Source organism: Fusarium phalaenopsidis (assembly GCF_050370095.1).
Source record: "Fusarium phalaenopsidis strain FUZ10S chromosome Unknown contig_32304, whole genome shotgun sequence".
Lineage (NCBI taxonomy): Eukaryota > Fungi > Ascomycota > Sordariomycetes > Hypocreales > Nectriaceae > Fusarium > Fusarium phalaenopsidis.
Genome location: NW_028145404.1, coordinates 854,046 through 1,110,890, shown reverse-complemented (window position 1 = coordinate 1,110,890; position 256,845 = coordinate 854,046). Strand labels below are relative to the sequence as shown.

General features: G+C 52.6%; 64 protein-coding genes and 3 non-coding genes across 67 annotated transcripts; 34 read left to right on the top strand and 33 right to left on the bottom strand.

Annotated features, from left to right (window-relative positions):
• Positions 1 to 1,996: 1,996 nt before the first annotated feature.
• On the top strand, positions 1,997 to 3,578 carry LRP88_09649 (putative amino acid transporter; the record flags this gene model as incomplete). The annotated part of the gene is made up of 4 exons (XM_083246130.1): positions 1,997 to 2,149; positions 2,211 to 2,472; positions 2,525 to 2,716; positions 2,770 to 3,578. 4 exons carry the CDS (start codon positions 1,997 to 1,999, stop codon positions 3,576 to 3,578), a joined length of 1,416 nt encoding a protein of 471 aa, XP_083097243.1.
• Positions 3,579 to 5,695: 2,117 nt separating this feature from the next.
• LRP88_09648 lies at positions 5,696 to 5,761 on the top strand. The gene has a single exon. It is a non-coding gene; the product is annotated as a tRNA-OTHER (tRNA).
• A 2,354-nt stretch (positions 5,762 to 8,115) lies between these two features.
• Positions 8,116 to 9,098, top strand: LRP88_09647 (RTA1 like protein-domain-containing protein; the record flags this gene model as incomplete). The annotated part of the gene is made up of 2 exons (XM_083246129.1): positions 8,116 to 8,422; positions 8,476 to 9,098. The coding sequence occupies 2 exons, from the start codon at positions 8,116 to 8,118 to the stop codon at positions 9,096 to 9,098; spliced, it is 930 nt and encodes a 309-aa protein (XP_083097242.1).
• A 1,191-nt stretch (positions 9,099 to 10,289) lies between these two features.
• On the top strand, positions 10,290 to 11,841 carry LRP88_09646 (aspartyl aminopeptidase; the record flags this gene model as incomplete). The annotated part of the gene is made up of 2 exons (XM_083246128.1): positions 10,290 to 10,347; positions 10,406 to 11,841. The coding sequence occupies 2 exons, from the start codon at positions 10,290 to 10,292 to the stop codon at positions 11,839 to 11,841; spliced, it is 1,494 nt and encodes a 497-aa protein (XP_083097241.1).
• A 523-nt stretch (positions 11,842 to 12,364) lies between these two features.
• LRP88_09645 (Whi5 domain-containing protein) lies at positions 12,365 to 13,139 on the bottom strand (the record flags this gene model as incomplete). Its single annotated transcript, XM_083246127.1, has 3 exons — positions 12,365 to 12,613; positions 12,670 to 12,858; positions 12,924 to 13,139. The coding sequence occupies 3 exons, from the start codon at positions 13,137 to 13,139 to the stop codon at positions 12,365 to 12,367; spliced, it is 654 nt and encodes a 217-aa protein (XP_083097240.1).
• A 1,392-nt stretch (positions 13,140 to 14,531) lies between these two features.
• On the bottom strand, positions 14,532 to 19,382 carry LRP88_09644 (uncharacterized protein; the record flags this gene model as incomplete). The annotated part of the gene is made up of 4 exons (XM_083246126.1): positions 14,532 to 15,998; positions 16,047 to 18,974; positions 19,039 to 19,141; positions 19,195 to 19,382. 4 exons carry the CDS (start codon positions 19,380 to 19,382, stop codon positions 14,532 to 14,534), a joined length of 4,686 nt encoding a protein of 1,561 aa, XP_083097239.1.
• Positions 19,383 to 29,867: 10,485 nt separating this feature from the next.
• On the top strand, positions 29,868 to 30,515 carry LRP88_09643 (uncharacterized protein; the record flags this gene model as incomplete). Its single annotated transcript, XM_083246125.1, has 1 exon — positions 29,868 to 30,515. One exon carries the CDS (start codon positions 29,868 to 29,870, stop codon positions 30,513 to 30,515), a length of 648 nt encoding a protein of 215 aa, XP_083097238.1.
• Positions 30,516 to 30,862: 347 nt separating this feature from the next.
• Positions 30,863 to 32,706, bottom strand: LRP88_09642 (Sar family guanine nucleotide exchange factor SEC12; the record flags this gene model as incomplete). Its single annotated transcript, XM_083246124.1, has 2 exons — positions 30,863 to 32,515; positions 32,569 to 32,706. The coding sequence occupies 2 exons, from the start codon at positions 32,704 to 32,706 to the stop codon at positions 30,863 to 30,865; spliced, it is 1,791 nt and encodes a 596-aa protein (XP_083097237.1).
• Positions 32,707 to 37,826: 5,120 nt separating this feature from the next.
• Positions 37,827 to 39,515, bottom strand: LRP88_09641 (bZIP transcription factor; the record flags this gene model as incomplete). The annotated part of the gene is made up of 1 exon (XM_083246123.1): positions 37,827 to 39,515. One exon carries the CDS (start codon positions 39,513 to 39,515, stop codon positions 37,827 to 37,829), a length of 1,689 nt encoding a protein of 562 aa, XP_083097236.1.
• An 8,442-nt stretch (positions 39,516 to 47,957) lies between these two features.
• On the top strand, positions 47,958 to 48,946 carry LRP88_09640 (regucalcin; the record flags this gene model as incomplete). Its single annotated transcript, XM_083246122.1, has 2 exons — positions 47,958 to 48,381; positions 48,468 to 48,946. The coding sequence occupies 2 exons, from the start codon at positions 47,958 to 47,960 to the stop codon at positions 48,944 to 48,946; spliced, it is 903 nt and encodes a 300-aa protein (XP_083097235.1).
• A 5,734-nt stretch (positions 48,947 to 54,680) lies between these two features.
• Positions 54,681 to 55,471, bottom strand: LRP88_09639 (uncharacterized protein; the record flags this gene model as incomplete). The annotated part of the gene is made up of 5 exons (XM_083246121.1): positions 54,681 to 54,713; positions 54,769 to 54,947; positions 55,013 to 55,166; positions 55,279 to 55,308; positions 55,370 to 55,471. 5 exons carry the CDS (start codon positions 55,469 to 55,471, stop codon positions 54,681 to 54,683), a joined length of 498 nt encoding a protein of 165 aa, XP_083097234.1.
• An 8,758-nt stretch (positions 55,472 to 64,229) lies between these two features.
• Positions 64,230 to 66,386, top strand: LRP88_09638 (DUF2457 domain-containing protein; the record flags this gene model as incomplete). Its single annotated transcript, XM_083246120.1, has 1 exon — positions 64,230 to 66,386. The coding sequence occupies one exon, from the start codon at positions 64,230 to 64,232 to the stop codon at positions 66,384 to 66,386; it is 2,157 nt and encodes a 718-aa protein (XP_083097233.1).
• Positions 66,387 to 67,329: 943 nt separating this feature from the next.
• LRP88_09637 (Arf family GTPase SAR1) lies at positions 67,330 to 68,193 on the top strand (the record flags this gene model as incomplete). The annotated part of the gene is made up of 5 exons (XM_083246119.1): positions 67,330 to 67,348; positions 67,420 to 67,523; positions 67,627 to 67,666; positions 67,729 to 67,794; positions 67,853 to 68,193. 5 exons carry the CDS (start codon positions 67,330 to 67,332, stop codon positions 68,191 to 68,193), a joined length of 570 nt encoding a protein of 189 aa, XP_083097232.1.
• Positions 68,194 to 69,038: 845 nt separating this feature from the next.
• On the top strand, positions 69,039 to 71,420 carry LRP88_09636 (patatin-like phospholipase domain-containing protein; the record flags this gene model as incomplete). The annotated part of the gene is made up of 2 exons (XM_083246118.1): positions 69,039 to 70,029; positions 70,078 to 71,420. 2 exons carry the CDS (start codon positions 69,039 to 69,041, stop codon positions 71,418 to 71,420), a joined length of 2,334 nt encoding a protein of 777 aa, XP_083097231.1.
• Positions 71,421 to 72,270: 850 nt separating this feature from the next.
• Positions 72,271 to 74,531, top strand: LRP88_09635 (protein-transporting protein SEC63; the record flags this gene model as incomplete). The annotated part of the gene is made up of 4 exons (XM_083246117.1): positions 72,271 to 72,300; positions 72,365 to 72,676; positions 72,727 to 74,326; positions 74,380 to 74,531. 4 exons carry the CDS (start codon positions 72,271 to 72,273, stop codon positions 74,529 to 74,531), a joined length of 2,094 nt encoding a protein of 697 aa, XP_083097230.1.
• A 797-nt stretch (positions 74,532 to 75,328) lies between these two features.
• LRP88_09634 (uncharacterized protein) lies at positions 75,329 to 77,290 on the bottom strand (the record flags this gene model as incomplete). The annotated part of the gene is made up of 3 exons (XM_083246116.1): positions 75,329 to 76,428; positions 76,480 to 76,832; positions 76,896 to 77,290. The coding sequence occupies 3 exons, from the start codon at positions 77,288 to 77,290 to the stop codon at positions 75,329 to 75,331; spliced, it is 1,848 nt and encodes a 615-aa protein (XP_083097229.1).
• Positions 77,291 to 85,186: 7,896 nt separating this feature from the next.
• LRP88_09633 (1-acylglycerol-3-phosphate O-acyltransferase SLC1) lies at positions 85,187 to 86,148 on the top strand (the record flags this gene model as incomplete). The annotated part of the gene is made up of 2 exons (XM_083246115.1): positions 85,187 to 85,901; positions 85,952 to 86,148. The coding sequence occupies 2 exons, from the start codon at positions 85,187 to 85,189 to the stop codon at positions 86,146 to 86,148; spliced, it is 912 nt and encodes a 303-aa protein (XP_083097228.1).
• A 672-nt stretch (positions 86,149 to 86,820) lies between these two features.
• LRP88_09632 (uncharacterized protein) lies at positions 86,821 to 91,931 on the bottom strand (the record flags this gene model as incomplete). Its single annotated transcript, XM_083246114.1, has 3 exons — positions 86,821 to 87,201; positions 87,252 to 91,492; positions 91,796 to 91,931. The coding sequence occupies 3 exons, from the start codon at positions 91,929 to 91,931 to the stop codon at positions 86,821 to 86,823; spliced, it is 4,758 nt and encodes a 1,585-aa protein (XP_083097227.1).
• A 1,226-nt stretch (positions 91,932 to 93,157) lies between these two features.
• On the bottom strand, positions 93,158 to 93,972 carry LRP88_09631 (ADP-ribosylation factor family-domain-containing protein; the record flags this gene model as incomplete). Its single annotated transcript, XM_083246113.1, has 6 exons — positions 93,158 to 93,289; positions 93,341 to 93,421; positions 93,483 to 93,628; positions 93,681 to 93,697; positions 93,749 to 93,859; positions 93,914 to 93,972. 6 exons carry the CDS (start codon positions 93,970 to 93,972, stop codon positions 93,158 to 93,160), a joined length of 546 nt encoding a protein of 181 aa, XP_083097226.1.
• A 460-nt stretch (positions 93,973 to 94,432) lies between these two features.
• LRP88_09630 (uncharacterized protein) lies at positions 94,433 to 95,926 on the bottom strand (the record flags this gene model as incomplete). Its single annotated transcript, XM_083246112.1, has 1 exon — positions 94,433 to 95,926. The coding sequence occupies one exon, from the start codon at positions 95,924 to 95,926 to the stop codon at positions 94,433 to 94,435; it is 1,494 nt and encodes a 497-aa protein (XP_083097225.1).
• Positions 95,927 to 97,065: 1,139 nt separating this feature from the next.
• Positions 97,066 to 98,685, bottom strand: LRP88_09629 (uncharacterized protein; the record flags this gene model as incomplete). Its single annotated transcript, XM_083246111.1, has 1 exon — positions 97,066 to 98,685. The coding sequence occupies one exon, from the start codon at positions 98,683 to 98,685 to the stop codon at positions 97,066 to 97,068; it is 1,620 nt and encodes a 539-aa protein (XP_083097224.1).
• Positions 98,686 to 99,581: 896 nt separating this feature from the next.
• On the bottom strand, positions 99,582 to 101,602 carry LRP88_09628 (kinase-like domain-containing protein; the record flags this gene model as incomplete). Its single annotated transcript, XM_083246110.1, has 6 exons — positions 99,582 to 99,800; positions 99,851 to 99,938; positions 99,988 to 100,450; positions 100,498 to 100,845; positions 100,893 to 100,974; positions 101,033 to 101,602. 6 exons carry the CDS (start codon positions 101,600 to 101,602, stop codon positions 99,582 to 99,584), a joined length of 1,770 nt encoding a protein of 589 aa, XP_083097223.1.
• Positions 101,603 to 106,278: 4,676 nt separating this feature from the next.
• On the bottom strand, positions 106,279 to 107,464 carry LRP88_09627 (Tricarboxylate/iron carrier; the record flags this gene model as incomplete). Its single annotated transcript, XM_083246109.1, has 3 exons — positions 106,279 to 107,102; positions 107,163 to 107,296; positions 107,361 to 107,464. 3 exons carry the CDS (start codon positions 107,462 to 107,464, stop codon positions 106,279 to 106,281), a joined length of 1,062 nt encoding a protein of 353 aa, XP_083097222.1.
• A 651-nt stretch (positions 107,465 to 108,115) lies between these two features.
• Positions 108,116 to 108,205, bottom strand: LRP88_09626. The gene has a single exon. It is a non-coding gene; the product is annotated as a tRNA-Arg (tRNA).
• A 935-nt stretch (positions 108,206 to 109,140) lies between these two features.
• On the bottom strand, positions 109,141 to 111,651 carry LRP88_09625 (tRNase Z; the record flags this gene model as incomplete). The annotated part of the gene is made up of 1 exon (XM_083246108.1): positions 109,141 to 111,651. The coding sequence occupies one exon, from the start codon at positions 111,649 to 111,651 to the stop codon at positions 109,141 to 109,143; it is 2,511 nt and encodes an 836-aa protein (XP_083097221.1).
• Positions 111,652 to 112,807: 1,156 nt separating this feature from the next.
• On the top strand, positions 112,808 to 113,671 carry LRP88_09624 (flavin reductase family protein; the record flags this gene model as incomplete). Its single annotated transcript, XM_083246107.1, has 1 exon — positions 112,808 to 113,671. One exon carries the CDS (start codon positions 112,808 to 112,810, stop codon positions 113,669 to 113,671), a length of 864 nt encoding a protein of 287 aa, XP_083097220.1.
• A 331-nt stretch (positions 113,672 to 114,002) lies between these two features.
• On the bottom strand, positions 114,003 to 115,743 carry LRP88_09623 (3',5'-cyclic-nucleotide phosphodiesterase PDE1; the record flags this gene model as incomplete). Its single annotated transcript, XM_083246106.1, has 2 exons — positions 114,003 to 115,454; positions 115,741 to 115,743. 2 exons carry the CDS (start codon positions 115,741 to 115,743, stop codon positions 114,003 to 114,005), a joined length of 1,455 nt encoding a protein of 484 aa, XP_083097219.1.
• Positions 115,744 to 118,186: 2,443 nt separating this feature from the next.
• Positions 118,187 to 120,517, bottom strand: LRP88_09622 (uncharacterized protein; the record flags this gene model as incomplete). The annotated part of the gene is made up of 1 exon (XM_083246105.1): positions 118,187 to 120,517. One exon carries the CDS (start codon positions 120,515 to 120,517, stop codon positions 118,187 to 118,189), a length of 2,331 nt encoding a protein of 776 aa, XP_083097218.1.
• A 1,812-nt stretch (positions 120,518 to 122,329) lies between these two features.
• LRP88_09621 (uncharacterized protein) lies at positions 122,330 to 128,141 on the top strand (the record flags this gene model as incomplete). The annotated part of the gene is made up of 4 exons (XM_083246104.1): positions 122,330 to 122,389; positions 122,545 to 122,567; positions 122,629 to 127,257; positions 127,307 to 128,141. 4 exons carry the CDS (start codon positions 122,330 to 122,332, stop codon positions 128,139 to 128,141), a joined length of 5,547 nt encoding a protein of 1,848 aa, XP_083097217.1.
• A 439-nt stretch (positions 128,142 to 128,580) lies between these two features.
• Positions 128,581 to 128,662, bottom strand: LRP88_09620. Its single transcript has one exon. It is a non-coding gene; the product is annotated as a tRNA-Ser (tRNA).
• Positions 128,663 to 129,129: 467 nt separating this feature from the next.
• LRP88_09619 (phosphatidate phosphatase App1 family protein) lies at positions 129,130 to 131,628 on the bottom strand (the record flags this gene model as incomplete). The annotated part of the gene is made up of 1 exon (XM_083246103.1): positions 129,130 to 131,628. The coding sequence occupies one exon, from the start codon at positions 131,626 to 131,628 to the stop codon at positions 129,130 to 129,132; it is 2,499 nt and encodes an 832-aa protein (XP_083097216.1).
• A 4,891-nt stretch (positions 131,629 to 136,519) lies between these two features.
• On the top strand, positions 136,520 to 137,274 carry LRP88_09618 (uncharacterized protein; the record flags this gene model as incomplete). Its single annotated transcript, XM_083246102.1, has 2 exons — positions 136,520 to 136,697; positions 136,751 to 137,274. The coding sequence occupies 2 exons, from the start codon at positions 136,520 to 136,522 to the stop codon at positions 137,272 to 137,274; spliced, it is 702 nt and encodes a 233-aa protein (XP_083097215.1).
• A 401-nt stretch (positions 137,275 to 137,675) lies between these two features.
• Positions 137,676 to 140,098, bottom strand: LRP88_09617 (protein DRS1; the record flags this gene model as incomplete). The annotated part of the gene is made up of 2 exons (XM_083246101.1): positions 137,676 to 138,434; positions 138,485 to 140,098. The coding sequence occupies 2 exons, from the start codon at positions 140,096 to 140,098 to the stop codon at positions 137,676 to 137,678; spliced, it is 2,373 nt and encodes a 790-aa protein (XP_083097214.1).
• A 687-nt stretch (positions 140,099 to 140,785) lies between these two features.
• LRP88_09616 (microtubule-binding protein BIM1) lies at positions 140,786 to 141,797 on the top strand (the record flags this gene model as incomplete). Its single annotated transcript, XM_083246100.1, has 4 exons — positions 140,786 to 140,814; positions 140,868 to 140,912; positions 141,108 to 141,220; positions 141,271 to 141,797. The coding sequence occupies 4 exons, from the start codon at positions 140,786 to 140,788 to the stop codon at positions 141,795 to 141,797; spliced, it is 714 nt and encodes a 237-aa protein (XP_083097213.1).
• A 1,180-nt stretch (positions 141,798 to 142,977) lies between these two features.
• Positions 142,978 to 144,758, bottom strand: LRP88_09615 (uncharacterized protein; the record flags this gene model as incomplete). Its single annotated transcript, XM_083246099.1, has 5 exons — positions 142,978 to 143,189; positions 143,240 to 143,408; positions 143,462 to 144,121; positions 144,170 to 144,582; positions 144,638 to 144,758. 5 exons carry the CDS (start codon positions 144,756 to 144,758, stop codon positions 142,978 to 142,980), a joined length of 1,575 nt encoding a protein of 524 aa, XP_083097212.1.
• Positions 144,759 to 149,997: 5,239 nt separating this feature from the next.
• LRP88_09614 (uncharacterized protein) lies at positions 149,998 to 153,762 on the top strand (the record flags this gene model as incomplete). Its single annotated transcript, XM_083246098.1, has 5 exons — positions 149,998 to 150,592; positions 151,121 to 151,416; positions 151,693 to 152,433; positions 152,482 to 152,829; positions 152,881 to 153,762. 5 exons carry the CDS (start codon positions 149,998 to 150,000, stop codon positions 153,760 to 153,762), a joined length of 2,862 nt encoding a protein of 953 aa, XP_083097211.1.
• An 816-nt stretch (positions 153,763 to 154,578) lies between these two features.
• LRP88_09613 (Phox homologous domain-containing protein) lies at positions 154,579 to 155,664 on the top strand (the record flags this gene model as incomplete). Its single annotated transcript, XM_083246097.1, has 1 exon — positions 154,579 to 155,664. One exon carries the CDS (start codon positions 154,579 to 154,581, stop codon positions 155,662 to 155,664), a length of 1,086 nt encoding a protein of 361 aa, XP_083097210.1.
• A 1,897-nt stretch (positions 155,665 to 157,561) lies between these two features.
• On the top strand, positions 157,562 to 158,113 carry LRP88_09612 (NADAR family protein; the record flags this gene model as incomplete). Its single annotated transcript, XM_083246096.1, has 1 exon — positions 157,562 to 158,113. One exon carries the CDS (start codon positions 157,562 to 157,564, stop codon positions 158,111 to 158,113), a length of 552 nt encoding a protein of 183 aa, XP_083097209.1.
• Positions 158,114 to 160,001: 1,888 nt separating this feature from the next.
• Positions 160,002 to 162,810, top strand: LRP88_09611 (uncharacterized protein; the record flags this gene model as incomplete). The annotated part of the gene is made up of 2 exons (XM_083246095.1): positions 160,002 to 160,572; positions 160,679 to 162,810. 2 exons carry the CDS (start codon positions 160,002 to 160,004, stop codon positions 162,808 to 162,810), a joined length of 2,703 nt encoding a protein of 900 aa, XP_083097208.1.
• A 3,803-nt stretch (positions 162,811 to 166,613) lies between these two features.
• LRP88_09610 (cytochrome P450) lies at positions 166,614 to 168,331 on the top strand (the record flags this gene model as incomplete). Its single annotated transcript, XM_083246094.1, has 5 exons — positions 166,614 to 166,901; positions 166,951 to 167,203; positions 167,251 to 167,369; positions 167,417 to 168,187; positions 168,236 to 168,331. The coding sequence occupies 5 exons, from the start codon at positions 166,614 to 166,616 to the stop codon at positions 168,329 to 168,331; spliced, it is 1,527 nt and encodes a 508-aa protein (XP_083097207.1).
• Positions 168,332 to 176,599: 8,268 nt separating this feature from the next.
• Positions 176,600 to 177,556, bottom strand: LRP88_09609 (nucleoside hydrolase; the record flags this gene model as incomplete). The annotated part of the gene is made up of 1 exon (XM_083246093.1): positions 176,600 to 177,556. One exon carries the CDS (start codon positions 177,554 to 177,556, stop codon positions 176,600 to 176,602), a length of 957 nt encoding a protein of 318 aa, XP_083097206.1.
• Positions 177,557 to 178,753: 1,197 nt separating this feature from the next.
• LRP88_09608 (uncharacterized protein) lies at positions 178,754 to 180,804 on the top strand (the record flags this gene model as incomplete). The annotated part of the gene is made up of 9 exons (XM_083246092.1): positions 178,754 to 178,982; positions 179,034 to 179,242; positions 179,295 to 179,455; positions 179,508 to 179,659; positions 179,711 to 179,805; positions 179,856 to 180,030; positions 180,085 to 180,296; positions 180,349 to 180,548; positions 180,603 to 180,804. The coding sequence occupies 9 exons, from the start codon at positions 178,754 to 178,756 to the stop codon at positions 180,802 to 180,804; spliced, it is 1,635 nt and encodes a 544-aa protein (XP_083097205.1).
• Positions 180,805 to 182,374: 1,570 nt separating this feature from the next.
• LRP88_09607 (fungal specific transcription factor domain-containing protein) lies at positions 182,375 to 184,165 on the top strand (the record flags this gene model as incomplete). Its single annotated transcript, XM_083246091.1, has 1 exon — positions 182,375 to 184,165. The coding sequence occupies one exon, from the start codon at positions 182,375 to 182,377 to the stop codon at positions 184,163 to 184,165; it is 1,791 nt and encodes a 596-aa protein (XP_083097204.1).
• A 556-nt stretch (positions 184,166 to 184,721) lies between these two features.
• On the top strand, positions 184,722 to 186,077 carry LRP88_09606 (DUF4419 domain-containing protein; the record flags this gene model as incomplete). The annotated part of the gene is made up of 1 exon (XM_083246090.1): positions 184,722 to 186,077. The coding sequence occupies one exon, from the start codon at positions 184,722 to 184,724 to the stop codon at positions 186,075 to 186,077; it is 1,356 nt and encodes a 451-aa protein (XP_083097203.1).
• A 630-nt stretch (positions 186,078 to 186,707) lies between these two features.
• Positions 186,708 to 187,415, top strand: LRP88_09605 (uncharacterized protein; the record flags this gene model as incomplete). The annotated part of the gene is made up of 3 exons (XM_083246089.1): positions 186,708 to 186,891; positions 186,944 to 187,260; positions 187,317 to 187,415. The coding sequence occupies 3 exons, from the start codon at positions 186,708 to 186,710 to the stop codon at positions 187,413 to 187,415; spliced, it is 600 nt and encodes a 199-aa protein (XP_083097202.1).
• A 576-nt stretch (positions 187,416 to 187,991) lies between these two features.
• On the top strand, positions 187,992 to 188,429 carry LRP88_09604 (uncharacterized protein; the record flags this gene model as incomplete). Its single annotated transcript, XM_083246088.1, has 2 exons — positions 187,992 to 188,009; positions 188,070 to 188,429. 2 exons carry the CDS (start codon positions 187,992 to 187,994, stop codon positions 188,427 to 188,429), a joined length of 378 nt encoding a protein of 125 aa, XP_083097201.1.
• A 3,867-nt stretch (positions 188,430 to 192,296) lies between these two features.
• On the bottom strand, positions 192,297 to 192,599 carry LRP88_09603 (uncharacterized protein; the record flags this gene model as incomplete). Its single annotated transcript, XM_083246087.1, has 1 exon — positions 192,297 to 192,599. The coding sequence occupies one exon, from the start codon at positions 192,597 to 192,599 to the stop codon at positions 192,297 to 192,299; it is 303 nt and encodes a 100-aa protein (XP_083097200.1).
• A 1,122-nt stretch (positions 192,600 to 193,721) lies between these two features.
• Positions 193,722 to 194,632, top strand: LRP88_09602 (uncharacterized protein; the record flags this gene model as incomplete). Its single annotated transcript, XM_083246086.1, has 2 exons — positions 193,722 to 194,397; positions 194,571 to 194,632. 2 exons carry the CDS (start codon positions 193,722 to 193,724, stop codon positions 194,630 to 194,632), a joined length of 738 nt encoding a protein of 245 aa, XP_083097199.1.
• A 476-nt stretch (positions 194,633 to 195,108) lies between these two features.
• Positions 195,109 to 196,784, bottom strand: LRP88_09601 (Zn(II)2Cys6 transcription factor; the record flags this gene model as incomplete). Its single annotated transcript, XM_083246085.1, has 4 exons — positions 195,109 to 195,895; positions 195,951 to 196,084; positions 196,143 to 196,450; positions 196,532 to 196,784. 4 exons carry the CDS (start codon positions 196,782 to 196,784, stop codon positions 195,109 to 195,111), a joined length of 1,482 nt encoding a protein of 493 aa, XP_083097198.1.
• A 3,621-nt stretch (positions 196,785 to 200,405) lies between these two features.
• LRP88_09600 (major facilitator superfamily domain-containing protein) lies at positions 200,406 to 202,114 on the bottom strand (the record flags this gene model as incomplete). The annotated part of the gene is made up of 7 exons (XM_083246084.1): positions 200,406 to 200,513; positions 200,565 to 200,708; positions 200,762 to 200,906; positions 200,957 to 201,369; positions 201,428 to 201,497; positions 201,550 to 201,936; positions 201,987 to 202,114. 7 exons carry the CDS (start codon positions 202,112 to 202,114, stop codon positions 200,406 to 200,408), a joined length of 1,395 nt encoding a protein of 464 aa, XP_083097197.1.
• A 547-nt stretch (positions 202,115 to 202,661) lies between these two features.
• On the top strand, positions 202,662 to 203,595 carry LRP88_09599 (Alpha/Beta hydrolase protein; the record flags this gene model as incomplete). Its single annotated transcript, XM_083246083.1, has 3 exons — positions 202,662 to 202,927; positions 202,980 to 203,385; positions 203,590 to 203,595. 3 exons carry the CDS (start codon positions 202,662 to 202,664, stop codon positions 203,593 to 203,595), a joined length of 678 nt encoding a protein of 225 aa, XP_083097196.1.
• A 1,296-nt stretch (positions 203,596 to 204,891) lies between these two features.
• LRP88_09598 (uncharacterized protein) lies at positions 204,892 to 205,374 on the bottom strand (the record flags this gene model as incomplete). Its single annotated transcript, XM_083246082.1, has 2 exons — positions 204,892 to 205,252; positions 205,304 to 205,374. The coding sequence occupies 2 exons, from the start codon at positions 205,372 to 205,374 to the stop codon at positions 204,892 to 204,894; spliced, it is 432 nt and encodes a 143-aa protein (XP_083097195.1).
• A 1,547-nt stretch (positions 205,375 to 206,921) lies between these two features.
• Positions 206,922 to 208,026, bottom strand: LRP88_09597 (WD40 repeat domain-containing protein; the record flags this gene model as incomplete). Its single annotated transcript, XM_083246081.1, has 2 exons — positions 206,922 to 207,924; positions 207,977 to 208,026. The coding sequence occupies 2 exons, from the start codon at positions 208,024 to 208,026 to the stop codon at positions 206,922 to 206,924; spliced, it is 1,053 nt and encodes a 350-aa protein (XP_083097194.1).
• A 1,181-nt stretch (positions 208,027 to 209,207) lies between these two features.
• LRP88_09596 (chaperonin 10-like protein) lies at positions 209,208 to 210,359 on the bottom strand (the record flags this gene model as incomplete). The annotated part of the gene is made up of 2 exons (XM_083246080.1): positions 209,208 to 209,856; positions 209,926 to 210,359. The coding sequence occupies 2 exons, from the start codon at positions 210,357 to 210,359 to the stop codon at positions 209,208 to 209,210; spliced, it is 1,083 nt and encodes a 360-aa protein (XP_083097193.1).
• Positions 210,360 to 211,232: 873 nt separating this feature from the next.
• On the bottom strand, positions 211,233 to 211,736 carry LRP88_09595 (uncharacterized protein; the record flags this gene model as incomplete). The annotated part of the gene is made up of 1 exon (XM_083246079.1): positions 211,233 to 211,736. One exon carries the CDS (start codon positions 211,734 to 211,736, stop codon positions 211,233 to 211,235), a length of 504 nt encoding a protein of 167 aa, XP_083097192.1.
• Positions 211,737 to 214,532: 2,796 nt separating this feature from the next.
• On the top strand, positions 214,533 to 216,755 carry LRP88_09594 (WD40-repeat-containing domain protein; the record flags this gene model as incomplete). The annotated part of the gene is made up of 2 exons (XM_083246078.1): positions 214,533 to 215,719; positions 215,768 to 216,755. The coding sequence occupies 2 exons, from the start codon at positions 214,533 to 214,535 to the stop codon at positions 216,753 to 216,755; spliced, it is 2,175 nt and encodes a 724-aa protein (XP_083097191.1).
• A 2,880-nt stretch (positions 216,756 to 219,635) lies between these two features.
• Positions 219,636 to 222,020, top strand: LRP88_09593 (pectate lyase superfamily protein-domain-containing protein; the record flags this gene model as incomplete). Its single annotated transcript, XM_083246077.1, has 1 exon — positions 219,636 to 222,020. One exon carries the CDS (start codon positions 219,636 to 219,638, stop codon positions 222,018 to 222,020), a length of 2,385 nt encoding a protein of 794 aa, XP_083097190.1.
• A 4,572-nt stretch (positions 222,021 to 226,592) lies between these two features.
• LRP88_09592 (fatty acyl-CoA diphosphatase) lies at positions 226,593 to 227,563 on the top strand (the record flags this gene model as incomplete). The annotated part of the gene is made up of 2 exons (XM_083246076.1): positions 226,593 to 227,411; positions 227,462 to 227,563. 2 exons carry the CDS (start codon positions 226,593 to 226,595, stop codon positions 227,561 to 227,563), a joined length of 921 nt encoding a protein of 306 aa, XP_083097189.1.
• A 2,941-nt stretch (positions 227,564 to 230,504) lies between these two features.
• Positions 230,505 to 232,182, top strand: LRP88_09591 (tubulin beta chain; the record flags this gene model as incomplete). The annotated part of the gene is made up of 7 exons (XM_083246075.1): positions 230,505 to 230,516; positions 230,602 to 230,612; positions 230,669 to 230,694; positions 230,748 to 230,787; positions 230,838 to 230,892; positions 230,953 to 231,743; positions 231,795 to 232,182. The coding sequence occupies 7 exons, from the start codon at positions 230,505 to 230,507 to the stop codon at positions 232,180 to 232,182; spliced, it is 1,323 nt and encodes a 440-aa protein (XP_083097188.1).
• Positions 232,183 to 232,310: 128 nt separating this feature from the next.
• Positions 232,311 to 234,641, bottom strand: LRP88_09590 (PhoD-like phosphatase-domain-containing protein; the record flags this gene model as incomplete). The annotated part of the gene is made up of 9 exons (XM_083246074.1): positions 232,311 to 232,835; positions 232,884 to 232,979; positions 233,032 to 233,204; positions 233,283 to 233,395; positions 233,446 to 233,587; positions 233,636 to 233,705; positions 233,760 to 233,926; positions 233,976 to 234,135; positions 234,186 to 234,641. The coding sequence occupies 9 exons, from the start codon at positions 234,639 to 234,641 to the stop codon at positions 232,311 to 232,313; spliced, it is 1,902 nt and encodes a 633-aa protein (XP_083097187.1).
• A 1,757-nt stretch (positions 234,642 to 236,398) lies between these two features.
• On the bottom strand, positions 236,399 to 237,890 carry LRP88_09589 (uncharacterized protein; the record flags this gene model as incomplete). The annotated part of the gene is made up of 7 exons (XM_083246073.1): positions 236,399 to 236,777; positions 236,828 to 236,923; positions 236,993 to 237,261; positions 237,404 to 237,477; positions 237,535 to 237,568; positions 237,624 to 237,643; positions 237,695 to 237,890. The coding sequence occupies 7 exons, from the start codon at positions 237,888 to 237,890 to the stop codon at positions 236,399 to 236,401; spliced, it is 1,068 nt and encodes a 355-aa protein (XP_083097186.1).
• A 685-nt stretch (positions 237,891 to 238,575) lies between these two features.
• LRP88_09588 (FAD-binding oxidoreductase) lies at positions 238,576 to 240,132 on the top strand (the record flags this gene model as incomplete). Its single annotated transcript, XM_083246072.1, has 3 exons — positions 238,576 to 238,611; positions 238,668 to 239,590; positions 239,640 to 240,132. 3 exons carry the CDS (start codon positions 238,576 to 238,578, stop codon positions 240,130 to 240,132), a joined length of 1,452 nt encoding a protein of 483 aa, XP_083097185.1.
• A 563-nt stretch (positions 240,133 to 240,695) lies between these two features.
• On the bottom strand, positions 240,696 to 241,691 carry LRP88_09587 (uncharacterized protein; the record flags this gene model as incomplete). Its single annotated transcript, XM_083246071.1, has 1 exon — positions 240,696 to 241,691. The coding sequence occupies one exon, from the start codon at positions 241,689 to 241,691 to the stop codon at positions 240,696 to 240,698; it is 996 nt and encodes a 331-aa protein (XP_083097184.1).
• A 1,247-nt stretch (positions 241,692 to 242,938) lies between these two features.
• Positions 242,939 to 245,260, bottom strand: LRP88_09586 (P-loop containing nucleoside triphosphate hydrolase protein; the record flags this gene model as incomplete). The annotated part of the gene is made up of 7 exons (XM_083246070.1): positions 242,939 to 243,483; positions 243,537 to 243,602; positions 243,655 to 243,810; positions 243,862 to 243,951; positions 244,078 to 244,241; positions 244,301 to 244,347; positions 244,433 to 245,260. The coding sequence occupies 7 exons, from the start codon at positions 245,258 to 245,260 to the stop codon at positions 242,939 to 242,941; spliced, it is 1,896 nt and encodes a 631-aa protein (XP_083097183.1).
• A 518-nt stretch (positions 245,261 to 245,778) lies between these two features.
• LRP88_09585 (uncharacterized protein) lies at positions 245,779 to 249,145 on the top strand (the record flags this gene model as incomplete). Its single annotated transcript, XM_083246069.1, has 5 exons — positions 245,779 to 246,441; positions 246,501 to 246,814; positions 247,073 to 247,380; positions 247,430 to 248,359; positions 248,772 to 249,145. 5 exons carry the CDS (start codon positions 245,779 to 245,781, stop codon positions 249,143 to 249,145), a joined length of 2,589 nt encoding a protein of 862 aa, XP_083097182.1.
• Positions 249,146 to 249,291: 146 nt separating this feature from the next.
• Positions 249,292 to 250,354, bottom strand: LRP88_09584 (uncharacterized protein; the record flags this gene model as incomplete). The annotated part of the gene is made up of 3 exons (XM_083246068.1): positions 249,292 to 249,513; positions 249,565 to 249,692; positions 249,751 to 250,354. The coding sequence occupies 3 exons, from the start codon at positions 250,352 to 250,354 to the stop codon at positions 249,292 to 249,294; spliced, it is 954 nt and encodes a 317-aa protein (XP_083097181.1).
• Positions 250,355 to 255,433: 5,079 nt separating this feature from the next.
• LRP88_09583 (ATP adenylyltransferase-domain-containing protein) lies at positions 255,434 to 256,620 on the top strand (the record flags this gene model as incomplete). Its single annotated transcript, XM_083246067.1, has 2 exons — positions 255,434 to 255,562; positions 255,658 to 256,620. The coding sequence occupies 2 exons, from the start codon at positions 255,434 to 255,436 to the stop codon at positions 256,618 to 256,620; spliced, it is 1,092 nt and encodes a 363-aa protein (XP_083097180.1).
• Positions 256,621 to 256,845: the final 225 nt, after the last annotated feature.

The window sequence follows — 256,845 nt, the reverse complement described above, 5'->3', positions numbered from 1 at the left end:
TGTGACAAAACAGGGCGAACGAGGATTGCTCCAATAGACACTGGATGCTATCCTCTTCGCCCATGTCACACTGACCAGCCACTCTGAGGTTTGCTTTACCTCACGATATTTGCCACGAATGCGTACCTCCAATAAGGCCCATGTGGTTTTCAGCTCTTACGAGAACCACTTGGTGTCTAGGCGAGTTGTTTTCCGTACCCCGTAATGGACTGGGATATCCATGCCGGCGAGTTGGGATCGTTCACCTTCTCCCACTTGTTCGTCTAAGAGCTGCACGTGGAATTGTTTCCGGTTGAGACATATTCGCAAGGATCTTACTCCTGTTTGGAAGCCTAGGGAAGGGACAATGAGCGGCTCTCGGTTTCCCATCCCGAGGAGTGATCGTCAGCGTTTCGTCATGTTCTAGAAACATTCCAGAAGAGATCTCTGTGTGAGTCTGCTCGCATATTGGTTCATGTTTGGTTTCTGTAGCTGCGTCTAGTAGATGGCTCACCGTCCCCTGGGCTGCTGAGACGCAGACTCGCCCGGGAGAAGACGGGTTTTCAAACAACGTCGATCTCGAAGTTGGGACATGTCTCACGCTGTGGAGCCTGGTAGTGATGAAGTCATTCCTAGGGCGCAGCTTGTCCCAATGGGGAGGAGAAAGAGAGAGACACCGAAAGTCCGGGGACTCCGGACGAGTCCCGCCCGACGTCGCCAACAACTCCGTTTTACGGTCTGCGTATGGTCCAATGTCGAAATGTCAGCTTGGGGTCTCTTTGAGTGGTTAGTTTCAGGGCCGGATTTGAAGGGCTCGTGCGTGCGTTAGCCTCCAACGTCGGCTTCTTGGTCAACATCGACACCATCTCGGGTTCCTTCCCGAGGCCAGTCTCTTACGAGTTTAGCGTAGCCGCATTCTTTTTGGTGGCAATGGCGATGCCAAGGCGATTGGGAGAGATGACATCATGCTAACATGGTGAGAGTCAGAGAAGAGGACAAAGAAAAGAAGTGAAAGAGGATCTAGCCTATCACGGGATCGGTTTGTTCTTCGGTGAATCCCAAAGACCTTGGTTTGGTCTTTCATTGAGGCTCAAGGAAGGAACGCCTCGTTTTCTCCAAAACTGACCTGGTCTCACACCTTCTCCAATCTTTGGGACGGGAAAGAACCTTGACCCCGCAGGGTTCACTCCAGAATCTACTGTACCTGGCTAGTGTATGAGAAAGAGTTTGAAGATGGTGGGAGCAACTTAATGAATAGGATCCTTATACCTTTTCAACAGCCTTGTCTTGTCCACTGAAGGTCTCGGGTTCTCCGCCCGAGAAGAGCAAAATGTTGAAGGAGAGCACGGGGAGAGTGGGGAAGTGTCCCTGAGCATCCTCTTCAGGGAAGGTGGGACCAGTTATGTCAGTGTTCTCCATCCGATACTCCACCATTCAAGCCAGCAAGCCCTCTCCCGAGTCCCTGGACCGGCACCGACTCGTGAGACTTGACTCTGGAGACACGATGAGGTCATGGAGGCACCCTGGGGTCCATGGAATTCGCTCATCTGGGGTATTTTCATTACGAGAAGAAGTCTGTTCCGCAGGGTTTGCATGAATCGACCTACTCCATCACACTTACACCCCCTCCATCCACTCCGCGCAGTTCACCACCCCGGTTGTCATGATCTCTACCCCGTCTCTCTTTGGTCATACGGTCTGTGGGGTCTGGGGAATTCAGAAGCCATCTTGTGGGGTTCTTCTTTCCATCCAATGTTTGAGCACCAAAACCTAACGACTTAAAAAGGTCTTGTTTCCCCAGCATCCATACTTTTTGTATCAACTCCCCAGCCTAGCTCTACCCCGTCAGCTCCTCTTTTCCCCAGAATAAAACACGAGTCCCTCCCCCAGGGCGAATTCCCCCAGGTTGTCTCCAGTTGTTCCAGACTTTCCAGGGTTGCTGCTGTCTCTCCCAAATGTTCACTTAAGCCACTCCTATACATTTACTCCCACGTCACCCCCTCACAATTCTCCCACCATGTTCAAGGAGAAGAAGCCCGCGCAGGACTCCGAGGGCCTTTCGGATGGACTCCAGAGTCCCCCCTCCCAAAACGGATCTATCTATGCCTCTTCGCACGTCGAAGATGCTGTCTTTGGAGAAGTCACGGAGGATGGACCCAACTACCGTAATGTACGCATCACCCCGAATCTCCCCAACAGCATTGTCGTCGAGGCTAATATTTCAAACACAGGTTGGGTGGATTGCAACCATCGCTCTCATGACAAAGACCCAGATCGGCCTAGGTGTCTTGTCTATCCCGGCCACCTTCGATGCTCTGGGTGTTATCCCTGGAGTCATCTGCCTCGTTGTGATTTCTGCCATCACTACTTGGTCTGATTATATGATTGGTGTATTTAAGAAGAGACACCCTGAAGTTTATGGTCTCGACGATGCCGGCTTTATGATGTTTGGCAAGATCGGCCGAGAGGTCTTTGCTATCATCTTCATGTTCTGTGAGTACCTACGTGCGATTCATTGCAAAAAAAATCTTGCTGATGATATCAGATTGGATATTCGTATCGGGCTCTGCCATGCTGGGTATTTCAATCGGTCTCAATGCCGTCTCTACACACGCCGCCTGTACTGCTGTCTTTGTGGCCGTCGCTGCTGTCGCCACCTTTGGGTTTGCTAGCATCCGAACCCTTGGTAAGATCGGTTGGCTCGCCTGGATTGGACTTGTCTGCATCATGACTGCCAGTGAGTTGTTTCGCTCAACAAACAACCTTGGATATCTTTCTAACGGTTGATAGTATTTTCCGTGACTGTTGCCGTCGGTGTACAGGATCGCCCTGCTGCCGCACCCAAGGGAGGGGTGTGGGTGTCTGATTACAAGCTCACCAACACGCCGAGCTTCGTCGATGGCATCTCTGCTATCTCGGCCCTCATCTTTGCCTTTTCAGGAACCCCCGCGTTTTTCACCATCGCCGCCGAGATGCGTGAGCCCAAGCACTACACCCGCTCCCTCCTATGGGCACAGGGAATTGTGACTGGCACCTACATCGCCATCGGAGTTGTTGTCTACTACTACTGTGGCTCCTATGTCGCCTCACCTGCTCTGGGATCTGCTGGATCAACCATGAAGAAGGTCTGCTACGGCTTCGCCCTTCCTGGACTACTCGTCACAGCCATGATCGTGACACATGTTCCTGCCAAGTACATATTTGTGCGAATCTTGCGTGGCTCTAAGCACCTCAACTCGAACACCCTGGTGCATTGGGGAACATGGCTGGGCTGCACTGGCAGCATCACTATTATCGCCTATATCATCGCAAGCGCCATCCCTGTCTTTGGCGGTCTCGTTTCTCTCATTGGCGCCCTTCTTGGCACCTTTATGTGCTTCCAGCCCTATGGCTGCATGTGGCTGTACGACAACTGGTCCAGGAAGGACCGAGACCTCAGGTGGCACTTGATGGTCTGTTGGAGCATCTTTGTTGTGGTCTCTGGAACCTTTTGCATGGTTGCCGGTACGTACGGGTCAGTCGTGGGTATCATGGACTCTTACAAGGTCTCGGGAGGATCGGCGGCTTGGTCCTGCGCTGACAATTCCAACTCTACATGAGAATTGGAAATGTGTATTACATGGGTTCTAGATTAGACGGACCTGGGGGCAATGCCATATATTCCAGTTCAACATTTTGAGCAATTATGAAAAAGATTTGGCGTCTTCTAGGCAATATGTCAGCCATATCGAGCTGCGCAGCGTGATGAATAATGTCGTTGTTCTGTTCCACGACAGCTGGGCCGTTGAGAGAAGCATATCGCCAAGAGCTTGGCGTTGAGGGAATCTTGTCAATTGGCCAGGGTGCTCTAATTCGGCAATCCAGGATGTATGCTCTCGGAGCCAAGACCTTGGCAGGATGAGAATGTAACATGGCCCCAGGGATCACACGATTGGTTGTGACTAGAAAGCAGAGCGCTTCTGTAGAGAAGACCAGTGCGAAACAATGTCATCGACGCTCTCTGCCTGGTAAATGATGTGGCTTCCCGCCCGAGATCCGTCATGCTACAGCCGGGATCATAGCGGGAAGCCCCGAGCTCCCTAAAATTAGCTCAGGAACCCGGCGCGGTGATCATTTTATTAGCACTAGCGACTGCCGGTCATCAAGATAGGCCCCCGCCTCAACACTTATCTAGCCCACGATAGAGTGCCATCCTCGTCTCCGGCCTTGAGTTTTTCTCGCTGGAGCCAGGTTCGTGAGATGACACGCGTGGTGCCAGCATGAGGTGACGATGTGTCGCCACTTAGCATCGGGGAACGGAAAGCGCCTTTGAGCGTCTGTCCTGGCCCATGCTCCACACATATTGCAGAGAGTCCAGGGTTTCGTGGTGCGTGCATTGGTCTTTGGTTGAGGTCCGGCAGAGATCCTCCTCGTGGGCTGCATATACGGCCTTGAGTGGTCCCAGTCGGCCGAGGGCTGTTGGAGCACCCAACGGCTGACTGAGGCATCGTGTGTTGGCTGGGAGCTCCAGGGCTCTATACTTTACTGGCGCGGATTCCTCCCACCAGTCCTGGAACGCGTCCTTCGACCGCTGTTTGGCGGCTCGACGGCAGGTGTGCCAGTGTTGGGAGAGCTCCTGTCGGGCTTGCCTAGCAGCCCCAGGAACATGTACCTAGGTTCACAGTGTGGCTAGTTGAAATAAATGGTAGAAGAAGAACAACTGTCAGAGTAGCTGGGGGGTGGGGTTGCTGCAGAAGGAGGTTCCTTTTTAATCCGGAAACAGACAACTTGAAAATCATCAGGTGGAACTGTTGTACAACAAGGTCGCTTAGCAGCGGCGGAGGAGAGTCTGGCATCTGAAAAAGGAAGCTACATCGCAACTTGCATAAGAACAACCCCGCGCCCAATATCAATACGGAGGAAGCTTTCAAAAGTCCTTGCCAGAGAAATCAACGCAGTCACATGTAATTGTTGAACCAGATACACGTGTTAGTCTTTAGTCCCCACTCCTATCCAAAAGGCTTTCGGGTCCTCTGGAAAGGAGGGTATAAGTACATGGAGCCGGTCTATAGAAATTCTCCCTCATATAGCAAGACCACCTTCTTAATCTCTCCATTGGTCGAACCTACAACTATTGAGTCACGAGCTATTTGCCGAGACTTTTCGCAATGCTCCTTCTTCGTCTACTTGGCGCTTCTATGCTTCTGGGCAACACAGTGACAGCCCAAGGTGCTGCTGTTGCTGAGGCCGCTATAACTTCACCTTTCAATATCACTGCATCTGAAGATTCTGAACCAACATTCAAGCTCATGGCCGGTTGCGACCAGGGTGACTGCCCCCAATCAAACGCCCAAATCGACTTCTTAACCGCCGCGGACATGCCTCTTACCCCAACCCGGGCGTGGATTCGCATCAACCGCTGCGACAAGTGCCAGCAAACATACAACATCGGCAAGGGAGGTGGATGCCACAAATTCAAAACAACCTGCACCGGAGATCTGGACGTCTGCGTCGACCCTAAGAACATGCGGGCACATTGGGTTGAGGGGAACACTGGGAGGAAGACTTGCTTTTCGCTGAACAAGAACGTATACAAGGATTGCTCGTGTGGGGGAGGGTACCGATGCGATGTCTCGGTCTTCACTCCAAGTGAGGTTCATTGTACATGGTGAGGAAGGAGGTGCATTCAGTGGAATGAGGGTGGTCAACGGGTTGTAGGTCTTGAGTCTCTTTTCGAGCCCCCATGGCGGAGTGGTGGGCGATCTCTCTTCGCAGGCTGCAGGTTCGATTCCTGCTGGGGGCACCCACTTCACCAATCGTTGTGTTGACGCTGTGTTATGGATGCTGTGTTGGCCACTTACCCATAAAGGGCAGTGGCTTAAGAAATATTGCCTAGTTAGTGTGTTACGCCGCCGGGGGAGGTTTTTATTGCCGCCAACAGAAGGGGTTTTGTTATCAGCACGAGGTTTTCCCCCTTACGGGCAGGTTTACCTTACCCTTCCCACACTCCTATGTGTAAATGCGCATGACGGGATAATAGGCATTGGCGCGATGTGTTACGCTGTGTTTGTAACGTGGTGGCCCGGCCACCACGTTACAGGTCACGTGACCCCACCCTTCGGGCGGGAGTCATCTCCCTCTCGGCAGGGAACCGCCACACTGAAGCCTTAAGCTTCAGTCTCGATACGCAATAGATCACTATTTCGCCTTCGCCAAGCTGCTGTGTCACGTTTGCCACTTTGTTACACGTTGTCGATGCGATAATAGCGGGATTCAGAAAGAGTAGGCGGTACGCTCACAGCCATTCATGAGAGTGGGACAGTTCGCGTGGTAGTCGCCAAGCCGATGTAAGTAGCATTAATTGCGCGGGGATGACACTTGCGTAATCAAGAAACCCAAAATCCTCAAAAACAAAAACATGTTCGTCGGGCAACAATCAGTATCTATGATTCAAGAGGCGGCCGGGCCGGAGAATAAGGATAACGGCCGACGGCACGGGTGGGTGGGGAGGCGGAGTGTGGGGCAACGACACGGACACGGACTTGGGGTGCTGAACGAGATACGGTACGGAGTCGGGCTTAAAAACTCTTGGCTTAAAAACTCTTTTCGCACTCGGAACCCTGTTTGACGTGTTTAGAACTTTAGGGGCTCCACTCTCGCTTCGCTTCATGTCTTTGCTGGCTTACGGAGCAACCTGAGTCTTGAAGGTGTCAGCAAGAATTACCCCGTTGGAGATGCTGCATGGTTGATCGTTTGATTGAGCGAGTGCGATTTACAGGGCAGTGCAAAAGCCTCGTTGGCTATCAACGGCCAGGCCGATCACCTTTAGGGCTGGATTTAATCAGGCCGCGTTTCATCCAAGGCGTGGCTTGGCCGAGTAAGATTGACGAAACGTGGTGATGTGATGACACGAAGCAGCTGTCGTCAGACAGACACACCTCTTTTAGGTCCGACTCTGCGCTTCATGTCAGACAGCTTTCAGCTTCTAGAGTACTTTGGGGACAGAAAGGACATTAGACTGCATTTATGGGACAATCACTCTGCATGTGAGACTTCGAATGAATTGTCCAAGTTGAGAAAAAAGGGGATCGACAAGGACCTGGATTGCATCAGCCACCAGCTGAGGGAGCCTCAAGACGGCTATTTGCTGTTGGTTGTGGTGTCTTAAAGACCGTATCCTGCTTGAAATGGTTAAGGCCAAGTATCTCGCGTGGCTGACGCAAGCACAGAGACGCGACGATAATGGCGGTTCAACCAATGAAAAAATTGGAAATGTTAAAAAAACTGCCCTACGGAACATTCGGGCTGTGCAAGATGCCGTCATTGGCAGGGAATAAAGAAAAAAAGGGCAGATCCGCGGGGCCCTTGTTCGCACTCGCACCTCGCACCCGTCAAAGCCTCTCGAGATTAGCGCCTACTCTTTTTCTGCCTTGAACTGAAATCTCTCGATGTGACGGGGAATCTCGAGCATGCCGCGCGTGTAGCTGGCGTAGATGGCTGATTACCAGGGGGTCGATCTTAGGCACCATCTTTAGAATCTCGAGCATGCCGACCGCACAGATCAACCTTTTTCGAACAACATCTCATCTCTTTGACCCAGATCCACCACATCCCTGCTTCCCATGGGACATTCCTGCGCTGACAGGCCCTAATTTAGAGGCCAGTGTAACCCGTTGAGGCTTGTACCCGCGCTGAGGGCCCGCTTGTTGGTTGGTCACAGCCACTCGCGCCCCGCGGACACCCATCCATTCGCTCTTAATCGTCCCAAGGTGCGAGATGCGAGATGCGAGCGGTATGAGCCTCGTCATGGGCCCGTGGGCCTGGGACAGGGACCACACACAAGGTCCATTCAGTGCCGTAGGGCATGGCATGGTAACCGTGTTTACCGAGTCCGTTCCCCAGCCTTATACAGCCCACGCACTGCTTGCCGGCTCTACCGTGTCTATATCAACTCGTCCATTCCCGTCTCTCATTCCCATATCATCTCCAGCAGCAGCAGCAATCCACTACCAAGAGCTTCACAATAAGCTTAATTCCCTACATCTCATCTCATCATCTTCTTCCCGCTCGTTCAGACCCGCGTTTGCTGAGGACTAATATATATACCAACACCCACTCCCTCTTTCTCCCTCGACATCAACACTCTAAACCGTCAACATGCCCAACTACAACTACTCCATCCCTCCCGAGGACTACTTCGGCTCCGACTCGCCCTGCACACTCGATAACTGCAAGGTCGAGTGGAGTCTCCTCGGCTACCGACCTGATCTGGCTGCCAACATTACCTTTATCGCTCTGTTCGGAGTTATCGGTCTCGCCCATACCTACCTGGGCTTCCGATGGAAGGCCTGGGGTTTCATGGCCGGTATGCTCATGGGCTGCTTGTCTGAGGTTATTGGCTATGTCGGTCGTGTCATGATGTACAGCAACCCCTTCTCTTTCAACGCCTTCATGATTCAGATTGGTGAGCCTCTAGAAAAAAAAACCCTCTTGCAAACTTCAACTAACACATCATAGTCTGCCTCACCATCGCACCCGTATTCTACACCGCGTCCATCTATGTCACCCTCTCCAAGACGATCGTTTTCTTCGCCCCTGAGCTCTCTCGCTTCAAGCCCCAGCTCTTCTACTGGATCTTCATCCCCTTCGATATCGTCTGCCTCGTCCTCCAGGCCGCCGGTGGTGCCATGTCCACCTCGTCCGACAACGACGTGGGTGTCGACATCTCCATGGCCGGTCTGATCCTGCAGGTCATCATCCTCTTCCTCTTCATCGTCGCTTTCAGTGACTACATGTTCCGCTACTGGCGCTCTGGTCGCGCCGCCAACTTTGGCTGGCGCCTCAAGGCCTTCTTCGCCGGTCTCTCGGCCTCCATCACCCTCATCCTCACCCGATGCATCTACCGTGTTGCCGAGCTGAAGGATGGTTATGATGGTGATCTTATCAAGCACGAGATCCCTTTCATCATCCTTGAGGGTGTCATGATTGTCCTTGCTGCCACCGCTCTCTGCTTCGGCCACCCTGGTCTCGTCTTCAACAAGCCCGAGTACACCAACGCCGTTTCCGAGAGCGAGAAGGGTGCCACACTCTCCAGCATCCGCGGCAGCTCCGATGGCACTGTGAACAACCAAAACCTTTAAGGACAAACTGCTGCTGAGTCTGCCAAGATGATGGTTGTCTATACTTGCAGTGTTGGAGCAGTTAGCCGACCGCTCCAGGGATGAGATTTTCTTTGTCTTAGCGAGATTAGCGCATTGATTTGGATTTTCTTTGTCTTGTGCTGGATTTGGTTTTGATAGAATTGTTCAGGTAGCTCTGGTGCAAATATCGACCATTGAGCTTTGGGTATGACAGGGCCATCACATCGGGATGGTTAGATATCTGGGGGTCTCTGATGACCGGGAATTTACAGCATGGAATTAGAAGGGAGTTTTCGGGTTGGGATATTATAGATGGAATAAAACATAAAAACAAAAAAATCTAGGGGACACCCTTCATCCATGCTTCTTTTGATATCCTTAGGATGGCGACGGGTGATAAGTGGTACGAATACTTTTGTCTCAGCCTGTAGACCAAAACTACACTACATGGTCGTCATGACCAGTCTAGAAACGCAGTCATCTTTTCCGGGGCAGCCGGTCAAGCAGCATCATCATGCCTGGAGGGAAGTGAGGTGCAGCTTGGCATGGGATTTGAGAGCACTCTTGAGTTGCTACCAAGTGATAACTGAAGCCTAGCCTTTGTTTATATCAGATCTGCCGTTCTGTCTTTCTTTTCTCATGGTAGTGATGATTCAAACTTGTTTTCCCGGGCAGGATGGATCCTTTACAACCGAGGTTGTCGTGTTAGTGGTGAGGAACATGGAGAGTTTGCTCTTCAACCTTGCAATGAGGCGTTGATAGCCATAAAGACTGGAATTAAAGAGGTCGTCTATCATCTCAGATACTAGTGGTACCTATCCTGAAAGAAACAGGGTCATAGCAGGGCCATCCAGATCATCACCATGAGTGCTTCTCATCCACCGCGGGGTGAGTGGAAGCCCCGCCTCCTCTGGTCGGTGAGCGGGTACGTACCGAAGCTTGGACCTTCCAGTTCAATTGACTGACCAACCACATGACTTGACCGACCATGACCATTCCAACGACCTTCGATTGACGTACCTATCTCCAACTTGTTAGACGCCCGCGTTCTTTCTCCTCCTCCATCTCCGCCAGATGCTCTCCCTCTCCCGCATCGCATCACGCCGTCTTCTCCCCTCTGGAATCGCAATTGCATCTTCTCCACGACCATCAGTCGCATTCGTCGCATCCTTCTCGACTTCGTTGCCCAGCATGGCCCCTCCTCAAGAAGCTCTCGACTTTGTTGACTTTGTCAATGAGTCGCCTACCCGTTAGAGCCTCCTCAACCCTCCTCTCACTAACATGTCCCTGCTAACATTACTTTGCAGCTTACCACGCTGTCCGATCCGCCTCGGCTCGTTTCGAGAAGGCGGGCTTCACCCTCATCCGCGAGCGTGACTCGTGGGCCTCGACTCTCCGACCCGGCGGCAAGTACTACCTCACCCGCAACGCTTCGACCATCGTCGCCTTTACCATCGGCCGCAAGTGGCGTCCCGGTAACCCCGTCGCCATTGTTGGCGCCCATACCGACTCCCCCTGCCTGCGAGTCAAGCCAGTTTCCAAGAAGTCCAATGTTGGCTTCCTCCAGGTCGGCGTTGAAACCTACGGTGGTGGTATCTGGACCTCGTGGTTTGACCGCGACCTCAGTATCGCCGGTCGTGTCCTGGTCAAGGAAGGCGACAACTTTGTTCAGAAGCTTATCAAGGTCGACAAGCCCTTTCTAAGAATCCCGACCCTGGCCATTCACCTTCACCGGCAGAGCAACTTCGATCCCAACAAGGAGACGGAACTTTTCCCAATTACAGGTCTCGCAGCTGCCGAGCTGAACAAGGGAGCAAAGAAGGAAAAGGAAGAGGAAAAGAAGGATGAGGGCGAGGAACAGGCAGAGGAGGAAGACTTTAAGCCTCTCAAGGCCATGACGGAGCGACACCACCCCAACGTTCTCGACGTCATTGCCTCCGAGGCTGGAGTCGATGTCGCCTCTGTGGTGGACTTTGAGCTTGTGCTCTATGATACCCAGAAGTCGTGCATTGGCGGTATCAACGACGAATTCATCTTTTCCCCTCGCCTCGACAACCTTGGCATGACCTACTGCTCAGTCGAGGGTCTTATTGAGTCGGTCAAGGAGGAGGACGCTCTCGAGGAGGACAACACCATCCGATTGACCGTCTGCTTTGACCACGAAGAGATTGGCTCGACCTCGGCACAGGGTGCCAACTCCAACCTGCTGCCATCCGTCATCCGCCGTCTCTCGGTCCTCCCCGGAAACCGCGACACTGCCAGTGAGGGTAGCTATGAAGCTGTCCACCATGAGGGTGAGGAGGCGACGGCGTACGAGCAGACATTGTCGCGGTCATTCCTCGTGTCGGCCGACATGGCGCACTCTGTTCACCCCAACTACGCTGGCAAATACGAGGCGTCGCACCAGCCAGCCATGAACGGCGGTACTGTGATCAAGATCAACGCCAACCAGCGCTACGCCACCAACTCGCCCGGCATCGTGCTCCTCCAGGAGTGCGCCCGCACAGCCGGTGTGCCTCTTCAGCTCTTTGTCGTGCGCAACGATTCGCCGTGCGGAAGCACCATCGGACCCGGTCTCGCTGCCAAGCTGGGCATGCGAACGCTCGACCTTGGCAACCCGCAGCTCAGCATGCACAGCATCCGCGAGACGGGTGGCACCGCGGATGTTGGCTACGGTATCCGGCTGTTTAAGGAGTTCTTTGAGAAGTATGGATCTTTGGAGCCCAAGATCCTTGTAGACTAAGCGTTGATACTGGGTTGAGATACTGGAGTTGTACTGGAGTTGAGGTGGCGGGTTATGTGTGGATGGAGTTGAGGATATACCAAGGGCGATGATTAAGACTTGGATATCATGTCACAAGACGTTGAACGAGGCCTACGACTGACTGTAGTGAATGAATGAATAAATCATTGAAGCGATTGAACCGCTATGTGCATGGGATTCCAGACATGTCCAGATATCATGGCAGGAAGCCCTTCCGCCCTCTCTCCCAAAAATGATGCACGCATGCCATGAGCCCACCCTTATAACGCCGTAGGATATCTCTTGGAGTTTTGGTCCAGATAGATATGCTGTGATGCCCTATGTCCCCCTCATCACAGTACAAAGAGGAAAATCACCTCTTGAAGAAAGATGCCCTCCCCGGTTTCATCGCTTCGCTTTGCCCACATGCCACGCTGATGAGATGGAACAGCCCGTATCAAAAACTCCGCCAACCCCAACTCCATTTTCCCCAATATTTTGTTTTTGGAGTAGCAAATATAAATCATTGATTTGTCGTCTCCTCTTCTCCTTCAGAAGGCATCACCTCTGTCCGCTGCGAGTCCGTCGAAGACCGACGGTCCTTTTCCCCAATGTCAGACTCGGGCGCGGCGGGGGGCGGCGTCGGGGACCGTACGTGGATGGCGCGTGGGAGGAGGGGACGACGCTGCAGCTCGGCGAGGGGCACGGCCGTCTGACCTGTGCGGAGCTTGTAGTTTGCGAGGCTGAGGCGGAGTCGAAGGGTCTCTGCTCTCTAGTCATTGTTAGTATATAAGAGTTGGTTTGGCCGGTTGGTTGTCCAAAACGTACTTGTCTTACTTGTTGCCGCGTTAGGGTTCCTCTTGAGGGTGCTGGTGATGCGGGTGCTGATGTCGATGTACGAGCTACGGTTGTTGTAGCGGCGTCGTGTTCAGTAGCAGCTGTAGCCCACGAAGCGTCGTTGGCAGACGTGTCGAATACAGAACTAACATCAGGACTGTTGCTCCTCTCGGACGCGTCCTACGGAACCCCAGTGTTAGCATGTCTTTGTTCTCTTTACGTCATGACATCCTCTGCCAACATACCTCGTCACGTCCTAGACACGCCTTCTTCCCCGCGGGACCAGCAGCCGCCGCGCTCTCCATCTCGAGAAGCCTCTTCCTCCCCTCGATGGCCATCTTAACGGGGCTGATACCGCTCGAAGTGCTCGCCGTGGGGGCCTTGAAAAGCGTCTTTGGGGCCAGCGCGTTGGAGTCGAGGGGAGCGAGCGCGCGTCGCTTGCTAGGTGAACAAGTCTCCATTGCAAACCAGAAAAGATAATAAGCACGGGGTATATAAAAAAGAATCTTCTTGGTCAAACTATAATTAAAAGAAGAAGTGGGAGGATTGTCGTCGCGTCTGGTGAGGAGCGTGTGTTAGTGGGAGTTAGATTGATTACTGGGTAAGGTGTAGGTATTTGAATGGGCACATACACGCGGCGGCGATAAGATAAGAATTTTGCTAAGGTTTCCAACGAGGGGCGGGCGGCGCTGTCGCGAGTTGGGGAAAATTGACAGGCACGAGACATGGGGGGGGACGTGTTACTGTCTAACGTTTTAATTCACTCAATTCCTTGGTCAACGACATGTACTGAAACAAACAAATGCCTAATAAATAAATAAATGATGCATCAACAAATGCGTAACAGCCGCCATGTCCATCAGGCCCAATTCTTTACATCAAACACAAACTATTCGCTCTCAACCTGTCATTAACCATCATCTCGGGCCTCCAAAACTGGCCGTCACGTCCCTCTATTCAACCCTAACCCAGCCTCTTTGGCCGCTGCCCGGGCTCATTCAACGAGGGGGCTCCACCGACGACACGGTAGGTCGCGTTCTTCTGTTAAATACCAACCCCGTCTATTCTTATTGACTTATTTCCAAATACGGACTAGCTCTGATTACATAACAACCATCAACACCAAACCCCAGCCAGTTGCTACCTAGCACATAATCGGCCTAGCTCGCCGGAGCCGCACGTGCTTCGTGGGGCAGCGGCCCGGATGCAGGAACGGGACCGGCAGCGGGATCTCGTCTCATACCCGGAGCTACGTCCGTCTCGGCACTCGGTCGTGCTTGGCCAGATACGGTTACATCCAACATCAAACAGCAACATACAAACGCACATCACAGCCGCACAAACTGTCATGATAGCAAAACGCTGGGTATCATTTGCTCCAAGCCTATGTATCCCCGGAGCTTCATCACCACCAAACGAATACAAAACATCTAGAATAACCTTGATCAAATCAATCCGGTGACGTGTTCCAACAGCGACCGTCAAGGGAATCCCTCAAACATCGCAAAACATCTGCCTCATCCGCTAACACAAAAACTCCCAATGTGTGTGTGCCTACAGAGCCTTGGCCTGCCCTCAGGCTAGCTCGAGGAAAAACATCCTCAATGCATAATTTTGCCACCTTCCTTTCCTCACTCCTTTTCGGTCCTTGCCAACTTCCACCACCCCTTCATAACTGTTATGCCAGAAACAGTAAAACAAAACAATGCTGAATCATGCCAAATAATAAAACCGAGAAAACATGTCGTCATGCCGGGTGGGTATATAGCCCGAGGCCGTCAAACTCATCATCCCCAATTATTGACCTCGTGTCTTCTTCACTTTCCTTTTCATACACATCTGTCCAAGACCCTTCAAGAAGTCGTCGTTGCCATAAAGTAATGGCTCGGGTCCATCTGGAAAGGCTTCGAAAAGTCCACCTGAACCTCGTCCCAGTCGGGTGCCTGTCTTGATGGCTCCATCAACATCGAAGGGTCCAGGCCCGCCTCTTCAAGCACAGCACTCATGTCCAGCTGCTCAGCGTTGCCGTCCAGACTGGTGTTGCCCATGTTCATGTTGAGAAGCATGTCAGGCTCCAGGCTCGCCCAGCCAAGTCCAATGTCGAGGCTTACACCTTCCGAAATGTCGCTGTTTGGTTCACTGCCCTCCTTGGCCGAATCTGGTGTGTCGTTGGGTGTTGTTGATCGGTAGAGAGTTGGGTCGAAAGTGGCGCCAAAGCCCACTCCCATTCCCTTCTCGAGACCCAGGTTCTGCATCAGAGTTTGAGGATCAATCGTCGAGCCGGCCCATGGGTCGTTGACAGTGCTCTCAGCAACCTTGTTGTCTGCCGGCTTGGGCGTTGCGCCAGTCTTGTTGCCCACCTTGTTGTCTTGGGGCTTGCCCATGCTGCTAGCCGATCGTTTCATCCCATCGCCAGACATGGGCGTCGCCGTCATGGTAGCTGGGGTCTGACCCTGCTTGGAGTTGGTCATGCTCATGGGCGGCGCCTCCAGCTTCTCCTTCTTCACAGTACCGTCGGGTTCCAGACCCAGAGCCAAAGCCAGGTTGTCCCGCACGAATCCCATAGGGTCCTCATGCGGCTTGGTGTGCTCTTCTTGAATGTGGTTCTGGAGAGCCTGCTCATTAGGGAAGCCAACAGTCGAGTGCTCGCATTCTGGCTCCTTGCAGAGAAGTACCGGCTTGGGGGGCGCCTGAGACTCGGACGCTCTTCGCATATCAGGCGACGATTTCTTGCTGATTTGCGGTGATGGAGTCGCGCCTTGCGGTGTCTGCCCGGTAGTCTTCTGCTTCTTACGCGCAGGTGGTAGCTGGAGGTTCATGTCCTTGGGAGGCTTTCCGCCGTAGCTGGGGTTGCCGTGAGGTGACAAGGCGCCAAACGCGAAGGATTGGGCCGTGGTCGAAGCGCCTGCTGCTTGGCCGGCCTTGTTGCCACCCTTAGGGGCGGTAGCCTGAGCCTGCGAGTTTCTGCGCAGATTCTCAGCATTCAAAGCAGCTGGTTGAGCTCCTTGAGTCTGCTGTGCCTGTTGCGGCTGCTGTGTCTGCTGTTGTTGTTGCTGAGGCGCTGGCTGTTGCTGCTGAGCAAGGCGGGCGTTCTGGGCCTGAGGAGTACCCTGCTGCTGTGCCTGTTGTGCCTGTTGCGCCTGCTGCTGCCGCTGCATCTCACCATACTTTTGAGATGCGTAGACACTGGCCGCGAGATCCTTAGCCATACTCTCGAGCATCGCCCGAGCCTGGTCGATCTCAGCACACCGAATGCTAAATGTGTCCTTGAGCACCTTCATCTGTTCACCGTCCGCAAACTGTTTCATGATCCGCCATCGCTGAATCAAGTTAGCACGATCCTTCACACAAGGGCTTTCAGAACTTACTGTTCGGAAGAACATCCTAGCACGCGCCTCATCGCGAGTGACGCTATACCACTTGCGCAGCCCACGGCCAATTTTATTCATGTCGAGCACAATCCTTTGTAGTCTGCTCGCCGTCTCAGCATGCTCCTGGGGCGACATGGGGATGTCGGTCAGGGGCTCCTGCAACGCCTGCCGCTGCTCCTCTTGTCCAATTGCCTTGAGGCGCTCCATCTCATCCTGGTTGCCCATCCTGTTCGCCATCTGCATTCTCATCAATTGCTCGTACTTGGCCCGCTGTTCTGGTGAAAGCGAAGCAAGGTTCGGGATTTGCTTGGGTCCCTGTTGTTGCTGCTGCTGGGGCATTTGCTGTTGTTGGTTCGGCTGAGACGCAGGTCGGGTCGGTGCTGGCTTGGCAGGTTCAGGAATGTCGGCATTCTCGTCATTGCTGGGTCGCTTCAAGTTCTTCGGGGCTGATGCCGGTGATGGGTTGGGAGGCTGGGCCCGGTTGTTGGCCGGTTGCTGTCGAGGACCTCGTGTCTGTTCGGGGGTCGCGCTCGGCTGCCTCTGGCCGGTTGTCTGAGGAGTAGCATTCTGTCCCATGTCTGGCACCTGCATGTTCTGGGGCTGTGGAGTCTGGGTGGGTTGTGGGGGCTGCTGAATTTGCATCTGGGCTTGAGGAACACCCATCTGGTTCTGAACAGGTTGCTGGCCTTGACCCTGGGCCTGGTTGCGAGCCGCCTGAGCCTGTGCGTGGGCTTGAGCTTGGGCTTGCGCCTGGTTTCGCAACTGTTGCTGCTGCATCCAAGAATGCTTCTTCATCTGGATGACCATCGCACGCAGCTGTTCGTCAGGGATGTTGGCCAGGGTTGGTCTTTGGCTGCGAACTTGCGCCAGGTCCTGGGCAGTGGCCTGAAGCAACTGGGGTGGAACGTTCATGGCCACCTGCTGCCGCATCCCCTGCAGACCATTTGGTCCAACTCCACCAGGATTTTGCATCCCAGGGTTCGCATTGTTAGGCTGGCCGGGCTGCGGTTGCTGTTGTGCCTGTGGCTGGTTCGTCTGTTGTTGCTGCTGCTGTAGCTGCAACTGCTGTTGAGGTTGAGGCTGCTGCTGTTGCGGCTGGGGTTGGTGTTGTTGCTGAGGCTGGGGCTGAGGCTGCTGCTGCGGTTGCTGTTGCTGCTGCTGTGGCATCATGTTATTGCGCCTCTGGAGGATGAGCTGGAACTGCCTCTGTTGCACAGTTGCCAGCTGGTTGCGAACATTTTGACCAACATTGTTCTGGTTGAGCCACATCTTAAGTTGCCCCCACTTCTTGACCTCGGGAGGAACTTGGTTCAGATGTTGTAGAACTTGAGGCGGCAAATCCATTGTGTCCATCATGGCGATCGCCTGTGGGTTCTGGATACGCATTGGCATCTGTGGCTGGTTGCCGTTCATCGGGCCGCCAGGCTGTTGCATGCCGACAGGCATTTGCCCACCCATGTTGGGGTTCATCTGGCCCATCTGGCCTGGAGGTCGGTTCTGCATCTGCCCCGGGTTGCCCTGGCCACCGTTCATTGCCATGTTCTCCTGTCGCCGATTCTGCCATCGTTGCATCACCTCGTTGAGCTGATCCGGAGCCAAACCGCTGATGGTCGCACGCTGTTCTTGTGAAAGATTGGCGAGCATGTTCTGGAAGGCCTGGTTGTTTGGTCTCTGAGCTCCCTGGTTGAACCGTTGATCACCAAACTGGACGCCAGCCTGGTTGCCCATCGGGTTCATGCCGTTCGGCGGTCGCGAAACAGGAGTGTTGAGGGTATTCATGGCAGGGCTCTGAGAAGGCTGCATGTTTCCACCAACGCCAGCCTGGCCTTGCATCGACTTCATTTGAGCCTGGTTTTGGGACTGAGCGGCCTGGTTCATCTTCATCTGCTGGAGATTCACATTCTGCTGGGGCTGTTGTTGCTGCTGAGGGGGGCGGACACCTTGGTTTGGACCTTGCTGGTTAGGCATGTTCTGGCCCATGGGCTGCGGTGTAGGATTGCGGTTTGGTCCGTTGCTCGCAGGTACAACCATCTGACCGTTTTGCTGGGCAATGAGACCATTCATCTGCTGGTCTTTGATACTATCCATGTTAGGAGTGAACGACGTAAAGTCGTTTCCGCCTTGCGCGCCATTCACCCCTTGCTGCTGCCCCTGTTGTTGACCTTGTTGCTGCCCCTGCTGGGGGAGTTGTTGCTGAGGTTGAGACTGGGGCTGCTGGCCTTGTTGATGAAGGGACTTCTGGCTTGCCTGCTGCTGCATCATGACCGCCTGAGGGTTGTTAGGGTTCTGGCCCATGCCTTGCTGCGGTTGACCTCTCTGCTGCTGTTGCTGCTGCAGTCGGCCCATGTTGTTCTTGAGGATCTGGAAAGCATGGTTTTGATAGAACCAAATCAGTGGATCCTTCCCTTGGGCTTGAAACTCGGCAAGTTGTGCGGGAGTGAGTCCTTTTGAGAGTTGCATCCGGGTAGCGTTCTTCTGTTCTTCAGTGGCATTGCTCATAATCTTTGTCGCAAGCTCGGCAACCTTGGCCTTGTCTTGTGCTGATAATCGCGCCATTTCTTGGGGGAAAGGTTGCGGTCGGTTCTGTCCTCCCGGCATTCCCATCATTTGTTGGTTCGGGCCCATCCCGCGACCTGCTTGGTTTGGCATGCCCATGCTTCCCATGTTCATGCCCATCGGCATTTGTTGCTGTTGCTGGGGCATCTGACCGGGTTGGAGCTGGTGTTGCATCGGCTGGAAGCCTTGCTGAGGGCCTTGTCCCATTCCGCGTCCCATCTGCATTTGCATCATGGCCTGAGCCTGGGCCTGGGCTTGGGCTTGAGCCTGCGCGTTGGCGTTGAGTTTGTTCGTAATGTTGGTTCCGTTAGCCTCTCGTTGCTTGTAGAACTCGACCATCTTGTTGGTCATCTCCCGCTCGTAAGCTTCCTAGAATATCGGTCAATACATTATCCGAGGAAAGATGTTGCCGTCGGCAGGGCGACGAGTTTACCTTTGTCGGGGATTCATGAAACACGCTGCGCTCAAAGTTGCAGCCAAATTCTGCAGCCTTCAGGTGATCGTAACCGTTCATGGCGAGAGCAATGTTGGTGATGCTGGTATCTGTTAGCGGACTCGCGTCTCAAATACGGTATCCAGGCAGACATACAGGTTCATGGTTTTACCAAGACGGTCAAGGACGGTGACATTGGACTGCCAGCATAAACTGGTAAATGGTTGTGTGTGCTGGACCAGGTTCTGGTACACGATCTGCTGGAGCTGAGGGTGAGACCCTTTCCTCATCTGCTGCTGCATCATCTGGCCGGCCCCAGCCATGTGCTGCATGTTGGCCGCCATGGCCGCAGTGGAAGCGATTCGGCGAGATCCAATCTAGGTTTTGTGGTATATGCAGCTCGCGTACGATAGTTCGAGATGAAAAGGTAATTTAGCGGTCGCGGCGGTGGATCGTTGACAGTCAGAAGCCAGATCGCGGCGATGTATGAGTAATATCGAACAAGGCAGATAGGTGCTGTCGGCCAAGTTTTGAAGTGTGGTCTGGTGACGAGGCGGGTGGCCGTCAAAAGGGCTGCGGGTTGCCTAGTGGGCTGCAAGGCGGTCCATAAAGAGGCAACCAGTTGTTCGACAAGGCGGCGACCACTTTCAACTCCCAGATGTGAAGGCGTGTCGCGTGTTCGGAGTCGGAGCAGAACTTGGCCAAGAAGCGGGTTCGATCAAGAGTACCAGGTTCGCGATGGGTCGAAGCTTCGCGGCTCGGTACGATCGCGAGGACGATACGGAGTACACAACGGTATGTAGCAAGTTGATGCGAGGCGGCAGATCGTTAAAACTGTCAACACCTTGCGTGAGCGGTGTTGAAACGTCCGGAGGAGCGAGCGGCGACAGTGGATGTGGGAAGGATTGCGAGGGCGATTCAGCGTCGTGTCGTGTCGAGGCGTGAAAGGTGCGGTGCGTCTTCGCTGGTAAAGATAAAATGGGTCGGGCCGGCTCGCCGCAAGGGTCGTCGTCGGTTTGCTCGTGTCCGACAGGAAAAAGAAGTCGAAAAAAGAAGAAAAATGGTCGACGAAATGGTCGTTCGTCAAACCGTCTGGGGGAAGAGGGGAGTCGCTGGTCGACCCAGAGCGGTGTTGTTTTGGTGGAAAAGGTCGCAAGCGCCTTGGGTTGGGGGTTGAAGGTGGTAATGTGTGGTGTGGAATTTTGGCGGCGCCAGGGCCCCCTGGTCGAAGCAAGCCAACCTGCCTGGGCTGGGAGCTACCTGAGGTACCTGTACCTGTACTCGGTAGCCGTACCTCTCTAGCCTGTAGGCGGAAATTCTTGGGGCCCAGGGTCAGGGCGACTGCCGAGTTGGAGCAGGATGGGTGGAGTGTCTGTCGCAAGCAAAGGTCCCTCCCTCCTGGGGCAAGAAATGAAGTATCCGTGGGTAATGATCACAAACAAAAAAGGTGGACGAGATAATGATGGATCCAACGAGAAGCGAGAGGGTTTCGCGTGTATGCCCGATAATTGAGATTGACGCGGGGAGAGCGAGCGATAGAGTGAAAAGAGTTGAGGGGGAGAAAAGTGAATGTCAGCGGACGTGGACGTGGGAGGAGGAAAGCAAGATGAGATCAACTGGGCTACAAGCTGCTGCGGCAGACGTGTAAATCCAGGCACGAGACGCCCCGTTTGGCCCAGTGTCTGTCAGCACAGAAAATGTGGCAGTATCGGTGCAACTGCTGCTATCTAATCTACCAAACTTCGCACTCGTTCAAGTTGCTGCTTGATTCCTTGGATTCGAGTCTCTTGACACGAGCTGGGAGAGACTCGTTGGTATGAATGAATCGAGGTCAAACAAAGTAGAGTGGACTTCCAGTGTGGATAAGGCACCTGGGCAGAGTCGCGCTAGACCAGAAGAGACGACGGGGCGTGTCGGCAGGGCGCCTGGGCCTGAGCCTAGAGGCCGCCTAGCCCTGAAATGGTACCCACGCAGTACATGGATCTCATTCACTTGAGGTGTGCTTCTTCTCCTCGTCCTCCTCCGCCACACACTGCCTGCGCAACACGCCGCGAGTGTTGAAAATACATCTACGATTGATTGCCTCACTCTCCAGCTGCCTACCTACCTACCTACCTACGTAACCGTACAGCAATGCCCGGCTGGGTAGTCGTTTGTGTTACCGTCAGGACATTAGATCCATTGCTCGCCCACGCATCGCCCGGACTCTATTACAGTGCAAGTGCAGTAAGGGTCCCTCCCTGCTTCCTTGCTTCTCCAGCCCAGTGTGGCCGGTTTGTGTGGCGACCCCTCCTCCTCTCGATCAAGGTTGAGGCGGTGGCCGCATGGGCTGGCGTCCATCCGTCGTTGGACGGCCGCTAGAAGTACTGTATCCGTGTGTGCTCGAGTCTCATACCGACCGCCTGCGTTCCTCTTTTTGCTGCTGCTCTTGCTGGCGGCCCGTCTGCTATGGCACTGCACAGTACCCTACCCCATTCATGTCCGTCATGTCTGTCTGGGGTTGGCGACAGCTGAAACGAAATACTCCCAACATCAAAGTGTCACGTTTGATTCGAACATACTAGATCTGTACGGCGCACGGCCTGGCGGAGAGGAACAGAGTTGACCAAGCTCCTCCAAAGGGGGGGCAAGCTGCTGGCGCTGGCTGACGGGCTTGGGCAGATTCATTTCGCCCTCGAGTTGTTTGATGAGGGCAGGTCGAGTGCCTGTATTATTGGGCGGACCCTGATATCTGGCGCCCTCGAGCTCGAGGGGCAGCCCAGAACGAAATCGACAGGATCGTCTAGAGAAGGACAGTTCAAGCTAGAGTATGACTTGACCACCCAGGCGAATCAGCCGTCAGACAGTTTCGTTGCTGGAGTCAGCTTGTCTATCCAAATTCGCAAACGTGACACGCTTCCAAACGCACAAAGAAGCACGAACAAAGCGCCACCGTCATTGGCTCGAGTTCAAACCCAGGTCGGAGAGAAAGAGGTGTGAGAACCACCAAAAGAACAGAGCAAAGCAAAAAAAGAGCTGCCTCTGCTGGACGGGGGAGGGAGAAAGGGATCCACGGGGTCCCTGTCGTTTTGAAAGCGCCCCCCTCCCCCTCCCACCCCCTAATCCCTGCCTCGAGAAGCCATGGACTGACGACCCTAGGCCCAGGCACGGTACCGGGTACTTGGAGGGTACGAGGTGAGAGTACCGTAATGGATCCATGATCCGCAGGCGCAGTGCTTCTATTTACGCTTCCACGATGGAAGCTGGAGCAGTCTGGTTGGGCATCTCATGAGGCAGGGCAGGACGTCTTGGAACCAGCCGCGGTGGCTTGCTGTTTGAAGCGCTCCTGGCTTCAAGACATACTTACATGCGCTCAACTCGAACGCTGCGAAGCGTGCACATTGGACCAGGCTCCTGAACGTCTGCTGGTGCAAAGTGTCTGGGTGCATGTAAGGTGGTGGATCTCGATGTACATATCCTGAAATGTGGTGGTGGTGGGTGGTGGGCTGTCAGTGATGGTGGCTCGTGGACCATCACCTCAGCCCAGCAGGGAATGACTCTTTGGGTGAGTGTGTGTGTCGTTGGGCCAGAGCAAGGTCGTCGATCGAAAAGAGAGATGCACTTCGATTCGCCCCGTTGGGTTGTTCGGAGGTCAGTTTGTAGGGTAGCTCTGCCTTTCCTCTGTACGTCCAATGCTGCGCAGGGCAGGGCAGGGCAGGGCGGGCATGGAGAGTTGTCACCTCCTCAGGTGTTTGCTCGACCGCAGCAGGGGTCCTCGACCGGGATCTCCCACTCTCACACGCACGCACGCATCAGCAACGTCGACAACACGACGACACACGGTCAAGACATGTTCCAAGCCGAAACAAGATCTCCCATAAAGACTCGGCGGTTTGGCTACCACCCCTTGGACAGTTCAAGTCTCAAGAGATAAGAGAAAGAAGTCACAATGGAACAATGAAAAAATGACGGCGGCACGGGGAGGGGGGCGAAGAGTTTCCGGTGAATGAATGACACTCTGGTTCCTTGAAAGAGAATGGATGCGGAGCTGCCACGAGGCACAAGATGTCATCGTCACACACACTCTTCTCACTCACACAGACCGCCGACCTGAACTCTACTGCTCCCCCTAATCATTGACAAGATCGGGACTGGGTTGAGTTTCGTCGTTGTGTAATTCTCACCCCAGAAAGCAGACACCACCAGTTCATGTCTGGTAAAAGAGCAGTAGAAGACAACCGAAGTAGAAAAAAAAAATACGTTGGGCAGAGGAAATTGGGGCAACTGGCTCTTCCCGCCCTTCCCTTAGGGAGCGCGCAGACGGGCTGTCCCATCCATGTCCACCTATCCATCCATGCCGACATAGTGTAACCCCTGCACACGCCATCTGGGATAATGACCCAGTCCGCTCACACCTCCAGGCGCGCTCAAAGAGACACGACAACGGATAACTGGCTGGACAAGTATGGGCGCAAGTGTTTAGAGGCGGTAGATGGGATGTTTTTCACAGGCTCCAGCGCTTACAAAAGAGCAATTCTTGCCTGAGAGTTGCGCTTCCTACGTGCGACGAGGATATACACATTTCAACACAACATTCATCGCGACACTTCACCACCGGAAGGCGGGTCCTTTCTCGTCCACACACCCATGCGACCCCCGGTCTGGCTCGCTCAATGCCGTCACCACCGCTCTCTCTGGCTCGAGGGAATTGACTTGCCCCTAGCCGGGCCTAGTGCCAATGCTGCCGCCGCATTAGCCCCAGGTCGATTGGCCAGATGCACAGGAGAATGGCCTATCGAAGGGGTCCCTTCCTTCTCTCTCTTGATGGATGCCGTTCCCGTTTCCCCTATGGCATGACACGATAGTGCCCGTCGAAAACACCTCAGGTCGTCGCAGGCATTGTCGCAGATTTAGGCGTGACTCTGGCACTGGAACAGGTATTTGCTCTCAAGAGTAGTAGACCCAGAAGCGCACGAACCCAGTTCCTCGGCATGTCTCTCCCTGGGTCGACATTATGTCTCTGCTCATGGCATGAACGAGCCGATATTGGACTGATGAGAGTGCCCGAGCTCACGCGCCAGCGGGACCCGACCACTTTGGATCTCGAGCTGGATCTTGGGTGAATCGAAACAAAAGCAGCAGTCTTGATGGATCGATCTGGCCATGGACCAGCTCATCCGTCCGTTCGATTGTGGATCAAATTCATCCCGGATCCTCCGCAAGCTTGATCATTATCAGGCTGTTCCTCAGCAGGTGGTTTTTTTCGCCTCAGATTGTGACAATCACAAGTCATTGATTATCATCCAGTCTTTTGTCCTAGCGCCGAGTCGTTAATCAGCCCGCCCTAGCATAAGGTCACTAACGTCGACAGACGGTTGCAGCTTAGCTCTGGCTTGGGCGGCGGGATTCAAGTCTCGATCCTCCCGCCGGCGGGTGAAAAAAGGCAACGGCTTGGTTGTTGGTGGCTGATCTCGATAAAATGAATGTGACTCGGCCCAGAACCACTGTAGTTGGTACTGGGAACACCCAAGCAAATATGTCGTCTACCCCAGAAAAATAACTGTCGGTAACCTTGCCAACCAATTGCTCTTTTGCTTCGGAATGATTAAATGTTGGGATATGTTTTTTCTCTTGTTTCTTTTTTTCCCTGTTCTTCTGCGAGTGATGATCTTCCCACCCTGTTGTGTGGGTATTAGCGCCAAACCGGGTGTTTCCCCCGACTTCACGCATTTGAGACAAGCATCTCACGTATACGGTCCGTGTTTCTTCTTGTCAGACAAACAGGCCTCCCGTCTCTTGAGCTGAAGGAGGGTTGATGTAGAACGGAAACTTGCAGATTTCTGCAAGGCACAGCACATTCTGCTTGGTATTCTCGAAGCAAGAAGGGAAAAAGGAGGCTTGCGTCGAAGATGGTGCCATGACTTGCTGCAATGGTAAAATTAGCAATCTTGACGGGCTTCGTTTTTTTTTTTTTTTAAAGTTGATTGCGCGTTCAAGGAATTGACAGGTTATTAGACAGTTGATGTGCATGAATGCGCGTCCCTTTTTCTTTATTTATTGCTTGAAAGTATTTGTTCGTGCCGTGTTAGCGCCTCGACTTGAAGCATCAACAGTTTCTCGAAATGCACGATTCATGCCCATCATCACATCCATCACAACGCCAAACATGACGCCCCTGCCAGGAACGAAGCCTCTTGACCTGTCACAGTCCGTATCAGAAAATACCTCGATCAAGCCGTACAATATCTCGTCAGCCTTCAGTATCACAAACATGCAGCCTCACAAAGTCCCCAAGCCTCACTTTCTGGGTTCCCTCTCTTCTCCAGACCATGACGATCCCGCTTAGTTCCCGCCCAAACAAAAAGAAAAGGGCGGGGCGCGCAAACTTGTCGATCAAAAAGTGCGCTCCCGTCCCCTGGATCAACCCATCTCTCTCTCCATGTACAAAAAGTATCTGTACAAGGAAAAGAAGTGTGGCTGGTGAGATCTGACAGCCCGTTTTTTCTTCCCCCAATTTTTGTACATACGATATGTACCTTTTGCCTGCCTGGTCGAGGAGCACGAGTACAAAGGGCTTGTTGTTGTCATTGTTACAATAATCGTGGCCATGATCATGAAGCATTGCGTCTTATGTCCCCTTCAAGGACTTCTTGCCTGATTCAATCCCATCCGGCGCCTCTAGAGTCGCTAATCGTGCCCTTCAGAGGCAATGTCTCACTATCTCTGCCCAGAACAGGAAAACCGATCCCTCCTGTTCCCCTTCTCTCCTCTCCCCTGCAGCAACAGCAGCAAAAGAGTCGCTCATGCTCTCTCTCTTTCTCAGCCCGTCCCGTCCCGTGCGCTTTGACATTGACTCAGGCTTTGCCGTGGGACAGCACAGCAAAGCGCACACGCATACTTTCCCATAAAACCCGTTCGTGTCTCTTCAATCCTTTCCGTCATCAATCACCGGACCCTTTCTTCCTCCATGATTGACTTTAATGGACTAGGTAGATCAACGACGCGTCGCCTCATCTCTCCCCGGTCAAACTAACTTGGCCACCGTCCCTCGAAGCCTTGTCCAGGGCGCCCGTCCCGGCCAGCTGGATCGCCTAGTGTCTGGAGCGATATGGGGCCTGGCTTTTCTCCTCGTGGAGAACCATCTCGTTTGGCGTCAGGGAGGCTGCTAAACTAAGCCAAACCAACGCCGTTAAACCAACCTATCCCTTTTTTTTTTCATCCTTCTCTCCCTTGACTACCTAGATAGATCATCAACTGTGCCTCGGCTAGTTGCTCACCTTCAAACTCTCGCCGTGCTGCTCTTCAACCTTGTGAGAGACCCTTGGACTACACACCTCTCATGCCAAGTCAAATCACGTCAGCCAACCAGGGCAAACGTGGCTGTCACCCACGTTCCGCCTGTCTCCAGGTCAATCTTGATCTTCCATGAAACAACTTTAAACGCCTTCACACGCCGGCGTCTCCATGTCTCCCTCAACTCTCTTGCCCAGACCCGTCAACAAGACAACATCTAACAAATTGACACTGCTGTATTCAACACTGCGCATGAGGTGATGGACGGGGGGGCCGCGTTTTTGTCTCCCCCGTGATTGCACCCGCAACCATGGTCCCGACCAGCCGGGAGCCATGGAATGGTGAATGGAATTCCAAACCTCGCCACCCGACAGGGGCAGTCGGCCAGGGCCACGGGGCTTTCCATCTTTGCGCGTCGCATCTCGTAGAACAGCTCTTCAAGCCTATCGATTTACTACTGGGCGCCTTGGTTCGATCGAGGGCCTCACCCTTTGGGCCGCAACAGGTCACCGTCATCTTGCATGAAAGGGAAGATCAAGACGCTCCCTCTCTTGATCGCAGCAATGCTCACCGTGAATTGCCCAACGGCCATCGTCGCCCGTGGCCAGTACCAGACCAGGGTCCTCCCTCCTTCGGGCCCAGAGTCCAGGCCTCGGCGACAGGGACCAGGCTCGTATCGTCGGGCCACTCGCCTAGACTTGAAGCCATCTCAATCTCACTGATACTTGACAATGGTGGCCAAGGAAAGCTCACGACGTGTCACAGAGGAGACGCAGGATTTTCGCCATCAAGCTGGCGCCCTCCTGAGGTTAGGCAATTGGTTACCCATTCGTTCGTGATTCTCTTCTCTGCATGCCTTCGGTCACGGTTTTGATGCTCTTGACTGCCCTGAGCCCGACCATGCAGAGGTCCATTCTCCGCCATTGGACGCCTCTTCGGTTGATCCGGGCCATAGCTTGCATCCCCAGACCGTGCCCGACCTTGGCGAGATCAAAGGCAATGATTTCGAGGCCGAGCGCTGACTTGTGCTTCTAGCATAAAGTAGTTTTAGAAATAATATCTTGCTCGACTTCTCTCAGCTCAAATCAGCATCCAATTCACTCTCGGGAGCACGCACGGCTCTTGTATTGTGCTGCAGGTTGACTTCACAGAAACGACATCCATCGTATCTCCATGGGAACCTCGCACATTTCAAGAAAGCTGACAAGCCGTGCACCTGGAAGCACGGCACCATGCATCCACGCTGTTCAACCTTGACCGTAGCATCCAGACAACCGTGGCCTTTCTACATTGACAGATGAGCTAGAGTCTCACGTCACAAAGACAGCTTTCTCGCTCGACTCGGCCTGATCCGGATGCGCCACACACTTTAGGTTGAACCTTGAGCAGATCATGTCAATGTACCAAATCAAAGTGAAGCCATCATGGAATAAGTGCCAATCACCTCCGCCCGCTGGCACCTCGAGTTGCTCAAGGGGCTGGCCATGCTGAAACCGCTAGTTAGCCATCTTGCCTTGTCAGGCTGGTGCCCAGGAGGACGTTGAAGGCTTACAGTGCCATCGCCTTGACCGTTCTGAACGGTCCAAGATGTTTAGTCCCCGGACCAGAGTTGTGGCGTGCAGCCATGGTCTGCAGGATTTGATGCAATGCCGTAAATCATTTTGCCGGGGAATCTTGTGGCGGCGGTGAGGTGAGGACAATACGGGCGCCCTCGTGGTAGTCTGTCATGCTTTGAAGGTCCAATCTTGTTTCATTTCTGGCGGGCATCTCTCACGCTCGAGCTTCATGTCTAGGATCATACTGAGCTCTGGGCAATAGTCAAGGATATTTTGCCGACTCTCGGTGTCTCTCCACAGGGGGCTGTCGAGATGATCGCCATCCAAGGGAACGTGATAACCCATCGGTTTCACTAATTGTTCATGTTCACCAACTAGGCCCGGGTTCGACGGACCCGGCACAATCGCCTTGCCTGGGAGTACTCTGAGACGTTTCATGAACCATTCATCCTCTGGCTCAGAGTTGTTGAGTCGCTTTTGGAAACTCAAGATTCGTCGGATGGCCGAGATCCTTCGAAGTGATAGTCCTCCACTACCGCTGAGATGGGCGGCATCAATTCTGAACGAGTTCTGTTAGATATGAAGAGAGATTCCTATCTGATATCAGATGGACTCACGATCCCAAGCTAGTCCAATCCGAGTCTAGAAAGTCGTCTAGACTTTTCGGGGAGTTGGCGCAAAGGATGCTGTCTGACTCGTGTCTCAACATCCACTCTACCCCGGGAAGGCTTTCGTAGAATTTTGGGTCAGTTAATAGGCTAGAGGGATAGTCTTCATCTTGAGTGATTGGTAAACTGGGGATTATTCGAAAATCAATCTTTCCTCTCTTCTTCTGGTACTGCATTGCATGCGCCTGGGCTACTAAGGCAACACTCTGTTGAGAACCGATCATCAAGAAGCGCCAGTCTCGCGGGACGACCGACATCATGTGTAGAACCAGGGGGACAAGATGTGGACTCGGTCTCGGCTCGATCAGCAGGGCCAGCTTAGACATGTTGTACTGTGCTGGAGAGTTGCTATTGGATTCCCGATGGACCATGGCCTCTGCTTGACGGTCTGGCGGTGAGGTTGGCTCACCGAGACTTGGCGAAAAATGCGGTATGAGATGGGCAAGCCACCACCTGCAATCACTCGTCAGCAGTTCAATGCACCTTGGGAATCGGTGAGGCCTTACGTGAGGATCAGAGAGAAACAAAGAATCAGGCGAAGCTTTGTGGAGGAGACAGTGCCAATCATCTTGAACGAAGCGAAACGCAACATCAAGAGATTGAGTAAAGAGAAAGGGCGAATATGCCCTAAGACAGTTGAATGAAAGGAACAAGACGAAGAGAAGAAAATGCTTGGAGTCGTTGAAATATTGGTCGCCGGTCCAGGTTGGTTGTGACTTGAAACGGGAAGGAGTCACCCTAGGTTGCTGGACACGGCAGTCATGGCAGTAATCACATCTGGGTGTTGTTGAGATAATGCTTAAGAAATGCATTATCGATCAAACGAGCAGGAGTTTTTTTTTTCTATCTGCTTCAATAGAGACGGCCTGAGCATTGGTCAATGTGGACTCTCCCAGATGCCTTCCAACTTCCCCTGCCGCCTGAAGCTGGCGGCTGCTCTGATCACCTTGATGTGAGTCTGCCATGAATGGGAACGAGAATGAGAATGAAGTTCTTGATAGATCTCTACGATCATTAGGACTTGGCAAGAAGCTAATTAGTCGTGGTCAGGATCCTCACTGTCGTGATATATCCCCTCAACACCACGACCTCTAGAGTCCTTCTACCCAGCTCGAACCCCCAATTCAACGCCTCCAAGCTCGCCCTGCTGGTCGAAACACGCCCACTTCCAATTTTGGCTCCCCTGATACTGCACTTCATCTCCGTCGTTCCGCCAGATTGGCCCTTTCTATTCATGGGCTCTCACAACTCCCTCGAAGCCATTAATGCCTCCTTCGCCATCCGTCAGCGCGCCACGGAAGGCAAACTCACTCTAGCTCCAGTCCCTGCCAATATGAGCGTCCAAGGTCAGGAGATGGTCAGCCGCTTCTTCACGAACTTGTGGCTATACGAAAAGGTGCTCCATCCTGCCGAGTGGTTGCTGGTGTTTCAGACAGACTCGATCATCTGCGCAAACAGCAAGCATGATCTCGATGAATATCTCGAATATGACTGGGTTGGTGCGCCTTGGAATCCCAACTCTGCCTGGGGAGGCAACGGGGGCCTTTCACTGCGCCGGGTCAGTCGTATCATAGACGTCCTCCGAAACTATCAGCGTCCACACGATGCTGAACCAGAGGATGTCTGGCTCACAGAACGCCTGGCTAGCCATCCCAAGGCGAAGTTAGCCAATGGGACTGTGTCTCTGACCTTTTCAGGCGAGTTACACGGCGGTCTCCCCGAGAAGGTTGACAAGATGAGAAGCAATGTGACCCTTGAGGACAACAAGAACACCAGGGGCATTGATGATTGGCGAGAGGGCTTCTACGAACCCATGGGCTACCACACTGGTGGAGGGGGAGTATGGCTCCACGCGCCCATCTGGGGAACTCCTGAGATGAGGCGGCACATCTGGTCATATTGTCCCGAGGTCAAGATGACGCTGGATATGGACGTGGCGAGATACATGCCAGGGAACTGCCGCAGCCGTTGGAAGAGGTAGCCCCATGAGAAATTCTGCTATATGAGTTGAAGGATGTTGATCTCGAAGATGGGCTTTGTACTCCTGAACTGAAGATCCGATAGAGAATTGCACCTGTCAGTCAGATGGTTGACGATGTGCAACACCAAAAGTAAACTGACAGGCACCCGCAACATTATTAATGTTTATACACATACACATCAGTCTTTGTTAGTATCTACTATCACTGACTAATAACTATTACGATCTGAGCAAAGCAAATACGCCCCTAGACAACTCCCAAGCACTATCATGACATGGTCCCGTTTCTCAAATACATACATGTTGCCTCCATCCTCCACATTCAAGAGCTGTAGTATAGTACAGATTTAGCCACCGACAGCACGGCCGACAGCGCCAGCGAGCTCGCCAAACAGGATGCCCTTGAACACGTTCTCACCCATGCCCTGCGTCCATGCGCCAGCCTCCTTAAGACGGGCCTTCCACGCCTCCTTTTGCTTCTCGCCCAACTCCTCCCACTTCTTGCCGGGTCCGTGGACGGACGGTTCGTGGACATCGAGTTGAAGTTTTGGCACAGAGTTATCATCCCCTTCAGCAGTTGCAGGGGGCGCTTCGCCCTCGTACACCACAAGGGTCTCACCAGCCTCAGTCTTTAGGGCATCTCGGCCGGCAAGCTTGGCCAAGAAGTCTTCAGCCAGGAAGGCAGCTGGTGGATGCTCAGGATCCCGGAGAGTACCATGCCATGAGGGGAGGAACTTCTCCGCGTGAAGGATCGGATGGTTGATGCCATATACTTCGAGGATAGACTGGCCGATGACGGCAAGGATGACGACGATGATAGCCAGGGCAATGGCAACTGGACGGAAAGATGGGCCCCGCGACTTCATGGCAGTAACATAACGGGTTGGGCGAGGAGGCCCCTTCTTGTTCCGCGGGGCCTTGTCGACGTGTTTCCGCAGGGGAATGCTGTGGACAGCAACCGTCTTTTGGAGGGAGATGCTGGCGAGCTTGATGAACTGCTGACGGATATGGGTCTTGGGAGGGACAAAGGTCGAGAAAGCAAGACCGGTGATGTTGTCGGTACCATGGACATCCTTGAGCGTATACAGGGGCCAGAGCTTGGACAGGAGTTCTATGGAAGCACCCGTCGTGACGTCAACTGTGTAGAGCGAGAGTGACGAGTCATGGCCGGCGACTGCGATAATGAATTGCGCCTCGCCAACTGGAGCTCCGGGCGACGCAGGAGGAGATAGGTTAGCAACGGCCAAAGCAGTCGCAGAGATCTTTCTTGGTATCCGGGCATTGACAGCCAACCGGGCGCCCTTGTGGCCTGCGTAGGGCAGTCTGTATCCCTGAACTACAACACCACTTCGCTTGGGGAGGTTGGCAGCAGCCATGAGGAAATTGGGGCTCAAATAACGAATTGACCGGAACACGGGCCGCTCGCCATGGTCGTCGGGCATCGTATAAACCAATTCCGGATCGCTGCTCTCCTTCGCGCCGATCTTGACGAGATATAGCTCGTACTTGTAGCAGTATGCGACCTGAAACTCGTTGTCTCCGGTCTGCACAACATCCAAATCCTCGGCTTCCTTTGGCAGCTCCAAGACGCCGCGCAGCTTGGTAGCAGCGCCAGACGCTTCGAAAACGGCCAATTGATGCTCCTTGCCCATCGCGGTAGCGGCAGCGCCCACCGGCCCCGCGACTCGCAGCAGACGTTGATACATGTCGGCATCGGGGTTCTCGAACAGTGCGGCGCGCGACAGCTCAGAGATGTTGGAGTCGGGAATCTTAGTCCCGGCCGCGGCGCGAGCCTTGGACTGCTCGATGGCAAGGGTTCGGAGGTGCTCGTTCTTGCCCTTTGCGATGTTGTCGTGGCTCGAGTTCACGCCGGCGTAGAGGTATGTCGTCTTGCCCTTGTGCGGGCCGACGGCGAGGGACATGACGCTGTCTTCATCGCGGGAAAGGTCGATTTCTCCGGCTATGCGGAGCTCTTGCTGCGACAGGGTCTCGAGAACAGTCTGCGACTCAGGTCAGCTACAGTTCGCGATGTCACTGAGAGTAGCCAGCTCACAATCTTGTTTCCAACACCAGATCGACCAGCTCCACCTCCACCTCCAACTACCAAGCGAGTAGAGTCCTCAGGGTCAAAGTCAACGGCGTAGAGGGGGTAGTCGAGCTCTATGCTCGCGCGCGGGAATGGCGGGGCCATGATGGCGATGAGGCAGGGCCTCTGCTAGCGGGCGGGACAATACGAGGTTGAGAAGGCAGCGGAATTGCGCAAAGAAGCAAGAAACGCGAATGCAATGCGACGAGAGGCGCTTTGTGTGCGAAAAAGTGACCGCGGGGGTGTTTGGTGTTGAGTGACGCCAAGTTTGAAGCTCGAGGCCAGATGTTCTAGCTAGAAGCTCCTCTGGTTGGTCAGGCGCGATGATGACAGGGTTGAACAAACAGGGAAACCTGAAAGGTCGAGCCACATGTGGCGCGGAGGTATGACACTGTGGCTTGACTTCATCCCCCGACGTCACTTGGCTCGACAATTGAGTCGAAATTTGTATGTAGAATGGTGAAAACGCTCAGTTGATAGTGTAACTATTCATACATGAAGTTTCTTGTGAGATATTTACATTCAGAAACAATGCGAGCTTTGGGACTGGGGATACTCGAGAACCAGGGCCTGGCTGATTGGCGTCTTGAACTACTGGTCTAGAACCAAAGTATTGAAATACAAGAGACTTGGACCTACCGTTGACGTGCAGTAGGCCTGATTCTCGGAAATTTTGAACGGTTAAAAAAGCGTGAAACATATCATACCCTTGATTGGCCTCTGTGTTCTTAAATGTCCGTCTCCCAATGGGCCCAGCCCTCAGCGCCATGGGCTGTGTTAGCTTGAATCACTCCCTGTCAACCCCTCAACTACAGTACCTGGCCTAATTACAGCAGAGTCCTTCACGGGCGCGGTACAAGAAACGCGTTTCGGCTCTTCTTTGATACATTTGCTATGCTTTGGGCAGCATTTTGGCTGGGTAGGCGATGATGCTGCGCGTTGCGATATATCTAGACTTTGCTGTAGTGGACTGAAACGTTAGCAACCACTTCAATATATTGCCATCATCACGTTAATCGTCATGAACCCCATACTATACCACTGCCTCACTACCCAGACCTCGTTCTGGGGTTGCGATAAGGCCGAGTTACAGTATTGCACAAGCACTCAGTCAAGGGATACTCCTGTCACACCAATGCAAAGAAGGCAGGAGAGTGCCATGATGACGGTTTTTGAATATTATGGTCAAGTAATTTAGATGTAAAAATCGAGATATGCATTTGAGAAGTAGAACTGGAAGCTAAGCGTTCGTACAAATCGATGGGTTTACCACTTCGCCCACCTGCCCTCGTAACACTCGTCTCTGGCATCCGTCTCAGATCCATGGCGACGGCAAGAAAACTTGCTCTGGTCGAGAATAGTAAATGGCCTGGTCACAGCGCACATGGTCTCTCACCTACCTTGCTGGCCTCGCGTTTCTTCGTGTCCTGCTTCGGAGGAGATGCCGTTGTCGAATGCAACATGAACCAGCTTACTACGTTCTAATTTCAAGTCTAGACCGAGCCAGGCCTTCCCCTGTGCTTCATTAAATCGTCGAAAACACTCGACAAAAGGTCCTTGGCTCTTTCGTGCCCAACCCTCCTCGACACCCAAAGCTAAAAGTGTCGAGAGGGAGGATCGGTCCCACCATAGATGAGGCCTCTGGCGATGCTTTCGACACGTCTTCAACCCCCCACGGCGCGAAGTGGGAAAGGAAAAAAAGTCCCGCAGGCAAGTCTGGCCAGACTCTTTTTCTTGTGTGAGCCGAGCGATTCGTAGATTCCCCAAAAGCGCGGGATGTCGACAAGTCGCGTGAGCCCCAGTCCCACAGCTTGCAACCAACCAATGCGACAAGAACAAAAAAAAAGTGTTTCGATTTCTGCTGTAGAGAGGTTAGTCAAGTTCCCTCATAGGTGGACCGTAATCAACAATTGAAATAGCATTTGGGAGGGAACACGCGGGATGGATGGCACGAGGCGAGACGGGTTTGAGAGAACAGGATCGAGGATATCGGCGGCACCTGCGGCTGGTGATTGCATCAAGGCTCGATACAGTATGCTTGCTGCTTAGCTCCCTGTTGGTGCTGCTTCTCGGGAAATAATCAGCGGGGCCAACGGGCTGTAGATGAGCAGCGGGCAAAAGTCGTGCCATTCTTTTCTCGATAGAGTTGCTATCCGGCCAGGGTGGAGAGCCGGCGGCCGAGTCCAGTTGATGCCATGCCTGCCGTTCGAGGCGGCCCTGGCCATCAGCTCAGCCTGCAACGGCGCGCCCCACGAACCGAACATGATGATCATGGTCCACACACGTACGACACTCGAGATCGTCAGGGCCCCTAGTCCGAACCGGTCTCCGAATACACGGCCAGGATGTAATCACTGGGACAGGGCGCGTGGCAAGCGGCATGGCATGGTAGGTAATGAGGATGGGATGGATTACCGAAGACCACCCCCGTGGGCGAGGCGACAGGCTGGCTGGCTTGGCTGGAGATGATGGCATCCATGGTCTGGAAGCAAACACAGCCACTTGAGCCGAGCCAGCTCACGCCCGCCGATTAGCGTTGTTGTCGCCGCGATAGGTACCTAAGCAAGCTGTCGTCAGTTGACCACGGGCTGCTGCGAGGCTTTCCCTGTGCGCGTGCGTGTGTGGTTGTTGGCCCTACGCTGCGAGATGAGATGATGCGGAGGCTGCAAACCCACGGACAAAAGAGAGATGGAGTGAAAAAGCAAAGCCAGCCTGCGTCTCGCAAGCCAGGCTCTTTTTTGTCATCAAAGAGCGACGGGAGCCCATACGCATATGCAGAACCCGATGGGAGGGGACACCTCAGTCATCTCGCTGCCGTTGCGGGGGAAAAAGATGTTGCTGATGAAGAAATGCGTGCGCACTGAGACATGCGTGGACGATGCACACCCTCACTCTCACGCAGTACGGACGGTTCGAGGAGCGTCTCTTACTTCGCACAGCAGAGACAAGAAGTAAACAGCCTCATCCTTGAAGAGCAATGCCGATCCCGCGCCGAGCGGGTGGGCGAGGGGCGTTTAAAGGAGCCAGGATGATGCCAGAAACATAATGTAACAATCAAAGTTCCGTAACTAGTCGGGGATGGGATGGATGGGGTTGAGTTGAGTTGAGTTTACCAGGAACGCGGGATGGCGCGATCTAAGTGTGGGGGCCTCTCTCGTCTCTATGCGCGGGGTGAAAAGATGAAAGATTGATGTCCATCTCTCATCAGTGGGGCCTCTTACGGGACGGCAAGGGGAAAGACAAAAAAGAAAGTGGGTACGTACGTGCCTGGATTTCTTCCTCCTTCACTCGGATTATTCCCATCTTGGAAGAGACGGCATGTCCAGCATGGGATATCGAGATTGCCCCTTGAATGGAACCTGTATGAATGCCTTACATGGAACACTGACCGACCAACCGACCGCGACACGAAGAAAAGGCAGGCAGGCAACTTCTATCACCTGCAGATGATATGATAGTCTACGCCTTTTTACCCAAGCAGAGGGAAACACTCCCCCCCGGTCAAACCCCGAGATTGGAGGATGTGATGACAGACAAGCCCTTCTGCCAGGGCAGGTAACACAAGAAAAGAGAGAAAACACGCTGCGGCAAACTGCACCTGTGTGAGACAAGAAACACAGCAAGAAAAAGAAGCAAATATCTCCTCTTCCCTCCCACTCACTCCCCCTAACCAAACCCCCCCCCTGCAAGCTTCATGCACTCACCATCACAGACATGGTGTCCAGCGCAGGCCTGCATTTGAGGGCTGCAGCAAGCCACACTGAAGCCTCTCATCAATCTCTCTTTCGTGGAAAACCCGCTTTGGGCCTGTCACACTGGAGGGAAGGCTAGCCATGCTTGTGTGCCCGAGTGGTCTCTTGCTAATGCGACTTGTCAACTATCGCCCTGCTTCTTACGTACATGATGATCTCCCCCTAGGAGATACGCCACGCCGCTGACAGATCTTCCAGTGTCTCCTCTACAGTAGTTCCATGCCGACTCTTAATACGTAATTACCTTCCTTGATACGCAGTCGCCGATAACACGCAGTCTGAGCGTCACTTGCATTGCACACAAGGCAGCCATCGTGATATAGATAGATCTTGTCTCTTCTCTAGTGCTGTTCGCCCTAGTATGGATCCTCCATCCCTATTCATTCCTTCTTCCATCCAGTAGCACACGCCCAGGGTATCAGGTATCAATCCGCAACAACCCCCTAAAGGATAAACAGAAGGAGAATGGCCCAGAGAACTCCTGTCCCATCCCGCCGACAGCTAGAGTACAAATCGATACTAACTAAACAAGTAAAAAAAAAGTAAAGTAAAACAAAAACAAGACAAGTACAATCTGGTATCAATGGGTGGGATTCCCGGCAAGAGACAACGCGCAAAAACAAGAGCCAGCCGTAACGGTAAAGAAATGCCTCTCCAGGTAATGACAGACCGGACATCCATTCTTGACCAATTCAAGATTGGACACCCAAAATACCCGAGATTTGACCAATTTTTTTCTTCCTTGATTCTCACCTCTCGCGAGGCTTATCCCCTCCCCCTGATCCAGTGTGCCTTGCCCCCAAAGCAAGGTGCTGTCGAAACGAGTGACTCCGTTGGTTTTATGCCATGTCCAAGCAAAACAAGTAGAGCATTGTCTTTAACAATGAAGAAATGATAAAACATGGAGGGAAAACAAATAAACAACAAACCAATCTGTAGCAAGACCTGTTTCTGTAATAGTAATCTGGGCTTGGTAGAGGCTCTGAAACGCAGCCTCAAGGCAAAACGAATGGACAAGTACGCAGCAAAAAACACACGCTTTCACCATCCTTCCATCCAGCCACCACCAGGTAGGTAAACAAAAGAGAAACGTTCCAATACATGCGGAATATCCAACTCCGTTGACAAAAGACATATAATCCAGATAGAAAAACAACAGCAATGAAATGAAAAAAAAAAAAAAAAAAAAAAAAGAAACCGGCATAAAAGCTCAAGGAAATGGCGTCGGTTGCCCAACAATAATGCGTCTTCCAAAGTCCCACCCGCTAGCCCCCAAACCGGACCCAGAACCAGAACCAGAACCACTCCAATATTATATAGTAGATGATGGCATATAGGCAATTGCACCTCATTGAAAGGATGCACTCATAATGTCTGAGACGCTGAAAGTCCGCTCTCGGTGGCTTTCTGGTTTGAAAGCGAGGTGATGCCTCTTGTGTCGACTTCGTCAATGATCTCCTCTTCCACCCCCTATCATCTTCGGTGCGTGTCCCGAGTTGCCCACCCAGTTTCTGGCACACGCGGCTGAACTGAAACCCATTGGCCAGTCCGAGGATCCTGCTCTTGCACCTGGCCTTGCCCCGGGACAGGTGGCGGCCTGCCGTCCATAGCCCTCAACGGCGGGAGCCTTTCGCCGCTGGTGGATGATGCTGCAGACGATGGCCGTGATGGGCCTCCATAACCAGGGCCTTGCATAGGCGGCAGCCCGCTCGGAGATGCCCCGGGGTGTATGCTCGCAGGAGATCCGTAGGACGGTATCGAGAACTCGGGTCGGTCGTCGGTTCGCCGGCGCTGTGCTGGTCGTTCGCCCGTTGAAGAATCCCCTCCGTAGCCTTGAGGTCCCTGTGGACCTGGTGCCAGTGAGCTCGTATCGGTAAAAGAGCCGCTCGCAAAATTAGGACTTGGCGGTCCGACCGCGAGGCCACTAATCGACGGTGTTTGCGCGACAATGTCTCTCAAACGGTTGCGTTCTTCTCGGTAAAAGTCCCGTTGTTGCGTCAACTCCTCGATTTTAATTTCCATCATCCTCCTCTCGTCCCGAAGCTCCTGTAATTGTTTAGTATTCTCCTCCTGGAGGATCTTCTTCTTCCTGCGATGCCTTGTTGAAGCCACCGCATTTCGTTGTCGCTTTTCGTCCGCCTTCTTAGATGCTTGAGAGAAATCAACCGGTACGGCAATCGGAGTATCGCTTCCTGGAAGAGTCATGAAAGCTTGTTGTCCTTCAACGCCGAATAGAGCACCCCCCATGCCGTGCCTCCGTATTGTTTCAGTCCATGGCGAGGAAGCCTCACTGGGAGGGCCTGCGCCTGGGAATTGTCGATTAGTCTGCATGTTGGGAGGGTATGGCCCTTGCGGGGGCATCGGAGGTTGCTGCGGGCGAGCTGAAGCGGTACTTGGTGGCAGGATAGGGGGAGGTGCCTGTGTCCCTGGGGAAGGGATTGCCGGTTGCGAGAGAGTTCGTCCTGGAGTCGACATTGCTGATGGAGGGCCTGAGGGCATACCAGGAAGATGTTGCAGACCTGGAAAGTGAGACCTGGTAGTCTCTTCCAGGACCTCGCTTTCGTAGGGCCGCTTAGCTGGGGAAACACTGTGCGGCGGTAGTTGGCGGACTTCAGAATCGCGATTTGAGGGTGGTCCATGGCTAAGACTCATGGCTCGAGGAGGTTGAGTTGGGCTGGGTTTCCGCCTGGGGTTGTTCACGGCAGGGAAAGGAAATGCCATGGTTGGAGAGTTGCGTTCCGATGAAGGACCACCCAGGGGCGTCAGAGGCCCAACAGGCGTGCCTGGAAGCGAGATCGAAGCAGGTTGAGCAGCTGGGAACAGTCGCGCTGCTGGGAAAGGTCCAGGAGTTGACCCAGGAGTTACAGCCGGTAACTCGCCGTCATGAGGTCGAACTGCTGTATGGAGAGGTCCGCTTGCCCCTGAACTGAGCAGCTGGGGCTCCAGAGGGTTGAGGATGTTGTGCACACCCAAAGTCCTCGGCTGAACCTGCTGGGCCCTGTTCTCCCCATTTGTGTACGGGACGCTGCTCAAGTCCTGGCGCGTGTCACGAGCGCCGGGTTGCCCGTACCGAGTCGAGGAGGGCGAGACTTGATCGTCTCCCGCTGGTGACCTCGAAGAGCGGCGTGAGGCATGGCGAGACGCAGGTCCAGTCTGCGACATTGGGACCAAATCGCCTGTGCACACCTGGCCACGAGGGCCGGCACATTGACCCTCCCCGGCCCCAGTCAAGGACGGCGGTTGACTGTCCTGGGTGCTGGAAGGCTTCTGCAGAGAGAAGTGCTGGGAGGGCCAGCTCGGTGTCGATGGCGTCCGCGGCGAGTTAGGTGTTGCGCCGGTTGAGTCGGTAGCAACAGAATCAGGGCTGCCCTGAGATGGCTGTGCCTGCGGCCACAGGCTTGTCGTCTGGATCGCCAGGTTGGGTGTGTTGTTCTTGGGACCCGATGGGATTGATACCCAAACAGTCCCGGTGATGTGAAGCTACCGCAATGTCCTGTCTCGAATGCTTCGAGGAGAGAGCAAGTCAACTGTTGCGACTGGGTTAGACGATTCAACCCTTTTCTTTGCAACCAACAACGCTGTCCCTGTGAAGGATGGAGAGGAGGGTCAAGGCCCAGAACAACTTGATTTAAGAATCACCCTAGTCGATGCTGCTTGGGCCACTCGAGCTAGGATGGGGGAGATGGGGGGTTTTGACGCCGGCTTGTCGAGTCCAGTCCGAGGAATGGCAGGTTAGTACGTCAACCAGCTAATGATCAACAGGTCGAGGCGGCGCGGCACAGGTCGCCACGATGGATCTGATATGTGAGATTCTGGACAGCCCGGGGGGACACAGCTTGGCTCACTTACGAGCAGGTCGTCGAGGATGATGAACGGCGCAAGTGTGGTTACCGGAACGCTGACAGGGGGATAGCCAATGTGCAGGCTAACCAGCAAATCATACAGCTCAAGGGGAGTTTCGTCGCTGTGAATGGCCGATGGGGCGTGGAGCGAGGACCACCAGTCTGGGCAAATCCTCTCGCCTCGCAATCCGAATTATTGGATGTGATGTGTTTTGGTGCCCACGCCGGGTCTGCTGGCTGGACAAGAGCTTGGAGTTGAGTAGGTTGGATGGGGCCAGAGCTGTGACCGAGTCAACTCGGAGTTGGTGATTATGACGGAAGGAGACAAGGTATCTTAACGTCAACAGATGGGAAGGCTGACAGTGGGCTAGGTAGCCTTGGGCCGTAAGGCTTTGACAGAGTAAGAAGAGAGAAAAGAGTCAGAAGAAGAAGAACAAGCAGAGCTAGGTCAGGGAACGCCCAGTGATGTAAGATGTTGTCTGGCGTTCCGCAGCGCAAACAAGAGAAAAACACCCATGAGAAGCGAGTCCCAGCAGATGGGGCACCGAGATGGAGAGAGCCACACTGTGTGGTATTCTTTATTTGCTCTGGGTACGGATCCCATCCATGCAGGCCTTGAGCTGCTCCCGGTGCCGCGCCTTATCAAGCCCCAGAGCTGGCTGGCCCCGGCTCTCGACGAGCGAGCATCAACTAACTGGCCCAGGGTGCAGGATTTGGGCAAGGCCACGGTCTATAGCGAGAGAAGCTGGGGCTAGGCCGGGGCTAAGCTGGGGCTAGTTCTGGGGGCCCAACAACGAGCTCTTTCTCGAGGTGATTGCTGGTAGGTACCAGGGAGAACGTGTTGACCAGGGTCTTGAAGACCAGCAGACGCAGCAAGCATGTACCAGGGGTTGCGTGCCACTGCCCTTGCTTTGCAGACTCCGCGGTCGCCAAGACCACACGCAGGGCTTAGACGACCGGGGCCCTAATAAATGACGGGGAGCTACCGGTAGTTTTGCCCGTCATGACAATTTTTTCCTCTGTCTCCATGAGGGCTGTCGGTGTAGGTAGGTACTGTAGGCAGGTAGCTTCGAACCGCACCCTAGATCAGCCCGTGGCAGAGCTTCTGTCCGCCTCTTTGTCAGTGGCATCATATAGGGAGTATGTAACAACAAGTCATGAAGCTGGGCTGTTTGACAGACCAGGAGACGACGGAAATGGGAGTCCGAGGCCACCGATACTGCGGAATAGAAGCTGGCCTCACTTGAAGTTCCATCGAGTACAACTGGCAGCCTTCCAGAGCTAAGCTCGACACCGCCCATCTAGCCCGAGGCCGGCTCGCCGGCTAGCTACCAAGGAGACGGAGCCCGAGAAACTAGAGCGGTCAACGGAAATGCCAAAGTAGTAGACGTGGGCACGGCCGGACGCAAGTGACGGCGACCAACTCACGACGCACTGCGTAGGTGGTTCACGCGCAAGCTCGAGTAAGGTCAATCTGTGCCCAAAACGTCACTCAAAGCCCCTAACCAAGGCACTCCGACCTTCGCAGTCTGATTCTCGATCCAGTTGCAGATGCAGATGCCAGCAGATGCTGCCCGTCAAAGTACAGGCGGCAGAGCAAGGTCCAGTCATGTGGCGGGCGACTAGTTGGCGCGCGAAGTGGACCAAGGATCTAAGTTGAAAGAGGGCTAGACGCGGTGACGACCGCGCCTTCGGGAGACCCAAAAAGCAACAAGCAGGCGGGCTTGCAGAAGAGAAAAGAGACGACAACAAGACGTCCAACAGCGAGTGAGCCGCTACATGAGCGAGCGACCTGGCATGGGGAGCCAAAGGAAAAAGAAGATCGCCATCGCACCCATGGCCATGGATTTGGGTGGTGCGGACCTTGCTGATCCTGGCTAGTCCTTGCAAGGTCCCGGTTCCCTTGGGAGCAGTTAATTGCGAGTCTTTTCCCTCTCCCTGGCTGGCACCTTGTCTGCCCATTGTTGGCTAGGCTGGGGTGCCTGCACGTTTCTGCTTCTGTTTCTGTATCTCAGCCAGGGCCATGTCCATGTGCAGCAAGTATTGCCAGGCACGTCAGTCAGTCGGTCGAACCTTTGCTGGCCTCGAAAGGAAAGCGCGTCACTTACACGATTAATCACACTGCAAACCCCACGGACAGACAGAAACAGAAAGGTCTGTCTTGCCTCGAGATGACATGGCATTGCAGTGCCCACCAAAACCCGCCCAAGGCCACATGGGAGAGAGTCCTGTTTTGCCTTGAGACGTGTGAGTGGAACAGAAAGGAGACAGATGTCGTAGACGGGGAGGCGCAAAAGCAGAGGGCTGCAGATTTGGATGAAGGACAAACACACGCCCCCCGTGGCATCACGACTGGGCGGATTGACGAGAATACGGGACCAAGAGGGACTCGAGTTGTTGATGCAATCAATGATTGATGGAGCATCAAAGAAAGTTTGCTCGACAATGCCAGGCAAGATTTTTAGCGAGCCCTCCACGAACCGCATCGCACCTTCCAACTGGGTTGGAAACGGTCCGCAACGGCAGGCGCAGGGCAAACTCAGGCAACGTCGACCAACCCGGTGTAAGGCAGGAACAAGCTCCCGTGCATTCCACTCCATTCCACCACCAGACATTCATCCGATCCCGTTCTCGACTCCCTTCAGGGATAGAACTCTTCTCAGTCAGCACTCAGCTACGCCAGCTACGCCAATGCCATATTTGCCAACACCTGTCGCTGTCGTCCCAGCAATTCGTACAGAGCACGGATGCATGCCTTGCCTTCGCCTCATCTCTTTCAACTCAAACTTCCACACGAGCCACGCCACGAATTACCGTCCGCGCGGAAGGGCGGAATCCCCCTGTTCCCCAGCACGATCCGCGGCCGCCCACCCCATCAATGAACCTGGCTCTGGATTGCGGCGTTGCTGAGGAACTTGGTTCTCAGCCCTTGTCTGGACCTGGAGCTAAGCATCTGAACGATGATGCTATAGCCCGAGATGCGGAGTGCGACGCAGTATGTGTTCGGCAGCCTTCCAATGGATCCCAGGCACATCATCCTCCTCATGGCAGACACAATACCAGCGCTAACATTTTGAATAGCGAGATGGTGCCTGGGGCTTGGGCGCCACCAAAACTCTCATACCCCTCACATGGAATACTGAGAGGAAGCACGTGTCTCCCAATGCATGCTCCTTTCACTTTCGTCCGGCTTTGATCCTCACCAGAACCCCTGGAGCGGTGATATCCGGTACCATGGCCGAGGGGTGTGGGTGCATCGCCCAACCGGGGATCCCAGTCACGCAGGCACATCGAACAACGACAACATTTCTGACGGGCCACGGTGCTAGGGCATGGCCAGGGACTTTACCGGGGAAAGATCCTGGTCTGTGAGCTGCAAGGCCCGCCTGCAGCATGCAACCGCATCCACGACAGTTGTCCCAGGCGGCAAGGCCCACCTGCATTGCGTCGACGCCGGAGCTCTTGCTGGCACAGGCGCGCGTACCGGGACAACGGTAGGACTCGGAGCTAGGAAGCTTTTGCGATCCGGCACGGCATTGCGCACCTATCGACGATGTCACGCGCGGACGGACAGACCAGATCGCGACGGACTATGATCTGGACCGGCAAGGTCAGATCTCTTCCCGAACATAACCACCGCCGGTCATCTGAGGACGCCATGACGCTGGGGAAGGATGAAGCCAGGCCACCTGAGCAATGCCGCGGCGATCCAGGGTGAGGACTATTTGGGGAGAGCAACCATGCTAACATGCTGTAGATTGCTCCGCCTTTTGCAATCCGCCGCTAGGCATGTACAATGTCTGTATGTCGCTGTCATGGCCAACACAAGCGGTCCTGGCGAAAAGGTTAGCTCCAGGTCGAGGAATGGACACCAGACATCAATTGGGTGGCTAAAGAGAAGCACAAAGCAAACATGCCCCAGAAACGTTGGAACAGGTATGATGTCCGTTCAAGGCACAGCCAACCCTAGATCAGATTGACATACTTTGCATGCAACGTCGTGTGAATGGCTTATTGACGACCAGGGTGATGTGACGTCGCCTTAACTGTCACGGATGTGATTGTCAACGGGCGGCTCGTCACAAGTTTCCAGGAAATGAATCCGCGAGGACAGCGAAATGAGATGGGTCAGCGCCCTCGCGTTGTTTGACGACGGGTGGCTTGCACCATCGTCACATCACGTCGCGCCCGCGGTGACTCGTCCACCACCCGCCTTGCGGCGTTGAGAGCCACGGGACGGGGCGTGTTTGGCATTGACGGCTGCCGCAGGCCTAGACATGTCTAGCTAAGAATAAAGCTCTGCCCCAGTTCTCGTCAGGTCCAGCTCCATGGCTCATCTGCTAGACAGCCTGTTAGCGTTGCCCTGATTGTTGGTTTCATGGCCCGCAGCGGCGAAATGAGCGGCCCTCGAGTGCTATACCTAGCCAGGCACCCTTGCACTTACACCCAGTCAAGTTGTGTCGGTGGCGGCGGGGGGGTGTCGAGGATACCAATCTTGAGCGGGATGCCTCACGAGCGATCTCAATGCCCGAGCTCCGACTCTTGAGAACTGGCGCGATTAACATGGAGCGTGGGAAATGGGTTTGCGCGGTGGCGGTCTCGGTAGTGCGGGGCCGGACTTTTGATGAATCCTACGAGGAACGTTGGACCATGGATACAGCTGCCTACCGAGGCGGATGGAAGCTCGACAGTCTTCGACGACGGGCTGCAGACACCGTGCATAACTGACTTCATCCCTCCAAGGATGGGTCCCTTCCTAGTCGTCGAGACTTGAACGAGAGATGCCACGAGCTACGGACGACGGCGCCTGAGAACCCATGAGACGAGACGACGGCAAGGAAATAGGCAATCTCTGGAACGAACAGGCCAAATCCCTACCTGCAGGACTCGTCCTCATGGGTTCTTCTAGTTCTGCTTCAGCTTCCAGGTGCCTTCTTGCCGGTTACAGAGTAGGTAAGTCAGGACATCCCAGGTTGCATTCATCCCCGTCCTCAGGCCGGGCCGTCCCTAGCAGTTTTTGCATTGTTGGCTCCATTTTCCGTACATACATGACTTGGCCTCCGCTGGCCTCCAAGAGCTAATATTCCGACCAAGGTTCAATTATTAATTAGCCGCCGTTTGCCTGCCCATGTCTCGAAAGGGTTCCTCTTTCCAACTTGTTCCCTCTCTTGTCGCCTCATCCGAGTCCATGATAACCCTGGCTGATGCTCTGCAGACGTTGGCCTGCTTGCTCAAACCCCCCACCGCCCGCCTGGATGAGGGCGCTGAGGTGATCAGCACGCCGGCAAGTATGTACTGGCCATCTTGGACCTTTGGCCTAGCCTCGAAAGATACCCCTGGCCTAGCAGCGGCGATCAATGGGCCCACGAAACCTCCCGTGACCACGACGGCGGTCAGGGCGAGCAGCCAGCCGAGGAGCCTGTGAGCCAGGCGAAACGCGGCCAGCTAATCAGTGAACGTCTGTACCTATGGCATGCATTGCGTCCTGCACCTAATCCGCCTTGTCGAGTCTTGTCGCGGGCCAGGATGTGCTGGCGCAGGCGACCCTGGGTCGAGTCAGCCAGTCCGCCCTGGCGGCAGAGGAGCAGCGGTACCTCACTCGACCACGCTGCGTGCGCTGTCACTGTAACCGAGACGTGCTACGTAGTAGGTCGTCTCGTCTTTCTGCTGTCATCGGTTCACCGGGAGTCCTAGCTGGGCCCGGTTCATGCAGGCTTTCCCTCTTGCATCTGTGCAGCAGCGCAGCAGCGCAGCAGCGATGCATCAATGCATCACTGACCAACGGCCGGCACACGCGCCGCATGCCGAGTCGATGCAGGTCGGGGCGCTGGTAGGCATCTGTCACCCAACGGTTGCCCCGTCCGCTTCACTCCTCTTTGCGTGCTGCTGCACCTCGCTGCTACGGGGTAGAGCGGTGTGAGCGTGTGTCTCTGATTGCATGCGTTTTTTCACCAGTTGAGGGACATGTGGGAACTGCGTGTTGAGCTGTCCTTGATGCGTTGTCCCCTTTGTGCGCCAGTTTCTCATCATGATGGTGGTGTTGCTGCCCGATGACGACCTGATGGGCGCCCCGTGTTCCCGCAACCGGAGATGAAGCTCGACCAAGAGGAAGAGGAGGAGGGAGCCTACCCCGGGGCATTGTCGACGCTGTGCCCAATCCTCAGGTACCGGGCTCGTGCGATACTGTAGGGCTATTCTCTGCTACCTACGTCGTGAGGGTTTGTGTTGGTTGACATGCAGATATTCGAGTTGTGGAGTGCGGGAGCGCGAGAGGCGGGAGGCGGGAACGTGCGAGCAACGTCAGAGGGCTCGCGCCTCAACAACCCTGCCCTGCTCAGAGCTACTGTGCGCCAGGACGGTTCGTGGTCTGGGCCATCGCCCGCTGGACACGCCGTCCCGTCCATCGTTCATCTGATCAGAGGTGGATGAGTAGGGAGCATCCGTGCTGGAGAAAGAAGCGGTGGGCTCCAGCCGGGCTTTTCTGATTCGTAATTGACTCCGGCACCAGGACGTGGGGGTCGGCCGCAGCGGCCTCATACCACGTGAAGCAACTGAACAAAGAGACAAGACGACGAGGCCTTGGATGGGGGATCTTGGAACGGGGCTCCTAGGTTCCTGCTGGCGTGGCAGGTAAGTGGGAAAACGTGCTTGGCTCAGCGCTCACATGGATGGTTGCGGTTTGAAAACCGTGGGTCCTCTAACGCGCAGACAGGGCAAGCTCATGCTTCTGGGCGGGCAGGGAGACGGTCTCTCTGGTCATTTTGGTTTGGACAAAGATGCAAACTCTAGGCAAGATGCACAGAGCATTTGCAGACCGCAGCGTACGGGTACCTTGTCGTCGCAAGCGCGCCGTACCACGAACGACAAGGTGTCCCATTACACAAGCATCGAGCGAGCGGTTCCTCTCCAATTACGTCGTGTCATTGTCAGATCGTCGGACCCGACAGTCTGGGACGCGGCTTCACAAGACGAGATGGACTGTTGCAGCGGGAATGGCTAGGAAGCGCCACAAGTCCTGGCGCTGCGGTCGGGCCACCCGAGTTTGCTGTGACAAGGCCAAAAAGGGGTGTTTGTTTGCTTGCCCTTGATGGTGACTGGGCTGGCGTATGCGGACGCCTTGCGGCGATGGTCATGGTCGTTCGCAATAAGGCGTACTGCGGCAAGAAAGGTGAGTGAAGGAAGAGTGGATATTCACCGTAGGAGAGGGTCCACGGGTGAAGTCTCCGATGCGAACGGTTGTTCTTGGAAGGGACCCAGCCACCAGCCATCCTATCTCGCAGTGGCAATGACCAGATCGAGCAGTTTGGGCGGAGGCACTGTAAGGCAGGATCCGGATCTGAGGCCCGGCGGCCCCCGTGGTCGGGGCCGGAGGTGGTGGGCAAGCTCCGTTCCGTGGTCTGCAGCCGAATGAGGAGCTCCGGCCGCTTACCCTACATGGTTAACGACGGCAACTTGCAGCTTCTCGTCCAGGATGTTCCCCGAACTTCCTTGTGCTGCCAGTTGCTTGCGTGCTTTTCGTACGCTAATAGGCCTGATGCCGATGCTCCGTCTACCTACAAAGGGCCCATTGCCTCCACTCGCTGCCTATTCACCCGAACCGTGGCCGAACCGAAGCAAAGCTCCAGCTGTCATACATCATAGACCATCATCTTCGCCTCAACCCCGCTATTCGCTGGACGACACTTTATTGCACGTCCCGCGCCATTTCGCGTTCTGCTTCTCAATTCACTCACAAACGCCATCTTTTCACGGATAGCCCATCATGACTGTCGATATTCAGCACTGGACGATAGAGAAGCCTTGGCTCGAGACACACTGCCTCCTCGGTGAGGGGCCGTTCTATGAGGAGCAGACGGGCACGCTGCGCTTTGTCGATATACGAAAGAAGCAGCTACATTACTTGAATGTGGCCGAGGGTCCCTCCTCGCTTAGGACAACACAGCTGGATGTCTGTCCCACAGTCACGGCCAACATTGCTGGAGTAGATCCGCAGGACCGCATCGCCTTGGGCCTCAAGTACGGGCTTGCAGTGCTGGACGTCAAGAAGGGGACTTGGGAGCTCATTCAACCATTCAACGAGCCCAACAACGAACGCCTGCGGAGCAATGATGGCGGCGTGGATCCTCACGGACGGTTCTGGATTGGGACCATGACAGATTTTGGGCTGGGACCCTTTCAAGTCGAGGGTGAGTGATGATGTTGTCCTGCCAGCGATGCACTGCATCCATCCATCTGGCGCATGGCAAGGTTCCGTCTGACATGATGGGAATAGGAGCGCTGTATCGGATGGACGCCAAGTCAAAGGAGGTGATAGTTCCGGACCTGACGATTCCCAACACACCTGGCTGGTCTCCTGACAACCGAACTCTGTACTTTACGCACTCGAACGCGAGGCAGATCTTTGCCTTTGACTATGACCTTGAGGCGGGGACGGTGTCGAACAAGCGCTTGTTCTACGAGCACGACGGCCCAGGCGAGCCAGACGGGTTCCGAGTGGACGTGGATGGATTCCTCTGGCAGGCGGTGTATGGAGAGGGCCGCGTGTTGAGGATCGACCCAACCGGCAAGGTGGTAGGCGAGGTGCGGGTGCCGACAAGGAACACGACGTGCGTGCAGTTCGTGGGAACTGAGCTGGTGATCACGTCGGCGGCGGACGAGGACGGTGAAGGGACGAGCCGAGAGTATGGGGGGGCAGTGTTCAAGGTGGACGTTGGGATCCGGGGGATTCGACTGCACGAGTTTAAGCTGTAGTAGGCTTGAAGTCGATTGTTTCCATGACCAAGCAGGCAGACAGGCACGCAAGCAAGCAAGCACAAGGACCAGCATCAACAAGCATGTCATGTTTCGAGACCCTCTCGACCCTCTTGTCATGACCCGTGCGTGCGAGCGAGCGAGACCAGACCCTCACTTGACAGGTCCGAGTGTTTCGACTATTGACAGACTGACCGTCTCTACGCACAGATGCTGGGGCAAGGCAAGGCGAGCGAGACCTTGAACAGAACAAAGCACAGACCGACAATTGGCAGCACAAGCACAACCCGAGGCTCCGGAGCGGAGAGTGTGCCGGGTATAGTTGCTGGCCCGAGTCTCTGGGTAAGTATCCGTACATACATCCATACACAACGGTCAAGAAGCAACAACAGCCAACAGCCAACAGTCCGGAACCCGGGAATCCACAACCGGACCACGGCCCCGGCATCTGGGCCCCGTCCCATCCATCCCCCTTCCCCCCTCGTCCCATGCCATGCCATGCCATACCATCCCGTCAAGGGGCGAGGCCGGCCGGGATCCTTGCCTTGATGGTACACAGTGTGTCACTTTTTTTTTTTTATTGTGTTCTTTTCTTGCCTTGCCCCCCTGTCCTGTGAACGAGCCGGGTCCCCATGTGCCCATCAGCGTTTTCTCCCACCATGACAGGATGCCATGCTGTGATGCCCGACATTCTGTCGACGCAACCCTTCAGCTCGTGTTGTAGCGGGCGGGGGAGGAGGAGCTCATTGTTAAGCTCGTTCGGTTTGTTTTTTCTTATCCCTACATATTGTCTCAAACGTTGGCAGCTCTTTTTTTTTTTTTTTTTTTTTTTTTTTCCAACTGCCGAGCAAGATCCACCCCCAGCTACCGAGAGTTGTGCGCCTTTTACAGCCGGCAACTTGTTGGAGGCATTTTCAAGAAGAAACAAGAAAAATGAACGTGCTCATGGCACATGCATTCGTTTCCTGCGTGACTCGCACATACATCAAGAAAAACATCCATGCCCTGTTGATTGATGAACAAAAGCAACACAGCCTCCATAGTTACAGTACCTTTACTTTACATCATCTACACCGCCCACCTTCACCGCCCAGCAATTGAGAGAAATTTCTGGTATTTTTTCTCTTGATGACTCAATTTCTGTCAATATGCGTGAAAAAAGTAGATACAGATACTGTAATTGAACACCTGCATGAGTAGCTACGGGGTCAAGTTGTGGGATTTTGTAGAGATTTTGAACAATTGCATGCGGACTCATCCCATTTCTGGGAGTCTGCTCCGTTTTTCATGGCCCTTTTTTTTTTTTTTTTTTACCATTTCCGTGGAAAAATTGAATCATGAGAACCAATTATTTTAACAGGGTCTCTCTCTCTCTTTCTTGTTCTCTCTCTTACACCGCCTTCAACTCCAAAAAAAGTCGTTCTCGTTCTTTTCGCAAGTTTATCGAGAAAAAAGGCGGCTGACGTTACAACGCCCCCCTTGTTCTACACACGCCCCCTTCCAATCCTTCTTCCTGTAACTAGTCACTTACATACATAAACCTAGCCCAGTTTTTTTGATACCCACAAGGAGAGAAAGAGAGATCCTGAATGATCATCATCAATGATGGATGGATTTTCTGAAATCTCTCTCGCTGGGGTCATCTCCTGCCCCAAGCTCCCTCCTCTTCTTGTCAACCCCTGGTTCCCCCCAAGCTGGCGATCACTCGCCCTGGGATCTACCCTGTTTCGCCTCACCTTGCTGCAGTAGAGGTTGAAATTAAAACAAAAAATGACAGAGAAAAAAAAAAAGAGACATGTATATTGTCAGAAATAGTCTCCGTAGTTTCTGCTTCTTCCCCTTCATCACCGCTCTCTCACCCCAGCCCTACCCCCCCTGCAGACCGCCTCTTCCCATCAGCCGCGCGCCAGCCTTTCCCGCTGCGACGTTGGGTTTGCCCGCCCCTCCCCTTCGAGCATGGGGACGACCGAAAAGCTGCAGTAGGGCCCGACGGCCGGGGAATGGAATTGTCCCTGTTGGTTGGGGATGAGCGGAAGGGCAACAACTTCTTCCCTTCCTCTCTGTTGAACGGGTGCCGCTGACGTTGGACCGCAGTGCAGGAATGGATGGATGGCAGAGGACAGTTGGCTTTGACTTGACTCAATAAACTGCCTTGACCTGCATGGTTCAGTTGAATCTAGTTAAGCCGTGTCTCGTGTCGAGATGGATTTGGTTGTTCAAGGGAACCTAGCGTTGTGATGAATGGTTGCATCATGACAACTGTACTGCATTGGCTAAGCCATCACCATCTCATCATAGGTAGCTGACTGAACCTGGACAACACATCGAGGAAACATTGTTCAGTTAATCCATACTCTTCTAACCTAATCAACTCTCAGAACCAGCCTACCCATGCCTCGCACTATCCTTCAATTTGGTGTTGATCACCAAGTCATCCTTGCCTCTCATATGCATAACAATCGTGAGGCCCTCAATGTCAATGTCTGGGCACTTGTGCGAGAAAGATGTGCCAACACCGGCATCAACCCCCTGATCTCGCTGCTGCTCAGTTGCCTGGTCGACCACACGAAAACTCGCCTCAGACTTGAGTTGGTCAACCTCGGTGCTGAGGTCCATGTATCGTGTTCGCCACGCGCAAACGTGATTATATGGGATCACCGGTTTCGGGTTGTGAATCTCTGTCACCGTCTCGGTCTCCTCGTACGATGAATGACTCGTCGTCTTGCAGTGCTTCGTGCTCTTCATCTCCCGAGTTGCAACAACCTCTTGCTGGGTCCTGTGACGAGATTCCTCCAGCAAGTCCTCGGCGCTTTTCCGAGCAAGTGACTGTTCCACTTCCATCACTCTAAGCCGAGGAGTCGATGACTCAACTGCAATGCCATGTGTAGCATCGTGGGCTTCCCTCGACTGGACCTCACCAGCCAGCTGAGCTGCACCCTCCCCTGGTTTCGGCGATGGAGACCGACTTGGATAACAGAAGAGACAGTTGTCCTTCTTTTCCGCGTCAGAATTTGGCGTCCGTCGGATTCTGCTGAGGCTACGCCTCCACTTCACAACTGGAGGAGTCAACTGCCTATCCCGGTTGACGTCTTCGGACTTGGTCACTTTTCGTAGTTGCTTTCTCCATGACGAGATGCCATTCGACTCCACTGCCTCCTGTTCAGGATCCTCAATACGCGGTAGTATTTGCCGTGGCCCTCTTTTTGAAGAAAGAGCGGTATGGGCTGCATGTACACTCGTATGTGTATCTGCAACAAGACTCTGTTCCTTTGCGGGAGAGACCATTTTCTGTTCCCACGATGCACACACCTTACTGACCTTCTCCTGCTCCCCGAGGCTAAGTGGCAGGGGTTTGGCTTGCGATACTGGTTTCGTACTTGTTGTCGTCTTCGCAAGGGGAAAAGACCGGCGTAGTCGTCCTACAGGCCGACTCTTGGCCCCAAAAACTCGATCCTGGCTTATGGAATGAGCCTTCAATAGACGGGCAACTTTGGTTCGAACATCATCGAGAAGTAGATGGGACCTGGGACTCAAGTCTCGCTCTACGGCAGGGTCAGCTGCCAGCGTGTGTTCCTCGACTGCTTCGGGGGCCTTGATGTCGGTGCCTAGAGAATGTTCAACTGTCTCTTCCCCTACTGATGTGACTTCGTCTTGACTGAGTTGATGATCTCCTGGGGAACGACTGGGGATATCAAGGCCATGATCTGTCATTCGGGAGAGTGCATCCTTCCTGTCTGCCCTTCTTCGCTGAGTACCAGCAGACCGTTCAAGCTGCCTCGCGCCAGCGGCTAGGTGTTCCATGATATGCTGTGAGTGGTGTAGATCCTCGGCATGATGATATAGCTGGTCAATCCTCTTCTCTAAAGCGCTGTGAAGCGGAGAGTTCTTTGGCCGTTGCGGTTCCTGCTCTTCATCCATGTCAATCACCTCTAGTTCATCGTCCTCGGTGACTTGCCCCTTGAGACTTCGACGAGCTGCACATTCGATGCTGTGGCGAACTGGATGGTGACCGGCATGTGTCGCTCGACACCCTGGGTCAGAGCACTTTTCTTCAGCATCATTATCGCTCGATGAATTCAGCGTTGGGCGATGCGGGACACAGTCTGATAGTCTAGTTGCTCGCTTCGCCTGGACAGTTCTCGGCGTGGTCGTTGGCTCAGGGGCATGGGCTTTCGCTTCCATGTCTGCCATATAGAAGGGATTGTTCTTCACCGAGCTCGAGATCGCCGTCGGTGCGGCAATCGTCTTTTTCAGAGTCGACTTGGGGGCATTTTGAGTTGTCCTGAACCTTCGACGAGACGTCCTTTCGACCCAATGGGGCGTTCTAGGAGTCTCTTGTCCCGATGTAAACCTGGAGGCCTCTCGAAGACGTGTTGTACGGACTGTAACTTGAGTCGTATGAACATGACTCTGTTCTGCCTCGGCAGTGGCGTGTGTTGATTCCTTGGAACAGTGGTTTGTGGTATGCTGCTCCTGATGCTGCTCCAGGGAATGGCCATGCTCCCTCTCGCTACCCTCATCGAGAGCATTTCCCGTGCACTTCAAGCAAGAGTCATGGCCACAGTGTAGGCAGTATCGTTGCGAGGATAGGGGCGCGCCACAAGAATGACAAACCTGGAAGGTCTTGGCCCTACCGTCTTCAGGTGGTTCTGCAGTGCCCGAGTCCTCTTCCGAAAGCCAGCCTTCAGGCCGAGAAATTCCATACTGTTCAAAGATATCCATTGCATCCCGCCGTCTTTCTGTGGAGCTCACAGTAGCTGAGTCATATGTCGAAGGGATAGGAGAAGTGAAGGCTTTGGTTAGAGCTGATGGCTCAGCTGAACAGGGCTCTTCTGTAAGAGGGCGCCGGGAAGATCTGCGTGTTACAATACTCGACCTCTTGCGTTGAAGGCTACTCCGGCCGGCTCTCAGTTCAGCTGCAGAGACACTCGATCGTATGCTTCCAAGATTTGGCTCTGAGATCCGGTGTCCAATTTTGGGGTCACCCGGGGCATTCGGTGTCTGGGACGCCCTCTTTGGTTTCATATCAAAGTGCGTCTTCTCCAAGGGTAGGCTCGGTGACTCGTTTCCGATTACGATGTTCCTTGATGCTGGCTTCCCGAAGCCGCTGTCTACTCGGTGTCCCTACCCGAGCGTCGTGCTCTCACGCTCTCGCTGAGCGGCGATCGAAGCTTCATCATCGGAGGCTTGCTGGGATACGATCTTTCTGAGCTGGCGGATGCGGTCGCCGACGATTCCAGGAGGGATCCATTCGGATTTCTGTGTATGCGTTGATAGTCGACTTCTCCAAGACAAAAGCCGGTTGGGGGTGGCAGCAGATGACGATGCCATCAGATCCAAGGAATGATGGATGACGGCGGCCTAAAGACTATAGTAAGATGTAAGTAAATGCCACGCCAATGTCGCCTTGCGTGGCATCATGTAGGAGAAGTTTCGAGGTCATTGTTTTAGGAGGTTGAATCAAGGTCGGAGAGATGGAAGGCTCGTGCGCCAGATGGGGAAGAAGCTCCGGCATCGCACCAACCAACTCATTGCCAACCACTCCAGGCAGGCCATTGACACCCAGCAATTCATGTTAGAGAAGGAAGGTTTCACACAGACAAAAGGAGACATAAAAGTGCATTGAGGAGGTAGCACAACCAGGACCGGTATCAATTGTCACGGCTCCGTGCTAGGAATGGGTAGAATATTGATGTACAAGGGCCTCCGTCACCACAAAACGCTGTACACACATTTATTTCACATGCGCGGCCAGGGTCTCGAGAACCTGTCATATAGTCAGCAATTGGGTCAATGGCAACATGTCGGTATGGCAGACGCACCTCGAGCTCGATCTTGGCCTCGGCAATGTCCTGCTCGCTTCCGCTTCCGCTGGCGACCTTCTGGGCCTCGGCGATCTGAGCCCTGACGGCATCGGCGCTGAAGTCCTCAAGGGGGAAACCCTCGACGGCGTTGATGCTCAGGACCGAGTTGGGCTGGACGGTAGCGAATCCACCGGAAACTGTAACGCAATCCATCAGCGACTATCCCTTCGTCAACCGTATATTCCCGGGGGGATCGACGTACGGAAGAACTGCTTGGCACCGCCGGACTCCTCGATAACCTCAACCAGACCAGGCTTCAGCTGCTCAATGGAGGGAACGTGGTTGGCGAGGACACCCATCTCACCCGACTCGGCGGGGATGTTGACCTGGACGACATCCTGGGACTTGTAGATGGCCTGCGTGCGGCAATTAGCTCCATCCGTCAATTGGCGACGAGCCGTCGTCGGGACGGTCCAATTCCATCGCATCGTGTCCAATCTCGATCGGGGTATCGCGCGGCGGTCATACCTGGTGAGGGAGAGCAAGGCTCAGCTTGATCTGCGATGACGGTCAGTCGGGCCGGGTCGTAAAAACAGTAGCCGGAGATTGAGTCGCTTGCCTTGTCGGGAACGGCCTCGGCGTAGGTCCTTCGCTGGAGGGGAACTCGGATGGCGGCAGGGCGAGCTCGGAGAGCCGCGCGGGCGAAGCGGAGGGAGTTCATGATGGGCTGAGCTGGTGGGTGAGGTTGTTTGCTTGGGTGAGCTCAAATGAGGCCGCTGGCACGAATCTTTGCCGGAGCAGCAATTCGCGATTCGGCTAACGGGAAAATCCGAATGAGATAAGTCACGTGTCATCTCACATGATGCAGTTTATCTGATCAAGCGCCGACCCACCCCTGAGCCTCCTCAACTACCGACAACAACTAAAGAACAACTGCCGATGCAGTTTCATAGGATATGAAGGAGCTGAATGACGATTGCTGTCTGCGAAATTTTCTTTGGGGTTTCGATTTTCCGAGTCACAACGTCAGACGTTCTAGGAAAGTCTCAGTGAGGTTTACTGTAGACGGGTCTTGAAACTGCTTGCTTGAAGGACTGACCCTGGTACCAAAGAAAAGCTTCATGTAATTGTGGTTGTTGAGCCATTGTTATTTGTTCCAAGTAGAGCACCCTGTTTTGCTGTTTTGCTGTTGGAAAGAGGCCGGCCAGGTATCTCATACTGTTGCGTAGAAAACGGCCTGTGATGTCTTGACCTCCACGAGGTCAGTATTACTTTGACCTTTTGCTCGCATATCTCGCCCCAATTCAGTTCTCGTGCCACTACCGAGCGTGGTTTGTGAGAACTCTGCTCTTTTTGTGTGTTTTCAACATCCTTTCATCCGAAAGCTGCCTCTCTTGCCAAGAGTGAGCCCAAATGGAATGGCTTGGTAGAGACTGGCGGCTCAAGTCGAAGGAGTTTAGAAGATGTTGAGCTCATTCCTACAAGGGTAAAGTTCTTGGACCATTCTTTGACTATCCATGGTGGATGACTACGTTAGCTCCTGATATGGTCACCATTCACGTGTGGTACTGCGCAACTGTTCTGGCCTAGATAAGTAAGGTGATGCTTTTTTTTCTTAAACACAATTTTGAGACATCAAACTCACTTTGAAACTATTCTAGGAAGTGCAGAGGTATTTTTCTTGTCGGACTGGTATCATGAATGCCGATTTCTCACCACCTCATTAAAACCTATAAATCAACCTCAACATCGTAAACGTTGCAGGCGATATGGAAAGTCATGCTTTGACTAAGATGTCGCTGATCTGACCACCTTAACAAGCTCGAAATCTAAGACTAGGCTCGATGGGTGGATATTTTCGGGTCAGGAAACGTGCTTGATGCGTGACCATGACTACGTTACGGTGGTAGCTAGCCTTCTACTTCTAGGCTGTGGCAAGTCATCTCCAGGAAGAAGCTCTAGATATCTCCATCATCTAAACACAGTATGGGTTTCATGAGATGTTTGGCAACTGAGGTTGCTCGTTAGTCTTGGGTGTCTCGAGATTTGTGTGCGCTTTTGCTGCACAGAGCAGGGAGAACAACGAAGCTGGTCGACCGGAGGCCCCTTTATACCAGTAAAGTTGACTCGATTATTAGTCCTACTGTATTGTACTCTACTAATATTACTGCACTCGCCTATCTTTCTCGGCATGCGGTACCTCTGCCTTTCAAACAATGGAGGAAAAGCCTCAGGGAGTGAGCTCCATGCTGCCCATGTACGCTATTTTCGTGCTCCTTTTTCTATGTGTTCATTTTTCGCGCTGATCACAAAAAGATTTCAAGGGGATCAAGATGTGTGGGCAGGGCTATGGCATCCAAAGGTGGTTAGTGTTAGTATGTGCCGCCCGTATTGGCGATGCCCTCATCCTCCTTTGAGCCTGACCCTAGGGGCCCTTCCTCGTACACCTCTGGCGCGAGGACTGTTAGGCGTAGCCCCATTTAATTGATCTATATAAGGCATTGCGCGATAGCGGCCATATAGGCACTGGGGTGTTGGAGTTTGTTAAAGGTTGCGCTGTTAGGGGGCACTGGGCACACTACCTTGACTAGGTTGACAACTATTGGCTTCATTCACATGTTTTAGACTGATTGAATTCATGGCAACCGCCGAGAAATGACTAAAACGGTTAATCCCTTGATCGTCAACCTTCGGTGTTTCAGTGTCGCTTTCAGGGGCTCGCTGTCTTGTGTGCTTGGCCGATCACGTATCTGTCTTGTCCCTTCTTCTGTGTCCTATGCAACCTCGGTGTTCTCGCGACCTTGGATAGTTGAGGGGTCCTTCAGAGTATTCTGCTGGGGCATGAGGAAGTTGGGTTTCGTCTCGTGTTCCAATTCAGGGGGGCTCAGGGGCTGCTTCAAGACAAGAACCCTCTGGTACCAGTATCAGCATTATGTCCGACCTTTATCTCCCAGATACTAATAGTTACCTTTACGGGTCTCTTACCTTTCCTCGGACGATGCTACTATGTTGCTGTAAGAGGGGGAATGCACACGGCAGCGTTGAAGGCCATGCTTGACCTTGGTTGCATGGCGAGCAGACAAGACCCCTAACAGTCCTATTCGGCGGACTTATGGGGAAACCTGAAACATTGGACTTAACGCATGCTATGGGGTGGGTGAATAGTGTGGTGTCCTCGTGGGATAGGGGGTGAACTGCAGTAAGTTGCCCCGAGCTCCAACAAGCTGTGTATGAGGTTAACTATGTAGCTCGACTGTTTATCCGAATTAATGGGTTCACCATTATCATTATACTGGGGTGCTCTAACTCCTAATGCTTAGCTCGAGTTCCTCGAGAGTACTAGATGCGGGAATTGTAGTTAATCTCGAACTTGGTGATAACTTCACACTCCTGTAATTCGATGGTTGACGGCTCGGCTGTTACGGATGTCAACGAGCAACATGCTAGCCAGTATCTTATCAGAGGCACTACTTCACGGCCCATACGATATCTTTTGCCGGGTACTCTACCGACATGTATCTGTGCTGTCATCATTCCAAGCCATCACTCAACACTCCTCCCCCCTGCCCCATACCAAACAATGCCTCGGATGTTCGAGAGAATGCGCATAGCTACCCCACGGACACCCATGTCCAACCCTCACACCTCAACGAATCCGAAGCATAGCAAACGCCCCATCAACTTGTGTCGTATGACTTGGTGTCGATGTCATAGCCATCAAGAGTAGCTTACCCTGTACCCCGGCACCAACCAGCCGGGAGCACCCTCCAGAACTTCCCAATAACCTAGGTAATAACAGCGAGATTCCGAATTCCCCTCATGAGCATTCTTCCCCAGCCGGTCCGGATCCTGACGTTTGTGCTCGGAGTCTCGGGGACTGCCAGCAATCCTCGTCTCGCAGTGGCAAGTCGGCACTGGTATCCCTGGGAATAAGTTGGATATACTACATACACGCAGTGTCAAGCCAAGAGGTGCCGATCATGTGCGAGTTGAGGCGGAGCGCTTGGTATGACATCTTTTGCTCGGTGCCCGAGGAAACGAGCCGCAGATGAGAGTTGCCCAAGTACCTAAACAAGCAATGATGTTTTCATCGGGCATGGATGACATCCATTGCCCGTGGACATTCGGACCTTCAAAGATCCGCAAAGATCCGGAATCGGGACCCGAGAGTTCCAGGATGGTTTGGCATCGCCACAGAAACAACCCTTGCCACATCAGCTCCAAGTGGCTCAATCCCTCCAATGTCGTCACCATCTGCCTCAGCCCCCGTGTGTAATGTAATGTAGCCCTCGGCTTACGAGTACGCTCACGGCATGCTCACCCGCTCAAGGTTGGACTCACCGCTATGAGATCAAAGCTGTAGTATCAATGTTTCCAGCCATGCCCCTGCCAAGTCCATCTGAGCAATGAATTGCATCACAAGTTTCAGCCATGGCGGCAGGGAGATCAACACAGCTCTCAAGACGGCGAGATCAAGGCACGGTCCATGCAAATCTCGAATTGCGCCTCTCGACAAACTTCATTCTCGATAGCCCAGTAATTGAGAAACTGGATGCCAGCATGGCCAAAAGCTCCGCGTGCGGTCGGACCGTGGCGTGTCCCATTTTCGGTCAACAAACACAGCAATTAGCTTTTGGTGAAATTCAAAACCGGGCCCCCATTGCTTGCTTGCAAGCTACGTAAAGACGTATCATGCCGCTAGCGGAGCACAAAAACAAAATCCTCAACGGAAGCTGGAGGCGGCTTGCTCCAACCAAACTCCCTCCAGTCTAGAAAAAGCCTGGTCCAGAGCAAATTTTCAGGGCGAGAACCCACAAACCGCTACTGTACGAAGCAACGAGGCCAGGGGAACGCGGCATGGGAGACAGAAATGACGGTTACACAGGAGACTTCCCGATGTTGGATATTCGCCCTTTTGAGACTGTAACCAGTTCTCGGACATTAGAATCTCTTGGCAAAGATCTGAAAGGACTTGTAACGTCCCTGATCGACAGCAACTTGGACACAGTTGACAAGTGTGTAACATTGGGGGCCCTCGCTTTGCTTCTTTGGCACCGGCCCCCGTCATAGCATGTCTGCAGGTCACAGGACGCTTGTCCCCTTCTCCCTGCTTGCTTCTGTGGCTTTCAGCGACAAGGTCACAGCTCCGGAACTTGCTGGCGACTCATTTGCTGGATCAAGGGAACCGGCTAGGAGGACGGGAATGACAACATGGAGGGCTCCATGTTACACAGCGACAACCACCATGCAGCGAAGAACCCACACCCCCATTGCAAAAAAACCGCGCGTTTTACTGCACACGACTCTCGTCCTGCCCACGTCGGTAATGAGGAGGAAATGGTTCCATCTGTCGGCCCAGTCTTCATATCCGGCCGAGACCGGGGCCCACGTTGTAGTGTAGACGCAGCGAGACGGAGCAGAAGCATGAGCATGCGGGCCAAGCAGCATTCTGCGTGTGAGGTTATACTCGCGCTGCATCCAGCTTAGAGATATGAGGACGTACCTGCATTCTTGTCGAAACCGTGCTGCTATGACTGCGTCCTGGCAATTGAGTTTGCGGTTCGTAGTCGACCATTAACATCCAGGTTTCACTTTTAGGACTTGTTGGTAAACTTTGGAGTATTACCTGCAGCGTCCGCATAAGCATAACCGGATGCCTGTCGAGGTGGCTCTCCGCTGGTATGCTGGGCGGCTCGTGATTTGGGATTGGTTCATTGAAGCCGTGAATGATGCTGATTGTCGTATCCTCTGTAGCTTCAGTTTGATCTGTCACGAAAACCGAGCTGGACTTTAAAGGCTTGTGAAAGCCGACTTCACCGCCGGAATCTCGCGACGTGCGAGCATATCGCCGAGAGTGGGTGTATCGCTGATGAATTATAGTGGACGGCCACTGATATAGCCTGTTATTCAACCAAGGCAGGTTTGAACAAGCTATTTGGGCTGCAGGAGGCGTCGTGGGCCAGAACGCGGAGAGGCTTTCGGATGCCACCACACAAAGCGGCGCAAGCTTGAGAGCAAGCAAGCAACGAATTTCCATCTACGCGCTGATACCGCACCGCATCACCGCACCTGGAGATGGATGCGGGGTTTGGCTTCAACGCGGGGGTTAGCGCCCAGGCGGACGGGCCAACGTGACGAGCAACACCAGTAGTTTCCAGCAATAGGGAGACAAAGCTGAGGCGTGAGAATTGATATCACATCAGACACGTCCATTCCTGAGAAAGCGGAGGCCGCCGTGGTTCACGTCCTGCTGCTCAAGGGGTGTCGCACTGCCTCCTTGATGCCTCGACACGACACCACACGGGAAGAGACCGAGGTATTTGACGATCAGTAACGGCTCGGGATATTGGATCCTTCACAGCTGCCGTGATCGTCACGGAATCAACTGCGCAATCAACTGCACAATCACGAGCATGATTCAGGCTAAACATCCTGACAGCTTGATTGACGGACGTGAATGCCAGCAGCTGCAGCGCCGAAATGCACCCGACTTGTTGATATGTAACTTGCAGTTGGAGACCAGACTTATCGAGTTACTCCGCCTGTCAGTTTTCAGGATCCGGGGCAACAATCTTGGGAAACCATCCCACGGTGATATCGTCAGCCCAAGACTGAACCATGACCCCATCCATGCATGTTGCGGGCACGCGGAAGGGTCAAGCTACCAAGATGCGCCAATGCCAGTCACTGTCGTCATGGCGCGCGAGTTCTGTGGTCTGAGTTGCATGCGTTTCTGCAAAGTGGGCCAGCCGTGGGAGCTCACGGGGTTTCGGAGTCTGGACGAGAAGAGGGGAAATGAAGCGAAATGCCAATGGCAACACCTGTGGCAGATATCCAGAGGCGCGATTGATGCAAGCCAACAGCAGCGCACCAGAAGGGTCGCCGCAAACGCTTGTTCGAGTGCGTCCCTGAGTGCGAGGCTATGCCAAGCTGGGTAATTCGGCCTCAAGGGTCAATCGTAGACGGAGACGGCAGCATGGCACGAGCGGAAAAGGCGCCAGCAGAGCGACCACTTGCCAGGGCGGACAAGCGGCAGTGGAGAAGCTGCTCTGAAATTGGTAGACGGACTGTTTTCGTTATTTTCGAGGCGATATTCTGGAGCAACCCCCACGACTCGGACGCAGCCGAGAGTAGAGCGCACAAGAACAAAGATGAGGCGCACGACGACTGAGCTGAGCTGACAAAGAGTAATGATGAAGGAGAACTTGTGCGTCCAAGCTCTGTTGCCATTGTGCATTGTGGCACTAGAAACCAAGACGAGGCTTTGCGAGTTCTGTGCATTTGATGACCGGGTACTTGCCGGTGACAACCTGCAACATCAAAAGATCAGCGAGCACCCTGGGCGCAGCCATCCCTTCTCGCATCAAGAAAGCCCCTGGCGCGGGGTGTCTAAACGTGAAACAGGCATAATGGCTGTCGAGCCATGTCCATCATTCGCGTCGTGTCGTGCCGTGGCTGGGGTGACGGGAAAGTGACTGATTGTCAGTCACTGGCCGCGAGGATCAACAAGTACGACTCAGCGAGTCGCACGTACCGGTTCAAAGTCGTCAGCAGTAGGCAGGTTGCAGAGCGAGCGTTCGCCCAAGATTACACCGCCTCGGAAGGAGTGACTGTTGCTCCCTAGCACGCCCCAGCGCGCTTCCAACTGGCCAGAAGCCTTTAGAACAGGGATTGGTGGGGCGGCCAAGTGCGGGGCGATTTCTTGTGGCGGCTTGCTTCTGGAAAGATGATGACGGAGATCATGAATACAGGTTGCTGATGAGCAAGGCTTGGGTGGAGGGCAGTGCGCTTTAGCTCGGGGTGAGATATTCGCACGGCCAATCCGGTTACGAGTCGTGGGTCGTTTTGGTGGACAGACAGTGCGAGGATCGTGTTCGGCGCCTGCACGTGGACTTTGTTTGGCCATCTCTGACAGGCGCCACTGGTCAATTGGGAAGACCCTGACTGGTTGATCCTTCCAGAACCCGGTACTGTGTGAGCACCCTGAATGTTTCACTGGGTGAAGGTCTGGGTTCCTTATGTAGCCGAAATTTGGCCTCGGAATGTCCAGATGTAAGACGCACCGTAAATTTGGAGTCAGAAGGGATCCAATAGGTCTCCTTCTTTTTTTCTATCTGGCGAAAAAGCGGAAACGAAGACTCGGAGCAATAAGAGCGGGACGAGACAAGCTTGACAGACAGGGAAAAGTAGCAGGGCAAGGGCAGCGAACCATTGTAAGCCCGTGGCCCCCCATGGATCGATCTAGGCGTTGAAGCCAGCCCCAGGAGAAAAAGGACGCAAAAAACAACCCCCTAAAGGTTCAAGCGCTGGCCTGGCCACCAAGTCTTTCCACTGAGCTTCAGTGGGCTCGTCCCACCCACACCAAGTGAAAGCCCTGCCCTGAACCCTCACCTGGCGCCCGCCCTGTGGGATGTAACCAGCCGAGAGAAACCTTTGGCCAAGCCCGTGCCAGCAAAATTTCGTTGACACGGACAGAGATAAGGCGCATGTCCCTATTTTTTCCCTTTTGTCCCCTCCGTCCCATCTTCAGCTCCAGTTTTTACCCGCTCCTTGCACGGCACCCATTTACCGTCGTCCTCTAATTTAAGGGACACCCCCCTTCCTTCCGTACCTTTCCCAGTCGTACCTGCCATCGGCTACTGTTTTTTTTTTCTCGTTCTTTCCCGCCGCTTTGCAAGCGTTCCCGAGGGCTTATTAAATCGACGACACCATCACCTCAATTCACCAACTGCCGAGTGATATATCCCTCTTTCTTCTCCCGCACTTTTTTGTTTACTCTCCTGCACCTCTTCAACACACACGACGCTCGGGCAATCGTCCCTACCCGGTCCTTGTCCGTCTTTGTCTTAGACTTTGTTTTGCACTCGTGCCTTCAAGGGACGTCATCTGCACCTGCAGCTCCCATGCCCACCCACGCGCAATAACAAGCACACCCACAGCGAACCCACCACCAGCAAAGCAGCATTAGCATAGGCGCCACTCTTTGAGACGGGGATCCTACGATTCGAGAAAGCCGCGCTTCTACTCCTCCTTCCAGCTCTCAAAAGTCCGGGCCGGCCCTGCATCTTGCTTCTCGCCATCGACCCATCTGGCCTACTCTGAGGCGGTTCTACCTCCCCAGGAACATCCCATCAACTATTACCGAGCCTCATACCAGTTGACCATGTCCGTCATTCTGTTATAGCACCTCGGTCCTCTGGGACACACGTATTACTACACCACTGGACGTTGTTCTTCGCTCTCGCGATAATCTACCAGCAACGTCTTCCAGCTTCAGCTCCGTCTGACGCCTCACAACCACCACACATCTCGCCCAGCTACCTTTCAACTCTCACACGCCTCCCGCTTCGAACTGCCTTGCCGGTTCCTTTCCGACAAGCTCGATCTCTGAATCTGCAGCATTGACAGCTCATACCTTTGAAGCCTTGATCCCTGCTCTCAGATCAGATAATATTCCGAAGCCCCTTCCTACTCCCAACATGACCACCAACAACCCAGACACGCCTTGGGTGGCTCACGGCTCAGAAGACTTCGAAGAAGCTGACGAACCCCCCGAGCTAAACTTCAAGAAGCAACCACTTGCTTCAAGCAACTTTCAGCGAACCGCCATTCGACCCTCCAACGACAAGTCATCTCTGTTGACTAAGGCCATCATGGGAAACTCGGATGACGACCTCTACCAAACCCAAACTCACGACCTTCAACGACCCGCCCTGGCCAGCAACCAACGGCGGCGTTCCCTTGCCAGCACTATCAGCCTCGCCTCGACCGCTGACCTGACGAGCGACACTGGTTTCACGAGCCCTTCGCGGCCCAGCACCCCGAGCCCTCCTCTCCCCGAGATGACCATGCTCCGCTTCAACGACGAACGGGTTGCAGACCCGAAGCAGGTCTCCCTGCTTGGTGCTGCTGTCAGATTGCAAGCCAGGGCTGAGGAGGCACCTCGCAAGCGAAGCATCCAGTTCGCGTGCGGAGGAAAGCCTGCTGCTCAAGACCAGACACCCCGGGCTCAGCCCATGGTCAAGACACCTTCTGCCCAGGAAGCTCCCCGACGACCCTGTATCAAGTTTGCCTGCCCGGCCCGACCTGCCTCAACTCAGAACACTCCCCCAAGAAACATTGACATCCATGCCAGCCGAGCTGATCGCACACCCAAAGCCGAGTCTCCATCCACTCCTAGACGGAGCTCGACGTTGACATTTGCTGTCCCGGCCGCACCTCAACCGACCACTCCTCGCAGACACTCCATGTCACGGCCCAAGTTTCTCCGTGCTAACTCGTCCGACCTGGCTACGGATGGCTCCCAGTTCCACGAGTTTGCCAGGGGCACAACTCGCGAAGACGATTGGATTCGTCGCGAGAGCGATGCCACAGGGGCTAAACTTACCATCAACGACACCCTCACTAAGGAGAACCATATCCGTCGCCTCGCCACTGAGGCTGAAGAGGAGGCCCTGGAGGAAGAAGAGGAGCTGGACAACGACGACGAGGATGCAGCCTTTGACAATGATGAGGACGATGAAGACGATGACGACGACAATGAGGATGAACTCGACGTCGACATTGAGGATGACGAGGATGAAGATGAGGACTCGGACTCTGATGGTTATCACACCGATGAGGAGACAGGATTCGCTGATTCTGAAGAGGAGGACGAAGACGATGACATGGCTCTCTGGACTCCTAGTGCCAAGACAGTGGTTCACATCAGTTCCGGTACCCCTCAGGTCCGCCGCCCATCCCTCCACGAGCGAAAGTCGGACTCGTCCATCGCGACCCTGAGCAGCCAGCAGTGGACCATTCGCCGAGAGAAGCCAAGGCGCCCTAAGCAGCGCGATGAGGCTCCTGATCTTCCTGACAGCACTGACTTCGTCTGCGGTACCCTGGATGAGGACAGACCTCTCGAAGAAGCATATCTATCGTGCCTCGCAGCTCGAAGGACCGAGAAGCTCCGCCTCATTCCTCAGGACATTGACCCTAGCTTCCCTGCCTCGGAGTCTGAAGATGAGGGTGACGGAGAAATTTTCAACCCTGTTCATCATTCAAGCGATGAGGAAGACTTTCTTCATGGGAAGATGGAGGACTTGCATCATGAACGCGACCGCCGCCGACGGAAGAGTGAGCATGCTTCACCCAAAAGATTCCGCTCGCCTGCCCCTAAGCGCCACCTCTCTCCTCCCCCCAAGGCAAGAGGACGTTCGCCCAAGCCCTTGTTCGACCGACACTCGCCCCGCAAGGCAAAGTCGCCAGCTCCTGCCCGAAAGCCCATAACAACACCCCTTGGATCCCCTCGCTGTGGCCAGGTCAAGTTCAACCTCGCCGGCCGCCCTGGTCTCACCCAGACTAAGTCCCTTCCACGTGCTGGTGCTATGTGCCTACAGCGCAAGCAAGCCCGACAAAAGATCATGCACGACAGCGACGTCCACGTTCGCGGAGCCATCGACATTGTCAAGGGCCTGGAGAGCAAGCGCCAGCGACGCAAGGAGAAGTTCCATCAAAAGTACTGCAACCGTGCACGACGAGGCCAGATCCCCGAGCGGAAACCCGTCCCCGGCCGTGGCACGGAACGCATGCGCGAACTCGGCCTCTTGATGGCCGGCAAGAAAGACCAGGGCCACTATGTCATCTCTGTCTAAGCACACTTGTCGTGTTGCATGAAGACCAATTATGCATTGCCTAGATGCAAGATTGACATGACCAAAGACGGTCATGCACGATATACCAACGATTTAACTTGATGACGTTTTCTTTTTCCCTTTCTCGGCCAGGTCCCCGGGCCTAGGCCATTTGTATCTACTGGGACTTATGGATACCCGATACAAAGGTTTCCTGTATATATCTTTTACATCTTTTTTTATCATTGTTCAAAGCGGCCGGACAACGCTCGCTATCGGCGGAGAGGAGCCTTTTGTTTAAACTATCTGGATACCCGATACAGCACATTGGGAATATGGGTCACCTGCTCGGCGTTGGATGAGAGGCTATGATGATATGCATCTACAGGATATCAATAACGACTATGATACACCTTGCAACTATTTCTGTTTGACTGTGATAAATTGATATGTCTGATTTGTAAGAAATGCATCTCACCTCTTCGGTTTATTTCTCCGATATGCACTTTTATCTGGTGTGAGGCGTACAGTTGAAATTCCGGTGGGATGGCCGAGTATCGGAAGTGGCAAGATGTGGATGTTGACAGGTCAAGACTGGTTGTGTAGGGGAGAATGATCTAGTTCATGCAAGTGTGATGAAATAAATCGAACGACAAAACAGAAGCCGAAAATAAAGTCTCGTAATGGATGTACTACGTGATCTCTTTGTTGTCTGTCTTCCGATGCCTTTCCTCGCGTGTTCCGAAGGACAGCGTGACATGCGCCCATGGATGCCTGAAAAATCAGGCCAGAAAAGCGTCACCCTTTCTTGCCAGCTTTTGACAATCCCATGAATGCCTTCCTCATAATCCACCCAGTTCGCATTCAACGACGCCAGCCTCCACGACGAATATCCCCCAAGCGGCCGAATATAATCCATCGACTTTACCTTTGATTTAATACGACTATCTAATACATCTGCATCATGTGGATTGTCAACTGGTGTATGTGCTCGCCTCGATGCGCCGCCTGCAAGCGATTCGGATTTGGATGGGCTGACACGTGCTGCGGATAGTCTACGATGTGCTGTCCTCACTTGGACTTCTTAACAAGCACGCGAAGCTCTTGTTCCTGGGTCTCGACAATGCCGGAAAGACCACTCTTCTCCACATGCTGAAGGTGCGTCGAGATTGGTCTGCTGGATGGATCATGGACCGCCCTGATTCACACCGACGACAATAGCAGATTTGGGGGAGCATTAGTACTGACGATAGATGCACAGAACGACCGTGTTGCCATTCTTCAGCCCACTCTTCACCCCAGTACGTTCCACCCAGGCTTCCTGCTTTATCGCTGTGAATTATGTTGTACTGACTCGCCGTAGCATCCGAGGAGCTCGCTATCGGCAACGTTCGATTCACCACTTTCGATCTGGGCGGTCACCAGCAGGGTAAGTGATGCTTTGGCCTCAGTCTGCGACTGCAAATGGCTAATGGTTGTCGTAATAGCCCGCCGTATCTGGAGAGACTACTTCCCCGAGGTCAACGGTGTCGTCTTCCTCGTCGACGCAAAGGATCACGAGCGATTCCCCGAGGCCAAGGCCGAGCTCGATGCCCTCCTCTCCATGGAGGAGCTTTCCAAGGTCCCCTTTGTTATCCTCGGAAACAAGATCGACCACCCCGATGCCGTCTCTGAGGACGAGATGCGACACCAGCTTGGACTCTACCAGACAACCGGCAAGGGCAAGGTTCAGCTTGAGGGTATCCGACCGATCGAGCTGTTCATGTGCTCCGTGGTGATGCGACAAGGCTATGGTGACGGTATACGCTGGCTGTCGCAGTACGTGTAAGGGACGAAGGAGAGAAGAGATCGGGAGTAGGCGGGAGAGATCTACAGAGGTATACCAGATGTCGAGTGTTCGGGGGGGAAGAGCAGAGGAGGACTTATGACTATCCACTGTTTATGAGATTCAGAATTCTCCTTTAGGCGAACCTTGGTCGTGCAATTCTACTACAACATCTTGCTATATACTAGGTACACAACCTTATCAACCGAGTTGTGTCGTTGGGAAATACCCCTGATGGTGGAAAAATAGGAAAAATAAACCCCGACCCGACCCCTGGTGGCATCGGGGCAAGGGTGCAGCAAGGGGAGGCGACGGGGATCCACGATGCTCATGAACGCCGATATTTGTACGGATAGGTGGGGAGACATGATGACGTGCACCGTTTTGTGAATGGAGCTGAGAGGCGTAACTAGAGGATGTTTGGGTGTGTAGACCGTCTCTGTGCCTCACTGGCATCTGCTGTTTTCCATCACTCTCCCATTCTCTCCTGATGCCAGACCAGGTGTTCTTTAGTTGGGAGAGCCATGACCTCGGCTCGCCAAGGGCGAACTGGTATGGATAAGGATGGACCCCCGAATGGCAAACTTACAAGGCCGGGTTGCCATTGGCTGTGGATTTCGTTGGGGTAAAGTACAGAGGTAGCTCAGGCTGACCAGCTCCGGACGAGACCTACTGATGTCATTTCCTCACGTTGTCTATTCACGAGGTACTTTACCCAACAGACAGGCTGTGATAAAGCGCATTCCTACTCCCTTTTTTCGCCTTGTCCATGCCAATCTGATCTGTTGCAATCTCTCGTGAAATTTTTATCACCAGCGATGGGTTAAAGATTGCCAAACCCGTCCGTCATGTCGCCGCCGTATGCCTCTTTGCTCCCTCGCGATCCCGTCTACGGCTTTCCACCCGAGTCCTTCGACCCCTCCCATCTACCAGACGTCGACACTGAATTCGTCGACGCGCAAGATCTCGAAGCCTTTGAAAAGGCGCTCCAAGCCCCGGACCCGCTCCAGAGCCCGTCCGACGATGCGGGTGCCCGATCGCCACGCAGTCCCAGCTCGTTCAGCTTAACCAAGAGGCCGTCGCAGGCTGAGGGCGGCCTTGCCGATGATGTGGCAGCCGTTGCAGCCGCTGCAGGCGCCGCGTCCGGCGATCTTCCCGTGCTATCGTCGTCGAGTCAGGGACACCCGAGCCAAGGGACGTTTATCACGGCGCAGAACGATTGGGCCCCTGTGAACCCCAGAGTTTATCGCCATCGACGCGGATCTAAGCGACACAAGAGAAAGCGCCGCAACGGCAAGGGAGCCGTTGAGGGCCTGCTGGGAACACGGACCAAGGACGAGACCCGCGAAGGATATCTATACCAAGTATCGAAATGGCCACTGCTCTTCTTTGTATTTGCGTGGTTGACCGGCCTCGCGATTGCGTATCTCTCGACGAGATTGTACATTTGGGTGTATGAGCACTTTTTCACCTGGCGTGGAAAGCGAGAGAGCCTCCGACGGAACCTGCGAAATACCGTTCACTACGAAGATTGGGTTACTGCCGCGAAGGAGCTCGACACTTACCTGGGCCGGCAAACCTGGAAGGAGGAGAATGATTTCGCATACTACGACTCCAAGACGGTTCGCAAGGTGTGGGAGCAGATGAGGAAGACGAGACTCCGAGCAGAAGAGCAAGAAGAGAAGGGTGAACAGAGCGATGGAGGCAAGGCCGTGGACGATCTGAAGACTCTGATCGAGGCCTGCGTCAAGAACAACTTTGTTGGAGTGGAAAACTCGAGGTTATACAGCCAGACGTACTTTGGGACGAAGAATCTGGTGCAGAATTTTCTTGATGAAGGTGAGGATTTCATATTCCACCTGTGGAATTACGACTAACAAAGAGCAGAACAAAAGAGCATCAAGTTCCTTGCTAGCACCGAGCAGCTAGAGATGGAGCAGAAGCGGGTTCTTTTCAAGCACGTCTACGCCAACTACGGAAGAACAGCGCTTTGCTTGTCAGGAGGTGCAGCCTTTGCTTACTACCATATTGGAGTTGTAAGAGCCCTTCTAGATGCGGACCTGTTGCCGGACGTCATTACTGGAACCAGCGGCGGAGCATTGATTGCGGCCCTGGTGGCCACCCGTACGAACGAGGAGCTTGATGAACTGCTTGTGCCAGCACTCTCGGAGCGCATCAACGCCTGCCGCGAGCCTTTCACAGTCTGGCTTCCGCGATGGTGGAAGACAGGAGCCCGCTTCGATTCCGTTGACTGGGCTCAGCGATGTGGCTGGTGGACTCGAGGTTCAATGACATTCCGAGAGGCATATGAGCGGACAGGCCGTATCCTCAACGTGACCTGTGTGCCAGCTGATCCTCACTCACCTACTATCCTCTGCAACTACCTCACAAGTCCCGACTGTGTCATCTGGTCGGCCGTTTTGGCATCGGCTGCAGTCCCTGGCATTCTGAACCCGGTTGTCCTCATGATGAAGACTCGGGACGGGACATTGGAGCCATACTCGTTCGGACACAAGTGGAAGGACGGCAGTCTGCGGACAGACATTCCCATCAAGGCGCTGAACACCCACTTCAACGTCAACTTCACCATTGTCAGTCAAGTCAACCCACACATCAACCTGTTCTTCTTCTCCTCGCGAGGCTCGGTTGGCCATCCAGTAACGCACCGCAAGGGACGTGGATGGCGAGGCGGATATCTCATGTCGGCGTTTGAGCATTACCTCAAGTTGGACATGAACAAGTGGCTCAAGTTTATCCGCCACGCTGAGCTGCTGCCGCGCCCGCTTGGTCAAGATTGGAGCCAGCTGTGGTTACAGGAGTTCAGTGGGACTATCACTATCTGGCCCAAGTCTAGAATTTCAGACTTTTGGCATATCCTGACGGACCCTGATGCACCACGTCTTTCCCGGATGATTCACGAGGGCAAGCAGAGCGCATTCCCAAAGCTCAAGTTTATCGCAAACCGTCTCATGGTTGAGAGATTGATTGAACAAGGTCGCCGAGACTCTCGCCCGTGGGTGCGCAGGGGAAGCATCCAGACCATTCTCAGCGAGGAGGATCTTAGAAGTATCCTTGCCGAGGAGATGGGCACTGGAGCGACGACGGAGGAGGAGACGGATGTGGAAGATCTCAGCGGGCTTGGACTTGGCATGACAACCCTAGACGAGGACACGTTTTACGAGGAGCCGAGGGAGAAGAGCGATTCAAGTCACGGAGACGCCAGCGAGTAAGCAGCGAGTAGATGTGAAGGAGGAGGAGGGCAGAATGTCATAGCGTAGCGTGTGATGGTTGCTTTGCTTTCGTCATGTTTGGCGTTGGGCGGATGTACCATTGGGAACAAAGAACTGCCCTATGTAATAGGGAGTCGGGATCTGTACTGTAGGATTACAGGGACTGTGCTTTAGGTCATATTCACATGTAGCGAGAAAGAGTTTCTTTGTCAATGAATCACTAGTTTTATAATTGAAAAGTTGGAGGTTTTGAAGGTGAAAAGGGACAAGGTTTCTGTTGCAAAGTTAGACTTGGCTATCACGAGTGTAAAATATGGAGGCGAATAGACTGGACAAAGGCATAGGGAAGCTACAGGGCTGACCACGCTAAAAAGAAGTGAGATGGCTGCGCTTCTAAAATTGAAATGGAAAGAGTGAGTGAGAGTGAGACTGTGAACACGGTGGCGCGTATTCACGGAAGGTACCAGCTGGAGTGTTCCTTCTCGTGCTTGTTCCAGCCCAAGCGGCAAGTGGGGAGTGACAGATAATCCGACCACCGGCGTCCGCCCGCACCTTGCAAGACCCTCCCAGGCCCAGTGGAAGTCCCCGGTCCCGCCTGGAGTGGAAATGCGCTGCGTGGCCGTAACATTTTGAGGACAGCTTGACACACTCGCCTCGACATCCATTCTTTTGATAACTTTACGGAAATCCGCATTGTCGGCCAGCTCAACACGCGACATTTGGCCGGTAGATTCTATCTTTCCTGGGCATACGGAAGAGAAGGAACGAATCCTGTCTGGTCTTGCTGTCTTCATCACCCGTTACAAAGCTCCTTCGTCGAGTGTAGCCCTGGGCTCTCTACTCTTTCAAGATGAGTTCAGACTACTCGTATGACGAGCAGGTAAGAGAGATGCTACGCCTCCTACTGCACCTCCATGGCTAACCAGTGTTTCTCCCAATAATAGGGCCAGTTCTTCCCCTTCTTCATCCTCACCCTCACCGGCCTCGTCACCGTCCCCCTGACCTACACCCTCGTCCGCCCCAGTCGCGACCAAGATGCGCTTGCGCCGCGGATCAAGACCGACTACAAGACGGAGCACTCGGCCACCGTCGAGTCGCTGAGGACGACCCAGAAGCGCAAGCAGTGGAGGGTCAAGCGGGCCATCTTTGTCGTGATCGGATGGGCCCTCATGGGCGGCATGGTGTACCTCATCATGGTGACCCAGCGCACCGTCCCCAAGCTCTACAACCCCTATGATATCCTTGGAATTTCCGAGGTGAGCTGTCCCGAGATTGACAGCCAGAGTGATGTGCTGACACGCCCCAGTCCCTCAACGAGAAGCAGATCAAGTCGCACTACAAGCGCCTGTCCCTCAAGTACCACCCCGACAAGATTCGCCCTGACCCTGCCAAGAACGAGACCGTCGAGTCGCTCAACGATTACTATGTCGAACTCACCAAGGCCTACCAGGCCCTCACGGACGAGGAGGTGCGCAACAACTACATCCAGTACGGCCACCCCGACGGCAAGCAGAGCTTCAGCATGGGCATTGCCCTCCCCAAGTTTATCGTCTCGGACGGCAACGGCAAGTATGTCGTTCTCCTGTACACCCTGCTCCTCGGAGTCCTTCTCCCCTGGCTCGTCGGATCGTGGTGGTACGGTACCAAGCGGAGGTCCAAGGAAGGTGTCCTGATGGAGAGCGCCAACAACCTGTTCCGACACTACGAGGAGAACATCGACCAGGGTGGAATCATCACGGCACTGAGCACTGGCAAGGAGTTTGAGGAGACTCTGAAGGGCGACAAGGCCGAGTCTGGTCTGTCCAAGATTGAGTCGAGGATCACAGCCGAGGGCGAACACAAGCCCTATGCTTCTGGTATGACGGCCAAGGACAAGGACAAGCTTGAGGATCTCGATAATGGCGTGCGACGCAAGGCTCTTGCTCTTCTTTGGGCTTACCTCGGTCGTGTTGAGCTCGATGACCCTGCTCTCACCAAGGCCAAGTTCCAGGTTGGCCCCATTGCCCGCGCCCTGAACCAGTCTTTTAACGCCATCTCTCTGGCCTACGGCAACATTGGTCCCATCGCCGGTTCCTACTACGCCAGCCAGCACCTGATCCAGGCCATGCCCCCCAAGTCGTCTCCTCTTCTCCAGCTTCCCCACATCACCCCCTCGATTGTCAGCGGCATTGAGGGCGACTCCAAGACCCACATGTCTGTACAGAAGTTCATGGACCGTCCAGATGCTCAGCGACGACAGCTTGCTGTTGGTGAGGGCCTCCTGACCGAGGAGCAGTACAAGACCGCCGTCAGTGTTGCCAAGCAGATTCCCTACTTCCGTGTCGCCAAGGCTTTCTTCAAGGTTACTGGAGAGCGTTTCATCATCCCCTCGTCCCTTGTGTCCCTCGTCATCAAGGGCCGCTTTATCCCCCCTGGTACTGAGAACGTCCCCGCTGTTGACGAGCTGGATCTTGAGGACATTGATCCCGCCGAGGACGACATTGAGGCTCTCAGCGGTCGCAAGAAGAAGGTCATCAAGGGTCCCGACGGCAAGCCTGTTCATGTTGACGAGCAGACCATCCTCCCTCCCCTGACTTTTGCCCCTCACTACGCCCGCGATCACTCTCCCCAATGGCATGCCTTCCTCAGCGACTCCAAGCAGGGCAAGATGGCCGTCCCTCCGTTCCACTTTGCCAAGTTTGACCAGCCCATCGTCGACGACAAGGGTAACCCGACTTTCAACATGCAGACTCTCAAGGCTCAGTTCGCCGCGCCCCCTCAGGCCGGCCACTACACCTTTGTGCTGCACGTCATCTGTGATTCTTACGTTGGCTTCGACACCAAGATGGAGGTGACACTTGTTGTTGAGGAGGCCAGCAAAGCGGCTGAGATGCAGGCTGAGGACGACATCAGCGAGCCGGAGGAGGGTAAGTTGATATCATTCATTGTCAGTTGTGACCATATGCTAACTAAGTTTCAGACTCTCTTGCTGGTCAGATGCACGTTCTCAAGACCGGCCAGACCCCCAAGCCCCGCCGGAGGGTCGAGGAGGACTCTGACGATGAGAGCGGTACCGAGGAGGAGGATGATGACACCAGCGCGACAAACACAGACACCGAGGACGAGTCATAACCGGATCGCCTTGTTGAACATAGTATTTCCGCAATCCCTGTATCATCTGTGCCGTACCCCTTGCCACCGTCTGTAGGTGTCTCTACGGGAGGCAGATAATCCTTGTGTATGTATTTCTGGGAAATGGGCAAAAGGAGACGAGGTAGGGAGAGCTGCTTTGTCCGGTATGAGGAGCATGGCACCCTCCGACTTTGGGCATAACATTTTCCGCGGCCAAAAACCGGGTTGGGAGTTTTGGGGTTCTTTTTTAAGGGAATGAGATATATAACCTCTTTTTTTTTTTTTTTTTTTTTCGTTTCATACCTATTGTACTTTTTTGATTCCACACTCGACTTTTTTTTAATCTCTGCTTCTCTTGCCAAGTTTGAACTGAACCCATGCAACCAACATGTGGGAGAGAGATGTACAAGTTTGTTGTTGTCCTTTTGATCTTGAGCAACACATACATACATGCCCAGCCAAAAACGCTATATAATAATAACCTCCCAAACCAAAGGTTTCTAGAATGAGGGAAAAAAAAAAGCCAACATTAAGAGTGAAAACATGTAAAAACTGCAACGCTGCCAGCAAATAAAAACTCGTCTCCTCCATCAATTCGTCGACACAAGTTTTGTTGGGTTTTGCCTGCGAGGCTCAATTCTCTGAGTTAGGTATTCCACACACATCTAGACTGACCCGTCTGCTCTTAAAAACAATACTCTTCTTTTTTTAGCTTGCAGAGTTGTACAAAGAAGACGCAAGTCCAGCTTCGTCTCGTCGCCACGGTTGTCTCAGCAAAGACAGCCGGGCCAGAACCTTCAACAGACCCTCACGCCGCAGACTTCGACGCCCTTGCCCTCGATGCGAGCGGAGCGGCCAAAGTAGAGGGTTGATAGCTCGCGGACAAAGAGGGAGTCGCTGTCGCTCCAGACGTCGAGGCCCATGTTTTCCACGGCGTGGCTGTCGACGCGGATGGCGTCGGCGTCCAAGTCATCGAGATCGGCCTCTGTTGGGCGGAGAGGTGTCCGCTCACTGGAGCCTTGTGATAGATCCTCATCGTCATCATGGTCAGTGTAAGGTTCGTCTTGGCTGTCGGCCAGATCACCTAGCACGGAGAGGATCTGGGTTGTGAGGCGGTGGAAGTAGGCGATTATAGCGAGTTCGACACGGGCTTCGTCCGAGTCATGACTGGTACGTCTGGGCGCTGTGAAGGAGGTGAGAGATTCGGATAATGGCTCAGAACGAGAGCTCGGCCGAGGCATGCTCATTGATGAGCGACCCAAATCGGCGAGTAGAGCAGCGTCGCGAGATGCTTCTTCCTGCTGTTCGGACCGAAGCTGCTCACCAGCGCTGGCCCACCACATGTATCCATTATATGCCAGGGCTGCCCAGCTTAATGGCTCGACGATGGTTTCTACAGCATCGTCGCGAGGATCACGCACGACGCGGGTTGAATGAGTGGAGACGCGTCGTTCTGACTCAGGAGACTCAGGGGCAGCATTGGGAGTTGAGACGGGAGCTGCTAGACGAGCCAGGCCATTCTTGAGAGAAGTGAAGCGGCGTAGATCTCGCTGAGTGGCCTTGATGGGCTGCCCCCGTGGACATTCTACCACAGGCCAGACCCGTTCGACAGCATTAGAGGCATAGTCCGGAGGAATGGTGATGAGCATATCCCACAGAGTATCCTTCATAGCGAGGATGCTGTCGGTGGTACATGCGATCCACCCAGAACCGGCCTCATCGTCCACTGCATCCTCGCTACTGCGTTCCCTCTTGGAGGCCTCAAAATCCTCCATGAGGAAAGGGATGTCGTGTACACCAATAGAGAACAAGGGCCTTAGGCGCTGTGTCGAGGTCGAAGTGGGGAGGATATCGGTAACGGACAAGGGAATATTGGAAAGCACAGAGATATTATAAACTGGGAGACTCTTGTTAGTGGCAGTCAAAGTCTACATAGCGCGCAACTTACCAAAATCGCAAATCTCATGAACTGGCGCATGACATGATATTAGAATGCGCTTGCGCAACAAGGCTGCGCGGTGTATAGGAAAGATGAGAGGGCCGAACTTGTCCAATAGGCTGGTCAAGCTCCACGCGGGATGATATGGCGAGAGGGTATTGCCAGTAGGTATTAGGGAGGCGCCGTCCGAGGCGGATCGGTTTCGGTTGTGGCCTTTGTGGCCAAAAGGTTGTGAATGGAGGGACGGAGAGCTCACGGGGGTTTCGCCCGAGAGACGTCGGTTCCCCTGGCCTTGCTTCTCGCGATTGGCGGTCCAGTATTCTTCGAGAATGCTGGTGTTCTTACGGTCCTCGGCGAGTTTCCTGTGGAGAGCTGTTAGTTGGGTGTAGTTGCGCACGGCGAGACGAGACGAGACGAATACGTACGCGGCCATTTCCTTCAGAGCTTCTGCATGTCTCCAGGCGCGACCCAAGCGACCGTAGCTCAGAGGGACCAGAACGCCGACGGCGATCATTCTGGCATGACGAGCTTCCTCCTCGTCGCAGGGCATGTTGACGAAGGCGCTAAGACCGGCGTGGCCGCCATCGTGGACAAAGTAGATGAGATCCTCAGAGACGGTGTGTAGGCCCGAGGGCAGAGACTTGTACTCGACGAGACCCTCGAGCTCAATGCCCGGGGCGGACTGCTTCCAAAGGATGGTGTAGCCGGCCTTGACGTCGAAGTGGATAAGGAACAGGGCGTCGATGGGAGGACGGTCGAGGGGTTGGTTCGAGGGCATGCGGACCGAGAGGGAGGGTTGTCCTCGGCGAGAGGAGGCCATGGCGATTGATTATCGGGCGAGTCGCATCATATGCCAGAGAGAGCAACAGCAAGAAGCTCAAGCTTGATGGTTGGGAGCCTTGGGGGGTACGGACGAGGACTGAGAAAGAGCTTGAACGAGTGGATCGGATTGCGGCTTTAAGCGACCAAGCTAGAGCCCCCGGGTCCAGGATGCGACAGATAGGGAACGCTCACAATGGTCGAGGCGAGAAATCTGGCGATGGTTGATGCTGGGAGTCGAGGGTGACGGCGAGGCTTCCACTTTGAGGCTGCAACGGGGCTTACAGTGGTTACATGAGCTACTGTATCTGGGTATCCCGTGTAGAGCCGGTAGAGTCCCCGATAGGCGCACTTCACGTGATGCGATGAGGGACTCCCTAGGTGTAGGGGCTGTAAGATGGCGAGCTGATCGTGGAAGATGTTGATGGTGTTTTTCTAAATTGATGATGTATAGAGAAAAAAAAATAGCTGCAATTGAACTTTTCTTCACATGTCTCAGACCGAGCTGGTCTTTTCGGGTTGAGTCGTGCTGGTGCTACCAAATGGGCTGCATCTCGAGCTTGAGAGGGTGTGAGGGTGTGCTCGGACGGTCCCGTGATGTCGGATTCAAGCCCTGGTCCTTGAAGAGCTCGTGCAATTGCTGCCTGCCACATTTATCCCAAGAAACGATACTCGAACAACATTGATTTTGACATGTGTTTATCTATATCATTACATCTATATGCTGCCTGCACCTACAGCCCAGAGGATCCGCTCCAGACGCCGTCGCCAGTCTACAGCACTCATACAGGGAACTGCTTGGCGTTGCGGGGGGAGCTCGGGCCCCTTGAATGCTCCCATTGGCCGTTTTGTCTCGGACCCAGTCCGCCGCGTTTTCCCCCACAAGAACTCCTGCCGGTCAACTTTGGATATGCAGACCACGTTGATCTCGGATCCATCAACACGTGGAGGAATAGGAAGTTTGGACTCAAAGTTCTTGGTTGTAAGGATAAAAGTTAATGTTGATTGACGATGAGTGGAATTGGAGTTGACTGATTGGTATTCGATTGACTGATTGGTATTCGATTGACTGGTTGACTGATTGACAGGACATATAGTTGACTGATCGACTGGCATATCTTCTGGAAGATATTTGATCGACTGAGATTCGGTACTGAGTCAAGACGACAACGCCGGGGCCGATTACGCCCTGAGCGTTACATGGGCTTGAACCACTTTGAGCCACTGCCAGTTGCGAGTGGCATTTGAATCGGGCTTGTGTTCGAGTGTAGTCTAGATGAAGGACGTTGGATAATTCTTGCAGAACGATTCCTTTATCTATCTTGTCGGTACTTGGGCTTTCAAGCAACTCAACACAGCGAGTAATATATATAGATCGCCGAGGCCAAGACCTCATCATGGACGGCTTCAAAGAAGGCGGTGTTGCTGTGTTTATACATGTGAACGGGGAAGAAGCGTCCTTTCTCATCGGGTACAAGCTCTAGGCGGCCGACGAAGGTGATGCTCGTCGCATGGACGACAGCCCGGTTCTCAACTCGGCCATGAGATGCCTATGAAAGGTCTTGTTTATATATCATGGGTGGGTTTGGGTACTTCCAACTGGCAAGCCTTAGGAACGAGTTGAATTCTGTGAGGCATGGCTGCTACCCGCATCCTGTCGAGATGCACGTCCAACTAGTTCCAGGGCATTCCTTGAAGCAAGAGACATATAAAGAATCCACCAGGACATCACAATTGATCGTCCAGGTAAGAGCAGGGGATGCATCCGGCAAAGAAATCATCCTCCACCGGAGTACTTTTTTCAGACTCTCGAACAGTAACTCAAACACAACACACTTAGGGCCTGGTATAGACAACCAGATCGAGCCGGGAACAACCGTGTGCGGAGTGTGTAGTTGTATCCCCAGGGGCCACCAGGTTCGATGGCCTGAAGTCTGTATAGTACAAAGAGGAAAAGCCAGATTCACACAAAGCCGAGAGGGACTTTATTGATGATTGAGAGGAGGAGACCGTCCCGAAACAGTCTGACCGAAACTCCCCAATTCGGCACCAAGCTCTTCTGGATATTCACAGCCCTTGAGAATTGCCTCGCCCAAGGCGGTAACTGGGAAGCCCCAAAGTTCCCTTGACCGGAATAACTGGATATCGGGGGGGCTCTCATGTGAGTGAAGGGGTCAAGATTGGCCTAGATAAGCCATGGGGGCCACTGCTTGGGAAGATTCAGGGTGCGTGGTCTTTTATATATCGTTTGAGCCTTTCTTGATGAGACCTTTTCCTGTTAGGTGCTGATATGCTTCGACTTGACAAATCTTCCTCAGCCCCTTTCTGATGGGAACTAAGTCTCGGGCCTCACGCTTGATAGAGCGAGTGGAGTGGAGTCGAGATATATACTGGTATTTGAGGGAAAGTCCTTGTGAAGGAAGAACCAGACGTAGAACCAGTCTCGGAAATGTTCTTTAGGATTGTATAATGACCAGAGTGTAGAAAGATGGATGATATCTGGTTAAGATGACGGTCTCATCTACCCCGAGATTCCATGAGTAGACATGTTCACCTCGAGGAGGGCGAGGTTTGGTCCTGTTGTGTCCACATCCCGTAAAGGGAATGGAGGAATGGCCAGACACCGTTACCTCGCTTCAAAGGTCTGGGGCTCCGCTCAACTGAAACCTCATGATGTCTTTTTCCCCTAGACTATGACGCACTCGATGTAAAGCATCTCTAATCGGGTGAATCGGTGTTCGTTCGACACCCGCGTCTGAGTTCCAAAGCATGTCTTGCACCATGTGGACTCCGGGCCGGATATATATAAGACATTATATGATGATTGTAGAACCCTGATAACAGCCTCGCTTGCCACTTAGATGACAATTTGCAAACACTCATCTAAGAGAATAGGCTTAGAGGCAACAGATGACTGGATTCTCGCGGCCAAAATCGGCTTCGAAAGCCTCTCAAATTGGCCCCGTGATGAGACGTCTGCTCTCAGCATAGAGTATGACAGCACGGTAGGCATAGCACGCCTCTTGGAGATGCAAATCTCTTGAGCAACCGGTTCTCATCTGTCAAATCCGGCGACCTGTAAATCTCCCATAGGCGTTTCGTCAAGGCCGGCGGGTTGACAAAATGCAGCTCTCGGCTTCACGGCACTATCTTCGCCTACACAGCGGATCCGGATGACAAGCTGGTTACTTTGTGGACCTGAGGGTAGAAGAGAAGTAATTCCTCACGGGATGCAAAGCCTTTGATCTAGTGAGAGGCGGCTTGAAGCCCTAGATGTATGTACGTGAGACCACACGCAACCAGATGACTCGACTGCCCGGGCTGTCACAAAAGTAAAGAGAGACTTGTAGTCTCCGAATATATAGGGGGTTAACGTAGGGCTCTCTCCAGGCTGTCTTGTGTTTCCGCCGTTCCAGCGGGAACGGGAAGGGAGTTTCTCGACAGCAACGTGGGGCTTGGTGTTTCAGGAGGACAGGACCAGGAAATAGGTCCAGTCCAATCCATGCTGCTAGGGATGAGATGATGGTTATTCCTTCGGAGTTCTACCGCCAAGACCTTGTTGCTGAATCATAACTTTCTGCGAGGTGACGAACAGAGGTCCCTTGATTTAATGGAAATGTAGGATTCTCGATATATAGGTAGAATATGACCAGGACAACACAGAATAGGTTGAAAACTAAGACTAGTCCATGACATGCAGGACCAAGCGGAACCATTCGCTGGCATGGTTTGTCGCCTCGCCTGGCAGAGGGGTCTAACAACTCTGGGGGAAGGGGGAAAGAAAACACCATGGCGAATGAATGAATGTTGGGGTTCGATTATGTCGAGCGTCCAGTCTTCTCTTTCGATGGTGAGGTGAAGCGCTCACCGCACCGAAAGTACGGCGAACGTTGATGAAAAGCAAACCGTGCAACTCGGGGTTGACAAAGATATATAAAGTGCCAGGGCAAAATGGGAACCCCGACCATAGGGCGATTGGAGCTCCATACCGAAATGGCGTTGCCAACAAAGGAGACCAATAGTTGTGGCTGAGCTTCAGAAGCCGAAAAGGCATGGCTCAACTCGCTCGTGCAGCTAGCGAACTCGCTAGTTTTCTGTATGACCTTTTCTCCTTTTGTGTCTGGCCTTTCATTCGATGAAGTTCAGAGATATACTCTATGTCTAGATGAGAGATTCATCCGCTCCGAGAGGTGGGAGTGTAGTATCCAAGCATGCCTGCTCCCAGCACATTCTGCAGCTTACCTATCGCTGCCTCCTGCATGTGATGGCACATCGCGGCCGAAGTTTGATCCCCGAGCAGACACGATGCAGAAGATAGAGGCCATCTCGGCCATGTGCCTCCTCCATAACAAGATACAAGAAGGCCCTTCTTTATATACTGATAGCTCGCAGGGCCCGACCAGGGCCTTTACGAGCTTTGCACTTGTTGAAATAATTGCCACTTCGAGGAGTCCCTCCTTAGAGGAAAAAGACTGAGGGAGTGTCTTTCTTGGAAATGATTAGCGGCTTGATAGTCTTTGAGCTCCCTCACAATCTAAGAGTAGCATCGTCCCAACTTGGATGCCAGGTGGGAATCTCTGGGTTGCCCCGCGCCCCATCTCTTTGGTAGTTCCATTCTCGAGGTCAAGTTCCTGCATAGCGGTGGAGGGATGCTCAAGAGTCCCCACAACCGTTGGTGGACGGTGAGAGACACTCTGGCAGGCGTTGCCCTCAAAAGCGAAAAGACGGAGAAACCCATATATGAACCGTACGGCTGTGTAGAACCAGTTTCTGAGGTACCTAGGCCGGGGACGGCTTCCCAATCAGGGATAGCAGATAAACAGGGCTGAAATATATATAGGAGAGGGATGATATGGTATCAACCAACATCTTGAGAATAGGACTGTGTCTCGACGTGGACCGATTATATAACCATGCTGCATTAATTCAAAGGCACGTAAGAAGTCGAGGAGAATTCTTGTGTGAATGCAGGCGAGAGGTGTATGATATGGCATCCAACCCGATTGTGCTTTCGAGTCAAGATCCAGGTTTGACAGGAGCCATCGGAGGCACCTTCGTGAGGAAGATTCGTGTGATACATGTTCAACCCGACATTTGTCGCCTCAAGGTGCGTTGTTTCCATTCGTTTGGGTTATTGGGATCACTAGAAGTCTCCCAGGAACGGGACTCGCCAAAAAGATGAATCGTTGTATGGGTGCGTTTCTTGGATGGGAAGAATGATGCCTTTAAGGCCACCCGGAGCAGATCTTCCATCACCTCTTCCCAGCTCATGAAATGACACGTGGGAGAAGCCCAAGAAGTCGACGAAGCCATAAGTTGAATGAAGGACGGGGTTTGTTTGTCCTTCAAGTAAAAGCGAAGAAAGGGGTATGTATATACCAGGGGAGTCGCCAATGATAACCCATTGTCAAAGGCCAGCTGATGTGAATCTGTGTCTGTATGTGTTGATCCTGGGTCCCGATCAGATGGTGTGTGAGTCCCATCGAGCAAAAGGATTCATGGCAGCAATATGAAGAGGAAAGGAATCTTCCTTTTTGGATCTTGCTGTAGGATTGATACTATAGAGGCGCGACTTTGAGGGTCATTGATGTGATTGACGGTTGAAGATCACGTTGCGCTTGGGTTTGTGAAAGATCATTCGCATCCTAGAAGTCGGTCGGATCGATTCAAAGGGCATTCGTAGGTCAGGAACAAGGCACGGAACGTCTGTAGCAGTTCATGGATATGGTGTGCAAGACCGCGTACGCGGTCGGCTCGAGGAACCAGAATCTCTGTGCTATCTCTTCATCCCGCCGCCCACGGTTTGTAACTAGTGTAAAGAACAATAGATGCAACTTGGAGGCGATCGGGTCCAGGTGTGTCCCGGTATTGATAAATACATCGTGAGGTATATATATTGCAAAGTTCGAAGATAGACGAATAGTCGTTCAAGACGCACTGTCATGGTTTGAGTAATGCAACGAATGTGGGCAAAGAATCGCTCGACTTGGGACGCATGATTATCAGAGAGAAAGGTGGAGCGAACCATCGAGTATTGGATCTTTCCAGTTCGCTAGGATACGAGCCTTATATATGGAGCGAAACATGGCCAACAGGCAAGATTCCCATGTCTCAAGATCCAGGACTCATTTCGGGACGGTATATAGTACGACACACCGACCCCGTGAGCGAGGTTGAGGGGGTTATAATATATGCGACGACAAAGAAAGCGTATAGAGAAAAGATCCGTTTGAACGTTGCATCTTTGGTCATCTCATTCCACAGAGTCGAAGTATCCCTGGCTAGTGTCAAGACGTGAGGGTCGTGTCCTGGGTCAAGAAGACAGAACAATTTTGACTCGATTCGTAAGGCAAGACGACCCGAACATGAAATGGTTTGGCAAGAACAAGAAGCGGGCTCGGACTCTTCCTTCGCTGTGGGGGGTGAGCTGCCAGAGCCCGAAAGAAGCTGACCTCGTCAAGGTCTCGTACATGATGAGAAGTCGCAAGATCAACTCAAAGTACAAGCATCAACTTGGCAAGGATCTCGTCGTGAGGCTCGAAGGAGAAGCGAGGGAAGCCAGATGTGGCTGGGGGCAATAGAAGGGGATAGTCGAGGACCCGCCATCTTGTTCATGAATGGTGTATATATAAGAGTTTCCGAGTGACAGAAGAGGAATGAGTAGGTGAAAAAAGGCCTCGGCGTTAACCCCTTCTGTATTCTTTGAGCCTGGTCGCATTGATTTTTGCGCTGCGACAGATCTTCTTCAAATAGGCCCCGGTAGAAGTACTCCTTAAACCTGGGGTCGCAGAAAGCGCCATAAAGAATAAACTCTTCCGTCGTGTTGTGAAGCCGACAAGGAAGTTGAATATATATAGAAGGTGTTGAGTTTTCAAGTCAGATGTAAGAGGGAGAGAGAGGGGGTATTTATACCCAGAAATATGCCGAATTGTCATTCTCAGCCCCGAGACCTACAATTCTCACCAGCAGCCGTATTTACCATCTGCTTGATGGTGATGGCTTCAAACCTGAACAAACCAAACCCTTGCCAAGAGGGTACGTCACTTTTTTCCGATTTTGTGGAGAACAAGGCTAAAGGCTTGGCATCTCTGTCAAACGGTTGGGGACAGGCCCGCCACGTGATTCTTGTCTTTCTGGTCAAAGCGCTCGCTTTTTCACCCCAACGTAAAGTGGTATATCTCACGATTAGCTTGCCCATGAGCCGCGGCACATGATTTTCATGGTGTAAGTTGGCATATGATATTGAATGTAGAGTAAGAGTATTAGTCAATTTTTGTAGCTATACCGCCTGTTTTATAATAATACAACGCCATTGGCATCTGTGATATATCATGTGTCCCCCTGCAATTACCCCATTCGGACCATCGCAACATCGGGGAAACCGCTGACTCAGGTCCCGACTTTCACAAGCCATTTTCACCCACACCCACCGTCATGTTCGGCCTCGGCCAATCAAATCGCCCCAATCAACGACTCTTTTCCAGCGGCCGTGTCTCGTTCTTCCCGATCCCGTGGCCGCCATCCAACGGGCGCCTTTTTTCCTTCTTTCCCTGTTCCTGTTTTTTTTTACTTACCAAACCTTGTGCTTCAAGCCATGGCCTTGTGATAGCAGGTCATTCTTCATTATTCGTTATATTCTTACCCACCCTCGTTTTTCGTTGTGTCTGTGTGTCTGTGTGTGCGTCGCAAAAAGAAAAAGAACCCCGCTGCCCGCCATCGCCATCGTCGCTGCCGCCGCGGCGAGCGAGAATTGAGCCTCCACTCAACGAACCAAACTAGACCAACCACCCCCGCCAAACCCTCTCCCTATAACCCTTTCCTCCGTCGACTCTCCTCCGAATACTTCTCTATACCGTATAGACTCGCCCTATATCGTATAACCATCCGGCCGCCCACCATGTCTGTCTCGAGCATGTTTGCGACCTTCCTCACGGGCTACGCTGCCCTCACCATCTTCTTCTACGCCCTCTCCATGGTCGTCCCCAAGGCCGGCTTCGTCGCCCGCGGCCTAGCCTCGTACATCTCGCTCATCTTCGCCGCCCTCTACGGCGTCTTCGTCTCCATCTTCCTCACCCTCATCGGCAAGCAGGGGATCGCCCAATGGGCCGCCGGCCGATGCTTCCTCTACGCCATGCTCTTGACCACCGGCGTCGAGTTTGTCATTGAGGACCCCAACAACATCCTCGGCACCACGCGCCCCGCCGTCTTTATCGGAAACCACCAGACCGAGCTCGATGTTCTCATGCTGGGTACCATGTTCCCCAAGTACTGCAGCGTCACGGCAAAGGCCTCGCTCAAGAAGACACCCTTCCTCGGCTGGTTCATGGCTCTGAGCGGCTCCATCTTTATCGACCGCAAGAACACAAAGGATGCCCGCGAGGCCATGAAGGGCGCCGCCAACGAGATTCAGTCCAAGCGCCAGAGTGTCTACATGTTCCCCGAAGGCACCCGCAGCTACGCCAAGGAGCCCATGCTGCTCCCCTTCAAGAAGGGCGCTTTCCACCTGGCTGTCCAGGCCGGCGTCCCCATTGTTCCCTGCGTTGTCGCAAACTACAGCCATATCCTCTTCATCAAGAGTTTTGTCTTTAAGTCTGGCAAGATTCCCGTCAAGGGTATGTTTTCTCTCAGAGTGACAATCTTATAGTTGACTAACAAACCACAGTCTTGGAACCCATTCCTACCAAGGGCTTGGAGACGGCCGACGTTGATGAGCTCACACGCACAACGCGCGAGCTTATGCTCAGCGAGCTTGTCTCTCTAACTGCCAAGGCCCGAGGCCAGCCCATCGCTGTGCCCGCCTCAAACGGAAGCTCAACCGGCAAGAGCTCTGGCGTCGATACCAACGGTGCCGCCCACTAAGTGGCCACCCCCCTAAAAAAAACATTGTAAACTTCAGGTTGGTAGAAGTAGATTTCAAGAGGAGGAGACAGACTGGGTAAGGGATGATGAGTAAATTTTCCTAACGAGAGGGTTCCAAGGGGAGTCATGTCGTATGAAGAGACTCGAAGGCAGTCATTTGATACCCCCATAGACGCATGAGGCGGCTTTTTGCTCTGATGGACTGAGCAAAGTCGATTGCTTTTTGTTTTTGTGCTATTGCATTCTTTCCCCCCCTATCATGCATGCAGTCTTGTTTGATTCATGCTTTACTGTTGAGACATGTTTTTGTTTCTCAAGATACAGACGATTATCAGATGAACCAATAGACGGCGCATGATGAGATGAGATTTCAGTTGTCTTTGCAGTTGAGTCCATGTTTGACGACATCACCTAGACGATGGAAAACTAGAATCAAACATCAAGTATTGATACACACATCGCTGTCTAGGCCACACATGGTCTACTATCGTCACCCACTTCTTCCAACATGAGGCTACAAACAAGATTTCAACTCCAAGATCGCCAACCCGTCCCATGTCTCATCATGCACCAAAGGCCGAGGCCAGCCAATTACAAGGAGTACCGCTACATAGCAAATCACCTCAAGAAAAAAGTCCCGACTTTTTCAACACTTGACACACCCTCTCTGCTTCACTCGCTAAGTGCCTGCAGCGCCTGTGTCAGCGACACCACTCTCAAGCTCCGACCGCGCCTCGGTGTGCCAAGAGCAGCTGATGCGTTGCCGCTGTGAGTTGCCGTAGGGCTAAGGTCATCGCGCCAGAAGCGGAAGACTCGCTTCAGATCCCGAGGGATGCCCTCGAGCACAACCGTTGAGATGGGGACAAAGGGGCGGTCCTCCATGCCAGAGGCAAGAATGGCGTACTCTTGCGCAAAGTCAAGAGCGTTGCGGAAGGATGCATATCGGGACTGGGCACGGGCGCCGACGATGATGTACATCTCAAAGAAGGCGTCGAGGACGTAGATTTTCTCAGGGGAGAGGTCACGCTGGTTGAAGGGCGAGATCTCAAAGACCTAGTAATTGTTAGTAGCTGTCAAGATCTACTTGAGGATAGTCAACACACCTGTTGCCGTGTATCTGCGTCTGAGCAGAAGAGTCTGCTGCAGTACTTGGCATAGTTGGGCTTGAGTCGCCAGTGATCAGCCGAGTGCGGCTTGGATCCTCCCTCGAATAGTGCCCAGAATGACTCGGGCTCTTCACCGTCATCAACCTCAATCAACTCCCCAGTCAGGGTGAGCTCGATGCCAATTAGTCGTGCTGCGCTCAGTTCGGCCACATCGCAGCCGCGACCCTTCCAGAGATAGGCCTTGCCCTGGTTGGTGATGAGGTATGAGAATCCCGCGCAGAGACTGGCTGGGGTAAAGTCGCACTCGTCAAACGAGACCTGACCCTGGTATTGTCGGCCACAGAGCATGTTGGGTGCCAGCGAGTCGTACTTGTTGCTCGAACCTCGTCGGACCATGACAACACCACCGAGGGCCTGGAGGAACTCGGTAGTCTCCTTGCCCTGCTGCATCTTGACCAGCTTTCCACCGAGGGCCTTGGCTTCCTTCTGAACAAACAGGAGAGCATCGTCAGCCGCAGCCTCGGGCACTTGGTCACCAACCCAGAAGTAAATCTCCAGTCGCTTCCAGCCAGCTTCATTAGTGAAGCTATGCGGGGCGATGTACATCTCTCGCTCAAACAGCACGCGCTCATAGTGCGAAGCAACCGGCGACTTCCTGCCTTCAGCCGAGATCTGGAACACCTGGAAGCTCAGACTCTGGATCTTAGCAGGCCCTGTCGGTGGGCGGTTCATAAGAATCGATGCAGTGTCCACCTTGTACTCGGTCCTCGGCTGCTTTGGGCCGAAGAAGTCGCTGAGCAGACTTGCCACATCGTTGCCCTGCTTGGGCTTTGGCGATGCGGCCGCCGAGGTGGTTTGCTGGGCCTTGGGAGTCTGGGGTTCCTTAGCTGGAGGAGTTGGCAGAGGGCGGTTAGCCACTCGAGATGGTGTCTTGTTGATTTGGAGTGGAGATGAACGTTCGACCTCAGGAAGGGCACGAGGTGTCCTTGTTGGTGTCTTGGTCACCTCAGGCTCAGCCCCATCGAAAGAGGGCTTTGAAGGCGGTGGTGGCGGTGACTGAGCAGCACCGCCAAACATGGCTCTGGCGTTCTTGACTGACACGACAGGATCGCTGTCAACCTTTGTGGGTGACGACGGCTCGGGCTCCGGCAGAGGGCGCTGGAACATCTTCACAGGAGACCTGGAGCCAGTTCGCTGGTGAGTCAACCTGACAGGCTCCTTTGGAGACTCCAGCTTTGCGCCGTTGGATCCAGCTTCATCAAAGAACCTCGACATGCGCTTCGTGTCGAGCTTCTTGGGCGAGTTGGGCTGCGAAGCGGCATCACCGGTCTTCTGGATTCTAAGGGGAGATGGGAAGTCGCCAGAAGCAGGCTCAGTGGGAGATGTTTGCTTGCGGAGGAATGCGGGAGCTCGCTCCTCAAGGCTTTGGAAGCCCTTGGCAGGTTCTTTCTCCTGAGGCTTAGCACCAGGAGTAGGTCTACCACGAAGGGCCGCCTTGGCAGCGACTTGCTGCCGGATAGAGAAGGGACCAGAGACTGATTCTTCAGTCTTTTCCACAGGGGCGGGGGCAGGAGTTTCCTTCACGGGGGCCTCCTTCACAGGCTCGACAGGTGCCTCAATGGGCTTTGGGCTCTCCTTGGGCACAGGCTTGGACTCAGTAGCTGGGGCAGCTGCAGGGGCGGCTGTGGTCGGCGCCTTTCTCCTAGGTCCTCTCGCTCGACCCTTTGTCATATGTGTCAACTGTGGGCCAGGAGCAGATGGCTCTGTGGTTAATGTAGAAGCGCCCTTTGGGCCAGGTTCTTCGCTGGCTCCCCCATTGGTAGCCATGGGAGGGGGGCCTCGCGCAAGCATACCAGCCAGAGCTGGGCTGAACCGGCCAGCGAGCTTACCTCCTACACCTCCTACACCTCCTACACCCCCTACACGTCCCTGCAAAATAGAGGGGGCACTCGTTTCCTTCTGCAAGATTGGCAAGGCTCTTGGCTCCTCTGGCTTTGCGCTGGATTCTGTTGATACCCGCTTGAGGCCTTCGTTCGAGTGCTCAGCAGAAAAGGGGACGGCGGCGGGCTTTGGCGAAGGCTTAGGCGACACAGAGGGCTTCGGCGAGAGAGATGGTGTACTTTGCATCCTCTTGGGACCAGGAACCGGCTTTGGCGACTCTGGCCTACCTGGCGCAGCAGCCGACTTCAGATCCATGACTGATTTTCTCTTGTTGGCCAACTCGGCTCGTCGTGCGAGTCCCTCGGGCATGGGTTGCTCGGCAGCCATGGTGTTGCTTCTGGTGATGCCCTTGCCTTCTGCCTGTGCTTTCTTAAAGTCATCCTTCTTCTTCAAGATGGCTTCCTTGAATTCATCCACCCTCTCTGTCTTTTGGGGGCCACCTGTTTGGTTGAGCGCGGCCTTGCCCCGCAAGATGTTACTCTTGAGCTCATCCGGGGCTACGTAGTTCTGAGTCTTGGTCCTGCGGAGGTTACCAAACACGTTCTTGAACTCGGGCTCGTTTGTCTTTGGTGCCTCGGAGCCGGTTGGTCGGTGCCTCAAGCTGCCGCGAAAGTCCTTCTTAGGCGGCGTCTCAGGCTTCGGCTTCGGCATGGGTGCAGGAGGCTTGGTCTCGCTGGGACTTGTAACCTCCTCATGCTCGGGTTCGTGAAGCTTCTGCTTCTCCTCTGCTGTGAGCTCAGGATCTGGCACCGGTTCATTCTCAGGCTCAGGAACAGGCTCAGGGGCAGGCTCTACTGCCTTCTCTTCGGCACCTGCTGGCTCAAGCTTAGGGGCAATCTTCGAGATGCTCTTGCTAGCGCCATGACCGAAAGGAGGTCGGTTGCCACCAGGAGGGGGAGAGTAGATACCGCCCAGGCCAGGGGTATTGGGCCTTGCAACAGATCCCACCGGAGTAGACCTCATAAGCCCACCGATGCTAACCTGATGCTTGTGAGAGATGGATCCTGGCCGAGGACGGGTCCCTTCCGTAGGATTGTTGGCTTTCTCGGCCTTGTTCTTGTTCAACTCCGCCATCCACGCGGGCTGCGACGTGTTTGACCTGTGCTGAGGCTTGGGTGACTCGGGCTTATTCAAAGCACTCTCCAGCCAGCTAGACTTGGTCGGACTCCACCGTCGAGGATCCATTGTCTTGGATGGGCTTGTTGGAACGTGGATCCTTTCTTCCCCAGCCTTAGGGGTCTTGGACTCCAGGGCGCTGTCGATTGCGGGAGCTTTCGGTGTGGATTCGTTCTCAGACTCAATGGGCCCATTTCGTGATGTAGGTCGGCTCGAGCTTGGGGTGGTTGATCCAGGGCGCACCATGCTCTGAGGTCGACCAGTTCCGGGCAGCCCAGTGCTTCGACTTGAGGCTATTGAGTCACCACGGGCCAGGCCTGGGGGACTCGTTACGCTCCATCGCTTGACGCTGTCGGACCTCTTCATCATGGCGCTCTGTACGAAGCCCCCTACACCCTTGGTAGGCGAGTTGGACCGAGAGTTGGACCGAATAGGGGATGTGCGGCCTGAAGGGGTCCTCGCGAAGCGGTCAACCAATGGCTTGTCGTCACCTGGGCCATCGAAGCCCGGAGGATTGAGAGTCGGAGGGCTTGCCAAACGCATCTTGGTATGAGAAGGAGTCTCCTCGACAGGCGGGCTAGGCTTGGGTTGGTCGGCTGTCATGCCTGGCAGCTGGGCCTTGACGGAGGCCATATCCAGACGATCCTCGTCTTCAACCTGGTTCTTTCGGTAAGCAGCAGAGCTTGCTCCTCGATCAGCCGTCTGACGGAACCACGAGGGATCTTTCGAGCCGAGTGCCTGGGCGATCTGGTCTTTGGAAAAGGTTTGCTCGGTAGCAGAGGCGGGAGCAGGTGTGGCATCCTGCGACCCGGCCAGCGACCGCTGGGTCGCATTTTGGGTCGCGAGCATGCTCAGGGGACGGGCGGCGCCGCTGCGGGAGCTAGGCCGGCGCTGCCACGACAGCGTAGACGAACGGGCGGGTGGTGTCGCTGCTGTTGTAGGAGACTTGGTGCCGACGTCGAGGGGCGTCTCGTTCTCCTTGGTGGGCGAGGAGTCGGGGGGGTCCATGGGGGTCTCGAGCTTGGCCTCGGGCTCTGGCGTTTGAGGGGAGCCTTCGTCTTTGGGTACGACGGGAGACTCGAGCTTCAATGCCTCGGAAAGGTGTATGCTGCGTCGGCTGGAGCGTGGGGACGGAGTGTTTGCGGGTGAGGACTTTTGCGGCGAGATGGATCTGGCACGTTCTAGGAGCAAGGACCGTGGTTAGCAAGAAAAAAGGACAGCGATTGAGTGATCCGGCATGAGCAGCATCGACAACATCCACGACCTAGAAAAAACAGCATACAAGAGACCACGCAGTAGAGTAGGTAAATAACAATGGGGACGAAAAGTAAACACCGGGACGTTATGTTGTGTACGACGGGGAATGTTGGCCTGGCGAAAGTGGACGCCATCAATGCAACAGCAAAAGTCTAGCATCACGTCTCTCTCCCATCCCATCCCGTCACATCGCAGCACAGCACAGAGCTTTCTAGGACCTCTCTCACCTTCACGACGGGCTTGCCTCTCTCGCTTGGCAGCCAGGTATTCCTCGAGCTCACGGGCTCGCACCTCGTCTTCTTCGATCTGCTGGCCTCGCAGGCGTTCGACCTGCTCGAGGAACTGGGAGACTTCGTCGGACATGGCTCTCGGACATGACACGGAACGGGGGGTGGAGGGATGGATGTTTTAGAATGGGCGGCAGCGGCAGCAGAGAGCAGGATTTGGGGGGCCGCTGTGCATAAGCAAATGGAGCAGTAAAAAGAAGAAGAAAAAAAAGAAGGCAATCCCATGCAAAAGAACGCTGCAACTATTAATTCCTACGTCTCTTTCCTGCCGGGCGTCGCCTCGGGTTGCCGATGGGAACGAACTGTAGGTGCTGCACGAGACGGGACGGGAAGAGGAAGAGTTCGCTGGGCGTTGATAAACTGGGCGTCAAAGACAGACAGTCAGCCAGCCATGGATGCATGGGATCATGTCCACCGTCCCCATCTGTAAAAGACCAGACCGCAGCTGTCCATGGAATTTTCCCTCCAGACTCCATCCATGCAACCAGTGCCCACGCGCATCACGCAGACCCTATTGGCCCGCCCCATCAGGCCCCCCCTGGCAATTCTCCAGTCTAGAGGTGTCTCTCCCTAGAAACCCACCCGCGGACGGCCCCCCGTAGCGGAAGTCTCAGGGGGGTACTCCCGCTGCCAGCTGGAGGGCGCTCCCGCTAGAAGCTCAGCGAACCTCGATGCCAGCGATGCTCGGTGCCTGACAGCTTCAGACCCAATGGCGGTCATCAACCCCTGGCCGAGTTCGATGTTGATGCACGATTGAATTAGGTATCATACGAAGAAATGCATAAACCAGCATGGCTCATTTTCTCCTGAGCATAACAGATTAGTTAGTCGTTATGCACACGTCTGGATCCTTCCTTCACTGATGGATGGATGCGATGCGCCATAAACAAAGCCAAGAACGTCATCTTTGGTTTGTTTACTTCCATCATCCCGTCCATGACCACGCTCCTACTCCACCACGCTCTCAAATCCGGTGAAACCTTGTCCCCCCCATCTCAGATTCTACCTAGTCTGCTGCCCTCAGAAAAAGGCGAATCCCATCTCAGATCCTCCTCCAGCCGATCGGGAATGCGACGTTGCGGCAGTGTACAAAAGTGCCGCTTTCGATGTGCCCATCCGCCGCTGGCTTGTTCCCTGTCGTTCGCGTCTGGCGTTGGAAAGCTGCCGTTTGAGTTTGACCGTTGCCCGGCGTAACGAGCCCATCTATCGTTTCGGGCTATGCACGTCATGGTGGGTGGACTTTCAGCTTTTAACTGCTCGTCTCAACAGTCATTTTCCTTGTTGACTGGCTGCGTAGATAGCTTAGTATAGGAAAAGGCGCTTCTTGGCGTCCTCCACAACCCATGATAATCCCTCCTTTAGGTTGCTACCAGTCATGGCGCTGCATGGTAGGATGTGCCAGCGATGAGTCCTTATCGACTCCAATTGAAGTGCCTCGACCGTTGTGAGCTCATGTTTTTGTTATTCTCTTTGCTCCGAACTTACTGAGAGGATCTCCTGTTCCGTCATGCATCCCTCAACGTCTGTCTTGTTCGCAAACACGAGGAGGCTTGCTCCTGCAAGACGCTGTGCAACTCGTCAGCGAACCCTTGGCTTCTTACACTTCCGGCCGTTGCTATGGACGTACCTCTTCCAAGAGAAGTCCCTGCAGCTCGTCTCTGCAGTCCTCGATACGCAACCGATCCGTTGCGTCCACGACCCATATCAGGGCATCTGTCTTCTCAAAATAATTCCTCCAGTATGACCGGAGTGTCTTCTGACCACCAACATCCCCTAACAGAGTCAGCCATGGTGTTCAGATATTTCAGAGTGCCTAGATACACACAGATGTTGAGCTTATACCTGGGACGCATCGTCAGCACCATCCATGATCACGTTGAGAGACTATCTTACCCCTCATAATCGATCGTCTTGATAATGAAGCCCAACGTCGGGCTCACCGTATTAACGTCCTCTTCCATAACCTTCTTAACAATAGTCGTTTTTCCCGCATTGTCCAGTCCCCTGTGTGGTGTCAATTTTCTGCTCCTCATTCCTTTTCGTTCGGTGAGCCCTCACAGCATCAGGATCCGCATCTCCTTATCCTTGAGGCGAGCTTTTCGCAGAATAGACAGCATGGTTCGAAGCTTGGGGTATCTGAACTGGAATAAAGAACGAAAGGGAGTACCTTGTTAGCTGCTTTTGAGAACTTCAGGCGAATAAATTTGATGCGATTTTTCTTCGTCGTTGGGTTACTTGGACGTCGTTGAATTCTGGTGCCTGCGGCTCTCAAAGCTGCACGTGATTGGTGCTCGCTTCAACGACCTCCCTCACCTCACGATGCCCAATGCCACTTCAACTTGACACGACTCCAAAACAGATGATTTCCATTGTACAGCGCAATTCATACAGTCTATTCCGCTTCAACATATCCCCCATAGCTAGCACATACCGTTATCACCCCAACTCACTGTACAGATCAAGCAATGAATCAAAAGTCTACAAGCCTCCTCCACATTTGAACCTCCCAAAACACATTCTTCACACTCCCTTCCTCGCAGTCCGAATATCTTCGATGGCTGTGATGGCCGCGGCCCTTCAGTAGTTAGCAAGCTCCTCGGCGGAACGGACTTCCAACTCCCACACAACCAGATCCAGCCACTCGCCGCCGCGGGTTCCTCTCTTGGCAGTCTCCTTGAAAAGACCAACTCGCTTGAAGTCAAACTTCTCCAGCATGCCCGTCATCCAAACAAGGCTCGGGTCGTCTTCTCCGGTGAAGAATGTCTCAATGTAGACTCTCGCATACTGTCGGCGGTTCCTGTCGGCAGGGTACTCGTACATGGAATTGGGGTTTGAACACTCCCACTTGAAGTCGACAAGGCTGCGGTGGCCTATCGTCACAGAAGCCAGAACCCGGTCGAGAAGTGCGGTTCCGATCAGCTTTCTTCGATGCTCAGGGTGGACTACCAGTTTGATCTGCCCTGTAAGTCTGGATGCAGGACACATGTGACCAAGGAAACCCTGTCGAGTATCGGCGACAAAGGCGAACCCAAGGATGACTGCAGGCTTGGATGGCTCTTGAGCCTTCTTGAATTTCAGGAATTCTTGGTACTCTTGCTCTGCCCCCTTTGGCCATTTGGATCGGTCCAGGAACTCGTTCTGCGAGGGAACCGCTACGATGAAGGGCCGCAGGCCGCGCAAACAGGTGTCATAAACAGCCCGGATGTCCGAAGCAGTGACAGGCTGAGGAAGGAGGATCTGCGAGTGGCCTTCTTGTTGAATCTCCAGGTTGACAATCCGAGCAATCTCGGCGCAGTCCTCGGGGACCGCGGGTTGTATAGTACATCGAGCGTCTGGCCAGGGCTCTTCCTCCGGCAGCTGTGGTACTTCTTCTTGCTTGAGTTGGCCAAGGACCTCTTCCTTGAGTTTCTCGCGACGAGTGAGTTCCCTGGAAATGTACATCTCTGATGTCATGTTCCACCGTCGCCACTCGGGATCTCCCATATTATGGGTGATTGTTCTGTCCTCCGTCTTGATCCTGATGTGTTTGAGGGGCTTCATGAGCTCTCCGGTATCCGTGTCGATATCACACTGATCCATGGCTGGATCTCGAGAAAGCTTGAAGTAGGTGACGACGGGCGGCTTCCAGTCATCCAGTTGCCATTTGTCCACGGCAGCAACGACGGCGGGTAGTCGGAAAGGCCCCGGGCTGAGTGGCGCTTCAAATTTCGGAAGTTCAGTTGATCTTTCATTCTCTTGCGCGGCTGAGGAGGGAATCTCAGCAGCTTGGTCCTGCCCTTCACTCACAACCATAGTGAGAGTGTCAGCACCAACATCTCGCTTCTCCTGCGATTCTGTAACGGCATGTATGATGTGTAGGGGTGCAGGCAACGGCACACCTCCTGGTGGTGAGCCTTGGGAGAGATCTGGGCTTGCCTCTCGAGGCGAGTTGGTGGTCTCTGAGCTTGACTGCTCAAACCCGGGCATCGAAGGCTGAGAGCGAACTGCATACATCTTCTGGTTCATGGGTCTGGTCTGCGTTGGGGGTGTTGGTATGGCTGCAGGGCGCGAAATTTCTGGGCGGCCGGCCATCTAAGCCGTGTCGTGAGAAGCTGTTTGCGCACCCTCTCGTCCAGTCCTTAGGACAACCGTCGGCCACAGGCGTGGCGGAGTCTCTGTGCGGATAGGAACGCCTCCGCTCTGGGCTCGAAACTGCTGCAGCGTCCGCGAAACACTCGAGGTTGATGTGGCATCGGGGATCTCGCCCTTTTGACCACCTGAAGGACGATACATGGCTGGCTGTCGACAAGCTGACTGTGTTGAGGAGGAGTCGCTTTGATGAGGGCGCGGATTTGTGCTTGCGGCGGAAGCTTGCAGCGGATCGACAGAGCAAGAAGCAAACGATGCGCGCAGCCGTGGGTGGGCTCTGACTAAAGACGCGTCAGCAAGGTCCAACAATAAGTTGTGAAGGGGGAAACAAACAAAGGATTATGCGAGATGCAGAATATTTGTTCTCTCAAGGAAATATGTTGGCTCGATAAGAGGAGGGGAGAAGTGTGGTTAACCTCCTGAGGGGAGGAAGGAGGTTGCACGTGCTGGCGAGAAAAGATGAGGAAGGTGCAAATGGCAGTGAATCATAACACCAAATCAATTTTTATTGATGCCTTCTCGTTTAGGGCTTAGGGTTCGGCCTCAGTGAAGAAGGGCATCACGGTGCGAGAGAGAGGGAGAGAATCTGCCAGCTGCCGGGCACTGGTAGACAGTGCTTGCAGCTCATGAGCTAGACGAAAGAGATTGGATGTTTGCAAGCAGCGGCTGGAAGCTTGCTCACATGCATTCGAGCCAGGAAAATTGTAAACGAGTAGGGATGTTGATTTACAGGCTGCATGCGAGTAACTCGTTGGCTGCTTCGTTATAAGGGGGCGGCATATAAAATATTACGTTACATCATTGTGAGAACAAGGTAGAAATTAACAAAGGAAAGGTTGTTCATATTATCGTATCTCGTGTCAAAACTCCTATAGGTGCCCAGGGTATTTCCTCCTATCGACCACCAGGTTTCCGTCTCATTCCCATCCATAACTTCAACTCCGGGCTCTATAATGATACTATAGTTCCCTTCTCCAGTTTACTAATCCTCCTCAATGTATATAGATGGCACAAAATCGCCCCTTTCGTCCTTCTCCAAAGTCCTTAGCCCCCTAATGAACCACAGGGCGATATCCCCCTGTTCAGTCCTGAGAGTAGATGCTTGATGGTGGTGGCGGGCTATCACCCCCTTCTTCCTCACTTGGCTGGCTCCCCAAGCCCGACGGGGCAGAGGCCCGCGTTTGCTTCACTAACTCGGGGTTCACATCCAGTCCCATCTGTCTGCAGAAGTCCAGATATGGCTGGTCGTCAGGGGGCAGCGACACCAAGGACGGTGCGTCGCGTGTGCCTGGGGCATTGCGACGAGCGTTCAAGTTTGGGGCAAGAGAGGAGACGGTAGACATGGTGTTTGGGGGTGCCATGGTGCTCCCCGAATGGCTGGGCGTATGAGACCCAAATCGTGAAAGGGAGGCCACTGAAACGGACTCCCAGATGCTCCCGCCTGCTGTAGAAGTGGGAGAACCCGCGGCGGTCGCCGAGCGCTTGAGGTTTGGCTGTGGCCGTTGACTGCTTTCTGATTCAGAATGCATCGACCGTGGCCGTCCATTTCCCAATAGAGAGGGCACATCATTGGCCGGGCCGTAGTCGCTGAGGGCAGGGTGAGTGTCGTCCTCAAATAGTTTCCGGCGCTCGTTGAGTGTAAACCCTTCGTTCTTCATGCGAACGTCCATCCAATTCGATGCCTCTTGACCCGCACGCTCGCCGGGAGAATCCAGCTCGTCCATATCGGAGGTCTGTGCCTCTTGAACTGAGTTAGACTCAGACCGTTCCTCGTTGGATTCTTCGCCCGAGGAACGCCAAGTTGAAGGCGGATTCCGAAAATATGCATAATCCAACTGACCATCTGCGTTCTGGGCCCATCCTTGGACACCTTGTCGCGGCCGTGATGGCTTTTTAGCAATAACTTCCCGCTCTACTTTCTGTGTCACGTTTTCGGCTCTCAATACTAGGAAGCGATTCGGCGTAGACAGCGTTGGATCGTTCTCGGCAGCCTTCTTTGCGGCCCTGACTTGAATCCTCACAGCTCGGAGCGTATCGGCAAGCATCTCGCTCTGGCGTCGAATAGCATCGGCTCGGTCCCTACCGAAATGGTCAATCCATGATTCGAGCAAACGCAACAGTCGGGGTTCCTTGCGCGACTTTCGACCGTAGCCTCCAGTGCGAGAAAGGAGGCTCGCTCGTAGTACAAGAAGCGCTTCATCCTGACCACCAATGGCTGACATGATACAGGCCTCGCAGCCGCTTTTGACTGGTTTCGGACAAGAAGCAGCCTGTGCGTATCCAAATACGATACGGAAAACTTCGGCTCCCATCCAGATCCCAGTGACGGCATCCATGCGTTTGAGCCAGGCCTTGACGCTGGCGGGGTAGGGAATGCGTCGTCGCCAGAGCCGCAAACGGTCGATGCGGCTAGTACACTCGGCGATGATATGAACCATATGACGACGGATCAGTTTGGGGTTGAGACCGTAATGAGCCTTACAGAGCTGGGCTTCCTTGGGTTTGGCACATAACTGGTCGAGCCGGGACGAAATGCGAGCGAGGAATTTTCTCGATCGGCGTAGGGACTCGTCGAGCTGCCCTATGCCTCTCGCCTGCTCCTCGAGCCATGCTTGGGTAGGACTCGAAAAAACAATTTCACCAGGCATGCGTAGCAGCCTCGTAATTTGGCGGACATCCGAGTCGTGACAACGCTTTGCCATGATCAGGACAGGGAAATCGCTAAAGATGGACTGAAGGAAGTCAAGGCTCGCTATTCTATGAGAATACCAAGAGCAAAATCCTTTGAGTCAAATGCCACTGAATGGTTGCAGACAACTTTCTTTTTCCATCGCATCAAATCTGATCAAGGGGCCATATATAGCAATGGACCTTGAATAACTTGCGAATATGGGTAGTGAACCAGTACCATCTTCCAGAATTCTTGGGTGAACAAGACAATGGGACAACTGGTTGCGCAGAAAAGCTGCTGTTCGGAAGTCACTCCCACCCATCATAGTTCTTTGTGTGAACAAGTAACCATTGTGAAGTGTGAAGGCAGACCTTGAGTTCTGTTAGCAGGTGACGTTTGCATATTCCAATCCTTTCAGATGCCTACCTAACACGTGAGGTCACAGCCAGACAAGGCCCAGATCTAGATCGTGTAGTGACGATCTCAAATGTCCGAGACGACTCGTATACATGAGTATCGAGTGTCCCTTTCCGTTAGTCGCCAGTTGCGTCAAGGCAATTCTCGATGAGTATTTGTCCGATTTTATTAGACCTGACAAAGGGAAAAAGAAGTGGACAAGTGTTGTCCATATGCTGTCAGAGCCGAAACAAGCACCTCGACGCCGCCATCCAACAAAGTGCACCTTTCCTTCCCGTCGTAGCGTTGCGTTATAGGAGCCAGCTGCCATAGAGAAATCCCAGAATAAGTGAAAATGGCAGCGAGAAAATTCGACGGTGGCACTAGAATACAATGGTAGGTCGAATGAGCATCAAACGAGCCTCTTCCATATCAAGAGGTCCCTCCCTTCAAACTCGCCTCGGGAAACCCAGAACTCCGTGATCATGCTCGTATGTCGTTAGAAAGAATATCAGGCTTGCGATGCCAGCTTCAGACATATTGATGTCTTGCACCCTGCTGCTCCATTCGTATCCGCTCCAGGCGGATCTTAGCCGCCTCGGTGCCGTCGTCAGGCTGAGCCATCTCCTTGAGCCAGGGGTGGTTCAGGGCCTGCTTGGCAGTGATACGTTGGGCAGGGTCGTAGACGAATATCTTCTTGAGTAGATCGACGAAGTTCTTGAGGAATGCGTTGTTGCTAGGGATGATGTCCTGTTCTTTGTCAGCAATGATAAACAGACCGGCAACTGATCTTGACCTACCGTGAGGTGCTTCATGGCCTTGACGAAGCGTCGGGAGCCGCGGGTCGTGTCAGGGGTGGGGTAATCAAGCTTAAGCCGCTTGAAGTACCTATAGAGTGTAAGTAGGTGGATGAGTGGACTGATGTTGAGAGACCTACTTGGAAGCGGCATTTCCTCCACTCCGTGTGGACATCTTGTTGACGGCCTGGACCAGGTGGCTGTCGATGCGGTGTCCCACCACTGCCTCCATCATGGCCAGGTGCTCGAGATTGTCGTGGGTTTGGAACAGAGCATCGCCAGTGAAGAACTCGACGAGGATGCATCCGATACTCCAAATGTCACAGGGATATGACCATCCGAGACCCAGAATGATCTCTGGGGCTCTGTAGTGGCGAGTCGAGACAACTGACGAATGATATTCATCCTGGAAGGTCGCGGAGCCAAAGTCGATCAAACGAATCTCAGTGTCCAGCAGAACACGGCGTTGAGTAGCCTGTCTGTTGATAGTCGTAGAAGACGAAGGGATCTTGCGGTTGTAGGTGAAGGTCTGGTATGAATGGTTGCAGAGCAAGATGTTCTCGGGCTTGAGATCGGTGTGAATCAGGTTGAGGTCGTGTAGGACTAGAAATGGTCAGCGGCAGTTGAGCGGCGAGATTCGTTCTACTCACAAGCAACACTCGTAAAGAGTTGCCGGGCAAAGCTCTGAATTTGGCTGTTAGGGAAAGGAACGAAAGCGTTGCCCTTGAGGAAATCAAACACGCTCTGATCGAGCAAGTCCATGACGATGCAGATGTGGCCGCGGTAGTCAAAGCAATCCCGGAGATGGATGCATCGATTCCGGTTCTCCTCATCGTTGGCCTTGAGGGTGGCCAGGACACGAAGTTCAATCCTGGATGCATCCCGGTACTTCTGAACTGATCGGATAATCTTGACGGCAACAGCCTTGTTGCGTCTTCGGTCGCGAGCCTCGACAACCTTGCCAAAAGTGCCTTGGCCCAGGAGGCGGACGATTTTGTCTAATGGGGTCAGCTTGGAGATGAACTCGGAGCAACGGGCAACTTACACTTGTCTGTCAGTTCAGCATCCGGCACAACAATGTAGTGGCCATCGTCATCGTCGACCTTGACGTTCTTGTTGTATTGTCGCTGAGAGGATTTGTCAGTGGACTCGGTCTGCAGAGAGCGATGTGGAGAATCAACTCACGTCATGGATAACCTGAACGTTGACCTCGCCAGCCTTCTTAGGTGGGTAGGGAGGAGGCTTGTAGGTGAAAAAGGGATCACCCAGGCCGTCGATATCGCGACGCTTGGCCTCGTTGGCTACCTGCTGTCGGGTCCGCTTCCGCTTGAGTGGAACCTGGACATCGTCGTACTGGCCGTTGGAGGAAAGCGAAGTAGGTGCAGTGTTGAGAGCAGAATTGGTGCGGTCACTGCTGGAGATGGACGAGCCAGTGGGCGTTGATGTCTGCAGCGGAGTGTTGTTTTGTGATCCCAGATACTTAATGTGGTAACCCGCGCCCTGGATGGTGCCAGGCTCATCGTCACGTCTCCTCTTCTTGGCCACCTGACGGCCCGAAGTGCTGTCGGTAGGGCCAGTGGCAGTGCCATTCGTGATTTTTCGACCCGTATTGGCCTCGGGTTCGGGAGTGTCGTCAATTACAATGATCTCCTTGGGGAGGCCATTTTTGTAAAAGTTGTTCCAATCGGGCTCACGAGAGCGACGACGCTTCCTGGAGGGCTGCTCCGCGCGAGCGGCAGGAGCGGCCTCAGGCATGGTTGCGGTAGAATAGTTCGCGTCGTGACGAGGAGAAGGCTCGTGGGCCGCGGGAACAGCACGAGAAACCGAGGAGTGAGCGAGGCTCAGAGTATTCGATCCGGATGACGAGTACGCGAGAGGTGAGTGCTGATAGGGTGGCGGGAGTATGGCCGCAGTGTTATGAGAGGGCGAGGCGACCGACGAAACCGGAGGAGGGAGAATAGTCTGGCTCGTAGCAACAGAACGATAGCTGGCGCTGGGGTTTGCCTGGTATCCTTGGTGGTGCGTGTGTGAATGGGTGTAGGAGGCAGGATAATGAGGATGGTGGAATTGTGCCAGTGTCGCCGTCGCTGTTGTCGGGGTTGACATCTTGGATCAGAGCCGTCCAGGGCCAGATGCAGAAGTGAACTAGGAGAACAAAAGGGAAGGCCGAAGGGACGATGCCGTATCGAACGGTACGAAAGACCGATCAGGTCGAGTCGAGTCGAGTCGTATGCGCAGGCTCTCTCTCGTTTCGTTGCGTTGTATCGTGGGTGAAGAAGAGGAGGAGAAGAGGCCGACGAGCGAGAGGCGAGATGGAACGGGGGACCTGGGGTGTTCTCGACGGGAGTGGGAGCCCGGACGATGTGATGGTGGAGGTGTGCACAAAAGGTCAGTGGAAGATGGGAAGCACCCGACAATGGGCAGTGGATGGAGGCCTGGCTCCAGCCCTAGCGGTACGCGATACAGTGGGCTTAGCGGGTGGCATTCGGGGGTTCCAGTGAGGGGGTGGCCTGGAAGGGCGCTGTAAGGCGTCCACTGTGCGAGCCCGTTCAGGCTATTTCAGACGGCGGGGCAGCTCAACTGTCCCAGCACCCATTAAATCACCTAATCGGGAAATGTTAATGTTCCCTTTTTCGGGAGGAGGCGAGGCTTGGATTGAGTCCAAAAAGAAAGCGATGTGGAGTGATTTCACATCGGCCTGGTGAGGGCGTCACGGGCTTCGCTACCGTCTCCCTAGGAGGAGCGTTGGTCAAAGTTACTGGGTGCAGGTCGGGCCCATCGTGAGTGACGCTGATAGCGATCCATTTCTAGTACTTGTTCAAGAGCGGCAGCCTTTACATTGCTCCATGTACCTTTCGCGTCATCTCCAACAGGCCCATCGGGAAGTGGATTGGTTAGGGAGGTGTGCTTTGTCCCTTGCTAGGTTTTCCTTCAGGTTACGATTTAGGGTGAGAGAGGCGGAATTCCAGCTAGACAGAGGTACCTGGATGTGGCGCTGTGATCCGGCATTGGAGTCGGCGCTGCAGGGCATCGAGCAGGGCTTGTTTTGCAGGGCTTTGCAGCCCGTTGTCTCCATCGAAACAATCCTTGGGTCCTGCTGAGAGGGCGCCTTTGGGAAGGTGGCCGAGCCAGGCAAAGGCGTCCCGATGGTTTCTTGGCCCAGAGTCCGTCGCAGCGGCGTGGTCCCTGTGGAGCAGCCCGTGCCTTGGAGGGTGCCTGGGCAGTGAACGGAGACCAGCGTGTGACGTGTTGGTTGTTGAAGACTTTGACATCGTGAATCGTTGAGCAAAAGTTTGTAATTAGGAATATCTCTGATTCACATCAAGGCGTTTTTTAAATCTCTCCTTCTGGTTTTTTGCACCACTTGATGAAGAGGGCTCTTGCCATACGACAAAAGAACATATGAAAGTGCCCGCCCAACCTGGAAGGAGCAAGCCTATCGGCGCTGTGAATGCCGTGTCTACAAGGTCAGTTACTGTCTGCAAGTATATTTTTATCTTTCCCCGCCAAAATGCTCCGCACTGCCCCAAAAGGTACATGTCGTTTCTGATGGTCCAGGTACACTTCGCCCTCGTCGGCCTGACACCCTGCCTGCCCCGAAAAAGACGACGGGCCACCTTGGGGCCTTTCGCACTCCAAGTCTCCATCGTCGCTTAACTCTTGCTGTTTGATGGGCAATTTTCCCCTCCTCCTTCATCTCCTCGTCAACTGAATCTGAGCCTTGCCGTGGGCCCTATTAAGGGATTAAGACAAATTTCTCTGCTGTTCGCAGAACCACCGGGTGAAGAGCGGAAAAGCCAGAAGGGGCGTCACCGCGAAACATGTCGGACAAAAACGTCAATTGATTTCCGGGTTGCAACAAGGTCACGACCTCGCAGGTGCACGAAATCAGCACTCGACATTGACACCAATGTGGAGCGATCGATTGCGGTTCCGTCGGCCTCGTCGACCTCGTCGACCCCGTTCCTTGGCCGCCTTGAAACGCCTCTCTCGCAGCGAAGAGATGCTATCCCTTATTGCCAGGAACGCAATTCAAGATGCGCTGGCTCTCCTCAGCCCAAAGAGAGTTTCAACCTTCATGGCCAGGAAGGGTCTAGCCAGCCAGCGCCAAATCTGGCACGCTGTTCGCGCAGAGTGACGCTGCTGGCTGGGTGGGCCGCAGCCAACCCTAGACCCTCGCTCAACCCCGTGCTTCAGGCCGAGTTCGTTCTGTGCCCCTCGCTTTCTCGCCTTGGATCACGTCGTGGCTAGAAAGACGCAACAGACGTCTTCACAAAGGCATTGTGCTCACCACTGGTTGCCCTGAATTACCCTCGTCTGCTCAGTCTCTTCTCATTGCTTGTATCATCGACTATCAAGCCCAAAGTTAACCTAGCAATCGAGACCCCAGAGAAACAGGGACCCCAAGATGTGATGCCGCCCAGCCCCGTCTCGCATCCTTCCGGGCCCGCGGCCGTTCCAGTTCCAGAGCCTCTGCACCACATTACAGGGACCACAGGCGTCTCATTACTCGTTGGTCCGTCCCTTGTGCCCCCAATGTCTTGGGCTGATGACAGGCTCTGTCAGCTCACGGCCTCCGACATCATTCGTCGCAGCCATGACCATCCAAATGTGCTGTGGCAGCACCGCTACTCCCGAGTAGTAGACCCGAGTAGACGACGCCAGCAAAGCGCGCAATGGGGAGATTCTGTTGCCAATGCCTCGGAAGCGTTGAAACGCTCTCAGTGTTCGCCAACGCAACTGATACAGATGCTTCTCCCCACGCGCAAGCACACGCATGCACCCGCTCACACCCGCGGCCTACGCCTCGGCGATGGATCCATCCACCTTGTGCCCCGGCCAAAGCGGAGGTTGACAAGAACCCCTGTTGTTGGACTGGACTTGGTTAACCCCAGCTTCTGTTGTCCTTCACGGACCTCGATGAGCCTCGACCGTTGATGTCCATCTCATCTCTCTTTGAGCTCTATTTCTTCATTTCGCGCCCTCATGCCGTCAACCGTTCGCCTTTCTCGTGCTACCAACAAACCCCTTGTCATGATAGATGACATCGTCATGGTGTGGACTTGTAGGCACTGTCTCCAGAACATTCCCACCACACCCCGCTGCCCTGCCCGCTGCTAGCCAGGTGATGGGTCATCCATCCACGGACAAGACTCCGTTGGCTCAGCTGGCAGTCGCTGGCTGGCTGGCTGGAAACCGGTGGACAAGTCGGTCCTCGTCCCGTAGCCTTCGATATCATCAGAGTTGCTTCGCGTTACCTCTAACTGGCCAGTCGTCAGCCTCCCACTTCATGGCGGCTTTGGATCCACTGCCACGCGCTGCGCGTTCTGTCGCTCCCTGATGCGTTTCTCTGTGGCGCTTCAGTTCATGGTCCCCTGATCATGCCGGGTCGATATGTTGATGCTTCGTCGACAACCCCCGCTTCCACCGCAAGATAGAAGAGGATTCGGGAAACACCAGCCGGTTTCTATTTGCCGTCCTTCTGCCGACAACTCAAGACCGCCTTTTCCCGGCATCTTTCGACTACCCCGCGCTCCTTCATGATAAGTCTCGTCTGTCAGCCTGACGAGTGACGTGCTTGGATTTCGGCATTCGACAGCGACACAGGGTCACCTGTTTAGCCTGTCTTACAGTACCAATATTCTCCCCTTGGGCGTGATAACCAGTGTCTCCACTGCCGTCACCATCGCGACTTTGACGGGTTGCCATCCCGCCAGAGTTAGCCGTGTCGATCTCGGTGGCGATGGCTTGCCCACCAAACCTAGGCCAACTTGGGCTTGTGGAAGACCTCCTGGATTTTAGGGAAAGAGAATGGATTATGTCTCGCCCTGCTGAATCAATGGATCTTGAGGTCCAGCCAACCCCGCTCAATGCCAACTTTGATGAGGTGAGGTGTTTGTTTAGTCATGTTGATGCTGTTGTCTTTGTCCATGTCTCGTTTCATCCTCATACACAACTAAACTGCCGTAGCCATGATGGTTGACTATCAAGACAGCACGCCGCGGGCAGGGCGAGTTCATTAAAGTCAAACATATGGCTTGCAGGTGTCAAGCAACTCTAGCTCTATTGACTGATTTTGGCAACTCGGAGTTCTATGTAGTCTTTTTGTCTTCCGGTCCAGCATATCTTTTCAGCCCTGGTCTACAACGACAACCATAAAGATCCCTCGCATTTTCCATAAACGCCGTCTGTATGGGTGTAACCTATTCTCCAATCCTCGGAGACAGGTAAGGAGTGCATCTACCCCTATTCCCTCGAGCTCAAGTCTAGGGTATTCTCAAGCCCAGTCTTGAACCAAACCCCTCCCGAAAGCTATGGGCAAATCAATCTCCTCCATCTAGGACTCCCTCTGTTTCAAAGTAGTCCTGAGACAAGGCTCATCCAATGATGTATCGAGCCTGGAGTATGCTAAAAGCATACGATGTAGACTCTTACAGACCACGGTTAAAGATGACCTTGCCATTCAGACCTCCCTTGCCGTGGAACTCAGGCTCGAGCATCTCGGCGCTAATCTCCTGTTGCTGAGGAAAGACGGCAAGGGCAAAAGGCAGGACGGCAAACGAAGTGAGGGCAATGAGACCCAGGTTAAGGCCGAGGGGAATGCCCTTGGCCAGCTGGGGTCGAGCGCGAACCCACTCCTTCTCCATGAGGTTCTTGTACCAAGCCTGCTTGTTCTCAATGTGGTAGAGCACCATAGGGGGAATGACCATGATGGGGCTACCAGTGAAGACTCGGCTGGCGGCAGTCTCGTAGACGGCAATCTTGGCTGCGGTATGGGACTTGCCCAGCGAGGGGACATCTCGCTCCGACTTGCCCTCAGCCTTGAGCTTGGCCTTGTCCTCCTCGGAGAGCACAGGTCGAACGTCGATACCCTTGACGATCTCATCGCGGCGCATGAGGTAGGTGTTGAGGCCGGCGGCCGAAGCGACAGCGGCAAATGGGATCAAGCGGCCGAGGATGTTGCGAGTCGAGGGGGAGACGTTGAGACGTGGGACTAGAGCATTCAGGCCCAGGGCGACGGAGCATGAGGCACCGACGGCCGAGAGGTAGGACTTGACCATGACCTCGGTGGACATGGGCGACGACTTGTTGGCATTGGCCGTGTTGAAGGCGACGTTGAGGGACTGGTTGAAGACCTGCCACCCGACGATGCCCATCGTGCCCAAGCCGGGCTGGAGCATACCCGCCGTGACGACCAGGTTGGTCAAGACATAGCAGGACATTCGGAAGGGGAGCAGGACAGGTTCGCCGGTATCTGCAACGCTCAAGGGTCAGATATATCCATTGCTTCGAGTCTTGAATAGGAACCACAAACCAGGATGCAGCGTAGAATCCACCACCTTCTTTGCATGCCAGAGTGCCGGCGACATGTGCTCAAGCTTGCCCGTCTTGTATTCGGTCACCAACCTCTTGGCCGCCTCGAGACCTGTTGTGCCTGCGAACAATGTCCTAGTAATGCGCCGCCGCGGTCAGCCAGCGCCAATGCGCCTAAGAAGTCGAATGTTGCACTTACGAGGGGTCTGTGATGCCAATTGCATGGCGCACTCGTCCCATATACGTCTCGAGGTCATACTGCGAGGCGGGGAGCTCCCGCGTGCCAGGTAGCGAGGCCGACATGATATCTGGTGTGGAAGCTGTTGTCAAGCTTGGATGTGAAGGGACGACGTTCGCAGGGACGGATTCGAAACGGGGTAAAGTCACCAGAGCGGGAGGGCGTCGAGAGGTCAAAGGAAAGACATTAGCGAGAGGGCGCAGGAAAGAGGGGGTTTTTCAAAGAGTCCACGAAGGGTTGGTGGAGGACTAGAAGCCCGAATGACCACGGGCCGTGGGACACTGGGAAAAATAGCGACGATAAGCGCGTCCCGCTTTCGGCGCCGGGAGTTGTGTGTAGTTGGCCGGGGCCAGGTGATTCACTAGTGTCGGGGTGCAGCGCCGGCCCGGTCAAAGATCGTGGGGTTCAACGCAGCGTCGGGAGCTCTCCCGACAAAAGCATCACGGCCTCGTCGCATGTCGTCGAGAGAACCGTTGCATTATGATGAATTCTTCACCGCGATCTGGTCTACAAGGGAAGGAGCCCGAGAGGGTTCTGGCCAAAAAGAGGTTAGGCCCATGCACCCCGGACCGTTGACTGTAGGGCTGGGCAAAAAATGAGGAAGGAGCACGGGTTTGATATCAAAACCGTCTCAACACCACCACCAACATCGCCAAACCTCTCAAAAATTAGCAAAAGTGCTAGAGAAAGGCAAAAAGTATATTCAGACTCGTTTTCGACCACGCCAGGATTCGAACCTGGAATCTCTAGAGAATTCGGTGTCTGAGGGCCGAAATCTAGCGCCTTAGCCATTAGGCCACGCGGCCGATCTGTTTGATGGTGGGAATGACGTTTCTGGGACATATGAAGGTGGGGAGGGGTAAACCAACAGCAGCTCAGGACGTCCTTGGTGACACGTCAGTTGCTCGTGCAGCAACTCTGCGCGATGTTGACGATGATGATGAAGAAGACAGGTTTACTTGGAGCCCCGTTCACTGAGAGACGTCCCCCTTTGTGACTGTTTCGCACCTTCCTCAGTGAAGAGTTCGACACAGATGTCTGAGGCATCATCATTTACATCCCTTGGCTACCCTGTTCTTCCATGACACTTATCTGCGATTGACTCACTGACAGAACAATCTGAGTCAACCACCCTGGAGACCCTTGCAGGTTTGACGCTTCGGACAGGTTAGAGGAGGACTCACCGTTGAGTGAGCCGAGATTAACAGCCATTGCAAGAAAAGTCACCTACACCATACGACCACATTTTCGGGGCCAACTCCCTTCTATCTATACCCTCTACACATGAACCCCCCTACGTTTTTTCTTATATCAGGATCATCTATTAGGGACCGCAGCTTCATATGGCTATTGGCCAGCCTCAGGTCAGAAGTCTTGTGGTGCAGGTTAGGGGGATATTTGGTTGGCCATGATTCTGACAAACTCCAATTCATTGCGTGTTTTATTTGCTCTTTGGTTCCCCTTTCCGTAACAAGAGCCGCGGTATGCCACATACGATCGTAAGTTGGATGGCAGAAACGGAACAGCCGCTTCCCTTTCTACGAGGTTGAGGCATCTCGATAGGGGATGACTCGCTTAAGAATGGCAATATCACGAATAGAAAGGATAGTCAAAGACAAGAGTAGTCATTCCATAGTCATGGCATAACAAAGTAAGAAGAACGTTACTCGTAATCTATCCGCTACCATGCTCTACCCATCCGCCCACCCTATTGTACAAGTCCCAATTCCTCTTTTGTAACTCATTTATCACCAGCGTCTGCCAGCATCTGAGCAATCGCCGGCTGAAACGCCGCAGCCTTTTTGAAATCTCCCAACCTCACACGCATGTGATCAAACGCCATGAGCACCTCGCCAGCTTCGCCCGCGTCTTCCCTCTTGAGAGAGTCAGACTTGACGTAACGCTGCGAGAAATGTGTGAGTAATGTCCGCCGGGCCTTCATCTTGTGCGCGACACTAAGTGCCTCTCCCATAGTCGAATGCTTCTTCTTCTTAGCGTGGGACAGCATGTCGTCGTCAAAGGTACACTCGTGGACGAGGAGGTGAGCTCCTTCGCATTCCCGCGCAAAGTCATCTGATGGACGACAGTCGCCCGAGTAGGCGATGCGAAGACCAGATGTGAGCTCAATCTCTGTAGCAAATGACAGCCAGCAGTGAGGCACGGCGACACGGGTGATGGATCGAAGGCCAAAACTATCGTCCTTAACTTCTCGGCGTCCCGTGTTGAACTTATCAGACTGGGAACAGCTAGGGAAGTGTAGGCGGTGGAAGCCAATGTCTTCGACCTGGGAGACTTCCTCGAGGAGGCCGCGATATCTTGATATACACGAGATGGCCAGCTTTGCGTTGCTGTCTTCCAAAGTGTGCTCATACCAGGCCTTGATGAAACTGGGGACTCCAAGGTGATGGTCGGCGTGGAGGTGGCTGATAACGATGCACTTCATGTCTCGCAGAATATTTCCAGTCTCCTCGTCTCCAAACAACCGGCGGATCTGACCAAGGGTGCCTTCACCGCAGTCGAGAAGGTAGTTTCCAATACCAGGAACGCGGATGAGGGTTGCAGAGACGTTGCGGTACTTTCCAGGGATCGAAGAACCAGTGCCAAGAGGGATGATCTCGGCATCACGGTTGGGAATGTCCTTCTCCTCTTCCTCGATTCGTCGTAGGAACTCGGGATCAGAGGTCTCTTCCTGCGCCTTGCGTGCCAGATCCATAATCTCGTCACTGACAGACTGCGCTGCCTCGGCGAGGTTGGGAAAAGGGGCAACCGTTCCAGTATCGAAGCGAAGGCGAGGCATGAGCGACATCTTGCTGCCAATGCGGCCATGTTCGACTTTCAGCCCAGGAGGTATGTCCCCCTTGACCGTGTTGTCGTATTTGAGCAGACTGAATCTCTCAGGGTCGATCCGCCGTAGCTTGGTCTGGAGCTCGCTAGGTCCAGCCAGGGCAATCATGTTGGGGCATGTATCCTGAGCACAAAAGACGTGCTTCATATTGGGGTGCTCTTGGATGAACTGATGGATTCTGGCATCATTAGCCAAGCCAGGGCCCAAGATCCAGTAGAGAGTAACGACGTTGGCCATCAGCTCAGTGTTGGACCATTCTGGTCGCTCAAAGAAGGAGTCCAGAAAGTCGCGGGATTCTATGTCAGCAACGATGAAGCCGTTTCCGAGTTGCATCTCGCCCAAGACCATGTCAGGGGTCACAGTCATGCCATCTTTTCCAGTGACACTCTGACCCTGGGTCAGATGCTTAAAGTCGGAGACAGCGACACCAAGTTCCTTTGCTCTTGCTGGGTTGAACTTGCCACGGCGGTCGTGACACTTGACGAGATAGCACATGGACGTTTGGCTGTATATTGTAGGCGGGAGCGGTCGATGTGTGACATTGATGAGGTCCGCTTTGCGATCGATAAGGCCTTCGTGCTCGGGGAAAACCCAGACAGTCTCGTCGGGGTTGCCAAGTTCTGTGCCATCGCCTGGCCTTGGACCCTTGTATAAGCTCACGTCGCCCCCTTTGCGGACAAAGACCGTATCTGTGGGTTTGACTTGGCTCAACTGCGCAGGGACCAAGACGCCATTGCCTTTGAGGTGGCCATTGAACATGGTCTTCTCGACAAGAGTGGCAGCATATTCGGGGTCGGAGAGCTTTGCCAATTCTTTAAACTGTGCTGAGGAGGGGCTCAGATCTCCAACGATAGAACTCGATCGACGTCGTTTCTGCGGGCTACTAGAGCGCTCTCTTTGAACTGGAATGTTCCACACACGGATTGCGTCGTCCTGCCAGTCGGGTTCGAGATCCTCGATAGTCTTGGCCCTACGATCAGTCCTGTGCTCGTATGTAACCACAGAGACGGGCTGTCGTAGAATCACAGGTCGGCAGGCGGCCAAGCTGTGGCACAAGTTCTCACCACCGTGTATACCAATGGCCTCGAAAACTCCTGGTTTGACCGTCTTCTTTCCCTTTTTCTGCCTCTCCTCGTTTAGAATGGCCGTCTGTTCCCTGCTTGCCTCCAGTGTTCCGCCAACGGTGAGGATATAGCCAAAGAGACCTCCGACCTGGTCCCAAGACACACTGCCGCTGAGAAAGACATGCTCTGTGCTTCCCATGCCGAGTCTCCGACTGTTGAAGGCGCGCTGGGTGCCCTCAGAGGGTCGGCCGAAGACGTAGGCGCGCCTCTCATTGTGGACGAAGAGGCACGTGCCGGGAGTGTCCAAGGTGGGGACGGCCGCGATCTCGATAGAAGTCGCCATTGGAATATTGGCAGAGTATAGCCCAACTTTTGGAATTGGAGATGGAGGATTTGTCGAGGTCGCTAGGGGCCTGGTTTCAGGCAACCACGGTTTTCGAAAGGCTCGAGACTTGACTTTGGGAATCGGTGTTGTCGATTTCTGTCTGTAAAAGAATGAGGATGAAGGTGGGGGAAGAAGATATAGACGACGGTTAATAGATCCTTGAAATTGACACCCAAGACGCTGAGAACCCCATCTTTGCATGGAAATAGTGCGAGGGGAGAGTTAGGAATGCGGCGTAAGACGAAGCCACAATTGCTCTGACATGGCCGGTGAAGTCTTGGTAGTAGCTCTAGTTCCAGGCGGGCAACTTTTTTGCGAGGACGCGGCCGAATGAGTCTTTTGCCGCGTCTGCGCTAACAAGCGCCTCGCGACGTCACATGCGCTAAACCCTGGTCCCTGACACGTGCCTCTGCGGCTAAGAGATGGGGTCTATCATTATCTTCCTCTAAGTTACCTACCCTGAACAAACTCAGTTGTCGAATGTGTATCTCTGCTTTCTGGTCAACAAGTTCTCGATTTCGATTATTTTATGATGATCTAGGACGATTTTTTATTGGGTAGGTAGTTTATCGGCATTGTTATGGCGCCATCATACCTAAAGAGCGACTGGGAACGAGTCAGCCTTGGACAGCGACGCTCAGCGCGGGTTAAAAATGCAGTGAAGGCCGGGCGTTTTACCGTGCAATTCGCAACGATAACGGCGCCTCGACAAGAGGAAACTAGCAGTGATTTCAACGTAGTAATATTGCTATGACATGGCGTAGAATTATGGAAGCACACTGAATTGATTAATATCTGGCCATGAATATTCTTACTTGCTATCGAACTAACTCATGATGAGCGTCTGCGACATCGGATACAACCGTCCGATCAATAGCCATATCCAATTGCCGAGACTTGCTTTATCAGGCATTACCAACGAATCGATGCCGCCATCAATCACGAATCGTCGACCCTCTCTTCTCCACAACCAATCCTGATACCGTACCTAGCTAGGTAGGATTAAACGCCCGTTTCAATGTTCTCCTCCGTAGCTCGTCGACGTACCCTTAAACCTCTCACCCCGCCAATACCCCTCATTATCCGCTCCTTCACTACATCACCACTTTTCACAATGGCGGACCAGGTTAAGCGCAATCCTCACCCGGATTTCAAGGGCGTCGAGGCTTCTCGTCCAGAGTGGAACACCGAGTCAAAGTTTCGTTACACAAAGACTGTCAACCCAGATTGGAAGTTTGGCGATGGCGCAAACAAGCTTCAAGAGGGCGACGCGGGGAAGAAGCACGTCGCGATAGACCCCCATGAGGAGGGTCGCAACCCTGGCTTCAACTACAAGTTTCTCATCTCTGCCATCACTCCACGACCTATTGCGTTTGTGAGCACGCGCTCTGCCGACGGATCCTCGACCAACCTGGCGCCTTTTAGCTACTTCAACATGGTCAACCACGATCCCCCGCTGTTTGTCGTGGGTATCGCTTCCGGCCTGGGAAACGCCAAGGATACGCTACGCAATGTGTCTGAGTCGGGAGAATGTGTCATCAACATCATCTCAGAGCCCTTTGTCGAGGCTGCCAACTCGGCCAGCGCAAACGCCCCCTATGGCGTATCTGAGTGGGATATTTCTGGCCTTACTCCTGTGTACGATTGTGAGACGGTCAAATGCGCTCGTGTTGGTGAGGCTGTCGTCAGTATCGAGGCCAAGCTCGACACTCTCAAGGAGTACGACAGCCGCGCTCGTCCAGGCAACAAGTCTGGTACCATCGCCATCTTTGAAGGAACGAGGTTCTGGGTTAGGGAGGATGCCATCAACGAGGAGAAGAACCTCGTCGATCCCCAGGTGTTGAGGCCGATTAGCCGTCTGGGCGGTATCACGTATGGAAGGACCACAGAGGTCATGGAGATTCCTAGAGTCGACTTCGAGAAGGATGTCGGTGGGTTAGAGGGTGCTGAGAAGCTCAAGAAGCAAAATTCGCAATAGACTAGAGTTTTTATATATGGCTGATGACTGATAGAATAGAGCTAGACGGATTCGCGACCCATCTCATGGAACCATTTCAGTGTGCAACACAGCTCTCGATTCAGTATCAAACCTCCAGTTCCTCTCCTGGAACGGACTCAAAGGATATCTCAGGAACCAAAACCGCCTCAGACACAAGACAAAAGCGTACATATCAGAACAAATATCAGGTCATGCAAATCATGAAGCCAAAACCGAACCTATACCGCGAACCAAACCTCATACAAGCCTATACCGAACCACATGCAACAACACATTCTTGTACACGATGCAACGCCGGAGAATGAACAATTCAAAAGAAAAAGCTCTGCCCGGGCTTGGAAATGACAAACTCGCAACCCAGCTGCGCCTCCTTTTCGTGCTCCAAGAGCTGCTCCAGGATTTGGTCGCCCACGTTGGGCCCATCATTTAACCGGTCCTTGACGTGGATGATGACAACCTTGAGCCCCTCGAGTTGTCTCATAGGTGCAGAAGTGAACGACTCGAGTTCCCTGAGGGTCAGCTCAGCTGTTGGAGTAGCTAGGTGCGGCGTCGGAGGTGTCTCGGGACCAGGATACACGAGATCGACCGATGAAGCCTTGATGGTCTTTGGCGAGACGGGGTCCTCTGGAGAGAGATTGGCCAGCGAGGGATTTCGGCGAGGGACTTCCTCGGTGAGACTACCTACACGCTTGCGCTTCTTGGTGTTGAGGAGTCGGTTACTACGAGCCTCAGCGACTTGAGAGGCCAGCGCACGCAGTTCCTGGATAACGTAGACAGGCTTGAGATGGCCGAATAGACGGTCATCGCACTGCGAATCGTCATAGCTGCACTCGATGAATATCGCACGTAGGGAGCCCGAGTCGATCTTTGGTGCGGCTTCGTTCCAGACCTGGAAGTTCCGGGGACTCAGTGACAGGGAGTCAGGTTCGACGTCGCCAAAGATGAGAACTTCGCGGTGGGTTTTTTGGTCCTGGATAAAGTATGCGCTTGAGTCGTAGACGCATATCCGCTCCTGCTCGGTCTGAGGAGATCCGGGACCGAATGTGGCTTGGCTGAGCAGACTCGAGGTTCGCTGGGGAGGTACTGGGTGGCTGTAGAGGTCGCGTCGTAGGGGTATAGACATGGAAGCATCATGGCTGCCGAATCGCGTCGAGGCGCTCGAAGCTGAGCCCCTATGGTTGTGCTTCTCGATGCAGTGGCCGTGGCTCACGCTCCAGATTTTGACCTGAAGCCCGTCGGCGACCTCCACATACCCCCTGCCTTCGCCATCACCAAGAGCAGGACTTCCTCCCTCAACCAATCGCATAAAGGTCACCATTCCAGCGCCATTGTTCTCATCACTGAGATTAGGCCAGATGACATGGTTAAAGATGTGCGTCTTGAAAGCCTGGATGGTGCTGGGTAGACCGGCTAGCTTCTTGGGTCGGGTGCCTGGTAAGCCGGCCGTGTTGATGACGAAGCCAGCGATGTGATCGAGATGAGGGTGAGTGATGAGATATGTATCGACAAGCGACTGAGTGATGTGAGCGGCATTGGCTAGGATGGATGTATGAGGAAGCTCGATGCCGGAGAAGGGGCCTGAGGTGAGTTTGAAGGGGGCAGAGGGGGCTGGTGAGGGCGTCGCAGCCTCAATGAGGTTGCATATCGATGAAAGATGAACACCGGCATCGACGGCGACGACGGACCCGCGATGCCAGTTTTGAGCGACGGAGCGGACCAAGAATGAAGTGACATTGGACTCGAGAGGTCCGCCTCCAGAACCCTATGATCTGAGGTTAGTAAATGTTGTCATAGCTCATGTTGTGAGGCTGAGATGAAGGTGAATTGTCTCGTAGGCAATTCTTGAAACGTGCATATGGCACAGCCGATACGGCTGAGAGACCAGGAGTGAAGGCCCGTTGAATCACATGTGATTCCTCCATGCGTCTGCCTGCATCTGGCTTCCATCGCATCGCGGCAACGTCTTTGTATACTGCAAGCGACGAGACCCATGATATCATGGGTCAAAACAACAACGGCGGTATGAGGAACGGAGCGCGAACAAACACCAATAAAAATACGTACCAGCACAATGACCTGCAGGGCAGGTTCCATCTGATCCTCTCCCATGACGAACACAAGCAAAGAGAGTTGACGGATGACGGTTTGAGAGATGGTCGATCCGACGGTTGGATAGCACAAGGCGGACAGTAACCAAGGTAAGGGCAAGGTTCCCCCGTGGGTTGGTTATCGACCCACTAAAAGTGCCCCGAGCGCCCTAGCAAGCACCTTCTGTAAGGTACCGTCGTAGACCTACCTACAGCACCTGCCGCACGGGCTCTGCAGTTATGGAGAGTCCCCGACCGCCTTAGCAGAGGACCCCGACACGGACCGCCCACTTGGAGGGTGCCTCCACTTTCTCGGATCCGGAATTTCAGGCCTTGGCCGATCTGCAACCGACGCCGCAACGCCAATGAGAGAACGGTTCAAGCCTTTACTCCCCAAGTTGAAGGAGGAAGGGACACACCGTGCACAACGGCTTGTAAATATTCTCCGATCCTCCGGGGGGTTGGTTGTCGAGTAATGAGATGGCTGAAAAATCCCGTGACGCGACGCGTGAGGGAACAGCTGCGGCTGCTCAGCAATAATAGGAGTGATAATCGCCGGGCAATACCTAGCGCTGAAGCCCACTGCGGGTACAGGAAAAAAGGATAATGCTGAATGAAGCTGTCGTCGCTCGCTTCGCTTGCACCGAGGCGACACGCCGAGGATAAGGTAGTCCTGAGAGCCAAGGAGTAAAAAAGGTCGGTTTTGCGTTTGGTGCGGAATCGAGAGGTGGATATTGAGACGGGAGTGCCGATGCCGCCAGATGGTTGATTGATGGGAGATTGACAAGATGTTCAAGAGAAATGAAAGGATTGGAGAAAGAAGGAATACTCAAACTCTAAAAGATGTTTGAAGGATGATTCAAAAAGTCCATGGGCTTGAAGCAAAAGCAACGGGAAGGTCTTCAACGTCCCCCGGGAACACAGCTTCTTTTGAACTAGGTCCAGCCCTTCAAGCAAGCTATGCTATTCGACTACCTTGACCCTCGCACTTCGCCGATGCAGCATCCAGCCAGCAGGGGCGCTTTCTCTGGGCACTTTGGGATGTCAAGCTACAGCTACAGCTCACACCGGCCGGCCTTGGATGGGCTCTCTTCTCAGCCTCCCCCATTGCCACCGCCCTCTCCAACAAAGCTCTTGTTCAGCCCTCTTGTCCAACACCAAAAAGTCAAAGCCTCAAAGCAGACAGACCGTCAGAAAACGATGTCATCAACAGCAGCTGCCCCCAAAAAGCCCACAAGACAAAGCTCCCGGCTCAGCTCCCAGGCCGCAGAGCTGTCCTAGCGTGGACCTCATCCATCCCCCGGCCCCCCCATCTAGCGCCCCCCGGGTGTGAGACCCCCTCCGCCCACTTCGGCGTTCCCGTGCCATGCACCAAAGATCTTCTCCCTTTGGGCCATTCTCCCATTCCTCAAGAGGAGGTCCCCTGTCGAACAACTGTCAAGCCATACGTATCACGGGCTCGGGAGTTGTGTGAGATCCACTTCTTTTCCCATGGGCATGGGCTTGAGCTTCCGCTTTCCCAGAGCTTGGGCCCGCCGGCCGCAGTCCGTCTGGTTGCACGTCCGTCCTGTGCTATCGATCACCCTGGCGAGATCCTCTCTCGTCCCGTCTTTGACAACGTATCGATCGATTCCGTAAGAGCACATGAGGAGAGAGGGGAGTCCAAGTGGAAAATCCCTCGGAAGAATCCGAGATCTGTGTCCTTGCCCTTGGTTGGCACGGCCTGAGTGGCTTGAGTCCTAGCTACCACGTCTGTGTCACAGTCACCAGATTATTTTCAGACACAAGGAGTTATTAGATCACGACTTTACCAAAGGATTCTATTTGTAAGTTTATTTGTTCACGTTAAAACAAAGATAGAGAGAGAATTCCTTTGACCCTGAGTTCACCCTCTGATACCCAAGGGTCAGTAACAGGGTCAGCAACTTGGTCAACTCGCTTGCTTTGTCAAGTCCTCACACAGCGTCACCTATTGCATTGCTTATCGAGAGTCCACCCTTCAACTAGGACTGACCTTGATTATCTATGACTAAAGAGGAAGGTATACCTCCGTCAGGACTCCAAACTCCGTGCTGAGCCAAGTCTAATGCATCCATCTATGCTATGCATCTATCCATGTCCTATTAACAAAGAAACTAACCAACAGAAACAGAAACCTCCATCTTGGAGGGGGTATCGAAAGAGGAAACAAAGAGGAAACACGTTGGCTAACCAAGAGACGCCATGTACGCCATGCCGTTGCCCGTTGCCTATGCAGGACCCCTCCCCCTCATAACTCATGATCAAAGCGTCTTTGTCGAACGGCTTCTCCTGCCTGCAGGAGAGAAGCCTTCGAGTCATTCCCCACTTTCTGATGATGCCCATCACTTGATAGGAAACCCGTCGTCACTGCTAACTTTGCAGTTCTCTAGGCAGCCGAACGTCTAGGGCCTTGTCTTGGACTCCTCCTCAGACGTGCGCCCTGACCTTGACGCTCGCTGCTCTTGGACGCTACTGATCCCCTCTGTCGCTTGCGCCGCGGGTTGCTGCCGAACAGACTATCTTCGTCATCCTCGAGATCGCTGGCTCGTCGCTTCCGTGATCCGGTATTGACCTCTGGGCTCTGGGGCTCAAGCTTAGGCTGAGGTTGGTCTACATCAGGGAGGGCGAGTGTAAGTGAGTCCAGCTGCATCGGGGTCGGTACCCGAGGCGGTGGCATTTCCATAGGGGTTGACTCCTCTGGCTGTGTCTGCGGCATCGAGCTTGACTTCTCTAACGGCGACAGCCCCTTAAAGTTCAAATCTCCAGACGAGACCATTTGCATATAGTCGTACACATCCGGCTCTTTCGATTGCTCTGGCGGAATAAAGTCTGACTCGCCTGTCTGCTCTGTCAGTTGCATCAAGTTTGGATTCAGCTGCATGAGGTCTTGCTCCCTCTGTTGCATCGAATACCCATCTAGCTGCATTAAGCTCAGGTCCTCCTCGCCCGGCTGGACGTATTGCTCAAAGTTTGGAGCAACTGGTGTCGGCGTCTTGATTGGTGACTGCAACGGGCTATGGAGCGACCCCTTGAACACATCCTCCTGCACATGTTCCACAAGCTCTGAGTCTTGGGGCAGATCTTTTGGAGTGACCCATGTGAAGCCCTTCTCGTATGGGCTCCCAGTCTTGCGGCGCTTTGCGCCGGCGCGTTTTCTCGCCCTGATCTCTCTGCACCTTCGGGCGTAGACCCTCAGGTCACCCATGTGGACGTCGAGGGTGTTCCTATCCTCCTCGGCTCTGGCTCTGTTGCGCTTGTCCCGACAGGTTTGGCGGGCGGTGACTTGGTTATCCAGATGATGCTTGACCAGGGTGTAAGTGAGCGAGTCTTGATGATCACGGGGGATCTCAGGGAGGCCTGACAGGTTGCCCTGTATCGACATCCATGGAAGAAAGGCTCTGTTGACAATGGCCCTGTCGGTATCGCGGTTGATCGCCATGAGGTTCTTTTGCTCTTTGGGAAGGTGTCGATCGTCTGGGAATAGCTTTCTCTTGCGCCAGAACTCGTACGGGTCTACGCACTGCTCGAAGCACCACAGGTGCATGCAGCCCGCAACCTTGAAGGGGTCCTTCCGCCCATCAGACGTGCGTTCATGGTACTCGTCAAAGACCACGCGGAGAAAGCCAGGCCGAATGATCTTGGAGTCCACGGGACACTGGGCGTATCGACACCTTCGGTCACACTCCTGCTGCCGAGAGTTGGCCTGAGCGGGAGGCTGCTGGACAAAGATGTTGACGTCCCGAGGGCAGTGTTCCAGGTAGTGACGCAACTCTGCGGCGCTGAGTTCCAGGTGGTCAACCCATTGACCCAAGGGCGTGTATTCGAAATGGGGACCACCGCCATCTCTCTTCTTCCAGTTTTCCACGAGGGGTAGGGGATCTGTGTAGACAAAGGCTGGGTCGCAAGTAATGTCCCCCTTTAGCTTGAGCGCCCTGTTGTTCTGAACCTTTCCACCAGCCCAGCGAACAGGCGCAGTTCCGTCTTCCCGGCTGGGTACATCGGAGGAAGAATCTCTCCTCTTGCGCTTCTTGATGTATCCTGTCTCCGGGCCTTGAGCTAGTTGCTGATTCGTAGGCTGATTGAGGAACGGGGCGAAACCGCTGAGGAAAGGTTGTTGTGTTCCGAAACGTCCTCCATCTTCTCCTTTCCAGTAACCGCGAATAGGCTGAGTAGGTACACTACGATATGCTTTTTGCATATCATCGACGGATAAGTGGACTTGAGTAGGGGTAAGCTGCAATTGTCCTTGATAGTTGGTGCTTTCAAACCAGGCGTCCATAGGAGTATACGACGGCCCATTACGCCCTGCTAGTCCAAAATCGGGGTAGATGTTGTTGGGTTGATAGGGTCTTGGCTGAATATTGGGGATCTGAAGAACCCGGGGGTTGATGGGATTATCGAAGTTGTTGAGACCATAGTTGAGACCTCCAGGACCGAATCCTGCGACGCCCCCAGGTCCTATGCCAACGTCAATCCTGTCGCCAACGCCCTGCGGTGCCTGCAGGAAGCCATGAGCTGGAGGCTGTTGTGGAAGAGGCGCATTGCCTGGCACCCTCTGAAGTCCAACGTCGGTGACGGGTCTGTTTAACGTAGGTAGAGGGTCAAAATCTATGGTGTCTAGTTGTAAACCGTCAACGTTGACGTTAGCCAGATATTCTGATTGGGCCGCAGCCATGGTACCGTCCATATAGGGACCCGGGTTGTAGAGAGGATCCATGTTATCTCCGAGGCTCGTGATCACAATGCTGTTGAAATCTTGAGGGTTGAACGATTGCGGCGCGGAAAACCTGTCATAGGTCTGACAAAATCGTAGTTGAATGGATATATAGTGGGTATAATGAACGAAATGGACATTGATCAAGGATGAACCGTGAATATTAATACTGAGGCCGAGGACAACACGAGAACATGAGCCTGAATCTATGAACATTGTCTTCCTTTGAACCTTTGTTTCCAAGAATCCCTTAAAACACGAAGCAAAGAAACGCAGACCGTGTTCAGGATATACTGAACAAGGACTGAATCTTGGAAGGTGTCGCACCTCTTTGTCTTCGCAGACCCGAACATCCAAGGGCGAGTGGGTGGTCAAGGTCATTGCACCATGTTCTTATTTTCGGAAGCAGATTAAAATCTGTGGCTTGTTAGCACCAAGAAAGATGAAAGCCAGCACGATGCCAAAGAAAGTGGGAAGAAAGCGCTTCGATCAGGAGAGCTGTGCACGTTTTTCGACAGAAAGTTCCGAACAGGTCTGTGTTATGCGTGTCTCATCATAGAAGCAGGGAGGGAAGGGCAGCGGAGGTGTAAAAGTCAAGGCTTACCATATAATAGCAGTTTCATGAGCCAGGTCCGAGATGGACCTGGCGTAGTAGTTGGCCTGTCATGGTGAGTTGAAGTATCACGTTCGAGCAAGTAGACGCGAAAAGTCTGCATGCTCAAAGCCCAATTGTGCCTGTCCGAGTGGCGGATGAAAATTCATCATCTCGTCAGAGAACGAAGGAATTGGGCCAGAGAATGCAGCTTTTCAAGGCCATAATTGATGGCCCATTGAAGGAGGCTGCATTGGAAGTGCATGAAGAGAAGAGTTGAAAATCAGTCGCGACGTTTGAACACAATTCAGGTACGAGTGGGGCCGTGAGTCGGAAGAGGAGCTTCAATATTCCGAGCCCACCGAGAGAACACGGAGGCTGGGAACAAGTGGAGGGGTTTTGATAACTTTTGATTTCCCTCGTGATATTGGATGTCATTAAAGCTTTGAAACCTGTAGAAGGGATGATCTGAGACCGATAAATTGCTTCATTGCCTTGTTTGTCTTCAGTGGCAAAGAGCTCTGCAAAACGATTTCCCAATTGGGTCGATGGCTAATGGAGAGCTCGCCGATGACTTGTCCAAAATCGTGTGATGGGTTCCGTGCCGCAATATCCCTGCAAACACGAGTTTCGAGGGAGGATATTCTTGGAAACAATCCAGATAACCCGTATCCTTCTCATGGGACCGTATTTCGGATTGCGATAGACCTCATGCTAGGGAGTAGACGTTAGTTTGAATGAAGCCAAGAGTGGGCGAGCTCCCTAGATGCCTCAAGGGGTCAGCACCTTGCAACCTCTCAGGGACTTTTAGTGGAGCTAGTGGAGGATGGAGGGGCACTACAAGGGAGTTTGAGTTGCTGGGCGGTCTCAGGAAGGTGCCGTCGGATGTCGTTCGCTCCTTCTCTGCTCAGTGACTTGTCACCCAATGGAACCTTCGCAGGTACGAAGGGCGGCGGCTAATCCAGCCCAGCCCAACCAAGGCAGGGGCTCCCCGCCTTGGTCCAACGGCGGACGTGTTGGCCCTGCTAGCCCTGCTGGGCGCTCCTGCCGCCAAAACCAAACCAGAACCTGAAAAGCAAGCGAACGGCCTGGCCTAACCTCAAAGACTTGGTTGCCATACCTTACGTCACGAGACCTTTTGCTGGTTCCTCCAGCTTGTGAGCCGTGGTTGTCCCTAATCCACAAACCTCAACTTCCAGAGGCTGCATCGCCAACCTCCCACCATGGCCGAACTCAATCCAGAGCTCCAAGAGAAGCTTGAGGAGCTGGACCGCGAGCTCGAGGTTCGTTGGCGCCCCCGGCACTTCCGCATCCACCACCATGATCCCCTCTACCTCATGCGCTCCTCTACATCATGAGACGTGGCTAGAGTAGGAGATGCTCACATCGCTTGCTTGGGATACTTGATAGAACTTGACTGACTTTACGTGTTTGATAGGAGGGAGATATTACACAGAAGGGGTGAGCTCCTCCATATGCACCCCGCGATCGCGTGTGCAGTGACCGCTAACCATATCCTCAGCTACCAGAAGCGACGAACCCAACTATTCTCCAAGTTCCTTGGCTCTCCTCCACCTCAAGTCGCTGCTTTGAGCGACTCTCAACCTGGCCTCCGCATACACTCCCCTGACGACTCGGCGCATCCCTCGAGCGATGGCCACCGAGCTGCTGCTTTCGCCGCCCTCGGCAGCGGCAGCGGTCCCATCCCCGACAGTCCAGATTCTCCCATGTATCGACCGTCATCAGCCTATGGACCACCTTCACGCGCTTCGAACCCCCCCGAGCCGCCGCCCACCTCTCTCCTGCGACCAGGGGGCTCGATGGCTGGAGGCTCGACCGGCGCTCATCGCGACTCTCTCTTCTTCTCCCCCTCGCATACCGAACCCCAAACCCGAAGCGGAACTATGATGTCGGGCGACTATGCTTTCAGACCCGAGCAGCAAGGCACATATGTCGATCCGCAGCAGCAGCAATTCCAGCAACGGCAGCAGCAGTACCAACAGCAACAGCAACAGCAACAGCAGCCTTATGATGGCAGAACGACGACACTACTCGACTCTCAAGGCTATTTTTCAGACTTTGCAGGGCAGCAGCACTATGAACAGGGTCAAACAGTCGAGTATGGGGGACCTCAGCAACGATATTCTTCGAGCGATGCTTTCTCTCCCACAGCCGCGATGGCCCCTCCGATGTTGACAGCGAACGATCTACCACCCCCGGAAGTCCTCGAGTACCAACTGCCTTTAGAACCACGAGAAGTGCCGTTCGCGATTCAAGACCCCCACGATGAATCCACACCCATGTCCAAGTTTGACAACATCGCAGCTGTTCTGAGGCACAGGGGCCGGACAATAGCCAAGAAGCCGGCTTACTGGGTGCTGGACAGCAAAGGCAAGGAGATTGCTTCGATTACGTGGGACAAATTGGCAGCCAGAGCCGAGAAGGTGGCTCAAGTCATCCGAGACAAGAGCTCACTATACCGTGGTGACCGAGTTGCTCTGGTGTACCGAGATTCAGAAGTCATTGATTTTGCGATTGCGCTCTTGGGATGCTTTATCGCAGGTGTGGTGGCTGTCCCCATCAATGATTTGGAGGACTACCAACGTTTGAACACCATCCTTACCTCGACACAAGCGCATCTTGCCCTGACTACCGACAACAACCTCAAGACCTTCCAGCGAGACATTACCACGCAAAAGTTGACCTGGCCAAAGGGTGTCGAATGGTGGAAGACGAATGACTTTGGCAGTTATCACCCCAAGAAGAAGGATGATATCCCTCCTTTGGTCGTGCCAGACCTGGCCTATATCGAGTTTTCGCGAGCGCCTACAGGAGATCTTAGAGGTGTTGTCCTGAGCCACCGAACAATCATGCATCAGATGGCCTGTTTGAGTGCCATCATTTCTACCATTCCCAGCAATGGACCTGGAGATACCTTCAACCCGTCATTGAGAGACAAGAACGGCCGGCTGATTGGTGGCGGCGCCAGTAGTGAGATTCTAGTCTCCTATCTGGATCCTCGTCAAGGAATTGGCATGATTCTCAGCGTTTTGCTTACCGTGTACGGTGGCCACACCACTGTTTGGTTTGACAACAAGGCCGTTGACGTCCCTGGCCTTTACGCCCACCTCCTTACTAAATACAAGTCGACCATCATGATTGCAGACTATCCGGGTCTGAAACGAGCTGCTTACAACTACCAAGAGCAGCCCATGGTGACTCGAAACTTCAAAAAGGGAATGGAGCCCAACTTTCAAATGATCAAGCTCTGCTTGATTGATACATTGACGGTGGACAGTGGGTTCCACGAAGTGCTGGCAGATCGCTGGCTGAGACCACTGAGGAACCCTCGGGCTCGTGAGGTTGTGGCACCGATGCTTTGTCTGCCGGAACACGGCGGCATGGTAGTTAGTGTTCGTGACTGGCTCGGAGGAGAAGAGCGCATGGGGTGCCCCTTGAAGCTCGATCTTGGGTCTGACACAGACTCAGAAGAGGGTGGAGAGAAGGAAGAGTCAGAAAAGCCAGCACCCTCAAACGGCTTTGGAAGTCTTCTGGGTGGTGGCGGTACTACGACTACAGAAGAGGGGGCTAAGAATGAGCTCGGCGAGGTTCTGTTGGATCGTGAGGCGCTCAAGACCAACGAAGTTGTGGTTGTGGCCATTGGCGATGAAGCTCGCAAGAGAGCAGGTGACGACCCAGGATTGGTGCGGGTTGGTGCTTTTGGATACCCGATTCCGGATGCCACTCTCTCTGTGGTTGATCCAGAGTCAGGACTGCTGGCATCTCCTCACTCTGTGGGCGAGATCTGGGTTGATTCACCCTCTTTGTCCGGCGGCTTCTGGGCGCAGCCCAAGAACACGGAGCTGATTTTCCATGCTCGCCCCTACAGATTCGATCCCGGCGATCCTACACCCCAACCTGTCGAGCCCGAATTTCTCAGAACCGGCTTGCTGGGCACCGTCATCGAAGGAAAAATCTTTGTCCTAGGCTTATACGAGGACCGCATTCGGCAAAAGGTTGAGTGGGTTGAGCATGGGCACGAAATAGCCGAGTACCGGTATTTCTTTGTTCAGCACATTGTCGTGAGCATCGTCAAGAATGTTCCCAAGATTTACGACTGTTCAGCCTTTGACGTCTTTGTCAACGATGAACATCTGCCGGTCGTCGTCCTTGAGTCAGCGGCAGCCTCAACAGCGCCTTTGACATCTGGCGGCCCTCCTCGGCAGCCAGATACTGCACTGCTGGAGTCGCTGGCTGAGAGATGTATGGAGGTTCTTGTTACGGAGCACCATCTCAGGGTGTACTGCGTTATGATCACAGCGCCAAATACGTTACCCAGAGTTGTCAAGAATGGACGGCGAGAAATCGGTAACATGCTCTGTCGCCGAGACTTCGATCTCGGCAACCTTCCATGCGTGCACGTCAAGTTTGGCGTAGAGCATGCTGTACTCAATCTACCCATTGGTGTAGACCCCATGGGAGGCATCTGGTCGCCCCTGGCTTCGGATTCGCGTGCTGAGTTCTTGTTGCCAGCTGATAAGCAATACTCGGGTGTTGATCGACGAGAGGTGGTCATGGATGACCGGACATCAACCCCCCTGAACAACTTCTCATGCATCTCTGACCTCATTCAATGGCGCGTTGCCCGTCAACCAGAAGAACTCGCCTACTGCACGATCGACGGCAGGGGCCGCGAAGGAAAGGGTGTGACATGGAAGAAGTTTGACACTAAGGTGGCATCTGTTGCCATGTACCTGAAGAACAAGGTCAAGGTGCGGCCAGGCGACCACATGATTCTCATGTACACGCACTCGGAGGAATTTGTCTTCGCCGTTCACGCCTGCATATGTCTGGGCGCGATCGTCATCCCCATCGCGCCTCTCGATGAAGGCCGACTCAACGAAGACATCCCTGCTTTCCTGCACATCGTGGCCGACTACAAAGTCAAGGCTGTGCTTGTAAACGCAGAGGTGGACCACTTGATCAAGATGAAGCCTGTGGCAAGCCATATCAAGCAATCCGCCCAGGTTCTGAAGATCTCGATGCCCAGCGTCTTCAACACTACTAAGCCGCCAAAACAGAGCAATGGCTTGAGAGAGTTGAGACTCACGATAGACCCTGCCTGGATTCGACCTGGATATCCAGTTATCGTGTGGACGTACTGGACTCCTGACCAACGACGCATCGCGGTTCAACTTGGACACGATACCATCATGGGCATGTGCAAGGTCCAGAAGGAAACCTGCCAAATGACAAGCACGAGGCCAGTCCTTGGATGTGTCCGAAGTACAACTGGGCTGGGTTTCATCCACACATGTCTCATGGGCATCTACATTGGCACACCAACCTACCTCCTGTCGCCTATCGAGTTCGCTACCAATCCCATGTCCCTCTTTGTTACCCTGTCAAGGTACAAGATCAAGGACACGTACGCGACACCGCAGATGCTTGACCACGCTATGAACTCTATGCATGCCAAGGGATTCACCCTGCATGAGCTCAAGAACATGATGATCACATCTGAGGGTAGACCAAGAGTTGATGTATTCCAGAAGGTCAACCATCACTTTTCTGGGGCTGGATTGGACCCAACCGCCATCAACACTGTTTACTCGCATGTCCTCAACCCCATGATTGCATCAAGATCTTACATGTGTATCGAACCGATCGAGCTCTGGCTAGACACGCAGGCCCTGCGACGTGGTCTGGTTATCCCTGTTGACCCAGAGGCGGACCCCAGGGCCTTGTTGGTTCAAGACAGCGGAATGGTTCCCGTCTCGACCCAGATTGCCATCATCAATCCTGAGAGCCGACTGCACTGTCTTGACGGCGAGTATGGCGAGATCTGGGTCGACTCTGAGGCCTGTGTCAAGTCATTCTATGGTTCCAAGGATGCCTTTGATGCCGAGCGGTTTGACGGACGAGCCGTTGATGGAGATCCGAGCATCCAGTACATTCGAACAGGAGATTTGGGTTTCCTTCACAACGTCAGTCGACCGATTGGCCCCAACGGAGCCCTCGTGGAAATGCAGGTGTTATTTGTTCTCGGAAACATTGGAGAGACATTCGAGATCAACGGATTGAGCCACTTCCCTATGGATATCGAGAACTCTGTGGAGCGGTGTCACAGAAACATCGTGACCAACGGCTGGTAAGTCCGACTCACTCATACAAAATTGATTGTACTAATAAAGATATAGTGCTGTCTTCCAAGCTGGTGGCTTGATTGTGGTCCTCGTCGAGGTCAGCCGCAAGCCCTACTTGGCATCTCTCGTCCCGGTCATTGTCAACGCTATCCTCAATGAACACCAGATCATTGTCGATATCGTAGCTTTCGTCAACAAGGGAGACTTTCCCAAGTCGCGTCTCGGAGAGAAGCAGCGAGGCAAGATCTTGGGCGGCTGGGTCAGTCGAAAGCTTCGCACCCTGGCTCAGTTCTCCATCCGTGATATGGACGCGGCTGAAGCTGGAGGTGTTGTTGACGGGATGGACCAGGCCAGAGTCTCCATGGTCAGTGTCCGAAGCGGAGGAAATCCTGCCCCTGGCTCTTCCAGTCTGAGGAATGCCGAGCAGGCTCCGCAGATCCCCGAACAGGAGGAATTCGAGCACCCACCTCCTCGTCCGTCATATGTTCCTTCACACAGCAACATCACAGAGACATCAGATGACCACGGGACACCAACGACCTACAAGGACTCGCACGTATACCCTGAGGTGGTACCACAAGCCCCGGTGTCTCAACCTCCAGCTCAGCTCAGCCTTTCTCCCCAGGCAGAACAAGCCTTTGACGCGCCCGATTTCTCACACTACGGTGCCACTGAACCTGAGCAAGGTCCTCTACCAGCGCCAGGAACAAAGCCTGAAGTGCCACCTGGAGTAGGTCAAGCGCCACCCCAGATCCGACTACCAGGTGTAGATGGGCGAGAAGACATCAACTTTTGGGGGCAACCAAACAGGGACTCTAACGACGAGGCGGACTGGACGGCGGACGCCATCATGCACATGAACCTTGCTGGCGGCATGAACCCCCGATGAATATAACGGCTATGGAACGACGGTAGGGGCATGCCACGATGGCGGAGTTGGGGCTGGGAACATCTAGACGTGTACATGCCGGATCCATCTGTACTTTGATAGCTTTGAGACGTGTTGGATGTGGTGATGGGGCACGGCTGCTACATGTCTAGTTACATTGTTTTGAAGACTATTTCTCCTTTTTTGAGGTGTAAGACGAAAAGAATTGAAGAACTATGTTACTACCACCAACCCTTCCCATCTAATACGCATGAAGGATGAATCAAGGAAGGGCTGTGAAATGGTCTGAAAAGAAAAGGACATGGAGGACTGTAAGCCGGAATGAGCCGAGTCATCCGCAACTGCCATGCACGTTCATCAACCAAAACACCAAGAAAACATCATCAACAATAGGCAAAATGAAAATAGGCAAAAAGAGTAAAAAAGAAAATGAACCAATCGACGTGGGCCTGATTCGAACAGACGCCTCCGAAGAGAATAGATTTCTAGTCTATCGCATTAGACCACTCTGCCACCACGCCTTGTGATTGGATGATGAGGCAGTTGGATATATCGGTTTCTGAATGCTTGTGTGGAGAGGATGCCAATAGTTGATGACCATGATACAATTCTCAACGACAGAATAACGCCGTGAAACACCGAGAGACAAACCCTTTGGTGAGATGACACTTGTCCATTTCCATGATCAGATGAATGCTCTACCTTTTTCGTCTTCGTCCTCCTCATCTTCTCGCTCCGTGGACAATAAGCGCGCCAATCTATTCAGCCCCTGATTTGGAATCGACGACAGCCAAGGAGCCAAGTTCCAGGATCTCTTCAAAGAGTACAAGACGGCGGACAAGCTCAACTGGTCATCTTCAGCAACCTCCTCTGAATGCCAACGGCAACAAACACGTATCAACGGGAAAGAGACGGCAGTCTTGCATCTTGAAAACATCCAAGTGGCCTCTCGGATTATACATGTTTATTAGGAGAATTCCTTTCATCACTACCTCTTCCTCCTCTTTCTTTCCATGTCAGCGAGGGCTTGCTTCACGATGCCCTCGGCCTCGGCGATGACGTCGCCGCCACGCCGCCAAGTGTACAAGGCAACTCCTAGCCCGTCTAACTGTTCGTGTGCCCTCGCCAATCTCCTCCTCCATAACTCTAGTTTCTTGTTGACCGCTTGAGGTCCCAGGGTGGGAGAGCCTCCGGTCGGAGTGTTGCCGTCAGACCGGCTGCCAGATCTGGCAGTGCCAAAGGATGGCGGTCCGTTTGTCGGCGGGGGTAGAGGTTCGTAATCTACATCTAGGTTTGTTGTAGTCTGAGTACGGCGTGGTGGAGGGCGAGGACCCGGCTCCGTGATGTTGGAGGGGGTAGCACGCCGTCTTGGGGGAGGTGGAGGGGGACGATCAGCATCGTACGCAGGTCTATTGCGCGGTTGTGCCGGGATCTTAAAACTGCCACTGTTGCTGCTGCCCATGCTCTGCTGGGAAGAGTTCTGGATCTGTGACAGTGGGTGTGGTGCCGTGGGCTCTCTGACTTGCACAATGGGCTTCCTAGGCGGAGGAGGCGGAGGTTGCTCCTCAGAGTTCTGTCGAGAGAGCCCAAGTCCAGCGACTCCCTTATTCAACTCAGTGATGGACTTGGCGCTTCTAAGGGCCGCAGGCTTCGCTGGTCTAGGCGGTGGAGGCTTACGTCCACTAAGAAGATCGGTTGTGCTGGCAGTCTTGGGGGCGCTCGAGTTCCGAATCTGAGCGAGAGCGGCAGAGCGGTCTACCGTCGTCTCCCCAGGTTCATCAGAAAAGTCGATCAGAGTTCCCATGGTTGGACCCGCGGATGGCCTCCTTTCTCGGAATGCGCCTGGTACTAGGTTCTGAGATGAAGCATTTCGCGAACCATCGTATGCGCTTGGAGTCCTTGATCGATTAGGATCAAAGCCAGGGTCAAAGAAGGGCGTCTCTTCTGGTGTTGTCACATCTCGGATGAAGACCGCGAGAATACGCCCAGGGTTATTCAGAGCAAGCTCTGTGTAAACCTCCAAATCAGCCTCTCCGCTGTCACCCACGAGGATGAAGCTTCTCTCAGGAAAGTCCCTGAGCAGCCGAGTTAGAGTCGACCTCTTTCGTTCAGCCACTGGCTCAAAGATGCCCTGTAGCATGCCACTGTACTGCTTCAAGTGAAGTGACCCCGGCGGCAGCCCGTGGAGCTTAAAGAAGCTAGCCAGGACTGGGAACAACTGCCATGGACTGTTTGAGCAGTAATGAATGCTGACTCCAAGCTGGTACATGCGATTATACCATTCTCTCACTCCCTCGACCGAAAGCTCTGACAAGTCACGCACAAATGTGTTGCGAAAGATCTCTTTGGCACCCCCTGAGATGTTGGACTTCTTGACGGTGTCGTCAATGTCACTGATCAGACTGACTCCATAAGGCTCGATGAGCTTGATCTCCTGAGTAGCCGATAGATCCTCGCTAGCCAGAACCCGAACATGTGTTGGTACAAAGTCTAGTGCAGCGCGGATGATGAAATGACCTGCATCGTTGGTCATGACAGTTCTTGACTGGGACTTGGTGTCGTTGTAAAAGAAGAGAGTGATGGGGAGAGCAACAGACGGGTTCGTCATGAAGGGCGCTATTCGCGCCATGAGATTTGCATTGGCAAGTGCCAAATCAGCCTCGCTCATCTCAGTCGTGGATGTTGAGAAGGTCCTGGCTGGCATTGTTGGACTTGAAGGAGCCGAGTCTGGAGACTGGTTCCCACTCTTTGATCGAGGAAAGTAGAAGCTGTCCGTCTCTGGGTCGCTGTTCTCCTGGGGTCTCTCACTGTAGCCTCCACGGTAGGCTACACGCTTCTCTTGCTGTCCTAGTCGTTCAATGCGCCGCGCCTCATGCTCAATCTTTTCCCGCTCCCGCTGCTCCTCGTGCATTTGATGAGTTCGGGCAGGTCCGGTGTTGAGATTGTAAGGCTGATCAGCTCTCGGAGCTGGTATACCGCTGAGCTGCCGTGCCAGGCCGATCAATATTCGATTCCTCCGTGTCATCGGTCCCGTATGAGGAGAGTAGATCCAGCCTCGGACATCGACGTCGACGATGGCATTCTCATCCTCGTTCCTCTCCCATTCTTGCCTCCAGAAGTTCTCGTCTCTGATACTTCCATGGGCAGCTTCTGATTGATGCATCGCTGTCTCACCCCAGTCCCTCTTTGTATGTCGTTTCGCGTATGAAGGGAAAAGGACCATCTGATCGTCGCCCTGAACTGTAATGGCGACATCGGGGAAGGCGCCTGGAATGTGTATCCGGCCGTGGTTCTCGTATGTCCCGTCCAGACCTCGCGCCCTAGTCTGGGCATATGATTCCTTGATCTCGGTGACCGCTGCCTGGCCGCTCCTGTACAAATTGCCCGCCATGGCGGCCAGCCGTTTCCTTCGGTATCCTCTCTCCCGATCCGGGCTGGTGGCCCGGTCCGAGCCGTAGCCCGTCATACTCCCTCCGATAGGAGGCATTCTGCGTGCCACGAGACCCTTGTGCCGGGTCCTGGCATGCTTGACCGGTCGATGTGCTTGCTGACCCAGCCACAGGCGTCTACCCTGCCTTGCGACGATGTCTACGATTCGGGATTTGTCGGCGCGCCGGCGCTGGCGCTCAACTATATAACGGTAGACCCGCGACTGAAAGTTGTGCTTCAGGTATGGAAGGGTATTGAGGTGGAAGTTGAGTAGTCGCTCGCGATATCGCTCTCGGACGGCACGTGGGAATAGGAAGCGCAGGAGGCTCTGCTTGTGGCGCGGATGAGGGCGATAGGGGCCGAAGAACCTGAATGGAGCCACCTTGTCGACTAGTCCTCCCGAGACGGGGAATCCGATTTATAGGCGAGGATGTGCGTCTCTGGACGGCGAGCTCACGATGACGGTCCGGCTGACAGTGGGAGAAGACGAGCTTGGTGGATGCGACGGGCGATGGGCTCGTCGCAGGCGGGCGCGTCTTCTGACGGGGGCGTTTTCAGCCTGACACGACGGTCAAAGATGACTGGTGCACATGATTCGAGTCTGCCCGGCGGGTTTTAGAGGTCTTGAAGATAGCAATGTTGGACTCAGCAGGATTACGAGCTCGTGACCTCCAGCTGCCTGGAATGTTTGAGGGGAGAGCTAGGCGGACAGCACCAGCCGAGGTGGGCGTTGGACCTTACGTCATCAAACTTGAACTTGCATATTCTCCTCCAAGAGCAAGGCATAATAATAACAATAATAATAGACGTAAAGAAAAGAAAATACTTGCTCCTTTTATTCTTATTTAGATGAATTTTATTTAAAGTTATGTATAATATTAGAGAGGAATTAGATCTTCATTATCGTTGTATTATACTCCGTAGTCTTTCGTTTATTTCTCAAACCCCGTGCGCAGGTACCTAACCTACAACTGCACATGATGAGAGGTTTCAACATCTTACACCCTCTACCATTGGCCATGTTTATTTATATCGCATCTCATAGGTCGCATAGTTTCCTTTGTATTGCGGACTGTGTGCTTCTTGTCTCATTATAGCATGGTTCCCGTGCGCCTTTCTTGCCGTGTTATCCAGGAGCATTCACAGGAAATGCGACAGAGAGAATTCCACTCAACTCTCATTTGTTCCTCACGGAAATGTGGCGAAACGGTTATTCTTACTTGTCTCTTGTTCCTTCTTGGCAATCATGTTCAAGACTCTCCCCAAATGATCGAGCGAATGGCCCTGGGACGTGGTCCTATGCCTTTCCAAGGCACTCTGAGCGTCATTGCCCGGGCTCATATCTCGGGTTTCCAGACTTTTCGGTTTATGTTTGTGCGCTGATAGACTCCGAATGCCTTTTACGGCGTGATTTTCCGCGTGGCAAAAATGGATGAAGTGGACGCCAGCACTCCGGTTAACTCTTCATCGAGGCGGATGAAGAAAATAATAAGACACCGAAGACGGAAAGCAAAATACAGGCCAACTCCTCTCAAAGACCTCGACTTTATAATACAATTACTCATAAAACTTACTCTTGAACTCCTCAATATTGTTTTCTAATTTTACTTCCTCTTTATAGCTGCCCTTAGAGGATATGCATTTATTAACTTGCCAGAATGTGTTCCGGAGCAGTCACCTGGGCAATGTGTGGTGGGAGAGGCTGAAAAGTTATACTAATCTTTTTATACACGGTTATTCCCAAAGGTGATAGGCTCCCTGGGTTTCTTACACTTTCTTCATTTTACCCTTGAATATGATGTGGTGTGAATGATGTGGCTCGGGACTCAATGGCAGAACTTCATTTTGAAGACTAATTGATGGAAGTATGAGAGCTTGAAGGACCGGGACCTTCTGTGAAACATGTATTTGCCCCGGCTCTTCCAAGGTTAGAGTGGTTAATCGAAGTCTACGATGACCCGAGGTACTTGGGCTGTAAGTCCTAGCTAATAATGGAGTTGTTCCTGGGGCAAGGTCCTTGTGCCTCATGACGAAATGGTAAATTATGGCTTCAGACTCGATTGCTGTTGTGACAACATCCAGGTGAAAAACAGGAGGGGTTAGGAAAAGTGTCTTCGGCTCGATGCGCGACCCCATCGAGATACCCCTTGGATTCACTCCATCCATCATGGTCAACCACACTGGATGCGTTTGACCTTTACGAGTAGCATTAAAAGTTCGAGATGCAAAGTATTTGGGAGCGAGTTAGCCGCCAGCCTGGCTTACCTCCTCAGCGTCAAGATGGCGAGAGGTCCCCGTGGGCAGGTGCTCGAGGCACTACGTGCCCTGAGTGCTGCCTCAAAGCTGTTTTGGAGATGTCAATTGTCTCTCTGAACTCTTTTGGTAGCCACTGGGGTTAAGCAGTGTCAGAGAAATATGCCGTGTGACGAAAAGGTCAAGTCCTGGATGGGAGGGGGGTTTCTAAAAGCCGGCACGGAAAAGGCTCTCGGCATTGATGAATAGGGAGTGGTAAGCAAATGGAGGAAAAGGAAGAAATTGATCGTAGAGAAAATTAGCTCAAAGGATAGAAAGAGAAGCGGAACTGGGTAGGACGTTTGTGATATTGTTGCAGAACTCTGGGCATGTCTCAGAGGTGCGTTGTTCCTTGGTACATTACCTACTGACTTAGATGGCAGAATGGATGGCTTCTCGCTGTCAAAGGTAGAAGAAGAAATGGCACTAAAAAGTTGAACATCCCTTTATGCAAAGTATTCATGGGACCTTCAAGACAATGTTGTTCACCACTCCCCCAGATACCTCCTGACGTAGGTCTTTATTCCGCATTTGATTTATGTGCCAAAGCCATGCGGCAAGAGGAACTCATTAAAATCTTTGACAAACCAGAAAATAACCAGCCTGCTCTAAATCGGTGAACCAGCGATGGGATATGGTGCTATGCATTCCTCATTCACGATCGAAGACAGATGAAGAGAGCACTGTCCAGATTTGTCAGGAGAGACTTTGTAACATTGCTCACATATTGTGAGTCCATGCTATCTTGGTAGCCATGCGAGAAAGTGACAGAGGTTCTGAGAGAGGCGGGGGGAGAAATACATGACGGCCCTGTCTGCTAGGACTTTGAACTACAACTTTCATTTCGATGGCTGCGAGTATCGGGGGAGTGGCTATGATCATTCAACTCTGTGAATTACGTCTTGTCAATGCAAGATGCCGTGTCTGAACGAGCTGTATGTAGACGCATCGCATTGTGGTGCCAGCCCTGTTGTGCCGTGCCTTGTTTTCAATCACTCTTGGCTGATGCCCTCGACGCTGGGTTCAAACCAGTACTTATTCCTGTATTCGATAATTTGACGCAAACTCATCACGATACCAAGTCCAACAGCGACGATCACGTACCCCATGTGTTGCTTGTCTTATTGACAACCCATCGGATGCGTTCCACACCACTCCCTCTCCAGCTCGCCCCCTTTCCCGTTTGTCTCTCAACAACGCCGCCGCATCTATCCCGTCTCTGTCAAAGACGGTCAAAGATGCGTATCGCCTGCAGTTTCCGCTTTCTAAATCGCTCACACCATCTGCTCAAATCTCGGTTTCTTCCGCAAAGAGTCCACACTGCAGGCATCTCTTGGCCCTTCATCACACCTTCCTGGTTCGAATCGCTCCACCTGCGTGTTTTCCTTGGCATGTCGTCGGTGGATGCTGACAGCTGCTTGGTGGAACTGTCATGTTGATGTAAGGAGAGCTGAGGTTTCCGCCACTTCTAGACCTGTCATCGTCTTTGACGCGAGACTGACGAACATATTGATAATCCACAGCTTCTACCGGCTTGTCCGACACCGCCCACACGCCTTAGATCTCGGATGTCTCTGATGTCCCAAACCCCGAGACATGGAGACTCTCTTTCGTCAGGGTGGTGATCCCCCGGCTGCCAAGGGAGCCATCACATGGTACTGCAAAGCCACCGCCGAATACTCTTCAAAGTACACAAGGATGAAGTCGAAACAAGCAAACGAAACAGAGTTGGATCTTCACATTCCTTGCCCATCTTGAAAACGAATGTCACGGTGGAGTGGCAACCTTGAATGCATCGTAATGGTGGAGTGGACTGGGCTTGATGCGTTCAGCCCGGCGCTTAAATGGAAACAAGGATCTGAACGGGGGGGACATAACAGTCAAACGCTTGGAACTGACAAGAAAGCATATTAGTTTGTAGACTTGTAAAACAGTTCGTGCTAGCAACTGCATAATCGCAAGACTAAAAGGCTAAGGCATACAAGCTTCCACGCCACGGTTCCTTCGATCAAGAACCTCGAAGCAGCCTGAGAAAAAAGAAGGTCTCAAACACAAGTCAAACTGAACAAACTTTAGGAGTGCCAACAACGCTGGCGCACCAGCTCCATTAGGAATACAAGTCTCACCACGGACGAAAGAGGCTTGCGACCCGCGTTTCTAGACCCGTATAGCCTCCTGTAAGTAGCTGAATACGAATCTACCTGCGTACGTTGACCAAACGGCGGAGTGCCAGGGGTGAAAGTGACAGACTATCCCGGCGCGGGCCGGCGGGAACGGCGTGTGCCGAACCACGTCGAGTTTAGCTCTCGGAGGAAAGAGAGAAAAACGTCGAGAGGGATGGTGGGAACCATGACGAACCAATCATGATGTCTATGGTGATGGAGATCTGGAATGCCGTTCTGAAATGTGACGAGTCTAGATCGAGAGAATGTCTCAGATTCACGGAATGCACATGGTGGCTTGCCGAGAGACTCCTCCTCCTCCGGCAGCCGGACCTAGGATGCATCAGAGAGATGGAAAGAGTACTATGAACCGATCGAGTTGCTTATTCTCAGTTGCTCGAGTTCAGTATATAATCTACCAACTCGCCCAGCAATACCATGGATCAGATCATCATCGAACAAACACCCCTGAAAACCACATCACCAACTTAAACAATGAAGTTCCTGAGCCTCCTCACCCTTGCGTCGTTCGCCTTGGCGGTCCCGGCACCGGCCTCGGAGCCTGAGCCTGTTCCTGAGCTTGTCCCCCGACAGCAGCAGACTGCCGTGGGTGTCATTGTCAACCAAGTCTCTACCCTCCAGACTGCTGTCCAAGCCAACGTGGATGCTATCAGTATGGAGAAACTCTACAAATGAACGGGAACAGAGGCTAACATGAGATTATAGCCACGGCCGTCGCCGAAATCCAGGGGGCCGTCGACGCTCAAATCATTATCCAGCTCCAAACCATCATCCAGGCCAATCTTCAGGCTATCGTCGAGGCTGTCGCAACAGCCACAGCCTCCATCGTCGCCGTCACCACTGGCACGGTGGGAGGTGTCGCAGGCGCCATCATCGGCCTCACTCAGCAGCAGGTCGTCCAGCTCATCGCGGCCATCGAGGCATCTATCCAGGTCATCAGCCAGATCAGCGTCGTCGTCACCCTCATCGTCACTGACCTGACCCCGGACATCCGTGCCTTCTTCGATGCTGAGATCCAGGCTGTTAGGGAGATCCTGAACCCCTTCATCGCTCCCCTGGCCATCTTTGCTGCTGCTATCCTGGGGGCCTCGGTTACTCTCGGTCTTGCTGTCACGGGACTGAGGGCTGCTCTCATTGCCCTGCTTCAAATCCAGCTTGCTCTTATCGCCGGCATTGGTGTCCCTGTTGACCCAAGCCTCCCCGTCGTGTCTGCCATCGCCGCCCTGTAAAGGAGCATGCCATGGTTTGATATGTAGCAAGGAAATACTCCTACTGTAACACCGGAACTTCTGGAGCTAGGGCACAATTCACGCGTCCTGTGGAAGGGACGGAGGCTCGGTGCTGAATGGAACTTCTCTTCTGCAATCTCCATAGGCTTGGATCAATCATAAGATCGTAGTTGGGGATTGTGTTCAACACAATAGGTACTGTGGTTACATGAGAGCTCTGGCTCTCCAGGACTTCACCGGAACTGGGGTTCAACAGAGGAATAAAACACGCCCGTTTGTCGATAATACATGTAATTATAAGAGTAATTACCCTTGAGTCACTTGACTGATATAACATGTGCCTTGCTATGAGTTTCATTAAAATCTACCTGTACATCGCTGACAATGACTCCCCTTTTGTTTTACCTCCTCTTGCCACCAGCCTTGCCCTTGGCTTTGCTGGGGGCACTCTTCTTGTCGCCGCCCTTTGCCTTTGCCTTGGCTTTCGACTTGGCTTGCTCCTTATGCCTTGCCTTCATCTCAGCTTCAGAAGACTTGCCCTTCCTCCACTCCTGACCCTCAGCGCGCATCTGCTTGGCGTCGAGTCGCTTCTTGTCCTTGTTGCTCAGCTTGCCCGCCTTCTTCTTCAAGCCCTCCCGCATGCCGTTCAGCTCCTCACGACCGGCTTGCTTGGACTTCTTCTTGTCATGTTCCGTTTCGAACCATGTTCGCTTGGGTCGGGACTTGATGTCGGCCTCATGCTCAATCAGGTTCTCGCCCTTCTTCACCTGCATCTCGACATGGGCGAGGTGCTTCTCCTCCTTCTCTTCCTGCATGATCTCATCGATCTCGTCGTCCATCTCATCAATCTCGGCCTGGAACTTGTCGGCTTCCGAAGCTTCGATGGCTCGGCTGACGACCTTGGCACCCTGGGCCTTGGCAGCCTTGACAGCGGCCTTGACGACCTTGCGATCGGGCTCGGCAGCCAGAGTAATGGCGGTACCCTTGCGACCAGCTCGGGCAGTACGGCCGACTCTGTGGACGTAGATCTCGAGTGATTGAGGCGCTTCGTAGTTGATGACGGTGTCGACGCCCTTGATATCCAGACCACGAGAAGCAAGATCGGTGGCTAGCAGATATGAGACTTTGCCGTCTCGGAACTCTTCCACACTGGAAATACGCTGTGCATATTGTTAGCATTGGGAATCGATATATTCGCGATAACACTGACCTGAGTTTGGTTCATGCTACCGTGAAGCTCGGCGCACGACAAGCCAAGAAGACCAAAGATGATGCGAGCTCGGTGAGCTTCCTTCTTTTGTCGGAAGAAGATGATAACTCGTTCTGTGTAAAGCGTCTTGCAGATATATGCCAGGTAACCCATTCGCTTCTCTTCTCGTCCAGGCCGTAGACGAACGAACTCCTGCACCAAGGTACCGACAGTCTTCTTCTGCGAGTCAACCATGACTCTGGCTGGCTTGTTCATTCCTACGCGGATCAGTCGGTCGACAGTGGATGTCATGGTGGCTGAGAAAAGCATTGTCTGGCGGGACTTGGGAAGTGTTGTGAGAATCTCGTTCAACTCGTCCGCGAAACCGTCCTCAAGCATGCGATCGGCTTCATCGAGGATCAGAATCTCAACCGTGTCGACATTGAAGCTGGCCGAGTTTCGCATGTGATCAATGAAACGACCTGGTGTCGCGATGATGACATCTGGTCGCAACCGCAGCTCTGCTTCTTGAACCTTGAGACTCAGACCACCTACGGCAAGGGTGAACTTGATATCGGTGTAGGCAGCGAGCTTGGTAGCAACAGCGTGACACTGGATGGCCAATTCACGAGTAGGTGTAAGGACGACAACTCGAGTCGTGGGGATCTTCTTTGGCCGGTACAGCAGACGCTCAAGAATGGGCACGATGAAAGCACCAGTCTTTCCGGAACCAGTGACGGCACCACCGACGAGATCCTTGCCCATGAGAGCAATAGGGATGGACTTGGACTGAATAGGGGTGGGCTTTGTGAAACCAACAGAAGCAAGGCCACGAAGAATAGGACGAGACAGAGACATGGCCTGGAATGACGACACATCCGACTTCTTGCCTGGCTTGGCCTGTTCCTCAGGAGCAAAGAAGGCCTTGCGCTTTTCCTCCTCCTCGGCATCTTCCTCATCGTCGCTCTGGTCTGAGACGTCGTCGTCGGGGTGGCCAACAGGGGTAGCTACAGAGTCGTTGTCTGAAGCTGCCTCGTCATCGTCATCGTCCTCGGCCTCATTCTCAGACTTGTCCTCATCATCATCCTCCTCGTCTCCGGATTCCTCGGTGTCTGAAGCAACGTTCATGCCAAATGCGTCGTCGGCGAGAACCTCGTCGTCCTCATCGTCGAGGTCAACCTCCATTTCATTGGCGTCCACCTCAGCTTGGTCGGCATCCCCCTCAACATCCTTGTCGGCGGATTTTCCAAGCTTCTTTTCCCTCCGTCGGCGAATAATCTCGTCAAGGTCGACGCCCTTCTTGTCGGCGTTCATGCCCTTCTTCGCGCCATCAAAGCCCCATCCCTCGAATTCTTCGACACCAACGTCCTCCGCGTCCTCGCCGCCGAATTCAAAGTCAGAGTCCATGGCTCCATCATCGTCATCATTTTGGCCCCAGATGCCCTCGGCGACCTCCTCTTCGTCATCCTCGGGGGTGGCAGCGCGTTTCGACTTCTTGGAGCCCTTGGAGGTCTTGGCCTTCTTCTTGGGAGGCTGGGCAGAGACTTCCTCTTCCTCGACCGGGAGATCGTCGTCGTCGTCAATGGTGTGGATGAAGTCGTCTTCAATTGGCTTTCGCTTCTGTGAGGGTGCCATCTTGGACGAATTGAGAGACACTCGTGTCGCGTCTTTGGAATGAAAAAGTGAAGTTGAAGATGCGACTCTGGATAGTGGGGCACCTTCCTCCAGCGCAAATCTCGAACTTTTTTTCTGCCGCTTTTGAAAATTTTGGCGGTGAGAGCTCCCATCACGTCCACGAGCCAGGACGTGGATGCGGTCAGCGAGCTTCTGCCACGTGACCTTACTGCAAGAGCAGCCCAACGTCAACCGGCTTCAGGGGGAGAGCCGGGGGGTGGGGGGGGGTTTGGAGGGGTTCTGTGATAGCGGTACGCGTCGGTACCAGACCGACCCATCAAAACACAGCAAAAACACAGCACAACACTTGGTCTCCGCGGGTACCCCCCACTACCGTCAGTCTGGTTGATTGGGCGACAGGCAAATGCGGTGCCAACTCTTCTGTTCTGGAATCAGCGCGAAGACTGATCCATGGTTTTAATTTCTCCCCATCCCATCCCGACAACGCAATCTCTCCTTTAGCTGAGCTTGCTTCTGCGACGTCTCTACTCTTTTCGCACTCCCGAAAGACGTTTCTCGATAACCAGCTGCCTCGATCAGCTCCGACATCGCTTGCGTTGTGCCACGATCCTATCCCGAATAAACAAATCTCCGGTTCAAGATGGGCGAGTCGAGGTTGGTGGTGATGCCTTCGCGGCCGTCTACGACATGACGGCCTCTGCCATGGCGCGCTGCTGGTGCTGACTTGGGCTTTACTTCATAGACAAGAGCTTGTTGCGTGGCTCAACAGCCTTCTGCAGCTCAACATCACAAAGGTCGAGCAATGCGGTACTGGGTGAGTCGACCGCTGCCCCGCCCCCTCGTTGAATTGGGTGAGACCCGTGCCATCATCGTGGTCATGGCGGCTCAAAACAACAACGAACCCCGCGATCGAGATCGCCGCCGCGACGCCAGACACAATGCCACGGCCAAACATCATGATACAGGGGGACACTGCGTGCGAAATCAGCGTCTAACATTCTTCTTCCAGCGCCGCCCTTTGCCAAGTCTTTGACAGCATTTACATGGACGTCCCCATGTCTAAGGTCAAGTTCAATGTGAACTCGGAATACCTGTACATTCAAAACTTCAAGGTGCTTCAGAGTACGTCTGCTTCTTCGTCCTCTCCACCGATCACCCCCTAACTTCAACAGACTGCTTTTTGAAGCACCAGATCGATAAGCCTATTCCCGTCTCGGCCCTCGTCAAGTGCAAGATGCAGGACAACCTCGAGTTCCTGCAGTGGACGAAGCGCTTCTGGGACCTCAACTTCCCGGATCACGAGTACGACGCCGTTGCCCGACGAAAAGGCGGTGCAATGCCCCCCGCCGGTGGCGCCGCCCCCCGATCCGCCGCTTCCAGCAGCGCCGCCCGCCGAGCAGGTGGCACCCCCAGCGGTGGTCCTCGAGTTGCCAAGGCTGCCGGCCCCGCCACCGCCGCCCTTCAGCAGGAGAACGCTACCCTCAAGGAGACAGTGACAGGCCTCGAGAGGGAGCGTGACTTTTACTTCAGCAAGCTCCGAGACATTGAGCTTCTCATCCAACAAGCCGTCGACGAGGATCCCGAGCTGGAGAAGCAGGAGGACGGTCTTATCAAGCAAATCCAGACCATCCTGTACTCGACAGAGGAGGGCTTCGAGATCCCCGCCGAGGATCAGGTGGACGACCAGGAGACCTTCTAGTCCCACCAAGCTCATATCAAAGTCTTGGGAGATGTAATGAATGCGACCATGATGAGTTGAGTGTACTGGGAGGGGGAGCACATAGTCTGGTTTTCTCCGGCATGAGGCAAAAACGGGCATGGACTTTGGAGTTGAGGCCTCATACTTTTGGGGAGGGACTGTGTTGAAAGCCAATGAATGCGCACGCATTGGCAAATGATTGGCACTAGAAGCGAAGCTTTTTCTCTTATTCTTGTTCCCGGGGAACGTGTTCTTGAGTCCCTGTGAATGAGTACAAAATTGATCTTGTTGGAAACGTGCCTGCTTTGCTCATCTTGCGTCGCGTTGCATTGAGGCCCACGGGAGCGGCTCGGGCCGCCGCCACGGTTTGAGGTAATTCAGAGTTTACGTGAAGTCGTTGACTGGAACGGCTATGATGCTCATCAATCATAGGACAGTCTGGATCTTTGACTCACTCCCTATGTTAGCCAACCCACACATCATCTACAACAGTGGTAGGGTATTGAAACATGGTGTCTCTCGAATTGAAGTCCCATCACGCTATGTCAGTGGGTAAGTTGGGTTCAATCGAGGGAATGTCTATTACCACGCTCAGGTTGACAGCACGCTTTAGTTGGCTTGCAACAAGGAGCCTGGGGGTCTATATGCGGACTTCCCCTGATAGCTCATTGATCAGAGTCAATTCCAGAGACCCAGTTGCTCTCGATGTCCTGGTGCAAGCACCTGACCAAGAGCAGCGTTAACTGGCCTCTTTCAGCCCACAAGTCGAGAGTTCAGTGACTGTATTAGGTAGTTATTCTGCTAGGAGCGTCTTAAATAGCGACGAGGATGACTGTTCAGCGAATGGATGTCCGTCACACCTCGGCCATGTGAGTCCCTCAGTAGCCACACACGCGTAGGTACAGAGAGATATTAGCTAATTCACCCCTAAAGTTAGCTAGAAAGGTATAATAAACACGATAAAAAGAATAGATGAAAGAGCTCTAAAGTATTCATCATTTTTGGGATATCTCTTTATCATTGTCATCATAAACTAGGGAGAGCCAGGTTATTCTCCTAGCATAGTGACTCCGCCATTTTGACTACCTCCTTGCCCTCTACACCCTCCTTGTGAGGCTCAGCCTATTAGTGCCAACCTCCTCAATTCGTTGCGTAACCTCAAGTAATCAAGACAATATGCTTAGACTTCCACTGGCTTCCGATCTTCCAGCTCAATCCTCTTGGCAACAACGGCATCTCCCAAGTTGCACTGGTAGTCCTTGAACTGGCGAGCAGGTACCTTCTTGTCAAAGAGCTCCTGGATCTCGGCGTAGTTGCGACCCCTCATCTCAGGGAGGCAGAAGTAAAGGTAGACGCACATGGGCACGGAGAAGGCGAAGAAGATGAAGCATACTGCAGATGAATTAGAATGTGATGAACATGACCGCCAGGTATTGACTTACTCTTTCCGCCCAAGTTGAGCTCATCGCTGTTAATCAGGTAAGGCATAACCTGAAGGACAAGGCACGACACGGCTGTGGCGCTCATGATGTTGATTGCATAAGTCTTCTGTCGAAGAGGAATACTAGGGGTCTCGCCTCCGACAGAGTACGCAGTAGCACCCACAGTCATCTACAAGTTGTTGTTAGTTCAGGTTGCTGCCTCAAGGCACCGAGATTGCTTACCTGGTACAAGAATCCCCAAACAACCATGAAGGCAACAGTTGCCGAAAGAGCCTGCTGGTTGTTGACGGTGCTAATACCACCAATGAGGAGAAGACCGGCCGTCATTGTAATCATGCCGCCGACAATCATGGGGCGACGACCAACTCGATCGACCAGGGGCCATGAGCAGATGTTTCCAAACAGCTGGATAGCAAAGGCGGCCTGGGCGATTCCAATGGGGTTGTTCACGCCAGCCAGGCGGAAATAGTAGGTCAGATAGCCACTCACAAAGTTGACTCCGATAAATTGTTGAGCGATGTAAACCATGCAGATGATCAAGGTACGGCGTCCATCAGTGCCCTTGAAGCACTGCAGCCAGCTTCCGCCCTCACCCATTGCCTCGTTCTCGCTGCGAATGGCGAGCTGAGCAACCGCCACGGCGGTATCAGCATCAAAGTCCTTGCCGTTGAAACGAAGGTAAGACTTCTTGGCGTCGTCGATTCGTCCGCGGACGAGTAGCCACGAGGGGGATTCGGGGAGGAAGACGAGACCCATGAGGAGCAGGCATGGAGGAATCAGCTGGGTGATGACAGGAATTCTCCATGCCATGTCGTCAGTGCGATCCGAGCAGGCATAGATGATGAGGGAGTTGAGCCACTGGCCGATGACAATCATGGTGTTCTAAGTCTGGGTTAGCGACGTGCTTGAGACTGAGAGGCAAACACTCACAATGAGAACCAGACATGTGCCTCGCAACTTGTTGGGCGCCATCTCAGCAACAAAGACAGGTCCTAGGGAATGCCCTAACCCGAAACCAAAGGTGCCGAGGAGCTTTCCGCCAAAGAGGTTCATGATGGACTTGGCGTAGTACTGGACCATGATGCCAGCAATACAGATAAAGCAGGCGAGAACGATCGTATACTTGCGGCCAACCTTGTCAGAGATGAAACCTGTCGCAAAGGCGGAAACAAAGATGCCGACGGTCGTGGCAGCGTTCAGGATCTGTTGGTCCTGAGCTGTAATGAGCAGAGTCCCATCCACGACTTTACCAAATTCTTCCATAAAGGGCACCACGGCGAGGAGGTTGCCGACGTTGTTGATCTCAAAGCCAAAGTTGATGGGGAGCAGGAAGATGAGGAAACCTAGCAGTTCCAGGTCAGGATAGTTCCATCGAGGAAAGACGGCCGGGCAACTCACAGAAACCCAGAACCCGGCGGTGCTCCCAGATATCGTGGAGCGTCACATTGCCGTTGTCGTCAGAGGCAACATGCTCTTGTGATGCCTCGACATGGTTGGTATCGGTCTCTGTAGGAGCCATGATGGAGTTCGCTCTTAGCAAGACTCAACCCTGGCGAGTATTGATGTCAAATGTGTACTTGTATAGGCTGATGGCCTAGTGGGTGTTGATGAGAACATGTCCCCGAGGTGAGGCTCCCACAAACTTATATAGATGCTTCGCCCGTAATTCCGAGATGGATCCCCAGCGCTCAGATCATGGCATTCTTAGGTCGTGAACATGATATTCCCCATGGGCAGCCATGACCAACGGCTGCGGAGTGTGGGTCAACCGAGGAATGGGTATTAACAATCTGGTGGTTAAGGTTTCTAGATGGAGGCGAGTCGTGCACCATTCGGCACTGGAGAGAGCTGATCCATGCTGCCGGAACACGAAAGCGCCTAGTGTTTCCAGAAGTGTCAATGTTAGTTGCCGGGCCTGCTTGCCTTCCACGCGACTCGGCTGATCAGTCGGCGGAGACCCTCGTCCTCGGGGATACTCGGCAAGGAAGTTGTGCGGTCTGAAATAGTTGACTTCGCGGCTCCGTCGACCTTCTCCGACATTTGGATCGTCTTCTCCCACACTGACAGTCACGGGGTTGGCAAAATCCCAGCCAGGCGGCTCATGGTCCTAGTCTAGACTCGGTTCCAAGCAGGGGAAACATGATGCTACTGACAGGCGATTCGCTGGGGAAGCTCGAGTGTGTTGGCGAACCGTTCCCCGATCCCCTCAAAAGTGGAAATGCTACCGGCCTGGCCTGTTGTTTAGTGCAAACGGCACTCTTGAGGCTGAGACTGGTGATGATTGCATGTCGTGAATCAGATAATTGGCTCTATAGAGCAAAATTAATGCAACAGAAAGTCCAGATATTTCACGATCAGGGAATCTCTGACGCTGAAGAATGATTTAAGCTTGACGAGAGCACGATAGTAACATCCCATCCCCAGATGCTCCATGATGGGCCCGGAACATCCTCGGGCGGAGAAACCCCAGGTGATGCCGCTTCAGGAATATTTCCCCGTCTTCACTCCACTTTCGAGCGGTACTCCCATGAAACCGCGCGTGGTTTTCAGGTATTTCAGCACGTCACGTCTGTTCTTTTTACGAAACAACCTAGGCGACAAACGAAGCACACATCTCTCTGCCGGATATGGAAATTGTAACCACCTCGAAGATGTCATGAGTTCCCACGTGGCTACTATCGATCTTTCTACGATCCGTTCCAGCATCATGCGAACAGCAATGGCTTCATTTTAACTGCTGATTTCCCTTTTCATAGCAATAGCTTGAGTGGATTTTCATCCTAGTTGTGTCTTGCTTTTCAAAATTTGTCTCGTGTATGCTCTCTACGGCCTCACGAGACAACAATTAGAAACATCTCGACTTCACTATCCCAGTTTCCCAGGGCAAACCAGTCTATTGGAAATATCACCTCATGCCATGTCCATGATCGAACATCTTCTACCACCCAAATGACTTTCGGAGGCTCCCAAAATCTCGGCCAGTCTCCGGAACCATTCTTGCAGCTAGCTCGATAGCTACCCTCATTCGAACCACAATTTTTCCTCGGAACAAAACCCTCAACGGTTTCTGATGACGGTGTTCACTATGGGAACTCCCTTCATGAAAGTACATCATTTGATGCTTCGTAGGATGGGAGCCAGCTTCGAAATTCCAGAAGCCGACCCAAGAGTCACTTGGGAGGAGTGCTTCTAGCCCCTATATTTCTCCGCCGCGTAGATGCCGGTCGTAACTCTTTCAGGCTGCATCGGATTGCGGGGCTCCGCAGAGCCAAATAGGTCCGGAGCATTCATAGGTGGATGTGAATCGCCTTCAGCTTTCAGGGGTCGCACTTGATGAGGATGATGTCGAGGGTGGGATTCGGCCCTTTTGCCATCAAACCCCAGAAACCTGTTTTCTGGGGTAATTTTGGTGTCACAGCAGAAGCCTCTTCGAATTCGGTCTCTATAGTTTTTGGACCACTGCTCACCCATTCCTAACCACCCCCATGCTCGCCGAGGACAAGCAGCTCGAAAATGGCATTGGCTCGACAGCGCAGCTTTTCAATCTAACATGGCTCGCTTCAGGGCTCCTATGTAATTGGTCCTTAGGCTTCAAGCCGTGCTCTGGACAAGTCCTATATCACTCCACAATCAAGAGGCCTGAAAGTAGCGTACGCAAGCGGGCAAGCTCTGCCACACAAATAAACCACTCATCACGGCAATGTCATAGATAAACAAGAGTCATAAGATTGGTATTGGAAATGAAACTTTAGGAAATAACCATCAATGGTGGTAGATATGGATCGAAATCTTAAGGTAACGATGCAGTTGTCATGTTCCAGGCTAGATATTCGTTATAACCGCTGGTCTCGGCATTCGACCTTGGCAATGGCAACTCAAGCGTCTAGAGGTTTCTTTTTATAGTAACTCGCCTTTAGAAAGTCTTGACTATCACTACCAACTTTAATAGCTTTGGTATTCAGTACCCGGAGCTGGTACATCTCGATATCAGCTAGCTCTACAGCTAATCACATAATGGAACTGCCTTTCAAGCCAGAGTTCTCCAGCAAGTCGGATATGGATACGGCAACGAATCGCGGCTGTGAATAGTGTAAGGCATGATGTCGCAGTTTGTAGCAGGAGTCGGATTTATTTGCATTAGCTAGCCTTAAGTTGCTATTTACGTATCTCTAGTTCTTGTTGGATGTGCTTGAGCTTTTGCTGGCCATGCTTCGCTTTAGCTCTCTCGCTTTCTGTTTCGTGCCTGGCTTGTGGATTTTGGCTTCTGCTCCACAACTCGCCACCTCCTTTGCTAGCTTTTCAGCTCTTTTTCTTACTTGTAGCAACCCTGTCTTATCAGGCCTTCCGCTCTCGGCCTGCTAGACCATCTGCCAGCCTCGGCCGTGGTTTAGTGGAGGCCTGCTGCATTGTGCCGGGCATTGAAGTTGCTAACCACAAAATAGTCAGGAGCCAAATGACCATATTGTCTTCCCGAGCTTTGTATACAAGCCCGGGAGATAGACCCTGGGGTGCGGCAGTTGTGGGTTCAGCGCCTGGCAGGGCTCGGTGCCGTGACTTAGATTTCCAGGTTTCCGCTTTAGTTGATACAGCGTGAGCGGCGGGATAAGAAGAGGAGTAGGGACTCACTTGGCTCTCACCTCCTGGTGGTCGTTGCATACTGATGCTGATGCTGGGGCAGCCCGTTAGGGTGTAGATGGCATCCTTGACTACCCCGTCGGGCTAATGCCAGGGATGCCGCGCTGCGACGCAAGGCCATTGGTTGGGAGCCAGTGGCAAAGAGCTTATGCTCATTGTAGCCCCAGTCGATCGGCCTGATTGATGCGATGTAGGATGTGGGAATGCATACATCTTCCGTCAACTTGAGCGACCTAGGCTGACGGTGAGGATACATTTTGTACAAACTGAGAAGGACAAATGGGCAGGCATTTTCTACTGGGAGACTTAGTGGCCTTGGGGAGATGGTGGAGCTGATATGATAAACAGGATTGTTATTGGCATTGTCGTTGTTGCTGCTGATGTGAGCGTCTGGTGTCCTTCTGCGTGTGTTGTCCGAGTCGTTTGGGGATAACCGGGCCATACATAGATACGCCTGTGACAAGAGCGTCACAGGGGCTTTGGCTTCCGGCCGCTGGATGAGGGAAGTAGACGTATTGTCGCGGAGTGAGGCTCTCAGGAACTAAGTGAGGACGATTGTGAAGGCCTTGGCGGTGGCCTTGGCGGTCTTTACGATGTTGACGATTTGGAGTTGTATCTCTAAACCACTAGGGAGTTGGCGACTTTGTGGTCTATGTTGAAGAGAGCGATGAGCGCAGGTATTGCTACAGTTGAAGGTAGCTGATGTATCTATGATCTAATGAGGTACGACTACGGCTATGAACGGGAACAAGTGAACAAGCCCAAAACCGAACATGACATTAATGGCAGGTCTCATCATGTTTCCGAAGTTGTTACTAGTTATGAGAGATTATTCCTTTTTGCTTGGTGTCGCTATGCTTATACCCTTCTGTCTAGATATTTCCTGTTTGCATACTGAATCTAGGAGGCCGTGAGTTTGATCCATATAGTTTATGAATATATTTCTCTCCACATATTGGCTTAGACGTCTATGGGGTTATGAAGTCCGAGGTCATTTGGGCCTGGTTTAGGTTGAAGCTGAGTCTTCATCATGACCTCCTTGCGCCGTCAAGAAAAGTACCACTGAAGAGTTCCATGTGATCGAGCCATTCCCCGTAGCGTGTTATCTGTTCTTTGAACTATCAACTTACGCAATGAAATCTTTTCATGGAAGCATTCTCGAAGTGTTACGCCTAAGTTCAGCTCCAGGAAGTGGTTCATGACAGATGGTAAAGTTCTTGTTCTAGATTAGCCCTGATATTTCCAGCTGCTCATTGCCAAGCCAGGGATCCATGAATCCATGGAATAAATGGATGTCAGTTGGGCTGCGGTGATCACATGCTGGGCCATTATGATTGTATGTAGGTGGGTGCCTAGGTACCTGCTTTGTCTGAAGTGGGATTTGCTGAAGTCGGGGCATTTGTCGTGATGTTGGGAAGGAGCATCATGTCACTGTCGCCCGGGCCTCTTCCTCGTTGTAGATTAGGGCACACACCGCACAACCACCAAACCTTTTCTCTTTTTTCATGATGTCCCATACCTATCTAGGTCAACCCTCTGATGGACGACGACACCATCACCAGACGACCACGGCGCTCTTTCTTCCTCTTCATGTATAACTCGACGCACGCCAAGTCTAATGTTGGACTCTCGCTGTGGTTTCCATTTGGTCACGCAAACAAGGAAGAAGGGTTTGGCACATGCCACAGGGATGTTATTCGCGTCGCGGACATCGCCTGCGCAAATCCGTCGCTTTGTGTATTTCGGCGTGGTAGGGCTCGAACAATCCTCTGACCAGGCGCAGCTGGGTGCGCAGACTGTAGATGGGCTATCCCGTGGCCTTGAAGAACAGCAGCGGCAAGATCTTGGCATGCTGTCCGAGCCGGTGTAGAAGTTGCCCGCAGCATCCTTCTTCTGCAGGGTCATGACCGTCCGTAGGATCTGCTTATCGTCTCCGGTCATCAGGAAGCGAGTTGCCCTAGACGCAGTTGAGGCCAGAACGGCTAATGCCGGCGGCCTCATCTACCACAGCTGGGCCTTGCAGTTCTTCCAGGCGGAGTTGGGCTTCTTGGCCGAACAGCCTTCCCTTTCAATACGGCCCTGGCTGCGGTGTCAGCCTTCCCCAATATTCTGCCGGTCGCCAGTTGGAGGACTACCTCCAGAAGAAGTACTCGGACCTGAAGCCCGTTGCCGCCAGTACCCTGCAGACTGCCTTCGTCCACTGCGCTAGCTCCTTCTGCTACGTTGACCCGGTTACCCAGTCAAAGAGCAACATGGTCCAGAACCGTGTGGCCCTGGCTCTTCTCTCCGACTTCGTCAAGGAGTCCAAGGTCGATCCGGCCTGCTTCGTCGACATCTCGCCGTACAAGTCCAACGTCGAGTTGATCAACCGCCTGCGCAAGAAGCCCGAGTCCACAGCACTCGCCGGGATGGCCGATGCCGTCACAGTCGATTCGTTCCAGGGACAAGAGGGCGATATCGCTGTTGTCGTCATGGGGACCACTGGGAGATCTGGCCCCGGCTTTACAGCCGACGAGCAGCGGCTGAACGTCATCTTCAGCCGTCAGAAGAATGGGCTGCTGGTTGTTGGTGACATTGACGCCGCCAGGTCCTTGGGCAAGGACAAGAAGAAGAAGGGCAAGGGCAAGGGCACGCAGATGGTGACATTCGGTGCCAATGGAGAAGCCATGTATGTCCGTGGCGATGCCCTCAGGAACATGTACGAGGCGTTGGTGGATGGTGCGTGTGGTGTCAAGCGTTCTTTATGATAATACTTACATAAACCACTCTAAAAATAGTAAAGATATCCTCTAATAATGGTTAATACTTTAGATCTCTTTTATACATTCTTTTCTCATCCTTATTGTATTCTCATTGCTAGCCTTAGGGAAGGATATGCTAGTAACTTGCAGTGTCTTCTTTTTCTAGACGAGGCTTAACTCTCCCCTTAATGAACGCCGTCACAATGTCCAACTCTTTCAGAATCGACCTCGTTGAGCAAGTTTCCTCGCTTCAAGCCACCTAACAATCGCAATTGGAGACGTACCACAATCTCAAGCTCGCCACCACTTCCGAATAGCTCAAGCAGAAAGCCAAGAAGCTAGAGACCAAGTCACAAAGCGATGTGGTAACTACCGCGGCCAACGAGTGTCTACAAGGACAGATCCAGCTCCTCAACAGAACCACGGCATCGCAATCAGGTTCGGGACTGCAGATGTGCCCGACTAAGCGACCCCGTCCGGCATATTGACCTCAGTAGCGCTACAGTGACTATCGACAGCGCCTTCACCAACACGGCCATGAGGAACCTTTCGGTCAGCGATTGGAACCAGCTCCGCGCAGTCCTCCGCCATGTACCACTCTGCAACCCCTTCTGGAGAGTCCATGCGTCCCTTGGCGAAGAGATATGGGAAGGCGAATGGGATACGTCCATTATCCCCCAAGTTCCTCTGGCAGAGTTCGACGTTGACCTGCTACCTCTTCGACAATGGATGGACGGCGACGTTAGAGAACAATTCGGCTGCGCCGAGTGCTCCATGCCCTTTCTCAATGCTGGCCAACTTGTTCAACACCGCCGGGACTGCCACAATCTCTTACACTCCAGCCATCCAGCAGAAGAGGCTCATACCGACCAGGACGCTGCCAATCAAGATTGCTGGGACGCGAAACACCAGAACGACAAAGAAGGTCTAACACCTCTTAAAAATTAGGAGTAAATTTATGTAAATATATTAAAATAGTACCCTAATTTTATTATTATTATAGATGTTTTTTACTTATTCTTTTATTATTCTCATTACACCTTAGCAGTTACCCTTAGGGACGGATATGCTCTGTAGATCTTTATTATGCCTTTCAAGAATCGCGGGCACACATTCGATGAGTTGCTCAACCAGGGAGGAGTCATGGCCGGCAAGTATACTCTGCTGGATTTTCTACGACAGGACAAGTTCCAGATCGTCGTCGGCGCAACAAGCAGCGCCGTGGAGACTACTTGGCACATCAACAGGCTTCCGCCGCCCTTCGCGTACCCCTACGGCAACATCCACAACTGGGACACGGGGCGATACGCCAATATGCTGAACCAGAACAAGGGTCCACAGTTCGCGCCCTCCTGGTCTTACCATGACGACAACGCTCACCTCACCGTCATGACGCAGTCTGAGGCCCAAGATTTCATGTGGCTCGACAAAGCCGCTGGCGAGCTCGCGTCAAGGAAGGTCTCGGCGTACTTCGTGGAGCGCAATCAAGGCAACACGTCGAGGTACTATGCCATTATCACCCTCTCAAAGAGGCTCCAGTTTAGGTACAAGCACGCTTTATGCCGCTTGACCAACGCCGGTTCCTTCAAGCTTGCTCTCTACGACAACTGCGCTGACAAGGTAAACTCTGGTGAGTGGGATGCCAAGATCGTGGATCATTCGCAAGACATCGATGTCCTCAACGCCCATCCCATTACCGAGCTTAACCTGATTCTCGATGTCCGCCGCCCCCTCCCAATGCAAGCCGCCCGTGGTTCCGAGTTTGCGGTCATCACATTCAGCGATCGCTCAATCGCCGACGTCGCGTTGAAGGAAGGTGTGCACAAGTAGAACTGCGCTGCCCTTCGCTTCGACGTTCATGCGGAGGACTATGAGCGAAAGGTCGATGCCGTCTGCGCCTTTCAGCCCGGTGAGCAGCCAACCAATTCGACTGGCGGCATGGGCCGTGATGATGTCGACTTCAAGATGAGCCTGCACCGAGACCTGGTCCGCGGAACAGGCTTTTGTGATACCCTACTTGGCGAAGTTCCCTCCGTCGAAGATCCTTCTCTCCAGTCTTTGTCCAGCCCAGCCAGGTCCCTTCCCGTGGTCAACCTCCTAGGAACCGACGAAGATTATAGCAAGGCTCTGATGCAGGAGGCGCTCCCCGACGATGGTGCCAGGCTTCACACATACCTCAGTGAGAGACCGCTAGGGCTCGGAATCATTACTGCAGTAAGTACATGCGCTATTCATATCTTTTCCACTCTGACATCTAGTCTCTAGGGTGCTGGCCTTGGGAAGACAACTGCGCTCGCTATTGGTACGATTGGCATGGCATACAGCCTCGGCAAGATCTACGCCACAGGCTCGACGGATGCCGTGGTGGACAACTTCGCGACTCGACTCGACTGTGTAGACACCGGCGTCACTGACCGCATGAACGAGAGCAAGAAGGACGATGACGAGACCCGTGTTCAATACAAGCATGTTGTCCGCGGCTACAAGATCGACGACGAAGCATCCGCCTTCCTCCACCTGTTGCGATTCCCCGACGATGGCGACAAAGCTGCCCCAAGTTCATTCTTGTCAGGCCAGTCAGAGTGGAAGATGCACCTGTCGGCCGCCTACTGGCTTCTTGTCCTCCTACGCTTCCCCAAGGTCCGCGAGCTCAGTCTGGATGACAGCACTGCTCTTCACGAGATGCGCAACCAGATCGATAATGATGGACAGCTGGAGCGCCTTCGTGCCCTGGCCGCTCAAGGAATCGATTGGCACGAATATGAGCAAGGGGCTATGATAAGCAAGCACAGGCTCGACTCGTTGTTGGAGGAGATTGTTCGCATCGCAGACATTGTCTGCACCACCCCGTCACTGTCGGCCAAGAAGCCCTACTCCACCTGGAAGCGCTGCGAGGCCCAGGGCATTGCGGTAGATGAGGCCGCTTGCATGAGCCGTCCTGACCTCTACTGCGTCTGGGGCAACACGCTTCTGCCCTGCCTGATGGCCGGAGACAATAAGCAGTTCCCACCAATGGTCGCGACCCTGCAGGCGATGGATGACAAGGGAAACTATTATAACAGGTTCGGGCAGCATGCGAAGATCTCGCCTCTGGTGTTCTTCATGGCCATGGGATGGCCGACCTACCGTCTTGGGTTGTTAGAGTAGATAGATGGGTAGTTAAAATAGCAAAGTCACGATGCTGAAGCACTAAACCCGATGAGAACATCAGGCTCACTCTACTTTATGATGATGATAATTAAGTGATGTTCTAATAAGGACTAATCCTTTAGACCTCTTTTACTCATTCTTTTATGATCTCTAGCATAACTTTATAGCTAACCTTAGGGGAGGATATGCTAATAACTCTGCAGTATTGTTTCCTCCCCTGAACCCGCATGGGCGCTGTTTGCTCTTGTCTCTGAGACGATAAGTCGGCGCTTTGTAGGGTAACAATGCGTAATTCTTCTTATAAATATATCACGAGAACTAGACGAGCGGATTAGAGATAATTTCCTGACTACATATTATTCGAATCTACATGCGTGAGACGGGCAATAACGAGCTCATGGAATGCAGCGCGTGAGGTGAATCACATACAGTGTGCCTCACTGTGCAAGGTCGCATGCCCACCCAATTGCAGTTTAGCGTTCCAAAGTGCCGGCGCCGTGACCTCACCGAACGGTCAGGCTACAGAGCATGCAGGGCGCGCTAAACCCCTGCAGGCTCTCACCGTATGAATTATGGACGACGTCAGGCACCCGACCTTTTGACTTGGCGGCTGGGATGGAAGCTGTGCCACGCTTTCATCATCGTAATTCCATTCCCGGTTTTCTTCATGTTGGACCATCTTCCTTGACGCAAAGGATATCATATTGCTGCCGTCTTTTCTCTGAGCTCAATCATAGACCGTCTTCTTTTCAGCATACCATCATTGGACCACCCACGCGAGTTGAGAGAGAGCAGCAGTCACAGCGCATCACCATGGCACCGCCGCCCGAGATCGCCATCCCGTCCACGAGCGTCTCCGACGAAGGCTCCAAGAAGCCGTATACCCTCTACAACATCACCCTCCGACTTCCTCTACGCTCCTTCGTCGTCCAGAAGCGATACTCCGACTTTGCCACCCTCAACCAGACCCTCGTACAGGAGGTTGGCGCCGCGCCTCCAGAGCCTCTGCCCGGAAAGCACTGGCTCAAGTCGACCGTCAACTCGCTGGAGTTGACGCGGGAACGTCAGGATGGGCTGGAAAAGTACCTGCGCGCGATTGCCGAGTCGCCCGATCGACGGTGGCGCGATACTTCGGCGTGGAGAGCTTTCCTGAACCTGCCGAGCTCGAGCACAACGAATTCCTCGGTGTCGGCGGCGGGAAGAGTCAAGAGTGCTGCACCAGGCGCGGCGGATCCTGGTACATGGTTGGATATCCACAGAGATCTGAAGCAGAACCTTCATGAGGCGCGGCAATGTCTATCAAGGCGGGACGCGGCTGTGGATAATGGCAACTCAACGGCTGCAGCGGAAGCAGGCGCAGCAGCCAAGAGGGTCCTCGTAAGGAGTGGTACACTTATCGCGACACTGGCAGATGGACTACGGAGAATACAAGAGTCGGGTCGGCTCGGCGAGGGCGAACTGCGACGCCGACGCGATCTGGTGTCCCAGGCACGGATGGAGCGGGAGGGTCTCGATAGGCTCTCCAACAGCATGCCCAGTTCTACGTCTGCTTCAGGACTCGGCGGATCTAGTCAGGGCCAGGCATCGACAGCCGACAAAGCCGGGCTTCTCAAGGGAGGTCGACCCAGCGGCCGGGTTCTCGGAGCTCCCTTGCCCGAGACAGACAAGACTCGCGAGCTGGACAACCAAGGAGTACTACAACTACAGAAGGAAGAGATGGAGAACCAGGACCTCGCGGTTGATCAACTCACTACTATCATTCGACGACAGAAGGAGATGGGACTGCAGATCTACGACGAGGTGGAACGGCAGACAGAGATGCTGGACAAGCTGGACGAGGACGCCGGACGGGTACAGGCCAAGGTCAAGGTGGCCAACAACCGTATCAAGAAGATGTGACTGCTGCTACTGGCGGCGCTGGTGAAGATGATACTGCTCGTGGTTCAAGTGGTGGTCTGGTGGCTGTGGATTATTAAGATGCTCATGGTAGGACTTTCATGGATTGCAGACGCGGCAACTCTCGCTGTACAAAGTTGAACAGGACAAGGCATTTGATGGGATTACGCAGGGCGTCTTGGGTTTTCAGGGAACAATAGGTTTTGCGTTTGATTTGATGGGAGCTTTTTCTTCGATTGTGGCATAGGAATTCGATTCAGGCATTTTTGTGCATTGCACTTTTTATGTTAATGCTAGGGCTTGAATTTGATGATGGAAATCCAGGGTCCTTCTGCATTGCCGTTGATTGTACATGAAAGCTTGAACTCTGAATGATACCTTGTTCCTTGTCGAAATGGGAAATTTGCTCTCAGTGACAATGCTGTGGAGAGCTCCACAGACACCCGCCTGTCTCATCCTTGAAGATTCAAGTTTGATACAGCAAAGGAAAGGGGACCAAGAGGCAATCGACGACATCATGATCGACCGGTAACTATGCGGGCTAAGCTTGTTGTTTACCTAGTAGCACAACAAAACCTGCTGAGGAACAACACATACGCCATGATCCGACTCTATGGGAATTTGTTGCAAAGAAAAATGGACAAGTGCCTCGAGACGCGCCGGACCGTTCCACGTGTTGCATATCATGGGGGGTACATGAGAGGTACACCTGCCAGAGAAAAGATGCGCTAACTTATGCAGCAGACGAGACGACAAAACGCTACCTACTTGCGGTCAGCGAAAGAGAGAGAAGAATTGGTCTAGAACTACGAGGCCATGGCATTGGGAATAACCTCGTACGAGGGAATGCCATGACAACAAGACCAAAAAAAGAATCAGGCATCATGTGTGTCTTCCCCCTCAATGCTCGTCAAACTGCAACCAACTGAGAGACATGCGTCGGTTGGAACAGAGACAGAGAGATGCGCTGCACACTGCGTTGTGCTGCAGAACAGCAAAAACGACTTAGTGCATGCAAGCTACGTCAGTGCCGACGTCGCCTGCCCGCTTTTAGCGCCGTTCAGTTTCCTTTCTTCTGTTCCCTCCCTCAAACGAGTCTAGTTGGTGGTGGGCTTCAATCCCTACCAGTTGCCAGGACAACCGAGAGTGGGCCATGTGAATCGCGCCAGGGGGTCGTGACAAGCGGGAAATACCTAATGAGCAGTTGTGAAGGCATTGATAGTTGGAAAAATACGCACGAGTGCATGCAGAGAAATAGCGATTGGGAAAACTTGTGCCACGCAATGTAAACATGAGTTATGCTGTGAGTGAGGTTATTGACAATGCAAGATGGTTTGACAACGACGGGAGAAAAAGATGGCTGGTGGATTGGAAGGCCTCAGCGGTGAGATCACAAGCCACTTAATTTATTTCTTGGCGGCCTCGAGGTCGACGACGCGGAAGCTGCGGACGCATGATGACCAACGCAAAATCCAAGGGCCGTACTTTTTGGTGCCGAGGGTATGTAGGTGGTATCGGCGTGTCGTTTGCGGATAGACCCTCATAGAGTTGAGCTTGATAGTAGAAACGTGGCAAGGGTCCAATCATAGAAGGATGGTCCAGGAACCAGAGTTAAACTTTTCCCACGATCGTGACGTCGAGGAAAGTATCTTCAGCGTAAAGTCACCCAGGAAAGTCTATTCCATAGCCTGGATGGTAATAAGATGTTCGCCGGATCCGTACTCCTAGTTATTCGCTTGTTCGTAATGGCAACACTGAACCCCAGTCAGAATCGACATCGTGACACAGTTGATGGCGGAAAGGCATGGGCAAAAAGTGCAAAAAGTCGGTGGGGCCAAAGCCTCTCGACTCTTCACAGAGCCGGGCCCAGGATAGTGACACGGGTTATTTGTTCTTTCACATGCCCGATGCCAAGCATGGGGAGTTCTGTCAATGGTTTCCCTCCATCTTCACCGTCAGCAAAGCGAAGATATCCGAGCTTGTCGGTCGTGATATCGACGAGGCAGATCCAGATGGATCAATCACCTTCAACTACGCGGAGCAGTTCATGATGGTCTGCAAGGCTGCACGTTTCAACGATAAAAGCCACCAGGCCGAGATCCTGGCAACTTCGAGTCCCAGAACACAGAAGTTCCTCGGTCGGAAGATTGTTGGCTTTACCCACGACGAGTGGGACCCCGTCAAGAGTAGAGTGGTCGAAGCGGGTAACATGGCCAAGTTTACCCAGAACGAACATCTCGGCCGCAAGCTGCTGGCCACAGGGGACCGAATCCTCGTTGAGGCGGCATCAAAGGACCGAGTCTGGGGTATCGGCTATAACGAAAACCGAGCCATGGACTTTCGACAGCATTGGGGAGAGAACCTCCTGGGAAAGGCCTTGATGGCAACGAGAGAGCAGTTGAGGAGGAACGAGTCGTGGAAACAGAGGGATTGGTGGGTGGAGGAAAACTGAAGCCGCGCCCTGGCCAATCGACAAGGGCCAGGCATCGAGAAGGATTTGTGGCAGAGGGGAAAATGGCGGACACATGGAAGCCTCCACGGCACCGATGACGGCCCGCCATCAAAACACCAGGCCATGCATTGTTGTCCTTTGTGACGAGATCGACAGGCGGGGGAAGCTGACGGCGTGGCCATTCGCTGCGTGTGGGAACCTGAGAGGTTCAAGAGTTGGGACGAGCTTACGAACGAGCCCACGCAATCCTCAACGGCCGCCTTTCTTTTTCCTCGGTCCTGTGGTCTGGTCTTTTGATCCTCAGGGTCCTGTCAGTGTCCGAACCGGACACGCGCCGAGTGGTCTTTGACAAGGAGATGGGAAGTACGAGAGGCGTTGGGAGGAACCCTGGGTGCGAGAAGCAGGGGAGACCTGGTTGTCAACCGCCTCTTGTCTCGAAGGGAAATGAACAACACCGTTGGAGGCCGAAATAAACGGTCGCGTCCGTTGAATGACGGGAGGCGGGAGCGACGGCTGGCCGAAATGGAGGCCAGGGTGAAAGAAGACGATAGAAAACGAGAGATGGAACGAGAGATGGAAGCTCTGGTGATGGAGGATGGTCTGATGAGGCTGAGAAGTAATTACAGCGCAACAATCTCCATGTTGAGCTCAGTTCAAGAGCCTCTTTTCTCGGTTATCGTCCCTGCATTTCCTCATGGAGCCAAGATTGAGTACAATCCCCAAGCGAGCCGAATGATTGTTTGTGTTGATCTCAAGGAAGATGTCGATGCGAGAGATGGATGGACTCTCCTGCACGTCAGTCTCAGAGATAGAGTTGGCACATGGTCAGGCAAGAGCCACCCTGCCTGCCACCTGAAATTGGGCTCCGGCGACATCGTACCATGATGGAGATCCATGGGCCCTGGCCGACTCCAAGACAACAGGAAGCAAAAAGCAGACAGAGAGAAACGACGAGAAAAAGCCACATCCTCGTCAGGCTCGAATCCATCATGGCAATTGGATCCCCTGTCTCACTTCAACTTGATAGGATGAGCTCTCTCTAGCGCCACTTGCCAGTCAGAACCAGTGGGTGACCTGATGGGCGGGTTGCCCCGCTGGGTGGATGGAGCTGGGTCCCGGGCCGCTGGCGGATTGTTAGCGCAGCCTGCAGGGCTCTGGGCAGTGACAGCGGTGGAAGGTGTGCCAGGCAGACAGCCCATGTGGGGCAGGCACATGTACCTGCAATGTACCCTCCATCCGGGCCCCTGGTCCATGTGGATTTGTTTACTTGGGCAAAGTTCCGTCGCTTGGGTGGCTTTGTTGTCGCATCTCCGTCCTCTCCATCATCTCCACCGAGAAGACGGTGCGTCCTTTTCCCTCTTGTCCCTCCTCCTTTCTCCCCCTCTTCTCCCATCCCGGTTCAATCACCCATCCGTGCTAACTCCCCTTTGCACAAAACACTATCCCGAGCTTGACAAGCAAACAGGGCATCGACGTTCTCGTCTCGCTTCCTGTTCTGTCGCAGTTTGTCTACGCCTTTTGGAAGCAGTCCTTTTTTGCTTCGGAGCCTGGCGTTTGATCCCATCGCCGTATTCCCGGCTTTTGTCTTGTGTGAGTCTGTCCAACCTCAAAATTCTTAAACCTTGCTCTGGCCCCAACCACTTGGGAACAAAACTCTCTTTCGACTCACGGCTGTCGACACTTCCCCAACGACCAGTGCTGGCACACATACCTATCGCTGTCTAGGTATAGAGGCGGCCTCCACTGACCTGCTGTTAGTCTTACTGTAGCCTTGATGGCTTCCCCAAGAATCCCATAGACGAGCGATCCCGCCTACGATTTGCGACCCTGAGCGACCGACAGCCCGAACAGACGACTTGACACAACCCACTCGAGCTGATAGTCGACTATGAGCGGGCCGCCTCCGCCTCCGCCTCCTCATGGCGGAGTGCCGAAGGGCTCTGGCTTGCCTCCGGGCAAGTATGACATCTTTGTCATCCCTGAACACTCCTCCGGCTCCGGATTCCTATACCTACCGTCCATGAAACCAAACGTCAACAGCTTCGCAGCCGGCTTCGCTTCAGCATTAATCCTCGTCGTTCTCGGCCAGACCCTGGCTCCGGCTTTCCGTACGTGGTGGGATGGCTTCCAAGGCCTGGGTAACGTAGCCATGTCCATGTTGGTGATCGGTGTGGGTTTTGGTGCGTGGAGTTTGGGTCGGTTCCAAAACCAAGATAAGAAAGGTTCTGGTAATGGCTCTGGCAACGACAAGTCGGGAGCGGGAGGATGGGGCCCATACCGTTCAACGAATGGTTCAACGAATGCTGGAACCCCCCCCCTCCTCCTCCCCCTCACAGCAGCCCTCCGCCGCCCCCTCCGCACAATGATCCTCCTCCTCGGCAACCTCAGGGCGATGGCCCAAGAACGTCGTGGCAAGGATCACCACATTCGGATGCTCCGCCGCGTCGTCCTCGGCCTGAGTCTCAAAGGCCGCCACCGCCACCACAAGAGGAGACGCGGACAACTCCTCCACCGCGACATGATGCTCAACCACCACCTCCACCCACACCACATACTGAGACGCAGCTGCCTCGACCATCCGCCCAGGCTCGGCCTCCACCACCCAAACGCCTCCTGAAACACCTCCTCGGAAACATAAGCACCGACGGAAGGCTCCCTCGACTGAGGCCCGAACAGAGAGTCCTCCTCCAAAGCCCAAGCATAAACCAAAACGAGAGTCATCACCTCCTCCCAAGCCCAAGGCAGAACCTGAGCCGGCTCCTAAGCCTAAGCCTGAGCCTGTGTCGACTCCACCTCCCAAACCTGAGCCAGAACCCGAGCCAGCTCCGGTCCCTAAATCAAACCCCGAGCCCAAGCCAGAGCCCAAGCCTGAGCCTAAGCCGGAACCCAAGTCCGAACCTGAGCCAGAACCGGCCCCGAAACCCGCCCAAACCGAGACACCTAAACAAAAGGGTTCATGGGAGAAGGCTCGCGACGAGATGAGGAAACGGGAAGAGGAGCGCAAGGCGAAGGAAGCAGAGCAAAAACGACGAGAGGACGCGGCAAGACGACTGGCCGAACTACGAGCCAAGGATGCTAAGGAACGCCAGGAGCGTGAAAAAGAACGCGAGCGAAAGGAACGCGAAGCCAGGGAGCGTAAGGAACGCCTCGAAACTGAGCAGCTAGCTAGGGACTTGGCTGCGAAGTTGGAGCATGAGCGGAAAGAACGCGAGCGCTTAGAGAAAGAGGCCAAGGAAGCCCGTGAGCGAGAAGAGCGGCGAGAACGAGAAGCTCGCGAGGCAGAAGAACGAAAGAGAAAGGAAGCCGAGGAGCGCGAAGCACGACGGAAGAAGTATGCCGCAGAACGGGATGCTCAAAGGAAGAAGGAGGCCGAAGAGGCCAGACTTCGAGAAGAGCAGAAGAAACAGAAAGAGGAGGGAAAGCAGAAGGAGCTAGAACTGCAGAGACAGAAGGAAAAGGAAGAGTTGGAGAAGCAGCGCGAGAAGGAGAGAGCTGAAAAGGAGCGCGCTGAGAGGGAACGTGCTGAAAGGATGGAAAAGGCTCGAATCGCCAGGGAAAGTCTGGAGAAGGAGAGGCTGAAGAGGGAAAGGCTCGAAAAGGAGAAGGCTGAGAAAGAAAAGGCCGAGAAAGAAAAGGCGGAGCGGGAGAAGGCTGAACAGGAAGCTATCCCATCCCGTCAGGGAACTAGCTATGCCTACTCAGGCGTGGGTGAGAGAATGAGCATGTGGCCAAATGGCAAACCGCCTGCTGCACCTCGTTCAACCACCTCAACAGCTTCCAGGCAGCCTCCTCCCAGCTCGGCCGCTTCATCTCAACGAACAGCTACTCCCTCCGCTGCCAAGTCTAACATTTCGGGCGTCAGCACCGAGACTGGTCACCGGCCGTACGACAAGGCCAAGCCGCAGCACAAGAGGTCGGCGTCGTCGATTGGGTCGGAATCGTCATGGGCTGCGTCTCAGACGACGTCCCAAACATCGCCGCCTCCTTCAGTGCGCAGCGGTCCTTACTCCACCAAGGACCCTGACAAGATTGTCATCTCAGGTGTCTACCTGTTCATGAACCAGTTCTCCAAGATGCCCGCCAGCCAGCTCATCTCAGGAGTCGGATCCGTCACTGACGGACTGATTCTCCGCATCACCACTGAGGGCCTCTTCATCGATGACGATGTTCGGAGCGTCCCTCAGCGGGAATGGGACGTAAAGGCCTGGACGTTGAAACAAGTCGAGGTATGGTGCCCCCCGCATTGCTTTAATTCGCCGTCTGCTTCCTCCCCCGCCCCCGACACGAAAACGAACCCCTTCCTTCACAAAACGGCGGCTTCTCGAACCCGCGACCGTGGTGCGACCAAAGCCTTTACTGGCGACGAAGCCGATGTGTACTTGTCCGAGATGTTGCGCGCGTGCAAAACTTGTTGTCGTCTTGGTTTATGCGATCGAACTTTCCGAGATGCTAACATTCCTTCTTCGACTGGCCAGACTGGAGAGTGGAAATCTAAAGGCCTGCACCTGCTACGGGCCTCGGTTCGAGATCAAGAGGGCAAGCGATACTTGTTCGTCATTGATGAGTCGGAGGCCTGGAAGATGTCGGTCGGACTGCAGCGTCTCCGTCGCGGAAGCCAGGTCCGGCAGCTCGCCGTCAGCGGCATGGCGGCGGCGGATGCTCGAGGGACTCTTGAGATGCTGGGTTGGGCCGACTGAGGGATGCTCCCGCGGGGGATGCATTCGCTTCCGTACATAGATTTTGGGTCAGACGGTACCAACTCTCGCAGGAACGGGGACTGTGGTACGAAAGGGAGCAGGCAGCGAGGTGATTTATGGGTTTCGACGACGATGGAGGGTTACCCGGGTGAAAAGGCACGAGCGCAGGCAGCATTTGTGGCGATACGGTTGTTGGAATGTGAAGGGATTGCATAGCAAGACAGGAGTACGGTGAAAGGCGGATCCGACTGGGCTCAACAGCCTGCGTCTGTCATTTTTGTTTGGTTGCGAGCATTCCGTTCATCATACCCCTTTGGCATCTTTGCAAAATTGGATCGAGGATAGATTCGACGACGAAAGATATGACCCCCAATACGAAGATATTAATCTCTTTGACGACCAACACAAGTGTTTTGTGAGTTTGACTGTAGTGTGCTGGAACGTGAGTTTGTCGTAGGACATGCGGTGGCAGGCCGTTGGCATCTGATGTCTCACATCTCTTGAGTGGTGGTGTGTTATCGGGCGTGGATTGTTGTTGAAACCTCGGTCGGCGGGATTAGAAAGCCCCGCCACCCAGCTGAATGGGAGGGCTAGGGACGATAGACTGACGTCGTATGAATTCTTTGTGTTTCTCACATTCTTGCGCCGTGAGTGTATAGGCTAGTAGGGTTCTGGTTGTGCTGCCTTCCCGCCGTATTTGGAGGGTGAGGTGGTCATCACAGAGGGCCGTTGGCCACGTGAGGTGGACTCAACGGTCTGCTGGATTCAACTACACATTGGATTTGAGAAGATACTTGATAGGCTAGTCCATTTAGAATGTCTTTGCGGTGAAGAGTGGTAACTTTACAAGCTCAAACTCCCTACGTGGTGAACATGGGTTGTGAGCGGTTAGTTGTAGGGTATGCGGCCCCTCTCTCATGGCAGTGTACCTGTTCACACCGCGCGTCAGGTTTGTTGTTTGGGCCAAATGCCGTGAGCCTACAATTATGTCGATTTTTATATGATTCGTAAGACATCATTTATCTCATCAGAAAACGCCTCGTTGCTGAGGTGAATGAGTTGGGTCTGGATAAGCTCTGCTTCAAGTTGAGCGGAACTGGGTGACCATGATTCTACCATCAGGCTATTTAAATCAACCGCCTTAGAGGGACTATTTACACTACCAAGGCTTAGTTAGACTTGAGGTGTTCTTGGTGATTAATTTAAGGTGCCTGTTGTGGTCTGAGCGATAAGTGTCAGTTACCGATGTCTCAGTCGACTCAGCTTGCAGCACTTGTGAGACGAAAGGGTGGTGAGCAGCAAGGCGTCGACTCTGTCATTCAAGTGCTGAAAATTAGGAACAGGGTCAATTAAAGCCAAAAATATCGATCAAGGCTTCTTCCATATGTACTGAGGATTTCGAGTTATGCAATTTTCCCCTCTGCTTCGCTCGACGACTTCACTGAGCCTAAACGCTTGTCCAGAGGACACTCTTTCATATTCGCATCATGCTTGGTACAAAGTCCCACCTTTTATCGCCTCCTCTCCCCATTTAAAGAGTATTCAGCCTCATGTCCAAGACAGGTTAAAACCGTTCAGTATGATGCCATACTCAACCTTTCGTCTGAGAAGCCTTGTTTCTTTCTTTCCTGCTCTGGCGTTCCAGTCAAGCACAAGTGGTCAAAGAACAGGGCTGATATGAGGATGCCTCATGAGTCGAATCCGATTGATTGGAAAATTCCATCGCAAAATAGGTCAGGCAGTGTGCCCTGATGGACAGTCAACGTCTCAAGGCGGAGGAGTTAGGGGGTCCCGGGGACGAGGACCGGGTTGCGGACGGGGCTGCCAGGCGCCAGCCTGCATCAGCGCCCAAGCGATCTGGCTGGGGTTCTGGAAATGTCCTCTGATTGAGTAATTGTTTCTTTCCACGCGGATGGTGAATCGACGAGGTCTCAAATGGCGTCGTAAAGTGTTGCATAGAAATCGCAGGTTGGGGACCTCGCGGATGGGGATCAGGATCTCCCACGGTTCTGGGAGGTCACTCATGATGAGAATGCTCAATTTGAGACGGTTAGTTTTGGATGATACTGTGATGATGCGCCTTGGTGAAGGCAGGTGAAGTTGGATGAGAGATCCTGGTTAGATAGAATACCTGAGAGACCTGGTAGCAGAAGCAGTTGGATTTCCGCCGTCTTATAGTTTCCTGGATATTGGTATTTATACTGGGCATTTCGTAGTGCTTTCCGTATCACTGCTTTAAAGGATGAAGCAGTGAGATATCAACTGACGAACAATGGTCGTGTGAAAGCATGAGAGGAACACAGGAGCTCACTTGATTGGGAGCCCATTACTCACATGTGGTTCGTAAAAGTGACTCTTTCCATTTATACAAGCGCAACTACTAATCTGGGGAATTTCCTTTGTGCCCATTGTTCCTTCCGAAATCTGAGCATTGTTCAGGGGGCACCTACACAAGGTCCATCCCGAGCCACTTAAGCTTGGGGGTTCTAAGAACTGTGAAGACTTTGAAAAAATGTTCAATTAGAGACAGTTGCGGTTAAATTAGTTATCGGCGACTTCTATACTTTCAAGCCCCCATTGAGGGGATTAAGGTTGCTCACCAAGACTCCATTGACACTGACCAGTTAGTCTTAACACCCAAGCCTGTTCGACTTCGGTAGGTCAAAGAGGCTCGATGAATGTAATGACTCTATGCCACATCACGTGAAGTAGGTCTGTGGCAGTGAACTTTTACTTCTTGTGCAGCAAAGCGCCTGTAGTTACAGTTGATCAAGTCATCCGACCAACCGCATGACGCGTGGTGCATACGTCGTAGCCTGTCACTGCGCAACAACAGTGATTTTAACTATAGCTATAACAAGAGGCTGCAGGAGTCATAATTCATCTAAGTGACGGCACCTCATGGGATAGAGAGGCATTGGTTTAATAGGTTGACTCAGGTGTTGTTCACACGTGAGAGACCCACGTGCTGCCTCATTCACTACCCATCGTTCAGAGCCTCGTCCTTATCGTGGCACAAATTCCTAGAGCCTCATTCGTACACACTTTTCTTTTGCCTAAATTCCAAGTATCTAGGCTATCATTGGCCCCGTATTTCCCATTCATCCGCAACGGCCACGTGTTGGCGGCTGGACTGCAGATTCAGCTTCTGCAAGATGATTTCAATCTCTTTCTAAGCTTCCTCTCCCACGGGAAGCCATCTATGGGTTGCAACAAGTGCAAATTGGCGACAATTACTCGGAGCGCTCTGCTTCGCCATGCATCCCTCCTTGGTCTTACGTACGGCAATAATATCAGGGACCAGCCCTGGAGAGCTGCAAACACCGCCATCATGACCGAGTCTGGGCCTGAGTCTCCCACTTCGGCCCAAATTTGTAGTTTGTGTAGCGAGTGGATTAGGAAATATACCCGACAGCCTGCAGCTGGGTTTGGACTTGCAGCGGCCCGCAGCGGGAATGACGCGTTTCCCTGTTCCCCGGTTGAGCGTTCAATCGCAGCTGTGGAATTAGTCAAGCCCTAGTTTCAAACATATATGATGCATCGTCAGCTATTGGCCCGGGTAAGGCATATACTGCATCTTATGGATCCTCCTAGGCTGAGCGCTGTGGTTATGACGCGACGAGGATCTGATCAACCGTGCATGCGAGGATCGTACGGAGGCTAAGGCAGGACGAAATAGACACTGCGGGATTGACTCGTCTTGGCATGGGGCACTTGGATGAGTATAAATTATCGTGTCTGTTATCCCTCATTACTGACCAGTTCGGCTCAAACTTGAGTAGGTACGCGAGGCAATGGCTCTCATGCAGCTCGAGTACACCCACATGTTAGGCATAGGGGCAGTTATCCTATGCTTGGCGGTACTATGGCAACTCTTTCTTTCGCCTCTGAGGGCTTTCCCGGGACCATTTGTTGCCAAGTTTACTGACCTTTGGCGTGCTGCCGCTGTACTTCCTGGAAGAATCGATAGCGTCAACCGCAGATGGCACAAGAAGTACGGCTCTGCTGTTCGGGTTGGCCCCAATTCCATTATTCTTAACGACCCAGAGATGATCAAGACGGTCTATTCGACAAAGAAAGCCTGGGTCAAGGTATGTGCCTGCCTTTTATTGGAGAAAGGGACTGACAAAGGTGACATAGAGCGACATGTACATGATTAACGACGTCTTGATTAATGGTCAACGCCTGGCCAACATATTCAACACTCGGGACCTTTCATGGCACGCACAGCAAATCAAACCGATTTCCAAGTTCTTTTCCATGAGCCGGCTGATGGACATCGAGCCTCTGTTGGAAGTTACAATCAATATGCTTACGTCCAAGCTCAACGAAAAGTTTGTCGACGGGCCGTCAAAGGGCAAAGTGTGTATGATGGACGACTGGCTGGGCTGGTGTTTGTTAACCCCTTGATCTGCCGTGACAAACTTGCTAACTGTACAGTGGCTTGGGACTCTATGGCAAACGTCACCTTTGGGAGGCACTATGGCTTCATAGAGAAGGAGCAAGATGTTGATGGTTTGATTGAGGATTCTGTCAACTCGATGCGTTACTTTGCCCCTGTCAGTCAGCGTGAGGGAACTCAACAGCACAGGGCTAACAGAAACAGGTCTGCCAAATCCCTTGGCTCGACTACCTCCTCGACAAGAACCCCATCAAGCGAATCGGACCCAAACCGCAGCTTACAGGCACCATGTACGCGGTCAGGGCCATTTCCGAATACAGGCAAGAGATTTCCGAAAAGGGGTTGAAATCCCAGAACGTTCCTCATCTTCTTGACAAGTATCTTGGTCTGGAGGAGCAGTATCCGGGGATGGTCAACGACGCTCAGCTTGTCAATTGGCTTCTGCCTACGGTAATCGCTGGAGGTGACACGACGGCTTCGGCCATGCGTGCTGTAGTGTACTTTTTGGCCAAGGATCCAAAGACGAAGCAGAAGCTCTTTCTTGAGCTTGATCAAGAAAGCCTGAAAACTCCGGCTCAGTGGAAGGACTTGAAAGAGCTGACTTATCTGGATGCTGTTATTCGAGAAGCCATGCGAGTTTGCCCTAGCATTGGCCTAGCTCCGGAGCGTGTCGTCCCCGAGGGTGGTCACGTCCTTCCAGACGGTCGCTTTCTCCCAGGTGGAACAAAGGTCGGCCTGAACCCCGCAGTTACCAGTCGAGATCCCGGAGTCTTTGGTGCTGAAGTTGAGTCCTTTATCCCTGAGAGGTGGCTCAAACAGGACGGTGAAGCAGAGGACCTGTTTAATCAGCGGTTCCGCCGAATGCACGAAGTCTTGGACTTTGTATTTGGAGGAGGAACACGCGTCTGCTTGGGGAAGAACTTGGCCAAGTTGGGGATTTACAAGGCTATTGCGACGCTGTACAGCCTCTACGACGTAAGAGAACTACTCCCAAATTTGTTGACTTTTACTAACTCGGGATAGATAAACCTCGTTGATCCGACACATGAGTGGAAGCACTATAGCTCGTGGTTTGTATATCAGTTGGATATACCTACAGTCATCTTACGTCGGGCTTAGACGATTAGGTCTGGTTGCTGAGAGAATGGAGGAATGGACTTGAGTTCACATCCTTTCTGTTCATGCATAACCAATAAAGAAGGCATTTTTTTTTTTTTTAAATTCTCGGGTTTAATTAAAGTAGTGTATTAAAATATCAATCTTGTTTGTTGAATTTGACGTATAAGTTTTTAAAGTTGCAATGATACCCCTGAGCTTAGAGTTAATCGAGAATGTCTGGGCTTCTCTAGGATCTCTTTTGCATCATTGTGTGGATTCCGCTTGGAAGGGATGGGGGACCGAGCTGGTCGTATTGCCGTTGGGAAATATGGTTGAATCGAGGAAATTCCAAAACAGCTCCATATGTAATCCGAATATCGACCCCCAGCATTTCCTTCCTCGCCCAGGATCCGGAGTGCTCGCCGCTTTAACCTGAGTAGGGTGAGCTTTGGGTGAGCCTGGTGAGTAACCCCCACGCGGTCTGGTTTTAGACCCCTGGGGAAGATTAGAACAAGCTCGAATATACTTATATATAAGCTCATTTTCATATTAATATGCCTTATATGCTCTAAACAAGTTGATGAAAACAATGACCAACCAAAAAATGGCCGCCCACGCGGCGCTGTTGATCTCTCGCGCACCTGGCCAAAACGAGATGGTCATGCTCGCGGCGGTGATTTCCAAAGGGAGTGTAACGAGCCATGATATGGCATAGTCCCAACCCATGACGAAACCCCAGGCAGGGCCGAGGAAGTGAGTCGAGAAGGTGGCAAAGGACCCGGCGACCGGGTACAAGGCGCCCAACTCTCCCAGCGCATGCACGGTGCAATACATCATGACGCCTATGAGTGCTCGACGTTCTCGGCCGTCATGTTGGGTTCGAGGATATTGAGGTCTGCCGGCTTTGCTCGGTCTCTTGATGGTGCATTCACGAGGCGGCTGACCGTTTGGATGTGTGGCTTGGCACGCTTTTTTTTTGGGGGGGCGATTATGTATGAATAAGGCAAGGAAGCAACAACGCGAGCGTGGCTTGTGAAGACCAAGAGTTCAGGGAGATGAGAAGCGGAAGTGGCGAGATCTTTATAGTCTCATGCATACAGGGTAGACCTAGGGTATGGATGGGGAAAGACTGGGGTAAGACGCGGGATGGGCGATGAGGCAATGGGGGTATGGAGTTGAGAGATTATCATGGCTTGATTTTACGGCTGAGTCTTGGCTGACTTTCCCAACTGGTTAGTGCAAAGTACACTCTGTAGCTTGGCAAGCCTAATCTACATCTACCTGGACCTCATTCGGAGACATTTCCTCCAAAATCTGCCAGATTCGTCGTTGGTTCTGCAATCCACGTGGGACATGTAGCCCTGCACGCCTGTACGAGCCGGGCAGAGGAGGTTCAATGTCGTTATCGACCACATCCACTGGAGTCATAGCCTGGCGCGTAATCTTTTCCCAGTTCCATTCTTGTCGGGTGCCATCCTGTCCACGCGGACTGGCGTTTATTTCTGCAAGGTCGAGACCCCAGAGAAATGGAATTTGAAGGAGGTCTTTCCAGTAGGGTTGATCGATAAAGTAGGTGCATTGTAAGGGGAGAGGTTGACGCAGAACCAGGCCCAAGATCTTGTCTTTAACCTCACGGGGCAGTGCGTCGAACTTTGCACTAAAGTCAAAGTTCGGCTTTGGACTTTGGCCACACTCTTCGAGATTCGAAAGTAGGCTACCTGTCAAGCTAGGGATATGTTCAGGATCCACAAGCCACTGTCACAGTCGCATAGTTGTCAGCGATTCAGGATGGCTTCTTGACAGCATTTCACTCACCCAGGGATCGCCAGGAGACACTTCTTCTTCCCAGTCATCAAGACTATGACCTGTTCCCAGTACCAGCCACGAGTTGACGAAATACCGGCTCAATCCCAGCTTGACGGGCCCTGGTGCCGGACGGTCTTGGGGCGGGTCTTCTGGAATGCTAGAGAGGAATGGTCCATCGACATGTCCTGGCCAGCTGCTCAGCTGAGCCTGTCCAGTCTTTGTGCATCGTCGCTCCAGGGAATGCCAAAGCTGTCCGAGCGAGTGGATTTGTGCGTCTGGTGAGCGCCCGATGACCGTCTCGGCAAGCCGCAAACACGCAACATGAACAGCAATGTAATACCCTTCGTCTGCAGCCCCTAATGTATGATCCTCACTTTGGGGTACGATGAAGCCTGGCTTGAACCGGAAGTACATTGCTGATAAAGCTTTGCTGGAATAAGCCTCAGCGGCGTCACAAGTCACAGCCTTCTCAGGTACAATCTCGTAGCTGGGCCCTTTATGGTGGCGGCATGAATGAGGGCCTGACAGGACAACGTTGTCTTGCTTCCACAATTCCGGGTACCAATTTGTCGGAGCCTGACCGTCGTCAGGGTCCTGGTACGACATGGGATCCAGCTGAATGCCGCATATCGTGCAGTCGCAGCGCTCGAGGGAGATTGCGTAATCCTTATCGGTTTTGCACGCTGCAGCCGGGCTATGAAGATAGAGGAGGGATCTCGCTAGATTAGGGTGTTCTGCTCGTTGGTGTAGATAGATTTGCGAGTGCAGCGCGAGATGGAAACGGGTAACGGGTCGAGTGTGTGGTGGTGCAAAGAGCCTTCGAAAGGAAGAGGGAGGCTGCAGCGCCCTCACGGGCTGGGACTATCACGGGCCAACAGACACGAAAGACGGCTTTGCGAATTTCAACCTGCCCACCACCCTCAAGGCCGGGTGCGTCGAGAGAGCCATCGTCTCGGCTGGAGGGCCCAAGGTTCAATGTCGCCAGCTTCCAGGCAGTCCCATTAGGCTAGCTGCAGTGCCTGAGGAGGAGGCGCTGGAGGAGCCTCATCTCCGCAAGTTGACGGGCGAGGCGAGGGAGAAGATGTTGGAGAAGTATGGGACTGCTACAGGTGCTCACCCTGAGTACACCCCTATGTCTTGGGTGAGCGGCGACTGAGGTATGCCTGAGCAGAGCCTGAGGTATGATTTTTAAAAGCGGCGATAGTAGACGCCGAGATTCGAGCTATAGAATAGAATAAATAATAAGTAAGACGTAAGAGTGCACCTTAGGTAAAGAATACTACTGTTTAAGAGACCAGGCTTACCAGTATGCATTTCTTATATTTAGGCGTAGAGATTAATTAATAAACATACCTTAGTTATAGAGAATTAAGAAATATAAAGATATTAAAGTACTATCCTAGTATTTATACCAAGGCAAGGAAATATGTACTTAGAGTATTAGCTCTGCCGTTATAGAAAACATAGTTCATCTCAGTGACGTCTCCGAAATAGCAGTAATAGTGGCGCGGGCATGTTTCTGCCAACTTATGGGATAGTCTAATAAACGCTTAAGTTTAAGAACCGCATATATTTACTTATAAAGATATAGTCTCTATATTACTTAAGGGGGCCTGTAGTCTTGTAACGGCTGTTACAGCTGCGGGCACCTTGACCGCTGCGCTACTGGGCAAAAGATTGGGCCATAATCGCTATTGTAGCAATTATAGAAGGTGCATCAGCTGCCCATAGGGCTTCAATCATCGTACGGGGGACCAAGCCGTAATAAAATGCTTAGAGGTTAGATGCCTATATTTAGGACAATTATAATAAATATTCTCCTCCCGCTGCATAGCTCGCTCCCGCTCTACTAAAGGATAGTTATTAAAATAGCCCTCTTCTAAAAACATAGGACTTAGGACTTGAGCTAAGACTAAAGGATTAGGGAAAAGAAAAACATATCAGTATTGGTATTTCTCACCTCGGCACCTTACTCAGTGCTTCAACTGTAGCAACCAGCCGGAAACTTTCGCCGGCTTTAACTACCTACTCGACCACCAAGTTTTGAACGGCGTGAAGATGGCGGATGGCCCTAGCATCGCATCGAGCGTTGTAGCGTTGGTCTCTTTTGCTTTCAAATTCAGCACTGTTCTCTACACGATCACAGGCTGCCTGGCCAGAGGAGCCTTTAAAACACAAGATTGATAAGATGAGTTGAAGTGGTGAAACGAGGAAATTTTCTAACATTCATCTATTTTTGGATTACCTGACACGAAAGTCGAGATTGGGCGAGAAATGTTTCGTGCTGGAACAAGACGAAGGCAATTCCAAATGTTTATTGCGGGAAGTTGTAAGACTTGTTCCCATTCTCCTTCATTACCAAGGCACTGAAAAAAAAAAAAAAAAAAAAAAAGTTCGGCGACGGGCGAAGATCAATGTTACATGGCAACCCCTAAGGTCGGACTCAGCAGCATGCTTTTTTGCATTGAACTGACGACCGAGTTCATGCAGCTACTCCACGTAAGAGAAGGAAGCATTCCTGTGGTACATTAATCCTTCCAATATTTATGGATTTTTTGAATATCAGCAGCCAGGGCTGAGGGGCTGTCTAGAGCCGGAAAATGGCCACCAAAGTCTTGGACTGTGCATATTGGTCAGTATTTTCGATGACGGAACACCAATTCATCGACTCACAAGTGTATGACACCAAATTGCCAACCTGTTTAACTACCTCCTCAGGCCAGAAGCCAACATTATACTTAAAGTTCGTGAATAGCAGAGGAGCGTCCGTTCTGGCTTTTGTATAGACAGGATAGAAGCCGTTCGGGTTTTGATTATACATGTAGACCGATGAGACGAGGGTCTGAGTGAGATAGTAAAGTGATACTTGTCGAAGAATTTCATGGTGTGTGACAAGAGAAGACCCCGTCCCTTGCCGTGGATCCGACCCTGGTACTTTGATTAGCCTCTTGAGAGTTTATCATAAAGTGCCGTATCAGTATGGGAGTAACTGACAGGAGATGAACTTCTCCGCTATCCAGGAAAGCTGCCCAATGGGGTTATCATAGAGAGAAAGACCAATGGTGTTTGGCTATATGTGGTTTTAGTATTAGTACGCTGTAAACTGAATGACATTGTAGGAGTCGAACCTTTGTAGCATGCTGAAGAGAGTACGCATTTCCAGCAGACTGCCAGTCGAGGAGTCTCTGTTGGGCGAACTCTTCACCTGCAGACAAGGTGATGTCTTGATCTTTTATTTCTTCACTCGTCAGACCCCGGAATGGAAGAAACACCAGATGAGCCGCTCGCACGGTCTGGTTGAATTGGTCGTATGCCGAGTACGCAACGCTAGCTCCATAATCCGTGGCATGGACCGCATAGTGAGGGTATCCCAGAACTTTATCCATAAGAGTGTTCAAAATACGGGCGCTGTCGTCAACAGTCCAGTCCGCAGGGGGGGCTGAGGAGAACCCGAAGCCTGGAAGTGATGGAATAACGATATTGAACCTCTGTTTGCCTCCTGCTTTCTTCCGCCTCTTGTTCAGCTCGTCGATCAGTGGCACCATTTCCAAGAAGGACCCTGGCCATCCGTGTAGTAGCAAAATGGGGATGGAGTCAGGATCGTTTGTTTTCGTGTGAATAAAGTGGACAGTTTGGCCCTCGATCTTGACGGTGAAGTGGTTCAACCTGGTCCTAAGGTCAACACCTTGCCACTAGTTGTAGCGAAACCGAAAGGGCCTACCGATTCATGGCAGCTTGCTCCTTCTCCCAATCAAAACTCGTGCTCCACCGAGTCTGTAATTGTTTGAGGGTCGACAATGAAATGCCCGTAGATAGGGTTATGTTATAGCTGTCTTTAGCTGCTGGGTCTTCGTGTGCTGGCAGGCGCGTATTCTTCACTAGATCGAGCATACGGGGTACGCGATCGCCAAGGTCAATATTGAAAGGACGTACGTGGAAGCCATCCTTTCTGTTATGGGGTTGTGCAAGTAGCTGAACGGCTGAAGCCATCCAAGACAGAAGATGAATGGCCCTCATTTTGACTCAAAGTTTTTGAACCAACCCCCTTTAAGCCCTCGTGAGTTGACAGAAGAGCTCAGTTGCTGAAATTTGGATTGGAGGCGACTGTTGTGGAAGCCTACTCTGGAAAGCTATACAGGGTCTTTCCAGTACGCCTCTTATATGTGCTCAGCTTCTGCTATAGACACTTGTCCCTGGCAGATGCTGGGTGACGATTAGTGAGCACCTCGTACAAATTGAAGGGATGGTGTAGTTTCTTCCTAAGGCTTATTAAGAACTTTAGTGATTACTCCCTGCTTAGGTAAAACTGTACTCGTCTTAGTGATTGATGTGAAGATTGTCTTATTAGTCTGCTATGATAGGAGCCAAGGTCGAGAGAGGCACAGATATTCACATACAGCGCTCGAAATGGCAGAACGGTGCGCCTTATAAATAATTGCGGGTTATATAGAGTAAGCATTAGATTGCAGCTGCGCAAGACAAGCAAGTAAGTGCTCGTTGCTTATCAAGCAAGAAGATATCACTAACCACAATCAAGGACCAAGTAGACATTCTTCTACTCGACGCCACCATTCCAAGGAAAATCTTACCCACAATACCCATCACCCACTGTGATGGGTGCTGACACCATCGGCGGCCTTGCACCTCGTGCATCTTAAGACTCCTTCAAACCTAACGATCGTCGCTGTTCACTCAGACCTCAAATCCCATGTCCTTACCTCTCTCCCGACATTCCTCCCGGAGAGCCTCCACATATGCGTTCCGCAGGTCGGGTTGGCTTCCTCACTGTACAGCACTATACTCCAAGAGCGCGAGAACCTCGGGTTCACTAGATGCCCTGTTCTGGACCAGCACCTCCGGCATTCCCCCAGATGAGTGCCACGTCCAGCCTCATTGTTGTGCACCCCTTTCATCCGCCGCATACACTACCCCTTTTGGAAATTATTCCCTGCTTAAAAACTTCACAATCTGTCATCGATCACACAATTGAGTTTTGGATGAAAGGAGGCCGTGATCCAGTCCTTCTTCAGAAGGAGACCGCCGGATTTGTAGCCGGCCGATTAGCATGAGCGTTGCAAGAGGCTAAGAGAGAGACTGGCGCTTTGGATTAGGCAAATGCTAATGGACTCCTCAGTTAAGATAAAAAATAGCTTAGGTTGGGCTGTTCATTGATTCCCTTTAGCACGCCAAGCGTCGCACGTGTGTCGTTCTCCATGTCGAGCTTCTCCTTTTGGTCGACAGTGTCTAGTTCCGCCTGAGTGTCGTCAGGTAGCTCTTGTTGGGGAGAGGTAGGAGTCGGTGTATTAGTTCTTCGAAGGGCTCTTGTGATGAGGTCGCGGTCCAGGCGGTCCATTGAGTGCTGGAGACTGTCTATGCGGTGCATTAATTCATTGAATGATGCGGCTATGTCTCCAGTGGGCGGCTGAGGAGCGGTAGCAGCAAAGCACCTAGATGCGACTTAGAAACTAGTTTATAGATGACAGAGAAACGGACAAACTCACCCTTGGATCGTCTGAATGAGAACTGGAAGACGAAGGGCTAAGGTATATATGTCGATAGAGTCACGGAGAAGACTGATATCGCTATCATACCGTCTCTTTCTGATATAAGCCCACAAGGTAGTTACAGACGACCTCTGGCGGCTAATATTGGCGAAGATGGCCCCAAATCGACTGTAGGATCTGTTGCAGCTATTGAGAAGACCCCCTAACACATCCTGATTCCACCAAGGTGGCGTGCTCGGACCACAGGTACTGCGTTGGATCCCGTCTGGCAAGACTGAGAGCATCATCTCCATGGCCCTGAGCTGGCTGTCGAAATCCCGTAGGGTGTCATCTATATCGCGGATATCATGGTAGATCTGGCTCACAGAGATGACGGGTTTTCCAACGGCCTGGACCAGCTGGAGCACCGCTGCCACACTGCCGACCGCTTCCATGTTGCTGAATGAGCAGTAGAGCGTAATTGAAAGGAAAGAGGGAGAGGCACCGTGCGGGGTTCGTGGTGCTGAACACCTACATACAGAATCAGGCTCTAAAGTGCAGACCTTGAAAGCTGAACAGCCACCACGCAGCTCTGCCATAATATATCCATAAGAATGCTCCTAATAAAAGATGATTTACGCTACTAGCTAGATCATGACAAGAGGGATTATAGGAGGTAGAGTGACATGTAAATGAGAGAGTAGGCAAACATGGGAATTCGCATATCAACTAGGCCATCCAACCAGAGTCCATAGCATGGCTCACCGGCCAGTTGCCGGTTCTGCCCTTGCATATGCCAACTAGGTAGCTGCCCCTTGATATCCGCTTCATGGAAGCTACATAATGATGGAGACGATGAAAGCCCCCTATCGGCTCGGAGCTCAATACTAGCGATCCTCAAAGAGAGATATGCCCCGAGTTCACACGGCGTGCGCATTAGAAAATCCAATCTATCATTATCTATGTCTATGGAGGAGTTTCAACAGGAAAGAAAAGGCATTTACAACTTTTGAATTAATGTCAAGAAATGTGATCGGAATGCCTCGCTGTTGACATCGACCGCAACTCGACAATTCGGGACTGGAGGTGAAGGAGTCTCCAGTCGGTCGGCGACCATAATGCCACGCGCTTCACCATCACCGGTAATAACTGACACAGCCATGTCCCTATACTCGCACAGTTCAGGATGTGATACGACGGCCACAGCCAGGGGGTCATGCATGGGGATCGAGTCCGTCTTGGGCCTCCCCGGAAATCTGACAGCTTGATAGTCTATGTAGGTGATGGTGGCATCTCCAGCGAAGGCGGCAAAACTTGACGACGACTTTTTGAGTTCTTGAGCGTCTGCCATGTTCAGTCGAACTCGTAGGGTGCAGTCGAGGCCGATCCATCGCTGAGGAATGCCGGAGCGCAACACGGTTCGGGCGGCTTCGGGATCCGAGAAGACGTTGAATTCTCCTGGTTTGTTGCGAGAGTACATGGTTCCGAGGAAGACGCCACCCATGATGACAAGCTCCTTAATAGCTGACTTGATCCGAGGTTCGAGAAGCAGGGCGAGGGCCACATTGGTGAGAGGCCCGATGGCGACAAGGGTGATTTCACCTGGGTTGGCTAGAATGTGCTCGATGATGGCCACGGGGGCGTAGCCTGGGGTAGGAGCACGCGCATTATCTTTCTGCGCCAGAACGTGAGGGGCAGGGGTCCGTTGCTGATCGGGATGGATCATGGGGGTAGCGGAACCACGGACGAGGGGGGTATTTCGGATGCCGAGTCGGTTGAGGAGGATACCAGTTAAGATAGTAGCGCTCTCAACGTCAGTATTGCCGTTGACAGTGGTGATCAGTTCGAGCTGGATGTCTGGGTCGGCATGCGCCAGGGCAAGGGCGAATCCATCGTCGACATCGGCGCCGGCGCCCATGGACAGATCGGTGTCGAGTATGATACGTGTTGGTGCCATTGTGTGGGAAGAGGAAAGGAACGGCTGAGGAGAGGTGGTTGCAAGCCGCAGGATGTGAGGATCAAGATTTCGAGAGTTGAGAGTGTTTGGCCCGTCCTTGGTGTTGAGAGGCTTTCTCAGTCTGGTGAATTCCCGTTTCCCTTGGCTGGTGTAGGCGTAAGGTAGTGCTAGATGGTAAGTATATGGCATAAGAATTGGATTGACCGCTTCGGAAGGATGGGCTGAGTCGGATGGAGGCCGGTTCTTGTCGGGCGGTGCCCGATGCTGGGTTGGGACCCCTGAATCGCGATCCTATGCGTGTTCCATTCTCCCCGCATCCTCCCCACATCTTCCCCAGCTCGCACGACTCAGTACATACCGGGGATGCTGCTCCACTTCCGCTTCAGATGTCACCAAAGTTTGCTGGCCAGCTGACCATTCAAATGGACCTTCAACGCTGCTATGGGCAGGCATATGATGCTTGGCTGGTAAAAAGCATTATAGGATGTGGCATGAGTTATGGTGTCTCTTGACATGTCGCATGTAAGATGGCAATTGATGTCCTGAACCGGTTTGGTTCTCCTTTCAGAGGTACCTTTCGAGGGTCTGGAAAGCCATGATGATTAGTGTTATGTTGTTGTTATTGCTAAGGGGAGGCTAGGTCTAGGGTAGCCGCTTTGTCGAATGAACCGGGGAGCATCCGACACGCACCTTAGCACTGAAAAAGTAGACCATAGCAGCTTGGGAAAGCAGAGTTTTCATTCCAGACTCGTTGAACTACGATTACCCAGGGAGCATCTGGAAGACAGAATAACCCTGGTGGCTATGACCAGTTCTTACGAAATTGACACTGGCTGACAAGCGAGTCTCGCCACTCTGTTGGCTCTGTCGGCGGTGACCCCGGTTTCAATTGCGCGGAGTCGGGCGAGCTCCGGTCTCGGGATGCTGTGGGGCCGGTTTTACCTGGTCGGACGCACTCCGGTCCCCGGCTCGAATCCAACGTGACCGTTACCATCAAGATTCCTTCCAACCACTGAATAGTGCCATCCCGAAGACCGTTTCAATCGCCAGTACCATGGTCCATCGCGATCAGAGCCACTCGAACTAAGGCGCTGTCGGGCATATTTAGTCAACACGCCCGCCGCACGCCTTTCATGCTTCTTCTCAAGGCACGGGGTACGAGCAGCAACAACCCCCTTTTCATCGAGACAATTCACCATGCGACATACCGATAATTCCAACGGGAAGACGGACCCTGTCGATCATGTCGAAGCATCCGACAATGGCGAGCTTCCAAAGGCCATCGACAAGGCGCTGGCAGAGGGCGAAGCGGTCCAGATGCGATCCGAGTTGGATAACTTGCCCATCCTGAAAGCTTTGCGTATATACTGGCGCATAGCTTTGATCTGCATGATGGCTGCGTTCAGTGCCGCGCTGGAAGGTTACCGTACGTTGTTGTTCCCCCGCTGAAGATCACCAGCCTGACTCTGAATTCAAGAACTTGCGCTTGCGAACGCCATTGTCTCGAATAAAGGGTTCATCCGCCAAATGTCCAACGGGGGCACCAAGCTCAACCCTACACATGTGGCTGTTTGGGGAGGCATGCTATCGACGGGTCAATTTGTCGGCGTAGGCCTCCTTCAGATAGTCATTGACAAGATTGGGCGCAGGTTTGCTATGCACATCACCTGGCTTTCTCTTGCAGTCGTGAGTTGCAAGTTATCCGCCTTATAAGCACCCATTCACTGATACTTTCTAGTCGGTGGCCCTGGAGTCCGCTGCCACGAACTGGCTCTATTGGCTCTTTGCCAGGCTGATCGGAGGAGCTGGCCTCGGCATGATGCAGGCTACCTATCCCGTTTACATTTCCGAAAACGCGCCAACCCAGATTCGAGGTTTCCTGACTACCTCGTACATGCTGTGAGTTGCCTAGCTACATGCCCTGTCGTTGCCACCGCTCACATGGGCACAGCTGGTATGTTTGTTCGCAGATATTCGCCCCGTTGGCCTTGCGACAACTGGCCTTCACGGACCCGTATAACTTCCAGATCCCCATCCGCACCCAGTGGGGAATGCTGGGCGGTATGCTCCTCATTAACCTCTTCTGCCTCCCGGAAAGCCCTTGTGAGTTTGACCATGGCCAGCATCACTTACTTTGAGGCTGACCAGCCTCAGGGTGGCTTGTCCAGCGGGGCATGTTTGACAAGGCAGAAAAGGTGCTTGCGAAGACACACAAAGGCGTGCCAGGCTACAATGTAAAGAATGAATTGGTAAGATCTGGTCCTCTACTCTGCTTCGGATTCAAGCTGACTTGTCCCAGTCCATCATCATTGCTACGGTTGAGCACAAGCGAGAATCCACGGCCGAGGACAAGAGCCAATATCAGGAAATCTTCCGAGGAATCCATCTTTGGCGACTCTTCATTTGTTTCTGGCCCAAGGCGATGCAACAGCTGGCAGGACAGAGTGTCACCAAAAACTATGGCACATACTTCTGTGAGTTGACCTGGCTTTCTGAACCGTCCGTGTATTGTAGCTGACCCAGATCAGTCCAGCTGGCTGGAAATGACGATCCTTTTACCGTAACAGTTGTGCTCGCTGTTTGTCAGCTTTTGGGCGTTCTCACAACTACCTTGATGTCGGATAGATTTGGCCGGCGCTGGCTTACTATCGGCCTCTTTGGGGCCGGAGCCATCTCGATGCTTGCCATCGGTATTCTTGGATCCTTCGACTACCAGAGCAAACAACTGGGAAATGTCTTGGTAAGTAGCTGCTGTCTCTGTGCCACTGAATCATGACTAAACGTCAATTCAGGTATTCTGGGGATGCGTATCCAACTACGGAGTCGTCGGTGGTGCCGGCATCTCCTACTCTTACGTCGCCGAGATTCCTACGCAACGACTGCGGGCACGAACTGCTTCTATAGCCTTGATGGGCTCTTTCGTTCTCGGTATTGCCTTCAACTACACGGTTCCACTCATGCTCAAAGCTTGGAGTGTTAGAACGGGATACTTGTATGTCAACCCTTCCGCTTGCTCCCTTATACAGAATGTCACTGACCTCATCAGCTTCGGAGCCGCCGGTGTCATCTCGTGTGTCGTCGGATTCTTTGTCCTGCCAGAAATTACTTGCCGAACCCCTGCCGAGATAGATGAGATGTTTGAAGACAAGATCGCGCCTCGCAAGTTCCGTAAGCATGTAACACAGGTCCAGGTGTTCCTTGAGGAAAAGGGACACAAGGAGCACATGTCTCCAGAAGACAAAGCGTAACCTGGTTTCGCCGGCATGAATATTGGCAGCGGCCTTTATCATCTCAGATACGGCGATTGGAGACTGGATTGGATACTAGAAGTGGTCAAGTACCTGATTGGTAGGAGGAAGAGAGTTCCATTCATCAATTGTTGAGCCACTCTGGAACGGATGAGTGGACAAGGCTTGTGAAGAGTAAAGAGAACGATAGCACACAAGCAAGTCAACATTGCTACATTAAGAACCTTTTATAGCGAGATTTGGCTCTTTAGCACGCACAAGACCTGCGCGATAGTACGGCCTTGAACCGTCGGAGGATTGGCCGTCTCGGCCCCCTGCTCTACGGGTGAGGTTGCCTTCATCTCTACACTATCAAAACCTCGAGCCCCAAGGTGCATTCTGTTACCTAGTACCTGGCCTGACAACTGCCTAATGTCACGCCGCCTAAATGTGCCAGCCCCCTCCGAAGTTCCAGTCCCTTTAGATCGCCGCTTGCGCTCTTACCCTGCCGCTACTTTATGCAGTAGAGGTTTGCTCGGGCGGCTGGTTGCTTCTCGTGCTTTCTACCACATGTTCGAAACATTGAGTCGTGTTTTCACGTCATCTCGCCATCCCGTCTCATGCAATGAGGTCCGATCCACCAAAGGTTACGTGCCCTTTGAAAAGGGGCTAGGGCGTGTCGTATCCGTCTTGTCGGTATCTGGGGTAGTTCTCCTCCGCGGAACATGGTTCTTCCGGTTGTGGGGGAGAATTGGTTATTCCCCAGTCACCATGACTTTCTGGTCTCTCATCTCGCCCCATTTACCCAACATCTTTCTCAAGCACATGATGTGAAAATACATTCAAGGGGGCTGATTAAATTTATTCGGAGTGTATCCGTACTCGCTACTTGGTTGTTATGGGGGCAGAGCACGTCCTTGATAAGACCAGTATTGAGGTCGACCCGAGCGCGGTTGATTGAGGTAAGCATCCAGTGGCTCTACATTCGCGCCGGATCCCTAACGAGGATAGAGTATCCATCATAGCCTCGGACATGACACATCAGTCTCGTCGGAGACGGAACTCACCGTCATCGACCAGGGCCAGTCGGGTCCGCTCCGCTTCGCCAGCCCGGTTTCGCGAACCATCATCCTCTGGTCCCCGCCCGTTTGGTTCTACCCGGAGCTCTCAAGGACGCAATTCCATCCCTGCCTGTGACAGGTGTCGTTCATTCAAGAAGAAGTGCAGCCGAACCTTTCCCGCATGCAGTCTGTGTGCCAGCGCAGGCCAGAGTTGCTCGTATAGTGCACCACCCGCTACCCCTGAAGCCGAGGCATTGCAGTTGAGAGCACGGGTCCAATGGTTCAGTGATTACATCAATGGGCACCTCCTTGAAACACATCATGGTGCAAGAATTGAGGACATTGAGACTGGGTCAGACCTCGCCGCCCTACTTGGGAGTCGGCTGAATCTCAGTCCCCCGAACCAAGCTACCCTCCAAGAGCAGACTCAAGGTCAGAACGTACTTGATGCATTGTCATCATCTGATATTTCCCTGTCTCAAGCCCAAGTCGGCTTACTTCCGAACCACACCGAGCCAGGGCACTCCGGTTTGGAGCCGCCGAGTCTCAGTGTTCAAATCGACGGAAGCATTACCACTTCACCTATTGATTCCGACAGTGCTCGCCCAACTGGCCGCCAAGTATCTTATCAGAGCTCAGCAGGCACACACGATCCAGAAGCCGATAGCTTCGCGGCAGGTCACGGTCTACCAGCAGATGCGGCAGCCCGCCGCTTTGTCGACGCCTACTTCCGGAACGTCAACGGAGCATACCCCTTTGTGAACCAGGCCAAGATACTCGAGAATCTTGAGACCCTGGGTGACCTTGCTCAAAGACTTCGTGACTCCCAGTCTACTCTCCTTTATCTGGTCATGTCAATAGGTTGCACCACTCTGGAGCGAGCCAGCCGGGTCCCTAGAGACACGGCAAAACAGTTCAAGGTGGCATACGCCGAGATCATCCAAGAGTGCGTCTGCCGGGACAGCATCGAGTCGGTCCAGATCTTAATGCTACTAGCACTTTACTCACTGTTTGACCCGGCTGGAGCATTAGTGTACTCCATCGTCGGAATTGCGGCACGGCAGGCTATCACAATAGGCCTGACTCGTCGACCAACAGATGAAAATACCTATCCGCCAGCTGAAACAGAGCTACGCCACCGTCTTTACTGGAGCATCTTCGCTCTCGACCGCATGATGGCCGTGTCACAAGGTCTGCCCGTGGCTCTTCCGGACAATGCTGACGTGCCATTTCCCGGTCTGACGGTCGAGGAATTTGCCAGCGGAGAGAGAATAACGTACGCCAGGAGACTGCAGACAAGCCGACACGTCATCCAGCTACGCCAGCTGGAAGGCCGCATCTTGGAGCAGATTCATTTCAGAAGAGAGGCCGACATTGCGGAGCTGACACCCTTGGATAGGCGAGCAACCCTGAGTAGTTTGCGGGCGACCATCGAAGATTGGCATAGTCAAGGATGTCTGATGTCGCCTATAGGGGGCGATAGCACCACCATCCATAGCAGCACAACTTGGCTCAGCGCGCGGTACTACTACCTGCTCCTCCTGTTATACTACCCGAACCACTTTAATAGCTCAGCCGGAGCTGTATCACGGCAAGAGTTGCAGCAGTTCGCGCAGCGCCAGCTTCAGGCCACGTCGGCGCTCTTCCAGCAGCAACAGCTGCCCCTCAACTGCAATACGCTCTACAGACTTATGCCTATCTGTTTGGTCTTGATGTATGACTTTGTGGCAATATGCCGCTCATCAAACTGGACGTCACAGTCGACGTTTCCCTTCCTGGCTAGGGATGAGGTTGCGGTTGCGCTATCAGTCTTGGAAGCGTTCCCAAAGGAGTGGAGCCTCGCACACCGAGCAGCGCAAGTAGTGCGTCAGTTTGCAGGTGTTATATCGGGCGGGATGGCGGCATTCTTCTCAGATGACGCAGTGTTCCCCCTAGGAGCTTCTGGAGGCACAACCACCACTGGTGAGAACGGCGCAGGAGAGGTTTACGGGGGCAAAGAGAGTCTACCGGTTTTAATGAAGCCTTGTATCGCACGACTGACATCTCTGATGCAGGAGATGATGGGGAAGTCAACGTGTTTCCAGTTTGTCGAGTATCCATCCGATGACAATAAGCGAGCAGAGAGTCAAGGGGCGGCCATGTCGCATCAGAAACCACATCAACCGTACCAGCAGCAACAACTCCAGCAGCAGACCCTACCCCCGGTGATGAGCCAGGTGGCCATAAACCGGGATGAAATGGATGGCATTCAGCAGGTTGGTGTAGGGGATGACGATGTGATCGGTTATGGTTGGGGCGCGATAGATTTGGATTTTCTATGAAACAAGAGGCAGTTGTAACTTGTAGGGCGTTTTTCGAGCGTGGTCTATATACCTGACTTATCTCTAGCTAGGACCACCTCTGAGCACGAGGCCATATGGTCACGCTGCTCAAGAGCTTGGCCTCATAACCTGTAGTAAGGTATTATATTTATTATTTAACGTAATCCCATTTCTAGAAGCCTCCAATCCCACGGTTTATACAAACTATGTTGTTTTATTCAACTTAAATCTGGGTATTATGGTGTGTAGTGCAGACTGATGATCCATTTTTTTTTGTCAACGCTCAGCGCTTGGTGTTGGTTGACTGATGAACAGATAACACAGCCACGAATCTTACGACCAGGTGTTGGTCCAATGAGTCACAATGACTAACCACTTCCATTAAAGCGAGTCTCACATATACGAGGACTCGAAACAATGATCCCTCGTTTCTTGTAATCATGCCATTTCTTTCACCCAACCAACATCCTCCGGGTTCTTTCAAATAGGAGCACCAAGCCAACAAAAGATTGCCAATCCATCTTCTCTATTCATCTCAACCATACGGGTGCCTAAAATGCCAGTCACTCTTTATCCAGCTGATCACCAAGCTACCCCATGGAGGAAAGTAAGCGTGGCGACATCATCTCTTGAACTCCTGCAAAAGTCGTGCCCAGACGAGTTTGAAAAGAGCAAGGAAATCATTCAATCCTCTTTTGACGACATTCCTGAAAATGGAATCTTTCCCGAGGCAAACGGCTTTGTCAACGCGGCTTGGTGGGCATACAGCAACCATCATCACCTACAGATCCGCCCCGAGGATGTTTGGTTTTCTATCCTCACGCAGCTGAGCTTCTACATCAACAGGAACGCCGAGAAGTTGAGGTCTCACTTTGTCGCACACGAGGACAAGAAGGAAGTCAAGGTCTACGCTGAAGGACCTGTCGACTTTGGTAAACTAGCCGTCCTCATGACCAAGAAGATGGAAGAGCACATTGTCGACCCCAAGCTGAGGAAATGGATCATGCCGGACTTTACGACTACCGAGGCAACGGACAAGGTTACTGCGGCGATTCTCATGATGGGATCAATGCAGAGTTACTTTCACTATACCATGTGTATATGCTGTGGTCTCCCGTCGGTGACTCTGCTCGGAACCAAGAACGACTGGCGCAAGATTCGAAACCGCATTGATAAGATACCCGAGTTTGGTGAAGAAGCGGAACTGTTTACCAAGCTTCTACGTCCAGTGCTTGACCGTCTTGTTCGCTCGTTCGACCATCCCAAGAATCCCGATATCCTCGACTTTTGGGGCAAGGTTGTTCACTGGGAGCAGAACGGATCCGGACCTGACAGTTTATCAGGATGGATCTCGGCATTTTGCTTCTGGACACCTGAGGGGAGCTGTCTATATTCTAAGGGACTTGTCGAAGACATCATGGACCCCGAAACAGGCCGGTTCCGCGCGGGTTGCAATATAGATGGTGTACAATTCCATCACGTGGACATTGACGAAATCCCAAAGGGTTTCGTATCGGTACCTGTCAAACTCATCCAAGGCGTGATAGAATACAAAACGAGAATGGTTGCCGGTTCAGTAGGCGTCAAGGTTTGGAGCAGCGGAGACTTGATACCAGATGCATTTCCACGTCCTGGAAAGACGACGGCGAGACCAAGGGCAGGAACCCAGCGAGACACCAAGAAGGAGGTGAACAAGGTTGCTCGGTTAAGAGAGTTTGCTTCGAGACTCATTTGTCTTTCGGGAAAAGATTCCAGGGGTTCAGCATCGAAAGAATCCCCTGACAAGGCGTCAGCAGTCAATGAGCCATCAGACACAGCGTCAAAGCCGCAAGGCGAGTTGAAGGCTAGACTTGACTCGGTTCAGCCAGTGTCGGGATGGTGGATGTACGAACTCAAAATCGGACGAGAATAGGTTGAATTAGGGATATTTGGGAGGCTTGCACTAGGGTATGTACGCATGATTACGCGGCGCTTCATCTTGATGGATGCAACGCAATCCTTTGGGCTGATGTTAGTTCCAAGCCACTCGTTAATAAACAAGGTCTATTCTCGACAAGTTATGCCCTTATAAGTGCCAGCAGGGTACAGTTTCAGCCCATATCTCGCATCGTTTAATTGTGTACATAAATCTTGCACAATTGACTTCCGCTTCTGTCCTATCCGTCGCGAAACCGAAACCGAATCCGCAACTTACCCATTTTTGGCGAGCCACGTCTTGGCACGGCCGTGTCATGCTTGTTTGACATGGGGTTCACCGCCAGCGACTCAAAGGGTTAACGCATTTGGGAGAACTTCCTCGTACGAAGTCGTTTGTTATACGCGTAGTCTAGAGCTAGGGCTGATTCAAGCTTATTGTTCGGGTTCCGGCAAGACTCCGACGAGGAGTTAACGGAGCCTCCTTATGGGGGTTGTCTTGTTATAAATACAGACTCGTGCCTCGACTGGAGTGATTATTCCATCATCAAACACTTGCTTCTACATCCACTAACTCACTACATCGCCTTCAGCCGCTCAACCTTTCAACCACATCAAACAGACCACCATGCCTTACTTCACCATCATCGTTCCCACCATCTCTGAGGAGAACAAGGACCGCTTCCTTGAGGCTTGGCCCACGCTCAAGGAGGAGCTCAAGTCCCAGCCTGGAGTTGCTGGCGTTTCAGCTGGACCAGTCGTTGCCGAGAACGGTGCGGCCGCCACTGAATTCAAGTTTGTTCAGTGCATCTGTAAGTGGACGAGACCCACTTGTCACAACACATCTACTAAGACATGCCACAGCCTTCAAGACTGAAGAGGATGTTGAAGCTTTCCAGTCCTCTGCGTGGGCTCAGGAGCGCAAGGAGAGATACAATGAGCGAGTTGGAGGCGAGCCTACTGTTGGCCGATTCGAGGTTGCCCAGTTCCCCGAGGGTGCCTCCCACAAGGCCTTCACCCAGTTCTCCAGCATTGTCATCGACGACAAGAGCAAGCACCCCGAGGTTCGAAAGGCCTGGATGAGCCTTGTCGATGCCCTCGGCAAGGAGACTTGGGGTGGTGTCAGCGTTGGAGATGGACCTACCGTCGGTCTCGGCCTGGTTGGATGGGATAGCCTTGAGGTATGACAAGTATCACTCTTGATCATTGTGCGGTGACATGCTAACAATTTGCTTAGGAGGCTCAGGCGGCTTACCAGGACCCCAAGGCTGCGGCTGCCTTGGCCGAGTATAAGAGCCTCGGCCAGCACAAGAACCTTATGGTTCAACTGCAGTAACCGGGGGTGTTCCACTCCCTTTGTTGAGATGTTTGATCTGGTGACTGGGAGCTGCAGAAGTATTCAAGACGGATAGACAGGCCTTTTTTCAACACGAAAAACCTCCCATTCACGTCGGTGCACTGCCGCTTGGCCAATTAGGGTGACTGACTATAAGGATTCCTACTGAATTTAGTAATTCTCTCCTCCACATTATGCTCCTTGAGTCCTAATTATCTCTTATTGGGCTCAGCGAACAAAATAGGCCGCATTAACTTACAGCTGAGAGCACCAATGTAAAAATCAGCGAAATGGTCTTAGCGAGGGAAGCTAGAAGCACCTACATTCACTCGTGTGCCTTTGAAGCAGACAAAGTACAGTTTCTACTCCAGTTATCGTAGACAAAGTGTCTAAAAACAAAGATTCAAGTAAAGAGGCGGCTTGGCACAAGGCATACCGTACCTATCCATCTTGGCCGCATCATGCAGACGCCTTGCTGCGCCCCCACGTGATCCAGCTTCTCTTTCTTGCCCAACGACCACCGCAGCCTGGTTTGCGATTTCCATCTCTTCTCTTTCAACCCCATGCAAAGTCTCGATGGAACCTCTCGAGATTGTGGGCGCTATGGCCGCTATCGCTTAACTATTCAAGCTCGCTGTTGACATTGGGGATCAGGCTCGTCAGCTGGTCCAGTCCTTCGTTCACGCTCCTAACGAACTCGCCGAGTTAAGCGCCAAGATCGATCGACTCGGTCTTCTCCTGCATCATGCGAACGAGCTAGATAAGGACCTGGCAAACGCAAGTGCCAGCGATCTCATCCCCGACGCCCACAACAACTTGCTTTACAGCTGTCTTGGGATCAGCTTGGCGGCGCTGGAAAAGGTCCAAATGCTGCACGGAGATGGTGATCAATCATCAGCATCACATAGGCTGCGTTGGGCTGCCATCGACAAGAGAAAGGCCCAAAAAGTCCTCAAGGATGTGACAGAATCTGAGGCCGCTCTTGACACCGTCCTGAGTATCCTCAGTGTGTGAGTGGCACCTGATAATGTCTATTACATACTATTGCTAACTTGGTTCTGCGCCAGGCGTCTTGCATCTTTCAACCAAGCCTCGATTTCGGCAGTTCAACTAGGACAGGAAGTCATCAGAAGCGACATCACTAGTGCGATCCAAGAACTAGAGTCATGTTTCCAGGCCCAGTCTGGCTTGTTAAGAACAAAGGTCAGCCAATCCGAGCGACGGTATAGGCCCGTCATCCCTGCTGATAGGAACACCAGGTTGAAGAAGCCTCTACTACCACATGCAATCTCGTTGAGAGATTATGTCAAGAGCAACAAACGACCTCTCTCATGTTCACCCAGATGATGACAAAACTCCTGGACTCGCAGGAGCAAGCTGATGTCCGGATCACGGTAATACCCCTTCTAACGATACTCGGCTTGGTGTATTGACTTTCGATGCGCCATAGGAAACCCAATCGCAAATGGTTCCCAAGCTGTCGAGTCTGAAGGCAACATGTCACCGAGGCACACCGCAAACATCACCTTCTCGAAGACCTAGGGATGTGACGACAGAACCATCATGTTTTAAATCACCGACACGCATTAGCTCTTTGTCACCAGAGCTATCGACTGATATTCCAGACGAAACTTTTGCACAAGTCAAGGAGAGGACTGAAGAATGGATATGGAAACAGACCCTTGCCAGGCAGAATTGGTCATCCAAAATCAATGTCAAGTCCCGACTTGCCAATGATCCAGACGAGCGTCTGGAAGCATCTCTGAGTCTCATCTCGAGGAAGAATCTTTGGAAGGCCCAGGCTCTTCTTAAAGCAACAGTCAACATCCTAGGCCAACGAATAATTTGCCTCGAGATCAAGGCCCAGCTTTTCACACATTCTTGGCTCAGCATGCCTTTGCTGTCTGGATGGGTATCTGTCGTTAGATTTCGGCCGAATAATGCACCAATATTCAAAGCCTGCGTCAACCACGAACTGTCAACTGTTAGGCATCTCTTAGAGACTGGAGAGGCAAGCGTTTACGATGTGGATCAAGATGGAAATGGTCTACTTGAAGTGAGTGTCATCTGAATAGCCTGGCAGTCTCTTGCCAATATATTAATGCTCGGGCTAGTACGCAATCACGAATCTGGAGTCCCTGAGTCTGGGAACTAGGTCACTCCAGTTTTTGTTAGAGCAAGGCTGCAACCCAAACACCTTCCACGGAACGTTGCACGGGCGGCGGCGCATGTAAGTTGGGGTTCACATACAAGACGACGTGAGAGGTCATAAGCTTATTGATTTTTAGCCCCGCTGTGTTTTCCGCTTTTATACATGCTTTGGAACACGTCCTATCCATGTTCCTATTTCACGGAGCTCAACTAGATGGATTTCCATTTGGCCCAATGTCATGTCTTTGGGGCGGATCCTTTTCATGGCAGGTGAAGCTTTTGCGCTCGGTCGGGTTTTCGGATTGGAATCCCGGAAGGGGGAGTTATAATCAGTTCTTACTGGTGGCCGCGGCAGAAAGAGACATGACAGAGCTTTTGTTTGGCTTGGAAGAGGTGGAAATCGACCCCAATAATACGTGGTGGCTAATACTAGCCGTGCCCTCGCTAAACGCTTTTACAGCATCGTTGTTTGTTGAATGCGGCGCAAAAGTTAACGCTTTTTCACGGTTTGACACCATACCACTGAACGAAAGCATCAAACGGGGGATATCGAGGTGGTGCACTTGCTACTATCTCAAGGTGCAAAGACTGTACGCGAAGGTTATGAATCAGCAAGCGCATGGCAAACGGCCTGGAGGTCAGCACCTCGATTCAATGCGAATCAAGCTTGGGGTGCAATCAACTTTATCAAACTAGAAGGGGTCCCGAGCCACCTCCTTTGGCACAACTCAGATCCACATGCGACTTTCGAACCTGACATATCGTGGGGCTACAAGCACTGGTATTTCATCTCTACCAGTACCGGGGCACAAGAGGTCGCAAGGGCATACTCATATCACCCTAGGGAGCCAATACTGAGCACTGGCGTTGGGAGTGACCAGGTGCGAAGGAGGGAATACTTGCGGTTGAATCAAGAAGCGTATGAGAGATCCGAACAGCTTAGGATCCCCGATTTCTTAACATCTTGGTCGTCTACCAGTGTTCTTCTTGGTAAATTGTACAAGTTAGAAGACGACTCAGAATGCAGATTATCCGTGACTGCTGAGTCCAAGAATAAAAGAGAAGAAGACCGCCCTCCTCGCGAAGACGAGGAATTGGATGAAGGGCAACCTTTCAACCACAGGACACTCTTCTACCAGACAATTTCAACAGCGAATGGACGGAGGCAGCTAGCTCGCTTTCCACTTGTACGGTTGCTTGTCAACGCGTTGCAGTTGGCTGGCTACCGCGCAGAAATGGATGACGACGGCGACGTCTGGTACGACGATGATGATGGGGGCCGGTACTTTGATGCCAGGGAGTATCAGTCTGAAGAGGGTGTGGATGATGGTCTTGTTTCCAACTGTCCGATCTGTCAGGACCCTGAAAGTATGGATTAGGTCACATCTTTGCAGAGGCTGAGCGAGCACGAGAGATCCTGCGGGAGTATAGGAGGAGAAAGGCAGAAGAGAAGGGGCGACGAAGATGGTGAGACAGGAGGAGTCATGCCGGTCGCTTCATTTGTTCCTTAGTAATTTTTATAGTATCTCTTTTCGATTTTATTTAACCACACTAATGATAAGATAAAAATATGCCAGGTAAAGAGTAAGTCCAATAAACCTTTCTAATTGTCTACTTAACTCTTATGCTGTACTATAAATATGAATATTTACTCAACCTGGTGCACCATAAACACCCTTCGCTAATCAATGTCGCGTCATTCAGACTGAGGTTATCAAGTCCATCTCCAACTCTTGGCCTTAGTTGGTTCCAACTTTAACCTTTCACTATTATTACCTAGGTTAAGGAATGCCACCCGACCAATCACGGTAGAAGTTCCTACTGTTCAAGTGGAAAGTGTAACCATAGATAAGCTACACAGGACAACCTCCGCCCCCTCTATTGCTTGCCTCTCACAAGTATCCTGCGGCAAGACTCCCGAGACATCCGTCACCTGAACAGGCAAGTCAAAGTTGTCATCAACTTGGTCAAGGATTGGGACTGCCTGGACTGGCAGGCGTGTGTCGCCGACTGGCCGGCTGTTGAGCCATCACAAGCTTGATCTCTGGCGAAACAGTTCGAGTATGCAGGTTGATAAGGCGGGACGGTCGAATGACAACTTTTCCATTCTGAAAGTATACTTGGATGATACGAGCTGAGAACCGGGCGTGAAAGCTGACAATCAAAATCTGCGACATGTCAGCAAGGCTAACAAGATGGAACGGGATGGAGACATACAGGACACGTGTGGTGGCCAAGATATCGGCTTGGCGAGTCGGTTTGTGCCTTCAGGAGATAAACGGCTGCGAGCAACTCGCTGTGGAGGAAACTCTGGCCCCTCGGGCGAGCTATATCGCAGGCGGTGCCAACAGCATGAGGTGCGTCTGGGTTGTAATTGGACACACCGCGTTCAGGGGGACAATTTCCTGGACGGGGTCGCATGTAAAAGTCACTACTCGACCAATACTGCCAGCATGGGCGACTGTCTTCAGGAGACCGCCAGGACCTCTTGCACTCAGGTCCTATTCCAGCAAAGCTACGGAACGGGGTTAGTTATTGCGTGCAAGAGAAAGCAAGGGTGATAGATGGAATGTCTTACTCGTGAGGCGTCCATGAAGAAGAATTCTGGGCAACCTCCTCGCAGAAACCACCGCGAGCTATGGCATGCCACCAAGCCTCGTTGGCTGTACTGCTGTGGGAAAATTCGTCTCTGCCTTGGAGACGGTGATTCTCAATCGGCTTGGCCTGTGGTCATGGGCGAGGGAAAATGTCCCACTCGCTGCGTAGCTGCTCCAGTCCGTCTTCCATCTCCTCAATCGGACCAGGAGGAAAGTAGCGGGGGTCGAGGTCAGTTGGATCGTCATCATCTATGTCGAATGGTGAGCCTCGCACGATATTGAGTTCTTGGAGCTGCTCATCATCAAACACGATGATCTTGGAGCGTCTTTCATGTTTCTTCTGGATTCGAGTGAGCTGGCGGAGCTCCTCTATGCACGCCGCTAATTGGAGTTGAGCGGCATTTCCATGCTCTTGGATTTGGATAATCGAAGTCATGATGAGTAAGTTGTTCGCGCTGGTGAATAATATCGTGGGTGAGGGGATTAGACAAAGGGGATGAGAAGAATGGTGTTGTTCAAGTCAAACGATGTAGATTGAGAAGTTGAAATTGCTGCGGCAACGTCTTTTTATGTTGAGTCGCTGGTTTTTTTTTATTATTGCAGAAATTTTTACAAAGACAAAGTTTCCAGAGACAACTTAAAGCCGTCCTGCCTAGGGGCTGACCGAGAGACCTGGCCTTCTGGCTCAGTTATCCCATCAAGGGCCGGGCTTCAACTATAACAAAGAACACATTGACCGAGAGACTTACTTCGATCGTTGTATACCTACGTAAATTAGCATCACTTAGTGTGACAAGACTCTTAATTTTATAATCGTGTACTCCATCACCGTTGAGGTAGCGGCTTTGTCGATGGGATCGTGATGAGGACGTTGGAGTTTACAGGACGAGGGTAACCCATCGACGAGTCACTTAGCATTCATCCTCAGATCGAGGGGAGAACTTTGGTATGAGGATGTCCTGCAGGTTTTCGGGCCTAGGTGGTTTAGAAAGGGGAGTTGCAGTTTGGTGGTGGTTGTGTACTGATGATTTGAGCTATTGAGTGTTTCCCCGTAGGGTTATTCTAGGCACCAACAGTCTCTATACAGAGGCGAGCAAATGAATTAACCCACCTCCCTTTCCTCCGAATCAAACCTTCTTGTTATGATGGGGTTGATCTCTCTAAAATGGCACGCACACGGGTTCAGGCATTGAAGAAAGACGAGCACTCGTATGCAAACTGTGACGTTTTTATATCTTATTAAGGCTGGATGAAATATTCTGGAGTTCTGGGAAGAATATATATCTCTAGAGGACGACGGGTGAATACCTTTTCGGCATCACGTTCTCATCGTCCATCAAGGACAGGGCTGAGAGCATGCAGATTCACGATGACTTCAACTGACCAATCGTTGCAGTCGACCGAGATTCCATGCCTTGGTACTGCAACTGATTAGGCAACCAGTGCGAATTTGCTCCACCCCATGTCAGCATGTCACACGAGCTCTAGATATAAAGACCCCCGAAGGTATCGGATTCGTCACGTTCAAGCAATGCATTTCCCATCTCGTCCCCTCACAATGCACTCTCTCGACACTCTCCCTATTGAAATCGTCCTCGAGATCTCCTCTTATCTCTCCATTAGTCAAAAGTCCAAGTTCAGCCGCACCTGCAAGCGCATCAACGCCCTCATTGAGCCCCAAATATGGACCGACATTGAGCTGCATGGGGATGGCTATCACGAGACCCGCGACCAGATTAAAGAGCCGCAGCCTTTCAAGTCTCCCTCGGATCGTGTCTATATTGGTAGATACCGCGGAGGCTACCGTCCAGAACGGCTCTCTCCGTTGAATATCTTGCGGCAGCTTCTTGATATCGACCAGGACAGGGTCAGAAAGGTTGCCAGCCGAGTGAAGAGTCTCTGCACCGTCATCTCTACCAGCGACAAGGTCTGGGATATTTTGCCCTACTTTTCCAACCTCGAGGCCCTGGAGCTGTACGGCCGTTGGGATAGGATTGACCAAGTCACCCCTGAAGTCGACCATCCGCCTCTCGCCAAACTCCGCTTTGCAAAGTTGCTTGGGTATATTCCCCGGGCTGGAGCTAGATGGATCCTCCGCTCCGGCCCAACCCTGGAGCGCCTAGAGCTCGGGATGCTGGACCGGCCAATTGCGACCCCACTGTGTCCTGACCGTGTTCCCGCACCCTTGCCAGAGGAGAATCTCGCCGGTGACGACGAATCATCCGATTACGGGAGTTTGTCTGCGGAAAACACTTTTCCTCGTCCTTTGGGTGGATTTTTGCCTGAGGGGGGCATATCAATGCCGATCCTACGACACCTTTATCTGTGTTCGTCTGCTCACGTGGAGGATAACCCATGGGAATCATGGTCAGCATGGTCTTCGCGTGCTGAAGAGGCAAGCTGTCAGGACTGGATGGGGATCCTCATGGCCTCACGCCGGACGCTGCAGACACTGGTCCTGGAGCATAAACTGACCCTCCTGCATATTGCGTTGGATACCTGGTGCGAATCAGATTGCCTGAGACATTTTCACGAAAACAACGATGGCGCTGTAAGCTCCAAGCTGGCTGAAGTGCTGGAAGCCGTCGGGGTGCACAAGGGTGAAGAGTTCCCCGAATTGACACGTGTTTACTTTTACGGCATAGTTGTGAGCAAGAATCTTGACAGCAGGCCCTCAGAGGAACGCCCCGCTGGACGGGTGATGAAATGGCTGGGACAGCGTGGTGTCAGGTGTGAGGCTAGACGGGGCCAGTGGTCCATATATGAGGATCATGGATGGGTGGATTGGGCGGATTGGGATGCGTGCAGTGATTCAAGCGATATTACTGAGCATGCGGATCCCCTTATACTCTGGGATGAGGTGATAGCGAGTGTATGAAGAGATGAGGTGATAGGTGGAGTTTTTGAGGGAGAAGTTCAGTCGAGTGCCTATCTATAGCTCTGGATTACATGACAAACACATACGGCCTATCAAATATGCTATTCCAGCTTCTTCTCCCATACCCGGTTGGAATCCAGTCCGACTTCCAAAGTTTTGACAAGAAGTCATGTGCAACCAGTGGTGAAGCTGTTCCTACCACCTTGCTGACCCAAGCCAGTTCCCCACAGATGAGCTTCTTGGACGCTTCATCGTTCACGTCCACCTCGACGCCTGCGATGACCAGCGGCCAAATGAGCATCTTTCGCAGTTGCAGGTTTGAACCCGAGGCGATCTCCTTGATATTGCAGAGCAGGGTGTCTAGATAGGCTGATCGAATAGCTGCAATGTCGACATCCTCGTCAAGTGTTTGGGGCATATCCTGGGTGTATTGAGGATAGAGTAGCGACGAGATGCAGTACAAGGCAACAGCAGAGTGGTAAATGTACGCAACGCTCTGCCAGTCCCATGAAATCGCCTGACGTTGCTTCGAAGGCTTGTTAGGGTCTTCATTCAGCTTCTCGTTGAGGTCAATGCCAATGACCCAGCTCTCAACGGAGAAGGACTGGATTCTTTGAAGCAAGTCTAGAGAGGCTTTTTGGAGGTTAGTGTCGAACACGGCTCCTTCGTAGGCTTGAGCTTGTGACTGCAGATGGTTCACAAAGACAATGTCGACGAGAAGCTCTGGGGCACAAGGGACGGTGGTGAAGAGTCCCATGTTGAAGGCCATAGGTAGAAAGCCAAGGATTTCCATTTGACGACGGGCACGGGCTTCTTCTACCACCGGTGCTGTCGTGGTGCTCAAGATTTCGATGCTAGAAAAGGTTAGATCCGGGTATGTAAGTGAATAAGTACTCAGATTCCACGTACAGGATGTAGTACCGAACGACAGGTCGGATAAAGGGGTAGCAAAGCAAGACGGTGCTCATTCCGCCAAGGAGTTCCACAACGGTGTTAGCGGCATCACAGTGCTGGCGCCAGCTAGACGAAAAGCTCTGTTGGACCTGAGATCCTGTTAGCCTACTGGATAGATCAACGCCCTCAAGTCACCGAATGGCTCACCTCTGCCAAAAGAAAGGTAAGAATAGACACCAACGTGATGGTGTCAGGCTGCGACCCCGGCACCAAGTCGCTCGCCAAATGCCGGATGGCTGCACCACGATGCTTCTGCAGCCTCGTGGAGAACAAGGCCCTGTCGGCCTCAAACCCTTGCTCAGACCGCAGGACACGATGAGCTAGCGCAATCGACATCATGGTGTGTCTGATGGCCGTAGGGATGTAGGGTGCTTCAGAGGGGTGCAGAATGAAGGGACAGTTGGAGCCACCACCAGCGCCATTGGCTACTAGATCGGGACAGATGTGAGTGTTGACTGCAAGGTGGTCAGTACATCACGATCGAGGTGCTTCGTCCAGGTACAAGGATCCAAGGCTCAACCATGGAGGGTACTCACAGTATTCGATTGCTTCAAAGACACTTGTCGCCTCACTCGGATCCTTCAACGTAAGCCGAATGACATTAACCTCCTTCTTAGCCCTCTTCCCCTTAGACCTCGTCTGTCCAGGCTGTAGCCACTTCAACGGCTTCTTCTCCCCATACCCAGGACAAGCAACGCCCCTAGCCTCGCACTTTTGACAAGCCGGACTTCCAAAGTCACAGATGAGGCGTCTCTTGTGGCACTCCCAGCACGCTTTCGGGTCGCTCATGATGCATGCAGTTGCAGACGTTTTGCTGGTTTGGGTCGGGAGGGGGGAGAGAGCTTGGATCGTTCGACGTACTTATGCTGCACGATGGGGACGAGGGATGTTGGTGAGAGGACGCCTTGTTTAGGTGGGGATGTCAGACTCCTTTCCTTTTTGGGCAAAATCTTTGGCCAAGACACGCCAAGGGGACGCTGTGCTTGGCACCGTCATTCAGCTGAGTGATGAAGGATTGCTGCGCTTTAACCGGCAGCGAAGGAGACTTGGCTGCTTCAGTTTCGCCCAATAGACAGGTTAATCCAGTTCATGGCAGATAGTACGTGATCACAAATACAACTCTGGGTAGTATTTTGGCTTATATTATCTCATTGTCGCATAACTCAATTCTTTGCCCAGCCGGCTCAACTCACGGATCCCGTCTTATCTCTGACCCTGTTATCTCACATGAAGTCAATGCTGCCACATACCGAAAGAAACCAACCAACATGTTGCTCTGGGTAGAAGACTCAGCAATGGAGCTCGGCCTTGGCTACAACCTGACCTGGGCGTAAGCTGTGTACATGACAGCCCAAATCCTCACATCCATGATCCTCAGAAAACAATTCCATGCGCTCTGAGACCAAACGCTACCAAAGAAATCGCTCAAAAATAGAAAGGGTAAAAGATCCTTTCAGACAAAAAAAGAACAAGGAAAGTAGTAGTACAGTCAGATCATCGTCAAAAGTCCGTCCAGGCCAGGCAGAGCCAAGAACAGCCTGAACACATTGTAGGGTGAGCAAGCCAGTTCGGATTAACCAGCATTGGCACTTGTTTCCATCAGAATTCGAATGTCCCCTTTTCTCAACCGAAGTATAAGAAGTCCATGGACAACTCATCCAGCGAATGGCGTAACCCCTTCAAACTTGGGCAAGAGACGGGGCGTTGTGAAGAGAAAGCGTTGCTGGTAAGCGAACTATTCTAATATGGCGTGCTCATTGATTGCATCCTCGAAGCCGGGCGGGCTGATCTAGATCGCCCGCATAAAACAGATCGAATCGGTCCTGGTGCTCATTTATTCTGAATCTCACCCGACTCAGGCAGGGCTGGCTTCGCCCGCTGTGCCTGGGCCTTCTGCGACCGGATCTGGATCCGCTGTTTCTGGAGCTGGTGAATCTTGATCCGCTTGCCCCGATGCTAGCGTTGCCGATGTTTCTGGCGTTTCTGATTCTGTTGTGTCTGTATCTGGCGGTGCTGTTTCTCCCGCTTCTAGGACGGGTAGATCTTAACACGAGCAAGTCAGCCACGGTCAGTTTAGTGAGGGCGGGATTAAATATTTACCCTTTGAACCCTTCTTCTTCCTTGATTTCTTCTCCCTATTCAAGATGGACGTCCTATTCTTCCACCAAGTATGTATGGTGGCCTCTGGTATCTTAAAATGCTTCGCAGCATCTCTTTGGAAAGGCTTTCTATAGCAATTGACCGATTTCCAACTATCGGGATCGTAAATAGTGTGATTGAGAAGATACAAGAGAACTTCTTCCTTTCTTCTCTGTGAGTAGCTGTTCTCTATGCGTTGGATTGGCTTGGCCGGCTTGTAGACGCGCTCCGACAGGGGCTTTGGCTTTGGGCCTGGCTTGCGTGGAGGCTTCACGACTAACTCCGTCGTGGTTGCGCCTGTTGCGCTTTTCTTGGCACGAGGCATTTTGAGGATGGACTACGAGAACAGCGATAGCATTGACGATAAGCAGGAACCCATCAATGGGAAAATGGCTCGTGAACAAAGGGGTGAGACAGTGATACGTAGTCGAAATTTTGCGGGGAAAGACGTGGCTTCGAAGTTGGTGATACAGCCTAGCCGAGGTTTTCCCCGACGCCACATTCGTGACCCCTGAGAGGATACGACAAGCTGAAACGAAGCAGCCAATAGGAAATTCACTTATTGTTAGCCTAGGCATTGTTGTTGAATTGGTTCTGAAGAACACGAAGCTTGCAAATTAGGAGGCTAGGCCCTCCAGGTGGTGCGTTACTGAAGCCTGAGTAGAACAAGGAAGATATTGCTTCCCGTGGTCAATCAATAGGGCTGATAAACACATCAGAAGGGCTCCATGACGTTGAATTTAAGGTGCTTATTAAACACCCGCCCTTGCCTATTTGATCTCAAGAAATATGGTCCTGCCCGCACCCTTGCTGATGGACCCTATCGCTTACAAATCCATCCTCACTCTCCGCTTTCTATTCTTTACCTGCATTCTTTGTTGGGTAGTGGCACCTAAAAACAGTTGTTCCCTTTTTCAGAGACTTGACTGCTCACTGGCCAAGAATGACAACCTCCAACGGAATACCAAGCACTTACACCACGCGATGGAATCCTCAAACTCATCAACCTTCTATCCTTACTCCAGTATCCACGAGTTCGAGTAGCACTTCAGATCGCGTTCATCCTCGCAAGTATAATACATCTTGCAACTCTTGCCGGAAGTCGAGGGTCAAATGCTCAGGCGGCGTTCCCTGTCAACGATGCGTGGCGTCCTCAAACGCCCCCTCGTGCGTTTACAGCATATCTCAGCGACGGGGTAAACGCAAAGCAAGCGGTGAACCGGCACACACGCCAGAGCTTTCAACCCCAGCAGCGTCTAGGAACTCAAACTCAGGAGTGCATCCAATAATTCACTTTACGGCGCAAGACAGCCAAGTTGATAGTGCTGAGGCTCTTTTGTCTGGCATTGATACAAACATTGTGAGTGAAATTTGTTTGGTCATTCATCGTGATGGTTTTTGAGTAATGATGAAAACAGTTATTTCAAAGCAATACGTTTCGAGTTGATCCGTCTTTGTTGCCAAACAATATTGCGACCTTCACAAGCAACTCTCCGTCCCTCACGGACCTGATTGACTCTCTCGACACACCACCTCCACCTTCTTCCTCCAGCCCGAGTCAAGGACAAAGGTGCCCTGATTCCTGCTACGCCTCAATTCACGACAAGGCAAACATTTTGAGCGATATCTTTAATGCACCAGGACAAACAAGCCTTGATGGAATCCTGCATTTGTTGCAGGATGTATATCAACTCGCCACAAGATATCTCTCTTGTCCAAACTGCGACGCTGGCTGCCCTCGACTAATGAACCTCGCCATGCTTCATCAGCGACAAGTCAATCTCCTATGTGAGATTGCCAAGAATCCTGGTACTCATCTCGGCAATGACACAACGCATGTTGCGCTGGGAACATTCCAACCTTCAAAGCAAGACGATCTCTCACTTAAGCGATTAATGTTACAGAACGCGACACGAGATGTGAAAATGTTGGTGGAAAATTTTCATCAAGGGGCTAGGGACTTTGAGGAAAGATACATTGCGGGCACATTGGAGTTGGGGGATGCTGGCAAATTGAATTTGACGTGGCTGTTGGGCGTTGCTTCGAACCTCGAGAGAAGGCTGCATTGCATCAAATTACTATTGGAAAAGGAAGACTGGGCTTCGGAACTGATCTAATCATGAATGGGCAGAAGGGAAATATGTAATAAACAAATAGTTCACAGCGCAAATCCTAGCTCCACATCGAAGAATTTAACTCGTCTCCAGGCCATTAACTCAGGAAGATCCATGAGATACCTAGTCTTGATCAAATAACGATATCCAACTCTAATCAGTCAAATTTGACATCATACTTGTTCCGCAAGGTCTCTCCGTATCGCCAGAAGAGAAGGGGGGCAATGGAAATAACCATGGCGATGAAGCCAAGCAGAGAGTTTCCCTACAAAACTTGTCAGATAATTCTTGAGATCTATGCCCAACCGGGACTCACCCATCCGTATCCAAGAGCCGAGTATAATGGCAGACCAGCAATGGGAAGACAGCCGCCCACAATACTGCGGACGACACTCGTTGCCGCCAACGCACTTGCTGCATAAGTTGTAAAAGCATCGACCATATATATCTGTGTAGGAAGCTTGAACAACTTAATTAGTTGACGTAGTTGGTAAGAGGGGTGAGTTGACTCACAAACGAGAAGATGAGACCAGCTCCGGTGAAGCCGGTGAAGATGATTGGGACGATCCAGTGAACTTTGTACTGGGCAGTCCACCCGTACACGAACAAGCCGATTGGGAGCAAGGGTATACCCAATACAATTGGAAGGAGGCGGTATCTAACCGTCGTTAGTCAATCGTTTTGTACTCAGCATCGGAATACACCCACTCCGGCTTCGACTCTCCATGCTTTTCGGTCAGACGGTCCTGTACCCAGTCGCTGAGCCATGAAAGCACGATCAGTGCAAGCATACACCCGATCCCAAGCCCTAGAAAAGCCAAGCCCAAAGTGTCGATACCGAAGCCATATTGTTCAGGAAAGACAGTCGAGAAGGTGGTGAAGAGGAGATAAAGATAGCCATAGACAAGGGCGAGGTATAAGGAGAGGCCCGTAACGATAGGACTTCGTATCAACATGCGCATTGGTCTTGAGACAGCTCTCAGCAGAACATCGCTTGTGCTGGGCTTGTCCTCTTCAGCAACGACGGCTTGTTGGGCAGCATGTCTCGCCTTTTGCTTTTGGATGGTTGGGGCATGACTTTCGGAAAGGGATATAAAAGTCACAGCTGTCATCACGCCTTTCTATATCAACCTTGTCAGTTAGTGGTTCGACGAGGGTGGGAGAAATTGGAAGACGTACAACAATCGCCATGACCCAGAAGACCCATCTCCAACCAAGACTCTTAGCGATGAATCCTCCCATTACCGGTCTTGTGGCCAAGTTAAATGCTAGCTTGAGAGGCTCATGAGTGTTTTGCTTACCCAATGACAGGCCCAAGAAAGATGCCAGTGAAGAAGATGGACATGACAAAGCCCCTCTTGGCGAGCGCAACCTGGTCAACAATACTTCCTCCTCCAATGTTCATCGGCCCAGCCCCAAAGCTACCAGCGACAAATCGAAATACAATGAAAGAAGCAATATTGGGCGCAAGAGCACTGCCAATCGAGAAGCCGAGAGTAACAAGGTTGGAGATGTTGAAGAGCAAACGTCGGCCGTAGAGCTCCGATAGTGGTGACAAAAGGAGAGGACCAAACGCAAATCCTAGAACAAAGATTGAAACAACGAGAGATATCACGGGCCGACGCGTTTCACGAAAATCGTCTTTCAAAAGTGGGACGCCCGGCACAATGACGGAGGATTCCAGCGGACTGGGATACAGTGAGATGTTTGTGAGGCAAACAGGTGAGCGTCTACTTACGTGATAAAGGCCAACATGGAAACTATCCCAAGATTGACTGTCTTTTTCAGTTTGCTCCAGTTTTGTGGGTTATCGGGGTCTTGATCCCAGGGCAAGACATCGCCTTGTTGCTTTTCCGAGTCAGTCATCCTGGCAGGTTAAAGGTGACAAAGGGTTGAGACTGATGCGCAAGGGGAATCGAGGTGATATTTTGCTCTGAAACATATTTCTTCAGATCTTTCACGTCCATCTTTCTTATTTGAACTTCTATACCTTGAAACAACACTCACTCATCCAACTGATTGCCATGGGGAGGGTGGGCCGTCAACGCTCTCGCTCAGCGAGAATTGCCCGTTTTAGAAACATCTCCACCTCGCTCAGCGACGCTCTCCGAAACCATGGCATTTGTTATTTCTGACCCTGACAAATTAGCCATCACATTTCGTTTCGCAAGAACTGATCCTTTGCAATAAGGATTGCATCAATCTCCACCTCGCTGAGCGAGAGTACCACTTTCACGATAGACAACAATAACGTTATTCATTTCGAGAGTTGTCTCTTGTAAGAATGGCATGACAGATCCTGCCCCATACACACCTGATGTTCATCATACATATAAGACAGCTATTCTCTTTCCCTAGAGTCTCAACACAAACATCCTCCTTTTACTCATACAACACCACAACACCTCACATCATGTCCAGCACCAGCACTCAAGTTCAACTCAGCGACGGAGCAAAGCTTCACGTCTGGCTTCTCGGTTCTGAAAACAAGACCAAGCCACTTGTTATTGTTCTTCACGGCGCCCCAGGACTTTCCAGCCACACATCGACCGAGTCCGCGTACAAGTTCCTTGCCGAGAAATTCCGTGTGCTTGTCTATGATGCTCGGGGCAGTGGAGTTAGTGACATTAAGGGCCCCTTTACTGATGAGCGCTGGATCGCCGACCTCGACGAGCTCAGGTAAATCATCCTTCTCTAGTCCCTTCCGGCTTTACTGACACAGGTTATGTAGGGCTTGGGTGGGAGTGGAGACATTCATCCTGGCTGGATATTCTTACGGAGGATTCCTTGCGCTGAGCTACGCCTTGGCCTTTCCCAACCGTCTCTCCAGTTTGATCCTACAGAACACATGGGCATGCGGGCCTCTTGGGACCCATCGAGTTCTTGCCTCGCTTTTGACCTCGAACCGTATCAAGCCAGACCCTGCTCGGCAGGCCAGGCTATGGTCTGGAAATGTGAGAGACAAGGAGGACGCTGAACAAGGTCTTGCTGAGATCATCGCCATCTACACCCCTGAGAAGGACGAGCCATCATCTGAGCCACCCTCTTTCGACTCATTTGAGAGTATAGGCGGCGAGTCCCATCTGCACTGGGAGGTTCACAACGCAGCTTTTTCATTCAGCCAACCTCGCTTCGACGTTCGAGATAGACTTGGGGAGATTAAGACTCTCACCTTGGTGGTTGTGGGAAGTCACGATGTCATCTGTCCTCTTGAAGAGGCCGAGGATATTAGCAGGGGAATTCCCAACAGCAACCTGGTAGTCTTTGATCACTCGGGACATAATCCGGCAGCCGATGAGCCGAAGAAGTTTCAAAAGGTTGTCCTCGGTTTCTTGGAGAAGCTTTGATGGAGTCACTTTTTTGTACATGTCTATCAGCCCAGTTCAACACAACCTTTCCATGCCTAATACATGTCGCCCGAGCTCACAATTAACAACAACTTAGACAAAGCTTCAAGGGTCAAAGAGACTTTTGTGTGTGTGTGTGTGTGTGTGTGTGTGAACTTGGTGACGCTTCCAAGAGAGGCCATCAGCCACAATAACTATTCAACTACTGGCGCAGCTATCCCATTAAGGGGCTGGCTTCAACTATGACAAAGAACACAATATCAACACATCATAGCATCATATCCCAATGCTAAGACAGTAGCTTCTATTTTTAGTCCTTTCTACTGCCTGCAGTAAAAGACTCAGCCACAATAACAAAGAACTAATCTGTTGACACACGCCAGCTCGAAGAAATATCTTGCTGTGTCTATGTAGTGTAACGTTCTTGATAAGCGAGCGTCGCAGACAAGCGAGCGTCGCAGACAAGCGAGCGTCGCAGACAAGCGAGCGTCGCACCTAAACTGTGCACTAAAATCCAACATTCTTAACCTTAATAAAAACCGCATTAAAATAGCTAAAAACCGAAAAATTAGATTTTTAGCTATTTAACTTAAAAATAAATTATATATAATTTTTTTAGATTTTTAAAAAATTCCTTTTATAGAGAAAAAGCTATTTATACAGTGCGAATATTCTTTTTTCTAAACTACCCTATAAGAGATTTTTTCAAAAATCCCGGAAAAATATATATAGTTCTTTACTCTATAAATAGCCTATACCTAATCTTATAGATTTATAGAAATTAAGCTGAATTTCCTAGAGTTTTTTAAAGGAATTTTTTATTTTAGTAGGATTTATACTATAGGGTAAAAGTGCGACGCTCGCTTGTCTGCGACGCTCGCTTATCAAGTACGTTAGCCCAATTAGCGGCTTTTGATCCAAGAAAAGACATTGGTCTGTGATCCTTTCTATCGTGGCTGGTGGCCCTCTTCGTTCATTGAGTAATATTCTTTTAACGCTGATTTTCTATCTTGGCTCCCGTCCTAGGGTATATTAACTTAAAGATGCTTTGATTAAGTTGAAATTTTATGTGATGCTTTTCTTATACACTAAGATGACAGAAACTTTGAAACTATGTGAAATAGTTGGCTTGAGCAAAGGATGTGTCGTATGATGAACATGCCTTCAAATGGCTTCATTTTTTTGGGTGTTCATTTCTTGTAACAGGTAATGCAGCGGAATACAAATTATCAAACTTAAAATTCCCAGCTATCCTCATCATCAACGTTGCCCTCTCCAGATCCCCAATCCACCATATCATACCAAGCAAACCTCCTCACGCCAAACACAACAATCCCATGTTTGGTCCACTCGTGACATCTCATTCCAAGAATTTGCTTGAAAGAAGGTACTGCCGAGCTGGCTCTCCTCATAGACGTCAAAGTAAACTTGCTTCAGCTTCTGCTCTTCGGGTGACTCTCTGTACGTCGACGAGATGTACGTCATCAAAGCCTCACCGGCCATGTCCAGACCCGTGTAGGCTAATTTGACGTGGAGCTTCTGCAGCGATGGTGGCAGTGCCCTCACCAGGGCTTGGCTGTCGAGACGATGTAATTCCGACCGGGCTTCGAGAGCAGGTCCCGCCCAGATCTTCAGCTCCTCCAGGTTATCTAGCTCCCTTAGAGCGTGAATGTCATCAGTAGTACATGAAGCATCGAGCATAACACACCGCAGGGTATCCTTCCTCAGCGTCAAAACCTCGCAGATATCGGAGACAGTGGCTGTATCTCCCCTAAACATGGCGGGTAGACCAAAGTAAAAATGTGTGAATTCTTGAAGCATTGGTGTACACGAGATTAGTCTCTCAAGCTCGTCTTGGCGCATCAAAAAGTCACCGAGCCGAAGGACACGCAGGTGCTGAAATAACACGCGTTCGTCAGGACTCGAAAACACCGGACAGTAGATAGCCAATGTGTGAAGCTTCGGCAAGGAACTAAGCAGATACCCAAGGCCCCACGAGGAGAGATCTTGGCCGAGCCTATCATATTCCCCTAAAGAGGAGATCCAATCTCCCAGCCAGACGCTGCTCAGATTCTGCGGGAGTGCGCCATCACGGACCACGGTCCCGGCGTCCCAGTCCAGCATGCAGAGGCATGCCCCCTCATTCTTACCGTCGTCGATGCGTTCCAGATTTGGAGCTTGGAGCAGAATGAGTGGCGAAATAGCGCAGTTGAGCCAATCCTCCTGCAAGGAATGTGCATCGAGAGCCATGTGGTGACTAAACTTTTCTAAAGCATCTGGCAGCCAACCTTGGATCACGTCCCTGTCTATCTCTGTCCCGGATACTGAGAGATTAGTCCATCGGAGGCATTTGCCAAGCTCTGGGTTATCGGAGATGGTACGGCAGAACCTAAAGAGGTCATCAGGCTCCCTATCCTTATCTACGTAGCCAAAATGATGGTGAAGTACCCGCTGAGCGATGCCTCCTACCTTCCTATTGGCCAGTGATAGGTCGAGGAGAGCGCGACGAGAGGAGTCCCTTTGCCACCAATCTGGTCTAGGAATTTCCTGGTGCTTTTCCTGGCAATGCTGGCAGAACTCTTCGCAGATCTGGAGGATTTCGGTACTGAACTCTGTGAGATTCATGTCGGCGAAGATCTCTATGTCTGCGGTATGGTAAGCCTTATCGTGGAGAAAGAAACAAGTGAAAACAAGACCTTGCCAGAGATGTTGAATCGGGAGGATATGCTGCAATGTCCAAAGATGATTTATTTCAGTACTTTACTGGAAACTATATACTGGTAGTTGCCGTGCGAACTTTCTATGAACAGCAACCGCATAATCCTTCAGTTGTAAGGAGAGAAGTTCACTATAGCTATTTTATTGCATCAAGTTAGCAGCTTTTAGTGAACGAATTCGCTCAGTCACCTCATTGAGCAATATTCTAGAAAATACGGTGTTGTGTTCTTTGCTCCCGTGTCTACCATCCTAATCTCTTTCAGGGGAAAGGCGCGCAAACCAACAATCCCAAAGAGACACTGACTAGGATCACACTATTTCCAGCCCAGCAGCTATGTTTCAACTGCTGGTTACGCCTAGAAAGTAAACACCTCAAAATGGGTGGCCTCAGATGAGCAAAGACAGAGCCTCTCGGTGGTTGTCAACTGCCCGAGTGAAGCAAAGGAAAAGGAATAAGATAAGAGTAGTAGATAAAGGAACGAACTGCAGTATTGACATCTGTATAATACAACTAAACAACCTTCAACTTCTCAAGAAATCAATAAATAGCAACTTTACGCCCTCAAAATCAGCAAAATCAAGCACGTCCTGGGGTATCATGTAACTTTTCAACACCTCGGGCCAGAAATATCCCAAACCTCAACAACGCCATCCATCCTACCAAGCACCAAAGTCGTCCCGTCCTCCGAAAAAGCACCCGACATTACCAGTTCCTCCGTGGTCCTCTCAAATTCAACAGTTCCCGTCGCAACATCCATGATGTCGAAGCCGTCTTCGGTTCTGCAGAGCATGTAGCGACAGTCGGATGAGATAGCCAGCGGCCAGCCTTCGAAGCGGCGCACAGAGTTGAGGTTGTATGAGGTTAGGTCATTGGCTAGTGGCATCCAGATGTGCACGCTCGTTCCCCAGACTGAGACGATTCGTCGACCGTCGGGGCTGACGGCTAGAGCTCGCGGGTTGGTTGAGCCGTCAATCTCGAGACGGCGGGTGGTCTTGCATGTGACCGGGTTGGTGATTCGAAGAGTGCCGTCGCGAGAGATTGTGACCAAGCTGTGGTCGGGCATAAAAGCAGCGTGCGTAACGGTGTCGATGTGGCTCAGAACTCTTCCGACTCGGTGTCCGTTCTTTACATCCCAGACACCAATGCGATCTCTGCTCTCTCCGACAGCAATGACTCTCCCGTCGTGGCTCCAAGCAACCGGCTCGCCCTTAGCCTCCTTGAGTTCCCCAGTAGTCTTTCCCGTCGTAAAGTCCCGTAGGAGAACGGTGCTAGAGTGGTGAAAGTCTACTCCTCCGGGAAGCTGAACGATCCAATCCCGGATAGTCGCCAAGCGAGCAGTGTGCGGCGCAAAGACGGCGTGGGAGCCGCTCGTCTGCGAGTAGCCCCGCTGAGTCTTGAGGTCAAACACATCAATCCAAGATTGAGAGGTCTGGGCGGCCATGTAGATGGCAAAGGCTACCGAACTGCAGGGCGAAAGGCCGACAGAGGTGATCTCGCCTTTGCTGCAGGTGCGGCGGAAGCGGAGGGAGAGGTTCAGCTGGGATGAGGAACTTCCCGGATCGCCGCTATCGACCGGGGTTGTCGGCGATGCTGGGGCAGATGATTGTCCCCTGTGGTAGTGTTAGTGGGTGCATCTCCTACCCGGGACTGGTATTAACTTACATGGTGTTGGTGTTGGAAGATCTATTTGTGGATCTTAGATGGAACTTCATGAGCGTTTGGATAAAAGTGGAAAGTAGATAATTGTGGATGAGCCAATTGAGTGCAAGGTAGTTTCTTTGTTCTTAGTGTTTTAGGTTGTTTGTACAATGCCTCAAAAAACTGGCAGCAGCCTCATCTTAAACTAACACGAAGTGGTGAATCACGACCCTGTAAGTCGAGTCACAAAGCAAACCCACCTTCGTGTGGATTACCAACCATGCCCTTGGGCTGTCGGCGAGTCCCAAAACAGGATGCTAAAGAACAGGATGCCACCATGGCCGGGCGCCGTGATGTTGGCTGAGACTCCAATTCACGCCTGTAGAGGCCTGTAACGTGAGTCACCCGCCGTTCTGCTTGCTGCAGGCTTCGGCGAGTCAGAATTGGGGATAGCGGCAGATGACATGGGGGGCTCCGGTTCGGGGGATGTGGAGGGTTGAGCTGGGGTATGGGATGGGTCGAAGAATACGGATATGTCAGCACGAGACCATGAATAGTTCTTGGCGTTGATAAATGCGCATTCACGAGGTTTTTCCCTTCTGGGCAGTTTTCTCTCGCCCTCATTCGATCTCATGCGTAAGCATAAAAAGGTTAATAAGCAGTAAACGTTGCGTTATTATCCGCTGTGTATGCTCCTTGGCTAGCCGGGTAGAGCCCCTAGGTAGCAATCTACTGCTGTTTGGACCCTCGATAAATGCGCATTCTTGTCAGAGCAATCTTGGAACCATGTTGCATGGCGATTGGCGAGAGTTGCGTGGCCGTTTGGCGAGGAGGATCAGTGCGTAGCAACGGATCCAACAGTGTGGTGAAAGAGGTAGCAGAGCCTGGTCATGATCCATTATGAAACAGCCTGTTAGTGCGTGCGAATTCGCTGTCTCAAAGCACGAATTGCCTCTTTTGCAGGCCAGGGATTGCTCATCGGGGAAAACACCATCAATGGACTAACCCACCACGCTACAAACGCACCTCTCAGCAGGATTGGAAATCAATTTTATACCAAGAAAGCATATTCAATTTGTCATTCAATTCGTCATGTAAGAGAGGGCAACTCGTGCAATTCTAAACACAAAGTCGTCATCCTCGTGAACCTATCAAGGTGTCTCCATCCCCGCGCCGAGGTCGACTTGGGGGCTCCACCATTAACCATCCCATCCCAACTCTTTCCCTCCTTCATCCAATTTTTTTGTTTTCTTATTTATGCGCCAAATGCCTCGTCGTAGTTGACCATGCACGATCGGTATCGCACCTTGCTCGTTCGGAGGTTCTCCATGGCGAGCTGAAGACCCTCGGTAGAGATGGGGATCTCCTCGACCCACGACTTGATGCCGTTGTCGGCAGCCAGCTTCAGCATCTCGAGCATCTCCCGTCGGCTACCCAGGTGCGAAGAGCCGATGTAGCAGCCGTTGGAGAGGAAGTCCTGGTTGCGCACGGTTAGGCCGTCGCCGCCGGGAAGACCAACAGAGTTCCAATGGCCGTGGATGTCGAGGAGACTGAGGTACTGGCTGAGAGCGAAGCCCTCGAAAGAGGTGGCGGTGTTGATGATGATGTCAAAGGTCATCTCGTGGCCCTTGGTCCAGTTCTCCTCGCCTGTGGCCAGGAAACCGTCGACACCCATCTTACGGGCATCCTCCTCCTTTGCTCGCGTGCGGGAGATGGCCCAGACCTCGGCGCCGAGGGCCTTGGCGAAGAGAAGACCATAGTGGCCGAGACCACCAATACCGACGATACCGACCTTCTTTCCGGGGCCAGCACCAAGGCGCTTCAGAGGGCTGTATACGGTGATACCGGCGCAGAGCATAGGAGCGGCCTGAGAACTGGAGAGGGCTTCGGGGATAGGGTACACCCTGTGAGAGTTCAAGTCAGTCTATGAACCCCAATTCTAACACAAATGAGCAGGAATGAGATCAACTCACCAGTACTCGTGGATGCGGCTGTGGGAAGAGTAACCACCCTGGGTGTTGACACCAGTGTCGAGGTATGGAGCACCATAGGCGTCAATCTGGTCCTTGCAGTAGGTCTCATTGTCATTCTTGCACTGACGGCACTCGAGGCACGAATAGACCTGAGCACCAGCACCGACGCGGTCGCCAACCTTGGCGAGCGTCACCTTGTCGCCGACGCGGACAACCTTGCCGACAACCTCGTGACCGACGGCCAGAGGGTAGGGGCAGTCACCCCAGTCGCCGCTGATGGTGTGACGGTCGCTGGCGCAGACGCCGCAGCACTCGACCTTGATGTCAACGTCGTAGTCGCCAAAGGGACGGGGCTGGAAGGTGTTCTTTTCAAAGTCGGTCCATCGCTCGGCGCTGGGGGACTGGAAGCCCTGGAACTTTTCGGGGAAAGACATGGTGACGATGGGGGGTTGTTGTTGTGGGGGTATCACAAAGACACAGTCGAGAATGGGAATATGACGATGCAGCAAAAGACGAGAGCAAGAAGGAAGAACGACAAGAGCTCAATGGCAACAGCTGGGGTATTCCTTATAAAGCTTTTGTCCTGCTCCTCACAAACCCCCACTCATGTCATCCATTCCCACTCCTCGTCGCCTTTTACTGCCATGTCGGTCGGGTTGGTGAGGGGCAATCGACGGATTGCCCCTCACTCAACGCGAGCGACAGCAGAGAGCGACGTGCCATCGGATGTGCGCCATGTCATGGGCCCTTTGGGGGAGGTCAAGGCGGGCTACGGGTGTAGACGGGCCTCATTGGACTCGTTACATTTACTCACCTTCAAGTTTGGGGGTTTCGCATCATGGTGCCCTCTCTTCCCCAATCCCGCAACAGAGACAGCTCCAACTCGGCCGTCGCAACAGCACGCGATAGGGTGACGGGCGTCATGAGGGATCCATCATGAGTCGGGTCTCCTCCCCACAGTCACATCGGATTATCGTGGGAATGTTGATCCGACGGAGGCCGATTCCTCCACCAAGGAGGTGATGCGTGGGGAAAAGAGTGGCATGAGATGAAAGGTGAGTTTGAGGATGTGTTGGTGATGTTGCTTTTTCAATTGTTCCGTTGGCCCTGAATGGGGCATCCTTTTCTGCGAGGAATTAATTATCTATATCCTTCTTTCAATTGCCTGATGTTTGTATCCCAAACATGCACTTGTCTCTTGATTGTCCAACTTTGTCGTCCCATCGTGTATCGGATCGGATATCGGGTATATCTTGTCCAACCCCGCGAGAACCAAATCACCACGTCTCACGGTTACTCAAACACCCTCAATTCTTCCAGTCCTTCTTCTTCAGAGCCCGCGACTCGCCCAAACCAAAACCCGCCAGGAAGCAAAGCCTCATGGTCATGCCGACATAGACCCACGGCACATTGCCCAGATCGCTCACATTCCACCCCGCGACATCCCAGTAAATGCTCACCCCGAGCTCCCGCATCGAGTACAAGTGTCCCACGTCGGCGAGCAGCAGCACAAAGAGCACGGTGCGCCAGACGCGCAGGTCCGCCGTGGACCGTAGCACGAGCGCCTCGTTGAGCGCGAAGAAGAAGAACATGTTGGCCAGCTGCGACATGGCGACAGAGGTTGCCAGCGGCGCACTGGCGTCCGGGGACGGTGCTGAGTCCGAGTTCAACAGGTTGAGGTAGGTCTCCTGGCGGAAGTGGCTGTAGTAGGCTCCCACCAGCGCGGAGATGGGTTCGACGACGAGGAAGAAGAGGCGGTAGATGAAGTGGATGCGGAATGCCACCTGGGCCGGCTTCTGCTGACCAGCCATTTTGAACAAGCTCTACAGGAGGTCTGAAGCTTCAGAGGCAATTGAGTGTCAGGTAAGTTGGTATGGAGAGGTGATATTGCTGTCGCAATTCCGCAACGTGTTGTTCATGCTCCATCACGAAAACTCTCCCAATGGGCACTGGTTCGGGAAAAACTTGATCCACAAGGTTCAATCTCTCACCCCACGAGAACCGTGCCAGCCCCGTTATCTCGGTGCTCTTTACAACGAGATCTTGAAGCTGGGTCCATTGATGCCTGGCATGTAAGCTATCGTCATTTTGTAGCAGCTCCGGCCTTGCTTGAAGCTAGGCCTGAGTCTCATGTGATACTTGTCTTGGCCAAAATGCTTCAGCCACGGTCAGCGAGTTGAGAAACGTTAATAGACCTCTAAGCCCAACAGAGCCCCGGGTAATCAAGGAGATCCCCCAATGCAGCACCAATGGCGTCGCGCTACAACAACCTTCCCATCGGACTCTCCGTCTCGTTGGGCCAAGCTCCAGACCAAACTTGGAAGGTTTCTAGTTTGTCCCTTCCCAGTCACGCCGGTTAAGAAATAAATGAGACAGCGGAACGGCAGAGAGTATGAACCAACTCGTTCAAAAATTGATAAATAATTTCAAATAATTATACTAAAATACTCATAAATGTATAATAATAGTAACAATACTTTAGAACTCTCTTATCTATTTTTTTTCTTCTTGTATTGATTATCCTTAGAGAAAGATAATCTCACGTGCTTGTACTGGTGTCTCGTTTTTTCCTTGACCTCATTAGGGGCCAGTCGATCCGATCCCGCAGAGATTTTTTCCCGGAAGCTTAATGGTCCGAACGGTTTGTGGGTGTGCTCGTTGCCGAGATCGCTGCAGATCTTTAAAGGGCACGAATCAAGTGAATTCCTGCTTTACTACGTAGTACAGTGGCACAGCATCTAGTCTTGTGCCAGACCGAGCTTTTGGATGACCAGGTCTGTAATACCGTCCACCGGAAATAGAGGTTCAGGGTCTCACAAGAAAAATTTCTATCCCTGCGGATGAGATCATCCAGCGAGCCGAGTGGAATCCGGGGTCACTAGTCAGTGGCGCTGTTGGGGGCTTTTTTTCCATTGAAGAACTGGGGTTGGGGTTCGGATTGGACAGCTCCTGCGAATTGAGGTCCGGGCATTAGCTGAACCGGGACGGTATGTGTTATTGCCTGGCAATGTTTATCAGAGACCCAGCTGCAGTGTAGCATCAAAAAGCAACGCTGTTGTTGTGGTGAACGGGGTTGCGTTACACTTGGTTGGACAGCAAACATCAATATCAACAAAGAAAAAGTCAGCAAGTGCAGGCTCCTCCTGCAACCCATACCAAAGACCCTTTGACCTGCAGAACGATTGCGAGTGCACATCGCCACTCGCAAGGGCCCCTTTTGCCCCCAAAACACCGACTGTCTGTGTTACGCGCCACTTGCGAGTTATGGAGGGGGAGGGGCCGGGCTAGTGTCGAGTCTAGAAGGACTTGTCCCGGAGTCGTTTCTTATTCTCACCGCTCAACTGGAGGAAAGGAAGTTGAACAAGAACAACACGCAGATAATTTGCAAAGTGTCAAGTAATTACAGTCCCTGTCCTGAATGTCACTCAGTCATGGCCACATCGCGGCCCCCGAGGAAAAACTGGGACTCGCTGGCCAGAGATTGGGCCTCCGTCCTCCCGCATTCCATTCCCAGTCCTCTGGTCTGGTCCAGTCCAGCTGCTGTTCGGGAACCGGGGGACGCTAGTTTTTGGGGCGGTCCCTGGCGCTGAAGATGGCGTTGGCAAAACTGAACCTACAGGAACGCCAGCCTGACATCACAGCTGGTTCACCGGTAACATGGCTTGACTGAGGATAGACTGGCATCTTGTTACCGTGAGACCTTTTCTCGCCCCTTTCCCGTCTCGACACCCTCTCCTCCTCAGTTCCCCTGATCGTCATTCTCTATCCCCTGACTCGCTTCTTCCTTTCAAATCTTCTCCCTTGGTCTCGGCTCCTGGCCCCGATCCGGTTGCCCTTGTCTGCCGTCGACGTCCTGTAAATATCAGTGGTACCCCTGTCCTGTCCGCCGACACCTCCCGCCCCGTTGGTTTGACCGGGATTGCTAATCGGCGCAACGCTTTTCTTTCTTGTGCTTCGCCTTCTTGGGTTCAAGGTCTTCTTTCTCTCTTCCTTTCTTTTTTTCTTCCTTGTCCAAGACGCAAGCGAAAAAGGATCACCCACCAGGAAATAAATTTCCAATATTCTCACTCCTTTTTATTAACGCGGCTGTCGTGTCCTTCCTATATCAGCTGGACGATCTTCAGCTCTTGCAGCGTTGCCCACCTGCCCCCGAAACGCAGCCGGCCCTACACAAGGCGACCCCTCCCAGACCCAAACCTTACAGCACCATCCTCCACTGCCCGAAGTGCTACAACAACAAACAAACCTACAACCTCGATTCAGTCATACGACGAGCTGCGCCCACCTCTCCGCCCAGCTCACGGGTCGCCGTCCCAGCAGCACGCAGCACCTCACAGTACAAGAGCAAGCAAGCATCTTGTGCTGAATCATTCCTTCATCTGGGGCTTGCGCTGCGCTCCTCTGTTCTCTTCTGCTGGCTTGAACTGTCCTTGGCTTGGACCCGACGCTCCTTCATCCCAGACCGCCGTCGCATTGCAACTCGCAGTATCTGCAACTCGACGACTCGTTTCATCCGATACCGACAACCGACGATAACCCTACGATCCCTTTCGTCGATTCGAACTTGAAACACATCCTCTGCCTCTGCCTGCGATTCAATAACAACCATGACCAAGCGCATCATCCCCGTCAACGACTGGGCTCCTGCTCATGAGGCCATGATGGAAACCCCCGCCGAATCGTCTGTCATGGGCGCAGCTGCTACTTCTGAATCTCAAGCATCGGCCCCCGGCGTCTTCCGTCCTGAGACCGGCTCCGGGGCGACCACGTACGGCCACAGACACCGTAGCATGAGTCTGTCGCTTCCTTGGCGACGTCCCAAGTCGTTTGTTTGGGGACATGATAGCTCGCATCATCTATCGCGTCACTTTAACGATCTTGCCATCGACGATACGGAAGAGGAGGTGCACGAGTCAGGCCACGGCGCTTCCCATGGCCACGGTCATGAACACCACCATCACTTCCATACTCCTGGTGCGATCAAGGGAATCATCCGTCGAGCGTCTGTCTCGTTCAACCGCATGGTCCATCGTCGACCCTCTGGCGTGGCTGAAGATGTCCCTGAACACCACTCTGGAAGACCCATCACATCTCATGGACACTCGACCTGGAGCAGACTTCGACAGGCCACTATCAGACACTCACGATCCATCTATGGACTGGATCTGAACCATGAACACGGGTTCCATCATCAACAGGAGCATCCCTCTAACCTTCCTATTCCTGGTTTCCGTGGAGAGCCACCAATCATCCCCGATAACTCGGGAGCTGCTGCAAAAGCTTCAGCTGCCATGCAGAATGAGTACTATGCTCGCCAGAGCCTCTACAGCATGTGGCTCAACCCTACCACCAACGACGAGACCAACGACCGGGAGAGTGGCATTGGAATCACTGTGACTCTGCCTGGCACCGAGGAAGCTGATGCCGAGTCTGTCATTAGCAAGATCGACTTTGTCACCAAGCTTCCTACCGAGCTTGCCATTCACATTCTCGCCTGTCTGGACGCTGCAGCTCTCACTAAGGCCAGTGAGGTCTGCCGCGGCTGGAAGAACATCATCAGCAACCAGCACATCTGGCGTGAGTCTTGTCTCCGTGAGACGACGACCACGTATGCCACCAGCACTCCCGTCACTCCCGGAACTGGCCTCGGTGTCCCGGCAATTGCACCCACTAATGATTGGCGAGAGATTTATCGTGTCAAGCAGCAATTGACTCACAGATGGAAGGGCGGCAAGGCCAGCCCCGTTTATCTGAATGGTCACAAGGATAGCATCTATTGCCTTCAGTTCGATGAGTGAGTTTATTCACCGACTTCTTCCGATCACCTTACTGACTTGATCAGGCACAAAATCATTACTGGTTCGCGAGACAAGACGATCCGCGTCTGGGACATGCACACTCTGCAGTGCCGTCTCGCTATTGGGCCTCCCGAGGTCATCCATGAGCCTGATATGCTCGTGGATGAGGAAGGCAATCCTACTCACTTCGCGACCGGCTCAGACAACGAGAGAACCGCACCCTCAATGCCCACTCTTGCCTCGTTCCCTACTCACCACAAGGCATCCATTCTGTGCCTGCAGTACGATGATGAGATCCTGGTGACTGGATCCTCCGATTCGACCTGCATCGTCTACAACGTCAAGGCGGGATATCGACCTATCCGCCAGCTTCGCCGTCACACTGCTGCCGTTCTGGACCTGGCCTTTGACGACAAGCACATTGTCACCTGCAGCAAGGACTTTAGCATCTGTGTGTGGGAGCGCGAGACTGGCAACCTTCTGAAACAGCTCCGTGGACATAGTGGGCCTGTCAATGCAGTGCAGATGCGGGCAAACACCATCGTGTCTTGCTCGGGTGACTTCCGCGTCAAGCTGTGGAACATTGAGACGGGCAAGAACATTCGCGAATTCACGGGTCACACCAAGGGTCTCGCCTGCTCGCAATTCTCCGAGGATGGTCGGTACATCGCCTCTGCGGGTAACGACAAGGTGATTCGGATCTGGGACGCTAACACTGGCGAGTGCCTGCGGGAGATGCGCGCTCACGAGAACCTTGTTCGCAGTCTGCACATTGACAGCGTGAGCGGACGGCTCATCAGCGGAAGCTACGATACGGACATCAAGGTCTGGGACATGGAGACGGGCCACCAGTTGCTGGACTTTCCTGGATGGCACGCTAGTTGGGTGCTCAGTGCCAAGAGCGACTACCGCCGTATCGTGAGCACCGGACAGGATCCCAAGATCCTGATCATGGACTTTGGCGCTGACGTTGACGGCATCGAGATGCTGGAGTGCGGTCAGCCAGTCGAGACTGATGGAGGCTTCATCTGAGTCTGACAAGGTGAAGAGGCAGAATATTAATGGGTCAACACAATTCGCAAGTCGAGTTGCAAGTTGGCTGTAACGATTTATGATATGGAGGGATTGGATGGTTAGACGTGGGGTATCTATCACATGGCGGCACGGCAGCATGATGGAAACTTGCTGGACGGGTTGGAGACATGACCAGGTGTGCAGCCTCACGGAGCACCCTATGAGATGAGATCTGGATGTATGTAAGGATGGCGATTCGTTGCCGTGTGGGGGTTAGGTTCCTTGTTTGGCATACTGTTAGCGATTTGTGGATTACATAGACCACTGGTGTAATACGATTAAATGAGCATTTCTCTTTAAATCTTTCTGGATGAGTTGAGTCGATTCGACTTGCCGAAAACGAACCAATGGCTTCGGGTTGCTCGGGCGAAGCCGAGGCCATTCAGGGGCGGGACGATGTAACGGCGGGAGATGACGGGGGTAATGAGGATGCGCGTCGAAGTAGAGTCTGGGGGAAAATTGGGCCGAGCAGAGTCCGAGATGAGGGATCGGGGAAACGAAACACCATGTGTGTTAAAACTCATGGCGATGATGCGAGCATGGTCTTTAGTGAGCAGTTGACGGATCTAGAAGGTTTCTGTTTCAATGCCTGACAGAGTCGATCAATGCTGTGAAACGTTGACTCGATGGGTACAAGATCATGTAGGTAGCCGTCGTCGTCGACGCCACACGATGCACCCGATCGATAGGCGTCGAGTCGCCAAGAATATGATTCTAGTCTTGTTTAATGAGGTCGAGCCAAATGCGGCCATCGAGGGTTGGGCGTTTCGAAACGGGGGTTATCAAGGGCGCGTCGTTGGCTGCTGAGTGCTAAAGAGAGTCTGCTATAGCCGCCACTACAAGAGTCGCCTTCAAAGTCACCTATCTATGGAACGCACTTGTGTGGATATGATCCTGAACTGAGTCCTGACAGCCAGCAGCGCTTGTCCACCCAGCCCCGGATAGTCGCGCGCGTGTTTGGAGCCATGACGCAGGTTGATTGAGAAGGAATCGATCCGTTGGTGGGCGATGGCCCGAGGGGGTTTTAGCGGGGCAAGGAGGGAGATCTGATTAAGGGATCGGTAGTGATGCTTTGGAATGCGGCGGACAATGATGCATATAGAATTCCTGGCCTGAAGCATCACATTGTTAATGCAAGAGACACTTCGAGGCTGGCAGGGCTGCGAACTGACAGACGTCACGGGGACTCGGGTGCATGTGGAGATTTGCATCAGCGAGGCTTGAAGTTAAATTGCCGGCATTTAGAACTCGTGGATACATGCCGCAAGGCACCAACTCTGCCTCGTGGACCGATCGCTACATGGATGCCACGAAATGCATCACACGGTCCAGGATTCTTTCTGAGACAGACATCATCCCTTTGCCGCCTGACAAAGAGAGGGTCCTCCATCCGATGAGCTCTCAAAGCCACACGCTGGCTCGTCCGGGGGGAGCCACTGAAACAAGGCGCTAGAGGAGGGGACCTGAACTGGGATATTGTCTTTGCCTCTTTTGGATCACGGGGTTTTGGGTTGTTCTCCATCTGGGGTGCTATGCTGTAAACTCTCTTTCTCTCTCTTTACTTTTTTTTTTTGGTATGATACCCCTTTTTTGTGGTGAGTGTTTGGTTATCTATCATCCCTTGTGTTTTTTCCAACGACAGGTCATTATAGCTTCTTAAATCTGAGTCTTATCAACCAACAGAGACATCAATTCAGCTTTGGTCTCCGTCTGCCGCTTTGGCCCCATATGCCCGGCCGTGTTTGAAACAACCCGCTGGTACCGCATGGTCCAATGGGAATGCCCTCAACCTCGCCCTTGCTAGCCTAACAAAACCCAACCAACCTGATCATGGATGGTTCCACATCGAGGATGCCGTCAGTCTACCAAGACTACTACCACGGCATCCCTGCCCATGACCCTGTCGAGGACAATAATGCAAAGGTGAGCTATTCTCTCGGATGTGTGTTAAAGTTCAACCTGCCTCAAAAACGCGTGTGCCTGCTCTCCCGTGTCTCTCCCTTCTCTTTTTTTCCTCGCTCTGCAACCACCACCACCAACAAAAATCGTCACTGTCTTTTTCGTGTGAACACGCGCCTCTGCGTGTGTCTCTCTTTTTTCTAACCACCGTTCCTTTCTTTTCCATCCCTCTCTCATTTCAGGGATTTAAAAACGTTTTGATCACCTTTCACATTTTTTTTCTGCATTGACCGCATTGACCTCTTTTTGTTGTTTCCTGGTAAGTGTGTGTGAGCTCTTGGACGTGTGTGTGACTCTCAGACACGCACAGCACGCGAGATGAAAGACGACGAATGCGTCTTCTTGGCTTAAAGCAAAGTTGCTTCTGGTTGGACGAGATACAAAGAAGAAAAAAGAAAAACGTGGGCCTCGAGATCTAGTGGTCTCACCAGCGAATAGCCTCGGGCTATTATTGAAGCCACCGGCCGGCCTCGCTTCACTTACACCAGCTGGTCGCCAGCTGTCTCCCACTTTTCACCTTTTTTGACCTTCACCTTTGCCCTCAATTGGATTTTCTTGCTATTGTTCTTTTTTTTTCTTTTTATTTCTCCTCTTTCAATCACGCTCTCCTTCATTGAGCCATCGCCATTGTCGCCTTGGCTCTTTGTCTTCCCCTCCTCCCCTTTCGCCTTCATCAAAGGCTTCATCAAGCTTCCCTTCTTCTACGTCACCAAGCAGAATTCATTTCTCATCACTCTCTCCTCACGCGATATCCTGCGCTCATTAAGCAAGATCTCAACGCGACTAACTTTTTTCTTCATTCAGCCCTTCGCTGGAACATCACCACCACTCTCATTAGATCGACAAACACCCCAAGCGACTCCGTTTAGCTGGTTCTACATGGTCATCATGGGGCTCTCGACGATCGTCACCGCGTCTCTCTTGGCCTTGCGCCTCTTTTCTCTCCCCGTCTCGGCCGCTCCTCAGGTGCCTGCTCCTTCGGCTGCTGTTCCTGTTGCTGCCCCCGAGTACGGTGTCTCGGCTGCCGACTCCTGGTGGCTCGCATCCATTGAGCGTCAGGGTGCCGTCGCATACGGTGGCTCTGCCGACTACAAGATCTTCCGAAACGTCAAGGACTACGGTGCCAAGGGTGATGGCTCTACTGACGATACTGAGGCTATCAACGCCGCCTTCTCTGATGGCAACCGCTGCGGCCTCGGCTGCGACTCGAGCACCGTCCGCCCTGCCCTTGTTTACTTCCCTCCCGGTACCTACGTCGTCTCCAAGCCCATCCTCCCCTACTACTACACCCACATGATCGGCGATGTCCAGTCGCTCCCCGTTCTCAAGGCCGCCGCCAACTTTGCGGGCATGGCCGTCATCGACTGCGACCCCTACGACGACCAGGGCAACAACTGGCACACCAACCAGAACAACTTTTTCCGCCAGATCCGAAACTTCAAGATTGATCTCACCGGCATGCCCAAGACTTCGGGTACTGGTGTCCACTGGCAGGTCGCCCAGGCTACTTCGCTCCAGAACATTGTCTTCCAGATGATTGAGGACAAGAGCGAGGACAACGTCCAGCAGGGCATCTTCATCGACAACGGCTCCGGCGGCTTCATGACCGATCTTGTCTTCATCGGTGGCAAGTACGGTGGTTTCCTTGGTGGTCAACAGTTCACTGCTCGCAACATGACCTTCCGCAACTGCAACACTGCCGTCTACATGAACTGGAACTGGGTCTGGACTCTCAACGGACTCGACATTGACGGCTGCAACATTGGCGTTGACATGACTGCCGGCGAGAACATCCAGAACGTCGGCTCCATTCTTCTGCTCGACAGCAAGATCTCCAACACTCAGGTCGGTGTTCTCACCACCTACGACCCTGCCCAGCCTGGCACCAACGGCACCCTGGTCCTCGACAACGTCGACATGTCTTCTGCTGTCCCCATCGCCGTCAAGAACAAGGGCACTGAGGCTACCGTCCTCGCCGGCAACGCTAAGATCGACTCCTGGGTTCAGGGCCGCGCCTACGTCGGTGGCAACGGTGAGGCTGTCCAGGACGCCCAGTCGCCCATCCAGAAGCCCAAGGTCCTCCTTGACAGCGCTGGCAAGGTCGTCACCAAGAGCAAGCCCCAGTACGACAACATCCCCGCTACCCAGTTCGTGTCTGTCAAGTCCAAGGGCGCCAAGGGTGACGGTGTCACCGATGATACCGCCGCTATCCAGGCTGTCTTTGACGGCATCACTGAGGGCCAGATTGTCTACTTTGATCACGGCGCCTACGTCATCACCGACACTGTCAAGGTCCCCAAGAACATCAAGATTGTCGGTGAGATCTGGCCTCTCATCATGGCCGGCGGCGACAAGAACTTCAAGGACCAGGCCAACCCCAAGCCTGTCTGGCAGATTGGTCAGGAGGGTGATGTCGGCAACGTCGAGATCCAGGATCTCATGTTTGAGACTCTTGGCCCTCAGCCCGGTGCCATCCTCATGGAGTTCAACGTCGCTGGTGAGACTCCCGGCTCTGCTGGTCTCTTTGACGTTCACTTCCGCGTCGCTGGTTCTGCTGGTACCAAGCTCCAGTCCGACACCTGCAAGAAGACTCCCGAGGTCAAGACCGAGCCCAACCCCGATTGTGTCGGTGCCTTCATGCTCATGCACGTCACCAAGCAAGCCAGCATCTACATGGAGAACACCTGGCTGTGGGTCGCCGACCACGAGCTTGACCTTGCCGACCACTCTCAGATCAACATCTACAACGGCCGAGGTATTCTCATCGAGAGCACCAAGGGCGCCTGGCTCTGGGGCACCGCCTCTGAGCATAACGTTCTCTACAACTACCAGCTCAAGAGCGCCAGCAATGTCTACATGTCGCTGATCCAGACCGAGACTGCCTACATGCAGGGCAACCCCGACGCCACTGTCCCCTTCACGGTCAACGCCAACTTCTACGACCCCGACTTTACCGCTTCGTGCACAGGCGACTCGACCAAGTGCGCTCGCACCTGGGGTGTCCGAGCTATTGACTCTAAGGACATCTTCATCTTTGGCGGTGGTCTCTACAGCTTCTTTGACAACTACGACCAGGAGTGTGTGCCTCTCAACAACTGCCAGGACAACATGATCAGCCTCGAGAGCTCGCAGGTTCATCTGTACGGCATCAGCACAAAGGCCAGCATCAATATGGTGACTGTCGACGGCAAGTCTGCCATGCTGGATGCCGACAACCGCAACAACTTTTGCGCTGCGATTGCTCTGTTTTCTTCGTCGGCGTAAGATGTTCGGCACCCCATGCGTCACTACAACATGCCGTGATCAATAGATGATCACCGTGACCAACAACGGTCTAGACATACAAAAAAACACGCACATGTACATACACATGCATACCCAAGTCACTACATTCATGTCTCTTTTTCTTTTTTTTTTTCCCTTGCTTTTTCTACTTTCTCATCAAGCTTCTTTGACGTGTCGCTCCGGGCAACTGGAATGAGGACACGATTTTGGGCCGGTTTCTGGTTTGTTTACTAGTTCCGTTGGTGGAACAGGAGTTTAGGGATAGCGGCAAACGCTTCGGATAGGGAAATGTTGACATAGCCATTGCTTTAGAGGCAAGGTAGTAGAATACGATGAATCGACGTGCTACCAAGTTTTGTGTCTTGTGATTGATATGACTGTGGTTTGGTATGACCTCTGACATGATGCGATGCGGATAGAATAAAGGAATGATATTAGTCTTGTTCAGAGGCAATCTGTACCCAGGCGGGGAGTAAGACGGTCTGTGACAACGGGCAAAAAATAGTAGACCCGTGGCTCCGCGAGTCGAACCTTGCACCCTTCATCGGCAAAAAGCGAAGGTCACTAATGTGACGTATTCTTTGACACTTAGAATTGTATTGGATATGAAGCTACTTCGCTGAAAGAACCGAGTGTTAATCTTGGCTATAAAGTTCTTTCCTCTGCGGCACGTGCTCCTGGTGATGCTGCCTGGATGCCTGTGGCAGGCATGTTGCCTCGTGTTGCGTTCTGCCTAGGCCTAATGCCGGACAGGTATGGGAGCGCAGGAGACGGTCTAGCATCAAATGGACATCATGGTCCAGAGATGAGAATCCAATTCAAAAAAACATTTCTTGGCCTATCTTGAATCCTTATGGGCGAACGATGAAGTGACATTGTCGCCTCTGTCATGGCACACAGGTGACATCAACGCCCCTCCAACTCCCTGGATCGGTATCGATTTTCGCAGAATTGGTGGCTCTAACATGTGGTTATGATGATCTTGTTCTTCATGATCCTAAATGTGATTGTGATGGGCTATGATCTGTCTCCTTAAGATGATGGGACGCAGATGGAAGAAAGGTGGCGGTGCCAAAGAGAGGGATACCCAGTCTGTGTCTACAGAGAGGGGAGAAAAAAAGAGACCCCGCGAGTCGAACTCGAGCCTTTGCCAATGGCAAAAAGCGAAGGTCACTAATGTGACATGTTCTTTGACTCTTCAGAATTGTGTGTGAAGCTACTTCGCTGAGAGAAAGACTGTTAATTTGGCTTATAAGGGTCTTGCCTCTGAAGCACGTGCTGTTGCCTGGAGCTCTGGCTTGTGACCTCGTGGATGTTGCTTGGACATGATGTTTGAGCACAGTGGACATTCCTGGTGGCTGATATAGATAGACAATCATGAATTTATTTTAATGGGCTACGTTTATCACTATGAACCAGGTGAGGATCGTCGTTCCCTCTATCGTGTAGTCGTTCGAGGGCAATGTCAACGCCACAGTGAGTGGCTACTTGGGTTGGCATCAAGACGAGTGAGGCCTGGTCTCCTTGCAATGTTCAAGCGATGAAAATCTTTTTCTTTATAATTCCGAATCCCATAGTGCTGCTCGCAATCGACAGACGTCAAGACACTTACACACGGGGGACAAAAAAAGTGGAACATGGAGGATTGAACCGTGGCGTTCAGCAAAAAGAGCGAAGAAAGCCAGGGAGCGCAACACGCTACCAACCTGACCAAAGTGTATTTTCTTTGATTAGTTTGCTACTCCGCTGAGAAGGAATGTGCTTTCTGAGTTGAAAAAGGAAGTTCCCTTTGTTGGGAGGTTGTTGGTTCCATGTGTCGGGCAGTGACTCAGCTGGCGAAGGAGGCGCCAGCAGGTGGGGCACGGACGGCAACCGTGCCCAGACAGGAGACTTGACGGGATGGCCAGGGATGAGCACAGAGAAGGGAAACTCGTGAGCTGTCTTTGAACGAAGCAGATTTAATCAATGGTATGAGCATCAAAGAGATAAATAGAAAAAAAAAATATGAAGAAAAAAGGCACTTATCGCGCAGAGAACACACTTCATGCACGACCAATGTTCGAACGCAAGCCCTCTCGACTTACACGACCATCATCGCCTACCGCAAAAAGCGAAGGCTCCTCCGAAGAGGAGCTGGTACTACTGGGAGCTGCATGGCAGCCGAGGCATGCCATTAGGCTAAATGATTTATTGTAGCTACTTCGCTGAGAGTGTCCTTTGTTGGTTCGACATATAAGAGGAAGGGGTGTGGTGGGGTGGAGCCAGCACGGGTGCTCCGGCGGTTGCCTCACGGTCACCCACGCGAAGAGCCTGAAGAGAAGGACATCTTCCAGGAGTATTTTGGAAGAATGAAAAGCCAAGAAAAGACTTGACAAGACGCTCATATTGGAAGCATGGAGGGCAAAAAAGAAAGAAGAAAGATAAGATGAAGCTACTGCATGTATACATCAAGATGGCCATGGCTCGAACGCAGACTTCTGGTGTCTTTACTGTCGACTACCAAAAAAGCGAAGAGCCTCCCGTTAAGGAGGAAGAGATCATAGTTTCGGGCAGCCGAAGCTGACCACTAAACCAAATGGCTTTGAATGTTTTAGCTACTTCGCTGGGAGAGTGTTCTGTTGGTCTGACATATAAGGGGATGGTGCGTGCGAAGGCGGTGGCGTAAGCAGGGGAGCAGGTCAAGCGGGCGGCATTCACGGTCACACACGCGAGCAGAGACGGACGCGTTCAAAGAGTGGTATCGAAGTTGGGGCTTAAATGTAAAGTCTTGAGAATAAAGAGAGATATAAAGTAAAGAGCAAAAAGAAGGAACGAAAAACGACACCACAAAGCTATTGCACCCATCCATCAAGACCGCATGGATGGCTCGAACGCAGGTTTCTGGTCCTTACTCTCGACTACCAAAAAGCGAAGTGCCTCCCTTGAGGGAGGAGAAAATCTCAGCTTCAGGCGGCCATAACTAGCCACTGAACTAAATGGCAATGCTGTAGCTACTTCGCTGGGAGAGTGATCTGTTGGTTAGACATTTAAGGGTGCTAGTTCGAGGTCAGCGCGAGGTGGGGGCCAAGGCAGCCACTTCAAGCCAACGGCCAGGATCTCAGAGGGACAAAAGCAGTCAAATCTTCGGATGAGACGCGACTTCATTCGATGAGTGTAAAAATTTACGATGTGGACAAGGAAAAAAAAGAATGGGAGTGAAAGGGATAAGCATAACGAGAATGTGAAGCGACGACACGAAAGCACCACTACTGTCATCGCTCGAACTGAGGTCTCCGCCTGCCCACGACAACCAAAAAGCGAAGATTCCCTCGTTAGAGGGAGGAAATATCCGAACATATGGTGTAATTTAGTACTACTGTACCAAATATTGTACCAATGGTATTATCGTTGCTACTTCGCTGATGGATGCTGGGTCTTTGTTGGTATAAGAGGGGAAGATTCATGGGTGTCATGGAGCAGGGGTAGTTGAGGCAGCAGCCTGGACGTCCTACACAAACAAGACACTCTCACTCACGATGAGATCACGACTCTTCTGGCGATTTTTTGGCCTCATGGCAGCGATATTTCTATATATATACTCATTCGTGGGTTGATTAGTCTCAGCAGATGAAGAACGGACTCTTTGGTATCGAGGTCTAGGGTGATAGACGACGCGGTTCAATCTAGCTGACCAGCCTGTATTTACAAACTACCACAGTGCAAGCATTTCGTCACAAAAAGATAACATAAAAGTCAGAATTTACGTGATCCAGAACAACTAAGATCGATGAAAAGACGGAAACAGAGTTCAAAAAGATGTTGTAAAGGAAACGCAGTCGCGTTCGAACTCTCTACCTTCAGCAGCATCACGAACCAAAAAGCGAAGGACCCCCGAAGGGGAGTGGTCTGTTTAGGGAACACGTCTAGGACGGATCCCATCGCGCCATGCGATTCTCTGGTAGAATGCAGCTACTTCGCTGAAGGAGGAGTGTATTAGACTAGGTTATAGGGGCTTGGCTTGAGCGAGTGATTGTGTGGTTGGATGGCGGTGGCAGCCTGGCGTTGTGTGACGGACGGCGTTCAGCTGCCAAGATCAATCTGGTTGGTGTTGGTGGTGTGGGGCCCGGCGAGCGATCAAAGGATCGATATTGGGATGGCAACCCAGTCAGCATCTAGGAACAAAGACTTCTTGGTGCCGACAAAGTTCAGCGCCAATACGGTGCGCCTTCAATGTAAGGGACCTCGCGATGTGATAGGCTTTGCGCTCACATTCCTAACCTTCACAGCTCATTTGTCTTTAAACAAAGACTCGGGGATTTGTTCTTCCGGCCGACGTTACTGAGACCCTGCCAATAGCCACCACGTCGACGTCATCGTGGTGGCCAGCTTTCGCCAACAAAGCCGTTTGGCGCCACTTAAACTCTTCCTCCTTCCGCGCCAGAGGTTCTTTTCTACCCGTCAATTAACATTCTGCGATTTCTGTCGGACTGCACTCTGCTGTTTTGCTGCTTTTCTAGAATGGTTACTACCCGACGCGCCGCCAAAGCGGCCGACTCTTCTGGCGACATCACCATGGAACCCGCGAGAACTTCGACATTGACCCCGCGCACGTCGCCCTTCCTTCCGACGCCTTTCGAGAGAGTCGGCCTGTTATTGTTCCCCGTCGTTCTTGTGTTCGGCACCGTCTTCTCCATCCTGTCTCCTGAGACTCGCTCCGCGCCATACGACCACGTCGCGCAAGCCCACGTCCAAGACATCAAAGTCGCCCCGAGCTACTTTGCGCTCAAGTCCAACATCTTCAACGTTGTCTTTGTCAAGAGAGGCTGGGCATGGATCACTGTCGCCTTTGCGCTCTTCATCTTTACACACCCGAGTACCGCCGACGCGGGACGTCGACTCCGCGCAGTATTGCGATGGGCTGCTGTGACAACTATCTGGATCCTCGTTACGCAGTGGTGCTTCGGCCCCGCTCTGATCGACCGCGGCTTCCGATGGACGGGTGGTCGATGCGAACTTGCTCGGAGAGAGATTGAGATGGGTGATAGCGGCCTTGGGGAGATGGTGACATCCGTGGCCTGCAAAGCAGCCGGTGGCAAGTGGAAGGGCGGTCATGACATATCAGGTCATGTCTTCCTTCTCAGTCTCGGCACTGCATTCCTCATGCAGGAAGTTGGCTGGGCAGTTGGGCGATGGCTCGGGCAGGACGAGGAGAGATGCGTCGTCATGTCGGACGGAGCCCTCAAGAGCGCCAACGTCGAGGCCCAGACATCCCAGGAGCGCGTGGAAGAACCGTCCCTTGGGGTGGGCGGCAAGTTTGCCGTGGGCGTCATGGGCCTTAGCGTGTGGATGCTTCTTATGACAGCCATCTACTTCCACACTTGGTTCGAGAAGGTGAGTTTGCCCCAGCACCTGTCCATCGTATCTTGACTAACTATTTGCAGTTTACTGGACTCTTGACCGCCGCTACAGGCTTTTACATTGTTTACATTGTGCCTCGATTTGTGCCTGCTGTTAGACAGGTTATCGGGCTCCCGGGGATATAGATGGATGTAATATGACGAGACATGCGGGTATGAGTGGCGATGGCCAGCGTAATTAGATCTTAGAAATAAATAATATGTATTGGCTTTCTGAAACCTGATGTTTCGGCTGTTTTCAACATGATGTAGTTTCTGGCGCTGATGCGATATCATATGTAATGGGCGGCGCATTGGACACCTGTGGGCGGAATATGTTGTTCTGTCAGCCACTCTTTAATGCGGCAGCTGATTCAACAAGGTACCTGAAGCAGATGAATACGGATAGTCAAACCACACCGGAGAGAAGCGTTGACCTTATGGCAAAGGAGCAAAGAAGTCCTGAAGTTAACACTATGGAAACTGTCCTTGGGATCGAAAGGCGTAGTAGATAGAAGAGGAGATAGCCAAAAGGCCCAGGCCGTGAAAATTCCTCGATTTATGAGAACATGATTCAAACATAGATGCGTTTTCAGAATCGGGAAACAAGACTGGCACCATCTACGCACACCTATATGATGAAGGCTTGCCAGAGCTGCATGAGCTGACGGCCACCTATTCCTACGACGATGTCACCGATTTCCCTGAATAAAGATGACCTCTAAAATCCTGGAAGCAGATTTTATGTTGACTGAGAGCAGTGCCTTTTGGACAATGATGTTTCAATCGCCGAGTTCTCTGCTGGTATTTCATTCTTGTTACTCGTTTCGAACTACGCAACCCGTGGACATCCAACCCGGAGAGGTTGAAACGACATCAGCAAAAGTTAAGAACAACGCTCTGATAGTATAGACAGATAATTTGGCGCATTTTAGCATGGAAACTTGTTATTCACGTTCCAAAAGAGAGGAACAGCTCCTTAGAAAGAGTCTGTTGCAGGTGCTTAGACGTTGCCTATCCTCCAGGTAGTCGAATTCCATCGTGTGCCACCAGAAATATTTGGGGAATTCTGCGTTACTCCGTGAAATAGATAACCCTGGAGCTATCGAAGCATGGTAAAAATCCATTCCCTTGTGTCCTATCCAAGTGATGCGTTGTACTCCGGCAGCGGTTGCTAGATCCTATCCAGATTTGTGCGGTGGCCCTTTTCTAGTAGCCTCTGCTTCACCAGAATTCCAGTTATGTAGGTAAAACTTTTCGTATATAACAGTCCCTAGGCCCTCCCGTCCCTATGGGTTAGTTTACGGTTAGTTTATGGTCAAGGTTAAAAGCGCCCCTTTCCGAACGAGGTCTACTGGTTGTGACCAAGAATAGATAACATACAGTAAAATGGCAAATTATGGTAGCATATCAATACCGCGGTTGGCAGGTAGAGACACAGCAAGTTCAAAGCTTGCCGTTGAACGAAAACGAGGTCAAGAGTTGAGGAATCTAACCATGTACCAGCTTCACGGATATGCACAAGGAAGTTTCAGGCTTCGGCAATACTGCTTATTTGATGTTACAAGTATTAAAATCTTGGCACTTGAACTTGAGAGTCATTGGTCCAGCAGCAAATCTGCCCAGGCAATGCGTTTCGGGTGTTGATGAATGGGATTAGTTATCACAAGGTAGTTGTAGAGGCGAGCATCCAAGTTAGGAAACCCATGAAAACTGGGACCTGTAGGCTGGCGAGAAGACAAGAGTCTTTGTGGAGATAGAGATGTTGGCTTGACTTGGCCGAGCTTGTGCGAGAGGATCGTGGGACAGAATTTCTCCGGTTACTTGAACGTCATCAACTTGTGAAGCCGAGACGGAGAGGATATGGCAAAGTGGTCGGCATGCACGAGTTATGGGGAGCTTGTTGTCAAGAAATTATGTGATATTGAGTTGCAGTTTCATTATCTCTTGTTCGTCAAACTGGTGCGATTTTGACAATTTTACCAGGGTGCTAATGGTCGTTCCCGTTGGCTGTCTTGAAGGATGAAAAATTGCTTGCCGAGATGACGATGACCAACGTTCGTATTAACTTACTGACATTGCGAAAGACCTTGCAACCAAGTAGAATGACCGGCAGCAAACCTGGTGCGCCACCAAGTTGAGGAGATGCCCAAGTCTAAGACGATTGCACTCTAGTACATGGGGGTTAGTCGCAGTGTTGTAGATGTGGTCGCGAAGCATTCGTTCTTGCTCCAACTAGCCAAGGATTGGGCATCTGTTGACAACTTAGGTCGAAAAATGAAAAGCGCGCATCTGCGTGGTTGGGCTGTGATTTATCTGTGTGGTAGATGGATGTGACAGGATGTGACGAGATGTGACAGCAAGTAATGACAGGCTGTTGGAGTAGGTTTCATGGGTTCAAAGTAGCGCTGACATTTGAGAACATTGTTCCTCCGGAGCAACGATCAAGGCTTCTATTTGACAATTCTCAGGCACCATGATTAATTCCTACCATCGTTTATGAGAAAAACTGGGCGGTGACAAGTCGCCCACCTCTGCTGGCGCCTTACATGTTATCATGCAATTGAATGGCCGGCTGATAAAAGTGACCCTCACATCCGTGCCACGTCAGAAGCGAGATGAGGACAATTACTTGGCCAGAGGCAGCGATTATTGTCAGCACAAGGCCCCCGCGTTCTGGACACAAGATGGAGGAATGGGCGATGGTCTTAAACTAGGCAGGCAGAATACAAAGTGAAGGGGGAATGACGGAGGCAAGGTCGTCAAGGGCAACTTGTCTCGGTCGCAACGAAACGCACTAGAATGTCAACCCAACAGGTCCCAAGATCCACAACAGACAACAAGCCCGAGCAATCGGGGACCGGAAAGAGCCTGTCGGCCGATAAATTAGAAATCAGGGATTCCCGCCCATCCCATGGGCCATGTCAGGCCACCAGGCTACAGCTTTAAATAGGCACCAGAATATCTCTCGCCGTTAGGCATCAGGTTTGCGCCGTATAAGTTGTCGTACTTCGTGACGCGTCCTCAGAGGGTCAGTTTTGGAGCAAATCAAAGGCAGCAGATTCCTATTGCAGTTTAGGCGGCGACAATGCGCGAGATTGTGAGTTTTTGGCAATTTGCATGATCTTCTTTTTTTGGGTTGCGAAATCTGACGACTCCCCTTTCTGATCAGGTACACCTTCAAGTCGGCCAATGTGTAAGATATCTCACCCCCTGTTTGCTTTGATGGTGTAGATGTTGATTTCCTCGCAGGGCAATCAAATCGGAACAAACTTTTGGTACTGCAGCAGCTGTTTGACTTTCAAGGAGCTGTAGAACTGACACCTTATAGGCAAACCGTTTCTGGTGAACATGGAATCGACCTGGATGGAGCGTGAGTTTCCCGACTTTTACTCCTCACCTCTTGCTTAACTCTGCGCAGATACAACGGCACATCGGACGTTCAACTAGAGCGACTCAACGTCTACTTCAACGAAGCAAGTCACTTTTACACCGCCTCACATAGACAAGGCCCGCTAATGGTAGTTACTCTCTAGGCAACGGGCAGCAAGTATGTTCCCCGTGCAGTCCTCATCGACTTGGAGCCCGGCCCCCTGGATAGCATCCGCGCTGGGCCTATGGGGCAATTGTTCCGCCCAGACAACTTTGTCTCGGGGGCTGATAGCGCCGGAAACAACTGGGCTAAGGGGCATTATTCGGAAGGCGCTGAGATCGTCGATGAGGTTGTTGATGTGGTGAGAAGAGAGGCTGAAGGTTGCGATCACCTTCAAGGCTTCCAGCTCTCCCACTCTCTCGGCGGAGGCAGTGGCTCAGGAATGGGCACCCTCCTGCTGGCCAAGATCAAGGAGGAATTCCCTGACCGCATGATCGCCACCTATTCAGTTCTCCCATCACCAACCGTTTCCAACACGGTCGTTGAACCGTACAACACCACCTTGGCTCTAAACCAGCTCATCGAAAACTCTGACGAAACATTTTGCCTCGACAATAAGGCCCTCGTTGACATCTGTACAAGGAGCCTCAAGATTGCCACCCCGTCCTACTCTGACCTCAACTTTCTGATCGCCAAGGTCATGGCGGGCGTGACGACGTGTTTCCGCTTCCCTGGCCAGCTCAACTCGGATCTTCGCAAGATGGCCGTCAACATGATTCCGTTTCCTCGACTGCACTTCTTCATGGTTGGCTTTGCGCCGCTTATGAGCCGGGATAGTCGGTCGTTTCAACATCTGACTGTACCTTCGCTTACGCAGCAGATTTTTGATCCCAAGAACATGATGGCGGATTCTGATTTCCGAAATGGAAGATATCTTGCTTGTTCGGCTATTTTGTAAGTCATACACATAGGGATGTTAACCTTGACGTTGCTAACTTGAATCAGCCGTGGCCGTCTGTCAACCAAGGAAATCGAAGACCAGATGCTCAACGTGCAATCCAAGAACTCTTCGTATTTCGTCGACTGGATCCCCAACAACGTACAAACCGCGCTCTGCTCCGTACCCCCACAGGGTCTCAGCATGGCAGCCACCTTCGTGGGCAACTCAACCGCTATTCAGGAAGTGTTCAAGCACGTCGCGGACCAATTCTCAGCAATGTTCCGCCGCAAGGCGTTCTTGCACTGGTACACAGGCGAGGGAATGGACGACATGGAATTCACGGAAGCAGAGTCTAACATGCACGACTTGATATCCGAGTATCAGCAGTACCAGGACGCTAGCGCTGACGACGAGGCTGCCGAGTATGAGGAGGAGGAAGTTGCCGCTGAGTGATGGAGATGCAGGTTTGGGATTCTTTCGCTTCTTTTATTGGTTGTGGTCTTTTGTTGAAAAATATCTATATATCTAAATAGCCGCTTTTCTATCTACTTCTCTTGGCAACTCATATCTAGTAAATGGTATTATTTTTGGACTTCAGACGACTTGACATACATAGTGTCAAATTCAATGTGCTTCCACTTGCCGGTCTCGGTGTTGAGAGAGAAGTTGGTGTGCTTAACCTCTCCGTATCGAAGTGCGCCGGACTCAACTTGGCCGTCAGCAACTGGCCTATGAAGGTGGTTCTCACCAGATAGAACGGTGAAGTTGGCCAGAGGAATATCCCAGGGGTTACGAGTAGCCACCGAAGGAGAGCCTAGGTCTGTCAGTAGCCGTGCCAAGGTTTCAGAGGAATACCCACCATAGAACTGCGCCGTGACCTTTTTGGGACTGACATCAAGACGGAAGTATCCCCTGTAGTATCCTTCCTGCCACATCAACTCAGGGTTGCTCTTGACTCTCTCGCGAGCAGCCTTTCCGGCGTTGGGCTCGATGGGGCCGTTGACACCACTGGAGCTGACGGCAGTGCCAGCAAACTCGACTCCGATGCTTCCAGAACCAGTCTTGTTGTCGTAGTCGTGGTTCCCTAACCAGACCAGATCCGAGACCTTGAGAGGTTAGCACTTGAAGAGCCGACTTGCAGTCGGGAAGCTTACCCAGTTCTGGTGGCTGTCTCCAGCGAGAAAAATATTGTTGCCAATCTCATTATCATAGAGGTGTTCCAGGGTTCGGTTTCGGTTGGCAACGTATCCCTTGTGAAGTGTAAGTGGTTGTAAGTTAACCACTAAGCAAGGGGTGACTTACACTCCAGTTATCACTTGGCAGAATCTCCCCATTGCCCCAGTTCTCAGTGATGCGAGAAAAAATGATTTGATTTCCAATGATTCTCCAAGCTGCACCTCTCTCTTGGGACTTGCTGAGGGACCTGTAGAACCAATTCTCCTGACGGCCTCCCATCAAGGTGCGGCTGGGGTCGTCTCGGATCAAGTCGACATACTCGTCGTTCCAGCCTAAGCTTGGTCAGTAGTGAGGTTTATCAGAAGAGGATTGCTTACCAAGCGATGTGATGCTGCGGTCATAGTTTCGCGTGTCGAGGATAATGAGATCCAGGAGCTTGCCCATCTGGAACGACCTCCAGACTCTCAAGCCATCGTCCAGATCCGTTTGCCTAAGTTTTGTGAGCGACACAACATTTCTTCGAAAGATTCAGTTTCATACCGAATAGGCATCCACTCAAAGTATGCCCGCACGGCATTGACCTTTCGAGTGTCGACGCTGACCTTGGGACCTTCGTTTAGGAAGGAATCCTCAGTGTTGTTCATGTGGGAGAAGCCATCCCGGTAGCCGTTGTCCGCGAACTCTGTCTTGATGTTAGTTGGACTTTGGCAGCTTGATAGATGTAGCCTACCGTGGTCGTCCCAAGTAGGAATCCAGGCAAAGTTTTGTGAAAGGAGCTGTAGGTCAGGGTCGGTGCGGTACTGGAGCAGCACATTAGATCTGTCACTGTCTGAGTCTCAGTTTTGGGATATTACCTGTCCATGTCGAGTGCGATAGTCATGCAAAGTAAAAATAGTCTTGGCTGGCATAGTGGCCCTCTCTCCGTCTCGGCCAGTCTCATAGATGTAGTCACCTAGGTGGATAACATAGTCGTGCTCATCCTTTCTAGCAGCATTTCCATATGCATTGAAATATCCATTGGCTGAATAAAATTAGTAGGCATATTCAAACACCAGGGTGAAGCCTCTTACGGTAGTTGCTGCAAGAGAAAACGGCAAAGCTTAGGTCGTGGACGGCATCGTCGGCTGTCGGAGCTGTCTTGGTACGACCCACGACACTCCTCTTCTCGGAGCCACAGATTGTAAATTGATAGTAGTAGACAGTGAGAGGCTTCAAGTCAGGAGCCTCAACCTACTAACGCTTCAGTGGGGATCTTTGCGAGCAGAGCTATGATGTCTCACCTTAACTGTGTAGTCAATATCAGACGTCGTGTATGCTCGGCCACTCGTCACACGTTTCGCCTCTCCCTCTGACGGATCGGAGTCATAGACATCCCAATCCAAGCAAATGGGGTGGGGATCAGCCTTGATGTACTTTTCCGTCTCGTGGCTGTAGTATCCCGCTGTGCCGTCTACCACTTTTGTGCTTTCACTCGACTTGGCCAAGGGAGCGATACGAGTCCAGAGAATGACGCTGTCGGCCCATGGATCTCCAGAGGCCACACCGTGAGTGAATTCAAGGTCAGAGGGCTCGTACAGAACGTTGCCGCGCTTCATGGATCGACGCTTTACCAGGGGCACGTCGATGCCAAGGCGGATGTGACGACGAGAGGGACTGGCATAGTTGAGGTTGCCGTCAAACGCAGCCAATGCTCTCGTGGCCAAGAGACCGGCTGCATATACAAGCGTGGTCTTCATGGCAGTATCGAGGAAGATGGTCTTGTGCTTGGACTCTGTGGCTGCAGCCAAACTTATCAACACCATTTAAACCCAGTTCACCCCACCTGTGCCTCTTACTCCTCGAATATGCTCCTCCAGCTTGGCAGCCAACAGTTCCTCTCGTCTTCTGCACGTTTCTTGCGCCGGTTACATCACCACTCCCGTTTGTAGCACTACACGTCAACTAGGCCTTATCTACCGGTCACGAAAGAGGCAGCGATGTGAGAGGGAGATATCCAATGACCAACGTCCGGATTGTAAGCATCGAATACTAGGAGCAAACTCATTGCACGTGGTTGTTGAAGTTTTGAGACTGACTGACCATCGTGGTGTCGTCCGGGCAGCTAATTGGCTGTTGAGGATGCATCAACGTTGGACATCGTCTAGCTGTGATTGGAGTGGTATGAATCAAGATCGAACAGTGGAGCGGTTAAGATGCGACTCCGTACAAAGTTAGGTTATTTCGATGCAGATCACTATCTGTTTATATTCCTGTTGGATAGTCGGGGACTTGGTTCATGCCGAGGTGACAAGGTGGTTGCTAGAGAATAGGTACGAAAGGTATTATAATTAGTAGAAATAACAATAGTTATATAAAGTTGCTTAAGGTAATATTAAATTTTTATTAAAGTATTTAAGCTTATGATTGTTTGATTATCGTTTTATTATAACTTGATAGAATTATATTTAAGCTTACTGTGATCAGTCAGGAATTGCAATTTTCTCATTCTGTCTCTACGGGACGCTCTCATAAGTTTGGTGAGATGCCAACGCCATTTCAATTGTCATGATTGATGGTCACTCATTTGAGCCTGGCCGTCGCTCTCAAGCAGCTCAGGGACGACGAATTCATGGACGCCTTGACCGGCATGGCCAACCAGGTCAGACGGTAGGGGGACTCGAGTATGGCTCAGTTCTCAAGCACTTTTATGAAATGGTTCCATTCCCTGCAGGTCCTTATCATCGTTGAGATTCTCCTGATGGTTTTTTCAAAAGCTGGTATGACGTTCTATTTACCCGGGACATGTTGACGGCTAGGAACATGAACCCTACTGCCTTCGCTAGCGAGAATATCGTAACTTTCGTCTACGGTGCGACCAGGATGGTTGAGCAGCAGCGCTTTAGAGCTCTTCGAACCGAGGTCACTCGCTAGCTAACCTTCTCACCTATGCCTTTTCCCGTGACGTAGATGACATGATCCTTCGATCAACGGACCCAGGGAAGTCAGGGATCGCTTGAGCCTCCTGAACCTCGGCAGCGACGCGAAGGAACTTGGGATCCACCCCGACTGCGACAAGACTTTGTGGAGACGCCTTTATCGAAACCTGGTCGGCTATTCTTGCAAAGGATCAGGCCAGTTTCCTTATCTGAATATAATACGGATGACCCCCTGCCAGCGAGCCGGCCACTTGGTGAGACTCGGCGACTACCAGGTAGTTATCTGCCGGCTGAGGAACCGCCCTCCTGGGTTTTTGACTGGGGGGGGAAGTTATTCGGGAATGTGGCTGTAGACAAGCCCTTTACGGCATGTGGCGACATGTCCAGCGCGAAATGGGCTCCTACCATGGATTCTGGTTGTACTGATATGTGCCGGAATAGTATCACCATCTAGTATTTGCTCTTTAGGCCTCACATATGGGCAAATAAGATCTTTACAAGTGGATTAATTAATAAATAATTTTTGCCAACTAGACTAGCTAATCATGATATCACACTGCGTTCTCTTCAGGGGTGCGTTATACCGCACGGGCTTCTGAATATTGCACAACCATGGTCGTCGTTTGGAGAATCCCTTTGTCACTTCTCCCGTCATCGTTACTTGACTTGTCATCCAAGCTCCCCGCCTTTCCCTCTCGTCGCCATCCGAAGCCACCCTCTGCCTCAGCCGTTGTGGTGAAGGGGTCGTCAAATTGGGTGTAGGGTGCCCTGTTGGCTGACCTTCCCCCTGTGCCTCCTCCAATGGTTCGAAGCTCGTGGCCCGAGGAGAGTCCTGTCTTCGACTTGCCCGTGCTGGTTCCTCTGCTGCTTGAGAGTAGGCGGGGAGCAACTGTTTTGACGAAGTGGCGGAGCGTCGATAGGCATGCGCACATGATGAGGAGGTTTGCTTCGACGCAGCTGTTTCAATGGTTCAGTGAGTGCAAGGAGATGAGGGGTAGGGAACAAACATCCAAGCGTGGATTGGGCCACCGCCCCAGGTTGTGTCGACGGCATCGAGCTGGGAGATGAGGAGAGCGAGTCGGACCATGGAGGTGATGACGGTTCTACAACTGTCAATATCTGGGCATTCATCGAAAGGCAAAACTCACGCAGAGCCAATGGCAAACAGGCACAGAAGAGCGGCCTTCTTCTTAGCCGACAGATGAAGCCCAACAATCATGGGTATAGGGATGGCAATGATCAAGACATCAGTTGCAACACCCAACCCCGCAGTCGCCTGGAACATGGCCGGCCGATCGATGCAAGAGCCTACTTCGGCAGGAATAGCCAGATCCCAAGATTTGCGGAAAGGCGTGCATGGGAAGACGGAGGCGAAGAATATGCTGATGCTGGAAGCAGACACGATGAAGATGGTGGTAAAGATTGTCCATCGGTACCAGGCCTGGCCCTTGTTAAGTTCGAGGAGGAATAGTAGGATGACTACTTTTGATAGACATGTCGGGACGGTGTAGACGATCGAGTTGATGTAGGTTGCCCACTGAGACGGTTAATCAAGGACGGGCGCCGTAGAGCCAAAGACGTACAAGGATGGCCTTTTGGAACTTTTCAAAGGGAATCTCCCAGCCGTGGACTCCCATCCAACCCTCAGCGAACGAGCCTGCAAGTGTCAGCACGCATCTCTATTGTGATCAGGTCAATGTGCAGAGAAACTCACGAAGAGACAGGGCTTGAATTGTGATTGACCCAACCTGTCAAGATAAGCGATGGATCGGCAGATGGCAACTTCCATTAGACAAGACATACCCAGGCGATGATCAAGAGCACTGTTAATTGTTAGCTTCCGTCTGATCCACTGCTGTTTAGCTGTAACGCACCGTCGTCGATCCCAAAGTTATTCCTGACGAACATCTTGACGTACAGTCTCTGGAAGAGAAAGAAGAGGGCCAAGGCCATGCCGATTCCGCAGATCACGTACGTAGCCTCGACAGAGGTACGCTGCGGGTTGTCAAAGTCGACGACATAGCCTTCTGGGGGCGGGATGGCGACGAGAACGCCGTCAACCACGGACATGATGATTTCACGCAAACAGAAAGAAGAAGAAACAAAAGAGAAGAGAAAAGCAGGACCCGAAAATTCGGATTCTCCTGCAAGTGATTTGTTCGGTATGCGCGGAAAAGGCGCAGCTTTTTACGACCCCGACTTACATCAGGAGGCTCAGGGTTGGGTTTGGGAATCTTGGCCTGCATGACAGCATCTTGTTCTTGGCCCCGGATGCACCGATACCGTTCGTTGACCCCTTGCTATTATTACCTGCATAGTACCATCGCTTGGCTTGGATCCTTCTCCCGGGTAAGGATGGCAGGGGGGTGATCCTTGACAGCGAACGGGATAGCCTACTCCGTACGTGGTACGGAAGAGGGAAGAAATAGCCTTGGCATAACCAGCAAAGATATACCTCACCTTTTCGTCCGTAAGCTCCGTTGTAATTTCCGCCGACGGGGAGAAGGAGTTGTCCGAAAAAGTACAAAAAAGGGAGGTGACTTTGACTTATAAAGGCGCTCCAGACTGTCGTGTCACATCAGCACTCCTTGACCCTGCAGTAGTAACCTGCATTGCATGCTACTATCCCCCCTCGGCCACCTTGTCTTGAATAAACTTAAGCCCACCGTCGATCCTTCTCCCCACCATGTTGGTTCATCCATTTACAACGGCGCTCATGGCGATCCTTCTCGCGGGTCCCAGCACATCCGTCGTGATGCGTCAAACTGCTGAGGATGCGGCTGCGAAAGCAGTAAGAAACTCAACACCTTCCTCTTGTCGAACAATGAACGCTGATCCTCTTTTAAGTGCTCTCTGCTCTCTGCCGCGGGCTTCAAGGACGGTGACCAGCTCCTTGTCCCTGCTGAAGATGGGTATGAGGAGAGAGTGGACTCTTGGTGGTCTGCCAGCTCCCGCTTGACGCCATCTTGCATCGTTCGACCCAAGAACGCTCAAGATGTGTCCAAGATCATCCGAGTTCTGGGGGCCAACTCTACCGCTGACTTTGCCATCCGAAGCGGTGGCCACAGTCACTGGGCAGGCGGTAGCAACGTCGACAACGGCGTCACCATCGACCTCGGCCTCCTCAAGGGCACCGAGTACGACCCTGCCACTTCTCTGGCCTCGGTCTTGCCCGGTGGTCGATGGGCGGATGTCTTCAAGGAGCTCGAGAAGCACAGTGTTGCTGTTCCAGGTGGTCGAGACGGCAATGTTGGCGTTGCTGGCTTCTTGACCGGTGGTGGTAACTCGTATTACACTGGCCGCGCCGGCTTTGGATGCGACTCCATCGTCAATGTCGAGATTGTCCTCGCTGATGGCAGCATCGTCAACGCCAACAAGGACACAAACCCCGATCTTCTCAAGGCTCTAAAGGGCGGATCGGGCAACCTTGGCATCGTCACACGCTTCGACCTGCAGACCTTCCCAGCTGGCAATGTCTGGGGCGGTATCCGCGCCTCGGAGTTGTCCCAGGGCGACGCCATCGCCCACGCCATGGTCAACTTTACCAACAACAACGAAAAGAACCCCGAGGCGGCGTATCTGATCAACTGGACTTACAACCCGGGCATGTCCACTGATGTCCTCGTCGCTCAGGTCCTTGTCGATACCAACGGTGTCGAGCGACCTGCCACGTTCGATGAGGCATTGGATGTACCGGAGCTGTTCAATGACATCAGCATCCGACCTGTCAGTGACATGGCCGAGTCCTATGTCCTCCCCTCTGGCCTCTAGTAAGCACCGCGAACTTTCTCGAGGTACCATTGCTAACAATTCGTGTAGCAACGTCTGGTTCAGCCTTACATTCGCCAACGATGTCCGCATCATCCAAAAGGCCGCTGAGCTCCACGACACCTTTGTTAAGGAGCTGCTGGAGGAGATTCCCGCCACAGAGCTCGGCACCCAGAACCTTTTCCAGCCTGTGCCCAGGCTCTTTGCCGACCGTGGCATTCAGCACGGAGGTAACGTGCTCGGTCTTGACAGAATCGAGGGCAACTCCCTCATGTGGCTGCTGTCCTGCACGGTCAAGACGGCCGAGCAGGAGGTACTTCTCCACCAGAAGGCGAGCGCTTTTGCCTCGGCGCTGGAGGAGTACGCCAAGACCATCGACGGCCTGCGTGAGTGGCGATACCTGAACTACGTGGATCCTAGCCAGGAGGACCCTATCCTGAGCTACGGCAGCGAGAACGTCGCGTTCCTGCGCAAGGTGTCAGCCAAGTATGACCCTGAGGGCTTCTTCCAGAAGAGACGGAAGGGCGGCTTCAGACTCCCTTGAGGGAGAGGGGATTAAGGACGTAGTCAGGGGTTACTTACGAAGGAATAGAGAGTGGAGATGCGTTATGCTTAATAAACTTAAAATCCAAGGATATCCTGCATTAGCTTGTGTCAGTTAAATGCCCTGTGTTCCATCTTTTCTGCAAGAACGGCTTTAGTAACTGAACTCGTGTCAAGTTGTCAGCAGTAGGGGATGAATTAGCCTTCCCGATCCTTGTTGCCAAGTATCCAGGACCCTGGATCGGGATCCAAAGTGCCGGTGGCCAAGGTCTAACGTGGGGGGTCCCCAGTCTGTGCCCTGAAGGATTACCATCTGTGTCTTAGATCGATGGAACCTTGCCGGTTGTCAAGGAGTGGGCGGCTTTTGCCGTCGGGACGGGGCATCGAGCCAGGATTCTTTATCGTCTTATTACCCTCTATATTTCCGTCCATAGGTAGGTAGGCTATATCCGTTGCCGAACATCTCCTGACAGGCCTTTCTATACTCAACCCAAAGAAGAACCTAGTCCGATAATAATCCTTCATTATGGGATATATCAGTTACATTGAACCCTTAGTGGCAAACTAACGCGTCACCGCCATATCCCGAAAGCATTTCTCAATATCACCCACAAGCTGTTCTCCCAGTTCGTCGTCAACAACACCTCCCTGCCAGCCAACATTGATGGTCAGATCTCGGCCCTTGACAGCGACAGGGCAGATAGTAAGCGCTGGGCCGGCAACGTCAGCGCTTAGCAAGAAGTCCGCCCTCTGAATTGACCATGTCCCTGCCAGCTGGACTGAGCCATTCTCTCCGTCGAGGACTCCTAAGTTGGTGACGAGCCAAGTGGCCGCTCGTGGTTTTTGCTGTGCTTCCTTGGCATGCTCTCTCCAGTCCGCGACAAAGCCCATCATGCCGACCAAGTCGTTCTTGAGGCCTTGGCTGAGCTTTTCCTGCAGTTCCTCCCGCACTCTCGCCGACACATCCCACATGATATCTGCACAGGTTGACAACTTGGAATCATCCCCAGCAGTCCTGACCCGATCACGAATCTGATCCAGCACCTCTTGATTGAACTTGTGTTTTGTTGAAGTGACGCAGCAGCTGACTGTCCTGTCAGGCTCAAGATTGGGGAACGCTTCAGATCGCGCTGGGATGAATCGCCGTAGGTTGAGCGGTGTACTACCTGTTACTTCAAAGACCTCTTTTGGAACGTGTGGGGTGAGGCTGATGAGGGCGATGGCGTGCAGGAGACCCGTCAGAGTTGTCTTGTGCGCTCGACAAGCCGCGAGCACACCCTGAAGCATCTGGTTGTCGATGGTCAAGGTTCGAAACCTGGTTTCGTAAGGTCCCGGGCAGATGGGTGGCCAGATAGTTGGAGGCGTAGATGCCCAGCCAAAGAGCCTTGGCTTTACGCCTTCCCAAACCATATCGGCCATGTAGCCAAAGGAAGTAGAGTAGTTACCCGCGGTCTCTTGAGGAGGTGGGAGGTTTTGCTTGTTGGCCACTGTCTTAAGAATGTGGTTGCGAACAAGTGGAAAGTCGGAGCCTCCGCCGGCATGGTTTAGAGTTTCGAGCATGGTTTCGTGAAATATCTTTGCACCGGTTCCGTCAAAATGGGGATGATTCCAAGCCAGGATCTCACCTCCATTAAATCGTCGGACTCTTGCTTTAGTACCACCGTCCTCCAGCCAGGGCGAGTTCCAAGATCAGAGAATTTCGTGCTGAGCTGCTCGTGAAGTATCTTTTTGCGAATTGTAGGGTAGTCTTCCGAAGAGGTGACTAGTCTCCAGGAAATATGTTGAGATAGGTTGATAGTATCAAGCTGGACCCATGCTGGCTCCGCGGAATCTTCGTTAATCTGACCAACCTGCATCAAAGGATGCTGGATGATGTTTCTGGCAACTGCACGTTCCCAGAACTCCTCAAGATCTGGTTGGCCCGCAGGGGTTGTGATAAGATGATGTGGGGTTTTATAGTGGCAGGTTAAGACCGTGCTAGGGTAGAGATCCAGCAGATGCAGTGCGGACTGGTAACGTTCGCTTCAAGGAAGAAAATCAGATATAGATTTTTCTCGCGAGGTTCTTTGGACTTACACTAGGCCCAAGGTACGGAGGACCCGCGATTCTGAACTGGACCGCATGGTGCGTGTGGTGAATGCGCAGCGTTGGAGGTGAAGGATTCGATGGAGGTGAGATATGTTTCTGTAACTGATCTTCTGAAAATGACCTGACAGTGATTGACGTCTATTTGACTTTGGCTATGAGGTTCTTGTAAAATACAAGTGTATATGAGTTGTCTATGCTGGATGGGTTCGGGACCCGCGGAGCCCCGAAGACGAACCTTGGGTACGGGTCACTAAATATGATAGGTGCTCTCGTACGGGTCTCACCAATGTAAAACTGACGTCAACACAGCCACAGGAAAAGCATCCAGGTATTTGGAGGTGGCTCAGCAAGTCAATCCTGTTCGGTGCCCGTGAAGCCCGATCGCCGAAACCGAGCAGGTCCAGCGCTGTCCATTCGGGGGACCCCGGCCGGTCGAACGCGGACCGGCGCCAGCGGTGCCTACGTCAATCACCTTTTCAAGCCCGGCTTTTGACTATCTCTTTCGGCATGGAAGAAGTAATTGTATAAGATTGCATGATGGGCATCCATACCGCAATTGAAGATTTGGTGTTGCAGGAAATGTCAGGGGCGTTCCCAGTGGTTTGCTGAAAATAACAACCCCAGAAAACTGAAGCCTAGTTTGAAACGCTAAATACCTCTTTGAAAATTCAACTTGAGAGCAGGAATGGTGGCATCCTTCGGAATTCCGGCACAACCACTTAGTCCATCTTGATATTCCCCCTCTTGATCCGCAACACCGTGTTGATATGACCCGAGCAAAGCGGTACCCCTTCTTCAGACGCCAACAGCCTCGCCGTCTTGACAACGTTCTTGATCTGTCGCCCGTTGAGCTCCTCCTTGGCAAGTTCTCCAAGCTCAGCTTCCGAGACGCCACCGGTCTCGATCTTCACAAAGGTGTTCCACACGTGCAGTCTGCTATTGATGTCCAGCTTCGGATAGTGGATTGTCAGATGAATACGGGACTCAAAGGCAGGATCAAAAGATGAGACTCTGTTGGTGGTGAGGAACATGACTCCCTGGTAGTACTCGAGCAGACGGAGGAAGATGGCGACTAGCTTGTTGCGCTGCAGGTCAGACGATGAGCGGCGCTCGAGGAACACGTCGCATTCGTCTACGAGGAGGACGGCTCGCCATTTTGTCGACAGTTCGAGGACGCGGTTTAGATTCTCTTCGACTTCGCCGGCGTCGTCGCCGAGTTCGCCAGCGCTCATGCCGTATAGTGGTTTGTGCATGGTTTCGGCGACTGTGGGAGATGTAAGTACGACAGAGAAGATGAGAGACTACATAGATACGAACCTGACTCTGATGTGAGGGTCTTGCCAGTTCCTGGCTCTCCACTCAGGAGCATGATGATGCCCCGTCCTGTAGATCCGTTAGACATGGGTCTTTCCGTTCGCAGAGTGTCCGTTCTTACCCTTTCCCTTGATCACGTCGTCAAAATTATCCAGTCCAGAGATCTGAGCATGGACGAATGCCCGGATAATGCGTTTATAGTCGTGCGGCAGAACAAGCTGGTCAAACGCAGTGTTGCTCCAAACAATGTCCTGGATGAGGTCGATGTCGAGATATCCTATACCTTGGTAAGCGCTTGTTCTTGGAACGGCGTGGCAAAAGAACTCACCCCAGTCCTTCGCCTTGAGGCAGAACCCCCTGACTACGTGTGTACACAGATGGTAGTACTTATCAGGGAGATTCTCGTCCTCCGGCGCTACTGGCCTTGATTCCGTGTCCATGATTGGGATAGGCATTGGAGGAGCGTATCGTCCCCCTCTACTGGGGGTGATCTGTCTCATCCGATATAGAGGCGGTTGAGATGGTCGGGAACCCATTTTCTCACGAATTTGAGGATCCAGGCTCTTCTCAATGTCCGAATTGGCCCCGTGTGGCGACTCGTCGAGGGGGATAAGAGGTCGCATTCGTCCTTGGTGCTCATCGACGTACTTGGAGAACATGCTGCCGTCGATGACGATTCTTTCCTCAACCACCTTTTGGCTGGTTAGTCTCTGCTACCGAAAAGACAGGTTGGATATGCTCACATGCTGCTTTTTTGGATGTCCAACGGGGGGGTTCGCTCGCTCATAGACGCCAGTGTACGATCTGTGGTGAACTCCCTTCAGCGCCACGAAGCGTTGGCCTCGTTCTACCAGCCGCTCCCGGATGGCCTCAATGTTGGGCTGCAGACGGCTGGGGACAACGTCGAGCTCCAAGATAGGCCTCAAGTTCCCGAATGGTTGGATGACGATGTCCATATTCCTGTATCCAAAGCGCTCTCCGTCAGTGTCGACGTAGCGGCACGAGAGGTTGTAGATGATGCCGCAGTCGGTATTTTGATACTCGCCATGGTCGAGGACAAGAATGCGGTCGTGGCCATCGACTCTGGTGTAGACCTCTATGCCAGGCTCAAAGAGAGCCCAGACATACTGAAATGAGATGACATTATTCTTGACCAGGTCAGTGACCTGCTCGATGTGAGGCGTCATCTCCTTGGATATAGTGTCGAAAAGGAGCTTGTAGTGACTCCTCGAAACCTCGTTCTCCTCTGTCTCGGCTGGCATGGCCTGCACAAACTCTTCCCATCGGTAAAAGAATTCGTGAAAGGGAGCCTTGAAGTCGAGCTTCCTCAAGTTTGTGTTGATGCCCTTGTACCCATCAAAGACGGAGCCCAATTGCTTCTTGATCAGCGGGCTCTGCACCGTGATGGAGAACAGAGCGAGGGCGGGCTCTCCATTGTCGTCGCGGTGCTTCTGGCGGCGGATGATGAGGGCAAACTTAGCAGCTGCGGCGGCTGAGTTGGCGTTGACGCCAATGTCTTCGGGGGCCCATTCTTGCCAGGGATCATCGCTGTCTTTTCTATAGAGATCTCTTGTCTCGGCGGTCATGCCCACTTGGACTGTGCTGTCGATGCCTCCAAGGCCGTCATCGCTTCCGCCGTCATCGCTTTCACCGTCATCGCTTTCGCTGTCGTTTGCGCTCAGGTATCCCATTGGGGCGGGCATATGATAGGTGGAGGGCATTCTCATGATGGAGGGTGAAGCTTGACTGAAGGGAGTCTGGTCTCGTGCCTCAGGGACAATTTAAATAGGATGACTCGACGTGGAGAAAGAGGGGACTGTCTACATAACCTCCAGGCAGCCGAGGCTGACTCTACAGCTGCATGCCTCGGCGTCAGCAGTGTGGTTACTTGCAGAACAGGCAGAACGGGGCGCATCCAATAGCAGGGGTGTTTCAGGCTGTCGTGAACTCACCGGCTTTGCCTTTTTCGACGCCCGACTGCAGAGATGATGTGGTAAAATGGGCTGCGGGGTTTTTGAGGAGGCTGTGTTGGCTGGAGGGGAGTGTTGTTGGTGCAAAAACGACTTGGTCTCTCCATCTAGGTGCAGATACAGTGGACATCCAAAATTTGCCTTGGCTAGAATCAATAATTCCCACCGCAAGTTTGTTTTCTTGTAGCTCTAGCTGATTTTATTTTAATGTGTCATCAGGCCGCCTTGCCCGCCTCTTCGAGGCCACCTCAGCTGGTAGCAATATCAATCACAAAATGCTTGACGACACTCGTGAGTTACTGCCGGATGAGATCCTAGATCAGGCAGAAAATGCCACATGGTACAAGCTTCGTGAAAATGTTGCGACCATCATTGGCCAGCGCATGACCCGCGTCCACACGTCGAGTTGGGCTGATAGCCTGCGCTTCCTCACGTTCGACGATGGTCATGATCACGAGCCTCAGGAAGCTAACCAGAACACGCCCCTTTTTGGACAGTGCCAGCCTTGTCAAGAACGATTACCCCTCCCTGCGGGTCATGTTTGCGAGAAACATCTCTCCCTCACTCCCACAGCAAGGATCGAGAACCGTGAAGCCGAACTGCACAAATATGCCGACCCATGCGTTCATGTCAGAGAGCACTCGTGCAAAACCTGCCAGCACATTCCTCTCTTCCCAAACGAAGGAAAGGCTACCAAGTTTCGGATCCGAAGAGTGAACAAGGTTGGTTCCAACGAGCACAGCAGGTGTGATCACTTTGTCGCCGTGTCCTACTGTTGGTCTGCTGCGACAGCCAACCGTAGTGACAATGAAGAAGGACCCTACAAGGTGGTTGAGGAGGATGGCAGCGTTCGAGACATGCGAGCGGCAAAGAGCACGATTGACCGGGTTGTGACCTTTGCCCGTGAGAACGGTTTTCGCTTGATCTGGATAGACCAGGTTCGTTTCCAAAGATGAGAGGACTGCAAGCCATGTACTGACATGGCTTATCAAACCAGGAGTGCATCGAGCAAGACAATCCCGAACAACAAGAACTCGCCATCCAGGCCATGGACAATGTCTACCTTCGTGCCCACACCTCGATCGGCTTATTCAATGCCGAGCTAAACAAAGAAGACCTAAATTGCCTCCAAGTAATCTACGAATATCAAGGAAAGGGGTGTGATAATTCCCGCCGTGGTCAGGCACCACCTCCTGGATGCCAGGCGGTTTATCGCACCGCCATGTACAAAGCCCTGAGCAAGGTGGCCAACGACAGATGGAACACGCGCGCCTGGATCTTGCAGGAAGCTTTCGCCTCTAGTGGGAACATGTTTCTTCTTTTTCCTCGGCTCGAGGGGATTGATGTTGGCCGTTGGATGTTGGTCTGCCATGAATGGTCTCGAAGCGAATTAGCAATCCGGCTTGATGTGATGCAGACCTGTTTTCGAGTCTGTACGCCATTCATACGGCCCCTAGTGGCGGAATTACGTACCAGAGCCGGACCAGGACCTGTCATCGGACAAGGCCCCCTAGCCAGTCAACAGGGACGACAGGACGAGAAAACGGAACCTGAACTGACATTGAAAAGGATCGAATGCTTCCACCCTGGAGAACCAGGAAAAGCAACGATACTCTCTGCCGGGACCAACAAGCCCAGGAGGACTTGCAATGCCGCAGTGGCCCTGACATTCCTCAAGCTCCGCGGCCTCCTGAGGGTGCCTGACAAGCTGGCCATCCTAGCCAACATGTGTGGATACCACGTCCGATTCAACACCATTGAGCTCGAAAAGACCCAGGACAGCTTGAGTGCATGCGTTATTGCTCTTTCTGTCATCAACAACGACTTTTCGTTGCTTGTTCCCGAGTTTTACAGAGTACCAAGTAACATGCCCCTGGGTAAGATACACTCCCCTTGCGAAGAAGTGCCTTGCTAATACAACGATAGTAACACCTTCACACGATGATGGAGAGTTCTCTTGGGTTCACAGCCTCTCCCGCAAGACTCCGTTACTGCAAATCAGCGAGTGGAACCCTTTTGGTGCGTTTTCCTTGGAGAATGTTGGATCTACCGTCGACCTGTCTTATAATGGCCTTTCTATCCTTGGTCATCTCTGGAAGAAAGATCGCTTCATAAGCCTTGAGTCTTTGCAGATCAAGCATGCACGCTCCTGGGAACAACTTCGCACAGGCAAAGGACATTCGAAACCCGATGGAGAAACTGTTAGGCTGGCCACGACGCACATCATGTTCAAGATTATCGAATTGTTGGCCTCGAAGGGCGAGAAGGAACTGGCGGATTCGATCCTGAACTCAACCTCGAACCGGTACTGGAACAGCCGCAGCGACTTGGACGACATGATTGAGTCCGTCGACGAGTTTCCGCCAGGTCTGCAAGTCGAGAACCGAGCGGGGATGTTTGCCCTAGATTCTAGTCCTGATGGGAGATATCATCAATCTTGGATCATCGACAGGGTTATGGAGCAAGGGGGTTTGTGGTCGTGGGCCCTAGTCAACAACACGCCCAGATCGGACCTGACAGCAGAGCCATCAGAGCAAGGATCCCACAAGGAGCTCGAAAAGCGCTTTGAAAATCACAAGCATAGTAAAATGCTTATCATTAGCTCTATGCTCTCGAGAATGGGAGAAGAGGCTGCGAAACGAGTCATGTCTGAGAATCCTGGCATGAAGAACAGTCTCATGAAACATTCGGCGGCTGGAAGTATCATGGCTCTGTACATGACCAAGGTTGGAACTCAGGGTCCAGATATGGGTCGTCGACGGGCAACCTTTGACGTGGATGTGAGCATGGGAGGGGCTTTTGTTCTTACCCCTTTCCAGATGGTGCTGGAGTCTCTACCTCGGCCAAGTATACGCGGTATGAGCGTGTCATGGGTTGTTGAAGAGACAGATAGTCGGTTTGATGTTCCTAATCGTGCACATGAAGAAAAGGAAAGATGTTTTAAAGTCAAAGGCATGGCGAGGGGGATGTGGAGGTTTATTCTGTTGTCTACTGGAAGGTACACCCTTGTGTAGGACTTCTAGGGGCTCTGATTGATGCATCTTTCGTCAATTATCCCATCTGACGTAAACTCTTGACATTCAAAACTCCTGTCGCCCTGGAATCCATGTCATATCGGTCACGAGCAGGGGTGAGCCCCTCTGCCATTGGAGAAGTTACGTGGGGAATGCTAATGTCGATCAAATGACGTGTTGCGCCTTCAACCAACACAGAACAACGCCTGGTCGCCAGCTTTATTTCAACATTGATTCTTGACCTATGCCCCCAGCCAAGCCATCTTCCACGCCTCAGATCACCATGACATCCAGAAACCTCAACGAAACCTGGAGAGACGTCGTCTTCCGAACATACGCCCAAGACCACCAAGACGACGTCCCCTTCCCCGTCACCTATCTCATATCTGCTACTGAGTGGAAGAGAGACATCATTATCGAGGTTCCCAAAAAGATCGATGTCAAGGCCTATCGCCACTCCGTGCTCAAGTTCACCATCAACCTGCGTTTCCAAGGCCCTGTCTATGATGACGAGTATATATCGGTTCGGCCGCGTGTGAGTAAATACAAGATTGGCGAGTCTCAGGAGCAGGCGCAGGAAGTGGAGGCTAGTCAGGGTGATGCGAGTGTTGAACTTGGTGGTTCTTGAACTATAGGACACGATCGGTCTTGGTCGAAAAGTTGTCACTCGGATAGGACTGAGATTTTCGGACCGGACGCTCTTTGATAACATCGAATTGTATATACTCTGTGCTGTTCTAAGCAAATAGCCACGAGACAGGCGGCTCGACCGTCTCATAGAAAAAGAGTTGCGAGCGTCGCCAGCATTGAAACCCCCAGGGCCAAGATCGTTGGCACAGCCTTCAGAGCACTCGAACCGTTCTCGTCATCAAATTCCATATCGGGGTTCACCACACTCTTGATGCAATTCATCTGGCTTTCGGGCTCGGGGATGGTGTCGGAGTCTCCTGGGAAGAAGACGGTCAGGATAGGAACCACACTGTATGCGCCTTCGTCCTGTTAGCTAGATTAGCAGGTGGCTTCTCGTTGCAAGACGAAAGTACAGACCCCGTTTCGATCCACCACATATGATTCGACCTTTGTGAGACTGTAGTCCTTGGGGGAGACTGGCCAGCAGTTGGACGTAGAGTTTTCCTGGCGTGAGATGGGCTTGGGGGCATCTGGTCCGGACAAGGCTTATGAGGTTGTTAGCATCTAGGTAAGTATGGATATAGGTAGCCTTCAAGTACTTACGCACGGCGGTGATGTTGTTCCAATCTCTATCCCTGGCCCATGAATAACAATCAGGGTCCATCGTCTCCAATAACTCGTCCTTCACTTTAGAACAGGCATCCTTGGCCGAGAGGCCTTCAACATCAACAGCAGCGGCCTGCCTGTTCAAAGCTGCCACGCAGTCCTCTGACATTGCATCCTCACAGGTACCCTGCGACGTCCTACTGGAGCCTTGAAATCCAACCGCACTGCTCACGTTCCGGAATAAGATGGCGCACGCCGTCACGTCCGAGAAGTTCGTCTCGGGTGGTGCACCCAGGTAAAAGTTCTTCTCGAACGCCGGCGAGGCGGAACTGTCCTGCTCGGCGCCATAAAGCCACGAGAGGCCGGGCCAGGAGGAGTTAGAGCTTAAGGGTATCCGCGAGAAGCCAACAGCTGTGTAATCCTTGTCTGCTAGGGTGCAGCTGGCCCACTGGTACCTGGGAGTACCATCACCAAACGGGCAGTCGAGATAGTCGCATCCGACAATGGTCTGTGGGAGGTCCTCCTGAGCCGTAGTGGATCGGCAGAGAAGACCGGCGAAGCACAGGGCCTTGAGCATCGTTCGAGAGTACGGAGACGTCATGATAGATTCGGTTTGTCAACGGCTTTTCGGATGGTCATTCGAACCTAGGTGAAGGGAATCCGTCAGAATATATAATCAGCAGGAGACGGATGGAGTCATACGGAGCGCTTCTAGAAGATCGACCGAAGATCTTATTCTTTGAGGGCTGGCTGACTGACGCCCAGGAAGGCTGAATGATCGACATCCTTGGTGGCATGGCCGAGTGCTGCCGTCTCCGTCATCATGGTTTTGCCCGACTTCTTGGCACCGAGACACTGCAAAACGAGTCAGCCAAGAGTTTGTAACGTCATTGCACCATGTGGCAACCAACTTGCACTGCCTCCCCCGTCAGTCGGCCTTTGATATTCAAACATTGTTGTTCAGGGAGGCCGCTCATGGGCACATGACAATGCGCCCGGGGATATTGTGTGGTATCATTTGGACGAGGCGGGATCTGGACGGGTGGCTATGTAGTCCATGGCGATAAATTGGTACCTTCAAGACGTAATGAAGAATAGGAATACAGAATACTGACGGATAAAGGCATCCATTAACACATGGGAGAGAAAGATCACAGTGACGGCAAAGGGTGCAATCAAGTAAATCAAACAATCAAAGGCGAGGGGAGCAATCCGTTGCAGTTTGATATTAATGGGAACAATATTTTTCCTGCCCAAGCCTTAGATGGCAATGCAGCCGAGGGTGGCTTCGGCAGCTGGCAGTGTTTGCCTGATGCCCCTTTCAGAGGTAGATTACATGTCTTATCGGGACTGGAGCTGCTTTGCCGTTTTGAATCAAATGATGTAATTATCTTTGAGAATATAGCAGACACCCTTCTGTTTTCCCTCGTTATACCGCACCTTGCCCCCTGAGGGTCACAAGCTCGGTTCTTTTCCGCGTCGGTTAGGCCATTACCGCATCAAGAGTCCCCTAAAGGAGCGCTGCCATCAACCCCGAAGTTCCTTTTCTCTCAAGTCTTGGTAATATCTTCACCAAGAGGCCCAAGCCGCTCATGCCACATCGGCTCCTCTTAGATTCGTTGATATTCCCCTTCTTCCTCGTTGATCCACGGCTGAGTGACTAGCTGCAGGCTGTCACTGATGCCATGGTGGAGGGTATTGAACAGCTACCTTTGTTCTCTTTGGTCTGCCCAAGCTTAAGAGGAAATAGGCGGTATCCCGGAACGTCGAGGTGCCTCTTGGTTTCGATGTCACCAAGGCTGACGGCCAGCAAGAGTTACCTTCAGAACTCGAGTTCGTTCCGATACAGTCCAGGTCAGGAGCACGGGATTCCTGAAAGCGGAGTGACCGCCATTCCTCAGTTGGAATTGGGCCTTCAGTTGACAAGCTGGTGAGCCTTTTTTTCTTTTTTTTTTTTTTTGTTACCTGCCCGGGATAGCGCTGACTGTTGCTATGTTGCAGAGATCTCCTAGAAACACCCGTTCAATCTTTCCTTTCCTCCGTCCCTTGCTTCCAAGTGAAGAACTTCGCGCGTCCAACGCAACCGATAGTGCCAGAAAATGACCCAAGCCACTGGCCCCCTGTGAGCGAATGCGAATCCTCTACCACCTCGCCCCCTTCCCTCGGCGGGTTCATTATATATCTGCTGGCTACATGCAAGTTCCACGATTGCCTGGTCTAGGACTCTTGGTTTTTGGCGTCCGAGAGGTGTGTGCTATCTGTTATTATACTTAACCCACCTCGATAAGTCCATCGATGCCCTAAATCCGCAAACGACGCATTTCGAACAACAGCCTCCTTTACCGACTTGAACCGAGAGGCTATATGAACCGATTCACGAGAAACTACCACGAGAACGAGAGTGAGAGCGAGCATGAACATCCTTGAGGTTCTTCTGAGAGAACTGCTGGACATTTTCTCCTCCCCAGACTTGAGGTCCATTGCAAGGACAAATAATACAGCGATTTAGTACTTTCGTTTTAATCTCTAAATAGAGATGGAAGGCCCCAAAACAATATCGCATTAGCCAGGCTCAACAGGTGGTCCAGTTCAGGGGCTCCCCAATCTTCCTTCCACGACCACTCTGCGTATCAACGTCGCTCTGCCTCATTGTCATCAACATTCCAGAGCATTACCAACGGCGTAGTAAGCCGGGAAATCTTGGTGCGAATCTTATCAGTCGCAATTGCAAACTACCATCGTAAAAGTGTCCACCATTTTCAGGGGCTATCGCGATGTATCACGCCCGTCCAGAGTCCAAACACGTATTCCTCTGTAGTTGCCGGCGATATACTCTCAGAGTTCGATGGAACTAGAAGAAGCTACATTGATAATGTCATAACGAACCCGAATTGCAACCCGGTGCCCTCCTCCAGCGTGCTTCTCCGGAGGTACAGCCGAGCGAAGCGTAGAAACTCTAACCCAGCCCTGTGCTCTGAACGTATTTCCGGTAAGAAAACCCCTCATTTGTCTAAATATACATTTATTGTGTCCATTCTTTGCATTTCCTGCGACTCTGGTTGTTCTTGGCTCCGTATCGTGAAGACGGATAAGCCTTGATCCAGACCACCCAACAGCCATGTATATTTATACGCCTTGCTACATGTACACTGCCACTGGCTGTAGAGTTTCCAATCCAGTCTAAGTTTATAACTTGTATCCTTCTTGACTCTCTCGCGGCCGTAGGAAACAGGCCTTCTCTCTGGGGTGCTTGTATTCGGCTGGGGGCAAAAAGAACGCAGAATTGGGCCTGAACTTTCGAGCTCAGCGGTTTCGGTCGGAATTCTAAAGCCTATAGGAGATTTTGAGCTAGCAGGGAAACTCTTCTAGGGGAAACTTCAGACTTATACCAATCTTGGAAGTCATCCAAGCCACCTACGCTCCCTCAACATCGTACCATGTGCCATATCTTCAGACTTATCGGGATATTTACAAAAGAAACTTGTCTCCCGTCATTTAACTCAGGTCGTGATATTTCCAGGGGTCCGTTGGAAGCAAGGCTCATGGGCTTTCCACCTACTTCCTACATTTCTCATACAATTTCTCGTCGCAGAAAGACCTTGCGATCTCCCTCTAAACACATGAGCTTGGAGTTTTCCTTGCCTTGTAGTCCTCTCAGCTTCGTTTCGAAGTTCACTGTATGAGTTACCGCGCGAAGTTGGCAGAGTGTGAGGGATCCAGGGCTGGCTTATTCACAGACAGATGATCCACATTCATGACAGCAACTCGGTCCGGCGGTGTTCATTCGTAGGCTCTGGATATTTGTTCGTCTCGATCACAGGAAATTTCGGTCGTGGGGGCTTTCGGCCGTTAGGGGGCAAGGAAGCACGGGGTTCCGATAGCCTCAAACTCCATGTTCTTTGTCAATCCAAGCTGTTAGCATCAGTCGCTACCTCAGTCGCTACCTAGGGTGTGTAGGATGCTTTTGAGGGTGTACAACGGTGTTGAGCCCATCGTTAGTTGTCCCTGATGCTCAGAGGATCGCTGCGCCTAGTCCTAGCACACGATGAGTAGTGATCCATATCGCACCAGGGATCCCAGTCTGGCTTTCTGGGACACCAAGGTACCACCTTCCCTTTCCTTTGTTGTAAGTCTTGCATGCCTTGCGCGTGTAAGTTGGACCCTTGACCCAGTCCTGCTGTGTCACGGTGACCCTGGACGCCCAGGGGGTAGACACCTAGGCCGTTTAGCATCTCGGGAGCTCTGGGGGTCTTTTCTCTTTCCCCATTTCTTCAAGGCTTTGGAACGCCTCCTTCTGTAGGTATCCGTGGACTCTAAAGGATGGATCGTCGGGAGGATCGCAGGGGTTACCTGGGCGAATGGGGTGTTAGTGACATTCCGGCCACGGATCGATGGGGCTGTCTGCACTTACATGAGGCTTCTGGTACATCTTTGACGCATGTGCTCTCACTCTCTAACAGGCTCTGGGAGCATGGAGCCTGGTAAATAGCTGTACTGCCTCATGAGGACCTTGCATGTGCTGAACACTCCAAGTTAAGTTGGGCTAGAGGAGGCTTGGAGGGTTCTTTCTCCGACAAACGAGTATCTGGATACATACAAAAGATGTCTAAGCAGTCAGATCCTCCTTTTCGTTGCTACCTTGGTAATGATCGACGAGTGGACGGGCGAGCCACCTATGTACGACATAAGTTCCAGCTAAACCACCAAGCCAGACCCCTGTCTCCTGGATCCAGAGCCGGCTATCTGCTTCAACAAGGCTTCCAATAATTTTTCAATGACTGACCGCTCATCCTTGACCGCAATTTCGTTGCCAAGGCTTCTTCTCTGCTGTGATCCCGTGGGAATCATCCGGTGATAGGGTTCCACAACGTGCTCCAGTGACACCGCATGCATATAGACGTGTCACCGGGGAGTCTTAAGGATTTGGAACGAAAGACAGTAGGCCAGGGTGGCGCAAGGGACGGGACGGGTTGTCGGGATCGGAGATGGCGGTCGGGGAGTCTGAGATTTGTTAGGGGGCGGCGCCCACGGGGAAATCTGGTACTACACACCGGTTTCCCGGTTGCTCAGCAAGCCTCAGAGGGTCCTCTTTCCTGCTAGATCCTTGGTTGCTCAGTAAGGTACCAAGGAATAGGGCGAGTGAACTGCGGAGAGGAGTTTGAGAGTGAGGCAAGGTGCTGGGAGGTCGGAATTGTCGACAGGGAGGAACTGAGCAAGACTGAAACTGCACCATGCTTCAACAGAGCGGCAAATGTATCGGTACGAGCCACGAAATAATTTAAATAATGGTGAAAATGGCGAGATAAAATCAAACAAGGTGTTGAGCCAGGAGAGCAGAGTTGCACGATATTGAAGGTGCAGTATCGGAGAATGCTAGAGTGAGGAACGTTATAGTGGAGATAACGCGGTTACAGCAGCTGGAACGGAGCTGGAGGCGCTGGAAGTGCCGGGATCCAGGGACAGGGGGCCTAACGTCAATGGACCGGATGTCTTACCCGTGCCGCCATCAAACCTTGTGGAACCTTGTACCCAGGTACCTCGCCCTGCCTCTTTTTCTCCCGCATCAGCACAGACCCAGACAAACAACCTCAAAGAGCAAGCAAGCTCACATCACCAGCTTGTCACTCTTTTGCTTGAACACAACGGTCTCCCCCTCGAGTATACCTTCTCTCGAGACAAAATGCCGGGCATTCTCCCTATCAATGACCTGCCCCGGCTGGTCTCGACCGCCTTCTCCCGCGCCCTTGGCCAGAAGGAGCTCACGTTCTACTCCACCGAAGTAGCTGTCCTGACCCTTGGCGGGGTGCCTGTAAGTGTCGTCCCCCCTGTTACATGACATACATGGCATTCATGGATGACATACATGTTCCCGCGTGATCCTTGCAGGTGCTAACTCCTGTTCAGTTCCAACTGCGCTTCGCTCCTGGTCTCTCACGCAAGCCTGAGCCTGGTGCCGCTCCCGCTGCTCCTCAGTCACAAGCCCAAGCTGAGACCGACCCCCATCATGTCCCCAAAGCCGATGAGGAAGAGATCAAGCGTCAGGCCAGGAAGGCTCGCATGCTTGCCAACGACGTCTTTAACAATCCTCCCGAAGCTCTCCGTATCTCAGACCTCGGTCCTTCCCACTACCTTGTCCTGAACAAATTCGCCATTGCAGCTGAGCACTTCATCCTTGCCACCAACGAATTCAAGGATCAGGACCATCTACTCGAGATAGATGACTTTGCCGCCATTCGTGCTTGTATTGACGGTTATGAATACCCTGGTGGTGATGGGCTATTCACCTTCTTTAACAGCGGCGAGTTCTCGGGTGCCAGCCAGGCACACCGGCATGTTCAGATGATTCCCATCTCGCGAATGAAGGATGGCCTCGGGCCGGACTCCCCTTGGTCTATTGTCGCTGATAAGCTCACCGTCAAGGACAAACTCTTTGGAACCATCGTAGCCAAGCTTCCTTTCACTGCCATCGCCCGCAATATCTCCGGCATGGATGCTGACCAGCTTCACTCTACCTACCTTGACATGTACCAGAAGGGCTGCATGGCCGAAGCTACCATCACGCGCCATCCAAAGCACGACAGTGAACCTCCCCTTGACGGGCCATCTCGCATCAGCTACAACCTAGCCATGACCAAGGACACCATGGTTCTTCTGCCTCGTCTATCCGACAAGATTCACCTCGAGGACGATGAGGGAAAGCCTCTCGGCATCAAGCTTTCTGTCAACGGCACCATCCTGGCTGGCACCGTCTTAGTGAAGGAAGAGCACGACTACAGAACCATCCAGCAGTTTCCTGGTGCTCTCAAGCGCGGTCTTCAGCACATTGGTGTTCCATCTTACCTCTACCCTGGTCCCCTGTCCCATTAGAGGCGGTCTCGGCCGGCTCGATCTGGATAGATGGAAGGCCATACTCTGCAGTTTACTTGTAACTGATGCTGGAAATTTACTGCTGATCCAATGAATCTGAGGCGAATGGGTTTCATGTATGTACGAATTGATATGGGTCATGGCTTGCATCATGTTTGATAATTCAAAGCATCTACTCAACTTCACGCGTGCTCTCTTCCAATGCCTGTTCGTAGATACTTGTAG